At 41.7% G+C, this 288,358-nt stretch overlaps 5 protein-coding genes and 1 long non-coding RNA gene across 11 annotated transcripts in view; 4 read left to right on the top strand and 2 right to left on the bottom strand.

The window, feature by feature from the left end:
* LOC125892393 (protein Wnt-2b-A) overlaps positions 1-398 on the top strand; it is a 22,795-nt gene extending 22,397 nt beyond the window's left edge. Inside the window, exon 6 of the mRNA XM_049582387.1 lies at positions 1-398. This exon is cut by the window's left edge and continues 830 nt beyond it. The gene's annotated coding sequence lies outside the window, so the exon portion shown is untranslated.
* The window catches only part of LOC125892418 (uncharacterized), a 56,661-nt gene extending 29,318 nt beyond the window's left edge, over positions 1-27,343 (bottom strand). Inside the window, exons 1-2 of one of the 2 annotated variants that reach the window (XR_007449739.1) lie at positions 27,289-27,343; positions 19,123-19,364 (exon numbers count right to left, since the gene is read on the bottom strand). This is a non-coding gene — a long non-coding RNA (uncharacterized LOC125892418). Of the gene's footprint in view, positions 1-19,122; positions 19,365-26,548; positions 26,632-27,288 lie in introns of those variants that run through there. The other variant, XR_007449738.1, reaches the window with a different exon arrangement.
* LOC125892379 (putative helicase mov-10-B.1) lies at positions 26,236-45,608 on the top strand. Of its 5 annotated transcripts, none has more exons than XM_049582360.1 (22): positions 26,236-26,333; positions 27,338-27,540; positions 29,819-29,912; positions 30,301-30,448; positions 32,469-32,688; positions 33,012-33,098; positions 33,861-34,020; positions 34,145-34,296; positions 36,234-36,401; positions 36,543-36,649; positions 36,730-36,929; positions 37,767-37,870; positions 39,075-39,172; positions 39,256-39,354; positions 39,517-39,622; positions 39,752-39,869; positions 39,954-40,145; positions 40,888-40,956; positions 41,044-41,169; positions 41,344-41,432; positions 41,511-41,613; positions 45,417-45,608. In XM_049582360.1, the coding sequence occupies exons 1-22, from the start codon at positions 26,301-26,303 to the stop codon at positions 45,606-45,608; spliced, it is 2,868 nt and encodes a 955-aa protein (XP_049438317.1). In that variant the 5' UTR covers positions 26,236-26,300. The 5 variants fall into 5 exon arrangements, with proteins under 5 accessions (XP_049438317.1, XP_049438320.1, XP_049438318.1 ...); XM_049582363.1 differs by lacking the exon at positions 45,417-45,608 and adding an exon at positions 41,728-41,833; XM_049582361.1 differs by lacking the exon at positions 26,236-26,333 and adding an exon at positions 26,615-26,663.
* On the top strand, positions 45,525-60,353 carry LOC125892377 (putative helicase mov-10-B.2). Its single transcript, XM_049582358.1, has 23 exons — positions 45,525-45,795; positions 45,925-46,027; positions 48,305-48,477; positions 50,278-50,374; positions 50,500-50,641; positions 50,756-51,008; positions 51,121-51,234; positions 51,826-52,006; positions 52,310-52,452; positions 52,586-52,759; positions 53,030-53,142; positions 53,256-53,452; positions 54,867-54,964; positions 55,119-55,216; positions 55,299-55,397; positions 55,517-55,619; positions 55,714-55,831; positions 57,564-57,755; positions 57,885-57,956; positions 58,062-58,187; positions 58,295-58,383; positions 59,173-59,285; positions 59,382-60,353. The coding sequence occupies exons 1-23, from the start codon at positions 45,656-45,658 to the stop codon at positions 59,441-59,443; spliced, it is 3,000 nt and encodes a 999-aa protein (XP_049438315.1). The 5' UTR covers positions 45,525-45,655; the 3' UTR covers positions 59,444-60,353.
* A 474-nt stretch (positions 60,354-60,827) lies between these two features.
* Positions 60,828-94,331, bottom strand: LOC125892415 (rho-related GTP-binding protein RhoA-D). Its single transcript, XM_049582427.1, has 5 exons — positions 94,213-94,331; positions 72,681-72,836; positions 68,448-68,568; positions 65,381-65,511; positions 60,828-63,366 (listed from the first exon to the last, which is right to left on the bottom strand). The coding sequence occupies exons 2-5, from the start codon at positions 72,834-72,836 to the stop codon at positions 63,193-63,195; spliced, it is 582 nt and encodes a 193-aa protein (XP_049438384.1). The 5' UTR covers positions 94,213-94,331; the 3' UTR covers positions 60,828-63,192.
* A 24,894-nt stretch (positions 94,332-119,225) lies between these two features.
* On the top strand, positions 119,226-246,126 carry LOC125891514 (chemokine-like protein TAFA-2). The gene is made up of 5 exons (XM_049580863.1): positions 119,226-119,903; positions 178,750-178,850; positions 230,657-230,806; positions 240,291-240,415; positions 245,206-246,126. The coding sequence occupies exons 2-5, from the start codon at positions 178,751-178,753 to the stop codon at positions 245,215-245,217; spliced, it is 387 nt and encodes a 128-aa protein (XP_049436820.1). The 5' UTR covers positions 119,226-119,903; position 178,750; the 3' UTR covers positions 245,218-246,126.
* Positions 246,127-288,358: the final 42,232 nt, after the last annotated feature.

The following is a 288,358-nucleotide window of genomic DNA, read 5'->3' as shown; positions in this document are numbered from 1 at the left end:
ACAGGGAGATGGACACTAGATGAATAAATGGACGGAAGCGTCATTGGGACTTTGAATGCAACTGTAAAAAAAAAAACACGAACAAAAAAGGAAAAAAAAAGCTGTTTAAAGTTGATTTATTTAAATTGTAAAGTGTTTCATTTCTCATCTGCGGATGAGACTGCACTACATTGGCTGACACGAGGAGAGAGAAGAGCACTCCCATTATTATGACTATACAGTGCACTCTAGTTTTCAGCGTGCGAGACAACAAACTGCCGCTGAGAAAAAGAAGACGAGGGAAAAAGGCCTGGATGGTCATTCAGTCACACATAACCACAACATCAGACAGATTTCACTTCTCTGCTCTCCAGCTTGCTTGTATAACGTTGTGTATATTGCCTTATCTAAACAGATGTTCATATGAAATATATGGTGCATTAGTATGACACTGGAATCTTTGTTTTTTGTTCAGACGGACAAACACAGAGGTTGATGGCAAAAAAAAAGGCTAGACAGTGCAGACAGAGCAGAACTAATCAGTGTGACTGAGCAGGATAGTGAGTAAGTTCCCGTTGTACTGCTGTCATAACCTGCCGTGTTATTCCCATCACACACACATACACACACACACTCTCTCTGCTCCTCACCAGCATGAGCTGAGAGACACTGGGGCAGTAATAATACAATCTATGTCGGCAACAAAGGCTGATTCTGTGTGAGTTGGGATGGGGTGTGTTATATCAGTCAAGGGGAGGGAAGTGTTTGATTAAAGGCCCAACCTAAACCCCAACCCCTGCTGGCCTCATCCCACCCCTCGCTATGTGGAATTCCAGGTGGGTCCCAGGCTAATGACTAGATGGCTGTAATTACCCGGGGCTGTTGATAGCTGGTGATTGGACATGGTCGTGCCACAGAGGACCTAGTGTGGGCTCCTGCTGGGACCACATTTAATCAAAGGCTTCTTGGCCGGCTTATCAAAGGGAATACTTTCCAGCAATCTTCTCTGCCTCAGCCCCCTCCGCTCCCCAGACTCTCAGTCCCGTTCAGTCTCTGTTACACTGGAGCCCAGACGCTCCTGATAACGTGAAGTCAAAGGGATATTGCACACAAGCACAAACTTAAGACGAAAGTAGCGTGTATGCACAAATGATACAGCATTAAAGGGACCCCCCCCCGGGCCGCCCCCGACTAAGAATCTTCCTAGTCAACCAATAGTCATCATTTATGGCCATTAGTCGACTAGTCGCCCACATGTTTACTACTATATTAATTTAATTATTAAATTATATATTGGCGGGGCAACGCAATGGTTTGGGCTGAAGGTGTGAGAGAGAATAGTATCAGTAACATTGTTAACACTGTGCTACATTACAGAGAAATACAAAACCGTACTAATGAACCTTCATCAATATAGGCCTATATTTTATCTACAAGTGCACGTCACACACTGAGCGAGCCGCCTGTTAATGACGCTGTGGGCAAAGCAGTAATGATTGTGCTAAGTGGCTAATGGGCATGTAGCTACTGACATGTTTCAGATGATACGTCATGTATGTAGTCGACCAATGAAGATGAGTTTACATATCACCTTGGGTTCGTCCTTCACCTTCTCAAAATGATCCCACACTTTGGATTTCCTGCCCGACATATTATTAACTAGCCTGTGGAATAACTGCAGGTACCAGTCCTGGAAATTAACCTGACTCCTGTCTGACTGCTGAGCTTGGCCACTTCCTGTGTCTGTCCTTTCAAATTAAATTCCAACATGGTCCATTCACATAGGTTTTAATTCATTTTGACATGGTGCAGCTCCTGATAGAGTTTTACGTTTGTTTTGCTATTAGGTGACCAATGAAATTTTGCCAACTAATGACCTTCGACTATTAGAGGGCAGTCCTAGAAAACTAAAAAGCAAAGTCTCTTTTCAGAAATCTTGACCCAGTTACGCAGAAGTAATCCACAGACCTTGTTGTGAGCAGCTTCATGTAGAAACTATTTTCTTTCTACCGGACGATAGCTGCCAATTGTATCAGTACACAGAAGGAAGCGAGCATCTACTGCTAGCTCACCTAGCACCACTAAGCTAGCTAACATTACAGCTCAGCTAAGGGAGCGATTTATGTTACCATCTTGTACTATCACAAGCAGAGGTTGCGTTAAACTTTCTCATTGTCCCTTATTTAACAGACAGGGTCGTAAAAACACCATCATAACTTATTATTACCTGTCAATTTAATTTGGATTTTTTTAATGATAATTTACTTATTAAAATCATTTAATTGTCATTGTTTAGTAATACAGAATAACCTTTTATATCATCTATTATAAGAAGGGGTGTGCTATTTGTTAGTACCACAGTGCACTTATGATGCACATACATGCATGCAGTTAAGTTGTGGCTCGTTTCGAAGGTTACGTAACTACTGTTGCTACAGTGGTAAGACTACATACATTGGCCAATGTACTTTTATTGAAAGGATGTTTTGCTTCCTTTTCATCTTTACTATTTAACAGATATTTTAACTCTGTGCCACTCAAAGGTTATTGGCAGCTACAAGCGATTTTTAAGTTGTAATATCTTCTTGTGTGCTACCCAATGCACAAGTTGGCACTGCGAATCAGTCAACACACCTTAAATGTCAATTTGACAACTTTCACTGTTACATCTGTTTTCACTGTCTCTCTTGCAAGATATATTCTTTAGTGATGACCATCAAGAGCTTAAAAATGTATATCAATTTAATATTCTGTTTCCTCACTTGGGGAAAAAAGTGGTGGAGCATCGTTCCAGTATGCTCTGCAGAACTACACTCCTGTTTATAAGGGCATGGAGGAAAAAGATGAACAGAGACACTGACTGTGCAAAGAAACTTTAAACACTTAGCTGCCATGACATTTTTCAATGGTATGTAGCAGTATAGCATACTAATGCAATGGCTAAAGCCAACTAGACAATGACGCATACATATGAGTTTAACGACAAGACGAGACAATAGCTAATCAATATGCCATGCTAACTACTGAACAGAGGTGTCAATTACTCAAAGTTATGGTAATCCTAATCGCCCTCAGAGTTCTAATCTGTCATAATGACTGAATTTAGTTATGCAACTTCTGGTCACAAGCATGCGCCTCTAGTCCATGAGTAGATGCACACTTCCTTCTGTGCAGTAATACAGTTGGTGGGAGTAGTTTGGTAGAAAGAAAATAGTCCCTACAAGAAACTGCTCACAACAAGGTTGTGGATTATTTTGAGTAACCAGGTCACGACTTCTGGAAAGAGACACTGCTGTTGAGTTTTTCAAAACTATTTTTTGAGGCTATGAGCATCACAAGCCGAGTACTATCTTCTTCCATTATATTCAAGAGAAGGCAGACATCTCTACAGCCAATAACTCCAACCTTCCACACTAAAACACTCTAGATTGATAAAAGCACTACAGGTAAGAGTAAAACGTGTATTTTTGATTTTCGGGTGAACTGTCCATTTATTTCAATATGTTTTTAGTCAACAATCCATTCTTTTTCTCTGTAGGGCTCTAATCCCTGAGTGTCTGACTGATAAAACCACCTCTCCTTGCCCTGGCTTGGAACAGGATGCAGCCATGTTCAGGCCTGATAGGACACGACGATGCCATGACATAGGAAATGCAAGGCATGTGTCCTGGAGATACCTTGATGCAGGAAGCAGACACAAACTCAGATACAGCAGCTGAGATAAAGACACAAAATTGCTCTCCATAGTCACCTTAATCACTATAATCTCTTTTATGTGCTTTATAATCAAGGTTTTAATGGACTAATATCATGATTCACCTTCCTGTCTACCAACTGCCCCAAAAAAAGCCCTCAACATCCTAGAAGAGGTCTTTTAATAGCCAGAGGAGGCCCATATTGTTAGATAAGATAAGCTTTATCGTCCCTCAGGGTAATATTATCAAACAATTCCAGTCATCAAGACTATTCTAGTGCCAGCTTCCTGTGGCGGAGTCTATCTGTGTCCTGGATGCCAGGCTGAGAGCATTCCTGTTGCAGAGTTTAACAGGCAAACTATTAGTCTTCACAGCTGGCAGGCAGCGCTGTGGGCGAGGGAGATTGGTCATCTAGCCACACAGGAGGTTTAAAGGATCATTACAGTTTATCACAATTGCTCTGATGCTCTTTTTGTAGGTCTGGTTATAAGCTCTTTTGGCCATGATAACATTGTATTCACCAAATTAACTACTGAGATCTTGCGATAGGAGAGCCGTTTGGAGGAGAAAATATAGGGGAACAGTAAAATTAGCACCCAGCTTTTTTACACATCCATCGCAGATTACAGACTGACTTTGGGGTTTAACTTTGGCCTGCTGCACTTGTAGCAGTTGTACGAGTACACGCTTTGCCTTTATAATGGGGGATTATTCTGGACGTTATGGGTGCACTTATTTTTGGTTTTACCTCAAAGTGGTTTAGATAATCAGTCGGTTAGTTTATGACCTGTCGGAATATCTTGCTGCTTCTATTCATTGCCCCGTTGAAGAAATGTCAACCCTGGTTTCAGATCTCAGAAGGTAAATGGGTGAATACTGTCATAAATACAGCCTTTCGACAGTCACCATAAATAACAAGCAACAAAATAAAACCAGATTTGTCCTTAAATTGCACAGCAAGGTTAAGTGATGTGACTGGAACCAAATCACAGGCACAAGAAGTTAAGATCAAGAATTAAAAAACACGATGGCACACATTTTTCTGCAGTACTGTACCACAGGTACCAATTCCTTCGGACCTGACAGGGCAGCATAAATGCCTACAAGTGATCTTGTCTGCTGTTAAACACCAAAGGAAAAAGAATAATGCCTATTAGCAAGGAGTAACGACAATAACTTGTGGACAGTGACAAGTGCAGCTACTGCAGCAGCTACTGCAGCAGCTTCGCCTCGACTTGTCAAAAAAAAGAAAAGTGTTTTTTTCCCTCAGAAGCCAGCATTTTTTTAATACCCTGCAATGGGAGTGCTGTGTATTTACACTATGCCACAAGCAGCAGCAGTGTGGTGAGGCACTGGGCGTCTATTCTGCCCTGAGTACTGCACATTTGTCGTTTTTCTTTTATTTTTCTGGTGGCCACGAACTGAAAAATGTTCAATTCTGGCAAACATCTCACATTTACCAGTGCTGATCAACAACAACAACAACAACAACGGAAAAAATTGTTAATACACTGTAGGCTGTATAATAATATACCATGTTTCCTCGCCCACAAAATCTCGCACACATAGACAAGTAAATTTGTGTTTAAAGCAGATCATCAGGGATTAATAATACAATTTAAATTTAGTTTTTGTTTTTAACTGTGGCATCCAATTGGGTACCACAGTAAAATGCAATTTCACTGGTGTTTGTGTCAACCATTAAACGGTTAGCCACACAGGCAGCCACACAGGCAGCCCACATGGACTGAATCATTTATGCAATATCATCACAGTTATTCTCAACGGTGTTGCTTTTTTAAAAACTATATTCTTGCTGTCTCCTGGTCTCACTCTTGACTCCCCTTGTTTTGGTTCCGACAGTTACTTATGTCCAGGCTCTAACACATGTAAGTCTGAGCTCTGGTTGCCAAATGACAACAACCCTGAGAACAGAGGTTAAACCGCACTCCGATTACAAACACAAACACGCATCCAAGTGCACACACACAAACACACAGAGCCTGGAGGTACATGGACAGGGCAGGGCCCACCACCTAGTCTGTGTGTTGTGTGTGTAGTTGACTTTAGCATTGAAAATACAGCTTGGACTGAGAGACAAAAAGGAAGAGGTGTGGGACAGTGAGAAGGAAGAGTCGCATAGATGGAAGAAGGGAAGAGACACATGTATGGGGTTACTTCAAGATCTGGCGGGCCTGTTTATCAGCAGATCTTAATCTGAGCAGAAAGAACCGCGCTCCCTACAATTCATCATCATTACTCGCCCCACCTGCCACATCCCTCTGACCGCCTCCCTCCTGCTCCTTGCCTCTGACACAGGCTTCTGTCTGTAGGAATCAAGCAGGAGACCCCACCAACAGTTCCCCAGCAGCATTCTCTGTGGGGTGGTCCGGGTGTCGGCCATGCGATCTGTTGCGCACACATATTCACATGTACATACCTGCAGGCTGGGATAGAACCCCTTCAGTGCCCCCGGAGCTCACCTGTCACCTGTCTGGTAAAGCCCTCAGTATGTTAGTGAGAGTTTCTACTCTGTCACTCACCGTTTGTGACCAGGAGGTGCATGCAAACATACGTGTGTGCGTGGTGGGATGAGTTCACCCCTCGGGGCCAGTAGAACTTGGGTCATTTTTCCCTTAGAGGTTGGAAGGGGAGTCTGCTCAAGGTCAGGGGTCATAAAGTTTAGGTGTATCAACAGAGAACCGTCAGCACAATGAACGACCACTGCAGATCCGTTGCCAGTTGACACCTTATTCAAAAGAACACCTGCTCTGCTGGATTAAAATCCGGCCTACAATGTAGCTGCCTACAGTGTCAACTCTTCCCTCCATCTTTCATCCTTCTGCTCCGCTTTTGTCTGATGGGGAAAGTGTCAGCCATCAGGGAGCGGAGCTTTGTTGCCAACGGGTTTTGGTTGAGAGGCTGTGGAAGCAGTACGAGGTAGAGCACCCTCATTAATATTCCTAGTACGATGAAATCTGCAACTCTGTTGGAAATTACTCATTCCCAGGTCTCTGTGAGCAGGTACCTCAAATTTAGAGTATTTTGGGTTTAACTAGACAAGCCGTGGTCAACTTCACCTTAGGCGCTCATTCCCAACTGATTTGGAAAATTATATATATGACTTTTAATTGTGTTTAATATAATGTTCTCAGTTCAACTGTGCTCAACAAGGCAGCACACACAACGTAACAGGCAACATGTTTTCTGCCCCTTTCACCAAAACCTATGCTAAGATAGCTCATTGCAAGATGGTTAGTAACGCCACTACCAGACCAGACAAAGGAGATCCTCCATTAACTTACAGGTCTGAAGATGGGAACCACTTTGGTTTCACTGTAAATTATGAGGACGATAGCTAAAGAGTGGTAGATAAAAAACAAGTGTGTCACATCTGCTACAGGACAATAGATTCATCAGTGGGAATACTCCAACATGTCAACTCATTTAGGCCAACATCACCCCAGTGTTGGCGTAGGTTGAACCAGATGAAAACAACGGGCAACACAAATGCTACATACTAATGTTATCCCTGAAGAATTTCGGCAGCCATTTCCAGCTAAGTCAGACAGAGCAAAAGAAATGAGACCAAACTCTGTAGTGGAAAATGCTGGCTTTACGAACATGCTTAATATGTTCTACACCCATTACACTGCTTCTCCACAGCTCATTTCAGCCAGACTGTAATCCCTCCTTTTGCTGTATCGCAAACATTCAAAAACGTTACACCACTGTGTCGTATCAATCCGAACTGTAAACTGAGAACCATTCGACCCCTATTAACATATTGTAATGTAGTTCACAATAGTTACGTTTGTACCTCCTCTCTACCCTTACAATTGTGTTGCTTCTTGTTAGATGTAGCCAAAGACGGTGGATAAACCAAGACGGTCCACTGCGAGTCAGTGTCCTGTATCAGTGTCACGTGGGGTTCGTGACCACCACACCCCCTTAGGAGACTAACAGCAGGTCCTGAGTCCATTGACTTCAGTGGGAGAATTGAACGTGATCACAGATTTTGGACGAAACTTTTGCCCGATAGTCACGGAAGCAAATATTGGATCTATTTATCACAAGGCACATATCTTCAGAACATTCCGACACCAAAATGGCAAATTTCAGACGGACAAATCAGGAGAAAATTTACTTTGTTCAAGACCTGTCTCTGTCTCAACAACACACTCTCGCGAGATATGGCAACAGATATCTCCTCTCTGGTGCTGAAATCAGTGCAGTTTCACCAAAGATACTGGATTAAAAAATATTTTCTCCAGCGGATATCTTAGTTACAACATGACTGAGCTAGTAAAGCAGTTTTGTGTTGCTATGTGTGGTATTTATTCAGTTTTGGGAAATCACGATGTCTAGAAAGCATCAGTGGCTGCAGCTGACAGGGACAGCTAACAGCAGCAGCAAAGCTAACATCAGGATGTCATCTGTTAAAAGCCTCCCGTTGTCAGATACGACATGAAACTACTCCAGTTAGCTCAATCATGTTGTAACTAAGACATCCGCTGGAATTTTTTTTTTTTTTTTCACGGACCGTTTATTTATTTAGCTTACGGCCAGTAAGGGTACACACATGTTGACAGAAGTGAGGTTGGGGATACTCGTCTTTGATTGGTGGTTCTCCATCGTCTTTGATTGGGGTACGGGGGACAATGCCTACTTAGGAGACCGGAAATCTATAACATTTCATACAATGGGAGTATATTGTAGGTGGGCCATCTTGTAGTAATCGAGTATCTTTGATGTAGTGTGTTGATTGGTTAGTTGATGTGACAAGATTGCGATGAAGACAACAACTTTTCAAAGGAGTAGGTTAGTAAAAGGTTGAACAGTGCTTGTGGCTCATTGCACGGACAACACTAGCTTGCTGTTCTGTGCCCGAAGAGTCCACAACCCAGCATAGCTGCTTCCACTGATGTAAATGGCTGTATGTGAAGTACTCACCTGCCGAAGTAACATAAAGTGCAGAAATAGAAGGTCATGCGAAGTGTTTTCCACCTATGTTATTGTTTTTTAGCAAGCATGCTCGCCCTGCTAGAATACAAACCTGCAATGTAATTCATACTGACTGACAACCCAAAAAAAAAAAAAAATATGATGGCTCAGCTCTTAAGAACCTCAAATCGACTCAGGGGTCACTGACAGATGAGCCCTAAATAACGTATTAAATCACATTCCTTCTGGAAATGCTATTTTGTCTAATACACACATGCTCTTAAATGTGTGTAAATAATATTCTCACAAAGTGAAAGTGAAAGCCAACCCTAGATTCACTCCACTTGACATTTAACCTCACTATATTTGCTTTTTTTTTTGACACAATGTCGGCAAATCTCTTAGCTTCCTCTTGTATGTGTGCTGTTTATGGTCTGGCACCTGATCTCTACCTTCACCTTCCTGCCAGCCAGTAAATACAAGAGACGAATTTAATAGTTAGGTTGTAGTGTAGTAAATAAAGGTACATTCTAGGTTTAAGTCTGTCCATGAATAAACACTGCAGCTGAGTCAAGAACTGAGTACACTTTAATATCTGTTTATCACAAGCAATATTGTTATCACGATATTTAACATTATTGCATATTTTCCTCATACTGTGCAGCCCTTGTAGAAGGTGCAGATTTATTAGAGGGCTCAGACTAATATTTATGTGACCTGCCAGGACCCCAGGGGTGTAGAGACTGAGAGGGAGAGAAAGTCTGAGTATGAAATGCAGTGTCTGCATTGAAGGAAAAAAGGGGATTACGACACAAAACAGTTATCTCCTGAGACTTACAGCGAAAACTGTCCACCCCTCACTACCCCCAACCCCTCACCCTTCACTAACTGCCCCCTTTGCTCTGTCACTTCCAATAATGGTTCACAGCAACTCATTTTGATAGCCATCACCTCTATAATATCACAGCATCAACTGCAGTTCTCCTTTCCAAGTAACTTAAAATATTGGTCCAACAGGCAGCTGTTGGCAAATCAATTCTTTGATTCAGCTGAGTGAGAGAATAAAACAGGAATTTTCCTAACGATTTCCATTTATTGATGGAGGAGTATTTCAGCACTCACTCACCGTTGCATGTAAAACATTTCCGGTGCTTCTATAATTGCTCCAAGTACTGACACATACAACCACATGCAGGTTGACCTCAATGAATTTTCCGTGAGTAGAAAGCCTGTGTGACCTGACACAGCACCAATTTGTCATACCTAATTTATCCGTGATATAACTCACTGACTGCTCGGCCAGAAGTCAAGCTTTGCGTTAGAGTGCAGAATATTCCCGCAGGTTTGGCTCACAGACGCGTGGGTTAAAGGACAAAGAGTGCCGGTGCTGAGCCCGGGATGGACATCTGAAACAGTTAGTCGTGGTAAATTCTTCACCGTACAAGGTGTGGGCTGCAATGTGACGAGGTTTGTATATACGTGTGACAGTGTGAGTGTGTTTATCTCCCTCCCTGTGTGGGAATTTACAGACACACCTCGCAAGGCACAAACAACAGTGACCTGGAAAAATAGTCGAAATTCCACCAACATACCAGGGAATCTGGGGGTTTGGGCTGACAATACACACTGACACACACACACACACACACACACACACACACACACACACACACACACAGACAACGAGAGACAGAGGTGTGGGAAACAGGAGAGATACAGGGTCAGGGTCAAATTGTGTAGGCCTCACAGACATAGATACCAGTGAGTGATACCAGCTGACACACACTGATGCTGACACTAACAGTGATACCATGGCTACCTGAGTGACATTGATAGATAGCGCTGAGCCATCCCAGCATGCACACACAATCAAACCAAAACTCATCTCTGTGACTTTTACTCAGCATATGCTGTGCCAAAGGGTTGTACAATCTGTCTTCTCAAACCTCTGCGGCGGGGAAGAAAGGTCCAAACACTCGGTATTTTTTCCTTTCTTTTAGTGTAAAGAAGTACATTCTGAAAACGTTCATCCATTTACCAAACAGATGATGAACAGCCTGGGCCATTTAGAATAAATCTGCAATGTCAGCAATGTTTCAGTTTTTCCACATTCAGTCGGTCTACTTCTCGCTGCCACTACATGTGCAGTTTTTCTATAAATTTCCACTCCTGTGTAGCAATGCTGGCATCACCACACCAAACTGAAGTGGAAGCTATTAAGTAAGTAAGTTAAGTTATCCCCTGCTTTACAAACCAAAGTTTTGGCAGTGCCTTAGCAATAGTATTCCTTGTGTATTCAGAGGACGGGATTCTGGTACTCTGAAGCAGCATTTTATATGACGTCTAAGGGGCCCCCTCCCCCACTTGGTCAAAAACTACGTTTTTTTGTTTGTTTGTTTGTTTTTACAATTACATAGGAGCACATTGTGATCCTTTTGTCTGTGTGTCCAGAGTTAGCTGCGGGGGGTGGGGGGGTCACATGTTTCTTTTACGGCACTGATCATATGGGTTATTAAAAATAAGTAAATAAATCACCAACAAATAAGATTCAACTGCAAACTGCTGCTGAAAGTGGTGGTTCTCACTGTCAGATTTAAACTTGTTTGCTGTTGCCATGTCTGCGACTTAGTGGGAAATTTTTGCGGTTAGGCAATTGCTTTATTTGTTTGTTTACCACCTGTTCATGAAAACACATAGGTTCCGCCTGCATAATTCCTACTTGGTGTGTGATACTATTGCCATTGTGAGGCATACAGAAAACATATAAAGTGATTTTGAATGATTAACCTATATTGTGTGGTTGGTCACTATTTTGAAAGACAAGCAGCCGGCCACTTAAAATTGGTCCATGTGCCATGACTGGCCCCCAGGCTGGACTTTGGACATGTCTGTCCTAAGGCTGTTGCATACCAAGTGCAATCTGTCATCGAATAAAAATCGTACGCACAAAACCTTGCATAGTGAGTTCAATGCATTTTATTGTTTAATCTGTTGCACAAATTCGCAAATAAGGGAAAATGTAAATCCAAATCTGCTCCCTTGCCTCTCTCCACTGCAGCTACCTCCCTAGGCTGTCATCATTCGCTGTCACCATCTTGCATTTGGCACAGAGGCTACCTGAGTTATGACATGATAGACCTTCAGTGCAGCTATTATGTAAATTGCAATCTGCTGCAAGCATCATCATTGCAATCACTCATTTCTAGATAGGCTAACATTACCTTCTCTTTGTCATGGAAGATTCCATAAGGGACATTGCATCCATATATTTCCACTTCTTTTTCTTGCTGGCCCACTGCCCGCTTCTAACCTGTTTCTCTCTTGTTGCAGATGTATATGATCAGCAGGTACGCCATGTTTTCATCACTGCTTCTTGATCAAACTGATGCTAATAAAGCAGAAAATCGAACCAGTTCCAACAACTTCAATGATGGATAAAAGTTTTGGAGTCTGCGTGTACACGATTGACCAGTCCAGTAAGGCAGACTCGGGTGGTGAATGGGTCACAGAACACAGGACTTCCCCCCGGAGATAGGTGTTAGGAAACATGTGAACTTTGAGTCATTTAAGGAACACTGACATCATGTTTCCTTTCCTAACCTTCACCTTTGTAGCTTTATGTTAAGTATGTAAGTCATTTGTGGGGCAGTAATTCATAGGCTATCATATGAACATTGTAGGAAGAAATGTTGGTCAATATTAGATGTGCAAAGTCATCCAGTGGGCCAGGTCAGACCCTTTGGTGGGCCTGTTCCATCCTGCGGGCTGTATGTTTGACACCTCAGTTTAAACACTGAACAAAAGTAACATAAGGCTGGAGCTTCTGAAGTGGAAAATAGGAGAAAGGTGAAAGCATCTCCTGGAGCGCCTACCTGTACTCAAATGTTCACAACTGTGTGTTTATTGATGCTTAGAGTGGAGAAGAAGTGTTTACCACATCACTGGAGCCAGCGTCCCACTCCCAGTCTCCGAGACTCCTCACCTTTAGAAACACAAACCACTAAAGATGCACACAAATTCACTCGTTTGACGAATCCCAAACTCACACCACACAAACAAACACTGTCCATGTGGAATGTGGGAGACTGTCTTGTTTGTGTTTTGAGGTTCAGCTCTCTCCAATGTTCATTTTCCTGCTCATCTTCCCATATACTGTATATTCTCGCTGGCACTTAAATTGGCCCAGACATAGAATTACAGAAATTATAGAAATTTCGGGATTATCTTTAATTTCATATGAGTCTTTTGCACAATCAGTCTGTTGATGCCTGCAGCCCAGAGCAGCAGTAGCAAGCCTCCACTGACTATCCCTGACTGGGCTTCACCTTCTACCAGCACAGAGACAGCTGATCGAGAGCAAGAACACAGTACAGTAGCCTCAGTCGCTCAGTAAACAGTGGTAAACAGAGCAAGCGCTCGGCACGAAATGGAGGAATACTGCACACAAAACATTTACACAGAGCTGCCACGGGAACAATATCATTTCAGTTTTACAATAAAGTGCGGGTGTAACAAAAACAACCGAAGGAAACTCATCCGTCCCTCTCTCCACTCAGAGTGACTTGTTTATGCCTCAGCCTCCCACTTTCTGTAAGGAGATAATTCAATCAAGTATAATAGAGCTTTCACACGGGCTTAACCCTGCTTTGATAATAATGCTAAATCTGGAGCCTGATCTCATATATCTAGAATTTCATTCTATTACATGTCAATAGAGGAGATGTTTTACTGTAACTGTTAATATCTGGACTTGAAATCCAAGGTCAATTTTAACTAGCTACTTCAAAAAAGAGAAATGAAATCTATAAATTATGTAAGCATGTAAAACAAATTTGAGTTTTTCTAAATTTAAAGGAAATACTCCCCAAACGACCATTTGTGTATCAATTACTCATCCAATGTTACACGGAATCTGTGAAGAAAAGTTTGTTTTTCTTGCAGGCCTCTACTAAAGTATTCAAGGGAAGAGAAAATGTTTGATGAATTGAAGTCATTGGGGTCCACATATTAGAACAGCAAAATTATATAAAGACAACAGTTCACAAACTTTAACACAACTTTTGTCGTATAATCCACATCTCATTTATCCAGTTGTTTGCTCATTTCTTCCCAAACACATGCATGTTTACTAAACTTTACTATAACTTGTCTATGGTTTCTTCATGCCAGACCCCATTCACACTAATGGTAATTCTGCCTTAATGAAAACGGCTGTCGCTGTCTCAATTGGTAGTTTGTTTTTGTTACTGTGTGACTTTGGTGAATGTAAACAACAAACAACAAAACACCAAAGGCACACAATACCACAAATACACTAACTGATCAAGGCAGTGGTAGATCAGCAGCTCCTGTGTTCAGCAAGGTAAAAATGACTGTTTTTGTCAATGAAGTCTGGCCTTAAAGATCGCATAGATTTAATTCACTTTTAGTTCAGTTCCACGTCAAAAAGAGCTGTCTGTTTGACGGAAATGCTGTTAAAATTGCTCAGTTGAAGTCCTAAGCATATGACTGTATAAATGAGACTTGGATTATACTGCACGAGTTGTGTAAGAGTGTTTAAACGGATGTTTTGATATAGTTTTGCTGCTGTTAATGCAGTCACCTATGACTTCAATTCATCAATAATTCTGTCAGGATTTGGATTCTTCATTCACTGTGGAGGCATGTGAGAAAAACAACGTTCTTTTGGGGAATTCAACGTAACGGGGTGGGTCATTTGGGGAATTAGTTATTCCTTTTAGTGCATTTTTATAGATAATTCTACTGACTGTGGTGTAACAGCAAAAACAAACCTCTGTAACGTATGCAGGAGATAACACAGTACCAACCATCTGCCTATTTACAGACAAAAGCTCAGGAGAAAAGAGAAGCAGTCACAACACATTTGTGTCCCAATCCCTAAAATAATTGTGGTATTTTAATTATACCCACTGTCAGCCAGAGAAGCTGCAACACACCACACCTTGTTTTGGCAATACCATGCTGTGTCCACATCCTCCTTCAGTAACTAAAGCCAACTACTGACAATGTTTTGATTCACCTCAGACTGGAAAACTGCTCCTCTCGTGCAGAGACTGTGGGGGCAGGCAGCAGCACCAACATACTGTATAAGGTGTACATTATAGATCATACATCCAAAACAAAAACATATGTGATAGGATACATGCATGTACACTATACATGCACCCATTTACACCCGGTACACATACACACACACACACACACACACACACACACGCCAAAGCATAAATCACTCTTTTGTGTTGCATGGTCTCATGAAACCCCTCATGCAGGGAAAAGCTATGCCACTCTGCACACACGTACTGTATACAAACACTAAAACTTTCTCATCAAATGTGTGTGCGTGTGTTAAGTACACTCGGGCAGCATGATTTTGTTCTCACTCGTCACAGTGCGATGCTCGCATCTTCATTATTGGCTTGGAGCTCCGTCTCTGTCAAGTGTTTGAACCGGGATAGTTTAGTTGAGAGTAAACAACAGTCTAATTTGTTTATCAGACACTACAGCGCACACCAACAGCTGTTTACCACACAGAGAGCCAAGCCACATACAACAACAACAGCATGAGGAACATGCGATCCGATGGGGTTATGCGCTGTAAGGGGAGGTGATGTTGAAGGGGATTCGTGTCTCGGATCAGTCGGGGGAATTTGACAATGTGGCCACCCTGCACGTCAACATCCACCTGCTGCAATGCACTCTCTCATCCCATAGTTTAGAGTCAAAGATGAAGAGTGAGGGAGTGAGAACAAAAGCTTGAACAGCCTCCTACTACTGGTAAACAAATCAATAAACATGATTCCACTTCAGAAAAATACATCACGCCAGACTAAACTACATGTAGATATGCATGCTGAGAAACCTATAGAAGCAATTAATCAGGAGTATACATGCAGGGATACACAATAAAAACACACTACCCATCACAGTCACAGCCTCCACCCCTGAGATTCAACCAGTTATCTCATTATCAGTTCATTAGGTATGAGAAACCAGTCATTTGTACAAATGACAGATACTGGTATTCCACAAAAAAGGTCAAATACCAATGAGGGATCAATTACAGGGACTATACTTTACATGAGGATAAAAATAACATAACAAATATAACAGCAGGCAGCTACGCGTGAGGTCCTCACTGCCCATGGGACAAACACAAGTAGATGAAATACTGCAACTTGCCTATTTGTCCTCACAGAGAAACAGCAAGGAGCATCAGAGAATGTGGTCTGACGCACTTTGCATGCTACACTGAATGGCTCTACCGTTTACTATTTAGGTTTGCACATCTTCAGCGTCAACATTGTTTGTGTGTCTTGGCCAAATGTATATGTGTATCAAAATTCTCTGGAATAGAGACATGATCCTCACTTCACTTCATCCTGATGGCCACGTTCCTTATGTTTTACAAGGCATGCTACTGCTAGCAGCCTGTTAGCTTAGCAAAGACTGGGCACAAAAGTTAAATAGCTAGCCTGGCTCTGTCCAAATATTATAAAATCCACCTGCCAGCACACCTCCAAAGCTCAGTAATTATATCTTGTTTCATTACACTGAACAAAAACTGAAGTGTGAGATGAAAGGTTGTGGTTTTAAGTGGGTGTGCTGTATGTACTGGACCATATTTTAGGCAGCGCAGTAGTGGCATTTTTCCATACACATGCACTGGCTTGGCTTGACTTGATTTGACTTGGCATGTCAGCCCAACACTGCAGGGATTTGCTTCTCCATTACAACAGGGCTACCCACTTAAAGGTGTGTGTTTAACTGATTGTGTTTAACTGATTAAAAGTAGCGGGCTGATCCACAGCTAAAGGTCCCCCGTTATTTTGCTGCAAGTGTTTTTCCATCACACAGCACGGCAGGTAGAAGAAGTTTACCTGTTGGAGGTGGGCTGTTTGCAGAGGTGCAGTAAGAGCCTGTTGTCTGCAGCTCTTCATCTAACATCTCACTGTGGCTGTTCCTGCTTTTACTCTTCCTCCTTGTGGTATCAGGAGACTTGTTTTTAGCCACGAACAAAGTTCTGCTAATTTGATGCTAAATACATTTAATTTCCAATAAATTCTTCACGATTAAACTCCCCTTCTCTTTTGATATGTAAAAGCTTTTCACTGTGAAGCAGCAAAATAAGGTAATGTTGAGTTTTCATATCAGTAACTTAACATGACTCCTCTACAGCTGAGGAAAGGAGAAGAGCGTCATCAGGGGATGGCTGCTGTCAGCAAGACGTCACCACTACACGTTTGGAGGCAGTCAGGAGCACTTGCGGCCCAACTCCAGAGTTGGCCCATTTCGGATATGGCTCGGCATGTTTAAACTAGCAACGGAAACGCAAATTGACGTGCCATAGTTTGACTTGGTGCGGCAAAAAGTGCCAGTGGAAGAGCCCTAGTCTCTGCTGGTTGCCTCACGATAACCTGATGTAATACCATGTAACATTTGTGTTCTGTGCAGGTTTAACGAACAAGATTATCATAGTAGAGCAATTCATGAGCTATTTAACCTCTTGTTTAATCTGAAGTGCTACTTTTGATGTTTGTATATATTGTGTGTGTCTCCATAGTGGACCTGGACAGTTTCAAACACCTATTTCTGCTGTCCCATGAGTAGACCTCACACACTGCAGCTTGCAAATATACATGTTTTTCAATGTTGTTTTAATCTTCATGGAAAATTTAAAGTATACAATTCCTTCAACTGGACAGGAGGGTGTGAAAAGTTGTAATCTGAATAGTAACGAAAGCTCTAAGAGAAGTGTAGTGGAGTAAAAAGTAACATGTACCTCTGAGATGTAGAAGCCACACTAAGGACAGTACTTGAGTATAGTACTCAGTTACATACCACCACTGCACAAGTCTAGTGGAAGATGATACATCTTTCCAGCACATCATAAATAATTGACTCCAAGTGACAACTGGCCTGAGCAATATGTACCCCATTTGATAAATAGGTGTTGTGTGGATTCCTTTCATTCATCCTTACGTCTATTCTTTTGTGTCCTACGTGCGAGTGTCCAAGGAGCGAGGCACAAATGCTGAGTGAGGGAAAAGATGATGTATCAAATGAAAAGAAAGGACAGCTTATAACGTGTGATGTGGTATGCTGCACTTGTGACCACTACATTAAAGGTGCGGACACACCAAACCAACATCATAGAACTAGCGGTGATGAAAGCCAACCGTTGCGTCGTCCTCGTGCCTCACGTCGCCCCGTGTCAGTTGCATTTGAACACACTACACGCACTACATCTGACGGCCAAGTAGCATGTACGTTCTGCACCTGCGTGAGAGAAAGCGGAGTGAGAGAGTGGTACATCCTGTCAGCCGAGGGGTTTCCGATCTGTGCAGCCGAGCACCGCAGCACCTCCACGGACTATTACATCCAGACGGTCCCGGTGTTTCCTCCGCAGGCTCCACTTCACTCAGCTGCCCGATAAACCCGCTGCTTCTTCCCACGTTAACCTGAATAACAAACCAGGGTTCAGTGCTCCGGTTGGATCCAAACGGAGAGCCGGGGCTAGCTGGGAAGCTAGCAGAGGCTAACTGGCTGTGCTTCGCTCCGGTCATGCTGCAGCTAACACTCTGCTAGCCGCTCCCAGCTAGCTCCGGTTTGTTATTCAGCCTGAATAACCTGAATAACAAACCAGGGTTCAGTGCTCCGGTTGGATCCAAATGGAGAGCCGGGGCTAGCTGGGAAGCTAGCAGAGGCTAACTGGCTGTGCTTCGCTCCGGTCATGCTGCAGCTAACACTCTGCTAGCCGCTCCCAGCTAGCTCCGGTTTGTTATTCAGGTTAAAGTGGGAAGAAGCAGTGGATCTGGCGGGCAGCTGAGTGAAGTGGAGCCTGAGGAGGAAGCACCGGTTAGCCCCGGTTTCACTACAGGCAGATTCACTCGCTACAGGGGCAAGGAAATAAAACCTGAACAGCCAATCAGAGTGATCTCTCTAACTGACAAGCTCCGCCGCCGATTCAATATGCTATATCGGCCGAAAAAGCCGCCAACGCCGACGCTGGGACACACCACAAAAACTAGGCCGACAGACGCTCACCGACGGCCCGACTTTGGTCGACGGCTGACCGTTGGCTTGGTGTGTCAGGGCCTTCAGGGGCCGAGACAAGACCTGCAGCAAGGTGAAACTTTTTAACAGCCAAATGGCAGAAAAAGTAGATTTACAGGTCTGTGTATAGTTACTCGACACTATGATCACATCTACCTGATAGTGGTACTATGCAGCATGTGTGGATGGTCTGATACACCCCGCTGTGTTTGTCAAAGTCAACAGTCTGAATCAAACATGTGGTTTGAATCCAGCTGGGGACCTTTGTGTCATCTCTTTCTCTCTATAGCTATCTAAAACAGGAATAAAATGCTTTACTTTACTGTCAACTCAGAATTGGCGGTATCTCTGGCATTGGCATCAATATTTCTGTCAACATCACCACCATTGCCATCAAATGTCTTGTCCTTACATACAAGATCATTACCTTGAGTATCACGCAGCACTCTGCCAACTGTAAGGAGGATGTGTGGCTGAGGGGGTCTGAGTGTGGGACTGAGCCCAGAAGAGAGAGGCCTCTGTGGTGTGAGGAGTGTGGCGCTCAGCCCTGTCTGGATCCAGGAGAAAGTGAGATGCGAGGAGGGATGGTCGGAGATAAGTCCACTTCAGCGAACTCAATGGGACACTTCAGCACAGGCACAGCTCTCACTCTGAAGACTGTCTGCCTGCCTGTCATGACAGAGAGAAGGAGACTTTGATTAATAGATTGAGATCCTTAATTTGATCACAGCTAAGTACAGCAGGAAAACAACTCACTTTAGTCAGTCACTATTAAAGTGAGTTATTTTTTGGTCTGGCTAGTACCAAATACACAATAACGTGGCACTGATGCGATATCAGCATCTACCAAAGGTAACGTCACTGAGGCCAGTTCATTAATGTGTGTGTGTGTGTGTGTGTGTGTGCAGGCTGCAGGCACAGTGACAGAGACAGATTGGGTGTCTGAGAGGGACAGATAGCCTTACAGCCAACCTCCACTCACTCATTGAGTGAGATAAAGAGGAACACACACACACACACACACACACACACACACACACACACACACGCACACACACTCCTCCACTGGCATCCAACCAATCGTGTTGAGAAATAACTCAACCCTTAACGTGGACAAATAGGTGCGGATAAGGCCCTGCGTTGGGTCTGCTGAAAATTGCCGATTCATCACAAATTTCAAACAAACAGATTAGAGGAAGACTGTTGTGGTATTCAAATGGACTTATAGGATTTGCCCGTGTATACACTCCGCCGTGCTGTGTGAGATTCGCAAGGGTGTGCGAGTGCTAGAGTGTGCGAGGGTGCCAAAAACAGTGACAGGCCATTCTTCTGCACGCAGGTTTTCAACAATCTCTTATCTTTCTCATGCTCTCTCCTCATCTATTCCCTTGTTTCTTCCTCTCCGGGAAGAAACGCCCTTTGATTACATTTCAATCACAAATATACAGGCAGTGTTATATTAGGACTCTTTAACCAGCTATTACAGTGCATGACCAGAACACTGGACGCAGTTGTGTGCTTCTGTAGAAAAGCCGCGTTATGGCTTTGTGTGTGTGTGTGTGTGTGTGTGTGTGTGGGAGGGGTGGTTCTGTGTTTCCGAGTGACCTCAGCGGCCCAGGCTGCCTGTCTATTAGAGCAGGGGCTATTAGACCATCAGAAAGTGGGAGCATCCCCTCTCGCCATGGTGATAAGATCAAGGCATTCCGACGGCCAGAGCGGTCATTACCCTGCTCTCTAGCCCATAATGTCCCTCCATTAAAACACCCTGTTGCCATGGAAATGCAGCTGCGGCCGTTTAAGTCATTTCTTGGCTCTGCTGTCTCTGTGGGTCACTGACACACAAACACACAATGCATCGACATGTCCTTGGATAAACAGTTGCACATGCACGCTGCTATCAGGGGGACACCGTGTCTCTCTCACACTCTCACGCAGAAACACACAAGCTCTGCTGTCTGGGTGCGATTCTGGCTCATGTGGGGTCGTAGCCGCCGGGGCAAACGAGACAATCACTGAGTCACCGTCGCCGCAGCAGGGCTGGAGAGAGAGATGATCGTACAGTAAGGCAATCTGGACGGCTGAGTCATTGCCGTGCGGTCTGACAGCGTTCCGCTTCAAACACAAACATGGGTAGGCTGACAGATAGGAGGCTGACAGAAACACACACACAAACAGACACACGCACAGCACTAACACTGATCAGGATAAACAAACACCCCTGGTTGTTCTGAAGATTTTGTGTCAAACAAACCCGACCTCCTGTTCCTCTAATCCTCATTTGGCCACTTCCAAACTTTCTTCAGAGTCATCAGTGGACACCTCCTACGCTCAGATACACACACACAAACTAACCCCTCTTAACTTTCCAAAAACTCACATCCACCATAAAGATTTACCAAAACATCTAATGCTGCATACTGTACAATGTAACTTTACCTTACATAGTCCCTTTCCATTGCTCTTTTATTTATTTATTTATTTATGTATGATAATTTCATTTTTATGTGTATGCACCTACTTACAGATTTCTGCACACTTAGTTTGGTTCTTAAATTCTGAGCTTAACATATATAAAGTGATAATATGATAATAATTATCATGGTAACCTCACTAGATCCCCCCTGTGCTTACTGTTTAGTGTCCCAACATTAAATACATGTAACCTGATTTGACAGTTTACATATCCTCTGATTTTTTTCAGGTATTCTAATGATGACGCTCGCTGTTTGGCATGACTGATTTTTCTACTAACAGTACAAATATTAAACCAGCACTAGGACTGCACAATTAATGTTAATGTTATCAAAATCACAATAAGGCCAAATGCAATATCCAAATCACAGGAGCTGCAATTTTCTAATAAGGGTAAAATGTGTCACAAGATACCATTATAAATGAAGCATTGCGGTGCTACAGAGAGGCCCCAGCTTACAAATCATATTCAACACGTAAGGAAACATGCTCTGTTTCATACATAATTTTTAAGTGAAAATGAAATGCAAAAATGAACACTCTCACTAAAATCGCTACTCATACTGCAATTGTAGTATCTGTCAAAAACAACTGCAACATGAGTTTTTTGTTTGCATATCATTCAGCCCTAATCAGCACCCCATTATCTCTTTATAAAAAGGGCAAAACATGATTAATATAATAAGTATGACACCAAAACAAATTTCAGTACTAACAGTAATAGTGTGATGCTACCATAAATATTGTGATACAGTCACTCTAAACTCACTGCACCCTAAATCCTTACAAATAAGTTCCTGTCTGAGGTGTTGAGATACCAAATTTAATTAAATCAATCTTAATTCATATATAGTAGCATTTTTTAAGACTCCAAACTACCTCACACATAAATAACAAAATGAACAGTGCAGGCTACTTTAATGTAGTGCTTGCTGAAATTGTAGACCTACTTGCATTTTAGAAATACAGCTCATAGTGTCTGCTTTAGCACACTGAGCAAAAAAGAGCCTGCACTGCCCCCAAGTGGCCACAGATCAAATGTAACAATCTGAAACCGGAGTCAAAAACATCAACCCGTTGTTTCAGAGCCATTCACCGTCACAGTTTGTCTGTTCAGGACCATCAGGATATGAATTGAAACTTGCTTTCTTGTGCTTTCACACCCTCTCTCAGGGGGAGACACAATCAAGTGTTTCTTCTGTGCCTGAGCCTCTCCCATGGGTGTCATTTACACTGGGGATGCTTAGTACATGTCCCCACTACCAGGGGCAGACTGGCCATCTGGAGGTTCTGGAGAATCACTGAACGGTCGGTACTCCAGGACGGCCGCCGGCCGCCACGCAGTCATCACCGTCCCCCCCAACCCCCCTTTTTCTCCCTGATAATCTACTGTTCGACGTTGAGTCCGCTAGGTGGCAGCCTTTAAATTGGATGTCAGCCGACCCATAGATATCTATGAGCCGGCCGGCCACCAAATCAAATTGAAGAAGGAAGCGCATATCGTATGCGCACTGGTTGTTGTGGGCTGGGCCGAGTCAAAGTCCAGGGCTGTTTTTTAGTCCCAGTCCGCCCCTGCCCACTACTACTACTTTAAATGGCTGATTTGTCCCCATTGCTTTTTAAAAACATAATTTGTTAAAAAAAAAAAGTTTTGGAAAATAATTTGCACCAAGAAATGTTAATTAACAAATGAGAAGTAAATGGCTTAGGCCTTAGGCCAGCCAACAACCCAAAAAAAAAGGAATCCCCCCCGCCTACTGATTCTAAAATAACACAATAATTTGCATGTGGGATCTTTCTGAGTGGAGCACAACTCAAATGAGCTTTTTTGTGGTTTCCCCTCTCTCAAGGGAAACACAATCAAGTGTGTCTTTGGCCAAAATTCGGCCAAATCTTTCCACGCTTTCAAGAAGCAGGGGGGCAAAGACATCTTGTTAATATCTCAAAGACATTAACAAACATAACATAAAACACTTCTTGCATTGTTGTAATGAACAGGCTGGTTTATGCAAGAAATACAACAGAACAAAAATACTAACATACTGTACATGGTTGATTTTCTTTGTTAAAGTTTATCGATTATTTTTAGTTTCTATAAAGTGATAAGTTATATATGCACATTCAAAAACACTCATGCTCAAACTAAAAAAACTTTAACACATCATTATAGGATTTAGGTTTGTGAAGTTTTGTATTGCCAACTCTTTGGCACTTAAAGATGTGTCGCTCATTTGCAGATATAAACTCATGAATCACTAACAATAATAATAATAATAACCCTAAACAGTCGTCTTTGCGCCCTAACCATAAATTCACTTGAAGGAATGGTGTTAATAGTTTAGGAGGATTTAGTGGCGTCTAGGGGTGAGGACTGCAGATTGCACCATGCTGAAATTTTTCCTGGTGAGAATTCCTTCAGTGTTTATTGTTCAGGAGGTTGTTACCAGGAGCCGAACTATCCACAGAGGTCTCCTCCTCTCCAGAACAAACAGACCCAGTGCACTGGGTGCAGTAACACTGAATTAAGCTGTTCCACTTTACAATTCAGTGTTTCTTTTACACTGTTTAGCACATTGTACAATTGTGCTCACCTATTTTCTCTGATAACCTTTTTTTTAGGTGGGCTTTTTTTTTTGGCATTTTTGCCTTTATTAACAGAACAGCAAGAAAGACAGGAAAGGTTTGAGAAAGAGTGGGGGTGATGTGCAGCAAAGGACCTCAGAATTGTACCCAGGCTGCTGCAGAGGATTCGGCCTATGTGGGGAGCACAAGCTACCATGTGAGCTAGAGGTTGCCCCTTCTGCTGATATAGACATTCAGTGGTTTTTACTGTGAGCTGAATTGCCGAATCATCCGCAGAGATCTCCTCCTCTCTAAAACAAATGGACCCAGGGATTTACACCAACAGACACTAAATAAAGCACTTTCACATAACAAATCAGGGTTTCTCCGACAATGTTGTTATGTTGAAGTCGGGCCAATAGCCCAGCACCTGTGTGTGTGCACCTTTTTTCTTTAAAGCCCAGTTCAGACCAAAGATTCGCAACAGGACGTAACCATTTTAGAACACTGTAGAGAAAAGTTGCAGCAGTATGAACTGACCGGTCTGAGCTCAACTCAAGCTGGCAGCTGGTTTAAGAACATGAGGTACATCACCTGTTTCAACAGCCAATCGCTTGTAGTGAAGTCCGCTGGTCAAGTCAACATGACCACAGATGACATGTTTGCTTGCTGCAGCAGGTGCTCCGTTCCCGCTGAGCCCTGTTTCCGTTCTCACTGTGCTTATGCTCCTTCACACACACACACACACACACACACACACACACACACACATTGATGGCCATGACTGATTAATTGGTGCTGATTATTTATACCAATGTAGCATATTTATTATGAACACAGTCATCTGATGCTCATTTTGTTTGTTTTTCACCGTTTCATCACCACTACAAATACACCTGTAGCCAATATCTCACTATCACTATCCTCTTTATATTTCAGAAAGCTACAAAATATATTCAGCCACAACATAAGCCTGAAAAGCTGGAAATCAGAACAGAAGCACAGAGAGTTGTTGCATAGAGATGATACACCATCTCATCTAGCTACATTGGTGTAAACTGGCAGGTTTTTAGAACATTATAGAATGGCACGTTGCAAGTAGTTGCTTGTTTCAACCCATCTCATTGCAAATCTTTGGTCTCAACTGGGTTTTTCTCCTGCTGTCTGTGGAGAGACCTCACTGCGCTGGACCGGCAGGCGTCCCCATGCCAGACTGTGACTGAAGCCGGACCAGTGCCAAAGCTCAGACTGTCTCCACATACACTTCTCAAAAAATTAAGGGAACACTTAATGGTCACAGTATAACACAAAGTCAGTTAAACTCCAAGTCATATAAATCTGACCATTTAGGAAGCACAAGTGATTCTGAATCAGTTTCACCTGCTTTTGGTGACAATGAAGGTGACAACAGGTGCAATGGAGAGGCAAAAGGAAAACAATCCCCAAAAAAGAAATGGTTTTACATGTGATGGCCACGGACAGTTGCCCTCTCCTTATCCTTCCTGACTTGACTGTTCTCTAGCTGTGTTCTGGTAGTGTCCTTGTCCCTACTGGTAGAATGAGGCGGTACCTGCAGCCCAATCAGGTTGCACAGGTAGTCCAGCTCCTCCAGGATGGCACATTGGTTCCTCCTGGGGCAGGACAATGCCCGGCCTCATATGGCCAGAGTGTGGAGGCAGTTCCTGGATGATGAAGGCATCAATGCCATTCACTGGCCCTCTGGTTCTGCTGACCTAAATCCCATTGAACATCTGTGGGACATTATGTATCGCTGCATGTGACACTGCCGTGTACCACCACAGACTGTCCAGGCGCTCACTGATGCCCTGAACCAAGTGTGGGAGGAGATCCCCAGCGACACCATCCACCAGCTCATCAGGAGCATGTCCAGACGTTGTGCATACAGGAACATGGGGGCCATACACATTACTGAGTAATTTCACGGCAAGTATGAGTTGCCGTGAAATTCACACAAAATTGGATCAGCCTGTGATTTCAATTTTTCACTTTGACTTTCAGTGTGATTTTGAACCCAGCCCTTAGTGGGTTGATGATTTTGGTTTACATTGATCATAGTTATGTCATTTCGTTCGCAACAAATTATACAATGTGCTTCATTAAAGATTTTCAACTTGAATCATTCGTTCATCAAGATCTGATGTGTGATTTACTTGTTCCCTTAATTTTTTGAACAGTGTACCTATGTGCAAGGCTGTTGGCTGTATATGAATTTGTCCTAGTAAAGATCATTGTTTATTACTCCTTGATTCCCTCCTTCCATTTCTGCCAACATATCCCATCTCTTACACACTGAGCCTTTAACTCCTGACCTCAACCATTAAGAGCATTGCTACAGTAGTATTCTGCCCCCTTAAAGTCACAACCTCCTCTTGAAGTCCGCAGACAGACCCCTCTCAAACACTACTGGATAAAGTTAACTCATATTGTATTTACTGTTTGTTTGGTAAACACACTTCTGAGTCAACACATGTAAACATTTAAACTACAAGCTCTGTCACTTGCAGTTGCTAGGATACACTTAAATCAAAATTCACATTTCATTAGTGTCTCATGCCTCTGACACTGCCTGTTGTCTGCTGTAAGGTAAGTTAAATTTATTTTTACATGTTTGATAAATAGAAAATTAGCCTACTACTCTGAACTGTGGTGGAGATCAAGGTTAGCTAGTGCCGTTCAGGGGCTAACGTTACGTAGCATAGTTAGCATTACCTATTTACATATATTGACGAAATGTTGGCCACACTTAAACGAGTTAAAATAAATCACAGACTACACCGGGTAGTTAGAGTTATACTTACCAATACACACTCAGTTATTTTACGATGCTTTGTCATGTTAGCTTCTCTCTTGCCAAAGCAAACGCAGCGCCATTTAAGCTAGCTGTCTTCCGGGTGTTTCACTGCCGCCTCGCGGGTAAATGTAGCAACAATTAGCTAACGTTAGGCTCATCGGCTAACCAGCTAATGTTAGCCTAGCTAGCTATTTAGCTTGAGAAATACGGCATTTATTTATTGGATATTGGTAGTTAAGTATTACTGTATTTCATTTAGTCATGTCCATTATATTATTAATACAATATGATATTATGTTTAGCCCTGATACCACAATTTGCAGTGATTCTATACCTTATCTGGCAGAGTGGATTATAAACTTAAATGGATAAATGTATGTATAGCTAAAGCTAACACTTAATGTGTAGCAAGTTTGGGATACCTGTCCTGGAGTTAGGTGCACTGACAGCAGGGTCAGTGAAACCTGTGCACAACTGGACAATGGCTGCTTGTTGCTTGCAGTAGATAATTACTTACAAAAATGATTTTACAGTAATCGTAACTCATGGTATAGTCGGGGTCATCCCTATGTTTCCAGGGTTCTATGTTTCCCACTTGTTTGAGCGGGCAACACAGAACCCGGGAAACATAGAACCTTTTTGTGTAAGCGGGGAACATAGAACCTTTTTTGCTGGGTTAAGTGGGGAACATAGATCCTGGGAGAAACATAGAACCCTGGAAACATAGATACGCTCCCGTATACTCACCCTGCAAGTTTATGATCCTTTCTTGTTCTTTTTTTCCTTGTACCATCAGGACAAAATGAGCTTACTCCACCAGCAGTATCAGCAGCCAGAGATGTTGCCTGTGTGGCCGTCTGCTCAGAAAACAGGATCAAGAGGACCTGGTTACCTGAATGGGCCACACAATACATCTGACAGTGAAGCACATATGGCTCAGTGCGCCCGCCAACACATTCAAACTCGTCTGCATGTGGCAAAATTATTTCAGCAATACAGGTGAGAAAGTGGTCAATCCGAATTCTAAAGTTCAGACAAATTAAAATATGTAATTACTGATATTCAAAGGTACTATACTATTTTGGTTATTTATCTTGATTTATTTTGAAGAGTGTGCAGGCAGAACATCACAGTGCTGAAACCTGATTTTTGTGACGTGAATTTTTCCGAAACATTTCTTTACTATCTCTCACTATTTGCATACACCAATGAAGGATAGTGTTAGTTACAAGAAAATTTCAACAATATATATAATATGATCATCAGCAAGCTTCCTGCCCTGTTGTAGTGCAGACACTTTGGTGCTTGCTCTCCACTTTGCTTTGTTTGTTTGTTGCAAAAAGTTATGTACAGGGGATTCTTGATACTTGTAAATCAGTGCGACTTCGATTTACGAAAGACACAGATGGCTACAACCATATATTTTATGGGAATGATACTACTTTACCACTGACTCCGAACAATGGACAAGAGAATGCTAACACACAGCTTACTAACACCAACAATACTACTGAGAAACAGGCGCAAAGCCTAAGAATAAATCATTGCCCTGGGAAATGGGAGGACAAATGACAGCCAGACACCCGTGCCCTGAGATTTGCGATGCTGCTGGCTGGCCTGCACTACCATCCAGACAGAGTGCCTCATACCCCTGTGCTTAGTCGGACATAGTCACGGACAGCTGCAAAAGGGAAAGTTGGCAACAGACCTCACCAGCAAGCAAGTGTACAACTTGAGAACAGATTGCACCACTGCTACAGGACCCTGGATCGCTGTCAGATGACCTGGATATCCTCTCATCCTCACGCAACAGGGTGAGAGTAACTCTTAAAGCAAAAGGCTACAGGGAAAGTTAATGACAGGGCCTCAAACTCTGATTGTGGGTGGTTTTGCTGTTAATGATGTAAAAGGCATGAGGAGAAGAAGAAGAGCTTTGACAGAAAGAATCCCACATATTTTGACTGCACACCCAACAGTGGAAAAAACATCAGTGCACATGGGGAAAAATGGTATTGTGAAAAGCCATCAGAGGTACTTAAACAGGACTTGGTGTTTAGCTGCTGCCCTCTACCACCTTTCAGAGGAGGGGCTGAGAGATTCAGCAGATTGCTGACACTGACCACCTGGCTCTCAGCTACATGAACCCTCCACACAGTGCATCTTATTGCCAATTTAAAGTTTCTCTAGGACCATAGATATCATTTCAGGGCAGATGGAATGTGCCTCAACAAGTCAGGAGTATAACTATTTGTCACCGATGCTACTTCGTCACCCATCTGCACCCTCTACCACGGACAAGAGACAAGAGGAATCAAAACAACGACAAGACATGACACAACTCACCAGAAACCCACCTGGAGAGGGTTTAACCACCCTTCTCAACAGCATCAGAGTCATCCTCTGCCTCCCCACCCTGATACAAGCACAGCATATCCAGTTAGCACAACTGGTTGTATGCAAAATACAGCAAATGCTTACTCCAGGCCACAAGGTCAGTGGCACTATTTCCATGACAAGTCAGGACCCAGTGTACCACTAGCTTAATTAATGATCTTATTAATACCTATAATGTTGATTTTATGTTTTTAATTAAAACCTGGCTAGATAATAGTGGCAGTGCTCAGATTACCATTGAATCAGCTCCTCCAAACTTCAAGTTGATGAATGTTCCTGACCTAAAAGCCTCCCTTTGACTATCTTAACACTGTGTTAACAGGCAGACCAAAAACCCTGCTGTTAAACATGAACAGACCTCCAAGTTCCTCTACAAATTTTGTCAACAGATTGTGACAATCTTGTCTTAACATTAACTTTTTCTTTGATAATCTCAAAGGCAAAACTGACAAATTAATTCTCAATAGGGATAGGGATTTTTAAAACATTTTTCATGGTCAGTGAAAATTTTGTAACTGCACTATGTAACTGCTTCCAACCTGGGAACAACTGTGACACACACATAGAAAAAAAATACTGCAGCCTCCCCAACCTTCCTTTAAGGTGATTAAGGTCTGTGAAAACTGGAATGCTTGCTTTCTCAACCTTGATTGTGTGTCTGCTTGTCTCCTGTGTTCGCTGGTGTTTACACTGATTCCACCTCTGCAGACTGTATTTCTGTTGCTGATCTTGGTAAGCACCCAAGGCAGGAAGGATAGTGGCCATAAGTTCTGAAGTGTAATAAAAGCGTTGCAGCATATGTATTGTACATGTTTTGACACGTGCATTTCATGTACAATATAACTTAAATCAAGTCTCATTTTACTACTTGTCAATAACACAGGAGTCAGCCGATGTCCAGTAAATGTGATGTCATCATAACCTCAGACCCTCCATCAATGGAAAAGAAGATACGCCTCACTGTGTATGAAAACGAGGTGAGACTTAAAGGACTATTAAGCTGTGCTTTTAAGTACCAAGCTGAGGAGCCTTTGAGATAATTCATTAATAATTCTTACAGACAGACCTGAGTTCACACACTTACTGTTTGTATTATATTAGATTACACACCCCTGTTGTCCTACATAGGCCCAGCGTCAGTATATAAATGCACTATTATGGATATAAACACCTAAAACGATATTAATTCTTATTCAGGTCAATTTTAATGAAGCCGGGTTCATTTTACACCTGCACATGATGGTGGTTGTGCTTAGTAAGAGGTTTATTTCTGAGAGTGATATGTGTGTGTGTGTTTGGATATGCATTTGCTAATGGCTGCAGTGATCATATTGACAGCTTGCATATAACATTTCTGCCCAACAGAAAGTTGTGCCGGTCATTTTGAGGAACATGGGCGTCAGGACGGTTTATATTACTCTGCAGGCTTTTGACCTAGTAAAGAACATCTTCACTGTCAGAGACACTCACGGAAACATTATTGAGTCTATGAAGCAACTCCCTCTCGGCCGAGGTATGACGAAGACACACACAATCATAAGCCCCACACAAGAGGTTATATACAGCTGTCAGTGGATTGGGATTTTTGACACTTGTGGCAAAAAAATAATTTCCAACAATAGTCCCTTTCATGTTCATAGTGTTCTTAATGGTGGATTCACAATGAGAAAGAAGGCATACAGTGACTGTGACAATCATACAGTAAACCAGCATCAGACTATTGCCCCAACTCAATCTAGATAAAACAGTTGGCTATGAACAGGTATCACTGTGCATGACATGTAACCGTTCAGTTCCAACCTTGGGATCTTTGTTGCATGTCATACCCCTCTCTATCTATCTCCCCATTTCCATGCCGCTGCTATACTCTTCTGTCTGTCCAATGAAGGCAAAAATGCCAAAAAATAGTCTTAAAAAAAACAAATGAGGTTGGTTATTTACAGACAACACTTGGTCTAATGATGCCTGGTGATTTGATCAAATATATTAAGACATTCTGATAAGCAATATAAGCAATAATAGTAGCTTTGAGTTTGAACGATGCTGCGCTTTAGCCAATCACAATGGAGGGGGCGTGGCCAAGACGTGCAGGTGTCCCCAGGAAATGTGTACCCACAGAAACAGCAAGCTCCGCGTCCATGGTGACCGCTCCACTCAAAACGCCGTCTCGTCAACATGAAAAAAAAAAAAAAATTTCCAGCGGATGTCTTAGTTACAACATGGTTGAGCTAACTGGAGTAGTTTCATGTCGTATTCAACAGCGGGAGGCTTTTAGCAGACGTCCTGATGTTAGCTTTGCTGCTGCTGTTAGCTGTCCCTGTCAGCTGCAGCCACTGATGCTTTCTAGACATCATGATTTCCCAAAACTGAATAAATACCACACATAGCAACACAAAACTGCTTTGCTAGCTCAGTCATGATGTAACTAAGATATCCACTGGAAAAAATATTTTATTCATGGACCATTTATTGAGTTATTACCTTATTTTTATACAGTCTATGGTTATTACAGACACCGCTAACGGCTAACGTTAACAGCTAACAGTTAGCCCAGCTAATCTACGATGTTATTATTGTTATTATTTACAAAACGTGCACACAGAAATAGTAATGTTTGTTCAGTCATTGTGTTTATAGACTTAACAAACATCAGATTAGTCTACACGGTGATACAGTGACGTGAAACATGTGATATATACTACCCGAAGTATTTGTAAACAACACGGTGATTCCCTGGGGGCACCGCCGGAAGTGAAGGGCGTGAGTGATCGCCGAGGCCCCTGCACTTCCGTTAGTCGAAAAACTCCGGGCTGTGCCTCCAGAGGTAAAAGGGGGGGGAGTTTTTTTTTTTTAACCGATGGATTTCCAGATTGGTCATCGATTAGTCGACTAATCATTGCAGCCCTAATAGACATATTTAGATTTTTGGTTATCTACCCCCCCCCCCCCCTCCAAAAAAAGGGGCGTGGCTATGTTGTTTTATGACCTATGCTGATCTGGTCTATTAGAAATAGGCATATGCAGCTAGTTGGCGACTGGAATGCACTCACAGTTTGGTTATCTACAAATGCCTGGGAAGTGCATGTTTAAAAATGTATGCCTGTATCTCTGTACAGGCCTACGTACATTAAACTGCGTCAATGAAGTTATGTTTATAGAATGAGAGAGAACAGCTTTGAGCTGTAGTTATAGCAGAGACAGGAAGCTTAGCTGACTGGTAATAGTGAAGTACTTTCTGCTGTTTTGCATAATTACAGTTCGCATTTTCTATCCGGTTTAGACGAATCATGTTCATAATCCTTTTGCAAATTCATCCAGACAGTCATGTGTTAAGTTACAGTAAGTGGTTTGACAATTAAAATGCTGAATCCAGAAAATATGACTCTTATTTTAAAAGTATTATTGTCTAATAAATGACAAATGCCACATCTTTAGATGTGAAACATCTACTATTTTAATTCACATTTCATAACGTAACATTAATGCATATATATCTCATTTCTTCCCTTTGTTTTCTCCTATGCTTTGTCTAGGAGAGGCATTTAAACTCCAGGTCCATTTCTACTCTGAGTATGCAGGCCTCTTTGAACACTTACTGATCTTTCAGTTGGAAACGCACCAGCAGGCCTCAGAAAAGTCTGAGATCATGCGCCTCTTAGAAATCACGCATCGGACATCTTCTTGTGAGGAGCCCCTCTGTGCAGCCCCAAAGTCACTGTGCGACAACCGAACTGAGAATCCAAAACCAAATGGGTAAAACAAGCTAATATTCTGTCATATTCATGTTATCTTTGTCACTGAGGGTACTGGGTGGCCCACCGACCATTTTCTGATTCACAGTGAAAATAATTGGATTCACACTGGGACATTTTATGTGTACCTGTAATGTAAATAAGGTTCCAGAGTGCATAAACAAAATGTGCAGAAATAACCACAAAAGTCTGAATAAATCAGAGCTTCATAACTGACAGTCATTCACATGGAACGCTATCACCCACCCAAATTTAGGTCACGAGTGTTATTAGTCATCTGAGTTCTTACTGTCCTGTGTTTTGTCTTTGGTTTTTCCACCCCAGGGTTCGATTCAATTGGCTCAAGCTAATGGTGCCTTTGAAGGGATATCCAATGCCCAACAGTGTCAAAGACCTCCAGAAATCCAGCGCGTACGTACTTTCACATGCACACACACACACACACATACTAAATGAGAAGGTCAACATAATTTGTACCAGATTAAAAAAGTGCAAGTGTGACATACAAATGCCTGTCAGGGTATATTACACAACTTAATATTCAAGTTAAGGAAAATGAGTCTATCAGTACATAATGACTCATCTTTGAAGTAGTCTCACCCCACCCTGTTTCAAGAGCTGTTGTCACTGTACAAACAGTGGGTGAAAATACTGCATCTCAAGCTAAATGGACCTACTGTGTTAACCATAGCACGGCACACTACTGCTGTGATTGGAACTTATATTGTGACAGACAACTTAAAAACAAAAACATCAGTGTGCTAAGCTTACTTCAGACCAAAGAACACAACGAGACAAGATTAACGAACTTGGCCAGCATACTTCGCTACAGGCAGATTGACTGCTGAATCATGTGACGTGCTTCGCGTTCTAAAACCAGCTGCTGGCGATTTGACAGGCTGAGTCATAGGTGACGCCATTAGCCGGCCTGAGTGGAGCTGAGTCGGGGCAAGTAAACACCACTGCAACAGTTTCGTCTCGTCATGAACCTTTGGTCTGATCTGGGCTTAAGGACACTGGTTTGTAGGGTGTATGCAAGAATATAAACTTTCAGATCGAAGGTGTTTAGGCTGAGTCATAGTGAGTAAAATGCAAACAGCATCAAAGCAGGGAACATGCCCTGCCACTGCCTGTAAGTTATCTGATATTTTCATGTCACTGGGATTTTTGTAGGACCCTGGAGAAGACACCTCTCAACTGGAAGAACTATGGCCAGAGGCTCCACCTGCTGCTGCATCTGGAGGAGCTCCAGCAGAAGACAGACATTGAGAAATTCAACAAGGAAGACAAAATGTTTAGACACAAAAGCAACAAAGACATTTTCATTCTGAAGGTGATGCACCTTAAAAACACAACAAGACATAAAGACTGACAGCTGCTGTTCATTTGGCCGGAGCCTTGCCCTCACTTACTCAGAATGAAACCTTAAATTACACAGAGACGTTTTGTGCCATCAGGTTGCAGGTGACTCGAACTCCCCCCCAGAGAGGTTGTCCAGGAACTCTGTGCTGGTGTCTCCTCTAGACAGGTCGGCCTGTGGAAAGAACATTTTCAAAGGCCGGGTCATCCGTGTGACTGCGGAGTGGGCCTACCTGCAGTTCAGTGAAGAGTAAGAGCAGAACATTTTGTTGTGTAGTGAAGTATTTGCCCATTTTAAATGAAATCCATACACGTTCATTTTTATATTGCTGCAGTTTGAAATTAATAAATAAATAAGAGACAGACCTGTAAAACTGCATGGCTGCTCTAGGTGCCTAACTAAGTGATAAACTTCAGATTGTTTCAGTTGCAGTGATTGCACCACTGTTCAGTAATTAAGCACAGAGAAATCCACCATAAAAGACACAGTAAGTTGTCTGAAAAGCGCTTGTTCAACTACCGCTTTTGCTTTAGTCTAAGTTACGAGTTAGAGCTACTTTCCTCTGACAAACTGAAGGCTTGATTCAAGTAAGTTCACCCCTTCCCTCTGGGTTGCTGCTCCTGTGACTCTGGGAAATGTAGGAAGATACCGATACCAGTGACAACAATGATCCCTGCACCACTTTTTTTTTTTTTAAACAGGGTATTTCCATTGATAATTCAATAAAGATGCACAGAGCATCAACAAACTGAACAAACAGAGACAGCCAGACCAGCGAAAGGAAATCCAATAGACAAGAACGAAAAATGAATACATAAATAAATGAAAAAGATTTAAATTAAAAATAAATAGAGATAATTTAAAAAAATAATATAAGGAAAAAGAACAAATTAACTTGTGCAACATAAGTACAGGAGGACAACATGTTTCATTACAATTTTTCAGCATCCATATTTGCTACAAAAGTTAAAAATGGTTGCCAGGTGGCAAAGAAGCGTGCAGATCCCTGCACCACTTTGACAGCATCATAGGAAAGGGGGGGTTTCTGGTACTATGCACAGTGCACTAGAAATGCTTCTTGGTTTTAGTGTGGTTTTAAGTTTGTTTCTCACACACTGGGCCTCATGCAACAACATCCTCCTAAATTTATCTCATATTTTCTCTTAATTGTCTGTTAAGAGAAAAAATGTGAGAGGTCAACTCCAGATGAACCAAACGTTTTTCCTTCCAAATCTGTTCGTACCCAGGTGCGCTGAATGATGAATCCAACTTGATCATTAGTCAGGTATTAGCACAGGGAAAGGACACTGAACTTTGTATTTGGACGGATGTTGTGCCGTGTGCAAAGAGAGATACTGCCAAAGGCTGTGAGAAGAAGAACGTCTGAAGTAGTGACATTATTATACTGTGGAATAAGCTAAAACAAAGTTACCATCATTTTCCAGAATGTCAGCACTGGCGTTTCAGGAAAATTAAAAAAACAAAACAAAACAAAAAAACCCTGGAATGACAAAACATTTGTGATACTGTAAATGTCGCATCAGCAGCATTGGTGGAAGAAGTATTCATAAATATTATTCATAAATTTTCTTAAATAAAAGTTTGAATTCCAAGATGTAAAAATACTGTTACTAGTACAAGTCCTGCATTGACAATGTGACTTAAGTAAAAGTATAAAAGTTCAATCAGAGAAATGTATTTGACTGTTAAGATTGTTAAGATTAAAAGTCAATGTATAAAATTTTAAATACATTTAATAATGGATCAATTGTATTTTTTAGTTCACAAATTTAATAATTTAACCATGATAATTACTTTAAAGCATATAATAATCTAAAAAAAAAATAAAAAATAATAATAATCATCTTCCTCAAATTTAAAGTTTGTGTTTCCACATGGTGGACAACAATTTGAAAACAAGGTGTTTTTCTGTCTTGATAAGAGTGTTTTCGACCACTTGTGGAATTTTGTCTTACCTAAGAGAAGAGCAAAAATAAGAAAACACTGGTGACTCCCAGAAATCAATAGGCACTGACAGAATAAGAACAAATTGTGGATAAGAACAAACATAAGAGATATTTTGTTTGTGTAACGCTTCCTTCATGAGGCCCATTGTTTATCAATTGAATTTTTTAAGTTGTTCAGTCCCTAGTGCCTCACATGACTATGTGTGAATTTGAATACAGGTGCCCGAGTGATTTTAAGAAGGATCAGAAGTTCCGTTTTAACTTCATTATCAACCGCACGCCACTGCGTACCCAGCACAGAGCAGTAGACCTGGTGTCCACGCACAGACTGAGGGAGGTGCTGTTTCCTACTGGACAACATTCGTTGCACAGTTCATGTCTACACAGGTCAGACTTCTTCAAGCTCAAGACTCCAGTAAAAACATGTGATACAGACGAAGTCATACTTCAGCATCTTATACCATCTCTAGCTAAACTGTAACTCAGCTCTGACACCATTTGTTTGCACCTCTGTCTCTCTGTCATTAGGCTGTTAAATCTTGAAGGCAACCCAGAGCAGCAACAGGCCATTCAACACATTGTAGCTGCAACAGCAAAGCCTGCCCCTTACCTGGTATTTGGTCCGCCTGGCACAGGTACTGCGCATACATACTGCCTCCTGATGCTTAAGTATTAGCTGTATTCACATTAATGTATTTTCACATGTACTGTGCAGGCAAAACAGTGACTCTGGTGGAAGCCATCAGGCAGATAGTGGAAACGCAGAAGTCGTGCAAGATCCTGGCGTGTGCTCCTTCCAACAATGCAGCCGATCATCTCTGCGAGAAAATTCTGGAAGAAAAGATTTGCAAGCGTGAGGTGTATCGCTTGTACGCCCTAAGCTACCCAGTGAGAAACATCCCTCAAACGATTAAGGTATGAATTCTTTATTTTAAAAAATTCATATATATATATATAAAACTAGACATTAGCTGAAAAAAGGCAACACAAGTATTTTGCAAGAAGTAAAAAATACAACAGTTTCAAACAAGATCCATGAAAACACACCAGTGCATATAAGTTATGAGAAGTTCTGCTACTTCACCTCCATCAAGTATCATCTTTAACCCTCTGATATTGTTTTAACTTATTAAGTACATTCTGACTACGTTATATCATGTTCATCTATGTCTCAGCAGGGAAGTTGTGTTTCATTAGGGGTGCCTGCTGTGAGACACTTGCACAACCTATTCCTATTCCTCATACCTATTTCTTCTTATTCCTCTTCTGTGCTAAAACTTTGACGCAAAATTCATCCTGCACATTGCCAACACATGCCCAAAAAACACATCAAAACGTTTCAAAACGAAATTTCAGGAATAGTGTGCTGTGACTTTTCTCAGAGATTCGCTGAGCAGTTTTTACAAAATTCGTAAAAAACTGCTCGTTCAAATGAATGGGAGATTGTTGAGAAATCGACCACACCAAATGGTCATACTTTGACGTAGAAAAATGGTTCAAATTTTAAACAGCTCACGAGACTCTAGACTTTATTGGACCAAGTCTGCATTTTGATCTCTGGTACTGTTTTTAAGAAATCACAGTTTACATTTCATGTTGATAGGCAGTACTTATCAATTGCTCAGCTACTGCTGTGAATTAAGTGTTGTTTAGTTTAGTCCTGTCAAACTCATTCTGCCCTCTTCATATCTATGTGAACTGTATGCCCTTTTGTTTGTTTATGTACATATGTGCTTTGTGGTTTTTCTGTAGGTTTGCTGCAACCTGAACCCCAAAACAGACACACTCATGATTCCCGCTAAAGGCACGTTGATGAGGTGTAAGATCCTGATCACCAGCCTGATAACTGCAGGAAGGTAGGGTGCATCTAACGTTTGTTAAAATTCTCTTTAAATACAGTAGCTTATCAGTGTTTCTCACAACAGATACATATGTTGAGAGAGGAGAAGCACAGGTATAATTAATTATATAATTAATGGCTGCGGGCGGCACGGTGGTGTGGTGGTTAGCACTCTCGCCTCACAGCAAGAGGGTTGCCGGTTCGATCCTGGGCGTGGGAGCCCTTCTATGTGGAGTTTGCATGTTCTCCCCGTGTCAGCGTGGGTTCTCTCTGGCGCTCTGGCTTCCTCCCACAGTCCAAAGACATGCAGATTGGGGACTAGGTTAATTGATAACTCTAAATTGTCCGTAGGTGTGAATGTGAGCGTGAATGGTTGTCTGTCTCTATGTGTCAGCCCTGCGATAGACTGGCGACCTGTCCAGGGTGTACCCTGCCTCTCGCCCGATGTCAGCTGGGATAGGCTCCAGCCCCCCCGCGACCCTCAAGAGGATGAAGCGGTTAGAAGATGAATGAATGAATGAATTAATTAATTAATGGCTGCATTCCTTTTAGGTGTGCCAGTCACAGGTAATGTGGTAAAGTGCTGGCTCAATTGTGTGGCTCACTGGGAACCGCCCTTATTAAAATAATTAGTTACACCTGTGATTCAGCTACACAGTGTTCCCTGTGTCATCATCCTGGCTATAATAAGCCAGTGTACTGTACACTGAGCTGTAGAAAACATGCATACTGGGAGAAATGTTTTATGTTAGCGTTTTGTTGAGTTTCATTTTCATACATTAAGTGTTTTTCAAATTATAGTTCTGTACCTGTTCTGTTCTGTAGTTCTGTTCTGACTCCTTTTTATTATTAAAATCCCTTTTTTCTCCAGTTAGTGCTCACACACATAGACAATGTGAACATACTGAAAGATACAAAAAAGGCAAAAGTAGATGTACAGATGTTAAGGAACAAGAAAAGGGGAAGACGAAACAAAAAGCCAGAGGATGCGAGGAAATAAAACAAAAAAAAGATGTGTTTTTTGTTAACACATTTAGATTTTTGGACATTATTATGCTCTGGAGTTGCAGGAAATGTTTGGATCACACAAGCCAGAAACCGTTCTTCGCAGCCACAACTGGAGCCTTATTCTATAAACAGCATAACACTCATAATATTAGTGCAGCTTAATTTTTATCTGCTACCTTACATCAAGATTTGCTCCATCTGTCTGCCTCCAGGCTAGTGACAGGAGGGATTCCTTCACATCATTACACCTATATCTTTGTGGATGAGGCAGGGCAGGCTGCAGAAACAGAGTGTATCATCCCTCTAGCAGGTGACCAGCAAGTTTGTTTTAACATACAATATTTGATATTTGGCTTGAGATGTGCCCTCAATGTTTGTATGTTTGTGCCAAAGGTTTAGTGAAACCGCAGCAATGCCAGGTGGTGCTGGCTGGAGACCCTAAACAGTTAGGCCCCATCATCACATCCAGAGTGGCTGAGAAACATGGCCTGGGTAAGCACTGACTGTACCTTTTGAAAGTATAGGTCATGTGAAACAGCGAAAGTTGAAGCTACTAGATCAACAGATCTCAAAGTTACAGACCACATACTTAAGCGCCATCCAGATGCTGTTTATTATCGCCTAAGGAGGTTTAAAGACATGTACTCTGTGCAGGTGTGTCTCTGTTGGAGCGTCTGATGAACAACAACAATCTTTACAAGCCACATGAGCAGGACGGGTTTGACAACCGCTTTGTAACAAAGCTTCTGAGGAACTACAGGTATGGTTGTGGTGGTGCCTAAATTCCTTGCTTTATCTTCTTGTAATGTAACCAAACCCTTCTTTGATAGCTCTGCCTACTTGCCCTTGTGTTCTCAATGGTCTTCTTTTCCTCTTCACTCTCTCTCAGGTCCCATCCTGCAATCCTGAAAATTCCTAATGAGCTCTTTTATAACGGAGAACTTCAGCCATATGCTCCTAAAGCCGCATACAGATCCTACCTCAAATGGGAACACCTGCCCAAGAAAGTAATGTCGGCACGACCACGCGTACACACGCACTTGCAGCTCTCTCTTTCAGCCCCTGTTCTCATGTCTCTCTTTGTGTCTCAGGGTTTCCCTTTGATCTTCCATGGAGTAGCAGGCACTGATGAACGCGACGCCAACAGTCCCTCTGTGTACAACATGGCAGAGGTGGAGGTGCTGAAGGAATACTTAAAAGTGCTTGTTGAGCATCTTCGCAAAAACGGTGTGACCAAAATTGAACCAGGAGAAATTGGCATCATCACCCCGTACAGAAAACAAGTGAGTGTGATTAAAATAATTCATGGATATAAGTAAATATACCTGGATAAAGTGCTGCAAGTCAGCTTTACTGCCATTTCTCTTCCCAGGGGTCGAGCACCACACAACACAAAAATAATCCCCTGTGTGCCAAAGTAAAAGATTGCAGCTATAAAAACACCTCAAATCGCAAACATGGTCAATTATTATAAGTTATTTCTCTTTTTGTGTTATAAACATTTACATTTACGGCCTGCGGCACTGCTGGCTGCAGCTTTTGAAAACCACTCCTTCAAATAGCCTCACACTCAACACCGTGCTTCCTAGCAGCGTAACAGTCAATAGCAGTCCCATCTTAATTCACCACAAAGTGTGTGCAATGTGCGCTACTAATAAATAATACATGTCCTGAGGATCTCAAGAGTTTTCACTCAACACTGCACCTCCTTGAGTCCTCAGCAATATACCCGCCAAGTGTGAAGTCAATCAGATGAACAGGTATCAACAGAATCAAAGGACGGAGAGACAAATTGAGACTCCTCCATTAGTGTAAAGCTAAGGGGATAAACAGAGTAAACAACATGCTTTTTGTCGTACATGATGGGTGAGCAGCTTTCATTAGATCGAATGGGTGTCATTTTGGGAACCAGTATTCAGCTCCCCTTAAATGAATATCCAGTCTACTACTTTATACTGTAATGACTGGCACCACATCTGGTTAGCGACGTCTTGTTAACATCGTCCTATTTTTGTGTCCCGACAGGTGGAGAAAATCCAGAAAGCCCTTCGTACCGACAAAGATCTCCCAAAGGAAAACTTGGAAAATGTGTTGGTATGGAGACAGGAAGTGATCATATGATTATTGTGACATGTTTGAGAGAGATTTTAGAGCCTTATATTTATATATTTTTTTTCATAGGTTGGTTCAGTGGAGCAGTTTCAGGGGAAAGAGTTCAATGTGATTCTGGTGTCTGCCGTGCGTAGCAATCTCAAGCTGACTGCAAAAAAGCAACGATTCACGATAGGCTTTCTTGATAATGAGAAGGTGGGAGACATCACATAATCACACAGTAACTTAGGAGCAATAAATAATAATTGTGCAACTATTTGATATAAAGAAACTGATTGCCATTAAACTCCGAATGTAAACTATGGTAGCAGCAGCAGATAAACTCACACACTCAACACTACATGCACACGAACTGAAATTTCTCCTCAGCGGTTTAATGTGGCAATGACCCGAGCACGAGCCCTGCTGATTGTGATTGGAGACCCCCGAGTCTTGAGAACTGACTACATCTGGAACAAGTAAGGCCATATGTCCTCATCAGTAGAGTTGAGTTGTTTGGACTGTGACGTGCTTCAAACACTGACCTCTCTTTTTAGATTAATCCATTACTGCTTCACAAAAGGGGGTTACCGTGGCATTACAATGTGTGATGCGAAGGAAGAGGAAGATACACAGACTAACGTGCGCACCCAGCCTCTGGTAATATGCACATTCACACATAATCACACACTTTGTACTGTCTTTGTCTGAAAGTCTTTTTGAGGACTAAGAGATGTTTGGCTTATTTTTCCATATTTGATCCTCACCCCACAGGGGAGAGTAGTAGGACAGCTGGACCCCTGTTGAAAGAACCAGCAGACCTTGCACACTCATCTTGAGCTCCAGTGTTTAACATGGAAAAAAAGAAAGAATAAAAAAGTGACATAAACAGAATTAGAGTGATATATTTCATTACGTTAGATTAACTTTGTAAGCATCTCATATCTAACAAATCCACCAGCATTACTAGTGATTATGTCTAACTGGGCAACTGTTTCACAAAAGGACAGACTGACTAGTTTAAGCCCAAAATGTTTGCCACCCTACACAGAGCCTCGACCTCTGACTCTGCCCACATCTCAGTTTACTGTCAGAAATTCAAATTAGTAAAGGAAATGGAAATTCAATCTGATTACCGGGTTTTGGAGACAGCTATAAAGGTAAGAGTTTCCATGGTAACAATCAGTGACACCTGCTGACACGTGACAGTCAGAGGAAAACGCTGACTCATTTATGGTTTGCAAAGAAATGTTGTGGAACAAGAAAGGTTTCATTTCCAGTTGAGCTTTTACTACCTGGAAAATGGGATTACTTGACGCACTGTAGCTGAGCCATTAGATATTTGTATACCTGTAGTATTTCCCTCTTATTTATATCATATCCAAATAGTTGGTGAGAGAGAGAACACAGAGAGAAATGATCATAAGTCTGATGATGACTGTAAATATGAGCCCAATCATTAGGTCATTTTCTGTGACCACTTATCCTGTTGGGGTCACAGGGGAGCTGGAGCCTATCCCAGCTGACATTGGGTGAGAGGCAGGGTACACCCTGGAAAAGTCGCCAGACTATCACAGGGCTGACACATAGAGACAAACAACCTTTCACACTCACATTCACACCTACGGCCAATTTAGTGTCCAGCTGCTGATGAGTCACTAACTGCATGGAGGAAGGAGGGAGGAAGCTGGAGTACCCGCAGAAAACCCACGCTGACACGGGGGAGAACATGCAAACTCAGCACAGAGGGGCTCCCCCACGCTGGGGTTCAATCTCTTTGCCCTGGAATTGAACCGGGAACCCTCTTGCTGTGAGGCAACAATGCTAATTGTGCTATTGCACCACTATATCATCCTTATCTACAAATTTTAATACCAATTTCTGCAAGTCATTTTTTCCTAGCCAGTAGCCACAGTGCAGCAATATAGCTACTTGAAACACTTTTATCTGTAAGGAGAGAAACCAAAAATCAAAGAACTGAAACCAAATGTTAAAGTGAAGGAGTTTTACACTTGGACACATGGAGTTGGTTAAGAAATACTTTCGGTTCTACAGGAAGGTGATCCAGACACTCTAAAATATAAGATAAAATAGAAAATGAGAAAGGAAGAATTAAAAGGCCTTTCAAAGCCAACATTGTTTCAGCCACTGTAGGTCTTCATCAGGGCTTTGGTTTGGCTCAGACTCAACCCAAAACAAAAAACACCTGCGAAGAACTGTGACACATAGTTACTGATGTGAATCTAAACCATCTCTGTCACTCGTAACTAATTATAGGCTACTGGACTTACCAGACTCAGTGGGCAAAAGGTGAAATGAGTAAGACACTCCTTGTAGCCTTTACACAAGGAGTTCAAGTTTCTCACCCATTATCAGCATCAGGATCTCCTGGCCTTCATCACTCAGAGCAACAACACCACTGTTTGACATAACTCTTCTAAACTTGTGTCTGTTCTTACACAGTGATGCTCAAGTTACTGTAGAGTCTGTCAGCATTCTGAGGTTTAACTTCTAAGAATTTTGACGAGGCCAATTTCCTCATTCACGTGGAACGTTTCCAGAGTGCTTGCTCTTTTGATAGTCTAACTTGTTCTTTGCCTACCCATTATATTTTCTTAAAATTACAGGGTGTAATTTAAGGGAGATTCAGTGACATGAAGCAGTGAGAATTGCCAGCTGAAACTTCTGCTTAGAAGTCTTTAAGCATTCATTGCTCAGGTTTTCACCCTATTGACCCTTTGCTAAGTCCCGCCCCTGGACACAGACTGGCCAATCATAACGTAGCATCGGGCCGGCTCAGACCAGGGTACCACAGCAACGCAGTTGTACTCCATTGACTCTAATGCAGTCGTTTCAGATTTCCTTCATTTTCAGGCTGGTTTTGTGGATTTGGAGCTAAATGTTGTGCCTGGGGCACGTCGTGTATTAATGATACTCGTTCCATGGAGAGGTTGGAAAAAGATATAAGTTTCTTCCCTGTTCCAAAACCAAAATCAAACCCTGAAAAGTGTAGTGTTAGCTAGCTAGCTACTGAAGATATAGCCTACTGAATGTATACACATGCTGCTTTTGCTTTTTAATGATTAAAACAGTGAAACAAAGACCGACCCTGCTGTACAGGAACCAGTGAAGGGAAGCAGGGAAACAGCAAAACACCGTTCTTCTGCACACACTGTGATGCCACACAGCTGGTTCAATATCAGCAATGTTTCCCTTTATATTCATTGTCTTCTGTGGCGATCAGCAGTGATGTGGTGGTTCACTTTTACACTGTAATCTGTAGCCTATAGTTCGGCTTTAGCTTCTAACTATCTTTGTCTTTTTAACCTGTTGTTGCTGCTGAGTCAGTTTGACATCCTGGATATATCCTTCAAACACAGACTGTAGACCCCTCTGTCTGCTTCTCTCTGGAATCACTGTTTTATTTTTCCAAAAAATATGATAATATTGCAGTTAGTTACAGCGTGGGCTCTATGCTTACTCAAACAGCTTGTCGGAACCTTGTCTTGACGCAAAGGAGCTGCTAACTACAGTGGCTGTCACTAAATCGCGAATGGCCTTAAGTAGAGCCAGTGTTTGGTTTGTCCTGCCTGGGCTACTGTAGTAACATGGCGGTGCAACATGGCAGACTCTGTGGACGAGGACCCGCTCCCTATGTAGACATAAACATCTCATTCTACAGTAATGACAACACAACGATTCTTATTTTCAGGTGATTATACACTTAAGAAAATACACTGATTATATTATATTTCCCCCTGAACCCTGCACACTGGACCTTTAAACAAAAGGTGCCATCATAATAAAACTTCGTCAACTAACTTTCATGCAACCATGTGCTCATATTTGAATTTGAATTTACATGTCAGCAAACGAATCTTCCTACGCACACTCAACACGCAACAGGATATCCTGTGTTACTTTGTGTTGATACTGCCTCACATTTGAACGCCGGAAATTAAAGATACCTTTTTGTGTGTGCATAAAATGACAGGTCATGAGAGAACTCATCTCCTTTTTATATTCATTCAAACCACCCCAGGAGTTCACTATGGGACCAGCTGAAACCTAAGTGCTGTATATGTATGAACAGACAATAAAAACTGCTTTCATATAGTCTTATGTTTAATGTTGTGGTATGATGTTGAAAACACTGACCTCTAATTCATAATTAAAAGACCATATGTGCTTTTATTTTATTATTTTGTTATTATTATGTTCATTAGGCAGCAATAATAATATTATAACAGTAATGTACTACTGTGTCTCTGATGTTTTGCATTACACACTAAAATAACTGGTCACATACAATAAAGCCTGATTGTAGCCGATGTGTCCACTGGCTGACTCACCCCTGTCTGATGTTTTTATATCTCTCCTCGGATTAAATGTGTTTACAGTTTCGCTTCACTCACTTGCTGTCATGGTTCAACACGTTAAGTTTCGTTTCTCTGGTCTTACAGGCTGTGGGGATGCACCCGTTTTACCAACCTGGTCTTTGCCGTCCCGGTGTTGCAGCTCCGTTATGCGAGAGACACCGAAGCACCGCCCCCGTGGACTGTCCAGGCGTACAAAGGGAAGCACAGTCTCCGGGATTTCCTCTGAGATGTGCGAATATAAGCGCTGTGTTGATGAGCGGTGTACTGTATTCATAACCGGACATTTTGTTGTTTGACATCTTTGACCACATCAATCTGTGATAATGGCTCATAGGAAGTTATCTGTAAGCGCACGCTGCCAGATTGGAGTGGACTTCTTTGAGTTCCTGAAGGAGAGTGACCGAGCATCCATCACCGACAGACTGGAGTTGAGAGACATCTACAACAATGAATTCAGGAGCAGGTAAGTTATTCAGCATTATATTATATTATATTATATTATATTATATTATATTATATTATAGGAGATCTGTGTGCATGTTTGAGATCTTCTGTAAATGTTTCCGATTTAATATTTTTGCGTTTATTTTAGAAATCCAGGGACCAAAGATCCAAACTTTGGGTCAGTCCTCTATGCCCTGAAGACGTCCAACAAAGTAACAAGACGGAGAGACACTATTCGCTTCAACACAACGGTATGCAACTTTCGCGTTATGTTTGAAGCAATGAAACCTGTTGCAGCAGTATTTTAAATTTCTGTCGCTGGCACTGGCCCAGGGGCCCAAAGTCTCAAAGTCTCAAGGGCCTCCCTGCATGGCCTTCATCTTCACAATACCCCTCAACTCACTAACCATAAAGAGACACAAACTGATGCAAATGAACTGTACAGAGACACAAAATGACCAAAAAAGAAACAAAATTACCTCAAGGAGACAAAACCATAAAAGATTTTAAAAAAGAAAGACGTCACACAGAGGTGTGGGGTGCAGAGGGTGCTGGAATGAGTATGGGATGATTAGTGCAACAGGTTGCTTTCTATAGGTGTTTACTCTTTATTCATTCATTTATGTATTGCCATCAGTTTTGTGTATATGTGAGTGTATATATACGTAGTTTGACAAAGCAAAACATATTTGTCATGATTGGATAATTACGGAAGCGTATTGCATTCACTTGACAAATAAAAAAAGCTCTGTTTTTCTGAGTAATTTTTTCTGTTTTTTCTGAGTAATTTTCCCCCCATTTTTCTGAGTAATATTTTCTGTTTTTCGTGGTAATTTTTTTTCTGTGTTTCGGGGTATTTTTTTTTTTTTTTCGTGGTAATATTTTTTCCTGAACGAGGAGATGAGATACTTCAAAATCTTGTGAGAAGCTCCTACCTGGCACTTGCAAGTAACCCCTACGTCCATGGTGACTCCTGCTCATGGGTGTATAACTATGTGCCTTACCCTTATTGATCCCGTAGCCTAGTTGAAATTGTAGGATGCAGGTGGGAGGTTCTTGTGACATTTTGAAGTATCTCGTCTGCTCGTTCAGGAAAAAAAAAAAATAACCACGAAAAACAGAAAAAAATTACCACAAAAAAAAACATGGAAAAAAATTACTCAGAAAAACAGGGAAAAATTACACCAAAAGACAGAAAAATGAATAAATTACTCCAAAAAACAGAAAAAATTACACCAAAAAACAGAAAAATAAATAAATTACTTCAAAAAACAGAAAAATAAATAAATTACTCTGAAAAACAGAAAAAATTACACAAAAAAACAGAAAAATAAATATATTACTCTGAAAAACTGGGCATTTTTTTATTTGTCAAGTGAATGCAGTGCGCTTCTGTAGGATATAAAGATGATTCTTTCAATAAGAATTTTTATTTTCTAATTATTTTTATATTCTGTATCTTGCTGTAAGACAAATATTATTGGTAATTAATTTAATATATTAGAGGCCTAGGACAATTAATCACTGCACAGCTTTATACTGATGTGGAGCTACATAATTGACTATTATTAATTTATGGAGAAGAGGTGGTACTTCCTCCCACTCCTTTTTGGACATGCAAATCATTATTATATGTTGTTTTCAGTTTTCATGCTTCCTTTAGTAACCTGTTTTGTCTGTCTACTACTGCATGGTTATTTTGTTTTATTTACATGTTCGAAATATCCTGCTCACTAACTAACTAACTACACAAGAGCTGGGTGGATATGATGACAGTATATAAAGTGTACAAAGCGATGCTTATATATAAAGTGACTTTGCTTTGATGCAACTTGGTTGAAGTGATTTAACAGCACAATGTAAAATGCAGTATTCAATATTAATTTCAAAAGTAAAATTATTTGTTGTGAATGCTATGAAACAAAAGAATCACTGCTAGATTAAATTTGTAAAATATTTTAAATAAAGTTACACCTGGGCTATATCTACCCAGGAGCTTTAGTGTTCCTGATTATGGGTCAAAGTCTATTACACACCAGACCACGCTTATAAATAACCAATAGGTCACATGCACCATGACCAGTTTCTGCTTTTTACTGTTGATACATGGCGCTTGTAGAATTGTTTTATAAACAACAGCTGTAATTATCACAGTCGTGCTGATACACAGTGCAACAGCAGTGTGATATTGCTTTAGTGAAATAGAAATACAATTCAATCTTTATTAAGAAATCTTGGTTCTAAAACAACATTAATCACTGTTTGTGTAACAACAGGGCGGTGTCACTTTCCCAGAAACAAAACTTCCTGTCTGACACGAGCTCTTTTGAATGTCTTAAGACACAGCTTACTGTTATATTTAATTAATTTATAGAAATTATATCCGTATGCAGATCAGGTACTTCAGAGTACAGGTGAGGATATTATTATGTACTACTTCTGATTAAAAAATAAAACAGAGGACACTCAGCCACTCGATGTTACTTTCTATCCGAAGCCAAAGTTGACATGAAGTGACCTCTGCACAGGTCACAGCTCTTTTTATGGACCAGTGGCATTCACCGAGGGGCCAACGGCCAGAGCCTGTGCAGAATGGAGTGGCCAGTCCCGGGATAGTCACCTCCGGAGATCAAGCAGAGACGGGAGTGCGAGCCCGGAGGAGACTGGCCAATCTTCTGATGAAGAAACTGAAGACAGACAGGTAAGAGGCCCAAATAATGTGAGACCTTTGATTATCACACTCCTGAAAGCCTTCTCTATGAGCAGGTTTGTTTTTACCTCTGCTTGTCACTACCTGAGTGCTGCAGGAGCAGCTTGTCTATTTATTTTTGTTACACATACAATATTCTTCTGCTCTCTCTACACAGACTTTTGATGGTACCTCAATAAAAGAGAAAACTTAAGTGCATCTTGCTTTATCGACAATAAGCAAATGTAATTTAAAAAGTCAAAATCAACAAACAAACACATTCACAAACATTCTGAGAATACTCTCAGTGAACATAGCCTAAAAATTTTAAGTACGGAGTCCTAGCTTAGGAGTGATTTAGGAAAGTTATCAGAGCAACTCTGAGCAAGGAAGGGACAGAAACTTTAACCTGAGTGAGGAGGTGTGGTCGACCCTGTTGCTAGGTGTGATGCTTGCTTTTAACAGATATGATTGGTTGTCACAGACACACCCTTTGTGAGCCTGCAAGGTGTGGACACCCAGTGGAACTGAAATGAACTGCTGACTGTGAAAGTGTTGTCGTTGTTAGTGTGATCACTCTGCTGATGGAAGGTTGACACAGACTCAAGTCATCACTGCTGCACTGTTGCATTTTTCCAGTTTTTCAGATATGTTAGTATTGTGATAATTTTATTTCTAGTGTTATAACGTGATTGTGTGAGGTGGAAAAGGCATGCGTACCCCTAATGAGATCCATCCATCCATCCATTTTTGTGGCTGCTTATCCTGTTGAGGGTCACGGAGGACTGGAGCCTATCCCAGCTGACACTGGGTGAGAGGCGGGGTTCACCCTGGACAGGTCGCCAGACTATCACAGGGCTGACACATAGAGAAAGACAACCATTCACACCTATGGGCAATTTAGAGTCACCAATTAACCTGCATGTCTTTGGACTGTGGGAGAAAGCTGGAGTACCCGGAGAAAACCCACGCTGACACAGGGAGTACATGCAAACTCTGCACAGAGGGGCTCCCTCTTGGGATCGAACCAGGAACCCAGTGCTGTAAGGCGACAGTGCTAACCACAACACCACCATGTTGCCCCAAAATGAGATCAATCACACTTATTATCCCTGCACAATCTAATCTTTGGCATGGCATTTCTTAACTGTCATCCAGTGTTTTGAGAATGTTTCTCTTATCTCTTTGTCTTTCCACCATTTTCTCCTCTGACTAAGAAACTCTTAAGCCTCTTAAAAGTCCTCCTCTGTTCCTAACAGTTTTTCACCTGAGGAGCTCTTTTAAGGTCTAAGATGCTTTGTTAATAACTTTTATCTTTACAAGGACCTAGTCTTAACTTAAAGGGAAAATTGTAAGAAAATGTCACACAATTCTAATGATTTTCTTAGAATTTGGTCACTAGGAGCAGCTCTTAGCGATAGGACGCTTTGTGAATGTGGCCCCAGGCCAACAACAATATGTTGAATGTACTCGTGTGGCATAGCCAAAAGCAGACATGACAGGAAATACCATGGATAGGGTTGTGAACATAAACTGCAGGAGCTATGATAGCTAGCAGGCTAATAACAGCCAGTCCACAAAGTTCTGAATTATGTTGCGTCTTATTGAGAACCTTACTGTAACTTCTGTCACTAGCCCTGCGTTCACTACCTTATCTTCTTTTGCCCTTATTATTTCTGTATACTACTTGATGAAATACCTCAAAGAGTATATTTTAATTTTGGCTCTGTGATTTAATGGTAATGTCTGAAGTCACGCACCACTCAGCTGCCTTTAATACAGTGCGTCATAACCCTCTCTTTTCCTCCACAGGGCTCAGTTCACCTCCGACAAACATGGTATCCACATCGACTCCGAGCACCCGTTTGAAAACGGGAAACTTTCCTTACAGGTGGACGGCACATGTGAGGTAATAATGTTTGAAAAACTGCAACGTTCTGCGATCATCATCAGCTATCAACACATAAACCCATCGTTGGCTGTGCTACAAATATGAAGCTCCACTACATATATGTCTTTTTCTTCTTCTAACAGTGTGTGGTAAATCTGAACGTGAAAAACACAGGAAAAGAACCGATATATTTCACTTACTACACCCCACTGCACTGGCTCAAGGACCTCATTCTGAGCGATGAGCGCAGTGTGACCAAGGCAAACCCTCTGTGTCTACAACCAGGTAGTGCAAATACCACAACCAAGTGTACCTTTATTTGAATGTATGATGTCACTTGCTCCTATAAAAGAGACTTTATGGACACAGTAAACCACTACACATCTGTTCTGTTGTCAGGTGACACCTATGGAGTCCAGGTTAACTTCCGCTGCAGTGTGGTTGGTTTCTATCCAGCCACACTGGCCTTTGAATTCAAACCAGACCTGCAGCCTTCCTCCACTGCCTTCCACATTGTGCGCTTCATTGAGACTCAGTGTATAACTGCCTTGGGGCGTGAGCTGGCGCCTATAGCACCCTACAAACCCCGCTCCCTCCCTGCTTGGACCCCAGAAGATTATTTCACCATTGAGGATGGACAGCGACCTGAAGGGTATCACTGTTCTCTCATCACACTTAAATATACAGCAAATGTAAAAACAATTAAATGCTGTTCATCTCCTAGTGATATATCTAACTGTTTCCATTTTGTCTCCTCTCACCAGGCTGTCAGTGATGCAGCTAAAAAATGTGATCGAGCTGAAAGAGTATCGAATACCAGCATACATGAACCAGCTCATCCAGTCATTGAAGCAGCCGGCGTACTTCAGCAACAGAAGGTAAATTCAATTCAACTTTAGAATTACAACAATATTTAGCAAGTAGAACAAGACGTGCTTTCCGGCCATCAGATGGCGCTATTTTCATCGTCTCATTAGAAATTGGGTTTGCTGCTGAGGCTGTCAGACAATAGACTTTATTTATTATTTTATCCACTTTGCTTCAACCGATCACCTCCAAAATTTTATCATCTGTTCCTTGTCCAATTATCCACCTTTCCTGAAAATTTCATCAAAATCCGTTCATAACTTTTTGAGTTATTTTGCAGACAAACAAACAAATAGACAAATACACAAACAGACCAACGCCGGTGAAAACATAACCTCCTTGGCGGAGGTAATCAACTTTTTTTTTTTTTTTTCTTTACCAATTTGTGGCACCCCCCCATGGATGATAGCACCCTCAGCATTCACCTATACTGCCTATGCCCACGGCCGGCACTGGTTAAGGTTAGGGAAAGCTCATGTTCTTGGTTTTATACAGAAGGCAGTGATTTTTTTCTGTCTCTCCACACACACACACACACACACACACACACACACACACACACACACTGTGTAATACAATTAATTTTCCTTTGGTCTGTTCAGAAGGGCCTTGCTGGAGAGTCCCCTGAGCTGGGAGAACTACTCTGAGAAGTTTCAGCTGCTGCTGTACCTGGAGGAGCTCCAGATGGAGGTGGACATCAGGAGGTACAACATCCCCAACGGTGAAAAAGAACACGCCATCATGGTCAGAGATACGGCCAACAAGAAACTTCTCGTTCTGCAGGTGAATATGTGCTCGCTCATTCACTTACAGCTCACCCATAATCACTAATTCCTTCACGTGTTCATTCCCTCCCTTAGAGATTTCTGTAAGCTATCGAGCTCTAGCTAGTGACACAAATAGCATCTGTAGTGCTTAAACAGGAGGGATATATAAAAAAGACAAGTGGATATCGAATCATAAATCATAGTGGAAAGATCAGTAGTATTTGCCATATAAAGCAAGCGTTAGTGATGATATGATGGTGTAGGTTTCTTTACATAGCTTGAGAATTCACATCTTCCCTCGTTCTTTTTAACCTCCCAGGTACCGGGTGTGTCTGAGAACCGTCCGTCTGTGCTGCGAGGGGATTCACTGCTGGCATATCCCTCAGAAGAAAAAGAGGTGAAGTACCGCGGCTACGTCCACAGCGTGCAGCTGGACAAGGTCAAACTCGGCTTCAGCTCAAAGTAAGATCAAGACATTACAGTAATACGCAAGAATTACAACATGAAAACACTGATTTCTATGACTCATATTAAACACGTGTTAATATGACATTCATAGGACATTCACCCAGTTTGTCTGTGAATTTGTTTGCAGATTGCTGGGTCGCTTTGTGGACAACATGAAGTTCAATGTTGAGTTCGTTGTCAACCGCCTGACTCTGCGCGTTCAGCACAGAGCAGCAGAGCTGGCAGCTGCATTCAGACTGGGAGAGGTGTTGTTCCCTGCTGCACCCGCTGACTCTCACCAACCTGAGCTTCCCCAACTCAGGTCAGACATCTTTACATATAGACTGTATATGTCTTTATATAAAGTGCAGTGTTTTAGCTAGTAATTTTACAACACAGATGTTTGTCGTAGTCAAAACCACAAAAGAAATGGCTGTGCAAACACCTCCAAACAGCCCCTACATGCACACGGAAGCAGCGTGTTTCAGCCTTTAACAAGCACTAAAGAGAACATGTGATTTACTGTAGACGTAAACATGGCGGCTGACTCTGTCTTCCTGTAACGCTGACATTATGCTCTTTCTGTTGATAGCCTGTTTGACTACAAGCTGGAGCGAAACCCTGAGCAGTATCAGGCTGTCCAACACATCGTCGCTGGTTCGTCCAAACCTGCGCCTTACCTGGTGTTTGGCCCACCTGGAACAGGTACAGCAAGTTCCTGCGTATTATTTCATCTTGGTCTTTTAAACAATTTAGGTTTGTGTCGTGCTTAAGTTCAGTGCACTTGACTTAATTCTGTTGTTTCTTTTTCTGTTCAGGGAAAACTGTGACTCTTGTGGAGGCCATCAAGCAGATAGAGAAGACCCAGCCCTCCTGCCACATCCTGGCCTGCGCTCCCTCCAACAGCGCTGCTGATCTGCTCTGCAAGAAGATTCGCGAACACGTGGACGAGCATAAAGTGTTCCGCATGTATGCAAGCAGCAGGGACCCAGGCTATGTCCCTGATGAACTGAAGGTCAGGGCTGATACATTCAGTGCATCATGTTTGGATGTTTTGATGCAGACGGTAACTGACGTTCATTCACGCTCTTGTTCAATCATCTACCTCCTAGCAGAGTGCTGCATGGGTCCAGTTTTGAAAACCCCTACATGCCCGTGCCTGAAAAGCTCAGTACCACAACCAACCTGTTGTCTGTAATTATCTTAAAGTCGAATCTGGACCTGCCTCAACCCCTTAATCTAAGTGACACAACCATACCCGTACTCTCCCATTCAGATGTGCAAAGCACTCGCTCAGTCAGCTCCCACTTGTTGATGCAATGCAAACTGACACAACGTTAACTGGTTTTGCAGTAATCATCTATCTTCATATCCACAGTAACTTCCCTGTTGCTATCAGTCAGCTGCATCCTCAGCTCCAGAATCACGTTTTGTCGAATGTACTCTGTATATTTTGTCATTCTGAAGTGTGATACAGTTGAGTGTCAACACAGCCAGCTAGGGCACCTGATTATTTTTGTTCTCACCCACTGCCCACCCACATTTAGTTCCCCTTTAACTGTACCCATGAATTTATACAAATGTTTTTCCACTGAGGACTCTTCCCCTGAGGGTGCTTTCAGACCTAGAGTTGTCTTGCTTTGGACCGAATCAGGGACTAATTTTGTTACAAAGTTCCATCATTGCCTAGAGTAGGTTCGTGTTCTCACTGCAGCATTTACAAGCGGACCAGATCAAATGCCTTGTGCGAGAAAGCTGTTCTTGATTGGTCAGAATTTCCATGTGGGAAAAATCCAGGAAGTAAATAAAATGTTGAGGAAGATAAATGCAACACTTTCCAATGTCACAATGGAGGGACAACTACGCAGGTTGATTTTAGCGGTGGTCATCATGTACTATATTGCTGTCATTGTTCATTTTAGTCAAACCATACAGTTTGACAATGAGGCGTGGCTCCAACTAGAAAACAATGTTTTGATGCATTGGATGTGCTGAATGTGCATATTAAGGCAGTACAGGAGGAGGTGCACATTAATAATCCTCCAGGACTGTAACATGCTCATGTTTAACCCAAACAATGCGACTGCAGTTGGTTCAGATCGAGGTCCAAACACGTTCTCACCACAAATGAACCGCACCAGAGTTCGTTTGTAACCTGACCGAGACCACCTTTTCAAGACGGTCTCGGTCAGGTTGTCTTGGTGGGTACCTGCCAAAACAAACCGCACTTAGGGGGCAAACAAACTTGAGTTCAACTGAACTGAACCAAGCAGGGCAGGTGTGAAAGCACCCTTATTGGACATTATGACACTTGCTTTCATGCTGCATTACTGCTGCACTTCCTGTATGTGTTTGATAGTGTTGCATTCTTAAGTCTTTTTCTTGCATCATTAAGGTTTGTGTACACAGACATTGTGGTACCTTCACAGGCATGCTCTAACCTGCTAGGAGACTGTTACCTTTTTCCTGCTAAAGAGAAGCTGATGGAGTATAAGATCATGGTCACCACCCTGTTAACAGCTGGAAGGTAGTGAATGTTTGCTCACCTGCATGACACCATAAATAAACTGACACACTACAGTATTCACACCATGTTATTCTCTGCCATCTGAAACACTAACTGTCAACTGTGCAGATAAACTCATGTGACAGGAAGTGTGTGTCCTCTCTGATCTCTGCAGGCTGGTCACAGGAGACATTCCCGATGGTCATTTCACTCATGTGTTTGTGGACGAGGCGGGACACGCTGTGGAGACTGAATGTTTAGTCCCACTGGCAGGTAAGAAAACAAACTATTTTTTCTCCATTTGCATTGAACTTGTTTTATGTGTTGGTTGATCTTTGTTATCTCTGGAACAAAGGGCTGCTCGATGCACAGTCTGGTCAGGTTGTTCTGGCAGGAGACCCCAAGCAGCTCGGACCCATTCTCAGATCCCCCTTTGCACTGAAATACGGCATGGGTAAGTACAGACATACATCTACACTGTCCTGTTAGCTTACACACAGAGTGAACATAGAAACACAGTCTTGCCCTACTTGTGTGTTTATTTCTGGAGTTAAACGGCTCTGCTGTCTGCAGGAGTGTCCCTCCTGGAGCGCATGATGAAAGATTTCCCTGTGTACCAGAAGGACGAGGGCAAGTTCGACAATCGCTTTGTCACCAAACTGCTGCGCAACTACAGGTGTGGTAGTAGAGATGGTTATAGGTCACTGCTTGGCAGAAATGATGTGTTTAATTTTGATTGATTTTATGTTGTTGTTGTTGTTATTTTTTAGATCCCATCCTGCCATTCTGAAGATTCCTAACGAGCTCTTCTATGACGGAGAGCTGCAGTGTTGCGCAGATGAAATGTTACGCAATTCCTACTGTGGATGGGAGTACCTCAAGAACAAGGTAATGCTCCTTCTTTTAGCACACGCACACATATTGTACAGACCATGAAACACTACATACAGAAACTTATAGATTAGAAACAGGGATGCAGTGATATACTGGTCAAACATCTGTATTGGACAATGTTCGCCTTGTTGACTGTCATTAGCCTATCAGCAAACATGATGACATTCACCGATGGCAGTGGCCGAAGTTTTTCTGTTGTGTCACATCAGTTTGGCGCGGCGTCGTGTCTGTGGGACAATAGTAAATGTGTTTAGGACAAACAGAAATGTTCCCACGGATGAATGGACGCAGAAAACTCACTATCAATGCACCAGGGGGCCGACAGCTGCTAACGGCTAACAGTTACATTATGATGCGTTCAAGCTCTACAGTAAAAATGAGTATTGGGCGAAGATAAATTATAACTTTATCATGATGTGTTCAAATGTAAACTGTCATAGGTAGTTTTTGGCGAGAAACTTGAATAAATACAGCTGTTTGACGAAGAAATTTGTTGATGTTTTTACAACAATACAAAATAGATATTTCCGAGGGAATTACGATATACAGAGTAAAAAGAGTGACAGAAGGTTGTTTTAAAGATAGCTTTAAAATGTGTTTGCTTTCATTTGTGCTCATTCAAAGGTCGTGTAATGAAGGACTGAAATACTTTAAAACAGTTAAGCTGTTTTTTTTAATAATCAAGTTTTCCTGGCACTAAGGGGAAATAAATAACAAAAAAAAAACACAAGCACTTGCCGTATATCCCTACTTAGAAATCAAAGCGTGAAAAATTACCACCAATGCACCTTAACACTATTATATCTTTGTTATTCTATATATAATGGGACCATTTCTCTGCAGAGCTGAAACAATAAATTTGTTAATCTATTAATTAACTGAAAGAAAATTATTGCCAGCTATGTTGATAATCTATTAATAGTTTAATAGTTTATTTATTAGCAAAATGCCAAACATCCTCTGGTTTATCTACGAATCGCCACTGTAAATTGAATATCCTTTGGAAAAACAAGCAATTGGAAGATGACATCTTAAGTTCAGAGAGATTATGATGGCCATTTTCCCACCGTCTAATAGTCTGCGTCATAGACTAAATGATTAATTGAGAAAATAATAATAATGAATAATAAAAATAATATCAACTAATACTATTAGTATTTGATGGAGGATTTTCATTGAAAAAAAATACATTAACATTTTGATGAATTCAATGTTTTTATGGCTGACTTATCTTTATCTTTTATCTGTGACTCAACTTAAATTTAATGACCTATATTTATACAAATAAACACAAATTAACTATAATTTTTATTTATTTAAATTATATGTATATTCATTTGTTGGTATTTGTATTTAATTTTTATTTAACACTGACTTTTTTGATATGAAATAATGAGTTCATCGTGAATGACACGGAAATCATTGAAGCTTTTTAGTCACAGTAGAGGCAGACTGATTTGTCATATCATTCGGTTCTGAATATCACACGATAAAAGTGACTCACTCACTTGGCTGAATTTCAACACACAAACAAACCTCACAAACTATTACTGAAGAACAAAAAAACAGCCAGACGACCAAGTCTATACATCACTTCATACACTGAAGCGTTGTGAAGTTTGTTCCAATCCACAGCAGCTCAGTTTTTTAATAGAAGTTCTCCCAGAATGTTTTCGGTAATATTTCCATAATGAAATATTTCAAATGTATCTCACACACCTGTCAGAACTTCCCGCTGATCTTCCATGGCGTGACCGGTCTTGACGACCGTGAGGCAAACAGTCCCTCCTTCTTCAACATAGCAGAGGTGGAGGTGCTGATGGGCTATGTGAGGAAACTGCTGGAGACACAAGGGAAGAAGGGCCACAGCACCATCTCACCCAAAGACATAGGCATCATCGCCCCCTACAGGAAACAGGTTGGAATTTCTTTAACACGCAACACAGCGGTGTAGTTTATTGTTGTTGCAGATTACATATGTCGAAGTGCAGCTAAACATACATGAAGTGGAAACATGCAATGAATTTGTTTTTTCTTTGTCACACAGGTGCAGAAAATCCGCAAGGCCCTGGAGAAAGTTGGGAAAGACTTTAAATTCAAGGACATGAACGCACTGAAGGTAACAGAGTATTTCACACTTGAGCAATGTGTAACATGTCGCAGATGCAGAGCCTTAAGTGTGTTAATGTGTGTGTGTGTGTGTGTGTGTGTGTGTGTGTGTCAGGTTGGTTCAGTGGAGGAGTTCCAAGGTCAGGAGAGGAGAGTGATCATGGTGTCTACAGTCCGGAGCAGCCCTGATTACATAGAGATAGACAAGCAGTTCAACCTCGGCTTTGTCAAGAATGAGAAGGTATGACACAAACACATACTCTGTGTATGTACACACACACACACACACACACACACACACACACACACACACACAAAAAGAATCTGACACAGTATTTTCTTGTCCAGAGATTCAACGTGGCTGTGACTCGAGCTAAAGCCCTGCTGATTGTGGTGGGAAACCCCAGAGTGCTAAACGCAGATCCTACCTGGGGCCGGTACGCATCACACACACACACACACACATATAGAAATGTAAATGTGAGCTACGCCCTGTTTCAAAATTCATACATTACTCCAAAAACTAATAGTAAACATGAACAACTTTCTCTTGAATCCGAAACAATAGAGCGCTGAAACTTAAATTTGTGATGTCATCATGTATAAAGTCTAGAGCTGCTCAATAGACATGACTTGGAAAGATGTTATAGATGACACTTAGAGCACCCTGAGGCCTGTGCTACGAAGCAGGACTTTGCGAGTTAGCGAGATAACTTAAGGGTGAACTCTGGGTTTTCAGTACTACGACGCTGGTTCTGTTTTTACCGGGATAAATCACCATGGTAACATATGCTGAACTGCTAATCTTCTTTTTTCCATATAATTGTTTTGTGAGAGCCAAAGGGAACCACTTGGGAGGAACTAAAGTATCTCACACGGCCCGAGAGATGCAGGTTGCCTACTCCTGACTCAGGGGAACACTCTGAGTATATGGGTATATTTTCTGTTGCAGAACTGAGAACATTACAGTAGAATAAAGCTCATTTGTGGACCAAAAAAACTTTCTGTGGGTCCACAAAATCAGGCTCCCATTCATTGTCTATGTGTCATCACAAGTCTGACACCTACTTCTCTGGTTTCTGGCTTTGAGAGGGAGCAGCTTATGTTCACAACTGTTGATTGAACTTTCTTAGGCGCACTGGAATATGAATTTAGGGGCTGTCCTGCTTTAAATGTAAATTAAAGAGAGCAATCTCTGATAACTCTCCATCTCTCATGGTCTGCAGGTTCATCCAGTACTGTCGAGAGGAAGGAGGCTACACTGGTTACGAGCATTTCGAGGAAGACGAGGACGTGGTGGCCAGACTCTCTGCCCTCTACATCAACATTGATATTGAAGGTAACGGATGCGTGACTTTTATTTTTATTACTATCACCCTCAAAATGAACATTTTGGAAATGATGTTAACACAGTTCACCTTGCTTTTCTCGTCAGTGGATACAGCAGAGAGCGGCGTTCAGCAGCACCTGGAACCCGAGTGGAGGAGCGACTTGTGAGGGGAGGGAGAGCACAGACTTCCATCCTGATTCATTTTGCATCACAGTTGTCCTCAATTCTCCAAAAAAAAGACTTAATGGCACCTTTCCACATATCTCTACAGCACTTCTGATACAAAAACAGTGTTCTAAAATGTCTTTTTAATATCAGCTATATGAACTTGACCAAAGACAATGAAGGACAGCTTGTTGTCGGCTCCCTGCGTGGACTGCACAAACACTGCTTGGCTTCAAATGCTTGGCTGCAGATGCTCCTTTTACCTGGTTAAAATTGCATCAGATAATTTGGAAGCGTGAATATGCAGTATATATATTGTTCCTAAAAATGAATTTTACTGACCAAATACATCAGTCTCAGGGTAATTTAATGTATAGTGTTTGACTTTGCTCAATCATCACTGCTCTTTAAGAGTCGTGTCGTATGTATGTGTACTATTGTGCAATCCAACTTTTATAATAGGTATTAACCAAATTAAAAATGTTTATGCTCTATTTTGAACTGTTTTGCAACTTTTGTTTGTAAAATTAAAGCTTTTTAAAAATATGATATGGACATTCTTTTATGTCGTCCAAACAAAAGTCCTTTTGCTAACGGGAATGTCACACAAATCATGACAGAATGTGAATGTATGTGCATTTATGAAAAGATTAAAATCATTTGTCAGATTTGAGTCTCATTTAAAAAAAAATAAAAATATACATGCTAAACAGAAGCAGTTAAGATGACATAGTATTTCAAAAATACTTTAATAACATGTTTGTCTCACCCAGACATTCAACACATCCCACTCCTGTTTGTAAAGCATCATCACAATCAACATTTTCTCTTGGACTATGGTGTTTGACGTCACAGACATAGAGGCACTGTCCAGAAATTAGCCCAAGCCCGCAACATTCTGATCGCCACGGATCTGAATGTGCCGGATAAAAAGATCACCACAGTTGTAGCTTATGATGGTGCTAAGGTCAACGCGGGGACCGTTAAATATACTTACAGTGTGTTCAGGGCTCTTTCATGACAGGACCTGTTATGCAGTGTGTACTGCGTCTCTTTGCTCCAGCTGTGACAGAGGCACACTAGCTGTGTCAGAGGGCTGGCTGTGTGGAGATGGGGTGGTTTGATGGTTCTGTCACTTAGTGATGACGATACACATCCGGGGAAAATGGTTAGTTATGATAATTGTGGTTGAGGCGACTGGAAAAGTTGGATGTCGGAATTTGCATCACAATTCTGTTGTGATAAAATCTCCTGTACATGGCACTTTAATGACATATTGGTGTAAAAAAATTCAAATTTACTGTGTCAGCTCTGAGCCCAAACACACCACAAATGTCCTCAGACACATACACAATCTGTTCACCAGGTGGCCCCCAATCAATGACCTTTGACGGCTACTCGAGAAATACCTGCTACACATTCAGATAGTTTTTCCAATCACATTTAAAGGAATATTGCTTGTGTGTAGTGTCAAATAAAGACCAATTACACAACAACAAAAAACCAATTTTAAACAGTCAGAGCTACTGATCTAGTGTTGTCTATCATTTTTACAACCCACTTAAGATAAAATGACACCCACTTGTACATGACAAAAGCACTCTGCCTGACTCTAAGGCCCGATGACTAGCTAGCTAGCGCACCCATGGATGTACCCCATGTTCCCTCAGTCTCATTTCTAATGCTTGAAGACTACAAAGCCAGAAAGGTTCCAGTGGGGAAGAGACTGCTGCATGTCAATGGTACAAAACGGTGTACATTTCTCCTAAGTGGGCGCAGTCGGATCTCCACTGCATCCCCCCACCTCATTTTGAAGGGTTGTGAATGTTGTGTGGATGGATGAAAGCAGATTAAAAACAATACAACACAATATATACAGTGCAAATTTAATGTTTGTTCCTTAGTTTGCCACTTGTTTTTATCTGCCATCAGCCGAGTACAAGATCAAATCAGTTGTCAAATCAGACCTTGCGTATGCGTTGACGAGATGGAGACAGGTCTTGATCAGAGTTAATTTTCTTCTGATTTCTGTCTGAAAAATGCCATGTTAGCGTTAGAATGTTCGGGAGATGCGTGGCTTGTGAAAAATAGGTCCCATATTTACTTCAGTGAGGTCTGGATCTGCGCCGACACTCTCTTCTCCCATTGGAATGACTAGACACAGGATGGCTTCTAGTCTCCTTAAGGGGCAGGGCAGTGGTGAAAACCATATGACTCAGATACAGGAAATTACTCTGAAGTGGGCCACCTCTTGCCTCTTTGAATAGTAGGCTGGCAGCCACATATGGGGCCTTGACATCAGGTAGCGCGCTTTAGTCATGCGGAAGCAGGCACAGTTTCATCTAAAGTGGGTTGTAAAAGCAAGATGGCTCATCGGCCATGACAACATTTGAGCTAGGGCTGAACAATATATCAATATCATACGAGACTAGATAGCATCCTGATTCTGTAATATTGTAAGTGTTGTCCTCTCCTGGTTTTAAGGCTGCATTACAGTAAATTTATGTTATTTTATGAGCCGTCCCAGCTGTTCTGTTATTTGCCTTTACCCACGCAGTCATTATATCCACATTACTGATGATTATTTATCAAAAACTGTGTAAATATTTCGAGGAAGCACCAACAGTCAACCATACAATATCGTCACAATGCTGATATTGAGGTATTTGGTTAAAAATTTGATTTTCCTCATATTGGCTAGCCCTAAATTGAGCTGTCAATCAAGTTGTCAGTTGGAAATTTTATTACAGCTTTTATACACAGAATAGGCCTAAAATGTGTCTGCAGTGTGCATCCATTACACGTCGAGCCCAGACACCTGTAGATTCAGTACACAGTGACGACTGTCATGACTGTATACTGGATCTGAACGAACAGTAGAGTTGAGACAGCAGGCAGGGCCTGTTTGGGGAAGGCGTTGGTGACGTCTTGGTAGAGACAAGTCAGTCGGAGCCAGCGTGAGCGTGACTGAGAGTATTGTGTCCGTGACAATAGGCCACTGTCTCCAGTGCCGGTTTAAGCTATCACCATGGAGGAAAGACAGAGCAAGGTGCGGCCCAAAACCTCTCCACACACAAAGCTGCTGCTGCTGCTTCAGTTTCTGTAGGTTTCAGTGGATTAATGCAGAGTGAACAGGCTCTAAATTTAGTCCTCTGTGTTGGAAGACAAAGCTGGAGCTCTGCTAACTCAGCACTTGGTGAAATAGGACTTTAAAGGTGTAAAATGAATAGTGGTGTGACATATAGGAGGAAGGTGACTGAAGTTGATGTGTAAAGGGAGACTGAGTGGTACATGCAGGGGTTCCTTACTATTAAATCTAAAAACTGTCTTGCAGTTCAGTGTGCACGTGAGCTACAAGACCCTTCTCTGTAAACAATCGCAACACAGACATGATATATTTGTAAAGTATATGCACATATAAATACAAACATACATTCATAAAGGAGGAAGGGACAGGTCCTTCACACAAACAGGCTGGTGTGCTGGTGGAGGAAAACAAAACAAACAGAAACAAACGTGTGAGTAGCAGAGGAAACAGTGTTTTGTTTTTTTTTGTTTTTAAAAAAAAAAGGCTGATTTGTTTTTGCTTTTAAACAGGTGTGTCAGTCTTTCATATTCTCCTGTGGCATATCTGCATCTGTGAAGTAAGTATAGTCCACGGAAGCCATTGATTTAAGGTTTCTCTAAGTTTGCTTTGTGCGTCAGGGGGGAGTCCTCCCTCAGGTGCTGATTGGCTGACGACTCCGTCCCTTCACAGTAGCTGGCAGCCGCCCCTCTTCTTGCGCTTGCGGACCTGCAGTGCTGCTCTGGTGGCCATCTCAAACACATCCCGCACGCCGTCCTTGGTCTTGGCGGAGCACTCCAGGTAGCCAAAGGCACTGATGCGGTTGGCCATGTCTCTGCCCTCCTCGGACTTGACGGGCTCCTGGAGGTTTTATGTACAGACAGTGAGTTAAAATAATGTTACGAGTGTGGACATTCAGCAGGGAGGGGGACAGTGGTGGAATGTGAGTGCATTTATTCAAGCTCTGCCCTTAAAGGGAAACTGGTATTTTTCAGCCTGGACCCATTTTCCCATGTTTAAGAGACTAATGGGAACAACAGTTTTTGAAATTGGTCCAATATTGAGCAAGACCACGTGCTGCAATGTAACCACTCAGGGTAAGTGGCATAAACTCAAGGCATAAACTTTTCCCTTTACCTTCCTCTGATCCGCTCAGTTTGTTAATGTGTGTAACCAAGTCTCACTCGAGGAGAAGTCTCATACTGAAATCTCACAGCGTTTCTCACATTATAAAATCAGCTAAATATTTGGCCTACACACTGAAAATCTCAACAATAAGCTGCGCTTTTTACTCCAAAACAACAACTTTCCTTGCACTCACAGGGTGCCCTCGGATCCTTAAAAACGTCTTGAGAGGCACTGTGTTCATTAATCAAAAAATAAGGCCTTAACTGGCATTAAAGTGTCTTAAATTAAGCTTTCAAAAAATGCTCAGACACGGGAAGCAGGGTTTATGAATTGTTTTTCTCTGATGCTGGATTATAAAATCTTAAAATGATTGCTAACTTATTCTTTTTAATAATTTACTGAATGTCTGTTGCAATAACGTCACATAGATCAGGACAGTGGAACCAACAACTCTTAGATTTTGTTTACGTAGCCATCACTGTACTCTAGAGGACATGAGGAAGGTCTGATTTGATGAAAATTAACAATTTATCAAAGATTTTACAGCATGGCTGAAACCAGTACACAGTAATGCACGACAGTCTGTATATTTTATGCAAAAAGTTTTTCAAACTTGGTAAGACGGGAGTCAAGGCACTGGAATCCCACATTCAGGGTAAGAAACACACAATCCCCAAGAAACTCACCAACAAACATCAGGTATTTCCCCGGTCAGTTCTACCCCTGTCCCATTTGTTTGACTTCTCTGTAGAGTCCTGTCTATAATGTTGTCAGACACTTGAAATAATCTGAGCCTGTCAGTGGCAAAAACAACAACTTTCAATGGACAAAAATTGACCTTGCGGATTATACTGCAGCCTGTTTTGCTGGTGTAGGCTGCAGCGCTCTCTCTTAATACTGGACCAGTTTCAAAAATGATTGTCTCCATTAGTAACCTTGAATGAAAAAGAGGTAGAGCCTGCACACTTACTCCATGCCACAAACTTTAATAAGCAAACAATGTTTCGATCCCAGAGGGATCCTTCAGACCTGACGAAGATCCCTCTGGGATCAAAACGTTGTTTGCTTATTAAAGTTTGTGGCATGGAGTAAGTGTGCAGGCTCTACCTCTTTTTCATTCATGTTTTTGTGCCGGCCTTGCACCTACGTGATGAGCGTATAACTACCCTGTTGCACTCCATTAGTAACCTTGACATGAAAAATGCAAAAACAGAGTCCAGGTTGAAAAATACTGACATTACCCTTTAGGTAAAAACTTATGGTACTTGTGCTTTACCTGAGTATTTACATTTTATGCTACTTTACGCATCTACTCCACTACATTTGTCCGACAGCTTTTTAGATTACAGTTTTTCATCAGCTTCCTGTCCAGTGAAAACCATGAATCTCCAGATTTAGTGATTTTGAATGTTAAAATTAAAAAACAAAATTAAAATTAGCACAACCTTAAACCTCAATAGCAGTAAAATGTGACGTACACATTCATACAGTGATAATATTAATTCAAATACCTCATATATAATATAAAACACTGACAGGAAACATTTTACTGCACAATCAATACTTTTACTTTTCATACTTCAGGACATTTAGCTAATAATACTAGCATTCTTTAAGTTAATCTGGGGTTTGAATGCAGGACCTTCCTTTGCAGTCGAGTATTTTCACACTGTGGTATCAGTACTTCTAACACCACTGCTTTGGGGATAATTTTTTGCCAGTGACCTAAAAGGATATAAAAACCCACCTGTTTCATCTTGGCCAGCTCTCTGCGTGTGTGCTCATCATTCCTCAGGTCCTTCTTGTTACCCACCAGAATGATTGGGACATTGGGACAGAAGTGTTTCACTTCAGGCGTCCATTTCTCAGGAATGTTCTCTACAAGAATTTAAAAAAAAGAAAAAAAAGAAGATTTAAGAAAACAAGTCAAGTCACTGCACAGCAAATTCCAGACTTTTTTTTCCCTACATGGACAGTTGGGAGAGGCCTCGCCGTTTTCCTTTGTGACTGTACAGACGTAAACACTGAGAGGTCACTGACCCCTCGCTGATACATGGTCGAGCCTGCCTGCCAAAATCTGTGCTGTCTAGGAGGAGATGGCATACTGCGATAGAGAAGCCATGCCATCTGTGGCACTGCACATATCAAACACACTGTGGGAGAAAGCCCCGGGGCTGACGTCTCACTAAATAAGACATTTTCTTCTTCTGTTCGATATGTTTTTTGAGGCCTGAGAACACGCAGATCCTGATCTGACATACATGTGACATATGCTGCATATGCTTTCAGAAAGTGCTGTTATGTTCTCAAACCCCACATGACAACGGCAGCTAGGTTAAAGTCTGGAGATTTGTTTGTTCATCTTGTTCTCTTAAAGTGTCTATTAAGAGTGTGCAATGATCACGATCTACAGTAGCTCACTCTTGATACTCGACTGTCTATAGTTTGTTCAATCAACTTCTAACTGGCTTTAAAATGTCCCTTTGTCCTGTATTTAAACATCCCAATTATACACTGAAATAGCTGTAGCTGAGAAACAGTCATCTCAAAAGTGTGGCATTACTTAATTTACTAACTCTACTAAACCAGAACAGCAACGCAGCCTCACAGCTAACTGCGATGCTCGTCTTGATTAATTACCACACCAATAATTTAATCACACTCATGAACAAACACCATCTGAATGAGCATTAGGTTTTCATAAAATGGATCATTAATTGCATGAAGTCTGCGCACAGGCAGCGAACAGGGAATTCTAATGAAAAATACATAAATAATGAGAAGGCAAAAACCTATGGAGAGGATCGGTTTTACTGCACTGACGGACGAGTTTCCTTGTGGTGGAAAATGCGGACATTTAATGGAACATTTGCTGAAATGCCTTCCTGCATCTGTACATAAAAAATGATTACAGTGTTTCCCACAGAACTGAAGGAAAGGGGGGATCAGCTACCTTTATTTTGTGTGTGTGTGTCTTTGTGTTCTGAACTCTGAGGTTTTTGCAGGTCTGTGTAAAGCGAAGGCAGAACTCTTGTACCCAGTTATTATGTGCTGGAGGAGGCTTGTACAGCTGCCCCAAGACAGACACACACACACACACACACACACACACACACACACACACACACAGAACAGGAGGGAAGAGGTGAACTGTTCACTGCCTTTTTTCCCTCTCCGGTCTAAACACTTGGATAAATTTTAAGTCTTTTGTGGTCTTGGGTTACAGGCCAGTCAGGGAAGGGGGGCAAAAATGCGGTCAGCCGTCAACCACCCCTTCGCGTTAGGGTTCTAGTCGGGATTGGGCTTAAAGCAGACCTAAAACCACTTTCCCCGCTTCTGTTGTCCAAAAACTTCATGAAAAAACAAGCTGCAGTAGTTTCTTGAGAGGGTGGGGAATTGACCAGTTGATCAATTATCAGACCAGATCATTGGATTAGAGGAGAAGCCACTGAAGAGGCGAGTGAAAGCAAACTTTTTGACAAGCACTGGTCCGTGGGGTGTGAGGCTACATCTGAAGTAGTTTGGAAAAACAATGTACAACACTGACATGAGAACACTTTTGTGAAGAGTGTTCTATGTATATGAGATAATAAACAGTTAAGTTTCACTTTTACTGCACCTGGTGGTCTGGTGCCCCATCTGTGCCCAGACAGTGTGGTGCTCTGAATAACGGAAGAAAGGTATATACACCGATATATATATATATATATATATACACACACCTGAGCAGAAACGGCTCAGGAATGGCCAAAGGAACATGACAAAAAGCTGAAGGCATCAACCCGGCCTCCAAATCTCCCACACCCCAATCTGATTAAGCATCTTCAGAAGTGCTGGTACCCCACCTCACAACTGACAGGTCTTAAATGATATGAAGCCAACACCCCTGGTGTCAGACTCCACAGGACACCTTCGAGAGGTCATGGGTCCATGTCTTGACATGTCAGAGACAAGTCCGATTCAGGGAGGCCCAACGTTGATTGGGGGTACCTCCGAGGTACCAGCACGTCCCATGGATGCTCGATCAAATTTGGATCTGGGGAATTTGGAGGCCAGGTCAATGCCGTTAGCTTTTTGTCACGTTCCTCGGGCCATTCCTGAGCAGTTTTTGTGGTGGGGCATGGCTCATTTTCCTGCTGGGGGGGCCAATGCCATCGGGGAGTACCATTGCCCTGAGGGGGGTCACTTAGCCCACAGCAGTGTTTGGGTGGGTTGAAGGGCGTCAAGTGGCATCCACATGAATGCCATGACCAAATGTCTCCCAGCAGAACATTGCATTGTAACAAAATGATCAATGTTACTCACTTCACCCACCGCTGGTTTTAATGTTTTGGCTGATCGGTGTCTACATGTCAACAGCATTCCTAACAGTCCAGCTCCAAAAATAGAAAATCAATGTGGCAGGAAATGCTGATGTCGTGGCGAGCAGCCACAAATATATGAATGCATGGGAAACACTGGATTTTAGCTTTTCCGGCGCAAATGGTTCTCGACACTCAGAGAGAACTCCCAACCAGGTATTATTTGCCTATATTGAGTATCAGTGCGACATGCAAGCTCTGTACTTTCTGTCTTCTTTTAGTCTGGGTTGAATCCATACATGGGTTTCGTCCCGCTTCTTCTCAATTACTCACTGAAGTACCACTATACAGGTCAAAAACAAAGGTTTGATTATTTATATCAATGTTTTAATCAAATTCTCTCTGTGTCAAGTTTCATGAGCTCAAGGACACTAAACGCTGCTGTGATGTCAGAGTTGGATTCACAAAAAATACGGTTTTGCTAAGTGGGAAGCAATTTGTATGCAGCCTTACCTAAACTGTCGGGGCTATCTATGGAAAAGCACATGAGGATAACATCTGTGTCTGGGTAGGAGAGAGGCCTCAGTCTGTCATAGTCTTCCTGACCTGCTGTGTCCCACAATGCCAACTCCACCTGGGAGAGAGGGAGAAAAAGAACATTAAGTGATGCAAGTGGCTGCTGGCGAGGAATGCAGTTTAAGCTAAATTATTAAAGTAAGGTAGGATATTTCCATGTCATGACAGCGATAGGGAACAAAGAGAAGATGGGCAACAAGAGCAGAGGTAAAGGAGTGTTTTAGCAGCTTGTAATCGTTTTCCATGAAAGTGAAGCCTTTTGCTTTTTGTGCCTCACATTTTTGCAGTACTGCCCTGAACGCCTCAAGATGAGAACACTTCATTTCTGAGCAGAGAAGTGCCTGATATCACTGGTGTTTCTCCCCATGGTTCAGTCAGATGAATTGAGAGGTGAGCCATTTGTGGTGGCGCTTTGTGCTAAGCTAACACTAGCTCACTTTCACTGTCACCTTCGGCAAGCTGCAAGACGTATCTAAACAAACTGTAGTCTCAACTACTTTCTAACACTTTACCAGACTTAATTAGGCCTGTTGGTTGGCAGCAGATTGTCAAAGCTATCTTGACTCATCCTAAAATGAACCGACCATCATCCATGCGAAGTTCCTGGACCAGCTGGATGTCGTCCCTGTGATTTCACCTCTGTCTGAGGGTCTTATACTGTATATCCACACTACTGTCACGATGCTGGGACTTCTTACTTCAATATAATACCTTTAAAAGTATCAATATTTGATGCCATTTTCGATACCGGGAGGAAAAACTGATGTTGAAAAAGTTTGCCACATTTCTTTCTTCAAGTAGATGGTTTACTTATTCTACGTCCATATTTTGTTTTCAGTTCACACTTGCTTTGGCAGAGTAAACTTAGTTTTCCAATGCCAATAAAGCCCCTTTGAATTAAACTGACTTAAACTGAGAGAGAGTGAGTGACAGGAGGCAGGGCTATGGGGGGCACCGCGGCAGTGTGTCAACTTGCTGCTGGAGAGAAGAGACAGCGGTAAAGTAACATTTGCACTATCAGTACTGAAGAAAATGAATATTTAAACCACTTCAAATATTCAGATTCAACTGTGTCCAGTCCCCAAGTGCCCTCTCCCTGTGTAGAATTTAAGGTACAGCTCTGCAAGTTTACCCCACAGCAAACTGGACAGGTGATTCTGTGGTTGCCTGGCAACAATTCGGAGAAAAAAAAAAGATGTAGCAAACTGCAAAAAGCGCTCTGTCTGATCAGGGCAGGCTTCAACAAAAAAGGCAGAGCAGTGCGCCTCGTGTTTTGGTCGGGGCCAGACTAGAAAGCGGAAGGAACAAGAGGATTTGAAACAATTCCTATCAGGCCTAAAAAGCAACTCCCAAGAGGTGGAGATGGTTCCCACGGGATTTTCTTAGGCTGTTAATCAAACTGTTAGCAGTCCCAGAGTGCTTGGCCTGCTCTAGATAAAAACAAATGCCCAGCAAAAAAAAGCTCAGCAAGGTCTGTAGCTCATGCTAGACTGCAGCCTTAAAGCACCATGTCGGAGTGTAGCCTAGAAGTGTCACTGCGTGCATACCTCATGTGGTTTTAGACTGTAAATGTCTCCTAAAAGAGCAGGGAAGAACAAGCGAGCTACTACAGTATGTGTTTGGAGTTCATCTGGACTTTTCTGACGTCTCCCTGCACTCATGTCCTGCCAAGTCTTGCTTGTTGGCCGACACACTGCTAGACTGGCTTGCCACACTGCCTTCTGGCATTTTCCATAATACATGAGGCAGTACACTGAGCTGTACCACATCTTCTGTCCGGGAAAGTGTGCAACACCACACCATGACAAACCTGTGTCCATTTCCGCTGCTTTACAATTCTTTTACCACTAGGTGTCTGTCAGGAGTCGGCCTCATCTGCTGCCTGCATCTCGTCTTTTCTTGGTTTTAACTACACAAATCAAAGAATGACGAGTAGGGAGCAGCTGTGAGTTGAACACTGACTTCCTGAATAATATTTCACTACACAAAATACAGTTTCAAAAAAAAAAAATCTGCCTATCACAGCTGAGAGCCTTGGAGTACAGTCAACCTTGTACTACACCGCACAGGAAACAGGAAATGGGACATTAGTCATGATGTATGAAGAGGGGGTGGTTTCAACACTGGGCAGGAAGGTGGCACTGGTCCATTTCCTGTTGTTGGCTGAAGGTCTGCTGCTTTATAACAATGAAAAGACCCAAGGATTTGCTTACAATACACACTTATCCCCACCAGTCTTGGCAGCACGTGGTTCTAGACCAGCAGGGCCAATGAGGTCACATTGTTACCGTTACAGCAGCAGTTTCGGTGTCACATAAACCTTCCTGTTCTGAGGAATGTTTCTAATGATCAGCAGACAAAATCAGATCCTTTACTCAAGTACAAGAACCAATACAACAATGGAAAAGTACTTCATTACTAGTACAACTCCTGCATTCAAATCCAAATATCATTAACTAAATGTGTTCACAGTGTTGAAAATAAAAAGACTCACTCTGCAGTAAAAACGTCTCCCGGGACTGACATATTTATTATATATGCCACAATTAGACTGTTAATACTGATGGAACAACGTGTAAGCAACATTTTGCTGTTGTAGCTGATCGAGGTGCAGCTAGTTTTACCCACTTTATACACAACCAGGTAGTTACGTACAGAGGTTTCTGACCTATTGTTTGGGCCCCTTTCAAAGGGCAGCAAGATAAATCTGACTTAAGGTCATGAGATGAATCTTGGGGTATTCTCTAATCTTTGCTTTTTGTGAAAGACTGGATAATTTGACTTTTTTGGGTCTCAAACAGTTGTTCAGAATCAGAATCGGAATCAGAAATACTTTGTTGATCCCTGAGGGGAAATTATGATTCACTACAGTCGCTCTGATGCAAAGAACAGAGTTACTTAGTTACTTAGGCCCAATCCCATTTCTACCCCTTAAATCTTCCACTTGGTATTGAGTGCCCTTGTTTGCGAGATAACCCTTAATGAGGGAAGTGAGAAATATTAGGGTAGAGATCTTTCCCTAAGAAATGAGACACCACCTCATGCAAATCGGCATGACTGACATGCGGGCATACGACACGCGTAGTAGCAGCGCAAGATACTGGTAGTCATTCAGGTCTGAAAATGCTGGCTCCAGCGCTTGTGTTGTGGCGTGTGCTATGTTTACTCTTCTCCGTCTGATGAATCAACGGAGAAGACATGCTGAAAACAGGAGCCGCCTACGACGTCTGCTAGTTCTGATTGATTTTGTTCGGGTAAGTCAATTTGTTAAAATATTTTGACGCTATGTTCAACAGAGTTGCTGATGAGTTTATGCTAGTCCAACCATCTGTCGTTTGTATAGCCTACATTCCGATCGTACAGTAACAAATTGTTTTCCAAAACTTGCCAAAGTTGCTGACTTCGCAAGGTGTTCTGGGAAATTTCATCTTCCACTTCATGATAAGTGTGGGTCGGGGCTCACTTGGAATCTAGGGCAGATTTAAGTGTTGGAAACCACTTCCACTACCTCAATCTTGTTTCTGAAACCAGTTAATATACATATCTGACGGATATTTATAAACAAATCAACGCAGACTCTAAAACTCTAAAAATTTTTAGCAAATTGTGCCCGCCCAGTCTGAAAAACAAGTCAGAACATCGGCTAAATCGGCAGCAAATTTAAAACGACACATTAAGTTGAAGCACCCGACCAGGGGTGGGGAATATCTGTGAGTAAACGATGATCATCACAAGATTAACTGTATCAAAACAAACAAAAAATAAATAAATAAAATGATTTAAAACAAACAAAAAAAATTTTTACAAAAAAAAAAAAAAAAAAAAAATTACAACTGAAAAAATGTATTGAATTTTTGGGGTCTGTGAACTTTGTTCAAAATTCATATAATTTATTTATTTTTTAATATATTTTTGTTGAAATTTTGCCAGTTACTGGGCAACACAGTGAGCAACAACCACACCCACCACCCTCCCACAACCTTTACCAGAAATAAAAATGCAATAAAAAAAAATATATAAAAACAAACAAACATGATAAGAAAAATAAATAAATCAATTTGTATTATGAACAATGACATTTAACTAGATCATTTTACTCTGTGAACTGAACTGTGAGCAAGCTCTGGTAAATGTGAACATGCACACAAACAAATTCAAAATATAAAGTACCTGTTTGCCATCAACTTCAATGTCAGCGATGTAGTTCTCAAACACAGTGGGGACGTAGACTTCTGGGAACTGGTCCTTACTGAAGACAATGAGCAGACAGGTCTTTCCACACGCACCATCCCCAACTATCACCAACTTCTTCCTGATGGCTGCCATCTAAACAAACAGAATACACTTTGGTGAGTCTATATATTAAAAACTGAGATGCATGTCATGAACCAGTCAGTCAGTAAACTGGTGAGAACTTTCTTTAGAGAGAGGAGGGAGGTGAAACAATGCAACCAGAAATAGTAAGAGTGAGAGAGCAAGGGGGGGAAAAAGAGATGATCGAAGTCTGTTTCAGAGCCGCACCCTCTTCCCTTTCCTGGGCTGCGTCCTGTGTGTGAGGTGAAAAACAGAGTCGGGCTGAGGGTTCAGTGCTGGCCTGGAAAAGCAGTGGGAGGGAAGGGAACAGGAGGAGAGCCACAGTGTTGGTAATGCTGCAGCGTCAGTGCTCTAACACACTGCTGCACACGCATGGCCTCTGACACAATCGCATTAAAAACGATCCTTAATGTGTCACTTCTACATTCCTGTGGCCTTGTGATCTACTGCTTGGACTGGTTTCCGTTGACACCTCTGAATTGCACGCAATCCTCTCTCCCATTCTTTCTGCTTGTAGCCCTAAAAGGTGTGTATATGTGAGGGAAACGTGGCTTGGCAGAGAAAGATACGGCCACACACACATTCAAACACACACGGATCAATAGCCATCTCCCACAAGCTGACAATAATGGAGAGAAGGCAGTAGGTGATGAGACAACGTGCTGGCTGCCTGCCAGCAGCATCAGCTTTCACCGGCCTGAGACTACCTGGACCAAAACAAAGACCTACGCCTCCGCCATCCATCACACACACACAGCATCCAAATCACAGCTGATGAGTAGTGGAGAAATACACCATAATCATTTTACACTATAATCAATGGTTTTATATTACCAGTAGATCACATGATGACTTGTATGTGAATGTAGTGATGAGCCCTCAGAAAATTATCACCTGACACTGCAGTTCTCCTCAGCTGTACTTTCAGCTCACTGTTGCATCTTTTACTGTTTTAATTTACTGTCACCACTTCAGTGTTGTTTTTTAGCTGATTTCAGTGAAAATGTCTTATAACGCACCGTACACGACTGCTAAGTTTGAGGAACCGAACTGAGTAATTTATGTGTAGCGACCGAACTCTGTTGGTATTACAAAGTGCCAAGTCACATTAAACCATCTGTGCCAAATGTCGGCACCATTTATACTTCTGCGTCATATCATCGCCGTACCTGTGCCATAGCCTGATGTGCACCTCCCCAGAAATGTAACTACGTGTCACGGTGATGTGGACCTCCTGTCTGTTTTTATAGGCTGAAACGGTTTCCCTCAGTGGAAACAAAGCTTTTGGTTAGGCTACTTTTATTTCACTTTTAAGAAACAATAAATTGTGACGACAATGAACCTCCACAAAAACAGCATTTTAAGTCTTGTGTGATTTATCCTGGCTTCATATGAAATGTAAAATGCCATAGGCTTGTGCTAATAATGTTAGGATCTTATATATACATTTGTAACGTGTTTAGTATACAACAGATATTTTGTCAGCGAACCTAATGAGTTATAATGGAGTCGAATTTTGTAACGTTACCTTTGTTAAATGTTGCTGTTGTCCCTGGCTTCATATGAGTGGAGGAAAAGTTTGCTAGCTGCTAGGCTAATTTATACAATGTATAACATTAGCATCTTATATTTGTTTGGAAAACGTTTTCAGTACAAGACAGTTGTTTTGTCATTGAACCTTGTGAGTAGAAATGGAGCTGAATTTTGTAACGTTACCTTTGTTAAATGTTGCTGTTGTCCCTGGATTCATATGAGTAGATTGTCCGCTAGCTGCTAGGCTAATTTATACAATATAAAATGCCATAGGCTTGTGCCACTATCAATATCCAAGAACTTAAAGTGTCTTGCTCCCCAGCTGCTGGGCAAAATGAAGGGATCAGAGTGTGCTGCTCTCTGGCTCTTAAGTCTTTACTCAGGAACCCCATTAGTTGTTACCACAGTAACTCTGTCCAGAGAGCAGCACACGTAGGGCAACAGCGAGCCGAAAGCAGTCACGTGTGGTTACACTTTTCAAAACGCAACAAGGACAACACTCACTGCAATGTAAGATACGTAATTACAAAGGAAAAGCTGCAACATAAATAAGAAATACATCTTAATAAAAAAAAAAAAAAAAAAAGTTAAATGAAAATGTTGAACTTCAGAAATTTTTACAATGTATAACTACATTTACTTTTTTGTTGTTACAGAGGAAGTACCAAAAAAAGTACCTTTGGGTGCGGTGCTGATACTGGTTTAAATGTGAACCATACCCAAACCTACTACCTCTCCTAAAGGAGAGAAAATATTGAATTTATTCGGTGCTGCTCTTTTATCTACTGGGTGTGTAAATTACCAACTGTTCGCCAATAAGTACGGCATATCAACTTAAAAGGTGATAATGTCAGTGTTGTGTTTAAAGTTTGTTTCTTCTGCAATGAGGCCAAAAAAGTAATTTATAGCAGGTTTAGGAAAACAAGGAGTGACCCAAGAAAGCAAAAATGAAAGCACCTGTAAAGGTACTTTTTTCATTGTCCACAGAACAAATACACAAAGAGGTCAAAACCCATCACATATACTGGTAAGAGTAATTTGGTGCTGTGTGAGGTAAACAGAGTTTCGCTGTGCTTATGTGAATAAACAGTTGGTTTCTTTGAGACGGACGGTGAGTGGCCTTAGAAGGTCCTGTTGATACAAAATATTCACATAAACTAGAGCCAATTAAAGTCTTACAGGCAGCACGGTGGCTCCTCTATGCAGAGTGATCAAAACTATTTATTCAAGTAATTTAAGAGACACCTTGCAGGATATATTTTCTTCAGCTTTGTTAAAAGAAGACAATGAGCCCGGGTGTTTGTGTATGTTCAACAATGAAACGAGCATCTCTACATCATTCATTTGATTCTCTTAGCTTGTGTTGGCCTCAGCTTCCATTCTCACCACAAAAATCAAAAGACAATTGTTCAGTTTGCTTTTCTCTCCCACACATTAAATCAGGCCACTGTGTTGTCAGTTTGTCTTGAGAGAGAGCCACCTGTTCTCCGTGATAGCAGGCTGCTGCTACTCCATACATCATACTGTCACTGCCAGAGGGAAGACAAACACACACATACATACACACATACACACACACACACACACACACACACACACACAAGTGAGTGGAAGCTACCACGCAGCCCCAGAAAGCTTCAGAAAACAGGGCTAGTCCTGCAGATCTTGTGCTGTGAAAAAAATCATCAGAATCATGTAGCTTATTGACGATCATATCTCTCACAGCATGTTGTCTGCTATCACAGTGGCAGCACATGGTGCCGGTGGGGATAATGACCCCTTCACTCTGCACTAATGTGTGTGCACACTGTGCCAGTACAAGGACAGAAACAGGCACAAGGAGTTCTTCCCTTTATCAGACCTGATGTTAAGGTTTATTTTGCTAAACCTTAAGTGTTGCATGAACTGTTAACAGCAATAAATATATGGTTATGTATTATTCACACAAATATAGGCCACACTTATAAACCATCTGCTTTTTAGGGAAGTTATTATGTAATATCAAAGTTAAACTGCTGCACTATTTATAGGACAAAAGTTAAACTTTTCTGTTAATGTGATCATGTTTTGTCAATGTCTTGACAATTGCTCAAATCTTTGAGAAGCCAGCCAGATGAAATAAGCAGTCCACTGAGAGATGTTTAAGAAAGTAAGACAAATAGACCTGAAATGTTTAGCCAATCAATCTATCAATCGATTGAAAGAAAAGTGATCTTTAACAATTACGATAGTTAATATAAAGTTTAAGTCATTTTCAAGCAAACATGTCAAACATGACATCATTCCAGCTTCTCAAATCTGAGGGTTTGCTGCTTTTCTTCATCCTAAGTGATTATAAATGGAATATCTTTCTTTCTGGACTCTGATCAGATAGAACGATATTATTTAGTGATTCATTCAAAACTTAACTGAAGAAGAGCGCTATCCCAAAACATAGTTAGATTAAATGGGTAGATTACAAAATTAAAAATGTGGGAATGCTTGTTGGTAAACAGGTGTATAGTAGAAGACCATGGGCTAAATACAGGAGAACAAAGAACCTGATGAACGTCTCAACATTGTTCCTAATAAATTTAGTGTACAAGACAGTGTGCAGGAGTTCTCTGATAGACAAAATACGTGCTAAACAAATACATCAAAGAGTAGAACAAACTAAACAAACTACTAGCCTGTTCATCATGTCAATTAAAAGTTCTGTATGCACCATTCAGAGCATTAATACAGCAGCAAGACAGGATTTACTTTGGAAAGCAAATGAGACATGAGGCAGTTAATGAGACAGCATCATCATCACGGAAGTGTGGCACCCCCCCCTCTGGTTCCCCCTGGTCAGCACTGTTAGCTCTGTCAGCACTCTTGATGTTGTTTAGCACTATAATAGAGGTAGCACTGTTGGCTGCTAGCTGCTGGTTTAACCACCTCCATGTTGAGAACTGTGTAGAGACAACTAACTCACTCTGAGTATCACATATAGCCCCTTAAATCAATAGAAATGTCAGATTTTACACAAAATGTGCCTGACAATGTCAATCAATCAATCAATCAATTTTATTTATAAAGCCCAATATCACAAATCACAATTTGCCTCACAGGGCTTTACAGCATACGACATCCCTCTGTCCTTAAGACCCTCACAGCGGATAAGGAAAAACTCCCCAAAAAAACCCCTTTAACGGGGGAAAAAAAACGGTAGAAACCTCAGGAAGAGCAACTGAGGAGGGATCCCTCTTCCAGGACGGACAGACGTGCAATAGATGTCGTACAGAACAGATCAACATGATAAATTAACAGTAATCCATATGACACAGAGAGAGAGAGAGAGAGAGAGAGAGCGAGAGAGAGCGAGAGAGAGATATGCAGGTAATGACAGTATCTTACAACAACATTAATGGAAGTAATAATATTATAGTTATAGTTCTGGTTACTGCGGTACAATATGTTGAAAGTATGTATTAATACCTGGCAGTATACATGTGTGACAATAATCATATGTGTATAATAACAGAAGAAGTATGACTAATGACTAATGATGGCAGCAGCAGCAGGAGGCATCTGGCAGGACCACGGCAGCAGCACAACCACACACGTCACGCTGTCCAGGCACCGCTGTGATATGAGTTAATCTGAGAGACAGTGGAGCACAAAGGCTCCGGAGAAGAAGCCGAGTTAGTGACATCCAGAATGGCCGGGTTAGCTAGATGCAGTAATAGGATACGAGAGAGAGAGAGAGAGAAGGAGAGAAGGGGCCCGGTGTATTATAGAGGGGTCCTCCGGCAGACTAGGCCTGAGCCAGCCCTAACTATAAGCTTTATCAAAGAGGAAAGTCTTAAGTCTAGTCTTAAATGTGGAGACGGTGTCTGCCTCCCGGACCGTAACAGGAAGATGATTCCACAGGAGAGGAGCCTGATAGCTAAAGGCTCTGGCTCCTGATCTACTTTTGGAGACTTTAGGGACCACGAGTAACCCTGCGTTCTCAGAGCGCAGTGTTCTGGTGGGATAATATGGCACTATGAGCTCTCTAAGATATGATGGAGCTTGACCATTTAGAGCTTTATAAGTTAACAGTAGGATTTTAAATTCAATTCTGGATTTTACAGGGAGCCAGTGCAGAGAAGCTAAAACAGGAGAGATATGATCGCGTTTATTAGTTCCTGTTAGTACACGTGCTGCTGCATTCTGAATTAGCTGGAGAGTTTTTAAGGACTTACTAGAGCTACCTGATAATAGAGAGTTACAATAATCCAGCCTTGAGGTAACAAAAGCGTGGACCAATTTTTCTGCATCTTTTCGGGTCAGGATAGGCCTAATTTTCGCAATATTACGCAGATGAAAAAATGAAGTCCGTGAGGTTTGTTTTAAATGAGAATTAAAAGACAAATCTTGATCAAATGTTACTCCGAGGTTTCTTACGGTAGTGGCAGGGGCCAGAGCAATGCCATCTAGAGAAACTATGTCATCAGATAAAGAGTCTCTGAGTTGTTTGGGGCCAAGAACAATAACTTCAGTTTTGTCTGAATTTAACATCAGGAAATTGGTGCTCATCCAAGTTTTTATGTCTTTAAGGCAATTATGGAGTTTAGTTAATTGATTGCTTTCTTCTGGCTTCATTGATAAATACAACTGAGTATCATCCGCATAACAATGGAAATTTATAGAGTGATTTCTAATGATGTTACCTAACGGAAGCATATATAGAGTAAACAGGATTGGTCCGAGCACAGAACCTTGCGGAACTCCAAAACAAACTTTAGTACGTAAGGATGGTTCATTGCGAACGTCAACAAATTGATAACGATCAGATAAATAAGATTTAAACCAGCTTAGTGCTGAACCTTTTAAGCCAATTAAGTGATCCAGTCTCTGCAGCAGAATTTGATGGTCAATTGTGTCAAACGGCGCACTAAGATCTAATAAAACAAGTACAGAGACAGTCCTTTGTCTGAAGCAATCAGAAGGTCATTTGTAATTTTAACTAGAGCTGTCTCAGTGCTATGATGCACTCTAAATCCTGACTGAAATTCCTCAAATAAATTATTATCCTGGAGAAAATCACACAGCTGGTCTGCGACTACTTTCTCAAGGATCTTTGACATAAAGGGAAGATTAGATATTGGTCTATAGTTGGCTAACACCTCTGGATCCAGGGTGGGCTTTTTTAGTAGAGGTTTAATTACAGCTACCTTAAAAGACTGTGGTACATAGCCTGTTAATAAGGATATATTGATCATATCTAATATATGAGTGTTAACTATAGGTAAGACCTATGTCAAGGTGAGTTGCCACCTGTTAAGCTGTGGACCAGTGAACTGTGTTAGTCTCATTGCATTTAATATAAACTCATAAACTATCTATTTGTATGCTCTTAACACACAGTCAGCACTTCCTGCTGGCAGCTCAAGTTCACATGACAAGGATATGTTAGGTGAAGATCTGCAGGTGCTTAATGTGTTCTGTGGATTTTCCCACGCCATTTCTGTCCCATTTAACCTTCCTCACTTCCTTTCTTTTAGTGACTTCCTGGTGAGACGTAAACAATAGTGAAGGAGGGGAGAAAATGATGCCACAGGAAAAAACATCTGGAGGTCACCCATTTTCTCTCCTCAGGTGAGATCAAATTAACTTTATTAGGACAAGGAGGAGTCCAACACAACCTCTTCCTTTTCCTCAAGTCAGATAGCACTGGGGTTGGATTTCCATTTTTGTTTAAACAAGAACCTCCTGAAGGACAGTTACAACATGTGTGTGAAGATTCATGAAGAGAAGACACGGACATGTTGTTGAACAAGTTCATGTGGATAATGTGAATATCAAAGCTAAATGGGAGACTATCCATCCATGGCCTTCAAGTGAGTTCACTGCATCATTAAATTATACTTAAATGTTACACATTTAAGCACAAAATCTACATTAATCCCATTAAAATCAAATGAAAATGCACCTTAGAATGCCATCTAACAGTGCCTGCAGCTATTCATTGTTTTGCATTTGCTTCTGTACTATATGACACTCTGTGTTATATTCAACAATCAATAATTAAGTGTGGCCTGGATTTTATGTTGTGGCAAGTAGGCCTCTGTGACTGTTTGGGGGAAATTTATTTTAAGGGAAACAAAAAAAGCAGTCCAAAATTATTAATGGATGTCGATTAATAATTAAAAAGAAGATCTGTGTGGTGTTCGAACAGCTTGTAGAAACTGCGGGGAATTGGACCAGAGATGTAGAGACGGTCACATGATAATACAGCTGCATTAATTTCAGTGCTACAAAGAACAATAGGAACCAAAAAATGTGGTGAAGCCGTATTCTGAGTGGTGAGCCACAGTATACATGCAGAAACTTTCAGTACCTGCACACACATACACACAGTGACCTCGAAGAGACAGGTCGAATAGCTGCGCAGGAGACTGTGTGTTCACACGTGTCTCTAGATGAATGATCCCGTCTTGCATAATGTTTGTCCCTGTGTGGGATAGCAAAGGACAAAGTTCTCATTCCTCGCACATGCAGCACAGACGCTTAATTCTCCCTCACTTCTCCCTGGCAGGTTTCGACTCACCCCCACAGTTGCAACACATTAGCCAGTCTTGTTCATTAGCAGCGGTGGGGGGTAACAACAGCAAAGAAACATTCTAATCACATGGATCAGCAAACCTGAGGTATTTACATCAACCCTGCACTTAGTGACCCATTTGATTAAGAGCATAAGGCATAAAACTCCCATTATCAAACGTCATGTAGGCTTGTACCACACCAACACGAGCAGAATCATCAAAGTATTTGTTGTGATTTGTCCTCAGTAACACCTTTAATTTAAGATCCAAGTTGACAGAAGGAGTTCGGAGGGTGAGGAGACATAAAGTTTAAGTCTGATCCAATCAGATGCTTTTATGCTATGAGACTAATCTAAATGCTGAAGGCACTCAACAGTTCAAAAGATCAAACCGACATGCATCCACACAGGATCCATGCATGACGATTTAAAGGCTTTCCAGTCTTCACTCGGTTTGCTCTGGGTGTGCCAGCTGTTGAAAAAGGCTCCGCTGTGCTCTGTTAAACCAGTGGAACTGCACAGAGTTGTGAGTGGGTGAACTATGTGTGGAGAACAGCTGCTTCGATTAATGATATGTGCCGCAGCAATCTTTACAATCAGAACTGCTAAAGTCAGTACCACACCTTTAAATACTGCTGATTGTTGACCGCTGAGTTTGGACTTTAGTATTTTGTTCTTGTGTGGGAAGCTGTCCAACTTCCTGCCACCAACATGAGCCCTTTTTAGATAGGAGTTGTGCAAATTTGCAGGAAAGCCCAATCAGTATTTTTTCAGCATTGGCAGTATAAAAACAAAATCGGGGAGTGCAGCAAAATGCCACCTGCCTACTTTTGTTTTTCAGAATGCGCCTTTTTTGGGGCAATGAGAGGCGTGAGCAAATAACAAACATGTAGCTCAGCGTGTGACATAAACAGTGACGTGAGTGGGAAGCCGCTGCTGGTCAGTCCTTCGGCGATGCTTTCGTAAGTCGGCCCGTTGTTCACCTTCCCCGTCATCTGACAGTTAATGGCCTCCTCGTTTGCGAGGGCAAAGAGGGCGCGCAATTCCTTGTCTCCCCAGTTGCTCATATTTACAGTGTCTGTCAGGTTTGCGTTTCTCTCTTGCTACTAGCTGCTCGCTAATTCCTGCTATCAGCTGTTTCCTGTTTATCCACCGCCAGCGGGTCGCATGTGCGACCCACAACAGCTCCTCCCACAAGTCTTCAACAGCCCTTCCCATTGTGGAAGGCCGCCTCAATCTTTTTAAACTGAAAGGGTCCGCCGATATGACTACTCTACGAGGTGGAAAATTGGGCACCTCAGATCAACTCGCCAATTCGGCTGTGTGTCTAAACGCTCGCAGCTTGCCGGCAAAACAGCCTGACATTCGCAGAGAAATCTGGCAGTGTAAAAGGGGCTACAACAGTTCTCTCTACACTAGGGTTGCAATTTAGGATTATTTTCTTGATTAATCAATTAGTTGGTTAGTCTTTAAAATATCCGAAAATGGTGCAAAAATGTGGATCAGTGTTCCCCAAAGCCCAAGATGACATTTTCAAATGTACTGCAAACTTTTACTGTTGGCGATTAACTTTACAGTTGACAACTAATTGCTTAAACATTGCAGCTGTATTCTTCAAATGAAGCCTTATTAAGAAAAACACAACTGGGTGAGAACTTGCTTTTTGACGTAAATGTTGCATCTGGTCACATGACCTTCATCACCTGGCTTCACCAATATTCAGACTGAGCTAACACCCCGTGCTGGGAAAAAATATAGCCAGCCCAGCAACACAGGAGGATCATCCAGCTAATAAAAAGCTGAACCTGGCTCAGCTTTTGCTGGGATGGACCTTTTTCATGGCAGACATTTTGACTTGACATCTTTGCAAAACCACAGGTGAAACTGATAACATTAATGACAGCTCAGCTCCATTAAGAATGCCAGCATGCACAATAACAGCACCTCCCCTGAATGGAATGTTGCTATCATTAGTGCCATTTAATACACCTGTGCTTTTCCTACCATGACAAGTCAAAATGTCTGCTGTGAAAAAGGTCTATGTAACAGGATGTCATCTGACAAGGCGCTGCTGTGTGACTAATTAAATACATGCAAGTGCACATTCCTGGTGGATTTCCATGAAACATGAAGAGCATTTCTATTTTTTACCCTGTGGGTGTCACGACAAAAGATAAAATAGCTGCCAAAGTGATAACATTCCAGAGTTTTAAAACCCTGTCAGAGGATGAACACTCAAATGCAAGCCCCTGTGTGGCCACATCGACAGCGAGACCTGAAAGCTCTGTTTCCACCCGAAACACTTTCGGCAATACCTTTGGAACCAAAAATAACTCTTCAGACATGGTACCTAGACCCTTGGTCTGCCTAGTGTTTCCACCGGAAACAGTACTCTTTCATGTGGGCGGAGGTTGTTGTCACTCACTGCTCTATCCAGCACTTGGTGTATTTCTTCCTTTATCAGCCTGCACTTCATTTATTGTACACAGAGTGAGGTTGCACGCCAACATTTTCAGAACAAAATAGCGGGTTTAGTCCTTCTCAGGCAAGCTCAGGAATTTAGTGTTGTCGTAGCCCACAGGAACGACGCTCTGCAATGCTTTTTTTTTTCCTCCAAGTGAGGATTGGGATGTATGCCGCCAGGGTCCAAAACTAACACTTACCACTCACCAATTACGGGTAGATTTTGTAAATTTTTAAGACCACTCACCACTCTGAACCAATACCGTTACCAGTACCCTGACTGCAGTTACGGTAGCTACCTTTTTTCAGCACTTAACTCTCTCTGTAATAACAAAATAATTTCTTGAAAAAGCTGTAGGAGGTGACAGTCTTCCTCTCTCTATGTCCTAGCAACAGAAGCTTTGAAAAAATCTTTACTCCATGCCAGTCAACAACTGATTCTGCTCCTCTGCTCTTTCCTAACCACATGTAGAGCTGAGTTTCTGTCTGTTTGTGTGTGCATGAATGTCTGCATGCCTCTCTCACTCTTTGTTTAGACACAGCTGATAAATATGTGGAATAAGTTTGTACTTCAGAAATAGACTAGTGTCACTGCCATCAGTGATCGTGTTTTTTAAAGTACACGAAAATAGATTAAATGCCGAAACTATCAGCACTGGAATTATATTTTCAGCTCTCTCTGCAGAGCTCTGTGGCTGGCTTCAGGGCGCTCCCGCCTCATGTCTGAACCCAGCGTTCTCACCCAGATGTGCTCACAAGTACAGTTGAAACCAGAAGTTTACATACACCATATAAAAAGGCACATAACCTTTTTTTCTCACTGTCTAACATTAAATCAGACTAAACTTTTCCTGTTTTTGGTCAATTAGGATTACCAAAATTATTTCTATTTGCTAAATACCAGAATAATGAGACAGATCATTTTTTAGACAATTTTTTATTACTTTCTTGAGAGTCAGAAGTTTACATACACTAAGATTAGTATGCCTTTAAACAATTTGGGAAAGCCCACATGATGATGTCATGTCTTTGGAAGCCTCTGATAGGTTTATTGACAACATGTGGGTTAATTAGAGGCACACCTGTGGATGTATTTTAAGGCACACCTGAAACACACTGCTTCTTTGTGTAACATCATGGGAAAATCAAAAGAAATCAGCCAAGACATCAGGAAGAGAATTGTGGACTTGCACAAGTCTGGTTCATCCTTGGGTGCAATTTCCAGATGCCTGAAGGTGCCACGTTCATCTGTTCAAACAATTATACGCAAGTATAAACACCATGGGAATGTCCAGCCATCATACCGCTCAGGAAGGAGACGGGTTCTGTGTCCCAGAGATGAACGTGCTTTGGTCCGAAATGTGCACATCAACCCAAGAACAAAAGCAAAAGACCTTGTGAAGATGCTGGCTGAAGCTGGTAAGAGTGTGTCATTATCAACAGTGAAACGAGTCCTGTACCGACATGGGCTGAAAGGCCACTCTCCCAGGAAGAAGCCATTACTCCAAAAGAAACATAAAAAAGCCAGATTATAGTTTGCAAATGCACACAGGGACAAAGACCTTAATTTTTGGAGACATGTCCTGTGGTCTGACGAAACTAAAATTGAACTTTTTGGCCATAATGACAATCGTTACATTTGGAGGAAGAAGGGGGAAGCTTGCAAGCCTAAGAACACCATCCCAACTGTGAAACATGGGGTGGCAGCATCATGTTGTGGGGTTGTTTTGCTGCAGGAGGGACGGGTGCACTTCACAAAATAGATGGCATCATGAGGAAAGAACATTATGTGGACATACTGAAGCAACATCTCAAGACATCAGCCAGGAAGTTAAAGCTTGGGCAAATGGGTTTTCCAAATGGACAATGACCCTAAGCATACTGCCAAACTGGTTAGAAAGTGGCTTAAGGATAGCAAAGTCAATGTTTTGGAGTGGCCATCACAAAGCCCTGATCTCAATCCTATTGAAAATTTATGGGCAGAGCTGAAAAGGCATGTGCGAGCAAGGCGGCCTACAAACTTGGTTCAGTTACACCAGTTCTGCCAGGAGGAATGGGCCAAAATTCCTGCAAACTATTGTGAGAAGCTTGTGGAAGCATATCCAAAACGTTTGACCCAAGTCATACAGTTTAAAGGCAATGCTACCAAATACTAATGAAATGTATGTAAACTTCTGACTCTCAAGAAAGTAATAAAAAATTGTCTAAAAAATGATCTGTCTCATTATTCTGGTATTTAGCAAATAGAAATAATTTTGGTAATCCTAATTGACCAAAAAACAGGAAAAGTTTAATCTGATTTAATGTTAGATGGTGAGAAAAAAAGGTTATGTGCCTTTTTATATGGTGTATGTAAACTTCTGGTTTCAACTGTACCAGGAATTGGCACTGATTGATTTAGTGAGAAATGGTACTCTGAAGTAGCGGCATACTTGGGTCAGTACCCAAACATAGTCACTTTACCTTCCACATCCAGTCTGACAGAGCGAGGAAAATTGGGAGAAAGTGTGCTGCAGTGATTTCTGTACTGAACTGAAAGAAGAGTCTGATGCATACATGGGTAAAGGAGTTTCAGTTTCCTTGAACTGACCACCTTACCAGTAAGTCTTTTTCCCCTATTTGGCCAAATGCTAAGTGCAACAGATACAAATTCTCTGACCTTGGCTGAAGATGTAGCAAGAAGTTACTGAGTAAGGACAGTAAAAGTAAATATAAAATAACAAGAAGATAAACTAACAGAATTTCAGTTGCTCTCCAGACCTGCATCTGACCACAGAGAATAAATACATCCTCCCTGACTTCCTTTTCCTTGGAAAGTGACACAAGCAGCTCTGCCGGGACATACCCCTTTCACATGTACTCTCACTGCACACTTGATGTATGAGTGACGTATGAATACAAGAGTTTGGGTGTTACAGACAAACATTAACAAGTGTTAACAGTTCAGGTATTGACACATTGATTGGTCAAAGCTGTAAAATGCTTTCCACATGATCATTAATAACGGGTCACTGAATGCTCACACACAACCCTGTCTGTGTAAAAATGTGGGAGGACGTAAGCTTTGAGGAATGTCTCACCCACTTTCAACACCCCTCACCCTTTTCTTCTGAACACATAACATCACTCCCCCCGTCAGTGTCTCGCCCTGTTGACATGTTGAGGGCTGGATTACACATCAAGAGCAGAATGGGTAACACAAGAGGCAAAACTGCGGCAGTTTCAACTAACATTGTTAACAAAAACAACTTGTGTAGGGTGTTCCACCTGTTTTAAGTGTTGCTGTTGGTTGACTGCATTTCAGCCACAGTGTCTGAATCATGCTGTGGATGGAGAGGCTGTCCAAACCTTCTTGCCACAACAGATCCACACTGACACTCCTCTCAGATTATCATACGAAATATTATAGTGGACAAATTCCACACGTGCAAAGCAGAAAACATGATGGTGCCCTCCCAACAACAAGAAAAGAACCTCCTTTGGGTAACATGAAGAAGTCAAAAAGAAAGAAACCGTGTGCAACACCTTAACGAGAATGGGACAGCGTCCAGTTTGCTTTTCTGTTGCATGCGCAGTTGTGCACTTGTAGTTCACAGTTCACTAATGGACTTGGGCAGATTACGAAATTTATCACGTGGACCCACGCAGAGACAGAATTGGGCTTAAACTGGTCGAGTCAAGCTGGGCAGTTTAAAAAAACATATCAACACTGATGCAGTAGAACCAAATATATCCTTTTAAAATTTCATTTAACTGTGATGTGTAAAATCGGTGGAATTCCACTTCAAAAAAAAAAAAAAAAAAAAAAAAAAAAAAATTTAGGCAGGTTTTGTATTTTCTTAATGCGGAGATTTTTAATTGACAAACACACTAAGACTGCTTTATTTATTTTAATGTAGACCTACTTTAGTCTGAGTGTGCACTGTGGAGATGTATTGTGTAAAAACTAATTAAGTAATTAATTAATTAAAATAAACACATTCTGGATCGAATTCGCGTTGGGGCCAAGAAAACTGGATTAGGATGTACCTAGAAAGTACTGCAGTTTGCGTATTAGTACCAAACTGTCACGGTATGGAGGTCACGGTTCAGTACACAGAGCAACATGCACAATACCCTGTATGTAGATAAATGCAAGGAATGCTGAATCAAAGTTCATGAGTGCAAGTTTCGCCTGTAGACTGTTAGCACAACAAGCTGATTGGCATTTGAGTCAGTCACACTATGGTAAGCACCAACAAAACACCAAAGCTGGAAGACCTGCCTTTGGATTCCTGGTCAGCAACAGCAACAGACAGAAAGTTATGCATAAGACAAGGACAGTGTGTCACCACCACTCCAGCATTGTAAGATATGCAATGCAAACACATTCAATATGCTAACACATTCGACAGCATCACCCAGACGTGCCAATCACTGGAATGATAAAGGTTTTGGTGGTTTGAATGTTTAAAGTGATACTTCACTGATTTTCGACCAGTTTTGTATCAAAACAACATGTGTGGTATGTGTAAATGAACTATGGTAAACTTCACTCCATCAAACCAGTGCCGAGATACCCCTTCTCGCCTTCCAGGAAAACTCTGCTGGATGACATAATTTCAAACTCGGACCCAAATTTGATGAAACGGTAAAAATAGGCAGTGCTGATCGAATAGATCAAGATTATGTTACTACACTGCCTATTTACCGCCTACGATGCTTTAAGAAACATATCTTAGTGCCTTGTTGAGCCTCGTTTGATCATGGACCTTCCATGTCCTGATACCACGTGAAAGGTACAATCGATGCGTTGGTTGTTGACGTTCTGGGACGCCATGTCAAGTTTAGACTCACAAGTCAGTCTTTAGACACTTTGCTTAACTAAAGACTGATGTCTTTCTCCCTGATTTTGTGTTAAGATGGGCGGATACAATTTCAGAGTTTTAAAAAACTCCCTACGTTGCAGAACCAATAGTAAATCCGCAGGGCGGTCCTTCGGTGGCTCGCTGATTTCTTGTGCTCGTACACACATTCCGACTGCGTTAAAACTTTTTAACAAAATCGCTGTAAGTCCTTCATTTCCACAACCTTGTGGACTGAGCACACATTTGATAAAACGGCGTTAAATTGTTTCCTTGAGGACAAGAAAAGGGGAAGCGCACATTTCTGGGAGGGCGTGTCCTTTTCAAAAATGCAAGAGACGTTGCTTTATTGCCGGCCGTTTTCTCCAGCATGTAAAACACACTTTAGAAAGGAGTGCCCCCAGACTATCAGAAGGCGGAGATCTCTGATTGTCTGGTGGCGAAACTATGTCAAGTTCTGCCTGTTACATGCATTGTCTTCTCTCAAAATACACTTCTGTTTTCACAGAAAGTTTACCGTTAACATACAGTCTCTTTCAAAATAAATGCACTACGCCAGTACATTGACGCAAACTTAACTTATTTCCCCTCCAATAACTGGTTTAGGCAACAAAAACACATGGTTAGGTTTAGGAAAAAAGAACAAGGTTTTCCTTCAGAATCTTATGGGACGTGAACACCGCTCTCCCAGGTGAAAGTTGGCGTTTGTTGGTTCTATCCAACAGCCGTCCACTCACCCTCATCAGGCGCACCGATCAGGGCACCGCCTTAACTTTCATTCTTATCCCGCTACGTTTCCCCCTGACGCCACAGAGCGCTGTTAAACTATAATGGACCTGCAACCTATTATGCCTACGCTAAAGGACAACCTTTTTTGTCAGTGTTTGGCGCTGCAACCTAAGCACTGGATTTCGATGACTTCAGAGTGAGACCAGGTTGTCGGAAACATGTTTTAGCTTACTGTTTGACTGTTACACAAGATCATTTCTTGCCAGCTGGCCGCCATTGTTTCAAACGGACGTGTTCGCGTTACATCACCCACCAGCGGGAGTGCTTTTTGGTCTGATGTGGAGCAGTATATTCTGGTAGTTGTAGGTTTTCTCCCTCTTGAGCAAAAGCATCCTTTTCCTCTGGTTTCTCCATCTTTCCAGCAGTGAAATACTTTTATACATGACATTTGCACTACTGTCTGTTCAAAATAAATGAAAAGAAACATATTTTTATGCATTTTTTTCTTGCTGTACCAAACTCGCACTGAACCGTGACTCCTAAACCGAGGTATGAACACAACCGTGACTTCTGTGTGCCCTTACTCCTTCCCTTCTCACAAAACTCAAATTTTTGCCTGAAGTTGGATTAGAGCAATTCTTGTCGAAAAGTTGAAGCCAAGCTCAAATTTTCAAGGTTGAATCAAACTTGAGACCAAAAGTGGCTGCTCAGGATCCAGGCCAGGGAAGCAGCTAAAGTCAGAGAACCTAGCTGGAGACCAAAATAGGACAGAGCCATTGAGACTCCCCCGGCCCAATTTATCACAGTGTACACAGCCCAGCTCAGAGCAGAGGACGAAAGAGAGAAATATCACACAGAATTATCCTTTCATCCGCCCCTGAGCCTCCGCTTGCAGCACAAACTGACAGAAAAGTCGGACAGATGGAGGAAAGGAAGGAAGGAGAGGTGTGGCGGTCAAAACTAGAACATGAGTGTGTTGTGGCACAAGCTACCAGATATGGAGAAACTTAAAACATACCAAAGTGTAGCAAGTAAGGCTGTCACCAATATTCCACGAGAACGAAATAAATAAATGGGTGAATTAGTCATGATGTGGATTGGGAACGGAGCTAATCAGGATTTGATTTGAAATCGTGAATGTATTTCTGCTTTTCTTACTCTCTCATTATTTATTCCTTCAGCTCCCTCAATTCTACCCATCCTCCTCCAGTCTCTTGTTCTCACTCTGTCCTCGTCTCATCCTTTTCTTTTTGTCTCCCTCTCCTCCTGTGTTGCAGTGTGATGTCACCATCAGGGAGCTAATGTTCCGTATCCTTAGGGTGCTGCATTCCTCCTTTCCGACTCATAGACACACACACAGCAGAAATGAAAGCCAGAGCTGACACACATGCCTGGATGGAGCCACCACCTCCCAACACCACGACAGCTCCTCTCATCTGTCCAACCCATCTGTGCCTTACAGCTATGGGAAGTGTTAGGGGCGTTCAATAACATTTTATCTAACACAAATCCTTTCAGATTCCTTATTTCAACATTTTCTAGTGACTAAAGGCTGAAACATCTAATATAATCATCTTTTGTTGACAGAAACACTTTTTAATGTTCACAACCTGCACCTACAACCTGGAAATGAGATGAGCAGCATAATTTATGAATGAAAATGTTAATCAACTGACACATCCGGCCACAGCCTACTCACCGCAAACACTAAGGACCTGATTCCGAACTATTTAACCGACCAGATGATCAGATAACGTAAAAAGGTGGATAGGAATAAAAGTAACAGTGAGGTGGAACGATAAGTGAGATCACCACTCTCTTGGTGGTGACTACACACAGCCCACTCACAGTCGTCGCACATTGACGTTACAGAGTGATGCTTCTGTTCAAACACTATCTTTGGCTGAATGCAGACACCAGCTACAGAGAGCACATTAACCAGAGAACAGCCAAACTTTTCATTGTCGCAGCTACAGAATTAACACTACAGCTGATCAATGATGTCATCTTAACCAGGAACAGCCGGCTACCAATATGAAACCTCTAAGTTTCCCATTGCTCTTTGCTAATAAAAGAGTGAGGACAGATGAGAGGTTTCATGAGAGATTCGTTAGAATCTCAGCTTAACAAATCTGAAGACAGGAAGTTGATCCTAATGTGGAACCAGCTATACGAACCCATCCCTCGGGTCTCAGCTGCTGCTGCTGTTACTCAGAGGAAATGTTTGGCTTTCCAAATTGTCCTTTTAGGGACTTCCTGACACTGCAAGCACCGAGATCCAAACAGGAAACTCTCCCAGAGATATAGAGGATTTTCTCATCTGCATGCTGTCTTTGTGCGATACGCCCACCAACCTACAGAGACAATTCTCCATGCAGACATGTTTGTGGGTCACCGTCAGATGACAAGGAAACGGATAACAGAATGAACTCAGTGTTTTCCTGTGTTCTGTGTAAAAGTAAACTGCAGTCAAAATTATTTTCAGTATCATACTGGCCCCCTTCAAAAAAAAAAAACTGCTGATGGAAAGTTGCCCTGACTAATCTGAGGCAGGATACTGAAGAACATTGTGTCTGAATGCCTGATAGGGCTGATAAGCACCTATAGCAAACAATACACAAACCAGCAGCTCCCTATAGAAAACGAGTGTGAGCTGTTAAGGATGGAAAAACTGCCATCTGGGCAATCCCCTCATGTCCATGCACCACTTCCTAAATCTTTGCTTGGAAGAACTTTCCTGCATTCGCCATCCCTGAGCCTCGGGCTGGCACGTACAAAAGGCGACAAGCAAAACTCTCATAGTAGGTCAGTGGAAGAGAGGGGAGCAAAACGAGGCGCAGCACTAGGGTGAAATGGCCTCTGGCGATCCCGCTGTATGTGGAGCTTTTGATCCATAGTTTTCCATGAAGGCTTTCGTACCGATCCACTGAGCTATTCAGCTGTCTTCTGATATGACCTCAATACAGCAAGAAGAAAAGAATAAGAGCTCGCATGCTAGACAGTTCAATATTGTCACACACCATGTCTTGTTAGTTTTTTGGCCTGGCCCCAATCCTGTAATTTCAGGCATCTGCTGACACCAAGATAAATCCAATACCCAGTGCCTACATTTACCTAAATGTTGATTAAACATTGATTTTAAGGGGAAAAATCTATCTCTGCACACACTTATCACCAATATATTCTAAAAGTTATGAAATTTCAGTGACATTGACCTTTCTTACAGGTAAACTGTCAGTTCCTGTTTGGAAACACGCTCACCAGCAAAAGTGAAAGTAAAAGCCAACCCCATATCCACTCTCATTTGGTGTTCCACCTTGCTTTATTTTGGCATTGTTTCTTTTGGATGCATGCTGCTCATGGTCAGACACCTGGTTGCTACCTTTTCATAAAGCCCCGACTTTGACTCAGTGCTGTGGGGGTGCACGCCCATGAAGGCACCCAGCATACTGACACAACCCCACTTTATCCTGTTAAAACAATACTCACAACTTGGATTCATTTTTATGAAAAATATTTTGATTCTTTTAATCTGAGGACCCTAACCGAATATGAATAACTTACAGGGTAATCAAGGAATGGACACATAATTTGAGCTAGCCAACAACCAGGTTTTATATACGCATATAGAGACTGGAGTTTGTATGGTTGTGTATGACGGAGAATTTTGTTTTGCCACTAGTTGTCAGGAGAGGAATAGCTAAATGGGGATATCCACGTTCTGGGCCTCTTTATATCTACACAACGCAGACATCACTAGAGTCCACCGGTTACATCTGACACTTTCCACAAGCTACTTGGTCCACAAACTGAGGGTCCTGATTCAAAATTATAAGGTTGAAATACTGCTATGACGTGGAGGAAATATATTAATTTGGGCTTTCTTGTTTCTTGTTTATGCACTGCAAGCCCCAAAACCATGCAAAACATTTAATTAGTCAATGTATTTGTCAGAGGTATTCAGTTTAATAATTTCTGTAATTACATTTGGATTCCTTCGTGTGTTAGCTCTTCGCCATCGACAGTATTTGTATGTGCAAATAACACCACTACTTTTACACGCCTAACACAGCCCACTTCACACAGAGTGGCTCTGGATTACATCACTTGGTAGAGAGACAATCAAAACCACAGTGGCGGTGATGTCAGCAGCAGCAGGACTTCTGCTTTTACATTAGAGAAAGCGGGATTGGGGATTACCACATGATTTCCTTCCACTGCACTGGCACTGATATGTTTTGAGTGTGCGTGTGCGCGTACCACAGGGTAACACTCCCTTCTGACCACTACCTGCAAACAGCTTGGTCAGCAGTCAGCTGTTCAGCTACAATGACATCATACTTTCTCTTGTAGTAGGCACACAAACACAAACATTTGACGTGCAAGCTTGCCACATGCTGGGAAGATGTAGGAAGATATTTTAGGCATTCCACTCCTGTGTATATGTGTATGTGTGTGACAGTGTAGAAACACAAATGGGAGCAGACCAGCTGATGATGACATGAGTTCTGCAGGGTCCGCTTTGGTTCAGATACCGTGGGTGCTGTCTTTATGATGGGGAACACGTTGAGACATGGCAACAAGCCTGTGTGAGATATGAGGGTCTGCACTACGGGAGCCGAGCAGCACAACAAGGGTGTGGTGACTCGGAGAGGAGAGAGGAATGTCTTCGGGACGGACAAATGTTCTAACAGTTATTTAGAAACGGTGAAGAGGAGATATTTTAGATCTCACAAGAAAAACATCAGTCACTCGATAGTCTGAAAGAGTTTTGATATTTTCTGCCTTCCTATAATTCCTGTTGAAACGAAAAACACCCGATACCGTGAAGCCCCCTTTACTGGCCAAACAGGTTTCCAAAGAGAAAGAGGCGTTAAAGTTTTACAGTAAAGCTCAGCTCTAATTTCCTCCACAGCTTGAGTGCATATAATTAAATTACGTAATGAAGTATACGATAGGCAGAGACCTGGAATGCTGATATGATCCATATCTCCGACTGGAGAGGACAAACAGGTGTGTCCCTCAGTTTATGACACTTCTCCTTTGCCAGCTAAACGTCGAAACACTTCATTAATTCCGCTGGAAAACAAAACTTCTTAAACAAGTAACAGGTTTGAACTCTCCGAGTTGCTGCTGGAGGCATCCCGGCTCATTAGTCTCAGAGGAGCTCGAGAACTACTTTTCCTTTAAAGCTCAAACTCGCTTTACCGAGTCAAGTGCTCCTTGTGAAATGAAACGAGAGTAACAAAGAGTAAAAATATTCTCTTACCTTTCCCAGAGTGTGCTTTCAAATCTCAGAGACCTCCGTGTTCCCCTTCTGCTGTCTTCCGCCCTGAACCAGCTGTACTCACAGTAACCGGCCGAGAAACAGACCCAACTCCCACTCACAGGACCCGCCCATAAGGCTGCGTTCAGGGCTCCTCGGAAACGTAAAGTCACCGAGTGCTAATCAGGAAGCTTGGTGGTTATAGTGCTGCAACTAAAGACTGTTTTAACTGTTGATTAATCAAAATTATCACTTGCTTTGTATTTATAATGTGGCAACATCGAGAAATATTAGCAATTTAGCAGAGCCTGACACAATCTATTCAAACACCTTGTTTCACAAACCAATAGCTCCAAACCCTCCTTGTTATTCATCAATTGGGGAGACAGGGGTTGGTTGTCACACTTTTACTCTTGTGTGAATTGCTCATCATTGAAACATCTTTCAATAATCAGTCCTACATTAAATGAAGCTTAAGTAGTACATTCTTTTATGAATACTTTTCTCATCATTCTGAGCAAATAATGTCAGAAATTCAGTACAACACAAACTTTTTCCCCCTCCCAGCTGAATGCATTACACTTTTCAGCTTTCGTAATAACCAACTTTCTTGAAGAAATAATACAAGATTTTTGCTTTTTTTAATGCTGCATTGGCATGAATATAAGGAAAAACACACATTTTAAGAATATAAAAGACAAATGGTTTTGTGCAATAGATCATTGTAATCATTTTGATATGGCTTGCATCTCTCTGCGAGTTTCCCCCTCAAATTAATATGGCACCATGATTTCTATTGACAGACTTAAATAAAGTGAGTTAATGTACTTTATGTTTGTTTGTTTTTTTTATAGCTGATATACAAGCAGTATTAAATGCACACACAGTATGGCTTGCATACATATTTATAAAAAGAATTTCTTAAAATGTACAATGGGGTTACTACATTTTCTAAAAGGAACTTTGTGTCTATTAATCAGATAAGATAAGATAAGATAAGATACACCTACATTGATCCCATAATTGAGAAATTCCAGTGTTACAGCAGTCAAGGGCAAAGAGTCAGATTAAAGATTTCAAAATTTAAACTTAAAACCTTAAAACTTAAAAAGCTATGCATACAAAATAAGTAAAAAAAAATACAAGAAACTGCGATAAATAACAATAACAATAATAATAGTAATAATAATGAGAAGTGGATAATAATGAGCAGCAGTGAATGAAAATGAGCAGTGAATAAAGGGAGCAAATCTAGTGCAAATGATTGTAATGATAATAATAATAATAATAATAATAATAATATAATAACAATAATAACAATAATAATAATAATAGTGTCAACAGTGTCTATCTACTTGTCATTATACATGTGCCATCCATATTTAAAAATATATTCATTTAGAACAGAGGGTCCAAAGCATACCACATTCTTCCTTCAGAGCACTACATGTCTGGTGGGAAAATTCCCGACTGCACTTGAATGCAGCACGATGTGTTCGCCGTTTGAGATTCCAACGCCCGCACGCTATTGGCTGCGATGATTTAACCGTTACAGCGGCCCCGCCCCTTTACGGTTAGAAAATAATGACATCATTTATATAAAGAGGTGGCCTGTCATTTAAATTGTCACCATTAATTGTGTTTTCCGTTATTTTATAAACAGTGATTCAGTGTTTAATAAAATCACAGCAGAATACTCTTCTTGTTCTTCTTCTTCTTCTTCTTCTTCTTCTTGTCATTATTATTATTCCTTGTGTGAGGAAATGGACTTTGACCCCTGTGCTTTTCTCCCACAGTGCAACAGGAAATCACACGACAGGGATTTGAGCTTATTAACATGCCTCTCTCTCAATAAGGTTGTAAGTTTATTCACCCGAGAGTCAAAACACGGCAGCTTCAGGGTAGGGAGAACTTCTCATGGCATACAGAAGGCATATTACTATCCCACAGTAACCTATTACCAACACTCATACGCTCATCAAGACAGAGCTCTTTTAAAGTCAATCAGGAAGTTGTATTGTACCAAAAAAAAAACCCAAAAAAAAAAAAAAAAAAAAAACCCACATAGCGGAAAATTTCATGTGGTTTTGCTTCTGATGTGGAAAAAAAGAGTCAAAACAAAGAGTGAGTTGTTGAGAGATTTGGACCACAAGCTTTGACAACAAACTGAATGTATCTCACTTCTCTGTATCCTGGCTCTTTGACAGTAATTTGGACAGTTCTCTGCAGTTTCCATGGTAATACCCACATACTGTAGTTTCAGATAAAACGGTGCACAGTGGCACCTCCCAGTCCCATAGAATACTGATGCTATTTCTGTAAGCTGTTGGGGAGGGGGGAGCTGCTGGCTGATGAGCGTCGGCTGGAGAAAGATGAGCGTTTGAAGTACGGCTACAGTTCAGAGAGAACATAATCCTGCATATGGATTTACAACACCCCTATACCTCCCCATCAGTCTCCCTCTGTACCCTCTATAAACTGCTATTTTGACACCATGGTGCATCAGCTCATTCTGTGAATGAAGCTGGTTGGATTGTTTGGGGACATCTACAGTGTTCGGACTAAATCAACTAAGGGTGCTTTCAGACCTAGAGTTGTCTTGCTTTGGTCTGAATCAGGGACTGACTTTGTTACAAAGTTGCATAATTGCCTAGAGTTGGTTCGTGTTCTCACGGCAGCATTTACAAGCGGACCAGATAAAATGCCTTGTGCGAGAAAGCTGTTCTTGATTGGTCAGAATTTCCATGCAGGAAAAATCCAGGAAGTAAACAAAACACTGAGGAAGAGTACACTTGCAAGGTAAATGTGACACTTTCTAATGTCACAATGGAGGGACAACTATGCAGGTTGATTTTAGCGCTGCTCATCGTGGACTATATTGCTGTCATTTTAGTCAAACCATACAGTTTGAAAACGAGGCGCGGCTCCAACTAGAAAACAATGTTTTGATGCACTGGATGTGCTGAATGTGCATATTAAGGCAGTACAGGTGGAGGTGCACATTAATAATCCTCCAGGACTGTAACATGCTCATGTTTAACCCAAACAATGTGACTGCAGTTGGTTCAGATCGAGGTCCGAACACATTCTCACCACTTGTTCAAGAAGGTCTCGGTCCATTTGTTTTGGTGCACACCCAAGTGCGATTGCTGTGTTCACACTTACCCAAATGAACTGCACTTAGGGGGCAAACAAACTTGAGTTGAAAAGCACTCTAAAAGCCAAAGTACTTGCTACACCTCCAAGTGTCCAGTGCCACTTATTTCGCAAGGCAGTACTGGTCTATGGCATAGACAGTATAGGCGAATGCTTAGGGTACTGTCATCCATGAAATGTGCTACTTTTTATACCTACAAACCCTTTTGTGATTTTACAACACTGGACTAATTGCTCTCCTGTTTGGTCCTCAGCATCAAAAGGTGCACTGATGAAACTACAAGCTGCCCAGAACAGAGCAGCTAGACCAGTCCTACAATTCTCCATAAGGACGAACACATATAGCGTGCATCATGAACTCACATGGCTACCAACAGAGAAAAGGCTTGCCTCAATGGTTCAGTGTGTGTAGGATTTAGGGGGCTACGTTGGCAGAAGTAAAAATATATATAATAGATATATTTTTGTTACCTTAGAATGAGCTTGTCCATGGAGATCAACATCTTGCACCGCTATGTTTCTACAGTACCCCAGAACAGACAAACCAAACACTGGCTCTAGATAGGGCCATTCGTGTTTTTGCGTCTGCCACTGTAGTTAGAGACCTCTCTGTGACGAGCTGATCCAGAAAATATTTTTAACCTTAAACTGTTTTATTCAGTGTTTTTACTGGTTTAAACCTCCAGGTCTGTTTGTTTCGGAGAGGAAGAGACCTCTGCGGATAATACAGCTCCCAGTACAAACCTCCTAAATGTCTGGATCCAAAGAGAAGGTAAGCACACATAAAGTAGTCACAGAAAACAGGTGAGCACACATGGCAGGCACTGGGCTAGTGGCCTGGCAGCAGAAGAAACACTGATTTGTGACATGAAACTGCTGAAACTATTCAGTGTTTTTAGCAGTTTTGATTGCCTGGTCCGTGTATTTTGGAGAAGAGATAATTCGGCATCCTGAGAAAAACCTCCTGAACAATAAACACTGAAGGAATTCTAACAGAGAGATGTTTTACCTGGTTCAACCTGGTCTCATTCTGGAGTCGCAGATTACTGGCGCTTGGGCAGTGACTTCCACATCAGACCTCAATGAAAAAGCTGTCCTTTCACATTGGCATGATATGTGGTCAGGCGGCGTCACTGTGTAATGGCCCCCTAATGGGATCAGGGGGTAACATGGCCATACGACAACGTAAGTGTATATGTGACGAGGTCGGAGTGAGAATATGTTCCTAACCCTAACCACATGGTAACCACAGTGTGGCACTACATAAAACTGTAAATTGAAATGTAAAGCTTCAGCATGCCCGCTACATAGGAAACATATAAATGTAACATAAGTGTGGTTTTAAGAGAAGTACAATCCCAACTTTTATTTAGACGTTTGTGCTCAGTATCACCAGCATGAAAGCTGAGCTGAGGTTCCAGTGTGGGCTCAATAAAATACAGTACATGAGTTTGTACAGGCTCGAGGGGGAAACTTGTCAACACCCACGCCCTCATAAGTAAGCTAGACTTTGTCACAATAATTTAGACACATTTAGAAAGAGTTCATGTTTTCATGGGGTTGATGACATACAGTATAAGTAAAAGGGCAAGCAGTCGAGGAAGAGCTGTTGAGGGATTTACTGTAGAGGGAGGTCGACTGCCCTGAGGCAACAGACAACAAGCTCAGAAAGGAAGTGTTACATAAGTGTCGTTAGCTTGGTGTCATGACACGACACCAATAAACTTCCACTGAAAATGAAGATAGTTGCATCACCGTTCATCTGACCCCTCTGGGTGATGATGCAACTATGATGAGGTTATGTCTTAACTGTTATTGTTACTGGCTGGATGATAAAACAGATGTCTGCCTCCACACTGCTGACGACCAACCAGCATTGCAAAGAGCAATAAAGATATCAGAAGACAGGAGCTGCATCTGGAACTGGGATAATCGTAACCTGGTTGCACTGCATTTCAGAGAGGCTAATCATCCAGCAGACTCTCTCTGATACACTGGCATCGAGTGCGTCAGACCTCTGAGAAGAGGAGGTGATTTAAATACCCTCGTAATGGGATTTTATTTGTGTGGCAGACCCTAAACATGTGGCCTACACCATCAGGAGCATTCATACTTCTGTGGTGGTGTGTCTGTGTCACTCTGCAGTTACACCATCATAACACTAGTCGGCGGCGGAGGTTTCTGTGAAGTGCTGTCAAATTTAGTTGATTCAAACACACATTAAACACACATTAAACATGGCTCAGTAGAGACAATTTCAAACACAAGTACACAAATCGGCTTCACTATAACTATAACTGTTTTTAGCACAAGCGTATGGCATTTTACATTGTATACATTAGCCTAGCAGCTAGCAGACTTTTCCTCTGCACATATGAAGCCAGGGACAATAGCAACATTTAACAAAGGTAACGTTACAAATTTTGGCTACATTAAAGCTCACAAGGCTCACTGACAAAACAACTGTCTTATACTAAACACGTTTTCCACACAAATATAAAATGCTAACGTTATTAGCACAAGCTTATGGCATTTTACATTGTGTAAATTAGCCTAGCAACGAGCAGAGATTTCCTCTACCCTTATGAAGCCAGGATAAATCCTGTAATAATAATAATAATAATAATAATAATTCACGTACAAGACTTAAAATGCTGTTTTTGTGGAAGCTTTATTGTCTTCACAATTTATTGTTTCTTATCTGTTAAAAAAGTAAATAAAAGCTTTGTTTCCACTGAGGGAAATGGTTTCAGCTTACAAAAATAGACAGGAGATCTGCGTCACCGCGACATGTAGTTACGTTTCTGGGGAGGTGCATGTCAGGCTACATGGTCAGCTCTACATCAGCTCTACATCAAAGCAGAGCCTGCAGCGTAGGTATGGCATCAATTCCACACAGACGTATAAATTCTGGCCTACACGAAAGAAAAAGTTTTAATATTTTCTCCAAATTCTAACACCTACAAATCCAGAGGGTGAGATCATACACTCTCTCAAATAAATAATGGTGGTTGTGTCACAGTGGCTCTCCCTGTGTATATAGTATGTACGTATTTTCTTAAAACACATATTTATAAAATGAAAACTTGTTTGTTAATATAACCGGTGTGTTTTCTCCTTTATTGGCATTTTTTTCTTGACCTTTTTTTTTGACCTAACAATTTTTAGAAGGGTGTTTTAGACCCTGTTTCTGTATGTGTATTTGAGATTTCTTTTGTTTTGCCTTAAACGTAATACTTTTTTAAAATGCAGGTGATGTAGACTGACATATGGGACAATACATCTGACATAATGTTTTATAAATGAAGATTGATATTTTGTAGTACGGCTTTTGTATTACTGTTTGTATTACTGTACTTTCTTCTATGTATTCTATTGAATTGTTTCTGTCAATAGTTTTACCACCCAGACTAATTAACCACACCTGCCATCACAGAGCATATCACCCTATTGGTGTGCATTATGTGTAAATATAGGTGTGTTTTCAACTTTTCAAATATGCTGACCTGACGCAGATCAAAGTAGGATCGATATTTTGTCTCAAATAAACTTAACTGGCATGGAGTTAGTGTGCAGGGGTTACTTTTTTCCCTTCATGAACAATTTCCTTTTTATAGCCTTGCGCCTATGTGATGTGTGTGCGTAATTATTCTCCTTCAACCAGAGCCTGACCATAAACAGTCTCATTATTTAACTTTCAAGGGTGCAATTGTTTGAAAGTTCAGAGAAATCTATGAAAATGTGAATTGTTAAATGTCAAGTAGTACAAGTGTCCCATGGCAGAATAAAGTGAGGAGGAAACCCATGCACAGATGGCTAAACAAGATTATTAAACTCTGCAAATGATTTTAAAACTGTACATACATTGTCAGCCCTAAATATACAGTGTTGTACAGTAGAGTCAAACATCAACATGTCACCATTATACAGTGTACTGCTAATTTAAAGGCTGCACTTTAAACTGACAACTCCAAAAATAAATTACAGCACATACACATTCACAGTGTCAAGGGGGACATTTAAAACTTTAAAAGGACAAACTGTTGATCAACAAAGTTGCAGAAGAGTCAGAAAAAGTACCACTTTGAGAAGACCGCTTGTACATCAAAAGCTGCCCATACAATGACGCTAACCTTTCATTGATTTATCAAAGCTGATATATTTCTGTACTGGGGTTACACAGTGCCTTTGCCCTCGGGACACAACACCAAAATATCAATAATATCTCTGTGAAAGCCATTTCTGGCAGTTCTCATCTTTTTCCCACACTGGTCATTATGGATCAGTGAACACAGAAAACAAGAGAACAAACTGGAGGCTACTGAGTCACCCATCATGTCCCAGAGGAAGTTTACTCATGAGAGAGGAGGTGGACTACATGTCCTCGCTTCACCCTTTCGTCACTGACACAGACAAAATGTGAGGACACAGTGACGCTTAGTGGCCTAACACAGATAGTGCATGTACATCACAGTTTGTACATGGACTCGTTTTCATAACAAATAGTTTAAAAAGAACAGGTCCGTTCATTAGACACATGACGTCTTGGCCCTGAACCTTCATCATGTGTCAAATTCACAATGTGAACTACAACATCTTTACACTAAAGCCACACACTGTAGCAAGAAATACCTGAAATAACACATCACTAGGCAGTTAAATTTTGGTGTCACTGGGCAAAAATCCCATAATGACCTCTGACCATGTTATAATTCAATTGGTCTGAGAGAACACCAGACTTCTGCACCTTCATTTGGTTCTGTTACAGCTGAGCCAAACAAAGCACCGCCCACCATTTGGAGCAAACGTTCTCATTTTACAGCTAAACAGTACACTGAAATATGTTTCTGAAAACAACTGAGACAAAAAATATGCAATGCAGTAACAGAATCTTGATTCATATTTGATCAGCGCTGCTTAATTTGACAGTTTGACCGCAGTTCACTAGCTGTGATCAACATGACTGACAGCTGCGTCAGAGACTCCTGAGCTCTAAATGGCTGATTTCATGATTCTTGCAAATGGCGTTGAGAGCACTAAGAGGAGGCAGAGGAGCATAATATTTATCACAGATTATCTGCTTCATGTACTACTGTCAGGATATAGTGACATTACAAAAACAAACACAAAGAAAAAATAGCTACCTATACTCAAACTCTAAAGTGAGACAATGTATTTTTAAATCTGTTGAATACAAATGAAGATAGAAAACTAGAAAAGATAAAAAAAAATTTTAAAAAATAGTAATAATAACAATGTATATGGTCAATGAAAATAAGCAATCAATCAACAATAAAGCTGTCATGATTAGTTGTTTAGTTAATCTACAGAAAATTAATTAGTTTGAGCAAAACTAAATTTCTTGCTTTGCGATTGATCAACTTTTTCTCAGTGTATAAAGTAACAGATAGCTTACAAAGCTACAGCATACTTTCAAAGCAGCCTCTCCAACACTGTTAATAACCTTGGGGAAAAACAAATCTTGCAGTGAAGAAAACATAAAGTAATATTCCACAAATTTCCGTCAATATTTCAAATGAAACCTTATCTAATGTTACACAAGAAGCTATAATTTATTTTGGTCTGCAAACAGAAATAAGAACATCATGTATTAATCTACAAATTCATGTAAATAAAGCCACAGCTTCTCACAGAAAATGGCAGATACTTAAATAGTACAGTACAAAATATTATTATTATTATCATTATTATTATAAAGTAATTCAACATAACCTGGTTACTTCTTCAGTCCTTATTATTTATTCTCTTCATTGGTGCTTTAAATTATCATCCAAAACACATTTATTTAATGCCATCAGTTTTTTGTAGGTATGTGTCTGTGTGAGTATATATATATATATAACTATATAACTATATATATATATATATATATATATATATATATATATATATATATATATATATATATATATAGTTAGTGTATATACGCATAGTTTGTGTGTATATACATAGCCTGTGTATATGTGAATAGTTTGGGTGTATGTATATAGTTCGACAAAGCAAGGATTATGATATAAAGATGAGATTATATATATATAACATAATAGAATAGGTCTAGGACAATTACTGATGGGGAACTACATAATTGACTATTATTAGTTTATGGAGAAGTGGAATTTTTAAGTTTGTACTTCCTCCCACTTCTTTTTATATGTTGTTTTCAGTTTTCATGCTTCCTTTAGTAGCCTTTTTTTATGTCTGTCTACCACTATACGATTATTTTGTTTATTTGCTACGTACATGTTCTAAATAAACTGCTACTAACTAACTAACTAACTAACTAAAAATAGTGCTCTCAAAAATATGAAAAAGAGTCTAATAAATATTTGAGGCCAAGAAATGTTTTGTTGTTTGTTACAGCCTGTGGCTTTAGATTAAAGATATGTTGTTTAAAATGGTAAATGTGATGCCTGGCGAAGGTACATGACATAACATAGATCACCTATCTACCAGCTGAGCTTTGGATAACACTCACCATAATAAACATTATAAAATGAGAGAATGTAAATTAACAAGAATGTTAGGACTCCTGGTAAAAAGCAGACCTGTCCACTAGAGGGCTTCAAAATCACACAAATAGTCAAGTAGTGACACTTGACACAACTTCTCTGTGTGCTTTTCTTCCTTTATGGTTGCATAATAATTCATTTTCTTTACATAAGGTGTTTTAAGAGACTAATTTTACCAGCCCTGACATGCCTGCCCACTGTTCATGCTCGTTCACCCCTTCAGAAGATAAGTTTAGGATTTTTAAACTAGGCCGAAACCAAATAAAAAGAATCATATTTCTCCACCAGATGACATTTATAACCACCGACCTCGTCTGCCTCCTCCTACTCATGCTCCGAGCTGATTTTTCTTCAAAATAGTGCTATTAGTAGCAGGGAATGTGGGCTCACTGGTTTCTCCTCTCCAAAGTGTCTTTCATCTTGGCTCCCTCTGGTGTCTTTTTCCTCAGTAAGCTGGAGTCAGTTGAGTAAAAGACACAACTGGGAACAGAAAAAGAGTGAGTGAAAATTCTCCCTGCTGCCTCTCATATAAAATGCTCCCAGATTGCAGCCAATGGCCGGCATGGATTATCATTAATCATGTGAAGGTGTTGTCATCAGGGGGAAACGAGGAGGTCGGAGGAAAGAAGTGAGGGTGAAAGGGGGGAAGCAGGTGGGAAAGGAAGGGTGAGGGAGGGGTGAGAGGGGATGAATGAATTCAGTGTAGTCCCACTGGCAGCGTATACAAACGCACTGAATTGCTTTCAGTGGCCGTGCTCTGCACAGTGATGCCTCTATGAGGTTACAGACACACATCTGTATGGATGGGACGTCGTCTGACTATCAGGCAATTTAAATCTGTATGAATGTGAATCCAGGCTGGATGGACTTTTGTTCAGCAGACCATGTTCACGAGGACTTTAGAAACAATTGCCTCCTTCTTGTAAGGCTTTACAGGGATGAGCGAGCCACGCAAACATAAAAACCAGGAATTGAGGAGACAGTAAAAGTTTAATCCCATTTCACTTGGGCCAAATATCCAGCTGTGCTGCTCAAATATGTAAAGCTAAAGGCATGCATCCGTGCTTGTGTTTGTGTCAGAACCTCTAATCCAGCTTATATACACTGAGCCACACTGTAGCAGGGTGGTGGCTGCAGGGATGAGTTATGGGCACAATATCTACTAATACTTTTCAATGCAAGTCGAAGACGAGTCTCTAAACCGTAAGAAACTATATGCTCCCTGCCTCTCTCTGTCTCTTAACTGTACTACAGTACGGTATAAACCTGACAAAGGCATTTGCTGAAAACTTCAGCCTCCAAATAGAGCCCTTTCTGTCTGATTCCATCCTGATAAGAACTAAAGCTGTTTACGAGATTTAGAGAAGAGGGAGAGAGAAAGGCTGAAAGAGAGACCGACAGGGAAACTGAGAGTGAGAGCGGATTAAAAAAAGAAAGACAGAAGGAGCGACAGATATTCCTGTCCCTGAACCGGTAGCGTGGAACAACATAATCCCAGATTTTTATGGCTGTTGTTTTTCCCGAAAAGCTTTTGGATTATGAGTGGCTGTTGCATTATAACGCCTGTATCTCATTGTGCTCGGGAGATTATAGAACGGGACCCCGTGGCCCTGCTGCTCAGATGAGTGGAGCCAAGAGGTCAAGACACGACGTGAGGAGAGATGAGGGGAAGACGACTTTTTGAGTTCGTCTAAGGATTGGTTTAAAAATTAAAAACAAAAATATCTCTCTTTGTTTTTCTCTTACATTCCCAGACATTTTCTCCGTTACTCTCAAACTCTCTTTATTTGCACTGCTTCGTGAACCTGTGCCATCATCTTCACCACTGAATATTTTAAAAAGCCATGGAAACAAGTCTCTCGTTGCACGGAGAGGGAGCTCTCCAGCTGGTGTGCATATCATCCTCCATGTATGGGATAACTGACTCCCATCACACATGGACATCTGATAAGTTTAAGGATCATCACTCTGCGTCCTCTTCTTGTTCCAGCGCGGTCCAAGTGTGACAAAACTAGTGTCACTGCATCCCTAATCAGCACATATGAGCATTTTCTATTCTACTCACTTGTATGATGACTGTATGTATAAAATCTGTGAAAACCTGACACTACTTCCAGGCACTGAATGTAAACATTGGTCAAACAGCCCATAAGGACCCAAGAAACGATGTCAGCTTATGCTGTTGAGGACAGTCTGTTTCTGTCGAGGTGTCCCTGGTGCACTCCTGTTGTATCTACGTTTGTGTAAAGCCTGACGAAGCGTAAAGGAGTGACATTTTGAGAAGACAGCAGAACAGAACATCAAGTAGTGACACGATTCTCCTCATTTCCTTCTTGCTGTGTTTATCAAAGTCGACTGGATGTGAGGAAGCTGCGGCCCAGGAAGTCCTCGAGCCTGCACGCATGAGCACTCGACCACTGACTTTATATATGAAAAAGATTTGTGGACTTAGTCCTTTGACATCACAACTGTGGATAATCCAAAAGTAAGGGAAGTAATTACTTCAATTGTAATGTGAAGTACTGTATTTTTATTAGACTCACTAAGCCACAACATGTCACAGTAGTGACCCAAGGTGTGTTTAAAGTTGACCATTTTTATAGTAATGATGGATGAAAATATGAAAGCGTTCACTCCTAAACCTAATCCCTTTATTATTGTTACTCCTATCCCATGTTTTTGAGTGCCACTTTGCCCCTTGGAACAGAGTTACAAAAGGGAAATGGACAGCCCCTCAAAACAGTCATCAATGGCGCTTATGTGAGCAGACGTGACTGTGGCAACAATGGTATCATCACAATGACATTTGCTACATATTTGATAGAGATAAGATGCATGGATGGTTGTGATTAGTTCACAACTTAAGTTTTACATTTCCAATCGATCTAAGAAGTCATCAAATAAAAAAGAGCATGGCTTCATTACCAGGCCACTAACTATGCTCTATAGGCTAACATTAGCAACCTGTGCTCCTACCCTGCTAGTCTGCACTGGTGTTAGAGGAGTGCTAACAAGTACAGCAACTTGGCTTAAATTCCAGGCGTCATGCAATCAAAGGGTGGGAATGTGACATGGAAATACGTCAAAATGTGTCATGCACAAATTAACTGTGTAATGTTAGCTCGCTAGCTAGTTAGCTACCAAGACATCAGCATACCAGGCCTACTAGCTGTTTTTATGCTGTTTAAAAAGAAAAGGACCACAATACATTAAAACAACATTAAACTAAGATAAGACAATGGTTATCGGAATTTTAAAATCTTTATTTGCAAGAAAATACAGTTGAGGGTTTCTTTTGTACTTGTGCAGCCATCTCACCAATCATTTCTCACAAAACTTGGTTTGGAGTGTGTCTCTGAAAAACTTCAGTTTGGAGGGCCAGAACACTTCGCCATAAACCTCTACCCTAACAAGAATCGAAACATGCTATCCCAGGACGTGAATATGCAAAATGTAGCGGTAAAGCCTAAGTGGTAGGAGCAAGAGGTGTTATTAGACCTTTGTGACAAACCCACGAACAATTATACCCCACCCTTGCAGTTCTCCTCTTTTAGTGCCTTTTAGCCAATTGTTTTGTTTTGCTTTTACGGCCCGCTGCTGTCATCAGTACTGTTCCCAGCCACATGAGGGAGCTGTTTTCAGCTCACCTGCTCACCACCAAATGGCAGCCACAGTTAGCGAGCAGTTGGTGAACACAGTGGAGCTCCAGAGCCGGAGGATACACCACCGATTTTCAACCAGCTTTGGTTCAAAACAATGTGGGTAATATAACGAACTATGGTAAACTTCTCTCCATCTTGCTAGCGCCAGATCTCCCTGCTCGTCTCCCAGCTAAAACCTGATTTTTGCTCCCCTCCCCTTCTCTTTCAGACTTAGACCAAACTTCACCTAAAATGTTTTAACAACCATATTTCAGTGCACTGTTTAGCTGTATTATGAGTATTTGTGAACAGCAAGTGGGCGCCATACTGTCTTCTGTATTGTGTAAATGGTGACTGGAAAAACTGAGATAAAACTCAACAGTGCTGATCAAATATAAACCAAGATTCTCTTACTGCGTTGCCCTTTTCTTGCCGACGGTGTTTCCAGAAACAAATTTTAACTCACTGTTTAACTGTAGTACGAGATCGTTTGTCACCAGTTGGCTGCCATGTGGTCAAAATCAGGCCCCCAGGAAGTACGCGAGGCTATGAAGCCAATTTGGTAGTGGCCAAACAGTGGTACTACAATTTTGCGGGTCTGTCACGTAATGCCGTTAGGCCCAAAAATACATCTTCCCACAGACTTACATTGGGAAAGAGATGACTGTAAATCAGTGGATAATTTTTCTTCAGCGTGTTCAGTCATTCTACTATTAAGATTTAATTAATATGGTCTGATAACATTTGGGAATTTAAAAGAGCCACAAGATTAAATTATTTAACCTCATTCAAGCTAGCGGAGTGCTAAACTGGAAGTTGACCACTTGGCTACACTCGGATGTGCTTGGCCATGCTCAGTAGCAGTAAGTCTCTAGTGCACCTGCTCTATGGACCTAATGATGCAGAAACAGCACCGATCATCCGGGTAATATCATACTGCGGAAATAAAGCGATTTAGACTTTGTGAGCCACCAAGCAACTTCCATAGGAATGAATGGAACCTTGCCATCAATGCTGTGTCCAGGTCTCTCAAGTCAAGTCATGGTCAAAATGGACAAGCTTGCATTATGCCACCCACCAGCTGGAGCCTTTATTGGTCCAATAAAGTGCATTCTGGTAGGTGCAGTTTGGTTCCTCTGTTTCTTCAGGCCATGTAGCACCAATTTTAAAAAAGTATTTGCATCTTCCTTCTGCATAGACAGCCCAGTTTTAGGAAAAGATCATCTTTCCAGCAGTGAAATACTTCTTTAATGTTGCTTCAAAAGACATTAGGGTTATTTTACTAAAACTACTAAATGTATCTTCCCCAGCATTCATTCATTCATCTATCAAATTTCTTGCAGCTCCTACGGGTTAAGGGTGCTTTGGCAACAGGGCAAGCACAGCATCTTAGATGTTCTTTTCTAAAAGCAGCGTCCTCCCAGCTCTCCCTGGAGGATCTCCAGGTGCTGCCACACCAGCTGGGAAATATTGTCAGTCACTCTGTCATGTTGCTCTTGAGTCTGAGGTTCAACAACTGCCTACGGTCATATGCCAGCATCTACTGGCTTTCCCAGGGCTCAGACTGAAATAGGAAACATGTTCCTGTGGTCACAAGGAGAGGTGAAAGAGAGGGCAAAATTAGTCTGATCAAATAAATAACAGCAGGGCCATTCTGACCCTTTTTTAAGGTGCAACTAATCTGGCCTCCATGTACTGTAAATGACATTAAACATGAAAGAATTAGACTGAAAGGGGATCAGTATAAGGTGTGTCTAGGATGTCTGTAATGTAATTTTAATGGAGCTAACTGTAGTGTAGTTACCGCTAATGAGAATCTCAAGCAAGGCTCATGTAGCTTTCATGCTGCGATGCAAGGCCATCAATTAGCAATGAGGGCGGAGACTGGTCTTTCATGCTCATCAGAGCTTTGAAGGAATTAGTCCGTTTGAACATTTACATCTTTGAGTGAGAGAAAGAGAGAAACAGACAAGAAGAGGGAGAGTTCACTTGGTAGGTTGCACCCCGCTGCTATCTGAGATAAAGTGTTCGTTGCCGAGGGCAGCTCAGTCTTTCAACTCAACTTACAGCCTGTGATAAGTGATCTACTGTAACTTTTTTTTACACAGTAACTCGCATTCTTCTAAGAAGCTCTGCTTGAGTTAAAAAAAAGGCTTCTTCAGCTGTTTCAATTTTATAGATGAATGCAGAGATTACTAGATTAGAGGGAACTCTCTAAAATAACCTTCAGAAAGTCACCCTATGCTTGAATTTAACCAAAAAATGACATAAAATATGACAATCAATGCATGTTCACACCATTTTCATCCAAGCGGTCTGTAATGAGCATCCATGCTTCATACATACATGTATTGTACTATACTATATGTCCCTTATGTTTCCTGAGGGATGTGAGTCACACATGGAGGAGGGAAAAGAAGGAGCATGACTGACAGACAGAAAGACAGGAGGGAGTGCAACAACACTGCACGTTAGCGAGGCGAGGGTTAGCAAGAACAGAGGAGCTGCCATCCAAATGGATAACACAACAAGCAACAAGCAGCAACAACAGTGACAGCTACACCTTCCAGCTGCTGTCTTTCATATGCTAATGCTGGTATTACTGCCTGCCAATGCAACACACAACGCAAAGTGTGTGTTTTTGCGTGTCAGTGTGTGTTTATTCCAAATGAAGTGATGCACTCTCAGCGCTCTCTGCCACATGGTATTGGTAATAAGAGTCATCTGGCAAGGCTTTGAAACGCACGCACATATGCACACATAATACTGTGAAGAGAAGAAAAAAAGCTTTCATCTTTACTTTGATGTTTCTTACATGGAAATCAAATGTTGCGTAGTTTTGTAGTGGGCACGTTTTATGATGACACTTTGAATATATTTTAAGAGGGGAAAAGAAATGGCACTTTTCTTACAAGATTAGTCAGATGTTATTCTATATTTTTCTTTGCCTGGGTCCAGACCTTGGAATCCATCCACTCTATCAAGTTGACAGACAGAGTGTAACAAGTTGAGAGAGAGAGTCTGATATCAGGCAGTGTTGTTTTCTTACTGGTAACAAATCTCATAAAAAAGACCTAAGCCAACAATTCTCTGATCCTCAAACAGTGCCTGTGGAGCCAACACCTGATATACTTTAGCTTATTCCTTTATACTTTAAGCCCTGTCTCCACCAAACACTTTCAGTATGGTACCTTTGGAACCGACAGTAACCCTTCAGACATGGTACCTAGACCCTAGCGTTTCCACTGCAAACAGTGCCCTTAATTGTGGGTGGGGTTGTTGTCACTCACTGCTCCGTCCAGCACTCACTGTATTCCTTCATTACTGGTGACACAGATGGAAGTCTGCACCTCGTTTATCGTCCACACAGCGGGGCTGCACTCTGACATTTTCAGACCAAAATAAAACAGGCTGCAGTGAGAGTCTCTCTCCATGAGATATTTAAAAGTAGCAGGTTTGTGCATTAAGTCCCTCTAAGGCAAGCTCAGGGGTTTGGTGTTGCTGGAGCCCACAGGAACAACGCTCCACAATGTTTTTTTTTTTTCTCCGAGTGAGGACTAGAATATATTCCGCTGACATAACCCGGCCGTATTATAAACGCTTGAAGATCCACTCATTACTAAAAGTGTATGTCATATAAAAACTTGGTCGAAGTTTCATTCATTCATTCATTCATTCATCTTCTAACCGCTTCATCCTCTTGAGGGTCGCGGGGGGGCTGGAGCCTATCCCAGCTGACATTGGGCGAGAGGCAGGGTACACCCTGGACAGGTCGCCAGTCTATCGCAGGGCTGACACATAGAGACAGACAGCCATTCACGCTCACATTCACACCTACGGACAATTTAGAGTTATCAATTAACCTAGTCCCCAATCTGCATGTCTTTGGACTGTGGGAGGAAGCCGGAGTGCCCGGAGAGAACCCACACTGACACGGGGAGAACATGCAAACTCCACACAGAAGGGCTCCCACACCCGGGAACGAACCGGCAACCCTCTTGCTGTGAGGCGACAGTGCTAACCACCAGCCACCAGCCCTTGGTCAAAGTTGTCATATGAAATATTTAAGGTGTGCTGATGGATTCATGTTTTCACCTCACACATTGAGTGACATTACAAGTTAACGTTCTACCTTAAAAGACGCGAGCAGTCGGCCCAGTGAATTAAATTATTTTTTCTCCGACTGGAGCTGCTGCAAGAGGCAGTAAAACTTCCTTTCATTTTATAGTAACAGTAATAAAACTACCTATGGTATGAAAAGTGGTTACATGAGCCTCAACTCGGCCCTGAGCAGAGTGACCGTCCTCTTTTGACCAGTCAACAGACTGCAGTGTTCACAGCTCCACCTTTTTAGTACCAGATCTGTGTGCTTGGTACCCCAACAGAGGGGGGACCGAAAATGAAGATGGTACGGAATCAATTCTATTGGTACCATCCACAACTTTTCACAGTAGAAACGGGAAAAAAGCATACCAAAATGAACTGTGTCGTACCGTACTGCTTGGTGGAAATGGGGCTTTAGATCTTCATTGTTGTCCAAAAACTACTTTAAAAAACTTGGGTGTGTGACGTGGCAGAGGGGCTTCATTGCTCCAAACCCCAAATCTATGCTATTTCCCAAAGAAATCTAATATAACTGAGTAAATGTTCTTCTGCTGGCCTGATATTCAATTCAGAGTATTGATGACCACATATTCCTATCATTGTTGGGGTATCCTTGATTTGCAATTAGAGCAGTTGTGTACACCAAAAATGAGGCCTTCAAGTTTTGATCTTTAAAAACAGACTTGATGGGAGAAACTTTAACCCATGGTTATGGACATCTTGGGGCATGGGAAACTGATGATGCAGATGGTGAAGTAGAAGCCTGATTGTAGAAATTGGCAAATATTTTTTGGCGCACGCCATTTTTGGCTTTTAGTATGGATCCTATATGTTGTTCTATAAATGACACTCCAGATCAGAGTCCTGTGTCAGTGTGTTCTCGCAATACCACCCACAAAAGAGATGATTTGCAGGTGATGTTTTGTCAGTTTTATCTCCAGGTTCAGTTCTCCGTAAAAGAAAAGAACATTTCATACCCAAAGTGCTTTTACAGATTAGTCAAGTCAAAGTTCACTCTAGCTCCGTCACAGAGCATGCCTCAAAGGGCTGGACAAATAGTAATTTCAATTTAATTTCAATTTCAGTTTGATCCATAAAGGTCAATATAACTAATCACAATTAACCTTGAAGGGCTTTAAAGCACACAACATCCCTCTGTCCTTGGACCTTCACAGCAGATAAGGAAAAACTCTCCGCCAAAAAAAACCCCTTTTAACAGGGAAGAAAAATGACAGGACAGAGTGTAATAATATTTTAATAAGAGAGCTGCTTTAATAAGGTGTGTTACTAACAGGCACGTTCACTGTGGAGGTGTGCTGCTTCATATTATGAGAACAAGCAAAAAATATTTATTTAAGCTGTATCTACTGAATTAATTTCATTTTAAAATATATCATGTTAGTTTCACATGTAGCCAACGAAATGTCCCAAAATCAGCTCTTTAAACGTTAAACTGAATTATTTGAACAGAGCATGATTATTATAGGATGCAGATATTGTGCCACAATATCACCAAACAGTGACCTGTACAATTCCACAGAGATTGGACATGTTTCAGCTGAGTTCAGTAACAAAGAGTGTTTTTGGCCGATATAAGTAAAATTCTTTGACACACTTGTTTTTTGACTACTGAGCTGTCTGTGTAAGTCTCTGAATCCAACCATTTACCATCTTCAAAATTGTCTTGTTTCCTAAAACATAGTACTGTTTTGAACAATGTAAGCAACTCTTGGCAAGTGTTAGCTAGCCTAAATAAAGTTTCCACTTGATGGAGTTAGCTGTAAGGCGGAATTTCTACTTGTGCGTCAAATCGAGGCTGTAGTCACACTGTAGGCTCTACATCAATGCAGAGCCTACGGTGTGACCTACATTGCAGCCTGACCTGCACCTCCTGTCTATGTTTGTAAGCTGAAAACCATTTCCCTCAGTGGAAACAAAGCTTTTATTTTCTTTAGTTTCACAGATAAGAAACAATAAATTGTGAAGACAATAAAGCCTCCACAAAAATAGCATTTTAAGTCTTGTGTGTGATTTATCCTGGCTTCATATGAGCAGAGGAAATCTCCACTCGTCGCAAGGCTAATTTATACAATGTAAAATGCCGTAAGCTTGTGCTAATAACGTTAGCATGTTATATTTGTTTGTAAAACGTGTTTAGTATAAGACAGTTGTTTTGTTGGTGAACCTTGTGAGTAGTAATGGAGCCAAATTTTGTAATGTTACCTTTGTTAAATGTTGCTGTTGTCCCTGGTTTCATATGAGTAAAGAGAAGTCCACTAGCAGCTAGGCTAATTTACGTTATATAAATAATGCTAATAACATTAGCATGTTGTATCTGTGGGGAAAATTTGTCCAGATAAAGACAAGTGTTTGTCTGTGAATGCTGCGAGTGATAGTGAAGCTGATTTGTGTACTTTTGTTTGAAATTGTCGCTATTAAGCCATGTTTAATGTAGGAATGGGTCATGATTTTCGATTTTCGAATAGTCATTTTATTTTTGAAAAATCGATTTTTTAATGCGACTATTACTATTCGCCGTCTTATCCCCCCCTCCCATCTTTATTTGACATGCAATTCAGCTCCTAACCACACGAGGGCAGTCTAGGATTGCTACAGCGGTGTGAGATGCTCTTCTACAAACAGGAGAAACATGCAGAGACTACTACTCCGTGAGGAATGTCCACAGTCATTCGGGCTTTCATAGTTGAGCACACTTCCGCGTTGTAGTTTCCTGTAAAAATGTCCGTGAAAAATCCCCGCGATGTGAAAAATACATGCCGAGCAGTCACTGGTGTGCGCGCACAGGGCTTGCGGACGTCCGCTTTGAGTCCGCGCGGACCTCTGTGGAGTCCGTTCCGCCCGAGTATGTTCGGGGGGGGGGCGATGATTCGAAAAATTGTCGAAGACTTGCCACGATTTTCGAATAGTGTTTTTGCTTGGGTTGCCCATCCCTAGTTTAATGTGTGTTTGATGTGTGTTTTGAATCAACTAAACTTTACAGCACTTGACAGAAACCTCTGCCAACTAGTGTTTTGGAGTTTTGGAGTGGACACCACTGCACAAGTATAAATGTTGATAACGGTGTAGGCCAAATGCATAAGCTACGGCGTAGGGTCTGCCGCACAAGTATAAATCCCCCATAAGCCCCCTATAGCCCATTTTCGCTATTTTTGCACTTCAAACTTACGTTCAGTTTGAATTAACGTCCTGAATTAAATGAGATATACTTTGTATTTTTAATTTGTCAGGTATCTTACTGACACAGTTTCACAGTCTTGTCAATATTCATACATTTAATACTCATATTTGACATGTGGATCTAGGTTACCCATTCTGTGTACATCTATGGGTCCAACCATTGAATATGGATAACAGATGAACAGATGGATGGACACCTATACAGATACCTATCCTTCCCCTGATGTCGATGGAGAATTGGATTGGATAATTTTATTTATAGGACCAATGACACCTTACAGGCAAAGATAGAGAAAATCACAACAAATTAATGAAGTCAACAAGATAAGGAATAAAGTAACATAAAAAATAAATAATCAGCAAGTGAAATAGCATGGACTTCATGTATCAGATTTGTCAGCTAAACATTCATTCAGTGAACTCCAGCATAGTGTAACAAAAAGAGGTTTCCAGATTAGTAATGCTGTTTATGCCAGACAATTTTCCTCTTTTTTAGGTGGCAGGAATGAAAATTAGTCATCCTCCACATTTGTTGTGTTGTGGTTTCAGAATGATAAAGACAGATGGAGAACAATTAGATACAAAATAGGTTGTAGGCTGTACAGGATGATTTTTTTCCTTGGCAATTATCATGTTTTTCCCAATTGATGTACGGATTTTGAGGCGTTATCTCAAATGACTTGAAAAATAGTGCATATAGCTGCGGTAATTGGAGGAAATCTTCCCCTAGAACCCCCCTTAGGTTTAGACTGAGCCCTAAGTGCTCACAACGTCTGGCTCCATCCCTGGGTGACATGTTTCTTCATTTAAATGAACACAAGCACTGTACTTTATTTTGTGACAGCCCCACGTGCACTGTCATGCAGCTGTAAATACTCGGTCTGTTATTATAAAAATATCGATTATAGCTGCTAAAGGATTAATATTTGACGTAAAATATTGAGAGATGAACAAACGGATTTGGTCTTTTTGTGGGATTTGTGGACAATAACAAAGATAAAGAATATTGGCAGCCTCTTCCCTTAAAATAAAAAAAATAACTTTTCCTCTGTGAGGTTTTGCATCTGACAGCTGCCCCATGGTACATTGTCTACACTCATTAACAGCTCTGATTATTATGAGTATATGCAGGGCCATGTGGCAACTCCTCATGCCTGTAAGGATTATCTCATTAGTCCGGCAGCATTTGTCACCATTTCAGTTGTGCCGTTCAGCTGATTTCACTTCACTGATTGAAGGAAATGTGTGACAAATGAACATGATTAGATTATTCTGAGCTGCTCTATTAATATGTCCGCGTAGCTGTGTTTGCATGGCATGTGCTACTCAATGTACACACAACGTGCCTCACCGAGGGTGTCGCGTGGCCTGTAAAGCTTCTCTCTGTGGGAATCGACTATCTATTCTGTGACAGAAATGCACCAAGGTCTCTGACTGGCACATGCTAAATCCCTCACTGTGTCATTGGGAGGCCACCAACTGGAGTGTGCGCTCGTGTGGGGGTGAAGATGTGTCTGTGTGTGCAAATGCCACAGATCCCAAAGGAATTAGTCTGATTTTGAGGGCTTCCAAGCAGCCCTGGGATCTTGCATGCATGCGTGTCTCTATTTGCTATCTTGCAGTCCACATGCTGAGTTTAACTGTGCTGCCAGAGAACGGTGCAGAAGACAAATCCCGTGGCGAGGTTATCCATGATTCACCCGTGTTACTTGAAGAGAGAGAAAGCAATGGAGAGACGCAGAGAGAGAGGGAAGCAGAATGCTTTGGTATATTAAGAAGATAATGTGGGGGGATCGCAGAATGAGAAATGAAAACACAGAGAGTGAAAAAAGAGAAGAAAACAGGAGAGTGTCGAAGGCTCGAGAAGGGGGAGGGAAAGGAGAGGAGAGATCAGTAATCTGAACTCTTTGTCAGAGTAACAGATTAGCTCACTGGGTGAAATGATATATGAGTGGCACCGGGCCTCCTCACATGCACACGCGCGCAATCACACCCCCACCATGGATCAATTACCCTGTCATCCATGTGTGCAACCATACATCATCACCTCGATTACATCTCACACACACACACACACACAAAGTCTGGCACTTGCATGCTGACTCCTATATATACTAAACACACTCCGCTAGAACTTCAAATGTACTTTGTTTCATTGAGTAGGCTGTGTTCGTTTGTGTGTGTCTGGTGCAGTGGTTCTCACTCCGGGGTCTGGGGACCCCCAGTGGTCGTTGAGAGGGCTCCAGGGGGTCCCCAGAGAGATGGGGAATAGTGTATTTTCATGATTCATATAATTCAATATAGAAGTGAACCCCATGTGAGTAAGAGAAATGAGTGACTATTCTGATCATGGAGCCCGGTCTCACTCCAAAGTCGCTGAAATCCAGGGCTTGGGCAGTGACTTGCAGCATCAGAATCCAAGGAAAAAAGGTCTTAAATGTCAGCGTGATATGCAGCCTATTGCCATTGTAGTACAGGAGGAAACGCAGCAGGACAAGGACAAAAGTTATGAAGGTGAAAGTCCAGTGGGGAGATGGGAGGGGTTTTGGATGAGTCCAACAAACACCGACTTTCACCCGAGAGAGCAGTGTTTGTGTCCCGTAAGATTCTAAAGCCAAACCCTGTACTTTTTTCCTAAATCGAACATGTTTTTGTTGCTGGAGGAAAAAACCCATCAATCTGCGGTGTTGTACCAACATAGTGCGTCTATTTTGAAAGAGACTGTATGTAAAACGTGAATTTTAAAAGAAGAGAACCTGACAGGGAGTCATAGAACGTCAACGACCACCACACCCAGGGTACCTTGCACGTCGTATGTGGACGTGCAAAGTCCATGACAGAACGTCAGTATGTGACCAGGTCAGAGTGAGAATGTGTTGGATCATGGGTTTCACTTCCTCCACAGTTATCTCCTCAACAGTTGACGATAGGGCTACAAACATATTTATTATTATTATTGATTATCTCCCTATTATTTTCTCAATTAATCAGAAAAAAGCAAAATGTATACCTAAACCTATAATTTCCCATAGCTCAAGGTGATGTCCACAAACTGAATATTTTATCTCAACGACAGCCCGAAAATCCAAAGCATTCAGTTTGTTATGAGGTATGACAAAGAAAAGCATCAAATTCTCACATTTAGGAAGCACGAAACCTGCAAATATTTGGCTTTTTTGCTTTAAAAAAACCCCCTAAAATCAATATTTGGTGGTTAATGTTGGAGAGATGCACATGGAGCAAGGTGCAGGCCATCCTCAGGAACTGCAGCCACCCTCTCTTCCTTGCGTTGCGGGACTGAAAGCTTCAGGAGATCCTTCGTCCCTACAGCCATCAGCCATCGGACTCAAGATGAGTAATTAATAAATAGTCACTCAGAGACTCAGGGACTTTTTTTACTTTATTTATTTCTATTGGCACCTTATTGATCTACTGGATACAAGAATTTCCACCATGGGGATGAATGAAGTATCTATCTATCTATCTATCTATCTATCTATCTATCTACTTGACTATCAAGATATTTGTCAATAAATCTTCTGTCAATCAACTAATCCATTAACAAATTGTTGCAGCTACTAGTTTACGACCATAGAATTCTGGCCTTAATCACATCTGACAAGGTTCCTGAAGCAAAATTTCATCAAATGGGAGTCTGTGAGTTAATACCAGTTCAGGGGTACTTGACATGAAAAAGATTGAGAAACACTGGTCTAGTGTTTTACCACCTAGTTTCTCCACTGCCTGACTTGTGTGGCCTTAATACCTATCAGTGTTACCCGTTTCTCCTGCAGTCAGAGGAGACACACATATGCGTGGTTGCACACACACACATATAGTCACACACAGTTACACCCCAGAGCCAGTGGGGCTGCTTCCTCAAATGAACTGCAGAGTGACAGAGTCTGAACAAAGTCATTTGTTGTGAGTAAACTTCTTTGGGAAGCTCAGGTCATTTCAGGCAGTGGAAGAGATTGCGACTACACATACACACACTTGCACACACACACTCACACGGGTCAGTTTGGTTGGGCATGGTGTCGATCACCCCTCTGCTCCTGTTGGTCGAGTCTACTGGGAAATGCCCATAGCTCAGCTAAAGTGAGTTCAATTTAATTTGAACTTCACACAGCTGAGAGAGAAAGAAAGAGATGAGGAGGGGAGGGGGCGAGCGAGGAGATCCAATATTGTTTTGTCCTTCTTGAAATGACACAAACATTTCAGATTTTCCTCATGTCCAGCATCCAGCCCCCCTGAGAGCTATTGCTGACGCATTTTGAGTTGTGGGACACTGTGTGTATGTGCTTGTGTGTGTGTTTGTGCTGATGCATTAGTCCATGCCTCTTTTCTGTTTGTCTGCCAGTCTGTGCTGACAACAGAGGACAAATATCATATATCCAACAGGTCTTGGCGCAGCCCATATGCTCTTCTTCACATTACTGTACAGTATCATTTACGTTTCTTGCATGCAGCCTCTCCAGTCAGCTGTTCCCTGCTGGGGCCGCTAGGGAGCGCTGCTCCACTTCACAGCTGACAGTGGAGCGGCGCTCTCCATCTTCCAGGCGGACAGACGGGAGCGCACCAACAGTCTGCATGACTCCCCGACCGCATCGCACCTCTGTCCCGCCACACTTTGTCGTCGCTCCCCCCTAAAGAGGATAAAGAGGGGGTTCTCGATGCAAAACACAATCCTGCTTGGGGAGGTCTAAAGTTGGATGTTTCCTCCATGTTGGTATGGCTTAATAACTAAGTTTCCAGTCTAACCCGCTGCGCACAAGAGGAGGAGAGGAGCGGAACTTTCAGGGGACCTTTTCAAGCACCGGAGTACCCGCTGGTTTTAACCCAAGAGGTGACATCTGCCACCGGCTTTATTTCTCTCCAGCCCGGCTGCGGAGGTGGATGATATGGTGTAACTTTTCCGCTCCAGTCGAACCTGACAGAGGAGCCGTTTTATGGTACCGGAGAGGGGATGCGAGCCTCTCCTCCGTCTCGGATAGCGGAGCGGCTATGAGGAGAGAGGATCACCTGCTGGGCTAACAGAAGAAAGACCACACCGCACCAACAGGTATGGATCACAGGACAGCCTTTATACACCTGCACAGAGTCGCCCTGGTGGCGCATCCAGCGGCTTCAATGCGCTTTCTGTTAAGTGTATGAAAAGTGTGCGTGATAAAAAAGTAAATTAGTGGCACACCTGCCACGCATGGACGCGCTTGTGTAACAGTCCGCTGGTTATCTCGTCTCGGAAAACCATTTACGCACAGAATGGATTACACTTCATCTGTTCCATTTAAGGGGGGATAGACAAGGATTTGATTTTTTTATGAAGGCATGGGAGTTATGCAAAAAATATTGCCTCGAGGTAATATCCCATCAGCCTGCTCTGGTGTGCTATCAGTTTTATTATCACGGTGCTGATTTTATAGCAAAGACAAATGATTGCGGTTGTTTCAGGTGTTGCACAGCCTATATAGGGCTGGCCTCCCTCCCTCTTTCTCTCTCCCTCTCTTTCTCTCTGACACACACACACACACACACACACACACACACACACACTCACAGGGGGCACGCAGGTCTTTGCTGTGCGTATATGGGCATATGGCGCTGAGTTCATGCGCTATTTTATGCAGAGCTGGTGTTTAGCGAGGGCAAACAGCTGCTCTTACTTCTCGTTGACTGATTCTGTGAGCTGTGCTTTGTCCAGATGTGCTAAATGATAAGTATGAACGCAGTGGTGCTGGTGGCGGTGGTGGGCGTCTTCTGCACAACGCCATGGATCACCTGATGTACTGTAGATGGTGATTCATAAGATGACCTTTATTGGTGACAGTAGCAACATTGTGCATCAATTTGGTAGCAGGGTGGAGGATGTGAGCTGTTGAAGTTGTTGTGGGGGCTACTTTTAGGTCTGGATATGTTGATGTACACAGTCGGAGGTGACATTATAACATTTAAGTCTCCTGACTGTGTTATCTTATCTTATTTCTGGCCTTTTTATAACCTTGACTTGTTTATTAAATCCCCATGTGTGTGTACAAGCTGGTTTGATTTAAACAAAGATGGTCATCCCAACTGTGAATATATCTCTGACATGCTCCTGCTCCATCTGTCTCGTACTCTCCCTCTGTTTCCATGAGCCTCAGCGAGGAACACAGGAGAAGAGACAAGGCAGAGGAGTGGAGTGAGGGAGTTACAAAAATAAGGAGGAAGAGAACTGACAGTGAGGCATGATTGACAGGAGAGTAGTGATGCAGGAAGGTGTCTGGGTGCTGGTTCATGGGGAAAATACAGGAGGCCATTAGAAGAAACAAATAAATGTGCGGTCACTGATTAGTTGCTCCTAGAATGGTTCTGGAATGTATTTTTAATATGGCCACAGGCTGATGAACACCACCATGAAATGTTACATCACCACCCGTTCATTCAATAAACACTTTGGGTCTTTCTGCTCACATTAGTAATCACAGGTTCATGGAAGTGACGAAGAGGAGATGGGGGGTTGGAAATGGAGAGATAGAAAAAGGAGCACAGAGGAAGGAAGAAAAGGAATGAAGTTCAAGTGTTAGATTGTCATTTTTTAATAAAGCTTAAATATTTTGTATGCATCTATGTAAGCGTATCAAATTGACTTTTGTGCCGTGTCATTTAGGAAACATTCACTAATCGCAGCCTCCTTCCTGTGACATGCTGCACATACACCCGCTTCACCTGCTTCTCCTCATGTGTTATTACTTAAATATGAATTGCCATGTTGGCTGAATCACATTACATCTCCTTCAAAGCCAGGCAAAAAAATTTGACTGAGATAACACCAGAGATGGAGAGGTCGATGTGGCGAAGAGGAAGGTTTGTGTGTGATGGTGTGAGTTTGGACATTTTTTTGAACGTATGTTTGAGGGTTGGATTAAGTTTAAGTTAATGCTTAAATTATTGGCCACAAAGGGGGTCTCCACAAGTGTGCTTTTGTCATGTTGCCATAGGGAGGCAAGGTGAAATAGTCCAGTTTGAACAAGTCCGGTGGCCTGCAGTTTCCTCCAGTATGCCCAAGATTGCAAGTGTGCACTGTGTGAAAACAACAATCACATTTTGAAATGTAATAACATAACAACGGGAAAACAACTGGAAAAATGGTAATTTGAGTACTCTGCCATTTGCAAAGCAGTGTATTATCCCCCGTATTGCTCTTCACATGCAGCCATTTATTTTCCAAAAGCAAACATGCACTGGGGCGTTCCTGTGGCACAGGGATTAAGACGCCCACCATGACCTCTGATGCATCTCTCTCTCCCTCATTTCCTGTCACCTTTCCACTAATCGCTGTGTAATGAAAGCATTAAATGCCAAAAATAAATAAATGAATAAATAAAAAGCAAGGATACACATGTATGCACACATGGCATCTTTAGCTGAAAACAGGATCTTGATCTAAAATGGCTTCTTATCCTTGTAGGGACCAGGAGTCCCCGCAATGTGATTGTAACGATAGATTTGCATCCCTGCAAAATGAGTAATCAAGTAAACACACACACACACACACACACACACACACACACACGGAATCATACTCATGCAACAAGCCCTCATGTTTCCATATCCCGAAATTTCCCTTTGTCTCCCAGAAGGTTATCTCTGGGTCTAAAAAGTGAAGCCACTGCTTAAGTGTTTTAAACCTGCATTCTTTCTAATGTCCAGCAGGGGGCGACTCTACTGGTTGCAAAAAACAAATCTGATTGTATAGGAGTCTATGGAAAATAACCCTACATCTCACTTGATTTTTTTAACCTTAGTAAACAGTTTCCTTTTGAGTTTATGGCCCAAATAACTAAATTTGAGTCTTCTTCACTACAGCATGATGTTCATTTTGTAAACTATGGTCCCATCTTTAGGAAAATAGATGATAAAGCGGGGCACTCTTTGGTACCTTATGATTGACAAGTCACTACCACAGCGGTGTCCCTGGGTTCTCAGTCAGATCCACCCCTTACTCCTCCATAGCTCCACCCTCTTGTCCAAATACAGTCACTTCTGGCTCCAAAATACCAAGTTGGCGACGTCCACAATGCTAAACTTGAGGCTTCAAAATGGGGAAACCAATGGGTGATGTCATGGTGGGTACGTCCACATCTCAATCCGACCTCGTCACATATCGACGTTTGGTGATGTACTTTCCACGTCCGCGTACGACGTGCAAGGTACCCTGGGTGTGTTGGTTGTTGATGTTCTGGGACACTGTCTCAAGTTCTGCCTGTTATATGCATTGTCTTCTTTCAAGATACTACATCAGTACAATGCAGCAAATTGACATTTTGTTTCCTTCAGCAACAAAAACACGTGGTAAGGATTAGGAAAAAAAAAAACAGGGTTTGGCTTTTGAATCTTATGGGACACGAACACTTTTCGGGTGAAAGCCGGTGTTTGTTGGACTCAGTCGTACTTTCGCCGCCTTCACTTTCGTCCTTGTCCATTTCCTCCTGATGGCGCCGGGTAGCATTAAAATATAGCATCATGTCGACATTAAAGGATGCCTTTTTCATTGGTTTCTGATGCCGCAAGTCACTGCCCAAGCGTCGGATTTCGGTGACTTCAGAATGAGACCGGGCTCTCTTTTACAGTCCATGATGTCTCCCTGTGCATTTCTAACACACATGCTCCCTCCTTCTACATTCTCCGTCTCTCCTTCTTTATCCTTCAACTCTAACAATAAGCCCTCTGGGCCATGGGAATGATGTCAAAGCCGCTGTCCAGAGGGACAGAGAAGGAGAGTCAGGACAGAAAGACAGGAATACAGAGACAGGAAGGAGACAGACAAAGACAAGAGCAACCAGGAAGAAACAAAAAGTATAATATGTGTAAAAAGTGATTTTGTTTTCATTTGCCACCTCCTGTAGCTGTGCATGATGAGAAGAGAATAGGAGCGAATGAAAAAAGAAAGAATGAGAAAACAGGAACAAGTGAGACAGACACCTAAACATAGAAAGAGAGAGAGATAGGGGAAAAAAGAAAGAAAGCTACAGGGGATAAATAAAAATAAATAAAAAGCATGTGTCCTATAAAAGGTGTTCTGTATTTCATTGGCCATCTCCAGTAGCTGTGTGTGGTGTGCCGAGGCCCAGGGGGGACGAGTAGCCACTCTAAATGTGTGTAACCCACATAAAGAAATTGTTTCTGGGAGATCGGGCCCCGTAAATTCATTCCTAGCCGCCAGCCCTGTTCTTATCCCACCTCCCAAAGGTGAGCTATAACATCCAAACACATATATTTTTTAGATTCTTCCCCTCTCTCTCTCTACACACACACACACATACACACACCTTTCCACCGAACACGCACACATCCAGACACCTCGGCTCCCCCACAGACACACATCTTTCAGCACTTTATCTGTATGCAATTTTTGCTCAGGATGCACATATACACACACACGCATACACACATATATTTTTTTACACACATTTTTTTTGTTGTTGGAGAAAATACACATTCACACAAACACATCCACACATTGCTTTGCTCCCAAATGGCTTGTGTGGGACAGTAACGGTGACAGCTACAACAGCATCAGTACCTGCTGTGGAACAGAACAGCGTCGGAGGGAAACAGCAGCAGATGCTGCGCTCACAGCTCCAGGATTACCTTAGCCTGAACAAACTCCATTACTGCCTCTATTACCCAGGTATACACAGCCCAGGAAAAAGCACTTTGCAGAACCACTGTTTACCCAGCACCTCTGCGCCCCACACACTGTTTCCCTTGACTGCAGAGCAAGGAAGGGGTGAAGACCAGAGGGAGAGGACAGAAGAGAGAAGTTGCATGGGGGGGGGAGAAACATGACGCTTTGCTTTCAGTGTCTGTCTCGGTCACAGCCGGGGCAGTGTGCAGAGCAGAAAGAGTTAGGTTGTAAATTCAGCAATGAAATCACATTGGTATCTTACTAAGCTGCTTCCTTAATAACGTTGTTGTGGCAACGTAATTGCTACGTGGATTACATTCAGGTCATGAAACACTACATTCATATAACATGTAGGCTCCCGAGGGGGGAGGATGATGGGTTTACAAAGTGTTGGACTTTGGCACCAGAATGTCAGGTTTGCATCGAGACTCTTGTCTTAGGTTCAGGCAACAAACTGGTTTCAAAAAGTCATATATAAATGTAATTTGTAGGAGACAGGGCTACACCCATATACAAGTACCTAGCAGGGAAGACATTTTGTTTCTCTGGGGACAATGGTGCTACATTCTACATTTAAGTGGTGCAAACAAGACAGTCAACGTAGGATGCCAAGACAAAACAACAACAGAGCAAAAAGACAAGTCAAATGCAAGAGTCAGTGCAAGAATTTAAAATTTATAGGTCATTGATAAATAAAAAATGCTCTAAAAATTCTGTTTCTTGCTCCTAACATAAGAGGACATGCTGGTCTTCTATATTTAATATCACCGCTAATTGAATAGCTTTGTGTTTTGGACATTTGTCTAACAAAATAAGCAGTTTTCAGACATCATGTTTAACGCCAAGAATTTTGATAGCTCAGTAAATGGTTAGGTCATTTATCAAGCAAAGATGCAAAAGGAAATCTGGTTAGAGCTTCTTAAATATGAGGATTTGCTGCATTTTTATGCTTTACATCTTAAATAATTAGGTGTCGTGGGATTCTTGGACAATGTATCAGACAAAACAAGCAACTTTAAAACATAAGGAATTAGAAAATGAGGAGGGAAATAATCAAAAAGAGTAAGCAACAATAAAAATAAGCATCAGCTGAAGCCATAACTTCAACAAGTAAAAGTACCAAACTTTTTTATAATTCAAGTTTTTATTTGTTTGAAAGGCTCGGGCATACAAGAATACGAATATGGAGGTGGACTCATCACTCTACAGGGTCACATAATCACAAAGCAAGTTCATAGTAATGTAGGCTTATCTTCCATTTTGATATGAGTCCATAACCGGTCCCGAGGAGATACTCCTTTCTCCTGATCACCATTTATTCTACTGAGCATACATTCATATGAAGCTATTTTCACCATTGTATTAACACATTCTTTCAATTCCGAGGCCTTTGTTGTCTTCCAGTGCCTTATAATAACTCAACAGACAATTATTAGACCCACAATAATGACAACGTATCCAATGCACACTTGGATACATTTGGTATTTATTTATTTATTTATTGGATAGCAGTGCAATCTCAGCTTCTGTGCTGGACGGCTTCTCTAAACTGGAGGCGTGCTGGTTGACTTCTACTGTTTGATATGTACCTCAAACAACCCCCTCAAAAAAAAACAAAAAAACAACTGAACTATCCCTTTAAGACATCATGCTGAATTCTGTTGATCTGTGATTGTTGTCATCATTTTTGACATTTGCTATGCTGAAAGATGACTAAATTAACTGAAAATAATAAGCGATCGGTAATAGATAATAATAATTATTCGTAGCAGAGAGACAGACAGAGAAGACGGGAGATGACGGGAATACTGTGTGGCAGTGCTTTCCTCCTTTGACTAATGAGGGTATGTGATAGGGCATCGGTGAATGATGCTCTGTGTGTGTGTGTGTGTGTGTGTGTGTGTGTGTGTGTGTGTGTGTGTGTGTGAGTATTTTCCAAGGCTATATATTCGATTGCAGCAGTGCCGACAATACAATGCTGAATAGTGTAAGTGGATGTGCAGAAGGTTAATAAGAGAGAGAATGAGAAAGAGCATGAGTGAGTGTGTGATTCTCTGTGTGAAAATTCGCCGTAAGAACGCCTGTGTGTGTGTTTATGTCTGCTGTGAGTGATGACCTGCCATGTCTTTGAGTTGAAAGCCATCCATCACCCTCATCAGTGACTCTGGGGTCCCGTCATTACATGTTTCCCTTCATTTACACTGTTAATGGCCATCTCTCTTGACCAAACTCTCCGCTGTGCTGTCTCGCTGTCGGTCTCTCGCTCTCAAACTCAGATTTTCGTTTTTAAAATAGAGGTGGGCATTTTGATTGATCAGTTCAGTTAAAAAGATTACTGACTATGTAGTCTGTTCACTTTCCCCTAAGCTAAGCAATCAAATGCACTTCAGTATGTACATCCATAAGTGAACGCATCACTTCTTTCCTTTTAATGAGATTTTCACTACCAAGTAATGTACTGCGTCTGACCCCGGTGCTCTCAGTCACCAGTGAGGGGAGCTCCACTGCTGACAATGGTCATCAATATAGTTTAGTGTATTTGTTTACGCATATACACAATAATATTAAACAAAAATAATGCAAATAAGTATGTATGTAAAAACAAAAAATGTAATGCAGGGCTGCAGAAAACCCCAGAGAGTCCTGATTAAGGCGCTCTCCAGGGTTTATCTTAAGCCGTTAGATGGAGTAAAATATTACAAGGATGGAAAAGAGGGAAAGATAAAAGATAAGATTGCACACATCGGCAGATGTCCATATACTTGTACACAAAGTAATAAAAAAAGACTAATTAATAGTGGGCTTACACAGATAATATAAAAGGATAACACTGGGGAGATAAAATTAAACCTTTTACAAGTTTTCTTGAGCAGCAAAATGGCAGAGTTTTCCATGTCACTGACAAAGGGAATATATATTTTTTCCTTTTACCTTTAGCGCTATTTATCAATCTAGACTGTTTTGGTGTGAGTTGCAGAGTGCTGAAGGTATCAGCTGTAGAGATTACTGCCTTCTCTCAAGTATAATGGAACTAGATGGCACTCGGCTTGTGGTGCTCAAAGTGCCAAAAAATTACATTTGAAACCTCAACATCAGTGTCTCTTTCCAGGAATCATGACCTGGTTACTCAAGATAATCCACAGACCTTGTTGTGAGCAGTTTCATTTATTCATTTAGGAACTATTTTCTTTCTACCGAATGACACCATTTGTATCACTGCACAGAAGCAAGGGTGCATCTACTCATGGATGAGTTAGTCAACGTGCTCATGACTGTGCAAGATGTTAACATTGATGGCGTCCTCCTCGACTGAGCTCTAAGTTTAGCTAGCTCAGCGGTGCTGGGTGAGGTAGCAGTAGATGCACGCTTGGTGGATGTAGTTTGGTAGAAAGAAAACAGTTCCTACATGAAACTGCTCACAACAAGGTCTGTGGATTATCTTGAGTAACTACGTCATGAATGTGATTAATCAATGCATTTTTGGCACTTTGAGCACCACAAGCCAAGTGCCATCTAGTTCTATAATATTTGAGACAAGTAGGCAAGACAAGTAAGTAAGATAAGTAGACATCTCCAACACTCGGACAACTCACACCAAAACAATCTGGATTGATAAATAGCACCACAGATAAGAGGAAAAATACACGTTTTTAATTTTGCTGTGAACTGTCCCATAAAACCAAACTTTAACCAAGATGTATGACTGATAGGAGACCTGAGTTCATAATTGTTTTGAGTAGATAATTGCGGAAATGATGACTTTAGGAATACTGCTGATTAAAATATGAGGGAAGGAGCCTGTTCAGGGAACTGTACACAAATAGATCAATCTGTATTTGGTTGATTTAATAAACTCTGATGATGCCAAACTGGATAAACAATGGTCGAGATGAATGAGTCTGATGTCCGTTTCTGAACAAAAAATGGGAGCAAGTTTAGTGGAATGAGTACTCGCCCAGACTGACTTAGATTAATACTGTCAATTCACTTTGAAGATTTGGTGTCAGAGTTTTGCTCATACATGTGCTGAACACCTCTGTTATCAAGTTTGCTTTATTGTCTTGACTATAATCAAGCATAGTACTTCTTACGCAGGTTTACCATGAAAGTAGAACAATTAAAAAATTTCACATAGGAGCAAGACGTTTGCAAATTAGTGATAATTAAAGAAAAGCTAATCACTGGAAACAGTTCATTAAAAAATATAGTTTATTATTATATATGATGTAACATGAGATCCATAAACTGCAATGCTTCTTTAAAATCTCTCTGGCTCTTTCACACTAACACACACACTCAGAGATGAACAACTGCTTGTATGCATGTTGTAGCAAAGCTGTGTAGTCTCTCCACACCTCACCTGCACACACTATATTCTGACGCAGGCTGGTTGTGAATGTGTTTGCTTTTACCTCTTCCTGCCTAAATATGAGTAAACTGCATTGTGTCAAAGACGTGTTTTTACTTTGATTTACAAAGCAAACAATTTGCTCTGTAAGCAGTTGTTTGATTGGCGTCAGTTTTGTGCTGCAGAGCTGTTAAAGCTGCCGGCTCATTTGTGACAATATTTCAGAAACATTAGATTGTGGTGGATGCTGCGGTAACATGGTGGCTAAATTCATGGTGTGCAGGTTAACTACAAGTATGGCTGCAATTGTAGCAGCCGACTGTGCTGTAGCACGTTGCAACTTATTAAGAAGGCAATTTGATTTGTTGATTTTGGCGCGGCTATAGCTTCTGCTAATGAGTCTGCAGTGACAGGAGCCTCCACCAGTGTGTGGGCTGGAGATGTGGTATCACTTACAGCGTGGTAATAAACGGGCCGACACCGACGCTTTGGTGGCATCACGGCTGACTCATTATGGCTGATGGCAATGAGGAGCCAGAAGTCAGAGCTACGCCACGCACACAACCCTCTGGCAGCTTTCTTCATCAACAACAACTACACAGCAATCACTGTGGTCATTAGGCCAGCATAGTTAGGCCTGGCCTTGTGCGTGTGTTTGTGTGTGTGTGTGTGTGTGTGTGTGTGTGTCCTATCTCTGCTCTCCTGAGGGTGTTTGTGTGAGTCGTGGTCATTCCTTTGGCGGCGGTGAAGGAAAGGTTGGGAGCAAATGACGTCCCAACAGGCTGAGACATGGGAGCCACAGAGACACTCGTAGTCGCTTATGAACTGAGCTGCCGTTGACAGAGTATAATGAGAGTCATAAACTCACTCACTTCTTTCTTTCAGTAATTTCTACACTTTTTGTGTGTGTGTGTGTGTGTGTGTGTGTGTGTGTGTGTGTGTGTGGCTTAGGGCCTATCCTACTGGCTGCCTGTGTTTGTCTGTGTATGCCCTTTTATCTTGTAGTCTTTCATTATGTTCTTATAAGTGGAACCACTAGCTATTTTATGGCTGCCTCATTAGGTTGTCAGGCAAGCCCACAGCACATGCAATTATATCTAATTACGCAATTATGAATTCAGTATGAAGCTTTATATACTGTAGATTGGTATGTTTGTGCTGGAGAGCAGACATAGCAGTAATTACTGCAGTGTGGGGGGGGAGGTTGTGGTGTGTATGTGTGGTTTATAAGTAGCTGATCTTTAGCTTGAAGCCCACTAATGGCAGAGATCAAGAAGGTGGTGGAGAAATGTACACACACACATTTTAATACGTTCGTGTCCACATTTCAACCACAAACTACACACTACACACTAGCGATGCTGTTGTTTAGCTCAGTGCACTATAAGCTTTGACTCCAGCTGTAGAAAGCTTTTACATTTAGTCAACAACTGAATCAGTAAACACACACTCCAACCAAGAGCTCAGCTCGGCTACTTTTTAATCTCTTTTCTCAACAAGCAGAGAAAAACAAAACAAATCTCGTACTTAGAAAATAAAAAGTTCTGTTTAAATTTAAACATTTAGATTCAAGAGCAATACTACTGCTTCTGTTACAGCAATTTTATTAAATAATGGACGTAGCCATTGTGATGTCACCTACTTGAGTTTGGCATTTTGGTCATCACCATCTTGAATTTTTGAAGCCAGAAGTGACCATATTTGATCAAGAGGGTGGAGTTGTGGAATGAGGGGTGGATCTAAATGAGAGCCCGAGGTGACGCCTCGCAGGAAGCCCGTCCCTCAAAACCGCCACACCCTTAATTATGCAACATGTCCTCACACAACAGTTTGTATGATATCCTACCAAAATGCACACACAAATGATATCCTATGAATTAGGAATCCCCATGAACAACGCTATGTACTCAACCCAAAGTTACATAATTAACGTAAGGATGTCAGGGTTAGGTAAACAAAGTTGCTATGGTAAGGTTTAGGAAAAGAATTATGGTGATGATGTACCTTAAAATGACTCAAAGTTCACAGGGTTCCCCACACGGTCTCCTTGGGGGAAATTACCGCATTTTCTGAAACATCCACCACCCCATCCTATTCCTTACACAGACCAATCAAGACCGCTTGTTTCTTTACTCCCGTCAGCGCTTTGGTTATGCGATCGCAGCCTTCCATAGTACATGGTTTATGTATGAAGTACTGGCTCATGATTACATGGGATATGTATGAATTTTGGTGCATTATGTTTCGTAGGAAAAGAGAGGTTGTAAATATGTTTATGTCTGCGGTAAAATTAGGCATTTTAACATGGATGTCTATGGGGACTGACTCGCTTCTGGAGCCAGCCTCAAGTGGTCATTAGAGGAACTACAGTTTTTGCAACCACTGCGTTGGCTTCATTTTTCAGCCTCGGAAAATGTTGCTTGAACTGGACAAATGGGACTGGAAATGGCTGATATTGTAGTAATAGCTACATATAGGCCGGTCCTATTGAGGCTGAAGTACAACAGCTACTACAGGTGTAGACAGGAAGAAGCTGAATACGGTTGGAGCACAATGTACTGCAATGGGTCCCCCCTTGTATTCATAACATAAATAGACCTAATGTAATACTTTTTGAAAAAGTGGAATAGAGTGTCTAGAAGTCTCAATTACTGATAGAGTGAGAAATATGAGCAGGGACAGCCTCCATTTTAGAGGTCTTGACTGGCTGCTCAGCCAATAACTCACAAATACAATTGTTTTAGTTGTTTTAGGGCTCTGCCTTCTGCACCGTTTTTACACATGTGTAGGCCTTGTTGTATTAGATGGAGGCAGGATCAGGAGCACTCTAGTGTTGAATTAGTGTGCACTGCATGGCTTGAATGGCTGCCATGTAGTGCAGGGAAAGAGAATAGGAAAGAGAAAATCTTAGCAGTTAACTTCTACTATATAACTGCACTTTAATTAATGTCAGAATGCTTAAAAAGTCATTCATTTGTCTTCTTCTAACTGCTTCATCCTCTTGAGGGTCGCGGGAGGGCTGGAGCCTATCCCAGCTGACATCAGGTACACCCTGGACAGGTCGCCAGACTATCGCAGGGCTGACACATAGAGACAAACAACCATTCACACTCACATTCACACCTACGGACAATTTAGAGTTATCAATTAACCTAGTCCCCAATCTGCATGTCTTTGGACTGTGGGAGGAAGCCGGAATGCCCGGAGAGAACCCACGCTGACACGGGGAGAACATGCAAACTCCACACAGAAGGGCTCCCACGCCCGGGATCGAAACGGCAACCCTCTTGCTGTGAGGTGAGAGTGCTAACCACCACACCACCGTGCCGCCATTCATTTGTCATTTATTTCAAATGTTTAAAAATAATGCATTAAGCTTGTGCGCCCTCCACTGGCCGGCTATCACTGGTGTCAACGCTGCATTTTCAGAAACATACTGTTATGTAAGTTTGGCTTCCAACATCAATGACACAGTCTGCCCAGTAAGAGGGAACACCTAGTTAAGAAGCTCAAGAGCGTAGGGCTGGTTCCCATAATCCGCATGCTTCAACCTTCCAACACAGCCAGAGCATTTCTGTTTTTCTACCAGACACGTTTCACACCAGCACTCCAATAGATGAGATAAAAAAAAAAAAACATAGTGGAAGAGGGGAATGAGCTACAGTAGGTGGTGTGCTTCAGTGTGTCATGTTTCTCTACAGATCCTATTGAGGAAAGCAGGCGAGGCTGCTAGGCTCCCAGTGTGTGTGCGAGTCAGGGCTGACAGTAATACAAGCAGTATCTGGCACCCCCTCCCAGGGATCACATCCTTAAGACGGCTTCTCTCACTAATCCCCTCCTAATATGACTAATATTATGACACTGCCATTAGCCAGAGCCCTCCGAGGGCACACAGAGGGAGAAAACTACAGCCATGCACATATGCATGCACACAAACAGCGGTGTTTGGGTCAGGGTTTGGGGTATTATTCTGCAACGTTTTTCTACAAATAAACAGCTTTTTAATGCTCTGTTTGTGCCTGAACACAACATCGATCTAGCTTTTGTCATCTCAGACATCCAACGCTGGTTTGGTCATTTGTGGAGTGAACCATCTGTTGGACGGATAACGATGCCCAATATATTTCTGCCAGCAGCCACAGTTGTTCATTACAGGAATGTGTTGCTTAGCTGGACTTAGTGACAGCCCCAAGGCTGCGAGGACAAAGATATGTGTCAGCGCTGGCAGAAATCACAACCAGAATCAGATTTATTACCAAGTCGGTATTTGCCTCGGTGTTTTGTGCATGCGATAAACATATTGAAAGGAAGTAAAAATAAAGCACAAACAAGACTTAATCAACAAATGGCAAAACGAAAAAGCATCAGTGACTACAGAAAGATGATATCTACTGTAGGAAATGACACATCAGCAGAAGAAGAAAATAGGATTGTACTCCTAGCCAATTTGAGATCATTTAGAATCGCATTATTTCAAAGTGTTTACGTGTTTGTACGATCTCGTCAGCGGATAACACAACATTCTCTCAGTTCGAGTCAGGATAAGACTCGGGCTGTGTGGGTGAGGCAGAGAGAGGCTCTGAATGCAGAACAAGAATTCTAATTTTAAAGCCATGAATTACCAAAAGACTGCTTTCAATTTGATTGAATCCAACTTTATTAGCATTCCGCCTGCCTTTATGTGATGAGGCTGAGCTGGCCTTGTGTCCTCTCCCGAGCTGCAGCTGTGGCAGAGAAGGGCACAAAGAGGAGCTTAATTTGTGATGCCGATGGCTTTGGGGGTTTCGGTCACAAGGAATTACATTGTCAATTATTTTCCATCAATATGTTTCCTACACGTTTTGTTGCTCTTATCTTCCGTAGGAATTCTTTGGCTTTTACCTATTAAGCATGTCTGTACTGTGATGTGAAAATGAGACAGCAGCTAGTTAAATTTTTGGCCATGCTAGGCGTATGGCTCTGTAGATGGCAATGCTGGTCCAGGCTGAAATTTCGACACCACTATTAAATGGATTTCCATGAAATTTTTGTAAATTCATGGTTCCCAGAGCATGACTTTTGTAATCCCTTGACTTTTCGTCTGGCACACATGAGGCTGACATTTGTGGTTTTGAGTAAAGTACCTCAACAACTATTGGACAGAATGCCATGAAATTTAACACATCCATTAATAAGCCCCTGAGAAGTGAATTGCCCCTTTGGTAAGTCCATCCCCTTGAACACAGACTGACCAATCATAGCGTACCATCAGCCAGGTCCGACAAGGGTCCGACAACAACACAGCTGTGCTCCATTGACTCTAATGCAGTTGCTTCAGATTTCCTTAATTTTTAGGCTGGTTTTGTGGATTTGGAGCTAAATGTTGTGCCTGGAACAGGTCGTGTATTAATGATACTCATTACCTGGAGAGTTTGGAAAAAGATATACCTTTCTTCCCTGTTCCAAAACCAAAACGAACCCTGAAAAGTGTAGGGTTAGCTAGCTAGCTACTGAAGATATAGCCTACTGAATTCCAGGGAAACTGTGCGTTGTATGTTGTAAGGCCCTCTGAGACAAATTTGTGACACTGAGCTATATAAATAAATTTGAATCGAAGTGAAATTGAACTTCTTGCTGTCGCTGTCTCTTGTGAGTGTGTGTGATGAAGAATGGATAAGGTCAAGAAATATTCAAAGCTAAACAGCTTACAATTCCATCATTATTGGAGACTGGCTCTTCAGGTGAGAAATCCAACACATTCTCACTCTGACACACATCCGTCGCATATTGACGTTTGATCATGGAATTTCCACGTCCACATATGACGTGCAAGGTACCCTGGGTGTGTTGCTCGTTGACGTTGTGGGACACCGTGTCAAGTTCTGCCTGTTACATGTATTGTCTTCTTTCAAAATAAACGCACTATGTCAGTGCAACACCACGGATTGACGCTTTTTTCCTTCAATAACAAACACACATGGTTAGGTTCAGAAAAACAGATCAGGGTTTGGCTTTAGAATCCTACAGGACATGAACATTGCTCTCGTGGGTGAAAATCAGTGTTTGTTTGACCCATCCACCACCCTTCCTGGCCGCCCCAGTCAGGCTTTTGCGGCCTTAACCTCCGTCCTTGTCCTGCCATGTTTCCACCTGACTCCGCCGGGTGCTGTTAAACTATAACGGCAACTAGCTGTGTATCATGCCAACATTTCTGGTTTCTAATGCTGCAAGTCACTGCCCAAGTGCTGAATTTCGACGACTTTGGAGTGAGACTGGGCTCAGGCATCACGTTTAATTAGTAGGTTTCCACACGTGAGTTTAAGCTAATGCAGAGGTGGAGTACAGATCTTGAAACAGAAGTAGTAATAACTGTGTGAGGTCTTCTGTTGATACACTTCCTGTTGGAGTGAGAAGTAGCACTTTACAGGCCATGACACTGCGGTGGCGGTGTGCCTTTAGCTTTAGTCTTGTTTTTTCGAGTGCCCTTATCATCCATCGCTGCCTTTGATGTTAAAGAGCTCTGATTTGGTTCCGACTCTGCATGTTTTTATTCTTTACTCAACAACAAAAAAGGTGGATATGGATGATAACAGCAGTGGATAAACTAAAGAGGTAAATGTATGAGAATTAAGTGTTTATTAGTCTAATCTCATCATGAACGTGCCATGTGATGATCAGGTAAGTTTCCACCATTAATGTTGTAAGCTATAGGAATTAGTATCAGACTGAGCAGTGAGTGCACTGTATATGGTCTGCTTAGAGGTGGCAACTCTCTGCTCAATCTGCAATATCCCAGACTACACTAATGAGGCTCTTAAAGGGCCTCAGACCGTCTTTCTGAGTACTGCTATCCTGTGTCATGCAGTAGGGAGCTGTCCGTGGTGCTGCAGCAGCAAACACCAGGAAACAAACATGTTAGCAGTGGGTGCTCTAACCTACTTGGTATGCTTGACATGAATTCATCAGATCACAATCATTCCTCACTGTGAATGTTGTCACCTCTCCCCCCAGTTCAGGCCCCCCCACCCGATGATGACAGTGGTGCCCTGTGCTGTCCGAGGCAGAGGTGGGGGTGCTTGGCTCCTTTAAGGACAGATTTGTTCACAGTTGAGATTTCCCAGTATGGGGAGATGGTGATCTTAAGAATCTCCTTGACATAGCCTGGTCCATCTCACCCCCAAAGGTGTTTGGAAACGGGGAGATAATGCAATGAGGCATGGTGTAGAGAAAAATCTATCTGACGTGGTGTTGTTTGCTCATGGGGAGAGAGAGAAGAGAAGGGAGGGCAGCGGGTCGCTGCAAAGGAAGAACAGCTGCTGAAAACACAAAAAGGGAATGCTTGAAAGTGAGCGCATGGAGGATAAACAAAAGATGGAGGTTTGTGAAGGAAGCTGTTTGTTCTTTCACTTTGAGTTCCATGCAGTATTATAACCTATAGGAAAGAGGGGAGATTTGAATAGTGTTTTGGGGGGAACGCAGTCTCCTTGTGTCACCCTAATTCAATTTCAACTTTAAAGCATCCTGTTTAAATATTAAACGACCCATTTCCAACTTTCCCTCTCACTCTGCGAATGTGTGTTTGCTAGTGTATGTGAGTGCATATGTGCATATATATGTGCTTGCATGTACAAACTTGCAGCTCATTAATAGATGATATCCCAGGCTGGACGGAGCTGTGCTAATGCACTTTTGTCCGTCCCTCTTTGTCTCGTCTCTCCATGTCCATCTCTCTCAAATCAACAGCAACTGCCACAGACTTGGGAGAACTGCGAAGACTGAAATGGGAGTTGGGGATAGGGTTGATATGAGGATCCTGTGTGTGTGTGCATACGTGTGTGGGTGTGTGCCGGCGTGTGCGCGCAGGGTAAGCCTAAGGGGTAAGCTTTTAGAGGTCTGAGCAGAAGGGTGTGAGTGAGAAGGAGAGGACAGATTTGAGCAGTTATCTCTCCCAGCAGGCCTCCTGTCCTGCCTGCCCACATATCCACAAACACACATACACACAGAGAGAGACACACGCACACACACACATACACCATTCCCATCTGTAATCATGTTTAGCATGGCTCCCTCACACACATACACAGTCCAGTCCGAATGCTCTATCACATCCAGCTTGAACAGAATGCCTATGCGCACCAGCAACAGCAACAGCAAAATCTCTCCACTGTACCTCCTATTGCTCACCAGAAACAAGCCCTGAGCTGCAAGCAGACAGAACATTGCCCGGGATTGTGGGGTTGATGCTATTTTTACAGCCAGTGTGATGAGGGGTGTGCTGAAAGAAATCTCGGCTCCTTTTCCCTCCCAGATAGTTTAATTAGACCGGCTGCAGTTTTTGCTGTCTCACCTGTCTCTTTGTTACCACAAAATGAATACATTTTAGGGAGATACACGTAAATGGATAAATGGATGGATAAATTGAACGAGAACACAATCTGCACTCACTTTGTTTCTCGCGAAGGCAGATTTGCACGGGGAGTCGGCGACCGGGAATGCACGGGTGTGTGTGTGTGTGTGCTCACGTGCATGGCACATAGCGTTGCAGTCGGAGTGGAAATCAATGCAGAGAATATAGTGGCAATTACTACAGCAGCCTGCAAGTGAACCTAGTGGAACAAACTAACTAATACATGAATAAATAAGCACAGTGAAATGGAGATGTGTATCTGTGTGTGTGTGTGTGTGTGTGTGTGTGTGCGTGCGTGTGTGTGCAGACTGGCCTGTAGATCTTGGACAGTCCTTTGCTGTGCCAGCCAATTAACGAAGTGTGTAAACTGAGCTCATTAAAGAAACACAGCAAGGCCACACACACACACACACACACACACACACACACACACACAGTCTCAGTATCAAGCTAGACTCTCTCCTATTTCAAGCATACCATGCATAGGAAGTGAAAACCTTTTTTTTCTACCACCACAGGTCTACTACAAAGTGTCTGCTTGTTTGTGGTTGCTTGTGTGTGTATGTCCCTCTTTGTGTCCGTGTGTGTACATGTCTGTGTGAGTCTGTTTGGACAAGCTGTAAAAGATTGATTTAGAGTTTGTTGCTTTGAACCAACTGCCAAGTGCTGCCTCGCTAACCCTCCGTGTTCAGAGAACAAAAGCTTTTCAAGGTCCCCACCTACGAACCATTCCTCTCTCTTTCTGTGTCTGCCTTCCGCTCTCTGTGACTCGGCGCCTTTTGGCTTCTTTTCTTGTCTTACACTCATCTATTTCAATCTGGGTTCTCCATTTCTCAGACTCTGCCCTTCTGTTTTCAAGTGGCGGCTGAGCGCAGCACAAATATAAGCTCTTCATTTGCTTAACTGCGTTATAATGTTGAGTCATGGAGATGCCGCTTTGTTGGTATCGTGAGCGGGGTGCTCGGCGTCTGTGTCTCTTAACTTTGTCGCTCAATGAGACTGTGAAAAATAAGCAGCCGGGAGACTTAGGTGAAAATATTTCCTCTTACTGCGCTTAATAAGCATGATTCATGGAACTGTGCGGACTATTATTAGTCACCCAAATGAGGGAAACAGAATAGAGTGGGAAAAGAGAAGTGTGACTGGATCACACAGCGTGGATTGTGTTATTCCTTCAGGGTCTGGGTGTTGAAAGACATGCCTGTCTGTCCTGTTTCTGCACAACACGTCTTAATTCAAATCAGCTTGATTTACTTTAATTCAGTTCAGTGGGATTTATCGGCATGAATGTTAATGAGGAGTGTTTCCCGAGCTTCAAAATAAGATCGCAATTATAGATGATGTGAATTAAATATTACATTTCAAACACTGAACCAGAGCCAATTATGCTAATCTATTAATCTTTGGAGACAGTTGCCAAGTAAAAATAAAAAAAAAATGCAGGTTATGACTCGTCTTTGCTTAATATCATTGTTCACTGAATACCTTATGGGTGTTGTTTGATGGTCAAAGTATTCTAATAGATCAGGTTTGGCTACAGTAACTTGTAATATGTGCATTTGTCTTTGTTTTTTGTGCTAAATAGTATTGTTCAATTAAAAAAATAATGAAACTACTCATCAGTTGCCGCCATAATTGAAGTGCTTTCACCTCTTTGTGTGATGATGTGAGCACAATATGATTTTCTTTGTTCTCACAGCAACACAGCAAATGTAATACAAATGCAGAGATACATAGAAGTGTATGTTAATACAGAAGACAGATGCATCCTTTGGTTAAACCTCTTGCAAAGCAATATGTGTGTGTGTGTGGGTGTTGGGGAATGGGGGCATAGTGTGGGTCTGTGCATGCCTTTGTTTTTTTTGTGTGTACAAAGGCTGATAATGTGCTGAGCAGAGGATTTGGAGGATAGGGAAATGAAGCTGATGTGTCCAAATTTTGTCACAGATTCTGTCTGGTTATGCAATCCAGAGCAGCCGGTTATACCTCCGATGCATGATCCTTTTCATTATTCTGCAAAACTAAGACAAGCATTTCTTTGATTTTCATCAGCCAAGCCGCGAATGGTTAACCTCACAGTGCATTCAGATGCATAAAACAATTCTGCCGCGCACATTTACAACTAAGACGTGGGGAGCCGAGCCAAAATGTTAAGTCCTCATCCAACAGATGGGAGATTTAAGCACAAGCCACATGCTATATTGCTGAGGGGGAATCTAAGAATTGTGTCATTTTTGAAAAGCCTGACTGCAAACTGGTAATCAAAGACCCCAGAGCAAATCCTCCCCTGAGGCAAACATTCATGTATTCACATATACTTATGCAGCAGTATAGCCTGCGGGCCACCCATGGCGGCAACTGTATCCAGCACACAGCAAGACTGATCGGGGGAATACAGTAAATGATGTGCTCAAACTGTCTTTCAAGGTCCAGTGTGTAGGATATAGGAGGATATACGGACATAAATGGAAAATAATATGTTTTCTTTAGTGTATAATCACCTGAAAATGAGATTTGTTGGGTTTTTATTTACCTTAGAGTGAGATAATTATAGCTATATAGAGAACGGATCCTGTTCTGTGGAGATCGGCATGTTGCACCACCATGCTTCTACAGTAGTCCAGATCAGACCAATTAAACACTGGCTCTAGATAGGGCAATGTTTTCGCCACCATAGTTAGAAGGCCCCTTATTCGATGTTTTTACCGGTTTTAATCACCTGGTCTGTTTGTTTTGGAGAGGAGGAGATGTCTACAGATAATTCGGCTCCCGATGAAAACCTCCTGAACAATGAACACTGAAGGATTTCTAACTAGAAGAAGTGAATCTTACACACTGGACCTTAAAGAAATGGAGGTTCTAATATAGGCTGAACACTCTCACATTTATGTGTTCCATCCCTCCATCCGCCCATCCATCCAGTCATTCATTCCCAGTTCACTTCCTGTTGAACCCTCTGCAGCACGACAGTAGGAGTTGCCAGATTGGAGGGCTGCAGGGCTTGGTGTGATGCCAGTAGAGCCAGGTGGTGGGAATCTGTTGGAGATTAAACTGCTTGGTGACTAGCTACCCGGCTCACCCTGGCCCTAACAGACGTGGCACCCCTGGCTGATTGACCCGTGTGGCAGTTGTCGTGGGTACGGGTGGCAGGTCAAAGCCTGCCCTTATCTCCCTTCTCCTGGCCGGGGAGAGCTGTGGGTGTGGGAGGTCGTTTGGTGGTGCTGCCCGGTGATTAACACTTGCTATAACGCCATGCCAGGTCATAGAAACTTCCCTGGACTAAACTCTTATTGCGATCCTATTTATAGACATGACAGTAGTGGACCATTTGGCATAATCCTGGATTACATTCAGTCATGTGTTTTTGATTTTCAATGACAGTTTTGAAAAAAATGTCATTACAACATATTCATGCATGGCAGCTATTGTAGGGTTAAGGTGTAACTGAAAGAACACTTTGACATTTTGGGTAACTGTAAAACTTCAATTAATAGCCCGGGCTATTATTTGCTTAAATCACTGAAATCAACAGGCCTACATTTGGGACAGGCTTTTAATTCCTTTTACACAAAACTGTTGCTCAGCAAAGAAATACAGTCAAATAGTTTATATAAACCAGTATGAATACTACTTGTTTAAAAATTAGGCTTCAAATAACATATTCATTTTGAATCATTCATTTGATGTAGCTCTTAAAGACATCAGAGAGAAAGAGAGTTATGACTATCGTCTCACGGCACCCAAGGGTTACAGCGCTCAGCATACCAACATAACTCCACTTTATCTTGTTAAAATAAAACTCACTTGGATTCATTTTTATGAAAACACTTCTGATGGTCTTCTTTGGTGCTCATGGTTATATCTGTATGCACAATTGAAGCAGCTAACTAAATTTAGCTCAAGTGGGTAGCCAACAACCTGGTTTTATACATCCAAAAATTTCTATAAAAATGAACAGCTTGGCAACCTGACAAGGCTTCAAATTGAGACAGGCGTTTATTTTTTAAAATGTGTCGCCACACTGGACTCGTAAAAGGACTGGGTGTTTTATTGGGACTAGGCTTTAATTGAAGTTTTATGGCAATAGCTTTCTGGCGCAGTTAGATGAGGATATCGATCCCACTCTCATGACTATACGGTCAGTATTAGCTAAGTACAGCCAGCAGGCGGTTTGCTTAGCTTAACACTTAAGACTGGAAGCATGAAAACAGCTAGCCTGTCTCTGTTCAAAGGGGAAAAAATCTGCCATTTTTTGTATGCAATTCCAAATAGAATAAGAAAATAATCAAACTTCATAAGGTACGGTTATTTTGAAACCATTTCTTAATTCAGAAAAATTACTGTACCTACGGCTACCTCATTAGGTACACCTTGCTAGTACTAGGTTGGACCCCTTTCGCCTTCAGAATTGCCTTCATTCTTCGTGGCATAGATTCAACAAGGTGCTGGAAACATTCCTCAGAGATTGTGGTCCATATTGACATGATGGCATCACGCAGTTGCTGCAGGTTTGATAGCTGCACATCCATGAGGCAAATCCCCTGTTCCACCACATCCCAAAGGTGCTCTATTGGATTGAGATCTGGTGACTGTGGAGGCCATTGGAGTACAGTGAACTCATTGTCATGTTAAAGAAACCAGTTTGAGATGATGTGAGCTTTGTGACATGGTGCGTTATGCTGCTGGAAGTAGCCATCAGAAGATGGGTACACTGTGGTCATAAAAGGATGGACAAGGTCAGCAACAATACTCAGGTAGGCTGTGGTGTTTAAACCATGCTCAGTTGGTACTAAGGGGCCCAAAGTGTGCCAAGAAAATATCCCCCACACCATTACACCACCACCACCAGCCTGAACCGTTGATACAAGGCAGGACGGATCCATGCTTTCATGTTGTTGTTCTGACCCTACCATCTGAATGTGGCAGCAGAAATCCAGACTCATCAGACCAGGTGACGTTTTTCCAATCTTCTATTGTCCAGTTTTGGTGAGCCTGTGTGAACTGTAGCCTCAGTTTCCTGTTGTTAGCTGACAGGAGTGGCACCTGGTGTGGTCTTCTGCTGCTGTAGCCCATCTGCTTCAAGGCTGGACATGTTGTTAGTTCAGAGATGGTCTTCTGCAGACCTTGGTTGTAACCAGTGATTATTTGAGTTACTGTTGCCTTTCTATCATCTTGAACCAGTCTGGCCATTCTCCTCTGACCTCTGGCATCAACAAGGCAAGTCACTTAAATCACTTTTCTTCCCCATTCTGATGCTCAGTTTGAACTTCAGCAGGTCGTCTTGACCGTGTCTACATGCCTACATGCATGGAGTTGCTGCCATGTGATTGGCTGATTATCTATTTGCGTGAATGAGCAGTTGATCAGGTGTACCTCATAAAGTGACTGGTGTGTACTTCCCGTTACCATTATCTAAAATGACTTATACTATGAGGGAGGATTAAGGCATTATCACCAACCTCTTGTTGCCAATTAGACGAAACCACGACACAAAATAATCTGCATATGAGACTTAACAATATATGTTTCTTCATGTGAGATAGCCGGTATGTAGTGGGCACTTTTTCTCAGTTACTTGTAGCTTTACTTGCCACAATTTCAAGTACTGTAGCTTTTCCAACACTGGACATAAATTGCAAGTGCTTCACCACCAAATTGCCCAATATGAACTTAATTCATTGGGACTCAGTTGTTTACTTTGATGCTGAATCAGCGATGCAATCATGTGTTGTGAAAGTGTTTTAAATGGGACCTTGAGTACAGCAACCTTTTCAACCTCACTCAGGACTTTATTCTGTGTTTATGAATATAAATTCAAACCAGAGACACAGAAAAGTCCACTGAATGTGCTGTCATACCATTTCAAGCTTTTGCTAATATCGTCTCATGGACACAAAGCTCTATTAAACAGGAATGTGAATGAAAAGAAAAAGGAAAGGAAGCTACTTTTCTTCGTGGCTCATAGGTTTCTATTCAAGGTCTCTCAAATTGTCCCAGTGCTCTCCCTCTCTCTTGCTTTTGCTCTTGTGTGCAGTATCAAATCTATGCAAGTCACTGGGGAGCTGTAGACCTTTACCTGCTCTGGTCTGGCTGTGTTAAAGGTCAGATATGAGAGAATCCCACACACTGGTCTCAGATGTCAACACTGCCCGCCTCCCACAGTTTGGATTAAGAGGCAAGGAGACGATGGCTGCCAGGAAATCACTTGTCCTCCAGCCTGTCAGTAACAGTCTGTATCTCTGTCAGGGGTGGAGTGTGTGTGTATGTGTGTGTGTGAGACAGAGCAAGAGAGCAGGTGTATGCATGTGTGTTTGTAATATCAATATCCCACTGATCCTCTTCTCCCTGCTGCGTGTGTTTCTGCACATCTCTGATTGCCAGATGTGTTTATAGAGTGTGTGTGTGTGTGCGCGCAGATTTATATTTGTCTAGGTGTGTGTGTTACGACCAGGTGTATGTCTGAGTCTCCCACTCGCAGTGAGAGATCTCTGTGTTGACAGGGCTGATGCTGTTTATTTTGGCAATATGCTGTCAGGGGCGGTGGGACACTGGCTGTGTATATATGTGTGTGTGTATGCGACTGTGTGTGCAGAAAGAGCTGTCTGTGTGTGTGTGTGTGTGTGTGTGTGTGTGTGTGTGTGTGTGTGTGCTGAGCTGTACATCTGATTTGCTGTCACACCCTGAATACACCGGGCTGTAATCAGGCATAATCAGGTGGTGTTAATGGGCATGTGTGGACATACTGTATATCTCTATGTGTTATTCTGGAGAAGCTCAATAGGAATCAGGTTTTATTATGGACACACCCACTCACACACACACACACACACACACACACACACACACACACACACACACACACACAAACACACAAGACCACACAATCTTGTAAAAGCTGTGTAAAAAAAAATCCGCATCCACACATCTTTAACAGACTGCAATTGTAATTCTAATACCTCTGTGACCACGTAATTGTTTGTCCGCTGTTGTTTTTGATGTCGCCTTGTCTGTAAGATAGCACCCTACAGCTAACTGCAGATGCCAGATAGTAAAACCAGTGAGGGGGCAAATGCAACACCATCATTTATTGGCACCACAGGGAATTCCTTTAGGTGTCTGGTGTCTAACTCGGGTCCTTAGGCACAAACACAACACATATGGTGTTGCAGAAAAAACAAGATTCATCTCTTTAACCCTTTAAAGAGGCAACAGATAGGATTTGGGTTTTTTTAGCTTGGCGCCACCTACTGTCAGCGGTGTTGCTCGCACTGTCGCAAAGACCAAACTGACCGTGGGGATCAGAGATAATCAATAAAATGTAGGCTGTAAAGCCACCAGTATACCTCTATGTATATGTAGAATGAGAAGGTGTGTGGACACTATACTAAATAAATGAGTAAAGAGACTGAGCAACAATTATCAGATTTATCTGAAGAAAAAAACAAATAGTAATGCAAATAATTATACCAGAATGCACAGTACCAGTACAAACAACTCACAGTAAATGATACCAATATACACAGTATCAGTTCAAACAACAGTAGACACGTAAGGGATAATGTATAGTGAGCCGGTGAATGGGAATGGAACCCCGACGCCTAGCGGAGTTATTTTTCAACAGTCACCGGCTCACTATGCATTTTCACACACACTCACTACTAAAACATTCAAATGTTACAACTGGCATCAATATTATTAAACTACTGGCAGAGTGTATTGACAGAAGAGAGGTGTTCACCAGACAAACGGGAGCAGAGGAGAGGATTTTACTCCACTTCTCCCGGTCAGAGATGCTGGGTGCCCAGTAGCTGCGGCGGGGGCGGCAGGGGCGGGGGCGGGGGCAATCACTGTCTGAGGGCTGCCGTAGAATGGCAACGAGGATGTCAGCCGACCAACACTCACTACCTCACTACCCGGTCCCTGGGTCCCTGGTTGCGGCGATTTGCGATGCTGGCCAGCTAGGAGTGAACTAGCAGCCAGTACAGTACAGTCCTCTCTCATCCAGCTAACGTTTAGCCATGTTACTTTCTGATCCATTAGAAAGAAAGCTAGCTGGACATCGGTTTTGAAGCCTCTTTGGTCACGGAGCTCCCTCCATCTCTTGAACACCTGACTGAGGTTTTACTCTTGTTTTTTCTCTTCTTTTATCACTCTCCTTTTTGTGCATCCTCGCCTCCTCAGACAGATTAGCTCGTTTTCTTTTGGGAGGCCGTATTTCACTTATCTCCAAACTTTGTCCGTCTGCCATTGTGCTCCTGACTCAACTATCTCATGCCCCGGCCAGTTCCTCATCAGGACCAGCTCCAGTCCCTGATTGGCTGACCAACCAGTTTGGCAATACATGACGCATTTCCTGCCGTAAAGCAGATTTTTTTCCACGAAAATTCGTCCCTGGTGGCAGAAGCTTATTGCAAAGTCACTAAGTAACCTATGTAAACGCTGATAGTCTGATTTTACTGTGTATACTACCCTGTGCAACCCACATTATTTTCATAATGATATATATAGGCAAAAATGCTGTCTGTTGCTTCTTTAACAGCCATACTTCTTTCGAGGAGCCCAGCTAATTTAAAGCAAATGGACTATTTTAGATTTTCAGACCTTTGCAGGCAACTCTGGAAACATGTTCTGTATGGGAAAGGTCTGCACTGGTAGCTACTTGCTCATGTAAACTTTAATGACCTGTGAATGTGCAAACCCAACGTCCAGTCAGACATCTCAATGTTTGTCTTATGGGAACTCCCTAAAAACTTGTATTTTACCTGGATGGTTTTGCAGGATGCAGCAAACTCTGTGACCATCTCTGCCCATGAATGTATGTCCATACTTTATATGCTAACCTGCATGCACCATTGTAAGAATTAACTGTTGAACAGAGGCTAAAAGATCAATTATACAAAAGTGGCAAAGTGAGCTAAGGAGTATGAAATCATGTGATATGTATGTTGAAATTAAACAAGTTTAAACTGGAGAAGTATCTGTTGTATGAAAAGCAAATGTAAAGACAGGCTGTTTGTAATTTCAGAGTAAATAGTCACTGGAAGATATAAAGGTCTGGACAGAAACCAGAGGATCTGCAACCTCTGTGATGATAATCGCGTGGGAGTTGAGTATTTTGTTTGAAGGTCAAAATGTAACCTTAATGACTTACAGAGAAAGTATTATTTAAACCATCTATCGAGGTTAAAAATAATTTTGTTAGTACAGTTAGATAAACTGAAAGTAATTTGCAAACTAGGTGCTTTTTTGAAGAATGTCCTTCCATTTCTTGGACTTAAGCCATGCTGTGTGCCACTGTTTTGTTATTGTGTGCAATGTTTCTCAGTACCATGTCATATGGTCGTGAGTCAAAATTAATTAGTTTTGATGGATGAAAATCAGAGGTTGGACTGAGTGGCAAAGTATGGGCTAGTTTTTATTACTAAAGCCTGGAAAATTAGACTAACCAGACTGAGTATTACACAGGTATGAAGGCATACAGAATATACTATTCATGTTTTCTTATAAATTGTGTATTGGTGATGGTCTGCTTTGTAAGTCTGTTGCAGCTGAGCATCTGTTGATGCATGATACTACATTTACATCAGAGTAAACACCCCCCTGTATGAGTAGATTTTTGTTTGAACATTACTAAAAGCTAATGATGAAGCTAGTTAGAGTCAGTTTAGTTTGTGTTTTGTATGTAATCAAACAACATCTTGAGACTTTTCAAGCAGATTTTAGCTTAATTCCACTGAAAATAGTTTCAACACCGTCCAGGAAATAGCCACAGCTTTGCATAAGGGATGAGTGTTACAAGCAAAAATACTATTCAAACATTCACTGGGAAGTATTCAACTATTTTTTAAGCACAAACAAGGCGAGTGAGAGAGAAACAGAGAGGCACAATTTTTACAACTCCAGCAAATGTGCTCTCCACCATTACTGAGGACTGGGACTAAATGAGTCAGTTAAAGCATGCATACATGACAACGCTAACAACATTGTGCTCGCCAACACTGAACATCTGAAATGGGACTCTGAGCCTTGTTTTGCTCTTCCACACCAACTTGCTATACACAATGGATTCAAGCTCAATTCAACTCCAACCATCTGCCGGTCATCTAGTTTCCATTTCCATCACAGTGAAACTGCACTGCACCTCATTTTTGTTTATTTTTTGAAGGAGTTCCACACAAAACTTTTTGACAAATGTAGTGGTCATTACGTGTTTCGCCCATCTCACAGCACTGTGACAAATACTTCCCTCATTAGGAAAATAGAACTGAACTGAACGTGTCACATGCGTTTCACTGATGCCTGGTGGTAATGTGGTACAGTCAGGCACTGAGAAAAAAATGGAAAATCCTTTCATTCTATTTCTGTAACTGCTTATCCTGTTGGGGGTCGCGGAGGGGGAATGGAGCTTATCCCAGCTGACATTGGCTGAGAGGCGGGGTACACCCTGGACAGGTCGCCAAACTATGACATGGCTGACACATAGACACACGCTCACATTCACAACTATGGACAATTTCGAGTCACCAATTAACCTATCCCCAGCCTCCATGTCTTTGAACTGTGGGAGGAAGCCAGAGTACCCAGGGAAAACCCACACTGACACGGGGAGAACATGCAAACTCTGCACAGAAGGGCTCCCCCACCCGGAGTTCAAGCCCCCCAACCTGGGTATGAGCCAGGAACCCTCTTGCTGTGAAGCCACAATGCTAACCACTGCATCACCGTGCTGTCACAAAGGAAAATGTATTTTTTCTATTCGATTTTTTACAGTTTAATCATGACCCAACACAACTTCACAGCCTGAGTCCAACATTGACAAAATCTCTCACCTTCTCCAGCTGCTCAGCTTTTACATATTACGAAATTAACTGCCAGAATTTTATTTACTAACTGGAAGAATAATACACAGGTATAATCAAGAAAAATGCCACAGTAAAAAAAGTAAATCAGTCCAGTAATTAAAACACAGATTGTCAGCTTCATGAAGTCTACAATTTGAAGGGACAATGAAACATAAATCGCTTTACTTCACTCAATCCCTGCCTCCTTTTAGAGTGCCCTCAGTCTTGTTGCCTTATAGGTGTGACACCTATCATTTGAAAACCAAGAAAAAACTTATATATGTAGGGGAGACCGGGGTAAGATGAGCCACTTTTCATATTCAGGATCACTACATCAAGGCTATTATAGTTTTGTTGCTAACTAATATATGTGCATATATTTCAGGATGTTGTGCATCCCTACAAACAAACAGAATGGGTGTAAACATAACTGTTTTGATAATATAGCATGTCCAAGGGGTAAGTTGAGCATAGGAGTGGGGTAGGTTGAGCCATCTCCCTCCTTCCCTCCCCCCGCCCGCCCTCCCTCCTACCCCCCTTCCCCCACCTAACCTTCTCTTTAAAACATTTTAACATAGGCCTGAGAATGCCTTAAAGTACACTTAGCAAGAGAACCTTAACAGCTGTGTTTTTGGAAAGAAAACACTGAACTAAATCCGTAAACGTGAATCCTAGTTTGGTGTCCTTGCTGACAGGAGGGCCTCCTTCATCCTCTCTAAACTCCTCCCTCCATCTTACTCTCGTTCCATCCACGCCCCTCCCTCCTTCCATCCATATCCCACCTGCCCCTTTACTCAATATCCCACCTGTCAAGGTTGCAGGGGAATACAAACTGCTGGGACTCAGGTTTGGGGAGTTTTGCGATTACATCGCTTCTTGGGAAGAATCCCTCATCTTTCTCCTTGAAAGTAAAGCTTGGTTTACCATATCCAGCTTTGCCTCTTCTCAGAAACTTACGGCTCAACTTACCCCTGTTCAAATTGCTCAACTTACCCCATAGCTACCATATAGACTTTATTAGCCCCCACAGCTAAAATGGTGCACTTTATGCTAGCTGTATTACCTCATTTTGTAGTTAATAGATACCACAATTGATGTATAAAACAAATTAAAAATGATCTATTTTGGTCTAAACACAATCCCCATTAAACTTATGATAGACTAAATTCACTTTCATGAGTGAAAAATGCTTTTTTGGACATAAATCTCTAATCACTTAACCCATGTTTTTCTTACCTTCACAGACTCCATAAAATGATGCCTTCCTCCTAAATATTTGGTCACATGCTCAATTTTATTTATGGTTTCCTAGCAACAAAGGGTGGCTCAACTTACCCTTTGGCTCAACTTACCCCAGTCTCCCCTATAAGGTATACTGTTTAAATACAAAGCCAAAGTCACAATGAACCTCTTCACAATACTTTCCAATGATACTGGATGTAAAGTTTTCAAGGATTTGTAGTATTATTGGACTGCTAGGCTGTTTTGAATGTTTAGGAGACACTATATTTCTAATGTTTCAGTTTCATACTCTGACACATTCACATTTGTGAAACTTTTCATTGTACCAGCAGTCAGTCAGAGTTCTGCATGGTGCTAGCGCGCTGCAGGCCAAACAGCAGGCGGTTAAAGGTTAAAATCATACGCTCTTTTATATTTCCCAGGATTCTCCATGTTAGGGATTCACTGAACTGAAGATGAGGTTTCAAACAGCCATGTTGGCACCAGTTTTTACTTTGTGTTTTGTGTTAGCTGACATCGGTGATGATGATCCATTCTCTCTTTCCCTTTCTCTCTATTCTCTATTTCTGTAACACACATCTGCATGCACCAGATAATTTTCAAAGGTTTTTTAACCTGGCTTGAACAATCCATCGTCTACCGCCTCCGAGTAAAACAGCTTATATGATTGACTAAAAATGAACTGTTTGAAGTCTGCCTCAAAATGTAGGGCTGTTTGACACCCAGGCTCACCGCTGTAAGGCTTTGATGAAACATAACTGTGACCTGCAACAAAAGCTGAGAAATAACTAGTTGCTTGAATTACCTCACACACATCACAACGATACAACGTTTAACTACGATGCAAGTGTATCTCTGGGTCTTCAAATGCATCGCCGACGCCGACTGTAGGTGAGAGACTCCATGCTTAGAACATTCTGGAAAAATCAATCCATGCAAATTTGATTAAAAGGATGAGAAAACAAATATTTGAATAAGAGGGGTTGCGTATGTCAAGCGTGAAGATGAATAACATGAATACATTACGGATCTGGGGATTAACGCATTTCAAATAGCCTGTGATGTTTGAGAATTATACATTTATTTGTTCATCCAATTTGCAGATGCAGAGGTGACAGCTCAGTCACTTACAAGAGGTGTCATACTGACTTGTGCTAATGTATTCAGTGACTGAAGATTACCTCAGATCATAGGTGTGTGTGTGTATATGTGTGTGTGTGAGACAGAGAGAGGAAAGCACAAAGTGTATCTCATTACTATTTCATTACATTTGAGTTGTTTTTGGGAAAAGGTGCTTTGTCATTTTGCGTATTATTTGCATACAAATGTGTGTGTGTGTGGGTTTGGGTTCACAGCTTGCCAGTCTGAGTGTGTGTGAGTGACACACGTCAAACGTCTAAACCCTGGAGAGGAGATGCTGTCATGGGATTGCAGAGGGGAGGGGAGGAGGGATGGAGGGATGTAGCGAAAGTAGAGAGAAAGAAACATATAGGGAGAGAAATCCCAAGAGAGAAAGCAGCCTGTTCATTAGTGGCATAGGAATGTGTGTGTGTGTGTGTGTGTGTGTACACACTGAGCGGCAGGATGCTAACTAGGACACATTTCCCAGAATGAAGCAAAGCCAGATTTTGAACAAGATTCTTCTTATCTCAGTATTTTTCTTGTCACTTTTTTACCTCTGCATGAACTGCTGTGTGTGATGCATTCCTCAGCATATCAGCATGCAGATCTACCTCACCACTACTGAAGTGCTGCGTTGCTTTAAAGTGAGTACACAGCTTATGCACTTTGAGTTACTCTGCTACATCACTGGTTTGCCAATTAGACAGTTTCTTGATAAAAGCGAGTGTTTCAATCGCAGGACATTAAGGCAGGGTGAAAGAGGCAAACTCAAGTACAACCTGGCAGCCATTTTCTTTTTTCGCCCCCTCTTTCCCCCCCTTATAATCCTCAAAATGTCGACCTCTTTACTTTTCCCACTAAATATTACATGTCTTCTTCTCCCTGGTACTTTGTATTTGTTGAAGGATTTTTTTTTTGTTTTGTTTTCTATTTTTCAAAGCCAGCTATTGTTTTATCCGTCCCCCAGGCTGAATGCCTCTGCTGGATCTGAGCAGGACTTCCAAAGGGAAAAAACCCCAAAATCTTCTATATTCATAAGACAGACAGACTCACCTCAGATTGTTCCAAATTGCATTCATGTTCTTGGCTACGCGTGTTTCAGCGACGGGTTCTAAGTTGAGGATTGAAGGAAAGGAATCACGAGCAGAGAAACATAGGGATGACTGTGTGTGTGTGTGTGTGTGTGTGTGTGTGTGTGTGTGTGTGTGTGCGCATCCCTGATAGTGCAAGGGAGGGATGTGTTCCATTTGAGGAGACCAGTTTTCTGTGATCACAACTCTGATAAGAATTGTGGGAAACCACACTCACAACAAGCCACCCTGGAATACCAACTAGACGCAGACACACTCTCTCTGTGTCTGTCTGTCTTTCTTTCTGACACACACACACACACACGCTCAGACACACACTCAAATGCACACACACACACACGTGGCAGTGAATGTGTAACCATGTTTCCTCTTCCTCTAGATGCAGCTCTGAATTTGATTAGGTGCCATGCCTCGGTAATGTAAATGTTTTCTTGTTGTGCATATAACGCATCCATGGAAACAGAGGCATGCATGTGAATGTATGAGTGTGTGCGTGTGTGTTTTGCAGGCACATGGGTGATTGAGGCCAAGCAGTATAAATGATTTACTCAACTTACAGTGACAGTGCAGAAAAATGCCTTCCCAGATTAACAGGATGGAGGAAACCAAATCACTCTCAAACCCTGACACAGAAACAGTCTAACTCTCGCTATCCGGGGTTATTACTGCTTTAAATGCACACATATTGGCAGACAGCAGAGTTGAAACATGTCTATTTAATATTTTTACAATAATAATGTTTTAATGGGATTGTGAAAACACTGTGACAGTGTGAAAGGTGTCGCTTATGGTGATGAACCTGAGGTTTATTTTGAGTCTCAGCTCACTGTCAAGCTGTTTACTATTTGGTTCACTGTCACCGCTCTCATAGCGTCATTCTTAGCTGCGGCTATAATTAGAAGATTATCAGTAAATCAGAAAGAGGCGGGGTACACCCTGGACAGGTTGCCAGACTATCACAAGGCTGACACATAGAGACAGACAACCATTCACACTCACATTCACACCTACGCCCAATTTTGAGTCACCAGTTAACCTGCATGTCTTTGGACTGTGGGAGGAAGCCGGAGTACCTGGAGAAAACCCACGCTGACACGGGGAGAACATGCAAACTGTGTTAGATATAAATTCATGAATAGTATAAGTAAGAATTAAATTATAATATTAGTTGATAGGAATATTGCAGCAGTTGAATTACTGTACTTGTCAGTGTTGCACCGTTGAAAATATAAATAATAAATAAATGATGGGGTTACAGCTGCTGATGGGTGAAATAAATCCCAGGGCCAGTCTATTGACTTAAAGTGTCTGACACTCTGAGGGAGGAGTGGAAAAGTTTGATGTCCACAGGCAGGAATGACTTCCTGCAGCGCTCTGCGGTGCATTTCGGAGGAATGAGTCTCACAGTGAATGTGCTCCTGTGCTTGACCAGCACATCATGGAGTGGGTGGGAGACATTGTCCATGATGACACTGAACCTAGAGACAGCATCCTCCTCTCTGAGACTGCCACCAGAGGATCCAGCTCCACCCCCACGTTAATGGCCTTGCAGATCAGTTTGTTGAGTCCGTTCACGTCTGATACCCTCAACCCGCTGCCCCAGCACACAACAGCCAACAGGACAGCACCGGCCACCACAGACTCAAAACACCCTCAGCAGGGTTCGGCAAACGTTAAAGGACCTCAGCCTCCTCAGACAGCTCTGGCACCTTTTATAGATGGCGTCAGTGTTCTTTGACCAGTCCAGTTTATTGTCAGTGTATGCTTGCAGGCAATTTTATTACCCCACAATGTCCACACTGGCTCCCCTGGATGGAAACAGGGGTCATCGGTACCTTTGTCCTCCTAAGATCCATCACCTGCTTCTCTGTCTTTGTCACGTTGAGCTGCAGACATACCATGCAACAAAGTTACACACCACTGCCCTGTACTTAGCCTCACCACCCACACTAATACATCCAGCTGTAGGAGATGGCAACACTGTGTGGTAGTTGAAGTCAATGGTGTAGGGTGAAGAGGAAGGGAGACACATAGGCCTGTCATGATAATTACTATATCGACTTAACAAGGTCAGCAAGAATGATCGAGGTCATGTCCACATATTGTATGATACTGACCTTGTGTTTACGTGCTTGTTTGTTTACATAAGGATGTCATCAAATTGTTAGTCAACATGTTTTCAGAATAAACAGTACGGTTTTCCTGACCATGATAAGACGAAAGCATTTTGTTCACAGAGCGCAGGCTGAATAGACAGAAGGAAATATAATGAGGCAGGTTTTTCTCGTCAAATAAAAAAATTGCTCTATTAAAGGGTGTACTTGCATTATTATGCTACGACATAAGCATTATATCAGTGCCATAAAATGGTCTTAAAAATGACAATTATATCATTAATTGCAATTATTTCTGGGACAATATACTGTCTGACAGAAGTAGTTATCATGACAGGCCTACAGACAGGATTGTCCCCCCTGCGGAGCCCCGAAGTTGCTGACCACTATGTTCGACACATACTGTTCCAAGTGCACATACTGTGGTCTGCCAGTCAGAAAGCTTACAGTCCAAGACACGAGGGTGGGCATCCTCATACATTGCTGTCAGCTTATCACCCAGCAGAGGCTAGCAGAGCTGGTCGGATGATATCTGAAGCATGACCCTCACAGTGTTCATTTGCTTGTCCAGTTGGGTAAATGTGAAGGCAGCTGTTTTCAGTGAAAAGCTACACCAACTGCACCCTACCTGCTCAGCAGCAAACAGCAGACAGACACAGTTAGCTACCAGCTGGTGAACACAGTGGAGCACTCAGCAGCTAAAGAGCCCTCAGAAGTTGGTAGGGACCAAAAACAGAGCAAAAAGAGAACATACATCAGACTTGGATTCATGACTCCAGACTCCAAGATGGTCTTTCCACCAAAGTGGGCTGTCTGTGCAGCAGAAAGATGCAAATAGTTTTGAAATTAGTGCTATATGACCAGAGAAAACAGAGAGAAGGGGCTGTGGTGTCTCACATCCACCAGGATGCACTGCACCAGATCAATAAATGCTCCTGCTAGTGGGTGACGTAATGCAAGTTGCTCATCCAAAAAAAAATATGGCAGCCGGCTGGTAACAAACAATCTCATATTACAGTTAAACAGTGCACTGAAATGTGTTTCTGAAGACATTTAAAGCGAGAGTAGGCAATGCAGTGACAGAATCTTGGTTCATATTTGATCAACACTGTTTAGTTTAACTGTTTGAGGGGCGGCTCTGTCTCTCGATCTACTTCTATACTCTTTGTGTCTGTGGTGGCAGTAGTGGGCATTCACAAATGACAAAGTACAATCGGTAGTTTAAGCAACAGCCAAAGAGCTGGCAAAAGTCTGGCTCGCAAATGAGCAGGGACATCAGGGTGCTGGTAACATGGAGGGAAGGTCAACACAGTTCATTTACACAAACTGCCCACGCTGTCTTGGTACAAAGCTGGTTTAAAATCAGCAAAGTAGTCCTGTAACGATAATGTTGCTCCATAACTGTTGGATGTGTAAGTAAGCAACTGTTTGCCAACAAAGTCGACAAATCAACTTAAATGATAAAAAGAAGCCGATGCTGTGTCCACAACTTATTTCCGATTCCCCCAAGTGGCCAATAGAAAAACACAAGAACAACATCAGTCACTGCAGGTTTAAGAAAGACCCTCTATTAGTGGGTAGAGCCCCTCAGATTAGTCTGAGACCTGAGCTTTGGCTTTTGTAAATAAATTCTAATTTGACAATGCTCCAGAGTCGATTGGACCGGTTTCAACAGCTTCTTTTCTGTCTCTTTCCTCTCTATCAGCGAGACAGAAACAAAAAGAGACATAATTTCCCCCACCAGAAAAACTAAACTCTCTGTTTGTCCGTCTGTCAGCCTCTGATTCCTGCCAGCCCAGCTGCTGATCTGCCTGCCCCAGTGGCTTCAGCTCTCCATTATCATGTCTGCTGGAGGGATGTGTGGAGAAGTCAATAGCTCACCCTGATCTGTTGGCAATAACTTGTGACTGGAGTTTTTGGTGTGTGTGTGTGTGTGTGTGTGTGTGTGTGTGTGTGTGTGTGTGCGCATGTATGATTGAGTGTGCCAAATCTCCACATCTGCCAGATGTACTGGCAGCATAAAGGGGGTCCTGCTGAGATGAATCTGCTACGACAGGATGTATTGTGGTTAAGTGTTGAGATACTAACCTGTCTGTTCCCATATGAGCCTGAACAGAAACGGTATAATTAGGATGAAGACAAAAGCACAGTGCACCCCGTTCAAACACACACACACACACACACACACACACACACACACACACACACAGAGTTATAAGCATTCTAATTGGACGTGCTACTTTTATTTTTTGTTACTTCAGAGTATGATAGATGATACGTGAGGCCGTGGTTTTGCATACCCGTGTGTGGATTTGCGTGTGTGTGTGTGTGTGTAACTGGAGCCCATCTGTTGTTGTGTATGCTGATATGGCAACTGCATCTGTGGGGAGCTGACTAGCGCATTGGGAAAGCGCACACACACACACACACACACACACACACACACACACACACACACACACACACACACACACACACACACACGCGCACTCGCACTGAACCTGCACATACTGGACAGCTAACAGTTCATTTGACACTGTAATTACAGCCAGTGATCATGGATCTATTCATCAGCCCTCTTCCTCAGGGCGTCAACTGACCTCCAACAATATCACCATGAGACAGAGGGAGGGAGAGAGGAGGATTGGAGGGAGGATGGGCGGAGGGAGGAGAGGACACCAGGATGGAGGAATGCTGAGAAGAAAAAGGACAGGCGGGAAAAAAATAATGGGTTGCAGGCAAATATGGGAGAAAGTGGATAGGAAGTGATATACAGATTGGCAGGGTACATGTTTATGGGCCTGGAGGTCTGTTTGTTGGGGTCTGATTCATTCATGAGTGTGTGTGCGTGTGTGTTTGTGTGTGTGAGACGTGTCCAGCCGGTTCACCTTCCACCACAGTCTCTTGTGTTGACCTTACCTGCTGCTTCACTGCTGCATCATTAGGATGAGTTATACACCATTACGGCTCTGCTGCTATCCGTGGCTGCTGGTTGCAAACACAACACACACATACACACACACACACACACACACGTATGGATGCACTTACACACACATGATGGACATACTCACAGGCACACACCAAATCACAGCATCCTGTGTGAAAACAGCATGCATAAGTTATGTGCACCAGGCTGTGAGGTGAAATAGGAAAGCAGTGAGGAGTGATCCGAGGAGGAGAGGAAAATAAAAGGAAAGGGATGAACTTTGTGGCGTGTGTGAGACGGCTTTGTTCTCTTTGTTATCAAGAAATGTGGTGAACATCCCTGTAAGACTTAATTATTATGAATACACACATGCACCCACAAACACACACAAACTAAAAAGCATCTAACACCCTGAGATACTCATGTCATTACTGAGCTGAGAAGCTGCATAGCGACAGCTATTTTTAGTTTCGGTAATTCTGAAATTCTGTTTTAATCTTTGAGTTTTAACACAGTATGAAATTAAATGACAGTTTGTAGTGTTAACAATAAAACAGACATGCTTTAAAGAAATACTGTGCAGGATTTTCTTAAAAAACAAAACAATGTATTAACTCATACAGAAGTAATCCCTCTCAATCATCACTTAAGACCTACAAGAAGTGTGTGGCGGTGTATTTCTCTGCAGAGACTCTGCCCTCTGCCTGTATTATCTTCTTATTTTCTTCTTATTCTCTGTGTTCAGGATGTTTATGGGCGTGTACATAGCGACCAGGGGCCAGACAGTAAGCAGCATGCATCCACAGTGTTGAGAAAAACGCAAATATAGTGAGGTGACACAAAACGAGAGTGAATCTGGAGTTGGCTTTTACTTTCACCTTCGCTGTTGAGTGTGTTCACAAACAGAAACCAGCAATTCTGTATACCACTGGTTCCCACCTGGTCCAGCCACGGGGTCCAGATTTCTCTTTAGTCATTAGTTTAAGGTCCACACACTTTAGAATATTCAACGTCATACTTGTGTTTGGCCATGTCATCGTGATAGTTAGCTGTCTCTGGCAAGCAGCTGTCCATTAGTCACTCGCTCTACAGCAGGAAACAGCACTTCAAAATAAAATTATGCCAGAAATTCACTGTACTTCAAAATATAAAGTGTCTTTAACAAACTTGAGACTTGCCCCTGAGTCACATGCGTTCCATTCAGAATGGACCCACGACCCACTTTTGGACCAGCTGGAAACCACTACTGTATACCTTTAAACAGCTGCTACATTTTTTATTCATTTATCTATTTTGAGGTTGAAGTTTTGAGGTTTTTCTGTTTTTTTTTGTCATTCTGTAGCTTTCCAGTGGTATTCCTTATGTATACTAATCCTGATAAATTTTGGTCTAAGAAGGTATATTTTAGTGTCAAAAGGCCATTTTCCTAAGCCCCTCTTAAATAATTTTCCTGTGTGACCTGATCTACGTTTCTGCATGATGACGTCATGTTAATTTGGTTCCGAAAGTCACACAATTACACAAACTAAACTATCTAGGCAGCGGTAGACCAGTTACTTCCATGTGCTGTGAGGTAAAATTACTGTTTCTGTCAATTGAGCCTGGTGGCTTTGAAGAGGGTGATATAGCAGCCTTAGTTCCCCGTTGGAAAGGGCTGTCTGATGACGAGGTAAAGTAGTTAAAATAATCTGGATATAGCCTATATGTTTTGCTGCCGCCCCAGTCCATAGCCACCAGACTCCTTTGACAGGAACAGTAATTTTACTTCCTAGAACACAAGGAGTTGCTGGTCTGCAGCTGCCTCTGATCAGCATGTTTGTTTAAGTTAATGTGGGGTCCATGAGTGGTGGCGGCGGTCGTTATCCTATATGCACCATGCCTACATTCTTTTAAATGATTTGTACAGTTGGGAGTTTTGGATTAGCGGAGCCAGTCTATCATCTCCCGCCTCTTTGCCAATCACAGGAATGTATAGTACATGCATGGTCATTGTTCCACTGGTGACGTAATTTCTGAGAGAGCTGTTTTCTATTAAACATTGTGACATATCTCTAAGTTTTCCCAACATTTTTTTGAGTGGTTTAATAGATCAGCCAGTGCAAGAACTTTGCTCATGTCTCTACGTCATAGTGGAACACATGGACCGCGGAACGCATCTGAACAAGGGGGGGCCATAATTTCAAGTCACGCGCAGGGGGTGGGGGGGCATATGCATTGAAACAGACAATATTACTGATGTATTAAATAACGTTGCGGAGCACTTGTATTCCAACGCCACACAGTCACATCTACAGTACACGCATGAACACGAACACATGCTTGCCCAGATTAACCCCTCTAATCCCACTCTAACATTCACACACAACAGGCCAAGCCTATTTATACATAAACGCACAGATGAGGCCACAGTGGAAGCTGGAGTAATTTGATCATTTTGTTTTTTCTGTTTACTTGAAGAAAATCAGATATCGACTTCTGTCTCTTCATTTTCCCAGATGCAGCCAGCGCAGGTGCCCACCGTTAGCTCGCGACGAGTTTTTTTTAATCGGCAGCAGTTGGTGAGAGTGAGTGAAGGTGTGTGGTGACTTGGCTCGTAAAAACACAGCTCCTGCTCCTGCCCGCTCCGCTGAATTTCTGACCATTACCGCCCACAACCGCAACGTGTGTGTTACACTCCCGCCCGCTCCCGCAATGTGTATGTCCACTCCCGCCCGCTCCCGCAATGTGTATGTCCACTCCCGCCCGCTCCCGCAATGTGTATGTCCACTCCCGCCCGCTCCCGCAAAACTCTGAGAATTTATGCCCGCACAATAACAGAGATGCATTGATTCTGTGTCTTCTCCCATCTCGCAGGAGAAAACACATCATTTTATAGGCTATTAATAAAGAGATTCATGGGGTTGTTTGTTTCGTTTCCCCAGCCTGCATGTCTTTTGACGCACTGGTCAAGAATAGCGCTCCTATTTCATTGTTTTCATTTAGTTTTTAATGAAATAAAGGCTGTTTCATATTCTATTCTCCTCCTCTGTATTTATTTAGGCTATTTTTCTACCTTTATATAATCACGCAGTGATTGAGGTTAAGGCAAGCCCAGCGCCAGGATGAAGTTACTGAGGGGGCGGTTAAAAATTACGAGGGGGCAAATCTTTATTATGCAACATAGGTTCACACAGTGAGTTATGAAGAGCGCGCAGACGTGCGTAATAGTCGCTGGTAATGAGAGCTCGTCGCTGGTGAAACACAATAAACTGCACGTCTTCTTTCATGTTTGTCTCATGACAGATGGAGCTGACAGACAGACAGACAGACAGACAGGTGGAGCAAGCGGCAAATTGGTATGAAAGTTGGTTCAGGGCATATTCGTCCATTTATGAATAAATATGGAGTGGAAACGCTCATGCATGTGCACCAATATCCTGTGTTGACATCCCGTTGCTAGGCTACATCTTCTTCTTCTTATTATTTTTCTTCTTCTTCTTCAACTGTTGGCAAACAGCGAATTGGCCCATTACCGCCACCAACTGGTGGAGTGTGGATCAAAATGACTATTACTATTTGCGTTGGGTCCCGCCGGGTCCCAACGCAGCCCTTTATGTCAGAGTACAAAAGTTACCCGGGCCATGGCCGCCCTGGCCCCCCCGGTTCCGCGGTCTATGGTGGAACATTACAGTGCACATGTGTTTACAGAGCTGTGAATAAATGGATTGCCAAATACTAAGTTATAGAGCGCACTGGACACTGGTTTAGTTTTTGCTGAGACAAGGCGTCTGAGCTAAGTTCACCCGTTCGCCCTTTGGTGGCTTATTTAGATATATTTTATTCCTGAAAGTCATCACAGACACGACTACATTATTTGACCAAGTATGAATACTGTGGGTGTGTGTGGCTGGCTGTGTGTGGTGTATTTGGCCTTCTGCGTGACTCTTTTGCAAATATGAGCTACTGTAGGAGAGCTGCAGTGATAATTGAGCAAACCTGGCCTGTTGGCTGGTATTTGAAATGCATGTGGTGGGCTTATCAGAGTTTTATGGTGCTGTTGTATCTGTACAAAAAAAGAAGAAGAAGAAAAAAGAATCAATCTGTTCTGTGCCCTGGTACTCTGTTTGCTTTTCCAAACTGAGATGTGTGCCAACTGCATCCACTGTAGGTAATACACCGACTATGGATCCATTAATCATGGGCGGATTATGAGACAATGAGCACAGACATGCAGAAGGCCTCACCACTTCTCCTCTGTAGGAGCAGGATACACTGAGCCCCTTGTAGTTGTTGTTTTGTGTCTCTTTGTAGTTGTTACGCATCTCTCTGTTGTTTTGTGTGTCACTGTGATAATTTTTTGTCTGTTTGCAGTTTTGTAGGTCCCATTTGTAGTAGTTTTGCGTCTCCTTGAGTTGCTTTGGGTCTCTTTGTAGTCAGAGTGTGTTTGTAGTTGCTTTGTGTCAATTTATAGTCATTTTGACTCTCTTTTTTTAGTCATTTTGGGTGTCTTTGTAGTCATTTGTAACCTCAGTAGTTGCTTTGCATCTCTTTGTAGACATTTTGGGTCACTTTATTGTCATTTTGTGTCTCTTTGTAGTTGCCTTATGTCTCCTTGTACTCATTTTAAGTGTCTTTGTGGTTGCTTTGTGTCTCTTAGTAGTTATTTTGAGTCTCTTTGTAGTCATTTTTTTTGGTCTCTGTACTTAATTTGCCCTTTTTGCAGTCACTTTGCATCTCCTTGTAGTTGTTTTCTGTCTGTAGCCATTTTGTGCCTTTCGTAGTCATTTTGAGTCCCTTTGTAGTCATTTTGTGTCTCTTTTAAGTCATTCTGTGTCTCTTTGTGGTTGCTTTGTGTCTCTTTTTCGCCATTTTGTGTCTCTTTTAAGACGTTCTGTGTCTCTTGGTGGTTGCTTTGCTTCTCTTTGTAGTCATTTTGTGTCTCTTTGAAGTCTTTATGTGTCTCTTTGTAGACATTTTAATCTCTGTAGTTGCTCTGAGTCACTTTGTAGACATTATTCGTCTCTTTGAAGTCATTTTTGTGTCTCGCTGTTGCTTTGCTTCTTTTTGTTGTACTCATTTTGTGTCTCTTTGAAGTCATTCTGTGTCTCTTTGTGGTTGCGTTGTGTGTCTTTTTCGCCATTTTCTGTCTCTTTTAAGTCACTGTGTCTCTTGGTGGGTGCTTTGCGTCTCTTTGAAGTCATTCCGTGTCTCTTGATGGTTGGGAGGGCGGTCCTGACACTTTGGGCCCCTGGGCCTGTTCAGGCCATGCTACTAATGTATATTCAGTATGACTTTTAATCTCAATGAGTTTTCACCTAGTTAAATAAAAGTTTAATAATGAAATATCACCATCTTCTATCTCTAAGTTCAAATCTTTCAAGCTAACACTTTCTTTACTCTCCATGCTTATGCTGTCAGCTAATGGCAAGTGTGCAGGTTTGAGGAGGGCAGGGCATCAGAGCTGTAAACTACCTCACTGCTTTTTGGTAACAGCTGAGTCTCCATTTGAAAAACACGGAAAATAATGCAGATGGACCCGCCATTTATTCATGCTTTGTACGTCCCCTGAGCCACTTTTGTATTGATACGTTTTCACTGTAATTCTGTCGTGTCAATACTTAAAGAGTTAAGTTATTATAGAAGCACTGACGTCATGCTAGCTTTTCTCTGCAGCATTTCCACATTATTATTTGTCTGAAAGCTCCCAGTGTATTGTTTTATCTGCACGGCTCCAGTAACACAGTTGCACAGAACAAATGTGCTCTTGATAAAGGCCTGTCCTAATTTCGGAAAACCTAAATACAGACTTTGTTTCGGTTGACACAGCAACCCACCTTTTTAGTGTCATGATTCATTGCCTTTGCAGTAATCAGCATCTGTTCTCTCATTTTATAATTTTTTTTTTTTTTTTTGCAGACTTCCCACTGCTTCTTGTTACCGCTTAACATTTAACAAACTCGCACACACCGAAACATCAGCATATGAATACATCTCCCTTAAAGATCCTAGGTGCCACATTTTTTGGGGACTGTTAGCAAAACTATTTTTGAGTGATGGCGTGTGTGGCTTTGTGTGTGTGTATGTACGTCAGCCTCAGCCTGATACACATGGGCCTACTGGGACCACCCAAGCAGATGCTTCATTTACAAAATTATGCATTTAGGGCAGAGAAATAGGTCTGAACCGGGGGAGTTTAGGGGAGTTACAGAATGAGACCAGAGAGGACTGAAGCCATCAGTGTGACATCCCGCTGTGAGCTCTACATTGTTCTTTAGAAACTCCTGCCCTGTATGGTAATCTGTCAGAGAAGAAGAGGCAAAGAAAGGAAAGAAAGAAGGCGAGAGAAGATGCACCGATGCCCTTTTGCCATCTCCCGAGCTCTTTTCCCCTCTTTAAGTATTCATTAAACTGAGGCAGAAGTTTCTAAGGGCAGCTTGGACACTATACCTCCTGCCGCTCATCTACTCACATCACTGATCATCATTTCTTTCTCTCTAAAATGGAAAAACACAACAACAGGGAAAGAGCATTGTTGACTCCCTTTATATACTTCTACCCTGCTTCATCACTTTTTCTCTCTCAAACCACATTTTTCTCTCTAACCAGCAGCGTTGGCAGTCCTCCACTGACACACATGGATGAACCAAGTTCTGGATGAAGTTTTTCATGCTCAGACTGAACATTCTTGAGTTTCCCAAATGGCAGCAGCTCGTCTTCTAACCCAACATGAGTGATTTTAAACGAAATATTGCGTGCGAATCTGCCACACTAAGTGCTCACTGTGTGCTTTTAAGTGTGTGTGTGCGTTTTCTCCAGTGGCAGGTGTTGGTTTCAGAGCGTCTGAAAGCGTTGTCCTGCAGGGACGACCTCTTAGTGTGTGTGTGTGTGTGTGTGTGTGTGTGTATGGTTCTTATAGGCCACTTCAATTCGTAGTCTCCGCTGAGTAACATGAGAGGTTTCCTGTAAGCAGGCTGTGTGTTTCTGTGTGTGTGTGTGTTTAGCCCTTGACAGCATTTTCATCAAAAATCACACAGCTTCCCATCAGAGACGTAAGTGAAATACAAATAGGAATAAATTCTCTGGCATCATCATACTTCATGTCGACATCACTCTACAAGCATGATCAAGAGATTCTGACACACGTAAGACACAGGACACAAACATTTTCAGAGTGTGTATTTTTTCCCCATAAAAAGTCCCAACGACACTCAGCTGTACTACTCACATACCAAATGATGGCATTTCTAAGTAGCCTAGCTTATTTTTTAACTGAACATAGACGGTATAAAAATAGTGGACGTAGCTTCAGTGATGTCACCCATTGGCTTGTGGACTCCTGTCTTCAAGTCTCGAGTTTGCGTTTTTGCGGTTGCCATTTCAGAGTTTTGGAGCTTTAAGTGACCATATTTGTATGAGAGGGTGGAGCTGCGGAGGACTGAGGGGTGGGTCTGACTGAGAGCCTGAGAACACTATCGGCAGACAGCCTGTCACTCGAAGCATCCACGGCCTTAATTATGCATAACTCTAAGCCTTAACAATTTTTAAAGGTAGGTAACTATGCAGGGTTGTCGTTTACAATTTGTAAACATGCCCGATGAGTTGAAGTTAAGTGACTCACTCTAGTTTGGTGTTTCAGCTTGGTATATTTACATTATTTTTGGCACTGTGTCTCTTGGATGCCTGCTGCTTGGCACCTGGTTGTGACGTTTTTATAAAGCCTTGAACTCAGCAGAGCACTGTGGGGTATACGCACATAAAAGCACAGAAAATACGAAGAAGATAAGAAAATAGGGGCAGAGTCTCTGCAGATAAATACAGAACCACACACTTCTATATCCTCCTGAGACCTGAACTTGTGTTTGGTATGCATTTCTAATTTCTCCTAGCTATTTTGGATGAGTAGGACTTGATAAGTATAGTCTCAATGTCCTCAAACGAAACAACAATAAAGTCCTAATATCCTCAAACGAGATGACAATAAAGTCCCAATGTCGTCAAAGGAGTACTTTTTATTGCTATTGTACGGCATATCAAACTACAATAGTTATTAATCATAAATGAACAAGTTTCAACCATAAAATGCGATCAGGTTTTGGACCTACTTTTGTGTTGAGATTGGCTGTAGCTCTTACTACCACTACATAGCACAAAAAAGTGTCCATGAATGAGAACAACAGGTCTAAGTTAAGAAGAATGAAGTATATAGTCCAGTAAACCCAAAATGTGATGTCCTCATATGAGGACACAGAGTCTCAGGAGGACACGGCTATAAGTGGTAATTGAGAGAGATGAGTCTATACACTGTTTTTTTTTTTAGGAAAATCCTGCATTGTTTGTCTTTAAATGGGTGAGTCATATAAAAACGTATCCCCATACAGTTGTCATGAATGGGGAAATTAGCTATGAAGATCCAAACCATTTTTGTACCAGGCTGTAAACATGTTTATTTCAGCTGCAAAGTTTAGCATTTTAACATGGGGGTCTATGGGCATTGACTTGCTCTTGGAGCCAGCCTCATGTGGCCTTTAGAGGAACTACAGTTTTTGGTACTTTGTGTTGGCTTCATTTTTTAGCCCTGGAGGTTGCCGCTTGCTGAAATATCAATATGTGGCATGCTTAGCTAACACATGTATTGACAGTGACATAAGGGAATTATATCTGTCACGTAAACTAAGCAAAGAGGGTTAAATGCATTAAACCGCGTGTCTTCGTGTGTGTGACAAACTATTACTTTGCCGAATTGAATCATTCAGTTCAGTTCAGTTCAGTTCGGTTCAGTCTGCAGTTTGCTTCTTTTTAAAGCTACGCAGTAATATCACCTTTTAAATGTACCTCAGTAGGTACATTTAAAAGGTGATATTAAATGTACCTCAGTAGGTACGTTAGTAATGCAAATGCCTCACCCATAATAATGACGTGTTATTCAAAATTGACTCTGACTATCTTCAGTTTAGTAGTTTAGCTTTAGTTCAGTAAAAAAAACTAGTGCAAGTTCTGTACTAGTTTTGTCACAATACTGGAATTTTTAACTTAAGCACAATGCCTTGAAACATTTCTGATACCATGGGCAAAAAATTGACATTGAGGGCAGAATAACATTTTTATTAAAGATAAATACGACAAAGCAATGAGAGAGAAAGCGCAGCTGGTACCGGTGTACCGATACTGTGAAAAATGAGTGTTGCACTGTTTCAAACATTCAGAGTCATTATGTACAGATAAATCCATATTTTGACAACACTACTCTGTATATAAGGTTAATAGTTAAGCATCATATTATCACATTCTGATTATGTCTATGGCTTTTGTAGTCTTTCAATAAACTTTTAATGAGAAAATAATCAGCTGAGCTGACAGCAGTGCTCTCAGTCACCAGTCAGGAGCTCCACTAGTAACAATGAGGATTCAGTCAGTTCGGTTCAAAAATTTGTTGCGAGACCTTTGTTTCGTGCATGTACTAAACACTTCTAATTGCAATTCTCCAGAGCCCAAGGTAACATCCAACCATGAATACAAAAAAATCTGCAGAACATTTAAAACGCTTTAAAACACAGAAAATCCTCACATTGGGAAGCTGGAACCAGAGAATGTTTAGCTTGATAATTAATTGCTGATGAATTGTCAGTTTTTTAATAACAGAAATGACTAGTCTTATCATAACATTCATGTCAGGAGAGTGACCAGCTGAGCGTTCATGTCAGTAACGAAGAAGGTAATGAGTGGAAGCAGGAGGGAGAGAGGAATGGAAGGGGAGGAGAGACACAATCTAAATATACCAGCTGAGGGCGGTGGAGAGGAGGAAAAAGCACCGGTCCTCTGAAAACCACAGTGGGATGAAAAATTAAGTTGAGAGGAGCAGGAGAGAGAGAGAGAGAGAGAAAGAGAAAGAGGGAGGAGTGGAAGAGAGAGAAGGAGAAAGTGCTTTTACCGCCGGTCACTTTCACCTGTCTGTCTGGGAGATGGACGGATGAAATCAGACTCCTATTAAAGTGCACTGGAAAAGTAGAACCTGCATTCTTCCTCTGTCAGTGAGTCCAGAAACAAGGGAATAGCTGCGCCCTTTTTCCTGCACAGCCCAGGTAGTTATCCCTAAGCATCTGAGGCTCAGTGGCTCCTTATTGTTTTATACTCTTTGATGAGACTCTAACTGAGCTGCCTCACTCCCTAATGTTGCTTGCTCAGCAACATCGTCAGAAAAAGTGGTTTTACTTTTAACTGTTGTTCTTACTCGGCAGAACAACCATTACATTTGTCAACAAAGGCTTATAGCATTGGATGGATTTCCACTTTGCTAGCAGTTAGATAATCCCAGCCAAGAGGCTACAAAAGTTTGAAAAAAAAAAACTGGATTGAAATTGAATTTAAGAAGCTATTTCTTCCCCCCCTGGATTATTTTTTGGTCCGTGCTCTCCCATGCTTGACGCTATCCTCTCTCCCCGCGTCAGGGACCACACAGTGGAGGCCATTTGCATTTTGCTTTAATATATTTCCTAAATTCCAAAGCTTCAAGAGATCCCTACTTTGCATTTGTTTATTTAGTTCAAAGTGTTTTTTCTGTTATTGCCCAAGAACCTTGCAGAAAATTGAAGTGTAGTCAAAATGTGATAGATAAATATGAAAGTGGTGTGCTGTGTATTCTATGGAGAGAGGGACTTTGATGTTATTTTTGCAGTGTTAAGCCAGCTTATAGCTATGGTGTAGCTCGCGCCTGTAGGTGAGGGCTGGCAATTCCCTTCTTCTTTTATTGTCTGATGCTGTTGGACTTGTGGGTGATAGAAAGGCTCAGACAACATAACTGCGTTTACCACCTGGATCTGCACTGTCAGCAGACACACTCTGCAGCTGTGTGTTGTTTCTGTATGTGTGTGTGTGTGTGTGTGTGTGTGTGTGTGTGTGTGTGTGTGTGCGTGCGCGTCTCCCTGTGTGTTTGACCTGGGGATGTTTTAGGGCTGGCTGTGTCGTGTGTGGACGATGGATTTGTAGTGACATCAGGATTTTTACCTCGCGGTGCAGCGAGTTCTCCAGGTTAGCACAGCGAGCAGCAGACAGAGACAGAACGAAAAGAGGGAGAGAGGGGGGAGATAGATGGAGTGTGACACCCTTGGGTCGAATCAAGCTTTAGGGATGTGTAGGGGACACACATGTAGCAGCAGGCAAAAGCTGATTTGAAAGATGGGAATGTCACGTCTGTGATGTGCACTCTGCTGAAGTCATAGAATACAGCTAACTAGTGAAAGACTGATAAGAGGCCTCATTTTCTCTCCCTTTTCTCTCCATCTTCCTCCCTATTTCCCCCCACCGACACACACACACACACACACACACACAGTGTTGAGTTTCCACAATGCTTGTTAAATTGGAGGCTTAATTTGGAGCCTCTGGCTTTCTCCACAGGTCACATGGAGTGAATTTATCCACAAAGGCCAAACTGTGGATTTCATTAATAAAAGACACATAAAACACACACTCATGTATACATACATACACACACACACACACACACACACACACACACACGCTCCTGGCAGGAACAGAGAGGCCTAATCAAGCCGAAACCTCCCGAGGTTGCAATTAGCTTTGGAAAGCCACAGTTTTTACTCTGGCTACAAAACAAAAGCCTTCCATTAAGTTACCAGAATACATAGATTTCCTCTGACAAATCATCACGCTCTTGTGTTCCATCCATTTAAATCCATCCACTGCTGTGTGCTAACTTAGCCACTTCACGTTTATTGTACCACTGCAGAAATAAAGCACAGGTGACCTGCAACTTTTCATAGCTTTTCTGCTTGTAGTACAGCACTAATGTTTTGATCTTTAAACCTTTTTTAGTTGGCAGATCTGATTGTGGTCTATGTGTGTGCAAGTCATGCCAGGAACTTACATGTACTTCCCCGGGAGTTAGAACATAATTCCTCCCGGTCACTTAACACAAACTTTCCCAGGAGTTTGAGTATAACCACGCGGTCACTTGACATATTCCCGGGAGTTATACATCCCGGGAAAGTATGTGCTAAGTGACTGCGAGTTATACTCTAACTCCCAGGAAAGTATGTGTTAAGTGACCGGGAGGAGTTATACCCTAACTCCCGGGGAAGTATATGCCAAGTGACCACGTCGTTATACTCTAACTCCTGGGAAAGTATGTGGTAAGTGACCGGGAGGAATTATGCTCTAACTCCTGGGAAAGTACATGTAAGTCCTCGGGAGTTATATGCTAAATCCCGGGAAAGTGGGCGAGAGGTACACTCTGAAACGAGGGCTGTCTTATAAAGTGTTACCGAATTTTACCGAGGACTGAGTCCTAAATCCAAGGATGCATGTGTGTATCCTCTTGCCCTGCCTCTGTAGGATACTTGTTGTCGTCCTACCAAGGAAGGATCCTTGACTTTGAGAAACATCAACAGTCATGACAGTTTCACGCAGCATTGCTTTGATGATCAGCTAAGAATCCCACCTATTGACCGGGTACTATCTACAGTAGAAACAAAATAAAGAAAAGCACTGGTTCCAAAAGAACTACGCAGTGAAAATGAGGCCTACCAGTCTACAACCAGCAGCTAGCAGCTCCACGAAGGACCGAAGTGGTGGCGTGACGAACCGACTGACAGACACACAGACTGGTATTTCCCTTTCAAGGGCCATGCTGTTATAGCACAGCTGAAAACACATCAGCATCTCAGAAGACTATTTTCCCTTGGTTCAGACTAACCAGCTAGTTGGGTTTTCTCCAGCTCCAGTAAATTCACATAATATAATCTACCGAGTGATGAGGAGAAAGTAAGAAACTGTGAGATTTGGAGAATAACGAATTTTAACAAGAAAAAGTAATGCCACGAGTTAAACATTAAATACCATCAAATATTCAATACAGTCACCAACCAATGTGCAAGTCAAATTATTTCTGACTCATGATACCAACTGACATCTTGTCTTCATGGCCTTATTGTTCCCGTCCCTCTTCGTCATCCTTGTACCGTTCACTTTGGTTCTTCACTTCCCTTGTACCCACTCATCTCCTTTCCTTTCATCTCTCCTTTCTATCATCTGTGTGTCCTTCTCGTTCCTCTCCGCTGCCTCTTGACGATATCAGACAATACCTTCCATTTTCTTTTGATACTGTTACTTTGAATAGCTCAGCACGCTACTGCGAGTATCCTCATGACCTTAGCGACGGTACCACTCCACAGGAGAGTGAGATAGTCATCTCTCTGTTAAATTCTCAGGATGACTAAGATCCATATCTATTGTTCCTAATTCACTGTCGTACAAATACCAGTGACGTTTGTGTGATGGAGGAGAGACACACACACCTCATGAACAAAGAATGAAACAGTCACAGCGTGTTGGGATCAAGTGTTTCAACACTGATTGGTAGAGAAGTGTGTCAGTGTCCTCAGTGGTGGTGGAATGTAAGTACATTTACTTGAGGACTTTACTTAGGTACAATATTAAAGGGCCATTGTGTAATATTTGGCATGGTTTATTGTCAAGTCTGAATCTGAATCTGAATCTTTTGCCCATTAATATGTTTATATAAGTGTATAATCGCGATAAAATAAAATTCGTTTGGTTTTCGTAGCCTTATAATTATGCTTTTATACATACATATATATATATATATATATATATATATAGCAAGAGCCTTGCTTTAGAGAGGTCGCCATCTTGCGCCGCCATGTATGTAAGGCAGCCCCAGCGGACAATCCAGCCAGCCAGAGAACGCGTTCGTGTTTATAAATAAACCAACGAAGACAGCGGGAGGAAGGAAGAAGGAGGAGGAAACATTCAAGATTATAAATACAAAATATAATCAACAAATAATTTATGATGTATTTTATAAAATATATGGAATATATATAGTTAAGATAAGCCCCGCCTTTACCTGCTGCAAAATTAGGGTGGTGTTCACATTTATCATAAATAATAATAATCAATGATACAACAGCCTATACGATATTCTGAAACGGGCCTTTCTGCATAATGAGTTAATATTTTTGTGCTTTTCTTAAGTAAGATTTTTAATGCAAGGCTTTTACTTGTAATTTACTTACTTGTATTTCTATACTGTTGTATTGTTACTTGTACTTAAGTAAAAGATCTCATACTTTTTCCATCACTGGTCCTTAGTCTTATTTTTGGCAACTTCCTCTTCTCTCATCTCTATTCTCTATTCTATCTCTTTCCCAGCTGAATGAGAAACACCATCAAAGCGGTGACTTAAAGTTGATGTTTTGTAACACTGGCTGATAAAAGGCGTAGCAACGTACATTTTACAAATCGAGCAGCTCATTTCACCGTTGTTAAGTTCAAGCCACGGATATATTCTAAGCCAGTTCACCTGAAATATGTCTTTGGACCGCTGCTTCACCTTGGAATCGTTGCTGTTGACTGTCTGAGCAGCCTGAGGATTACTGTTGTTAATGATGACATCACTGGCACTGGCGTTTGTGCCAGTCCTTTTGGGTTCTGATGTTTTTGTCTGAGCTTAGTTAGTTGACATCATTGAAACCTGTCTACAGAGAGATGCTGCAACAGCAGAAGGGGCTCGTAGCCTTGTAGACAGAGAGAGAGAAAGTGTGCCATGTTGTCCAGGGGGTTGAAGTTGTTCTGTCTGATGCAGCATTTTGGTCAGTTCGCCCACTGGTCACAGTCCGCACAGGTGCAAACGTTGGCTGAACATTATTAGACATCACTGTAAATGTGTGTGGGAATTTCCCCCATATCAAGTGCTAGATTTGCAGTAATTCAGGCTGTGTATATGCGTTTTAGTTCTGGTCAGGTTCATGTTCAGACTGACTTTTCATTAACCTAGAGGAGTAAAAATAACTTATGCAGGCTGACAGGTAACTGAGTGATCGGACAGTTTTGGTGATTGTCATCCTGCATCTTCAGGAACCTCATAGGAAATCAGATTTGCTTATGAGCATTGTTAGAATTATTAGACTGCAAACCGACTGCATGTTATAAATGATGACTCACAGGTAGAGACAGGATAAAAGAGAAGCATCTCCGACAACAAGATGTTGTTTGATGTCTGTCTTTAACTGTCATGTCTTTTGGTGTTGTTGTATTTGTCTGACAACTGCCACAGACACAAAAGGAAGGACAAGAAAGAAAACCAACTAACTAAACTAAAGAGGGGATAATACTGTGACATCACTATGTGAAAACACAGTCTTTAATGGACCTGAGGCACCAAAGTAATGGAGTAGGAGATGCAGTCTCTGCATGCTGCTGTTTAACTGCTTTTGACTGTCTGACTGATTACGGAAAATACCTGCAGCTACATGCCAACGTGCACATGTGTTACTATGACTGCCCATTGTAAAAATATTAGGGCTGGGCATCGTTTAAAAAATTACAATACCAATACCATTACCCTTAAAGTGATACTGATACCAATAGAGTACTTCATTCATTGGGTACTCATAATACTGTCTTTCTTTCATGTTTTGGTGGCATCTTGGCATGCTGAACTGCCAACTCCATTAGTACACCACACTCAACTTCACCACACCATATACTATATGGATTGTAGAGGCTGCTGCCGGAGCATGAGCTGGGGACAGTTGCAAAAGTCCACCCAGCTGCACACAAGGTGAAAGGCACAAGTGTTAGCATCACATGGATAACATTACTGAATGATTATTAATGGCATTTAACAACAAAGTTAAGCCATTTCAGCTTAACGGCTTGGCGTTTGCTGTTAGCCATTGTTGGTGTGTTAGCTCATGCTAACTGGACAGACATGGAACTGACTGTTTGCCTGCAGAAGAGCAGCTCTGGAGATGGCATCAACAGAAAGTTCGCTAATCCATCGGGGAATCTGTATGGTCCAGGATTAGACCCCCGTCGCAAAAAAGTCAAATGCAGGGATAGTTTGACTGGAGACACCCTGATACTACTTGGTACTGAGTTATTTCGGTCAGTAAATTCAAAGGCACTGGGTACTGATACCCTGCCCTATGAATATAGAGAACATGTTTATTACACAGATCACAGTCAGCAGATGGATTTAATAGTAGTTTAGCAGTTGAAGTCAACACATATTTACTTTCAAAAAACACTGGTTGTTCTGTTTGCTTTCAGTCCATAATCACAGACAAGATTGATTGTTTGGTTGGGCAGCAGAGTTTAATTGACAGCTTTCACACCATCCCAACTGAACCTCACTAAGTCAGCAAATGCACCGCAGTTTGTTTCAACCAAACAGGAACAATATGAAAGCACCCTAAAAGTGGTTTATACTCTAGCTGCACAACCTGCTGCCTAAAAACAATCTACTCTCGCTGGCAAATTATGCCAATATTAAAACACTATAGATTCTGTTTTTCTGGATAAAAAATAATGTGGTGGCACTATATATCTTCTGTCAGCAAAATCACTTCACGTTAATTGCCACAGTAACTGATGTAGAGAGTACACGCATCCCATTTTCCAAATGGCGCATATCTCAGGGAATGGAAACTCCTTGAATATTAATGTTTCCACTACATTTTTCTCTTCGACCGCTGGGAGATCAACCAGAGCTCATATGCCCGTGAGATGTCTGTCCAGCTTTAGCTAAGATGCATGCAAACACATACACACACACACACACACACACACACACACACACACACACACACCCATGAACACACACACAAATACAGACTGGAGATATAGAAGGGGAAGCTGATCAGCCGCACGGAGCGGGGAGGGCATTCCAATGGGACTAATTAAAGGGATGGAACAGACTGCAGAACTCATCGGAGACCGCCACTCTTTCTCCAACTCTATCTATTTCTTCTCTTGCTCTTCCTTTTCTCTCTTGCTCCGATGTGTTCGGTTAATGAAAGCTACTGTACATCATCCAGGGTTACAGGATCCAATGCTGCTTTCTAGCCGCTATTCATACCGCCGGATAAGGAGTTCTACCTGATGTCTACGGCACCTGAAGGGGCTGCTGGAGACACATTTTCTCAACATGCATGCATGCGAACAATATGCAGATAGATTCAGAGAGCGAACAGAAGTGTTCTCAGGCAGTTAGCATGCAATCAGTTTTTGAATTTTAACAAACTCCCTAACTTACACCATGCAGTTTTCTTTAGTTTATCAATGCATGAAAGTGTCTGTTGTTTGTGTGTTTGTGCACATGTGTATGTGTGCACATGAATCACCATTGGCTGCTGAGTTTGATACTGATGGAGAGTCAAGCTGTTTAGATGCTATTGATCAGAACCCCATGTTCCTGGGCAGTCAAGCACACACACACACACACACACGCACATGCACACACAGCTCCCCTCCCTCTCTCTTTTCCTGCTCCTTTCTGAATCCATTTCTATATTGCACACCCACTCATTTCTGCGGCAGACAGACCAAACAACCAGCCAAAATGAAGTGGCACTGCATCATCACAAACACTGCTGTGTGTCTAAATGAGCTGGAGAGGAAGCAGGCCGCGTCTCTGCTTTGTCTCCTAATTATTTACTACTAGCAGAGCATAGGTGTGGACAGGAGGAAGCGGGAGAAGACGAGGGAGGGAGGAAAGAGAGGATATAGGGACGAGGATGAATGAGAGAAAAGACAAAAAGCGACAAAAAAGCGTATATGTGTTTGATTCTGTGTGTGTGTGTGTGTGTGTGTGTGTGTGTGTGTGTGTGTGTGTGTGTGTGTGTGTGTGTGTGTGTGATGCCCTCTAACCAGAAAAAGCCTTGGCTCAGCGTGTCTGGCTTTGCAGCTTCGCCCAGCTCTAGAAATGCATGGCTGCATAGTCAGATGACTCACACACCCAGCTCAGAACTCAAGCCAGGGCTTAACACACACACACACACACACTTCATCATGGCTCAAATGTACACATGCACGCGGATATATGCCCAAATACACACGCACATAACAACACATTAGCACATACAGAGATCCGACCAGCCGTGTGTATAATCTCATCTGCACTGAGCTAATCTGCACAGACTCTCACGCAAACCTGGAAAGTTTGGTTTGTTTTACTTACATCATCACATATCTGCTCACAAGTATTTCAAAAAATAGTTTTTTTTCTTTGCAACACCTTTCTGGCTCAATAGGAAAGAAAATCAATCACCATGAAAAGCATATAAAGAATGACTCAACATCAGGGATGTACTGGGACTAAAATCCAGCTCAGATCTTTCAGATGGAGAGGCCTTTGATTATTTTTTTCCAGCAGTAATTTGAACACTAATACAGTTTTTGTGAGACGAAGAGAATCTGGTGATGCTGAAGACACTTGAGGATGTCTTGATGACCCCTCGCCTACTCAGTTTGTATAAGCACCACTGCACTGCAACAAGACCAGGCCAGGGAAGCCGAGGTTCAATCAGTTCAATTGAACTCAAGTTCATTTGGCTCCTAAGTGCAGTTTGTTTGGGAACTTGGGTGTGCACCAAAACCACCTGGACCGAGACCTTCTTGAAGAGGTGGTCTGGCTCCAGTTTCAACCTAACTCTGGTGTGGTTCATTCGAGGTGAGAACGTGTTCCCCAATCCCCAATCCAAACCGACTACAGTCGCATTATGCATTGTTTGAGTTAAACAAGCACAAGTATGTTACAGTCCTAGTCCAATCCTGAGTCCCAGTTTACTGCCAACTACTGCTAACTCTGCCCTAAACGTGCACAGTCAGTCAATGGAGAGCTCAAATAGTTGCAAAAGATTTGTTACTTTGGCACATTTAGCTGCACCTTGCACTAGCATGTTTTGCTTTTTAGCTCCTAACTTTTCCACATCACACATTTCATTTTCATCGTCTGTCTTTTTTCTTTTAACCATTTTCGCAAATTACATTGAACAAAAAACTCAAGACAGATGGAAGCTCTTCATGATGGAAAAGACTGAGTCAATCAGAGTTAAACAAAAATGATGGTTAGTATTGAAAGTATTACATTGGCCCAGTCTGACAGGCAGCGTAACTTTATGAATATCGGCCGGTTTGGCCTGAAATGGATTGGCCTTGTGGGAGTCTTCACAAACTTCCCGATGGACACCCTCGGTAAACACTAAATCCACTTTTTGCAATGAAACTTCTTCATCTTTTTCAGAAAAGAAAACAAATAATGCAGTGCTTAAGACCAAAAGAAGTACAAGGCAGCACCATGTTCACTTTAATCTGGGCAAAAGATCCCATCAAAAATATATTAAGACAAAAACTTACTCTTGGAGAGTTGAACAAAGTGTTCTAGGCAAACCTACATCCTCCCAACCACTCAGATACACCCACTTCCTGTTTATTTTTATGTCAACATGGTGTGTTCAAGCTAAAATGGGTCGTTAAGTTTCTCTTCATGTTCTATCTTAGTCTCACACATTTGCTTTTGCACTGCTAGCCTCCTGCAGTTATTTATTCACACACTTTCACACACGAATACAAGCTTACTTACAAAACACAGTTTCCCTGGTGGAGAAAGAGTTTGTCTGTTGTGGAAGTTTCTGTCGACTCGGTGCTCAGAATACAAAGTGTTTTAATCATATGCATCCCTGCTCACCATCTCTCAATGCAAGCACCTGCCAGCATTTGGACAAAGAGAGAGAGACACACAACAAGAGAGTTTGTGTGTTTTTGTGTGTTATTCGTGATTGTTTGCGTCATCCCCGGAATAATATGATAAAAAAATAAATAAAGTCCATTATTAAAACTATATTGCTGTCTAATAATAAAAGATAATTCTTGGTTGGTTCTGTTTTTATTAGTCTGTTATTATTGGGTTTGTTTTGGGTTTTTATTGGAAAATTTTCATTATTGTTTTTTATTGGAAGTTTTATTGCCTCATTTATGTGTTTTCGTGTGTGTCAGACACACAATTCTCAGACCTGAGGAGGCTGTAAAAGCTTTGTACTGCTTTGGTTTGGATTACAATACTCTTCACTCAACAGATGCCATCTATTTGCAACCATTCAAATATACAAACACATACGCAGTAGTTAATCACTGGACAGCGACACTGTGGACGGTATTAACAGAACTTGGCTCATCTCTGTTTTTGACGTTGTTTTCTGGTTGGCGGCCAAGATGGAGAATTAAACAGAGTTTCCAAACCTACAAATACTGCTAGTCTCCTAACTTGTGATCTCCATCATTTCATCCTTTAGTTTCCCCCTCTCTTTCTGAGTCACTCACCATCTCCCCTTCTGCTTGAATGTATTTGCAGTAAACAATAATTTCCCCTGTGTAAGTGTTTCTTTCCTTTTGCAAGGCAAAGAAGTAAATGCAGGGTGTCTTTATGTTGTAGAAATGTTTTACGGGTATATACTTCAACAAAACTAATGCTTGATTTATGTTCGACTCGTTGTGCACAGCGTATGTGCACGTCTGATATTTTCTAACTCAGAATCAGGCTGTAGATGTAAGTCCTTGATACGCTCCCCTCTCCAGTTTGGAAGAATATTGGGTTGCCGTGAGGAGAAACCCACATTGAGAATTTCGCTTCAGCTCGTGTCTGTGGGAACATCCATGGGGAAAGCACAACTGAGGCTTAATGCCCGGTTCAATCTGTAAGCAGAAGCGCCGCAAAGTGCAACAATCTTCTGTGACTTGCGGCATCAGAAACCAACAAAAAAAGGCGTCCTTTGACGTTGTCATGATATGCGGCTTACACTATAACGGCAGCCGGCTTGGATAAACATAGTGGGACAAGGCCGAAAGCTAAGGCAGCGAAAGTCTGACTGGGATGAGCGGGAGTGGTGGTGGATGGGTCCAACAAACACCGACTTTCACCCGAGACAGCAGTGTTCATGTCCCGTAAGATTTTAAAGCCTGTTATTTTTTCCTTACCTAACCATGTGTGTTTGTTGTTGAAGGAAAAAAACATCAACTTGCATTGTTGTACTGACGTAGTGCATTTATTTTGAAAGAGAGTGTAAACGTTCAATCTTCTGTGAAAACGGAAGTGTATTTTGAAAGACAACAATACATGTAACAGGCAGAACTTGATATGGTGTCCCAGATGATCACCACCGAACGCACCCAGGGTACCTTGCACGTCGTATGTGGATGTGGAAAGTCTCTGAACAAATGTCAATATGTGATGAGGTTGGAGTGAGAATGTACCCCCTTCCTTTCAGTGCACATGCACATGCAGTTCACATTGGACATGCCATGACCATGAGCTCCATTGCCGACTCACGAACTGCAGCAACAGTTTCGGCATCTGGTCTTATTTTTACTGCAAACCGTGAGCAAATCTGGCTGGAAAACACACTGAGGATCGATTATAAACAATATAAGGGACATATAGATATGATATAAATGATCATATTATGATAAATGATATAATATGCTTCCAGGGCTTCAATGTATTTGTCAGCTGTGTGTAAATAGAGAGCAAGAGAGACAAGCGGACACACACATGCACACACAGACACACAAGCAGTTTTGCATGTGATAGGAACAGAGCAGGGAGGCAGAATCGCTTACTGACTGACAGACAACTGTGCTTCCAGTGTGAACAGCCAGGCGACTTCTGACGGGTGCCTGTGTGACAACTGACATATTAGGGCATCTACAGCCATGCCAATGGCTCTGTGAGGCTGTGTTGGCTAAATGCTAGCATGCTCTTAATGACAATGCTAACATTATGTTAACTATCTTATTCAATGTTTTACCATGCTAACATTTACCAGTTAGCACTAAGCACAGAGTACGGCTGAGGTTAGTGGCAGTAGTTCTGCAGGTAAACTAAAGTACTAGAAAAATGTACAATTGACTTGACGATGACTCACCAAAATAATCACAATTCAGTCTGAAGGGAACATGAATGTGTGAACCAAATTCCATGGCAACCCATCCAATAGTTGTTGAGACATTTTACACAAAGCCACAAATGTCAACCTCATTGTAAAACTAGAGGAAAAGTCAGGAGATCACTGGAGTTATGAGAATTTACCATCTGGGAACCATGAGCGTCTGTTCAAAATTTTATGGCAATCCATCGAATAGCTTTTGTGATATTTCTCTCTGGACCAATGTGACCTACGAGACTGACAGACACACCAACACTGCCATCTCCAGAGTCCTGCTGCTAGAATGGCTGAAAAGGCAGTAATGGGGAATATATCTGAATTTATATGCCATCAGCAGTTGAAAAACGTTATGCAACAAACAGTGTATTATAATCATTTTGTTTGTGTGTGTTGTCTAATGGAGTATTTGTGTTTCTCTCTGGCAGAATGCGGGAACGGGGTCCTTGCATTTGTGGAGTGGGTGTGTGGAGTCTACTGCTGTCCCTCTGTCTGGCCTCACTCACACAGGCGCACAGGAGCCACACAGGTAGGTGGATGTACGCCTGTTCATGTGTGTGTTTCTGTACAGCAGTGTTGTAGTCACGAACACCTAAACAGAAGTATGACCAAGAACAGAGTGTGTGGAGGCAAAACCAAGACTTTGAAGGGGTTGAGACTGAGTCAAGACCAGACCAGTGTGAGTCCCACTTGATATGAAAGATCCACATTCACATAAAAACAGCCACAGAAAACAAATAAAGATTCCTCTTAATTCACCTTGTTCATTGCCATACTGTACACCTGTGTACGTATAAATGTACCATGAGAAATGTCTTGACAAAATAATCAAAAGACATTGCAGAGGTGAATTGTATGTAAGGGAATTTTGCTTTGTTTTCTATGAGCAAACAAATAGAAACACTAGGGAGCTGAAATCAATGTAACCATCTATATTCAGCGCTTCTTTTTTGCAAAGAAAAATTGGTAATCTCCTGGTGGCTGTGTTCTTGACAGCTCTTGAAATAAAACCCTGAGTCCTCCTTGGCTGAGACCGAGGCGAGACAAAGTAAAAATGCAGATGAGTCTGATCTGAGACCTTCAAAATGTTGGTCTAAAGACCGTTCTCGAGACCAAGACCATATTCGAGAGCTACAACACTGGTGTACAGTACATATTCCTGTCACTTGGTCAGTGTCCGTGCGCAACATTTATGGTATTGGATCTATTGTGGATTACCACTGCAGGCAGCCTCTGCAGCCAGTTTCTTCTTCACGCGCTGTAAAGTTGGAGTGAACAGGCCACATGCCACCCGAAGGAATGCAGAGGTTGGATTCACAATGAATTACGAGGCCATGAAGGCTGGATGCCAGGAAGAACACACAAAAAGTTATTTAATAAAAGGAAGGGGAATACAAGCAATCCAACAAGAAAGGTCCTCTCAGTTCAGGGGCTGTCACGTCTTCGCAGTCCCCATCAGATCAGGGCGTCTTTCCAAAATGCCTGTAGGTTACAGCACACATAGCGAGCAGTGAGCCTTATGGATTAGAAATCCCTGGCTGCGTGATACCCCTCCCATGTGAGCCAAGTGGCTGAGTCACTAGCATGATTGAGCCCAGAGGCATCACACTGCTTTCCAGTTCATTTCTCATGTGAAGGTTGGGTATCTTCGCCTCTGTGCTTTACAGTGATCACCTGTGTGTGACACTGAAAATTACCTTCCTCTGGGGAAAAAAAGCTTTAATAGAGAGCACGACATACCTGCTACCTGTGTATGAATAAGAGCTTTTTATGTGCCTGAGGTCATGCTGTTCACTTACATGCATTGGTGGGGTGGAAATGTGAATATGATCTTCTGTGTGTATCTCTGTGAAGCTTTCAGTGTTAAGAATTTGTTGAAAAGTGTCAGAGAGGTGAAACTCCATGCTCATTTTATTGGCTGTTTTGTAACAAATTTTATTTTTTAGTGATAATTTTATTGCTAGATGTGGATAGAAAGATGGATGGATGGATGGATGGATGGATGGACTTCATTGATCTCAAATTGGGCAATTCTTGTGTTACAGCAGCAGATTATCCAGGTATTACAAACTTATTGTCTCATAAAGAATAGCTACAGTGTGGAACCTTACATGAAGTATAATCTTAACAAAAGACAAAGACCCCTGTGTGTACAGCTGCACACAGGAACGTTAGCATCAGCCTTAGAGACTGGAAGGTTTAACGCCACCCTAGAGGAGGACAGAATCGGTTTGTTGTGTAATTTAGGTGAAGTTGAGAATGAGATTCACTTCTTTTTTTATTGTCCTGTATATGCAGACATGAGGGATGTACTTTTCAGTAAAATGACCCTTAACTGTGTTGATTTTTTTTGGTTGGATTATCATGAAAATTTGAGTTTTGTGGCTGAATTTCTTTGCCAGGCCTGGAATAGAAGGAGTTTTCTATTTTGTATGTGCTCCGTCCTCTAACAGGCTTTGCTATTTGTTAAAATTTGAGGCGAAGGGCATAGTTAGAGGACGACACACATACTCATAGAACTGGAGTTACATCCAGGTAACTACTGTTCTTGTTTCTGGACTGAGGGGTTAATTAACATGTTCTATTGATTGTTACTGCAATATCACTGTAATTGTGTCTTGTAAACCCATGAGGGTTGGGCACATGTAAGTGTGCATGACACAAATAAAGATCTATCAATCATTCATATTACATGGGAAGAGTAAATACGTAAGAGATATGTATATCAATAGAAAAATAAACACAGACTTTATAAATTAGAAGTCGGTCGATTTTGGATTTTTAAAGGCCGACAAAATAACAATACTTTAGAACAGGAATAAGCCAATAGTAAATTAACTGGCTGATAAAATAGAAATACTGAGAAATAAGATACAACTAAATAAACATATGAACTAAACATTAAATTAACCGTAAAAAATCTAGGGGGAATAATATTTTTTAGCTATTATTTTTCCTCAACCTGAGATTCTCAGGCACACAACTTCGTGTATGGAGCTTGCATTCTTCCATGTGATCGGTGATGGGAAGTATGAGAAGTAAGTACCAGTAAATCAATTGACCTCTACTACAAATACAAAACATATCTCTGCGGAATATCTACAGAATACACAATGTAGAGAATATACTAGAATACACTATAAATATATTAAACTACGTTAAAATATGAACATGGGATAATATAATATATACATTAAATAAATGTACAAATAGAAGATAAAAAAAATGCAGTGAGTAGAGTCGGGGCGTAAAGATACTAAGTTCAACCAATGAACGTGCACGTCCGTCACTCATGGCTCTTTCTGTTCAGGGACAGCATCTTTTCTGAAATAGGAGGTAAATAAGTCCCCTCAAAACGGCGTTCTCAGAACTATGATTGTTCCTAGTTCTTGTGGCACGGACAAAATTAGAAGGGGCTTCTTAGAACTATGAAAAAGTTTCTCCAGTCCAAAAATGCCTCCAGCTACACCCAATGTTACCCAGTACAATGAAACTAGAATAAATGTTACTTTCCAGAAACTTACACTCAGTGTCTATTTCATGAGGTACACCTAATGCAGGGAAGTGCAATGTGTGTCCATTTCATGAGGTACACTTTATATGGTGCAATGCAATCCAACACAACTGCTCTGCAATTAGTTCTGTTCTTCCCAATTTCTGATTAGGTGGACATGATAACCCTTAATACCAATAATGTTATTCTGCCCTACAACAGCAAATACTTTTTCCCGTACCTAAGATAGTGATGATCACCTCTGTCCAGTCCTTGCGCCTTATCGCATTTATCTATAGCTGTCTCCGTTTTTGTTTACAGGCAGTGGCAGCTTGTATGCAATAAAATTTAAGTTTTGGGCCATTACTCCTTCAGTTCTGCCACCCAACAACACAATAAGACGACATTTTTAGCCCCCAGTGTAGCCTACAACCTTTGTTTTGCTTCCAGCTAATACCGTGACGTCACTGTGACGTTGGTCCTAAAAGGGTCTATAATGTCTACTTCTTTGATGGCAACAATGTTATTTCCTTTTTTTTAAACACTCTCATAGAGATGTTAAATAAATGATATGCTTTAGCATGTGTGTTAATAGGGAGGACAAAAAAACACCTCTCCACAACACCTCTTAAGATATTCTCTCAAGTCACTGTAGCTGCAAATGAACAGGAGTTTGAATTGACTCTGTTGTGCGAGCTAGAGGAGGTGTGATTACATTATACTAAATAAAACCCTCAAATATCTTGTCCAATATGTCATTGTGGGTAGGATAAAATCATACTGATTAATAAAACCCCCCACATGTCGACTACAGAGGCCCTAAAGGTGCAGATCTTTGGCGCACCACCACTTTAAAGGTTGAAGCCTGCCACAGACATGGTCAATAACTCAGCAAATTTTATTTCAACTCTGCTCCTCCAGACTCGTGGACCAAAAAGAAGACAGAACCAGGGACGTGACTAACATACTAAAACCTCATCCAACCCCACTAAGTAATAGACGATGACAAAATCACCTGGGGATACAACTAAGATGTGATGATAGTGGATCTTGTCTTTGGTTTGACAACATATGAAAGGCAGTGATGGCTTGGAAATGTTAAGCTCTGCCTTTGGCTCTCATGTCGTGATAAAGTGGCGTGCACCAGCTGCCCTTCATCTGAACTGGTTGTCTTTGTCATTGTTGTTACTGCGTGTCTAACGTCACTAATGCCAAAGATATCTATACTGCAGTCAGTGTATTGTGTGTCTCAACATCTGCCTTGTGCGGATGTTCCATTAGTGGATGACTGAAAAGGGAAAATGATTGATGAGTCTGAGTCTCTTCTGTAAGTCTTTGAAAAGAATGCACCTCGGTAGACAGATAGCGAGCGAGTCCTTTGGCCTTCTTTGTGGAAATTGAAAATTTCTCATAATATTATCACTTCTCTGAGACTACAAGGTTTTTGTGTGAGTTTACGTGTGTGTACAGTATGTGTGTGTGTCCTTGCTGTAATGCGAGTACCTATAACCATGACTTTGTGTGTGTGTTGTTTCTGTTTGTGTGTAAGATTGACTCTGCTGGCTGCCAGGCATTATCTCCTCCTCTCACAGAGAGATTTTTGACAAGGCAAGGGCAAACATTTTCATAAATGGAAGAATGGTGAAAAGACAGAGAGAGAGAGAGGACGTAGATGCTCTCTTATTGTGGTGCATCACCGGGCTTTCAGTGAACTGCTGAGGTCTGCACAAAGCAACGAAAACACTGGCACCATCGGGTGAAGGCAGATGAATGGCAAAGTCACAAGATAAGAGAAGTCTCGCAGTTTTAGCTTTGTGTCATTGAAGATTCTGTCATGCTTATTTTATCATACTATCCTCTAAAATAGTGGCAGTAATGGTGGTGTCAGTATTTTAGTCTGACATGGTTGTAAGTGTGTGCATGTGTGTGTGACTGGGCATGTGTACTGTCTGTGTGCTCCCGTTAATGGGTGATTGATTGTAGAGTAAGTTGTAATCAGGGAGTTACAGCGTTATCCAGTTGCAGGTTGTCTGAGTGGAGGAAAAACAGACGAGTAATCAGATAATTACTAAATACAATCCCTTAGGTCAGTCCAAGGTTGACGCTCTCACACATGCAGTACACACACAGGCTGCCTCTTTCTCTTACACACACAGGCAAACACATATACTGTATATGCTGCCATATAAAGAAGATTTCACTGTATTATTACCGTGCTGACAGAGCATCTCAAGTTATTAAATTCAGCTCTCATGAAGATGGAAGCCTACTGCATGATGGTTGCTGCAATTTTATCTTCTACTCCTCCTTTCCTTCGTTAACTTAAAGGTGGTATAGTATGCAAGATTTTCCAAAAAAAAAAACAAAACAATGTATATTCTCATACAGAAATAATCAATCATTATTTATGACCCACTAGAAGTGCTTAGTGGTGTACTTATCTGCAGAGACTCTGCTTCCTGCTTGTATTTTCTCACTTTGGTTTGTTTGGGACTTTTATGGGCTGCAGCCTTTGGGCAGTGGTGTGTAGACCCTAACCAATAACAGCATGCAGGTGAGGCTGGGACTTTATAAAAAGGTAGTGAACTGGTTGTAGGCGCAAGCATCCAAGAGGAAGCTACAAAAACCAGGGACGCAGCACCAAAGAAACAGAAATATAACAAAGCGACAAAGCTTGCCCCAAAACAAGAGTGAATCTGGGGATAGCTCTCACTTTCTTTTTTTTACTTAATTAAAACATTTTTTTGTGGCATTGACATGCCAGTTACAAGAGCATAATGAAATAACTGAAAATTAATGAGAGCTAATGAAGCAAAAACATGGGTAAATACACATTTTTACAGCCTTAAGGATTAGTGAATCTATTAATATTATTTCAGTCCACTGAAGTCTTTTGTTGTCTTTTTCCCATTTTTTTTCTGTCTGTTCTTGTAGTTTCAGTATTTGTGTCAAGTTCTCTATTAAAAAGATTTCTTCCACAGTTGTTAGCCATTGATCCTTCGTTGGTGGTGTTTCTTTACCCCTGTTTCTAGTGATAGCTTTCTTGCTTGTTACTAGCAATATACTGATCAAATATCTATCACTTGAATTAACATTCTCTTCAGAAAGTGTACATAGATAAAGCAACTGTTAGGAACCTCATATCCTATTATGTACTTAAACTCTTTACATAGCGTTTCCCAAAATACTTCCCAAAATGTATGTAATGTAATGTAATGTAAAAAGATGCTGGACTCTCACTTGCTGAAGTATTGGCTTTTCCATGACAACAAATGTAACATTCCGACTATAGGAGCTTGCAGTGTACGTACAAGAAGTGAAGGGAGGAAGGGCCAAGTCTGAATGTTGTGTTTATGAACAGTAACCAACAATTATTGTGTAGTATACCTTGTATTTTGACTCGTGGTTCTACCAGAGATTGTGAATATGTGTATTTGGGCTTGATGATTTATTGAAATTAATTTAATTAAGTAAAACTATCATTTTAACAAAATGTGTAAAATGTAGACATCTTTAAAATCACGTTATTACAAACAGGGCTGTAGCGGTGACGGAATTTTCCTTGCGGTGATTAAGGGTGGCTCAACAGCACGATATGTAGTATTAGCTCCATTTCTTTTGTTGTTTTTGCAAATTACTTCGATTATCCTGAGTTTTTATGCTTTGTAAATAAGCCTTGTTGATAGGCTATTATTAGGTATTATATTGTTGCTTTTTAAATGACAAAGATGACAAAGAAAAACATTAAATTGTTGTTTATTGTAAAATGCAGAATACAGACAGGCAATGAAAGGCAATAAGGAGCACAGTGGGGTTTTTCTCAGCTGAGATACTCTGGTTGCATCTCGTTGTTATGATACAGAATATCCGTGTAAGTAAAAATGTTGGCACAGGGTAGAGTAAGCAACTTGCTCTGGATGAAGAGAAGGCTGAAGCACTTTGGGAGAGATGACATTCCCAGTGGTCTGTGAAGATTCAGTATTCATTTCTCCACTATTATTGCTGTTCAGTATTGTGACTGTTGGTCTTTGTGGTATTTGTCCCACCACGTCCTCTGTGAGTGGACAGCTGGGTAAAAAGTGACAGCTGCTGTGTTTTACCCAAAGTTGAACATTTTTCAACTCTTGGTGACCAGTAAAAAAAAAAAAAAGGCAGTGTGCACTCAGTGACTCATCATGCTGTGCAACAAAGGCAGAAACACATTCTTTTTGTCAGATTTCTAAAGCCGTGCGTACGCCTGATTGTGTTTCATACATCTTGATCATTGTGGTGCTGGGCGCATGTGCACAAGCCTCATTTGCACAGCTCACCATAAATGGATGTAGAAACGCCTTTAAACATACATTTGCATATCGATACTTGTGCCCATCCACCACTCTTTGGACCTGTCAATGAGAAATACAGAAAAGAAAGTGGGATATCACTGACTGTGTCACATTGGCGAGGTTCTCCAAAGGTGCCAGAGCAGCTGTCATTATGCCTGGCATCACATTTCTGCAAATCATCGTCATGATTAAGTTTGATCATTGTGATAATTAAATGTCAAAGGGATGATCAATGTTTCATTCAAAGCACTCATGTGGAAACTGACTTTACAATGTGCTTCATAGGATAACAATAAATGATCACTAAATAATCTAAAGTTAAATTTATAAATGCACCTTTGATTGATATTTTCAGAACGCAGTACAGCCTGCAAAAATAATAACACAGTAAGTGAAACTGGTCATACGGTGTGTATGCCTGGTGTGAAGAATGCCTGAGGTGCGCACCTTCTCACTGCACATTCTTCCTTTATAAATATCAGTTTATATGTGGGAAAAGGTGCACACATGGTTTCTGTACGTACACATCCTTTATGCATCGGGCCCCCGGTGTCTAGCTGACAGGAATAGACTGAAAAAAGACGCTGATCTGAGCTCAGTTTGTGTTTGTTAACCAGGTGTTGTCTCTTGGTACAGGAGGTGAAGCCGTGCGAGTTGAGTTCTGCTTTAGCTAACACTAGATTTTATTTCTGGTCATATCGCCCAGCCCAAATACGTGTATGTGTGTTCTTGCCACCAGCTCAAGAGAGAGCACGTGCTGACAACACAGCTGTGGCGACCTCGGGAGGAAAGTCGAGGGGGCTGAGAAGTGGCAAAAGAAGCCTCAAGAAGCGTGTGTGTACGTGTGCGTGTGTGCGCATGTGTGTTTGAATGTGTGTGCGTGCCTGCCGAGCTTCTGCTCACCTTTTATTCTCCAGATTTTTATCTCTCAGGCCAGAACAGAAAAAGATGCCTCTTCTTTGCCATCGCTGCCTCTCCATCTGTTAAACCATCCATCCTCCTGTCTTTTTCTCTTATTCACATCCTTTATCATACAGATCACTACAGAACTGAGAAAATTGCAGGCTTTATACCCACACCACAGAACTCTTACGCCCTTAGTGGACTACAGATCTCCTGCGATGAAGAGATCTTATTTGTAGATAAAGTCTTGGCCTTGGTTAAACGTCTCACTGGCTTTGCCAATAGTCTTGGAGAAACGGGTTGGCTTGGATTTTGAAGTAAAGCGTAACGGCGATTATGCTGATCACTTCACCACACACTGTCGAGTCATTGATTCTCAGTCTATAGGCTGCAATCTCCATACATCGCCACTGATTAGAGGCTGCTAAGATTTTAACTTACTCTGAAAGGCATTCTGTCTGCCAAGAGGGGGAAATAGAGACGTAAGGACGAAGATGTATAGGTATGCTAAGATGCATGTGCTAAACCACTCTCACACAAGCTCTGAGGGACTTGAGTGTTCAGTCAGGCACGCACACGGGCCTGCAGTAAATGCACACGGAAGGACACACACACAAACACGTGCACACATGCTTACATGCATGTACACTCAAAGAGGCTCTCTAATGTGATGTGCGGAGACAGGCTGTCTGCCCTCCTTAAAGGCTGCTCCACAGTAAAGCAGCACTCCATGCTCGGCCTACAACACGGCTCCATATGGCTTGTGAAAAATTCAAGCTGAAAATTACAAATGTGAAATTTTTCATGCTGACAAACATCCTGGAATTTCCTACCACTTCTAATTCACTGGTCAAGAGACAGAGAGAGTGTGTTTAAGTTTATGTATGTAAGACAAAAAGAAAGAGGCTGAATTATTGAAATTATTGTCAGTCAGTTTCTTGCAGTACTTCAATAATGAACCAACTCAGTATCCTGAGGAATTATGTTCATAGTGCACCTCACAGTTTATGTCAAATTAATGTTAATACAGGAAGTAGCATGTGCTTTATGTTTTGAGATAGAAGGTATGGTGTAGAGATTGGGGAGCATGTCCCACTTTCATTCAGGACACTGGAGTTAATTAAAGTCCACCTTTTTATTAATAGTAACACTATCTTTTCAGATATAGTATCGTAATTCTGTAACCGCTTATCTTGTTAGAGGTCTTGGGGGGGCTGGAGCCTATCCCAGCTGACATTGGACAAGAGGCGGGGTACACCCTGGACAGGTCGCCAGACTATCACAGGGCTGACACATAGAGACAACCAACCATTCACGCTCACATTCACACCTACGGACAATTTAGAGTCACCAGTTAACCTGCATGTCTTTGGACTGTGGGAGGAAGCCGGAGTACCCAGAGAAAACCCACGCTGATGTGAGGAGAACATGCAAACTCCGCACAGAAGAGCTCCCCCACCTCTTGCTGTGAGGCAGCAATGCTAACCACTTCACCACCATATCACCCTTGACAGAAAGTGACAATTGCAAAAACTTTTGCATTGGATGTAAAAAAAAAAAAAACCTATCTAACATAAACCAGGGTTTGCAGAGTATCGATGTCCTTGCCTGGCGACAGGGATGGGATAAAGTAGCACTGCAGTCATGATATGTGCTTCTGTGGCACTGAGGAAGAGAGGTTTCCTTCTTTTACTGCAGACATTTCAATTGTTCTGCTTTTTGTCAATTCAGCTTTTTGCCAGTTCATGGCTGTGACATTTGAATGATGAAATACGTCGTCATGTAGCTGTGTGTTTGTGTGTGTGTGAAAATACTCTGTGCACATTGGTACTACTCACTATTTCTTCTCAAATAAGTATAATAAAGCTCCTTATAAGGCAGTGAATACATACAGTAGGATGTATCATTGATTCAATTATTTAAAAATGAGCTTCACTTAAGTATCTCTTGCCTTGTGACAATTTAAAAATCGGTGATTGCTATTGACACAACAAAGCAGTTCATATGAGCAAAGAAAACAGATGTTGCCTTCACTGAGTGTCACTAACCTCCATACAATATGAAGAGCATGACAGAAGATAAGAATCACAGCTACAGAGTTAAAATGACAGTAAAATGGCGGGTAGAGCAGGAGTCAGGTGAGGAACAATGTTGACAGGGATTTGATTTGATCACTCAGAAGTGGGTGTGTGGTTTAACAAGGAGGGAAATAAAGATTTTAGATACACTGGCTATATATACTCATTAATACTCATTAATTATTTTTGGACATGCATCTGATCAGACAGAAGAATATAGGATATAATACAGAATATAAATACAGTGATAGAAGATAAATTTGTAATTAATCTTCATTTCACAGTGTATTTAAAATGTATCACAGCAGATCCTGTTGTGAGTGCAGCGGCACCCTTAGTTAGTCCTCAGGGCACCCCAGAGCAAAATTTTCATATCATTGATCATTTATTTTGCACTTTTAAAAACATTTCACAATATTTGAAACACAGGGAACAAAGACACAAATAACAAAACGCCATTTAAAAAAAACAGTTAAATATACAAAACACAGCACCCTGTCTGACGTGCTGTGCGTTTTCTCAAGCACTGTACTAATGAACAGTGTTGAAGTACCTACATTTTACTTGAGTATTTTCATTTATATTCTATTTAAGCTACTGTACTCTCCAACATAAATCACTGTACTTCTCACTCCACTATATTTTACAGCTATAGACACTTTGGTATTGTTGATATGGTTACTCTGCAGGCTACGATTTTACAGTCAAAACATATGATGAAAAGCTTAGAAAATGCAATGTACTGTTGAAGATTAAAGCAGTGGTTCCCAACCTTTTTTGGTTGGTGACCAGTGACCCCAGTGTGCAGTTTGGACCCTTTGTTACATTTCAGCGGTGAATTACTTGTTAGCATGGTTCGACTAAAGAGACATATCCCCTCAAAATCTCTCAGATGGTTTCACATATATATATATATATATATATATATATGTATGTATACATACAGGACTGATTTTAAGATTCTTTTATTTGTTTTAAAGCCATACATGGGCTGGCACCCCAGTACATTGCTGAACTCCTCTGCCCCTACTCCACCTCTCGACCTCTTAGATCCTCCGAACATTGTCTTTTAACTGTCCGGTGATCGAGGCTGGTGGGTAAGGGAGATCGTGCCTTTGCGGTAGCTGCTCAAAAGCTTTGGAATAGCCTTCCACTCTTGATTAAATCCTCCCCCTCAATTAACAATTACTAGACAAATCTTAATATGTACATGTTTTCAATGACCTTTGGTTTTTCGTAGTGGTTTAATATTTTAGTATTTTAGAATCCTTTTAATTGTTCTTACAGGTGTTATTCTGTTTTATATTTGTGTAGATGTTAAATTGCTATATACAGTACAGGCCAAAAGTTTGGACACACCTTCTCATTCAATGCGTTTTCTTTATTTTCATGACTATTTACATTGTAGATTCTCACTGAAGGCATCAAAACTATGAATGAACACATGTGGAGTTATGTACTTAACAAAAAAAGGTGAGATAACTGAAAACATGTTTTATATTCTAGTTTCTTCAAAATAGCCACCCTTTGCTCTGATTACTGCTTTGCACACTCTTGGCATTCTCTCCATGAGCTTCAAGAGGTAGTCACCTGAAATGGTTTCCACTTCACAGGTGTGCCTTATCAGGGTTAATTAGTGGAATTTCTTGCTTTATCAATGGGGTTGGGACCATCAGTTGTGTTGTGCAGAAGTCAGGTTAATACACAGCCGACAGCCCTATTGGACAACTGTTAAAATTCATATTATGGCAAGAACCAATCAGCTAACTAAAGAAAAACGAGTGACCATCATTACTTTAAGAAATGAAGGTCAGTCAGTCCGGAAAATTGCAAAAACTTTAAATGTGTCCCCAAGTGGAGTCGCAAAAACCATCAAGCACTACAACGAAACTGGCACACGAGGACCGACCCAGGAAAGGAAGACCAAGAGTCACCTCTGCTTCTGAGGATAAGTTCATCCGAGTCACCAGCCTCAGAAATCGCAAGTTAACAGCAGCTCAGATCAGAGACCAGATGAATGCCACACAGAGTTCTAGCAGCAGACCCATCTCTAGAACAACTGTTAAGAGGAGACTGCGTGAATCAGGCCTTCATGGTCAAATAGCTGCTAGGAAACCACTGCTAAGGAGAGGCAACAAGCAGAAGAGATTTGTTTGGGCCAAGAAACACAAGGAATGGACATTAGACCAGTGGAAATCTGTGCTTTGGTCTGATGAGTCCAAATTTGAGATCTTTGGTTCCAACCGCCGTGTCTTTGTGAGACGCAGAAAAGGTGAACGGATGGATTCCACATGCCTGGTTCCCACTGTGAAGCATGGAGGAGGAGGTGTGATGGTGTGGGGGTGTTTTGCTGGTGACACTGTTGGGGATTTATTCAAAATTGAAGGCACACTGAACCAGCATGGCTACCACAGCATCCTGCAGCGACATGCCATCCCATCCGGTTTGCGTTTAGTTGGACGATCATTTATTTTTCAACAGGACAATGACCCCAAACACACCTCCAGGCTGTGTAAGGCCTATTTGACCAAGAAGGAGAGTGATGGAGTGCTGCGGCAGATGACCTGGCCTCCACAGTCACTGGACCTGAACCCAATCAAGATGGTTTGGGGTGAGCTGGACCGCAGAGTGAAGGCAAAGGGGCCAACAAGTGCTAAACACCTCGGGGAACTCCTTCAAGACTGTTGGAAAACCATTTCAGGTGACTACCTCTTGAAGCTCATGGAGAGAATGCCAAGAGTGTGCAAAGCAGTAATCAGAGCAAAGGGTGGCTATTTTGAAGAAACTAGAATATAAAACATGTTTTCAGTTATTTCACCTTTTTTTGTTAAGTACATAACTCCACATGTGTTCATTCATAGTTTTGATGCCTTCAGTGAGAATCTACAATGTAAATAGTCATGAAAATAAAGAAAACGCATTGAATGAGAAGGTGTGTCCAAACTTTTGGCCTGTACTGTATTTGTGTGTATTCTTTTATTTTGTTCAGCGTTTGGTCAGTTGCGGTTGTTTTTAAATGTGCTTAACTTGATTTGATTTTGATTTGAAGTCCAAAAAACAGATCTGTATACCCTTTGAAGGGGGCAGACCTCCAGGTTGGAAACCACTAGACTAAACTACCTACCTGTCTTCTAAGTAGCTGCTAAAAGGGCTGCAAAATATATTTGTCGACATTTTTCATTGTCATTGCAATGTCAACTTGTGCGATAAACACACTGCAGAAGACTGAATTATTGCCCTCAGGGATTTTTTGAGATAGCTGAAAGAGAGAGAGTATCAGCAGAAAAAAATTGAACTTGAAAATGCAACTATCAATCTTTTTTTTTAATTTGTGCCTTTTGTGTTCAGTTCAACGTTTAATTTGTTTAACAAAAGGATATTTCCCTTTTATTTTTTTTAATTCAATAAGAAATTTGTATTATTTTAGCAGTACACTGAAAGCAGCAGAAAGGCAGGACTAAGCACACTTAAGCATTTGTTTATCTATCACAAATAATATTGTTATTGTGATATTCAACAGCATTATTGCATATTTTCATCATATCATGCTACACGAGTTAAAACTAGCTCCGCACTGACCAGCTTCATCAGTAAAATGCTACTTCAACATGTGTGCACTGGTATTACAAATTTATTATTGACAAATATTTGAATCAGTCACAAAGAGATGTTTTATATTTTTGATATATTTTGTTAATGATACTCTTTTACTTTAACTTAAGTAGTATTTTGAATGTAGCGCTAACTTGTAATGGAGTATTTTTGCACTGTCATACTGGTACTTTTACTTAAGTAAAGGATCTGAATAATAAGTTCACCAGTGCTGCTGTGGTTTACAGAAATTTGGAAGGTGATATGTTATAAACTGAAAGGTACATTTGCACAGTAATTCTCAAAGATACAACAGGTACACCATGGTGTGGAATAAGAGAAAAATATAGCAGACATGATGGGTGGGCGTTAGTTATTCCAGTTCTACCCTTAATTAAGGCTAAGGGCAGAGGGTGTCATATGCTACAGTTTGTAAAGCCCCTGAAGACAAATTTGTGATATTAGGCTGTATGAATAAAACTGATCTGACATGATGAACGCTGAAGGTAGCTTCAACACCTCTCTTACTCCAAACAGGTCATGGCATGTTTAAAAATTACCGTTTTGCTCACAGCAGAAACTTTGCTCATCATCAAATTACAATTACATCATATTTTGTCACACTGGTTTCCACTCCAGTTGTTATGATCTTTGTCCTTTTGCCTTACAGCAACCAGGATACGTGTTAATTATGATCTGCCCATTTGTTCATCATTATGGGTGTTATATAGCCCCTGACTCTCTCGCCTCTTTTCTCCCTCGCTCCACTTCAGTTGGTGTTGACAAATTCCAAGGAACTGCATTTGCATAAACTCACCTTCGCCAATCAGCGTGTCCTTGGTAACGCATGTGTTGTTTTAACCATGATGTATTCAGTTGTTAAGGTGCCTGGAGTATATTTGATAACTGGCTACAAGCACTCTGGCCTTTTGTAGTCTATCACAGGATAATCTTTTGTGTTTATTCTCCACTCAGACATGTTTCCATTGCATATTCAAGGGATGTGGAGATGAGGAATATTTTCTCTAATGTCTGTCAAGCAGATTGTCTGTTTGCTGAAATATCGAACATGAGGATCACAAAGCAGTCAAAATGGCTTTTCAACCAAGGGGGAGTGTGTTTATAGCCGTTATTTTCCACCAAGTGCGGAAAATGAATGTCTATGAAAGTAGAAAGGTGATGCCAGACAGCGAGATGCACTCTGCTAGGAGTCAGTATGATTCATGGCCTCTGCCTGAAGAACCAGGTCGACAGATAAACAAAAGCGGACTGCGAGGGTGTGAAGGACTGGCCATGTGCTGTGAAAATATCTAACTATGTGTCTTCTGTGTCTGACATTCATGTGTGTGTTTCACTGTTTTAGGGCAGTGATTTTTGATCAGTGGTTCCCAACTGGTCCAGCCACAGGGTCCAGGCTTCTCCTTAGCCATTGTTCAAGGTCCACACAGTTTAATATATTCAGCATCATACTTGCATTTGGCCATGCTGTTGAGCTAGTTTGCTGTCTCTGTCAAGTAGCTGTCCATTAGTCACTCACTCTACAGCAAGAATCAGCACTTCAGAATAAAAGCTCTGTGCCAGTAATTAACTGCACTTCAAAATAAAGCATGTTTTTTTTTTTTACAAACTTGACATGTTCATGAGTCACTTGCCGTCCATTCCGAATGGATCCACGGCCCCTTGGGGACCACTGCTCTAGACGATACATACCATAAGTTCATGAGAGTAAAAAGTCGAAGCGTGTCGTTAAATTATATCTCCTATACCTCGAAGTCCAAGAACCTAAGACTTTAATATAATGTGATGGGTACACTTTCTTTTTGTTCATGAATCCATTGTCATGTAACATACTTTTTCATTGAGTTCATAAAAGGTGATGATTAACTGCATTACAAACATGAGCAGGTCTTACATTTACCATATTTAACATCTTAGCTTGAGGTGATAGCATGCTAACATTTGCTAATTAGCACAAAACACAAAGAGCTGAGGCTGATGGGAATGTCATGACAGTATTTGGTCATGAATAAATTAAAATTTTGGGTCGATGATGGCACTATAAGAGAAGTCAGGGGATCACAAACGTTATTACAAATCATCCATGAGATTTCCTAACTTCAGGTGACCATATTTTGATTTCCAAAAAAGAGGACACTCGGCTGGCCACAACATAGCCTACTTAAATGATACTTGCACTTTACTCAAAGATGCCTTATAATTTTAATATATTTAAAATTTATAGGTATGGATAGAAAATTCAGTTATATTACAAAATAATATCTCTCAAAGACAGAAATTCAGATAGGCCCCAATAGGGGACACATACACACACTAGAGTGTGGCGATCCGAGCCCGACGGTACTCGACGGGTCGGGCGGGTTTGGTCCAAAATGTAGCTATAAACTGTATTCGGGCTCGGGTCGGATTCGGTCAGCTTTCAGTGAAAATGTAGAGTAAAAATAAATAAAATCCTATTGCCTGTCCTGTTTATTGCTTGGGCACTGTTATTTACGTGACAACACCTGAACATAACACACACAGACACACATTGGCTGTTTGTTTCTGCCTCTCTCCTCGCTGGAAGTCTCGGACCTCCAGCCGCCCGCATCTGCCTTGATTAAACACTGAAAATAAAATAAAAGAGGGAGACAGGTTTTTCCTATTTTATCTTATTTTGTTTTATTTCTCCCTCTCCTCTCGCTAGGATCGTCGGACCTTCCGCCTCCCGCTCCCATCTCCGCAGCTGAGCACCCACGGCGCACGCCCGGCCTGTTAAATAGCCTGTAACAACTGTGTGACACAAACTCAGCGCTTTGGTCATTAAATAATGTCGGGCTCAGTTCGGGTTTGGACAGAAATATGCAGCCAGTGCCGCACTCTAACACACACACACACATACACACACACACACACACACACACACACACACACACGGAAAACCGGACATTATCATCAGTTTATAAAAACCTCCTGGACGCCCCGGACGGGACGTGAAAAGTGGACATGTCCGGGCAAAAGAGGACGTTTGGTCAGCCTATCCTAACTAGATGCAAGGCGAACAAGCGAGCGAACATTCGATTCTTCCTGTTTCTCAATGATGATGTCAATCAATCAATCAATCAATCAATCAATCAATCAATTTTATTTATAAAGCCCAATATCACAAATCACAATTTGCCTCACAGGGCTTTACAGCATACGACATCCCTCTGTCCTTAAGACCCTCACAGCGGATAAGGAAAAACTCCCCATGTCCTACCCTGCTCTGTGTGTTAGCGTCTTGTTGCAAAACTGCTTGCCCTGGCTCTGTTTTGTTGATACATTAAGGACTGCCACTCTATGTTCAGAGCAACATCAAGCCATTGCTCACACCTTGATAGTCTACCTGAATGTTGTTGTCACCCACATCATTAACCACATGGAAAATGCGAGATCGGGTGCTGGGAGCTACTTTTGTGCCTTTTTTGATCCAGCTTTCAAGAGCGCAGCAGTAGGTTGTGTCTAAAGTTTGCTGGGAAACCTTAACAAGCATTGTATAGCCTATTTACCTAAAATCCTGAGTGCAGAGCTGATCTTCTTCTAGGCACTATTTGTGTGTGGGCATATCATGCGTGGGGCAGATGTAAAGCTCTGGCAGCCCTGCACCAAAATGACCAACATATTTACCACAGACTGATATTTACGGAATCTGTTGGCTGTGATTGGTTGGTTGTCGTCACATAACGTGGTACACGCTGCTGCTGCCAAAAGTTTAACTTGGTTTCTCTCAGGGCGCAGCTGTCACACCCTGAAAAATAGGCATTCAGGAACGCACGGCAACAGTATCACCCTGGCATTTGAGCACGCCTGCTGCACATCTACATTGAAAAAATGAATTTGAGGGTTCAAAAAAATGTGGCATGTGTACGGGCCCATAGTATATCTGCACACTTGTCATGCACCATCTGCCAGAGTTAGTTGCTTGATGTACATTAGGAGAAGGCGTAGCAGCAAATTAAGTTGTCAAGACATTTCAATGAAAACCACAAATGTCAATGCTATTGTTAGGGGAGCACAAAAGTTAGGTGGATTAATCATCTTGGAACCATGACTGTAATTTCATGGCAATCCATCTAGCAGATGTTGAGGTATTTCATAGGATGACAGAAAACTTTGACTTTCTGGTGTTCGATGAAAAGTTAAGGGATCAACTTACTACAGTTCATCCTGCAGGGAATATACAGTAAATGTCTGTACCAAACTTCACGTATGTCATTAAAGCTACCATTAGCTTAGTCTGCCCACCCATTCCTGCTTCCGTGATTACAACACCCTGTTCTCCAGAGCCTCCACTGGCTCCCTGTCCCACAACGGATCCAATTCAAAGTCCTTCCCCTCACACACAAAGCCCTCCATAACCAGGCTGCCTGCTGTCTCATCAACCTGCTCCACCGCCACACTTCTTCTCTCAGCCTCTGCTCCTCTGATGCCAACTTCCTGTCCCTGCCACTCAGGACTAAGCACCAGACCTGGGATGACAGAGCCTTCTCCAGCTCCCTCCCTCTGGAACTCTGTCTCCACACACATTTAGGACGTCACCAGTCTCACCCAGTTCAAATCATTAATCAAAATTCAACTTTTCAAAACTGCTTTTAATGTGTGACTATTGTTGTGTGTTAGATACTTTTAGTGTGATTTGTTTTTATGATTGTTTTAACTTGTGTCTTTGAGTACCATAAAAAGCGCTACATAGATACATTAGTATCATTGTTGTTATTGTTAGAACAAACAATACAGAAAGAATCCTGCCACTACAACATCTTATTGAAAAAAAAACTACAGACAATCTGAATAAGATGCAGAGGAAAGGAGGCGCGTTATGCACCCACACAAATTAATATTAAAAGCATTTACAGTATATGTCTGAGTGTAAGGCCACTGTCTGATTATGTGTTTGCACTAATTGGTGTAAATGGAGAGTTTCCTCTGGCTACACAGTAAGATTACCTCATTGGGGCCTTCTCATTGCATTCATTAGTGCTAATCGTTACCTGTTAGCTCACCAGCCAACCTTGCATAGACCCAGCCCGGTGCATCTGTATGGTTTCTTAAGTAAAACTTAAGCCGTTATCGACTGTCTGCCTTTGGTTAAGCCACTCTGTTGAACTAGGATGGTTACAACAGTGGTGTGGATTAACATTTTGGGGAAAGAACTACAGGGAGACACATTTAAAACAGTAATGACTAATTAGCCTCGATTGCAGTTTTTCTTTCACAAGTCATAAAGTAATTCACTTTCCATTAAATCCATGTATCTTTTGGTCTCTGAGTTTCAAAGTCTCTCTCTGTCCTCGTTCCGCTACCACTCCATTCCTCTCTTTTGCCCTCTGTTTCATATTCTCTCTTTCTCCTCTTCCCAACTTTTACTTTATTTCACAGCTATTAAACCAGGAAATTTCAATCAGGTAGCACAGCGTGAATTTCTGCAGGGGCAGGAGAGAAAGAGTGAACTTTTATTTAATGCAGCCGTTCTTTCTTTTCTCCTCTCCACCTCCATCTCGACTCTCTTTTCTTCCGCAGCTGAACTCAACCTTGGCTCTTTATAGTTTATGATTCAATTTCCAATTTGTCCTCCAGAGGTATTTGCCTGGTGGGTGGCGCAGCGGTTTTGTTCTTATGTGTTTGTACAATGCTCGGCTTTGGTGTTCATAGGAACACAGTCTTACGGATACACACATTTGAATTTTCAATTCTGTGTCTGTAATTCCTTTGGCTTTATTTGACATGAAAGTCACATGGAGATGGGAATCGCTCTTTCAAGTGAAGTCTTGGGAAGCAAGGAGAGACGCTCTGAAATATGTATAACAAATACATACCATTTCCCGTTATTAGAGTCAAGGATGACCAGAGGAGCTTACTTTGAGACTTGAAGGTTGTTGGTTCATCATACCCTTCAGGCAGAAAACTATATTGTTGTCCTCAGTCTACCAAGGATTGCAAGCACCCTCTGAGCAACATTGTAACCTGAACTTACCTAGACATGCCCCAGAGGAGCTGTATGTGAGAACGCACATTAAACGGACTTTACCCTGCCAGCTCCCTGGTACAAAGTCCATTTAACGCTCAAGTGTGAACAGAGCAGGTCACTGTCCGAAGTCATAGCAAGCAAGTGGGCCTGTTGATGAGTCTTTTATCATGCGACTGGTAGAAACCAGAAGAGTACATCCGAGGGTGAAAGGGAAGTGTCATTTACCTGAAGACACCAGCTAAAATATCTACCCAAAGATGACGAGATGGGGAATTTCTGTTGGTGAGGGCCATCACTGAAATTGTCAGGCGAATTCAAATGAATGCAAGAGGCTCGGTTGGTTGTACAATCAAATTATGATCCAGCTACGTAAATTACATTACATTTACAGGGCAAAATACACAGCATACTTTTACCCTTACAACATGTCCTGCCACCTGCACTATCTACCCAGGCACCACCCCTCAGCTAAACCTAACAGAGTATTTCACGTTGGTTAGAACATGTCTGACACAGACGTCTCCTGCTGTGTGCTACATTTGTTAAAGGGCGACGGTGGGAAACATCTGGACCTGATTCACCAGAGTTCATGTGAGACAGTGGCTTTACAGCGGGTTTCAACCGCAACAAAGGAAATAATGGCTGTGATAACAACCACAACGCAGCGGTCACGTGACAATTTCTTTTATTTTTTTTGAGTCAGCACTATCCATTGGCAGTTAATTGCCTAAAACAGTTAAAACATTGCTTTTTCATCATAGTAAGAAAAAAATCCACACCGATACAACCCTCAACAATATACAAGTGAAACTAATCATGCTAAATTCTTTTATAAAAACTTAAAACTATAAAATGTTTCATTTTGTTGTGAGCTATAACATCTCCCTACCAGTGAGATATTATTATTATTAATCTTTTATCACCATGTTGCTTTTCCCACTGCTGTGACTTGGCTGCCTGGTTGTAAAAAAAAATCATATTTGCCTTAAGGGGGTTTTACAATTGAAAAATATTTATTTTGACCATGTAAAACAACAAAACAAAAGAGATAAAAGCAAAATAACAATTATTGAAATGGATGATGACCTGTCCAACAAACTTAATAAACAGATTTTAATAAGCATTTTAATCTGTTTCTGTTTGAACAAAAACAACAATTAAATTTTATATGTTCAAAAAGGAGTAGGAGAAAGTATTTTTCTACCTCTTCTCTGCTACTCATCAATTAATTCATGAGCATCTATATACATAAATACACACACACACATATCCATATGAATACATACACAAATATACATCTATACAGGGCAGGAGTACTTTACATTACATAACTAACACTTACATACACAGATATATGCTCACATTCACACTTAAGAAACCAGAGCACTCCACAAAGAGAATTTATAGATGTGTATATATTACATTGAGTAAGTTATTGTTTTTTGTTTGTATAGTTAAAAAATTACCACTGGAAAAAACACGACTCCTTGAATGTTATTGTATAATTTGCATAAGCACATCAAAGCCTCCTGCTCTGCCTCCTTGGGGACCATTTGACCCTGTTTCGCTCCCCTTTCATTCCCCATGTACACGGTTTCTGATTCACAGTCTCGGGAGATTCTACAAATGACCAGATGTTTGGCGAGGAAACAAATGGCTGGATGTTGAAACAGGTTTTCAGGAGAAGGCAGGAATCCATCCAAAGCTTTTGTTTTCTCCACCATGTGTATATTTGTGCCCAAGAATAATTTGGATGGATTAGTGCGTTATAACCCGGCAACAACATTCTCTACCTATAGCTTCTTTTGTTGCATGTTTTTGGTTCCCAAGTGTTTCTTGCCTTCTGTTGGCTGCGTCTAAAGCAGAATAGCCTCCTTCCTGAGTTTTCCCAGTAGAGCTGGCACGCTTGGAGCTATGTGAATAATGAATGGAACATGCTTATCCTATATATGCGCTTCATATATGGTGAGTCTTGTCTCAAGCTATGGTCCTCTACCTCTATAGATGTTCCAAGGACTGCACTCTCCTGGACAGAGACCTCAGATGTTGTACCTGGAACCTTTATTCCCCACATCTTTTCTAGCTCCTCTTTCAGCCCTTGGTATTTGTCAACTTTCTCGTCTTCCTTCTTCCTGATGTTGCTGTCGCTCTGGATTTGTACATCTATCACCACTGTCTTCTTCTGTTGTTTGTCTTTCAACACGATGTCCGGTTGGTTAGCCATCACCAGACTGTCTGGAAGTCCCACGGGATCTTAGCTCAGTCATTTCCAACCACCTTCAGAGGCGCCTTCCATTCTGACCTCTGGACTTCCAGCCCATACTCAGTACAGATGTTCCTGTACACTTCTGCCAGCCACTTGGTCGTGGCGTCCCATGTACGCTCTTCCTGCCTGCATCTTACACCCTGCTGTTATGTGTTGAACTGTCTCAGGAGCATCTTTGCACAGCCTGTCTGATGTGGTAGACCCCTGCTTCTATTGATCTTATACTAAGTGCCTGTTCCTGTGCTGCAATGATCAGTGCTTCTGTGCGGTCTTTCAGTTTAGCTTTCAGGATTTCTTGATGTCAGCCACTTCTTCAATCTGTCGGTGGAAATGCCACGCAGAGGCTTATCCTTCTGTGATTGTTCGTCCTCCTCTTCCGCATTCTCGGGTTTCTGCTGCCTGAGGTTCCTGGATCTTGGTTGTTTTGTCCTGGCCAGTGGCTCTGACACTCATGAGTTCTCGGCCTCCCTCGTTCAGCTTAGTGTACAGTCTCAGGACTTGGGATAAAACCCTTCATGCATTGTGAGAAGCTTCCTTGTGTTGATATCAGTGGCCACTATCTCCTCCTTTGGCCAGCTTATTATACCAGTAGGGCATCTGATGACTGGCAGGGCGTACGTGTTGATGGCTCGGACCTTGTAAATATGTTGACAGGAAAATGTAGCCATACAAATCCATACTTTCATTATCCAAGACAATCCATTAGAAGCAGACCTTCAGGAGTGTTTTAGTCAGGTCCATGCAGAGATAATGGACTGTCAGTGTTAGCCAATAGCCACGCATGCAGGAGCAATTAGTAAAATTGAAAAGGTTAATGTTTTTAGACGTGTACTGGGAAAATAAACTTACCAAATTTGGACGGAAAGAGGGCTGCAAACACAGCTCAATAAAAACAGTTGGTACCAGTCATGATTGCTTCAATACAAATATGATTGGGGGAAATTTTACTATTTGGTTAAGCACTGTGAACAATCCCAGAGTGTGGTCTCAAATGAAGCAGTATTTCAGTGGATTAGCAGTGCCTCCATTGTAGTGGGTTTAATGCTCGTGTTGATATAGTAAACAGTATTCATATGATTGTGCTTCTGTGAGTGTGCGCTGTGGAGAGCAGCTTTAGTATTCTTTACAGCAGCTCCAGAGCCATGCACTGATGGATGGGGTGCTCTTTACTTTACTGATGTCCTGTGATCAATGCTGATGCAAGGGAAGAGAGTGTGGGAGAGAGACAGAGAGGCCGAGGAAGACACGGAGAGAGAGGTAATGTGCTGCCTCTGCAAATCTCACTCTCTCTCATACACCCTCTCTCTTTCAGCATCTCCCTCTCTCTGCCAGTCTTTTTGCATTAATCCTCTCCTCTCTCAGTGAGTTTCCCACTCTGTTGATCCTGCCAGTATCTGCATATGCTGCACTCTCACCAACATCATCGCCTTAACTGATATGACACAGTGTTTCCTACGTAGCATATGCTGCACAGGGCAACTTTCAGCAGATTACTAGATTAAAGATTAAGCACAGAAAGTTGAGTGTGTGAGAAAGTGTGTTCGTGTGTATGTGTTCCCAGCACAAGTCTTTAAAGAGGACACAAACATGTTTGTCTAACTGTCCGGCCTGGCCTCTCATGTTGCCTAAATGTGGTTAAGAGGCTTTTATTTTTAGTCTTTTGCTGTTGTGAGTTAAATAAAACAGCAGTAATGCAGCTTCACTAATCCTCTCACGCAACTAATCCTAGCAGAACACCACTGTAAATACTCTGTGGGCTGCATTAAAGCACAAATCACTCAATCCCTCACTGAGCGTTTTATGCTTATTTTGGTTCAGATTAATAGAAATTCTTCTATTTTTCATCTACGAGAGAGATGTCCCGGAAATAACTGGGCTGCCTCTTGGACTTTTGATGTTTTTCTGTGTGGCTTTTGTGTGTGTGTGTTTGTGAATTTTTAAAGTATCTTTGTACTGAAGTGCGCTTTAGCCAGCAGTGCTCGCTGTGAGAATAAAAACAAGACTCTGCGTGCTTGAGATAGACAGACATTTACAGAGATGGGTTTGAGACGATTTGTATGGCTACCTTTTTACATGAAGGTCACGATACTGTAGATGCCATTTATTTGAGGATTGTGTGGGCTGCATTGAACTGTACGGTGTGTCATCAAGGGAGATGATCACAATGTACATTTCCTCTTCTCTCAAAGCCGTCATGGTCTGCTCTTCAGATCCTCAATTGATTTTACCAATGCCCTCTATTCACAAATATGAATAAGCTCAATTTTTTTTTTTTTTTTGTGCTGCATTGTGGTGACCTTTCATTAAAGAAGTATTTCACTGCTGGTAAGATGGTCTTTTCATAAAGCTAGGCTGTCTATGCAGTAGCAAATACTTTTGAAATGGGTCCTCTATGACTGGAGAAAAGAGAGAAAAAGGGCTGAGGAATTTGCTGTCACATCAAGAGGTTAAAGACCTGCAACTACCAGAATGCACCAGACAAATAAACATTTCCGCTGGGTGGGTAGTGATGTCATGCAAGCTTGGCCGTTTTGACACAAGAAATAAAACGCTGGGAACAAATGATCTCAAATTACAAGCTGAAATACACTCACTGGCTACTTTATTAGGTACACTTTGCTAGTACCAGGTTGGACCCCCTTTTGCCTTCAGAACTTGGTCCATATTGATCATGCACTTGCTGTAGATTTGTCGGCTGCACACTAATGATGAGAATCTCCCGTTCCACCACATCCCAAAGGTGCTCTATTGGATTGAGATCTGGTGACTGTGGAGGCCATTGGAGTACAGTGAACTCGTTGTCATGTTCAAGAAACCAGTTTGAGATGGTGTGAGCTTTGTGACATGGTGCGTTATCCTGCTGGAAGTAGCCATCAGAAGATGGGTACACTGTGGTCATAAAGGGATGGACATGGTCAGCAACAATACTCAGGTAGGCTGTAGCATTTAAACAATATTCAGTTGTACTAAGGGGCCCAAAGTGTGCCAAGAAAATATTACACCATCATCACCAGCCTGAACCGCTGAGACAAGGCAGGATGGATCCATGCTTTCATGCTCAGTCCAGCCTGTCTGGCACCAACAACCATGCCACATTCAAAGTGACTTAAATCACCTTTCTTCCACAGTCTGATGCTCAGTTTGAACTTCAGTAGGTTGTCCTGACCATGTCTACATGCCTAAATGCATTGAGTTGCTACCACATGATTGGCTGATAAGCTTTTTGCATTAATGAGCAATTAAATGGGTGTACCTAATAAAGTGGCCAGTGAGTGTATACTTCTGAAAACGTTTTAGGCGAGAAATTGGCATTGCAGTAACAGAATTTCGGTTCATATTTGATCAGCACTGCCAAGTTTTACTGTTTCATCTCAGGTTTTTCAGCCTCTGGTTTCAATACAGGAAACAGCCGGCTTCTTCTTCACAAATTCTTGTATTACAGCCAAACAGTGCACTGAAATAGGTTTCAAAAGACATTTTAGGCAAGAAATAGGCAATACAGTAACAGAGTCTTGGTTTGTATTTGATCAGCACTGCCTAGATTTACAGTCTGATCTGTGTTTGAGAGAGGAAGAGAAATGGGGTGGCTCTATCTCTTGATCCACTTCTATATTCTGTGTCTGTAGTGGCGGACATAAAAGGCGGAAGTACAAAGTAAAGCCAGCGAAAATCGCAAAGTGTGTTTGGCGGATTTGATGCCAAGTGATGAGCAGGGAGATCAGGGCACTGGTAAGATGGAGGTAGTTTACCACAGTTTAGTTACACATACTACCCACGTTGCTATGATACAAAGCTGGTTGAAGCTGGCAAAGTATCTCTTTAAGTTACTTTACCTTCTCTTCTGCATGTTGTACAGTGGCCTCGCTCTCTACCAACAAGTACTAGCCAAACAAATACTGTCCTTACATACCAAAGCAGGGTGAATTTCTCCTTGACTCAGCCACATTCATTTTGGCTCGAGTTGAGTTGTGTGCCAACTGTGTACCCAAATGTAATTACAAGGACATGTGAAGAGCAAGGTAACCTAATTAATCAGGGAATGCCCCCTCAATAATTAAGAAAAAAAAGTTGCCTTTCCAATATTTTAATCAACTAATTGCGCTTGTGGAATTGTAATTACATGTGCCGTTTCCTATGATTAAAAAACCCACTTACTCTAGGGAAACATGTCAGGGTTTGGTGTTTTTGCTTTTAATTGTTGCTCACAAAAACAAAATCTAGAGATCCCACAACACTGACCCTCTTGTTCATGTGGATGAGATGGCTACAGGAGGACTAAGGATCAGCATACTCTGCTTGCGCACAGAGAGAGAGAGAGATGAATATGGATGTAATGTAGCCCACAGGTTTTCTTGGATCCACTGAAGCCTGAACATTGAATCTAATGTTTGCAGATTGTACCTCACTGAAAAATAATACAAATGCTGTTGTTAAGAAAACTGAAGAAACTGTGAAATGTTTATCAAATAAATAAGTGCTTTTGTTTTGGGTTTTTTTTTTTTCGACTCAAAATGAAACTCTGCCTCTGAGTTCTTTAATATCTCCCCTTGTGGGTCTGAAGTGAATTATACAAGCTGCCTGAAGCAAATACAGGATATTTGCTGTGCTGCAACAGCTTTGGTGTGATTTCCTTTTACGAAAAACAAAATGTTTCCATCCTCCGATGCTGTGAGGCTGCAAGAGCCAAAGGGATATGCAAAAAAGAAAGTCACTGGGGCAATGTCCTGTCTCTTGTAAAGGCTGTGCACACCCACACAGGTGTTTTCAGTTATCCTGCTGATTAGACCTCTGCTTGGGTTGTTGTTGGGTTGAGCTATACTGGAATTACCAAGCTGTCTCATCTTAAAGTGCAACAGAAGAGTCAGGAAGATGTCAGTCAAGTACTATCTATATAAGCCCACACAGAGAGATCTAATCAGGTGCAGGCAGGTGAAAAGGTGTGGGTGTGAAGTAAGTGCACAGGGCCTTTAAAGGTCCTGCACACCTACGCAGATGCTTTCAATTACCCTGACTAATTAGACCTCCTATCAGACCATGAATTATGTGATGTTATCAAAATGTACATACTAAAAATACAGTCCATTAAATACTATCCGCAGCTGGCTCAGAAGATGGAGCAGTTGTCTACTGATCGGGTCCAAAAAAAATCAGGCCTGATCCTACATGAACCTGCACGGTTTCTGTCCAAGCCCGACTCAAGAATGAAACATGGTTGGAGTTCTGTAAAAAAATATACATACACATGTTTCCTCACACCATTTCTACTTCCTTTCTTCCTTCTGTTATATCAATAGTCTGTTGTTGGCTCTGCGTCTTGTGTGCAACAGGTTTGGCAGAGTGTGCTGCGCCCCTCGGTGCATCTCTGTCTTTGAGTGCACACAATGGTCCAGGTGTGTCGTGCAGATGATGATCACTGCTCTCCACGCACATCTCTCCCACGACTGGGGAGACAGAAGCAAACGTTGGCAACCAAGTCGTCTTGCAGCCTCCCCCTCTTACTCTGTCTCTTGCTTGATGTCCCTCTCTCGAGCGTGCTCCATCTCTCTCTGTTGGTTTTCTACTATAAACACAGGTAAATTGGCGAGAACCCAACTCAAGTGTGGGGGAATATTGAGAATTTACAGCTCAAACCCAACGGGTTAGGTCGGCCCAATTGGGCTCAGGCAAAGATCCAAAGCTGTAATCAGTGGCCACTGTAGTCTACATGTTGGCCCATGGATCCCTTGGTAAGGTACTCACCCCAAATTTGCTTTGTGAGTGTCAGTGGTTATCGCTCCTGATGAGCAGGTGGCACCTTGCATGAAAGCCTCTGCCACCACAGTATGAGTGTGCGTGAATGGGTGAATGCTGGCTTGTGCTGTAAAGCGCTTTGAGTGGGCGCTGAGACGAGAAAGAAGCTATATAAATGCATTTAAGAAGAATGACAAAGGTGTGAGTTGTCCTTCCAAAATAGACATTTTTCATGGCAGACATTTTGACTTGTCAAAGCAGGGAAAGCACAAATGAGACAAATCAATTAAATGAATTTAAGGCCAACGGACAGAGCAAGCCAATGACTGAAAAGCAGACAGGACAGGAAAGTAATGAGGTTCTGGTTGTAAGCCTAAACTGCAGGAGCTAACATGGCCTATGGGCTCACAGCAGCCATCTACAAAGCTGTAGATTAAAGAGTGTTAATATTTATATATTTTTTATTTATAAGGACAACACACATTAATCAACATTTCTTTAAATGTGCCAGCGTTAGCCAGCTGGCTAATTTTCAACCGTAGTCCTTTGGCAAGATGTTTTGAAACCAATAAAATTACCAATAAAATATTCAGTAACCTCTATTACTGTGCTTGCAGTCACTGCAGCCAGTCAGCATCCCTTCTGCTGATTACAATATTTTGCTGCACTATATATTAATAAGGATATAAACAAAAATATTTCTTAAATGCCAGGTCAGTCCCAGTCTCTCAAACTGTTGAGCGGAGAGTGTTGCCATTTGTTGCATAAAAGCTCCATCTGATTGAACTCATATACTGAGAATGAGGATGATCAATTCATGACCAAAAGCAAATCTGTATCATTGAAATGAATGTGGAAACATCAAAACAATGGAAAAAATTAGAGCTAAATGTCACATGTTTTATTTTGGTAATTGACAGCGGCCCACTAATAAAGTCAGTAAATCATCTTATATGATTGTTGAATCAAAACACGTTGGGGAAGAAGACTGAGTCACAATAATTTTTACCAAATACCTCAATGTTGATATTGTGACAATATTGTACACTGCAAATTATTTCCAGGAAGTTATAATATTTAAGTGTAATATTTCACAATAAACTACATTATCATCACCTCACAGGCTTTTATTGTGATATCTAATCAAATTCAGAATTTTATTGTGAAATTCATGCAGATAAATACAATAATTTTACAGAAGCATACTGCTAAATCACAGTAATATGTGGAGTTTAACTGTGAGATTACAGTGAAATACAGTAATTCTTTTGGAGCATATTGTTATAAAACAGTAATAAAATGTACATCAAATGTGAAAATAGATTTAAATTTAGTCATTTACAGGAACATATTGTTATATCAGTAATGTAATGAGCTTTAACTGTGAGGTTACAGTTAAATACAGTAATTTTACAGAAGCATACTGCTAAATCACAGTAATATGCAGTAGGTGTTGGGGGAAAAAAATCGATATAGCATATTATCACAATTTTTTCATGGCAATATTGTAGCAATACAGGGAAGCCAAGTATCGATTCTTTTGTTAAATAAATCAGTTACTCTGGTAGAAAACTCTGTTGCTTTTTCAGTCCACTGATACATTTTGCTGCAATAAAAATTATTGGCATTAGGTGTACAGACTGAAACCTTATTAGATAAAAAAAAATGTTGACAGAGGTTTCCTTTGGGGATGCAATTTTTAAGTTGAAAAAGTAGTAAATTGCAATATATATAGTCACAATACTCAGCACGTAGCAAAATCGCAATAATATTGTATCATGACTTAAGTATGGTGATAATATCGTATCGTGGGGCCCCATTTTACAACATTTTACTGTAAAAATAAACAGTAATTTACTGTGAAAGTAATGCAACTATTTGCCTGTAATTTACTGTAAATGTACAGTCAAATATTTTACAGTGTAGGGTTGACTATTGGTGCTTTTACAAAATATTTACACAATGAGTTTTTTAATAAATAATAATTAGTAATGCAGATATAATGACTAAGTGGGTAAAGGTAAATAATGGGACAGCTAGCACAGTTTGATAAATTTACATCACTTTACTGATATACAGCTGTTAAGACCATGTAAAGACAACGATTACAATATTATGATATCCAAAATTTAAGACAGTGGTTCCTGCAGTAAGCGATCCAGGCATAGGGTCCAGATTTCTCACACTTCAAAATTAAAGTTCTGCACCGGAAATTCCCTTTAATTAAAAATTAAGTGTTTTTTACAAACATGACATGTTTGCTAGTCACTTGTGATAAATTCAGAATGCACCAGCGTTCCACCAGTTGGCAGCCACTGATCTAAGATGTATTTAGTCTTGTATTACTATCATGTAGATATATTGCCTAGCTTTATGTGGCATTTCAAAAAATAGTTTTCAGAAAAATAAAGATTTTTCTATCAAAAGCTGAACATGCAATTTGCAGAACACAGATGCCCAAATGGTTTGAACAAAATGGCACTGATGCTCAGTAGGTGCTTCTCTAGATTAATTGTTTTCAGTGTGATTTTGAAAGTTGCAGCAGACAGGCTCAGAGCTTAAGTTTTATCCTGCTGCGTACTAATAGCCCAACTATGGTGGCTCTTGAGTTTCCTTCCCACAGAGCCCTAACAGAGACTAACCATCCCTCCAACACAAACTCTCCTCTTCTCTCACACCATTTACAGTCAGAACAGGCAGTGCTTTTTCTCTCCTCTCTCCCTCTTTTCTCATTCCTTCTCTTTGCCTTCATCTCCGCTCCCACTCTCTTCTCATCTTTCCACCTCTGGCTCTGCTGCCAGCCAGCCTCAGACACACCAGGGTTTCCCTTTCATTTGGTAGTGAGGGATGGGATGAGAGACGGAGCGAGCGAGAGAGAGAGAGAGGCAAGAGGAGGAGAGGAGTGGAAGGATGTAATGATCTGTCGTGATGAATGCAGTTAGAGAGAAAGTGCTGACGCAATGGAAGAGAGGCCTTAAGAAGAGATAGGCTTAATGCACCAATCACAGAGCTCATCACATCACCTGTCAATGTTCAATGGCCAATGAAGGTGTTTGAAATATAAGCAAAGCATCTGTTTCAAAGGAAGTCATTGAGTAATTATAATCCAACATAATTAATAATGAACATTCAGTTATTTGTTGCTCCTGTCAGGTATTAAACAAAAAACTTTAAAGTAAGAACTCATCTTTTGAGGAGGATTATACAATAATACCTGTGTGTCTACAAACAAAGCTTGCATCCGTTTTTAATGCCATCAAATGTGTTAGTCTTTATAAGTGTGTGTAAACATTAAAGACATTGGCAGGGACCTCATCACACAATACTACGTTTTATTGATTCCTGAGGTTCTGATTCACTGTATAATACAGTTTATTTAATGCTGCAATTTTAAGTCTCAAGGAACAATATATCTTTGGGGAATAAGGGAACATTCACTTTTCTCCTTGTGCTCTTTACAGTGACATACTTATTTCAATAGAATCAGTTGTTCTGAAATAAGCTCCAGACATGACAAAAAGACTAGATAAATGAATGAATAAACCTGAAAACACTTTATTAACCAGGTTGGTAATGAGAAATCAATGATATATTTATTAATGTCAAAAACATGACTGCATAAAAGTTTACTAATTGATTACTCAAAGTTCAACACTGGACGCTGCCATGTTTTGGGAGTTAAGACAATGACCATGAGCTTGGTTTGTTGGGCTTAGGGGTGGGGAGGTGGGGATACTTGTGCAAGACATTGGTTACATCTTTCTTTATGTTGCCAACAGCTGTATGAAGCCTACAGCTCTTCACCTAAACACTTCATTTCCCATTTTGCAATAATTTCTCTTCCATAAGTGATCTGCCATATTTTTTCAACTTTGAGGTGAAGATATGGTAAAGGCCTATCATAAATCCTCGTTATGAAGGTATTTTTATCATGAAAGGTTTGATTCTGTGTCTTACTGGACTGTTTTATTCGTGCATTGACATGTTGTTGACCTGAGAGCGTCAGTGCCTTTCACACTAAGCATGTTTTAAGTTAAGAGGCTCTTTCTGGATGATAAGTGGTCGACCTTGTTGATGTTCCCGAGTAATACATACTTTGTCTGACGCGAGGATACGAGGATCTGCACACAGGACCAATCTAAGGCCTTGATCACACAGAAAGCGTTTTAGCAGCTGGAGGCGGCTTTTTGTAATTGTTTTTAACGAGAATGAAGCTTTTTGCTTGCTGTTTTTGCGTTATGTTGCAAAGTGCCTTGCATTTCTGCACTTTAGGCACCTGGCACTTTTGCTGAAGTGCTCTGAACACCTTGACTTTCAGCTCAGAGTGGAAAAACGTCCCATATCATTTCGTCATCTTTTTTTCCCATTGTCCAGTCAAATGATTTGAGAGGTGAGTCTTCTGTGGTGGTCACGACAGCAAGTTTCTAGCTGGTAAACAATGGAGGAGAAACTGGTGGTAGCGGTTGCTGGATACCCAGAGCTATACGGCCCGATGACAGACAGCAGGTTGTCAAACTGCCCCTGAGTCATCCTAAAATATGCCTGGAAATGGAAATATTATTCCTGGACCAACTGGTGGTACTCCCCATGATCCACCCTCTTTTTTAGGGCCACACGTACCCACACAGATCTCCGTTTCCCTGTGCCCAACATACTATTTACTGACAGCCTCTCACCCTCAACAAGAGCTACAGCAAGTACCCTCTGCCTCAGCATTTTAGGAGCTAGATTTTACTATTCATGAAAATGAACAACAAAAGTAAAAGTTTTCCACATCATTAATGAAATAGGTTGCTCTGGATGCTTGGTGACTGCTTGTGTAGTGTGCAGTGGCTACTGTTGGTCACAGCTAGTTTTGATCATGGTGAAATGGATTCACAGAGGGAAAGCTCTATTGGTGTTGCTTTTTATTTAACAGTGCAGGGTAATATATAAAATTTTCTGGTGTCACATCAATGTCACATCTTCTGAAGTGGGCTTTTCCAGTTAGCTCTGTTTCCTCAAAGGTCAGAACCATGCAGAAGATTTGCAACCAGTCAACAGTACAACTTTCAGTTGAATTATACACAAAAATCAGCACACAAATTTATTTCACCTCAGCCAGCAGATCCATTGATCACAATGATACAATATAAATGAGTTTGTTCTGGTCTGAAATGTCACAGTTATAAGTGCTGGAGCCCTTACTGTGATCAGACTGTGCTTACTGTCCAGTAAGCTGGAAGAATTTAATCTGCCAGGAGACTGAGGCGGTCTGTTTCATTATTCATTAGTATTCATCTGTAGCCCTACAAACATATGTCCATATGTGTTTTACTTTAGTCTTTACCTTTTATAATCCACACCAGTTCATCATCATCTTTCATACTGTGTATAAACTCATAAACAGAAGGATTTAATCTATTTATAGCTATTGTTCCAGTGCAACACTTTATGTATTATTTCAGTCATTATCTACAGTATAAGACAACAAGCCAAAAACTTCCAAAGAAGAGTCACTAACATCGACCCTGCCTCCACATATGCAGATATATTTTGAAATGTTTAAAAAGAAAATTCTGTCCACACAACCTTCGTTTATATAAATATCTCCGTCCACACTAAAATGCAAAAATACCAGCACTACCAGTCTTACAAAGTCTCCCCTCAGGCTAACATTACCTTTCACCTTTTTGCAGACACTAAGGTAAACTAAATAACATTTGGTGCAGCAGATGGCTCTGGTTGTCTTTGAACTTAATAAGCAATACTAAGTTAACATGTAAAGTAGTCATTAGACCAAGCAGTGCTGCCACTGATGTTATTATTTCTGGTGCATGCTCGTTATAAATGATTTGGGTAAAGACCTTCCAGCCAAAATACATTTATACGCAGATGACACTGTCATTTACACACACGCTCCCTACATGATGCAGGCGGTGCAGGAGCTTCAGACTGCATTTCAGTCATTGGAAACTGCTCTGCTGAGTTTAAAATTGATTTTAAATGCTCAGAAAACGTTTATGGTCTTCTCAAAAGTTCACTCACAGTTGCTTGATGATTTTCAGTATCTTTACTTCTGACATTAGATCCATGCAAAGAGTGTCCTCATACAAGTACTTGTGTATATGGATAGATGACAAGCTTTCAATTATTGTCCATATTGCTGCTCTAGTTTGGAAGCTTAAAGTTAAGATTGGCTTTTATTTTAGAAATGAGTCTTGTTTTACTTTCAGTGCTCAGAAAAAACTTGTGGAAGCTACTTTTCTGTCTGTGATTGATTACTGTGACATATTGTATATGCATGCAACCTCCTCCATTTCACGTAGCCTTGATTAAGTGTACCATGCATCTCTACATTTTATTACAAATGCAAAGTCCCTTACTCATCACTGCATTCTTGCCCTTGGTTGTACAGATCTGGGGAAAACTGCATTCTCCTACTCTGCACCTTGGACGTGGAACAGTCTTCCAATCTAAATTGTATCCATTGATTAATTTAAGGGCAACATAAAGAATGTGATGACAGAGACATGTGCTTGTTTTTCTTGAGAGGCCACTATGTTTGAATAGTTGTTGTTTGATTGTGGATTTTTGTATTATATGTTGTATATGTTATATTTTAAATGTGTTTTAATTGGCTGCTACCTTGGCCAGGTCTCTCTTGTGAAAGAGATTTTCAATCCCAATGGGACTTCCTGGTTAAATTAAGGTTAAATAAAATACACAAAGCAACAATGGACATGCGAACATTGAGGATATGATGTCTTTGTTTCCCAAACACTTCATTTTACATGTCCACACAGATAAACAGTAATTGGATTCTTGAAAATCTGCATCTAATAATTTGTTTTAGCCCTCTAAAAACACAGAGAGTACCCATTTCCAAAACTGTCTGTATATGTTTACACAGGGCCTTAGACTTACAAGGTTTCCAGATTCCAGCAGTATTGTGTGCTCTGAGTTGACTAGTGTGTGGTGTAACATATGGGACTGTCCAGTCTTTCACAGAGAGTAAACAGGGTAGTAGCAAGCCATTTATCTAGATCTGTGAAACGACAACCTCTACAACAGAGTGACATAAACAACGACCATAACTCACACACATACACACGTGCACTCACTCACACACACAAACTCATGGCGACCTGTTAAAGTGAAATACGCAGAGCTTGACGTTTACGAGTGTCCGTCCTTATTCCTTTGACAGGCAGAGAATTCAGACAGAATGAAATCATCATCAACATGGCTGCGGTGCTATAGATCTCTCCTCTCCTCTTTGTTCGCTGACTGACAAAGAGAAAACCGGAGCAGGGGGGTGTTTGGCCTGAACTCAAACATTGTGTTTCTGTGTCTATACTGGTTTGCCAGAATGACACAGAGAAGGAGAAAAGAGAGACTGAGAGGCAGAGAAAGAAAGAGAGAGACACCCGCTTCAGTCAGAGAGAATGAAAAGAGGCTGGCATGGCTCTGAGCTCCCCCACAACTATGCACATTAGAAACTGTAGGAGGGGAACGAAGATGCAAATACTCGCGTGCGCTGGATAGGTTTCTAAATTCAGAGAGAGAGTGGGAGGGGAAGGAGGGAGACAGAAATACAGATGATTAAGGAGACCTGGACATCCCCCACGGGCTTGTGAAAAGTCACCTCCAGTCAGCAGTTAACAATTAACACAGGGCCTAAAACATAAGGGCTTCATACACACATACACACACATGCTGCCACAGGTTAATGGCTGAGTGGTAATGCTGTGTTAATACATCTGAGCATATTAACAATTTATACGCAATTCACCGCCCTAATATCTCGCCTCAAGCACAAATTAGTGCAAATCGTCCGCTGTGGGGTGGCAGCGACGGTGGTGGCGGGGCTACTGGTATGTCAGGACACGCCATGTGTCACCAGGACCGCCCTGTGGCATGAGCTAATATCTTGTATGATGTAGCAGGAGGACAGTGGTGGTGATGGTGTGGGGGAGATAATTCCCTTGTCAGTGCTGCATTAAAACTGCATGGAGATCAGTGACGGGGAACCAGAGGCGTGGTTTTGGGGAGTAGGAATCAATCTGGCACAAGCTGGTGTCATATCAGTGACGATGATTAGTACAGGGATGGGTGGTGGTGGTGGATGGAGCGTGTTACAGATGGAGTGGTTCAGCAGGCGGCTCATCACATCCTTAATGACACATTGTCACTTTGTTAAGGTGAATAAGAGACGTAAATACAATTAGACAGAGATGTTGTGAGTATTTGTTTCTGTGCAGCCTGACGAGAGTATCCAAATGGGCTGGGTGATTTTTGGCATGGCATGTTCTCCGACAGGGATGATCCCCTCTGTGTGGATGTCCACGGTGTTTTGTTCTTCCTTTCAAATCTAAATTCCGACGAGCCAGATCCCAGTGTTTCCTCCTCTCTCTTTCACTCTCTATTTTTGTCACATAGTGAGCACGAACTGCCGCTGTGAGCAAACAGTTTCCAATTGTGGTCAGTCACTCATTCGGGGTCGCTGAGCTGAGGGATGGTGTGTGATAGGACAATGTGTGTGTGCCTGTGTGTGTGTGTGTGTGTGTGTGTGTGTGTGTGTGTGTGTGTGTGAGAATGTGCTGTGCAGAGCAGCCTTGGCCTGCAGTCTAAGCTCTGCCTGCTGTCTTTTGAAGCAGAGGCAAGTTTGTTGGCAAATGTTCTAGTTTTGATTGACTTCCTTTAATTCTTGTCACACACAAATGCCAGATATCATATTATTCACTTACTTCAGCTTTTATTCACACATCTATGCAACACTTCTTACTGCTTTATTATCTCTGCCAGGCATATGACTGGAGGGAATCATGCAACTGGGCGTGTGTGTGTATCTGTCTGTCAGCAGTTACTCTCACAAACTACTGGACCAATCAACCTAATATTTTGTGTGCACATTTATGACTGTATGCTCAAGGATCTCTCATAGTTATGGTGATTAACAGTTGTTGAAAAACCTGTTTTATTGACACTTTTATACTGTTACTGACCGGTAACTCTTCTTAGCTGGCCAGTAGGGGCTGCAAGTTTTTACGTGAATCATCTTGGCTAAAAATAACAAGCCTTGTCGTCTGTTGCAGGCCACATTTTGGCCCTCGCCGTAACTCAGAAATGGACATAAATAGAAAAGTTTGGTCTCATTTGAAACAGAAGCATCTGCAGATTAATTCCATACCTGATACGATCCACTAAAGTTAGGCACGATGCAAAATTAATAAATCTCTATCTTCGCCTCCACAGCTCTTCACGTTTTGCTTCGTTTTGTCATCAGTACAGTGTCATATCACACTGGGAACTTTACAAAGAGGAGCATTTTGCCTGCTCATAATTATATAATGGCTATATTTTACATACAGTGCCTGATAGCAGGAGAAACCGATCTGCTCTATGCAACATGCTGTAGCTCAGTTAAAAATGAACAAGGTGTGTATTTCATTGTTTTTTGGAGCTTCCAAACTGTGCTGAAAGTAAAATAATTGTCTAGAAGGCTGCAGTCACCTCGGGCAGCCACCTGCTGTAGATCTGCACTCTACTGACTGCACTTTTCTGGTTTTGAATGGTTTTATTGCAGGTACTAAAAAAAATCTTGTTTTCTAAAATACACGTATTTTAACTCCTGATCGTCATTTCTTTACTTTCATTGTACACTGAAACATGAGACCACAGTTTGCTTTCAGTTTCCTCCTTTCTAACCATGACCACCTAACCTCGACCAAGCAGCTATTATGTTAACCATGATCAGTATTTTTATGATTACAGTGTATCAAAAGACACTATGAAAGGGGTCGCTCGTAGAAAATAACCTACAGACAATCATCACTTGAATCTGCAGCTCCCGTCGGCTTGACAGAACTTTAGAGTGAGTTAAGCTCATTGTTTGTCTGTCTGGCTGCAACATCACTGTTTTGGTTCATGGTCACAGCTCACATAGTGTTGCTTTCAGACACTCTATAACCATCTGTACACTACCTGCTTAGCAGCAAACGTCATGAAGACACAGTTAAACAGTGGAGCGTTTGGCAGCTAAAGAGCCACATATATCTCTTAGGAGTTGGTAATAAGCAGAAACCAACAGTAAAGACAGGGAATGTTGGACTTACATTTGGCAGGTGACAAGAAACAGGACTCTAAATGAATGATATTGTTGCTCCGTAACTGCTGGATGTGTAAATAAGCAACTGTTTGCTAACATTTGTGATGATCTGCCATTATTGTGTTCACAACTCGTTTCCGCTGCCCCCAAGTGGACAAAAAGCGAGCCTCAACTGAGTTGTTTTAATGCCTAAACTCCACCACAGAGGTGTCAGGTCAGAAAAAGTTCAGTTGTTATAGATTTGGAAGGCACTAACAAATGATGTTATCCTGCAGATGAATACGAAAAGGCTTATATGTGTCATTCTGGAGGGCAGAGCTGCTGAACATCAACACATTTACCTGTAGTTCAAGTATAGCCAGCAATGACGTTAAAACAAATTAAAGACCTGCTGAACTGAGTTAGCTATTTTTTTAAGTTTCACTTTTCACACGATGTGTCGTGTTGTTTATTTTATGGACAAAATATGGAAAAATAAGCCATGTGATGCAACTTTGCTGTATTGCTGTGGGGGACAAGCTGTGTTCAGTTTATTGTTCTGTTGTCTGACACCCCAGTCGTGGTACTTAATGTCATTGTCTTTTGTTGTGCTTTGGGAACAAGGGAACATTAGGACAACTCTACAAGTCTGAGAAGAAAAGATAAACTCCTGCTCCGTGTTTAACTGACAACTCGCTTTGATGGTTTCAACTGTTGGTCATTTGTGACAGTTGTTTGCAGCCCTGTGCAGAAATTAAGCCCCAACTTGATTTCATAGCATTCTGCCTTGTTTTCTGGGCTGCCCGAGTGGAAAATAGACCCGAGATAGTCTCTAAGTATGTAGTTTAATTTGGTTTTGCCTAACACATATTTATAAAACGCTGGTTGGTTAAAAATATTCCTCCAATTAGGAGTTCATTCTGTAAAGCCAAAAAAGTTATTATTAGTGTAGGCATATTGCTCAGTACAATCTTAGCTACACTGAGCTTCGAATAAACCGTGCTCTCAAATGTGCACGTGTGCCATGGCCTTGGATGAATGCCACGCTTGCTCTTCCTCGTCCTTCTCCTGTTTTTTTCCTAGTCTCATGGGTTATAGTAACATATAGTATAGGACATTAGTGCCTGAGAGGAGTTAAGCTCCTCCGAGAGTTGCCATTGATCAGTCTAGTCATGCAAACATCAACAAACACACACAATATGAGCACAGAGACACAGAACAGGAAGTACAGTTCCAATGTAAGGTATTATCCAAGAGGTATTAATGGAGGAAAGAGAAAAAGTTCTTCCAGCTGGAGTACGTATATTTATATCTCACAAAAGAGAGCCATATTGTCTCTTGTACTTGTTGTGTGCCCTTTTTTTAACCTTTGATTAATAACTATTACACAGACACTGTGTGGCGACGGAAGAGAAGAGAGGTGGGATGGATTTGTAGACATGCAGAGAGCGTTCAGAGAGAATAGAAAACCGCGTTGAGGAAAAGAGAAGACAGTAGTGGTCGAGTGTGCGTGCTTCCCTTTCTCTCAGTGCTAATTTTCTTGGCAGGCTCTTAAACAGAATTTTAATTTGCTCTGTGTTTACGATTCATAACGAATGGTGCCATCTCAGAGGCCAATGTAATCTAATTATTAACACAAATGCATGGACGTACATGCACTGATGGGCACACACACACATGCGCAGAGAAACGTACATTGTAATCTAATTAACTTGGCAAGCAGTCTGAACTGAATTTCCATTTCAAAATATGCTCTTTGTGAATAGAACACGAGGGGGCTTGGGGAGATACTTAAATATTTATACATACTAAATATGTGATTAATATAGTGCATCTATATGCACCATGGATACGTTCAGTCATCTTAAGTTTCAGTTTCACTGTGTCAGTTATTTAGAGCTGGGTCAGAAGGCCAGGTCACCACCCACCAAACCACTGTTACAGACCAAATACATGTCTTCAAGGCGACAGCACTTGCCAATGGTAGTGGCCCCCCATCAGGACAATGCCCCGTGTCACAATGCAAAAACTGCTAAGGAGCAGCTGGAGGAGCATGTCAAAGAGCTCAAGGCATCACCTAGCCTCCAAATTTCGCAGATCCAAATCAGGCATCCATGGAACCCCAGAGGTCCTGTGTTCGTGCCTTGACAGGTCAAAGCTGAGTCCGATCCACGTTGGGGATGTGACCCCTTGAGACATGGATACGGGACCTCTGGAGGTGTCCTGTGGTGTCTTCCACAGCGCATTGGCGGCAGATCCTTTGAGTCCCTTGGGTTGTGAGATACCGAGGGTACCGAAACATCCTGCACATGTATAGCGTTGGGATCTGAGGAATTGGAGGCCAGGTCAAGGGCGGGCATCCACATGAATGTCAGGAGCATCTTGTTACATTGTGCTGTGATGAGATGATCAATGTTACTCACCAGGCAAAAACCTTTTCTTTAGATAAACAATCTACAAAATGCCAGAACAACAAACAGTAACTGAGACGGGTGATTTACACAGTTCATTTGAAATGTATTCAAAAACAGTCCTCGACTTCAAAAGTATGACAGCGACTTTTCCTGTAATCAGAGCATTGTATAACAACCGCCATCTACAAAAATAAACAAAAAACAGAGGGTGCGTTTATCTCACTGTCTGTCCGTATACCATGCCAGTGCTTTAATCAGACCTGATGAGGGATTGTCAGCTCCTGTAGCTGCTTTGCCAACATACTCTCTTGGCATTGAATATGCGTCTACAGAGATTGTTTGTGCTTTTAAAAAGGAGCCAACTCGAACTTTGCTGTGTGGGAAATGTCAAGGCATCACACAATCAGCGCAGGATTCATTCACTGTGTACGAGCTGATGACACTGTCACCTCCACAATAGCTGCTTTGTTCCCATAGCGGTAATTGGCTGCTTTATACGCTCAACATAATAAAGGAATGTATCAAATGATGGAAGAATCCAAACATGACGGCTCATTCATTCTAATGAAAGCTGCTCACACAGAACAAATTACAAAAAGGTTTCTCTCCACTTTCTCACAGTGTGTGCCTATAACACACTCACATTAGCATCTGTCTCTGGCTACACCTGGCTACCTGCCCACAGACATGATTCACACTAAAGCATTAAGATAGCATTATGTTATATGATTCTTTGTGGCCTTCTAATGTGCGCTGGGTTAAAGAGATCGATGGATTGAGATAATTCAAACAGTAATTTGTGATCGATTTTCTTCTTAGTTATTGTATCCTGTGTGTGTGGATGTGTGTATCTGTCTGTCCACAGCTCATCTTGCAAATTACTGGACTAATCAGTCTAATATTATTTGTGCACATTTATGACTGTATACTCTGGGACCTCTCGTTGTTGTGGTGATTTACAGTTGTTTCATTGACTGTTTTATACAGTTGCTGACTGCTGACTCCTCACTTCTCTTAACCAGCCGGTAGGGGCTGTACGTTTTCTGTAAATCGTTTTCTGCCTAATACAACAGGCTTTACTGTGTGTTGCAGGCCACATTTCATCCTTGGTCTTGTCTCAAAAGCTGACATCCGTAGAAAAGTTGGTCTCCTTTGGAACTGGAGCATCTGCAGATTAATTACATACCCGATATGTTATAATTCACTGAAGTCAGGCACGATACAAGATGATTCAGTCCCTGTTTTATGTTATCTTTGCCGCCATCTTGACTGTAAGGAAGGTGGGAGGGTCAATTGCACCAGCCGCTCTTAGGCCCTGTTTCCACCAAACACTTTCAGTATGGTACCTTTGGAACCGACAGTAATCCTTCAGACATGGTACCTAGACCCTAGTGTTTCCACTGCAAACAGTGCCCTTAAATGTGGGCGGGGTTGTTGTCACTCACTGCTCCGTCCAGCACTTACTGTATTTCCTCATCACTGGTGACACAGATGGAAGTTTGCACCTTGTTTATCATCCACAGAACGGAGTTACCCGCCAACATTTTCAGAACAAAATAAAACAGGCTGCAGTGAGAGTCTCTCTCCATGGCATATTTAAGAATAGTGGGTTTGTGCATTTAGTCCTTCTCAGGCAAGCTCTGGGATTTAGTGTTGCTTGAGGACACAGGAACAACGCTACGACATGCCCCCCCCCCCCGAAGGAGGGTTAGGAAATATGCCATTCGCATAACCTGGCTGAAATTAATATACAGAAACACTTGAATATCCACTCATTACTAAAAGTGTATGTCATATAAAAACTAAAGTCATGGTCACAGTTGTCACAGTGAAATGTAAGGTGTGCTGACTTACATCATCAACTCATGCACTGAGTAACATTACAAGTTAAAGTTCCACCTTAAAAGTCGCTGGCAGTTGGCTCAGTGTATTAAGTTTTTTTCTGTGACCACAGCTGCTGCAGGAGGCAGCAAAACATTCTTGCGGTCTACTAAGAAAACTCCACAGTATGAACAGTGTTTACATGATCCTCAAAACCAGTCACAACTCAGCCCTAAGCAGAGTAACCGTCCTCTATTGACCAATCAACAGACTGCAGTGCTCACAGCTCAACCTTTTAGTATCAGATCTGCGTGCTAGGTACCCCAACAGAAGGGGTGACCCAAAATGGGGATGGTACAGAATGGTTCCATTGATACCATCCACAACTTCTCACAGTGGAAACAGATAAAATGCTTACCGAACTGAACTGTACTGTACTGCTCGATGGAAACAGGGCTTTAGTGGTCCGGCTGTGATCCAGTTTTGTGCTGTCCTCTGCACAGTGTCACACCGGGAGCGCAGGGCACTTTTCTGATGATTCTGATGATTTGGTCATTTCTCCTTGATGTGCTTTTCCCATGTATAAGCCAGCTATGAAGTTAAATTGTTTCCTTTTTTCCTTCTATTTTCATTGTGTTTATTGTTATTTCCATCTTTGTCATGCTTTAGCCTACACACAAAGGCAATGGTGTTAAAAGTCTATTTAAGAGTGACGTGGATCAAAGATTTGTGGCTGTGTTTTAGTTACAAAAAAATACATTCATTCTCATAATTACATCGCAGGCTATATACTTCACGTACAGGGCAGGAGAAAACAGTCTGCTCCGTGCAATATGCTGCAGCTCTGTCAAAAATAGGCGAGGCATGTTCTTTCATTAGCTTCTGGTACACTTGTGAAATGCACTGCGCCACATGTGCTAGAATTATGCTAGGATTGTCTAGAGTGGCCACGGTCAGCTGGAGTGGCCAGCTGGTGGAGATCTGTACTCAGTGCACTTTTCTAGTTTTACAACTGTTTCTTCTGTATGACTAAAATTCTTTCTGGGCACCATGGTGTCACATTAGCCGACATTTTGGCTGTAAACGCTTTGCCAAAATCGCCCAGTACTGCTCCAGAAACAGTTTTTGGATTTCTTACTATCTGTGTCCAACTGGTGGGAGAAAACACAACACTGGGGGGAGCTGCTGGCATAGCTGACAACCAAAATTGGCTTAGTGGATTAGTACCTGGACACACCAGAGACTGGCAAAATTCATAGACACATCCTCAGGAAATAGGTGGCACTGGAGGCTTGGTGGCAGAGTATAGTGTTGTCTAATGACTGCTATTGTTTGTGGCAGAATAAATGGATATGAGGAGTAAAGCTCTTTTGGTAATGCTTCTCATTGGGCTGAGGTGGGTTATATTGTAAAGGTGGATGTTGTAACACATGTGCGTGTGTGTGTGTGTGTGTGTGTGTGTGTGTGTGTGTGCGCGTGAGAGAGAGAGAGAGAGGGAGGCCCCCAGTGGTAGGAGTGACATTTGAAAGAAGTACCCCGCTGGGACCAAGAGAGCTATCTCAGTGCTTTGTGTGTGTCACTGAAACCGCACACACATACACACACGCATGCATGCACACGCTCACACACAGCTCCTGGTTGTTCAGAGTCAGGGCAATCTGTCCATCTGTTAGTCTGTCAGTAGCACGTCATCCTTAGTAAATGGGGTTAACAGCCACTGCTGTGTTAAGAGAAGCAGGGATAACAAGTCCTCGTGTCATGGAGAGAGATGGGAGGGGGCTTACAGAGGGAGAGAGACATCGACGGGGTGGGAAAGAGACAGGGTGAGAGAGGGAGAACACATTATAGAAAGTGTAAAAATTCTCTGATTTAGGGCCTGTGATTGAGGATAATGGTTCACTACCCTGCTGAGTTTGCTGTGCAGAGCTAAGAGCGAAAGAGAGCAGAGGAAAAATGGGGTGTTGGAGTGGCTAAGAGAGATTGAGAAAAGGATGGGTCATTTATGAAACAGCAGTAGAATGAGGTGAGATAGATGAAGAAGATGAGGAGGAGGAGGAAGAAGAAGAGGAGGGGAGCAGAAATGGTTAGATGAAATTTGATCGCAAACGACGGTCGGCGCATTTATGAAATAGAAAGAGGGGTTGCAGTCTCACCTAGTAAGACTGAACCGGGTGCTTTTTCATGTCGTTTAGCATCATTAGTCTTCACACACACACACACACACACACACACACACATCTCTGGAGACTGTAACACCTCTGCTATTTATTTTAGCAGTGCATACCCAAATGCTTGCACAGGGATAAATCATTTTTCTGTGACTGTGCGTATTCGATGTGTACATTCAGCCTGGTCTCAACCACAGGTAATCAAATACCGGTGTTTTGTCACACACCTCACCGCCTCATAATGACACACAAGGCTCTTTTTAGTGTCTGTATGAGACGCACCAGGCTTTCAACTAACTCCAACCTAAACCCATCTGCAGCATTATTAGATGCTCAGAGTAACTGTTATAAAGTCTGATAAATTCTCCAAATGAGGAGGTCGAGGAGGATGGATAGGTCAAACAAACACAGGGCTTTCAGCCAGGAGACCGCTATTTGCGTCTTGGGTGAAACCAAAAATCAATGTTGACTTAATTTAACATAATGTTACGTAAATTTCGTACACACATCAGATGTCACATTACGTTGCGTCTAAGGGATTATTAATGCTCAACATTAGATACAGAGACAGGCCGAGCTTTCTATCCATACTCTGCATTCATTTTGTCTGTATTTGTACATGTTCCCTCACAGCTTACTGATACAGACATTACCATCGGAGATCATGGAGTCAATGTAGGGTAGTTCAAATGAGATACGACCTGAGGAGACAACGAAAACATTTAAACAATGGTGGACTCTGCCCTCTAGTGCTGTCTATTGGCTGTATCTATGCCATCATAAAGGATACATGGAAGTATGAGGGCATTGACATTTACAATGTGTGAAACGGATGAGCTATTTTTGTAGGTTAAGGGAGTATAAATGAGTCTTATGCCTTATCTATGTAAACAAATAAGGCTGTATGCAACTGTATGCAGAATCTATCGGCAACAGTACAAGATTTTGGTATCAGAAGTGTTCTGGTAAATGCACTTGCACCTTACAAGTTTTTCAGCCACTCAAAGTGCGTGCCACCCGCTACTGATCTGAAACAATCACACACGCTCCTGAAATTAGATTTGGGGTTCAGTATCTGGAGGACTGGAGGAACCGGGGGTGGAACTGCCGATCTTCCGTTTAGTGGACAATCAATTCTACGTCCTGTGCCACAGCTGCCCTCACAGCTCTGGTACCATTTGTAGTCCAAGCAGTATTGACATTATTATTGAAATTATGTTTCAGTGGGCTTTGATTGCCTGTAGGTAAACAGCAAAAGATGGGGAACATATTGGCTGAAATGTAATCTCAGAACCCATCGGCTATCAACTGACAACAATTTGGCTATCTATAAGCTTTCTTCTTATTTATCTGTATTCATAGGCAGAAATCTGTTCATAGAGATTAGCCAAAATGTTGTCTGGACCTGAGTCAAGTTGCTAATCAAACTGTAAACAATGATTGGCACACAGAGAAGGAAGACTTAGCCTGGATATCTACTGGCGACACAGATCTCTTGAAGAGGCTTTATTGTCATCAGAAGATGGCCAATGGGTGTTGAGACTGTCTGTGCCTAAGCCTATAACAAATGCACTTATTTTAAGCCAAGTAGCTTTGTTGGCTAACGCTAACTGCGACCATTTCACAACATTAAACACATGTTACAATGTGCTTCAGCCAAGAGACAACTGTGTGCCACACACACATGCTAAAGGGTGCTTTGTGCGTCAGTATCAGACCCCAAGGAGGCATGACAAAGCACCGAACTGACAACCTTGGAATGACAACGGGTTGGTACATTTGTATGTTTGTGTGTTTATGTCATGGGGTGGGTAATGCCTAATTTAGCTGAATATTTATCAGAGTTTATTGGAGTCTGTGGCCCCCTGCCTGATTCGCTATCTGGCAGATTGGTAATTATGAACATCTTAGCACAACACAGCCTCAGACTGTTGACACCTTAAGCTGTATTAAGCTAGAGAGCACACTGAACATTTACACGCATATGCCTTTGCAGTGCTGTTTCCCTGTGAGTGCTGATCAACAGTCTATCATTACATCTTTAATATTTTTTACCCCCAAATCCCATGTTACTCCATGGAAAGGAGTCATTTTATATAAAAATGCTATCCAATAAAAATATGATGGTGAGATTTTGGGGCAATCCAGCCAGCACATAACGCCTGCAGGTCCATCAACCTAACCAACAACAGCAGCCGTGCCGTGTAACAGGTGTACATTGGGGTCTTAGTTTACTGCAACATTGCCAACATCAGCAGCAGCACTCTGCACTGCAAGAAACTCAGACATGCATTATTACATCCTGACTGTGGCATGAAGCTGGTAAAAACATAATACTTCCTGTTTATGCACCAAGTGAGAATGATGGAGAGGACAAGCAATCATCAACAAAAGAGTCAAGGGGAAACACCAGTGCAAGCTTTCTGCTTTTGTCTTGCTTATTTTAAACTCCTGATGTCAAGTCCAACTCCCACATCCTGCATTCTACATCATTACAGCACAAACTTGTGGACTGTCTCCATTATGCCCTTCATTATACAGTATTATTGCAGACCAGACAGTGCTGAAACAAATATTCCTGAAATACTTCAAATGCTCCTTAAAAATATTCAGCACATTCAGCACACATCCACCAGAAACTAGTGTTTTGCTTGTTTAAAAAACTGGACTGTATTGGGATTAATGTTGAGGCGGAGTGAACCTACATGAGCTCACAGTGTGAGCCTAATGAGAGCAAATACTTCCAATTTCCATTTTTATCAAGTATGAAATCAGCACTGTTAATACAGCCTTTTTGACCGATTGAGTACAGCATTAAAATATGTCCTCTGAATAGGTCTTAACAATTTTCATATTTTAAAGGTTGATTTGGAAGATTAAAACTACAACCAGACCTCCGGCGGGATGATTAGCACTGTGTGCATTTTGTAAAAACCATGAATAGCAGCAATCAGCACAATTATAATAATCAAGTTTTGGTCAGTGGGGCTTCAGCACTCTCCCATGCCTTCAGTTTCCTTGTCTGAGCAAGTACAGTACATGGTCTGTTATTTCAAAACCATTACTGCCACCTGGCAGCAGTAATGGTTTAAAAGTTGTCAAGTGAACTTTACAGGGTAATACCTTGAGCAGGCAACGATTCAGCTGCCAATTACCGTACACGTAAAATAAAGTCACGACAGCCTGTTGTAGACATCTACGTATCAAGCAGTGCCAAAATAATCACTCAACCATTCTGTCATATGACTCCAGCTCATATTTATTTCACCATGTGGTCTATATTGAAGGAATTTACTGCCATCTATTAACATTCATTTGTGTCATCAAGCCTCAATGAACTTTTACATTCCTCCAGTAAAATCCTCTCACCCCCGCCTCCTCATTACTCCTCTATGCTCAGCTTAGTGCACCGCCGCTCTTACTAATGCTGAGTCAATTACAACTGCAGGTGCTGAGCCAAAAAATGGGCCAGGGGGTGTGTGTGCCAGTGGGGGGTTGGGCTAAGGTGTTTACTCTGTGTGCGTGTTGATTTTCCTGAGCTGAGTATCAGCCAACAAGGTTGTCAAGCCTATGAAAAAAACAAAAGCAAGTCAATTAGAGTGGTGCACAGAGAGAGAGAGGGGGCAAGAGGCAAAAGAGGTATTAGTATCAAACAAAACTCTAAAGCCCACCAGCAATCCTCAGAGGCTGCCATGCTCATTTCAGCCTAGGGCATGAAAGTGCTGGATGGAATAAATGACATACTGTTGATTCGGATATTCTTCCAGCCTTGCGACGAAGGGGGATAAAAATGTCAGTTATTTTGGTGTAAAGGTGTAACAGTTAGCGGGTTCAATTATCACATATCTTTCTGCAAGCAGACATTTTGCAAGAGTGGCACAAAGGAAGCAGCAGAGTCAATATAATTCATCCTCTTGTCATTTAACTTGACAATTTGGCCTGAAGTCGACGTCTGAGTAAAGGTCATGTAATAACCAAAATGGACAGAGACCTTGTGGGGATCATAAAAGTGTGTCATGATGTGTGGAAATAGAAAAAAAAGGTCGAAGGGTCATTTAGGTCAGGAAAAACAGTACTATGACTGGTTCACTGTGGGACCAGAGGCTCTGAACACATCTATAAATATTTCTTTATATAAATTTAACTGCCTGATGATGATGATAAACCAAAGGTCATGGGTTCAGCAAAATCGCTGGGATACATTTTCTGCAGACCATAAACATTGACACCAAATTTTATGGCAATCTGTAGCTGATGAGATGTCTCTGTGTGAACCAGAGTGTCGGCTGTTATCAGGCCATTAAATGACCATTATTAGTGGTTTTAAGCCTCAAAGATATCGGCTACAATGGGTCTGCGCCACCATCTATTACCTGGGTTTTCAAGAAGGGAGGTTCTCAGAGTTACTGCAACAAATCACTCTGTGAAGTTTTATCTTTTCTCTCAAAAATTCAAATATTGACATATACAGTTGGCTGTATTATTATTCCAGGTGGATGTATATTCTTGTGAGCCACAATGGATCATTTTGCAACTTTTTGAGCAAGAGACCACCTCATTTTTTACCATCCACCTCAGAAACCACCAGCTAAAGAACAGAGGGGAAGGCCAATGCTACAACTGCCACTGACTTAGCAGCTACAAAGCACAAATGAGAAAAAAAAATATTCAGAGAATGATCTCAAGTGGAGCTCAGTTTTAAGCAATATATGCAGCAGCTGGTCCCTGTTCCATCTTTCTTTCAGCTAAAGGGTAATTTGTGTAAAAACACTTTAGACTTCTGTTCTATTAGGTTCACACAGCCATTATTTGGCCATGAATGGCAGTACTTTTATTGTTTGGGCAAGAACTCGGTGGTTATAATAATTATTTATTCATTCATTTATTTTTCATAACTGCTTATCCTGTTCAGGGTCATGGGGGAGCTGGAGCCTATCCCAACTAACACTAGGCAAGAGGCGGGGTACACCTTAGACACGTCACCAGTGTTAGCAGGGCTAACACATAGAGACAGACAACCATTCAAGCTCACATTCACACCTATGGGTTAAAACCCGGGATTTTAACCCCCCTACCTTGGATTTCAAACCAGGAACCCAATGCTAACCACTGCACCACCCCAAGCGTGATGTAATAATTATGGCAGGAGCAAATGATGAGATCAGGTCATGTCATATTTAGTGCACAAAAGTCCATGCTGAGCGGGAGGGAGACATGGAGAACGGATCAAACAATCACAGGACTTTTACCCAATACAGCAGGGTTGGTGTCCAGTGTGAAACCCAAAGTCGGCATTGACTTGATTTAACTAGAGACAGCTGTTTTAACTGACTTACCATAATATCTCTTCCTTAACTTAACAAAGCAGATTTTGCACCTAAACCTTAGGAAAATGAAAGTGTAACTAACCAAACTACGACGTTTCATTTATTTGGATATGCAAACAGACATTCAATGGCCATTCCACTCGTTGCGTATGCAAATGGCCCTTTAAAGAGCTGATAACGCACTTTGAACCTGATAGTAAGTGTGGCAGGCACCTTCTACTCCCTATCTGAGGCTAAGAACCACAGATAACGGCTTTTTAATTGGCTGATAACATCCTAATCGGATTGATGGACAGACAGATGGACAGATCAATCAACCAACATCACTATCCAGTGCTAGCGGATCAAAAAGGGAAATGAGAGGACATGAAAGAACAATGAGACACAGACACACAGTGGGCGAGATATTAGACAGTGCTTTTCACTGAGATAGTAATTGGACTGGGCTTTGCAGGATTGCTGCTTTGTCTTTTTCTCATTAACGGAGCAAATTAGGAACTTTTCAAATCTCTGTTAGCCTGTTTAACATATTCATACTCTGTCTTTCAGTGCGGCTCGCCTCACTTTTTAAATACTCTTTGGACAGAGCAGAGTTATTGTTTGCTGCTTTAGTTTTCATTGCCACGCAGTGTGCACCCTTTGTTGTATTGTGGGCGGACTCTTTTGTAATGGAAATAGCAGTAACTTCCAACAACTGTGTGAAAAGTCAAAACGCACACACCAGACTTTGACTTTTGCAACCACAAGGCTATGCAAACATGCTCGCTCCCAAACCCACATGACATGCAAAGTCAAGCATGGCTGAAGACATGAACAGTATACATTGTAGGTACGTAGCCACCAAAAGGCACGCACAGACACACACACACACACACACACACACACACACACACACACACACACTGTATTCTTGCACACAGTGCTCCTGACAAGGCTTTTTGTTTGTCCTTGACATTTTCATGTATTTGATGAAAGGCTGGTATGAAAGGACCATGTGTTGACATCACAAATCTTCAAATGTAGAGTGATGTCTTTGTTCCCTCTCTCATGGCTGACTCAAGGGACTTCTGTGCTCGGGGTGGACTTGTTGTTAATTAACCACAGAGCTGTCTGATTGAAGTGTGTGTGTATATGAATGTGCACACAAAGTGGTAGCTATAGAAGAAGTGAAGGGGCTTCCTACATCTGCCCTTCATTGAAGCTAATTCTCATTTGGAAATGCCACAACATACAATCAGATCAGTATATTCTAATGCAAATATTGGTTGTATTTCTCTCTGTCAATCACCTAGTCACCATTTTGTTCCCTGTGTGTTGCAGAAGAGCTACAAGAGACTTAAAATGCATTTTCTATACAGATCTGACTGAGGCAGCAGCTGTGGCTCAGCAGCCATGCAGTAAAACACTGGGACCTCCAGATTTGCTGTATTTGTGAGGCTGTATGTGTCTGTAAGCCAAATATTTTTACATGGGTGCATGATTTTGTTTGTGCACACATCAGTGCATAAATAAAGACTCGGAATTCATAAAAAGCTTAATTTGATAGTTGTGATTATAAACAGCTCTTTTGTGGCTCATGGCTATCTGATAATAGTCTCATAATCACACTGAATTGCGCTTTCATCTCACTTCATTATTCATGTTCATGTTGCCATTTTTTGTTTGGCGAAGGGACGGTTGTTTTGTTCGAGCCCTTCGGCAGCGACTGGCATGTCTGTCCTGTCAAGGTTTATTTAAGCGTTATAATTTCTGTAGGTTTAATTACAACACCCCGTATAGCTGCAATGATCTGGTCTATACTTGTCGTCATGTTTTGTGGTAACTGTTTGGTTTTTTTTGTTCGGGATCAGGTACCAGTACATAATATTCACATTCTTAATCAAACCAACAAATTGTCTCAGTTATTTTTCAACAGTGTAAACAGTCGTCAGGGAGAACAACACCACACCGACTTGAAACGCTGAAAAAATAAGCAACTTGGGCAGCGATTCACTGGTGTGGAACCAAACTAATCTGATGACAAAATGTCTGTCTACTCACTCGTTAATGTTTGATATCAGATCACATGTTGGATTAAACACCAGTGTAAATGAGCCTGATATATTGAACACAGTGCGTGTGTCTGTCTCTCTCTGTTTCACAGTGCATGTGAAGGCAGGGACGTGTGAGGTGATAGCAGCCCATCGCTGCTGCAACAAGAACAAGATCGAGGAGAGATCTCAGACTGTCAAATGTTCCTGCTTCCCTGGACAGGTTGCTGGCACCACCCGGGCCATGCCCTCCTGTGTTGATGGTATGTATCACTGTTTGTACACATTTTAATATTGATAATAATACATTTTATTTATAGAGCGCTTTTCATGGTACTCAGAAACACTTTACATTAGTTAAAAAGGATCATAAAATAGACTGCAACAAAATACAACATCATTCACACATTAAAAGCCGTTTTGAAAAGATTAGTTTTGATGACGGGGTTGAATTGGGAGAGGTCAGTGCAGTCTCACATGTGTTTGGGGAGAAAGTTCCAGAGGGAGGGGGTGGCTATGGAGAAGCGGTGGTGGAGTCAGGAGGTTGGCATCAGAGGAGCAGAGATTTTGGGAAGGAGTGTGGCGGTGGAGCAGCTCAGTGAGGTAGGAGGGGGGCTGGTTATGGAGGGCTTTGTAAGTGAGGAGAAGGACTTTGAATTGGATGCGTTGTGGGACAGGGAGCCAGTGGAGGTTCTGGAGGATGGGGGTGATGTGATCACGGGAGTGGGAAGCTGGCAGCAGAGTTCTGGATGTACTGGAGTTTGTACCATAAAGAATGCTGTTACAGCAGTCAATTCTGGATGTGATGAAGGCATGGATGAGGGTTTAAGCAGCAGTGGGAGAGACTGATAGGCAGTGATGAGCTATGGTTTTACTGTCTAAATATGCCTTTTATGGTTTTTAATGTTTTCATGATGATTATAGTTTTTCTGTGTTTGTTAGCATTAGCTCAGGCAGAGCACTAAAGTTGAGCTGACAGTACCCGATTGGTGCCAACTAGGGGTGTAAAGATTAACCGCTATGGACTGTGAAACCAATACAAGAGTCAGAGATTTGGTTATGTCGATAGAGAACTCCAGATCCAACCCAAATACTGCATGAAATTCTGAAAAAATGGGTCTTTCTCGGCACTCTGTGCCTGTCGCCTCTGTGTGAAAGTGTCTCATTGTGTGCCATAGGGGTAATGGTGATCATTTTCAGTCACTCCTGAAAGCCTTTGTCTTGTAAACTTAAAAGAAATAGCTACATGAAGAATGAAAAATTGGAGCTAGAAAGAGACTTTCAAACCCTCTCTCACCTCACAAATATATTTGCATCATTTTTTGCATTGGCTTGTGAACTTTGTATCTTAGTATGTTTCAGATTGTTCAAGAGGAAAACATACACACCCCAAATGCTTACTGCTTCATTCATGCTTCGACCCCTGTCTAAGTCTTTAGCTGTCTGGCTACCAGCTGTCAAGTAACATCAAATTATATTCATATAGGAGTACAACATGGCCATTATAACCCAATTATGGATGGATGACAGCATTCACACTGCAACTATCATGACAACAACAGCAGCAAACTGAATTGTTGAGGTTGTGATTTGATGAAGGATAGAAACACTAGCCCCTTGTACACCGCCTCTTCAAGTGGGAATTTTACAGCGTTATGCGGCTTTGCCAGTCTGTATGGAAGGTATAATTGCGGGACGGGGGGACAGCGTTGTCTCGCCTTTAAGCCAGCAGTAGAGGTAGTAACTGCCCTGAAGTGATGTCTTTGTAAAAGGGACAGCTGGCAGGACAGGACCATGGATGGGACGGGTGTGAGGTTTTGATGGCGTATAATGTGTGTGATCCTCTGCCAGGAGATTTAAAAAGCAGTTGATAGCAGTTAGCAGCTAACTCAAAAACGAAGAATAGCGACTGAAAATGTCTGTAAATTGGGAAAACAATGAGGTCCGGGAGCTCCTTTCTCTTCAAATAGAGGGTGAGATCAGCCACCATATAACAGCGCAGTAAATGATTGTTGTTGCCATGTCATGCCATTGTTTTATGTTTATAAAGCACTGCTGACGTGTACGTTATATGTCACACTCAAGGCCGATGCTGTTGTGTTACCTGTCACACCTGTCATGTCTCTTTTTCTTTTGCGATGCCAACAGTTATCTAGGGCTGTCCCGAATACCATTTTTTAACATTCAGACCTTCGGCAGAATTTATTTGGGGGGGGGGGGTCATCCTGGAACCGTTGAAACAAGTTGTAGGAAGCCCCTGCAAGTAATTGGTTGCTGGCAGACAGCAAGGTGACAGCCTCAGACAGATGCGCTCAAGCGTGCTGTGCGCACAAGCTCTGTTGGTAGGATAGGCCTACTACATTTTCACATTTTTAACAATGCAATTTAAAAGTTTTGATTTTTATTGATAATCTACATTTACCAACAACAAAAAGACTACATTTAGCACCAAAACATTTGTTAAAAAAAAGTAAATAAAAAAAAAGAATACTGAATACCAAATTTTCATAACAAATACCTACCCATAGAAACGAATATCTGAATATTTGGGTACAGCCCTACAGTTATCTAAAACCACAAAATGTAGCAGCATAATGCCACAATTTGATTCTGTGTAAAAATGCAAAGGTGGCAAAATGAAGGGACTTTGTAGCAAACTTTTAGCACAATCCCCGTGTAAAAAGGGCTGCTGACAGTCAGTGACAATCCATCTGAATTTACAGGGCGTCACTTTCAACAGGCCGATGATATTATCACTGAGGTTAAAAAAACACACTCCTGTTTGATAAAAAAAGTAGTCATTAGATGCTAGACGCTATCAAGAAGGGTAATTATGTTTCATTATTATTATAAACAGAGACAAAGAGATGATTATGAATAGCTACCGCATCCTGGTAGGCTACCTAGCAATACCTCAGGGAGCCTAATGAACCCCTTGTGGATGTCACAGTAGTGACTGCCCATTTCTTTAAGCTGTCGACACTGCTGGAGTGTGCAGAGCGAGCTTGGTGCCACTATTTACATTATATTATCGTTAATAAGTGTGGATGCTCACGTAGTTATTGCTATAGTTATCGATCTTTGTGTGGCAGCCCGTTACTCTCTTGATATGCTCCCTCCATCACCAGCCTTTTACTCATGTACTTTATTTTTGGGTATTCCTGATTTAACTAAGATCTAATTTACATGTATGTGTTTGTTGGGGAGCTTAGTGGTTGGTTCTGCCAACCACTCAGTTTTTTGAGAGCCTGTAAAAATCTAACAGTTTAAGCACTTACTATGAATGGTCCATTCCCTCACACAATGTCTCTGACTGAAATATAATTTATACTCTGGCCAATCCTGCCGCAGTAATCCTTACCAATGTGACACTCCTTGGTCCTGTATGAAATACTCCATTATATTATCCTACATACATCCATTTTAAACGTGTTCTGGTGTGTGCTACTCCCCTCTGACCATTTTTATAAAATTGATATACTTTATGACTGAGGTTAATTCTGATTTTACAGTAGACACAGATGTCAATACTATCTTGGCAGTATTTTTGTGCACCGGGAGCCAAAAATACTGCAGGTGTCCTTGTAGTCACTGCACAGAAATGCAAGGAACAGAATAAGACAAACTGAAACCTTACTCCCACTGTCCCTGCTTTCCTGTCCAACAGTGTTTCCTGCTTTGTCAATTATATTTTTTGATGAATTCAGAAGAATAGCAAGGATGATGGATGGCACAAGGTTACATTGCTCACACAAGCAATTCAAAAATAATGAAATGCCTACTCCAGCTATTACCCAGATAAACAGTAAAGGTAAAAGAAGCAGACATCTGAAGTATTCTGAACGGCAGAAGTAATCTGTGCTTCACAACCAAGCAAATAACTCCAATGACACATAAAAATTGAACAAATTCTTCTTAACTGAGAGGGAGAATAGGGAAAATCTCTCTATGAGGAATAATTCAGGTGTTCCTGCTATTATATTGAGCACTTCAGTCAATGTTATGTGAACATAAAAGTACTCCCAACATGAATCATTATAGCAAATATTATAATCTGCAGAAAGTGTTATCTTTCTGGAGCTGCTTTGTTGACAGTGAATGAAAGGTTGATTCTGCAGACCCAAATGTTTATCTGGGCTTTTACACATAAATGAGCTTTGTTTCGCAGTAGTGCTGACAATTCTAGGCAACAAAATGTACCCATATACCCGGAAAATCCCCCTGGCTACTGTTCCTCTGTCCACAAAATCAGTATCCTGCACCCCCTGCAGCTATGACGAGTGGCACTTGATGAAATCACAGACTGCAGTCTCCGCGGCTCTGTTGTTTCTTGCCTGTGGAGTTCATGTAAAAACCCAAATCTATAAACAGGTAAATAAAGTGAACAAGTGAAGAAGTTCACCTCAAACTACACTGATGTTTAGAATTCACAGATTAATTACTTAAAGCACAGCACATTTAACCGACCAGGTGAACAAACACAGTAACAGTATGTGTGAGCACTGCTGCTTTTCAAACATTAACAACAAATTTGACTCTAATCTTTTGTTTGTGGGGTTTTCATGTATTTATTTAGCATGTATTATTATCAGCGGTGGAATAAATATTCAGATAATTTACTGAAGTAAAAGTAGTGACACCACACTAAAGAAACACTTGAATACAAATCAAAGTCCTGTATTAAAAATTCAACTTAAGAACAAAAGCATTATCAACAAAATGTACTTAAGTTATCAAAGGTTAAAGTGTGCGTTACATCAATCTGCAGTGGACCATTATATTAATAGACCATTATTATTGATGCATTACCATGTTTACAGTACTTTAATGTTAAAGCTGATTGAGGTGGAGCTAATTTTAAATGTTTTATATACTTAAAGGGATAGTGCACCCAAAAATGAAAATTCAGCCATTATCTACTCACCCATATGCCGAGGGAGGCTCAGTGATCCAAGTGTGCTGAAGCCCCGACATAAAAAGTTGATTGGAAAAATGTCTTTTGAACTCTGTTTTTAGCCTCATTGTAGCCAGTAGCTCAAACTGCCTCTCTGTAGACCGCGCTCACGCATGTGCGCTTGCGCGAGACCATGAGACATGGGCACCACCTTCATGTGTGTTCACATGCTTTCGCTGGTCTCACACGCAATGAGGCTGCAATCTGCTGCTGCTTCGATCAGGTATTTTGTTTGTTTTATTGTGTGACTTAAGCATTTAAAAAGGTTAGTAAAAATTCACTTAAGTCACAGAATAACACAAACAAACTTACGGATGGAGGCAGCGGTTGACTTGGCTCCCGTGTTCAGCGAGCTAAAATTATTGTTTTTGTCAGTGGAGTCTGGTGGCTTTGATGGATGGGGGACTGAAGCTATTTAATGTCTGATGGAAAGGTGAAGTGGTGACAATGGTTTAAATATAGCCTACACTTAAACTGTCATTGATTTTCTTAGGTGGCTTAAATCTGTTTTGCTGCTGCCCCCATCCACAGCAGTACATTGCTAAGCTTTTGTGTCAGTACTCCTGTTTGTCCTTCAAACTAGGGGCGCATTGACTGTCATTTACTATAGGTAATACACTGACTATGGATAAGTACTGTATCAATCAATCAATCATTTATTTGTCACATGTTATTACACAACTCCAGTGAAATGTGATTCTGTAGTCTTTTTTTATGCCTTCCAACATCTTCATACAACCACGCCTCAATAAAATCCAACTATCCCTTGACTTACAATACAGTACTTCAGTAAAGGTGCTCAGTTACATTCCACTTCTGATTATTATTAGTAGTAGTATTAGGGAATAATTTCTGACAAAACAGCACTTTAATACACTGTAAGAGCTCATGACTCTCTCAACTTGGAAAGGGTTAATTAACCATAACACTCTTAAATTGCTTGCGGGCATGACATCAGTATTGAGCAGACACATATTCTGACAGACCACATCATGACGACTTGATGAAAGTCTGCCTCAGCTTTGTATACTGGAACTCTTCTGCTCAAAGTGGCTCCTATCTGCAACATCTGATGACTACGAAATGCTTTGAAAATTCCTCAGACAAAACGGCAAAGTTGGTCTGTTAAAGAAAAGTATCTCGCAAAGCGTCACTAATCCCCTGGGAATTATGTCACTGAATACCAGCTGTGTTTTAAGTGAGTATTTAATTACTAAGTTGGACTGACAGTTACTGAAATACTTGCATGCTAAACATGTGCTGTGATTACATAGAGTGACACATGAAGAAAGGGTATTCCTGAAAACATTCTTCATGTATTCACACATTCAGTCCATTACTGCGGGGAGTGTTCTTTTGTTGCCTTTTTCTTTGTGATGATATTTAATCATCCTCTTGTTCTTGATGTGTCTGGTCTTCCTAAGCCTTTTCTCTCCTTTGTGTTTGCTGAAGGCACTTCATCAGTTCATTTTTATCTGATTCGACGTGTTGTGAACAAATCTACTCCAAATCCTCAAAGATCACAACATATCCCAGCTGTCTCACGCATATCTCGCCTCCAGTTTTGTCCTATTTCCACCCCTACATGAATTGAAAATGTAAACGATCTCTTATGTACTGATTAAATTCACATGACTCTAGTGCCCATGCATACAGCAATAATCTGCATTTAAAATACTCTCTAAAGAGAACATAACTCATTTTCTTCCTTTTTTCTTATCACTGAAAGGTTGTCAAATTATTTTGTCCAGAGGAAAAAAATTCTAATTCATGTTCCCCTGAAGGTTAACAGTAGTGGCACATGCGGGAAACATCATAAGAATTATGCAGATGTTGACGTGTAACAACATTAAGTATTCAGAATTATATGGTAAAGTGTCAAATATGTTAAAACTCATATTTTTTTGTGCTCTAGGAAGCATTTTTGATTTCTAAAATGACTGTTCTAATGCATTTTTTTGGATAAGTGGATTATATTTGTTATCAAACAACAGGAAATTTTACACTTGGAAATTTAGTTAAAGAATAAATGTGTTAAAGATAACCACAGATAAGCTCTGACATTAGTGTTATCTATAAATATGAAGAGATGAAAGATATTTCAGTCTAGTGTTTTTAAAAATGAGTTTGAGAAAATGAGGCTGAAGGAGAACAGATGATTATTTATATCGCTCTCGTAAATTTCTGTATGCATTAGGGTAAATTATTATATTTTGCAAAAAAAAAAAAAAAAAGAAAATTAGAAGGATGGTGTTTATTTAAAATATGTTTTGTATCTATAATGATCTGTAAATCAATGAACTTTATAAAAGGTAAACCAGACACAATGCCAGACACCAGCCTGAATAAGGAAAGATAGCTGAAAATGCTTGGTGAATGAAGCCTGGTGCAGTCGAGCAGAGTTATGTGAGGTGTATTCATTTTGACGGAGTTGAATTGATGCTCCCACTGGTCTGCACCTTGCTATGTGTGCATCCTCAAATTTACATAGCATTTACGGTTTGTGTCAGGATCATGCTGAGGCTGAATCTATAGTTATACCAGGTACTCTATCAGGAAGTGTGTTTACATCCAGTGTTGGGAAGCAGTGAACCACATGTTATTAAACTGGTAGTTTAACTACATATTGCAGGAGCCTGATGGTAGTTCAACTACACTCACATTTGCAGAGTAATTCAAGCAGTGGAATTCCCTTTTTGCCATTTTTTGTGTAGTTAACTACTGAAACTACAAACAATTTTGAGCTATCAAAGAAAATTAGTTTACTCTTGCTTATCTACTGTAATTGAAGCCCCTCTGACCACAATGGGTTGATTATTGCTATTTAGTAGTGGTAGTCGCATGCTATTTTAGGAGTTATCCGGCTACTCCTACTTAATCCTACTTGGTGCAACACCTCTAGTGTGTTGCAACAACTCTAGTTTCTGAAGGCTGATGTCTGATTGATGTACATCGTATACAAAACTAAACATTAGAGGTGTGCCATATCATCTTGTTCACGATAATACCGGTAAAATGTTTTAATATCACTTGAAAAATTCATATCTTGATATTGGCAATATTTCTAGTTGTCGACATTGATGTCATTCTGGTACCCACGGCAACAACAAGCATGGCTGAAAGCAGAATTATTAGCAATTCTGTGGTGGGTACAAAAAGAGGAGCAGCTTCAGTAGTGTGGAATAAACTGTGGCGTCCTGAGTTTTATGAACAGCCCCGGACTCCTCAGACTCTTTTAGTGACTCAGAGAGAACTCATTCAGCAGCTCCTCTGGCAGAAGCACAGCGTCTCTCCCTCTCCTCTCTTGTCGAGCGCACACAAGTCTGTGTCGTTTTGTCATGAACCCTTGGTAATGTAAACCTATGTTCCGCCTGTGGCTCGACAAAAAACGACATACATGTGAATGTGTGATAGTTGTGGTACCATAACAGCCTGTCACAGGTGATGATTGGAGGAGAAATGGCAGAGCATAAAGGTCCAGGTGGGAAAACATCATTTAGGACTTTACTAAAAGAAGGAAATCGCCTGTTGATTTATATATATGTTTTTGGGAGCTGTTTAAATGTAAAATATTTCTATTTTGTTGAACTATTAATATTGTATACAGAATCTGAATCTCATTCTGAGTTACTGTTGTTTACAAACTAAAGAAATCATTTTAAGAGATGATATTTGTTTAGTTTTTACTGAATATGTGAAGCAAACTGTAAAACTACATCACTTATTTTGTTTGTCTATGTTCTTAAATTAATAATATTTTTCTTTGCTAATTTGTCATATTTTCAAGAATATCATTATCGCAAAAATACCCTCAAATATCGAGATATTATTTTAGGGCCAAATCTCCCAACCCTACTGACATTCCTCACACTTTCTCATGAATAGTGTTTTTTTTTTTTTTTTTTTTGTTCTGTTCATGTATGAGCCACTGGACACTTTTTGCAATGAACTCAATTAAGTGGCATGTTTTGCTAGCATATGATTTTTTTGTATTCAAACTACTTTTTCTGAAGTAGTTTTAGTTAACCAAACTAGATATCTTCCAGGTAGCTTTGCTGTAGTTTAACCTCTTCCTGTGTAAAGAAATTGGTTGCTTGCAAGGCTATGCTTTCAAAGAGGTTTCCCCAACACTGTTTGCATCTACCCGGTGTCCACCATTTATGCATAAAGAAACCTGGTGGAAATGCTTGAAAATTTGCCAAATAAAAGTTGAAATACTGCGCAAAAGTTCCTAAGCTTTGCTGAGGCGGAAAAGTTTGTGTATCAATAAAAGCAAAATGCTACATTGTGCAGTGGAAACAGACTTGGTGAATAAATCATGATGTATATGAAGCATGTGACTTAAACACCAGCTGAAGCTTCACCCAAGAGACGGAAAGTGTAACATGAGAACAGAAATGCTATATGTCCTCCAGGTTTTCCACATCGTTTCCATTTGTTTGAGGTTCGACTTTTAATTACATCATCCCATCGCACCCTTTTCTCCTGCAATGGTTTCATGGCACCCAGCTGAGACCTGCTACCAACTGTTTATCTCGATGAGCCCAGCTCCTAATATTCCCATGACGGCAGTGGATGGAAACGCACATTAATTCACATTTTCTTTTGGCATTTCTCTAAAAATTTCTTTCAAATTTGGATGGAAAGTTGTTTTGGGAAAGCTTGGTGTCGAAATTCACAAATGCGGGGTCTGGAAACACATCAAAGCACTGAACGAACACACACCCACAAACACTGAGTCACGTCTTTGCCAAACTAAATATCTGCCACCTTCCCCTCTCTCTTACCCCCAGCCTCCATTGTAGCCCAGAAGTGGTGGTGTCAGATGCAGCCGTGCATGGATGGCGAGGAGTGTAAGGTTCTCCCAGACCTCACAGGATGGAGCTGCAGCACAGGCAACAAAGTCAAGACCACAAAGGTTGGTATTCACCCAGTATCTCTCGATTTGCCTCTTTCTCTCTCATCCCTGTTACACATACATGCATGCACACACGGTCAGACCCACCACCGAGTGACCCACTTCCACCTCCGTCGTGTCCTCTCTCTTTCTCCTTTCTTTCATATTTATCGTCATCCCCTGCTCTTTTCTCCTTTTCCCTCCATATCTCTCTTTTCTCACCCAATTTCTCTCTCTCTTTACTTTCTCCTCCCGCCCATCTTGGATCTAACATCAAACAGTCTCTGAAGAAAAACAAGGCCAACAGGAACAAGGCAAACACACACACACACACACGGAGAGAGAGAGAGAACATCACAATTCCCTTCACTCCCACTTGCCCTGCTTCCCTGCGTCTGACTGGCATGCCATCTGACTCGATGCAAAAACAACTCACCACAGTGGATACACTAGAGTGGTAATTGTCCTCGGATAGTTTTTACGCTCCCGTTCGCCCATAATACAGTATGTGCGGTTTGTGAATGTGTGTGTCTTCCTTCCTGTATTCCCTCAATCTCTTCATGTGTGTCTGCAGGCATGAATGTACATTATATATCTTTCTGCCGAGCCCCCAGCCGTGGCACCTGTTGGGGTTCTCTTCAGTGACTCGACCTGAGCAGACTCTTAGCTGTCTGTCATAGGAGGGGATTTGTGTGAGACTCACCTCTTGTCACTGTATGCTTCTGTTTCTAACCTCCATCCTTCTCTCTGCCTTCTCATCTTCCATTATTCATGGCTGGGTGCAGACCTTTGTTTTCTGCCTAAATAATTGATTGAAGGCGTGGTCAGAGGAGGGAGAGTGCATCTCCTTGGGTAGAAGAGAGGGATAAGTAAAGCTTAAGACACACGTGGGCCCCCCTGTCTCTCTTTCCCACTCTCTCTGTCTCTAAAACACTCGGAGACTGTCTCCTATACACCTGGCTGATTAAGAATTCCTTCCCTACTTTTTCCACTGCTCACCTCTCACCTAGCAAAGTGGATCTCGCCTCCTCAAGTTACACTCTTCCCTTCTCAAAAGCCCCTCCTCTTACTCTCACCCTGAAATATTTTTCTGCTGCGCGGGCCTGAGTTTAAATGTGTGTTAGGCTGTTCATGAGTGCTACTGAACTTTCTAAGTTCGCTGCTCGCATCACAGTGAGATAAAAAGACAAAGAGATGGAAACAGAAAACGACAGAGTGGTCTTGGAGTATGTAACCGGGCATAATTGAAAAGAGAGGCACACGGGGGTCGATCAGATATGAAGATGATGTAATTTCTGAATATGTGAGTGCCGTTTAGAAGTTGATTCATATATCTGATCGCATGCGTTTAGCTTTATCAACCCCAAAGAGCGCATTTATAATTTCCTGAACGAGTTCAAAGCGAACCGGTCTCAGCCAAGCATCATTTTATCATTGACTCTGTCGTAGTTTGAAAGTGCACAAATATTTGCTGTCTCTCGCATTCAGGTCTTTGATCAATGATCTGTGTGAGTCTGTGTGTGTGACTGTTGTGTGTGTGTGTGTGTGTACACTATGTGAGCGTGTTCGCTGATGTGTTTGCCCGATGATGAAAAGAGTGATTTTTTTTTCTCCTCTGGTGTGGTACGTTGAGGTCAAGATGCGCAGGCATCCAGATCAATAGCATCGAACGTTCTCTTATAGTCCCATTAAGACCCGCTCGTGAATTGAAATTGACGACGGAGTGAGAGAGAGCGAGGATGAGAGAGAGGCAGAAGGGAAGAAGGAGGCAGGGGGAGATGGATGAGAAAGAAAAAAATAACTAAGTGGAAAGTGGAGAGGAAAAGCTGAAGGCAGAGGTGATAGGTAGATAAAAGAATAAAGAAAACACTTGAAAACAAGAATATTGGAGCCGCTCAGCTGACACGGAGCTTATGCTTGTGTCTGGGTGCACAGAGCAGGCAAGAACACAAAAGAGGGTTTGGCACTCTCCATCCTTCCCTCCATCCATCCCTGGCTGGGAGCAGAGGAAAGGAGGAAAGGAGGAGGGCAGAGGGAGGAGAGAGGGAGGGGATGGAAGACAGCTCGATCAATGCCAAATAATATCATATGGATGAGCAGACAGACACGGCCGGGCTGCCAAGCCACTGAGCTGTCATACACTGCAAGGCAAGTGTGTATGCATTTGCGTAGATACACACACAGCTATATACACACATTAACAAACAAATGACAAGGTGTCAGCGGCACACGTATGTTTCACTTCCTATATAAAAAAGCTTATATCAACACTAAACCGATGTGGCAGTCTCCGAGCAGCATCAACCTCTGCAGGCAACATAATCTAAAAGCACTTTTCTCTTTGATAGAAACAACACGGGGTGAATCAAGACTGAAGCTGCTATGACCGGTCAATTAATCGATTAGTCAACCAAATGAAAATTAATTCCCAACTATTTTTAGTTTAGGGATTCTCCAAGCAAAAATGTCAAACATTTGCTGGTTCCAGCTTCTTAAATGTGAGAATTGCTGCTTGTCTTTGTCATTTATTATAGCAAATAATAATAAGCAAACATCGCGACCACAATGCTGTAAAGCCATGTTCGGCGTGAAGATGTTCTGTAGTGTCATTTAGCCACGTAAACACGTACATGCTTCAAAATTCAAGAGTGTTTTTTTTTTAACTGACATACCTTATGTAACAGAGCAAAACTTTTGGGCTGAAAAATGAAGCCAATGCGGAAGTGCCAGAAACTGCAGTTTCTCAAATGGCCACTTGAGGCTGGCTCAATCGTTTATACTATTCACCAGTTTACATTTTATTAAGGCTTTAAGTTCCACATAATACTGCACTGAATTTAAGATCTTACCCCTCACCTTTAAGGCCATCCACAACCTAGCCTCTCTGTACCTCTCCCAATTCTTGCACATCCACACTCTCACCCACACTCTCAGGTCTTCCTCTTTCACCCACCTCACTATCCTGCCAGCCTGCTCGAATACCATGGGGTCTAGAGGCTTCAGCTGCTCTGCCCCTCGCCTCTGGATCTCCCTCCCACTGGACATCATAGCATGAACTCTCTCCGCTTTCAAATCCCATCTCAAAACTCACCTCTTTCAAACAGCCCGTTCAGTACGACTCCCATCCATCTAGCCACACACATCCACTATTTACATAGAATTTTATTCACTGTAAACTTCTTTTGCAGATTTTTTTTCCCCGTTACTTTATTCCTTATCTCTCTGACTTTTTAATCAGCTGTTAATTTCTCTATCTTTGCCTGTAAGATGAACTTGAGTGTCGTATGTGCCGCATGGAGTGACAGGCTGTCTGCGGGGTGTCACCAAGGTCCTTGAGCCAGATCCCAACAGCTCCACCCTCTCTTCCAAATATATTCACTTCTGGCTGCCAAAAATCAAGATGGCAACTGCCAAGATGCTTAACTTGGGGCTTTAAAACGGGTATCCACAAACCAATGAGTGATGTCATGGTGGCTATGTCTTTTATTTTTACAGTCCATGTGTTACCACAGACCTTATTTCAGGCATTTAACCAAACTCCCATTCAAAAACCCACTGACTTCAAGACAAGGTAACTGGAAGTGCAAAAATGCTAACTCATTCCCGGGTTTTAGGACTCATTCCTGCACCACTGTTTGCTGTAGGAGTGAAGGGGATATCTGCCTTGTGGCCATCTGAGCATCACTAGTGTAGACAGTTAAAGCTTGTGTAATAGGCAATAGAAAAAGTGGCACTCAGGGGCCTAAAAAGGCCCATAGAAGTGACACTTGAGCACTGCTTATGTCTAAATTGAGATCTAACTACCTAAATCCGCTTTCTAATTGGGCACAGAAACTGCCACCTACAGGCATATTTAAACAGGCAAGGGGATGAACACCTAAAGGGACTTTGAAGCACCTTAAAGCGTAGCAGCCACAGAGATGCAGCAGTGCGCGTGTATAGTGAACTGGCGTGACAACAAACGCCTGCAGACTCTTTGATCAGGCACAGGAGTAGATGCCTGAAGGCAATGGGATTGGGCCCAGGAAGGGTGGCCTGGAGCCATTGAGAGCAGATACAGTAGAACAGTTTCAGCTGCCAGCTTGGAGGAAATGCTCCTCTGAGCTCTCTCAGTGATGGCTGGCCTTCACACTTTGTTAGCTGGCACCTGGGTCGCACAAAAGACCAAGTCCCTCAAGAGGAAATGCAGGGGGGGGGCAGCGTGTGCTGGGGCTAAACCACTGGGAAACACAATGAGAAAAAGAAGGCATGCAGGAAAACAGAAGAATAGTCTTGGGGAGTCTGGTCTATTACATGCCCAAGCACTGGCAGTTATACAGCAATTTGTGTCTGTTTGGTCGTTGGCTGGCTGAAAATGTCTCCTAATAGCCTGAAATACTGAAATAAACCAAAAGTGAGTGCATGAGCAAAGAAAATGGAAAGATGGATGGACGAGATAAAGAGACCATGTGATTAGAGCAGCCATCTCGACAAACAGACGAAATGACATGGCAGTGGGCCAGGCGCCGAGAGTGAGGCATTGTGGGCCGATTGCCATAATTCAAGCTGTGTCTTGTTTAGTCTCTTGCCAGGAGAGACAGAGACCGTGCTAGCCTCGTTGTCGGTGCTCCACCAACAAGAATCACTTCCCATTATTTCCAAATAGCGGAGCGCGCAGCACGGCACTGCATCATTTCAAACCCTCAGTTGACATGTTCTGCCAGAATTGGCTTCGCGCTGTGTTCTGTGACCTTTTACTGTTTCAGGCTACATCCTAACTTTCTTCAGAGACTTTTTTTCTAGTGACCCACTTTCTTTTCTCCTTTTTTCAGGTGACCCGATAGTCCTGCCCGTCTGAAGAAGAGCAGGAATGGCGGTGGAGTTACTTACACAGCACAATGGACCTATCAGTGGTGAGGGAATGCACTCAGACGGACTTCTATGAGGAACCAGTAATTGTTTCATTTTTTCTGAGGATATCCAAGATGTGGAGGCTGAGGAGACAGGACTCCAACACCGTCTTCCATCACCTTAAACACAACTGAGTGTCCTTGGTCCTTTACCGCAGAGGACTGCATCACCCACAATCCTTTACTGTTACTACAAACTACAAAAGAAAGTGAACTATGACCTAAACAGCACTTGATTAGACAACGAAAAAAATGACTTTCTTTACAGCAATCTGTATCCTTCATCTCTCTTCTATGGCTTAGTTGTGTTCTATACACATACTGGGGATAAAGGCGATCTGGATTTTAGACAGCTACCCTGCATTACGAACATCACTACAAAAAAAAGTTGGAGGGAGGGTGGAATGGATCCCAGAACGGCTGTCTCATGTAGTCGGGAAGACACATTTAAATTTAACTGTGCCACACATGACACACTTGATGCTGTCAAAATGTTTCTCAGATCTGAAACGGAAACCTTTTCTTTTTTCAGATTTCACCTCCGTAAGAATATTTTACCTTGAATAGTTTGTGGCTTACCACATGCCATTTTTTAAAATGGGGAGACGGTTTGTCAGTCTTCTTCTTTCTTTTGTTTTTTGACAAAGGACAAAATCCTTTCAGGGGTGAGGTTAGACTAATACCAAGTAGATGTTACGGTATATTGAAACATGTAAACGTGTAAAACAAAAAAAAAAACAAAAACAAAAAAAAAAGTCCATGGAATCAACGGGGCTAAAAATACAATGACGCTCTAATGGTTTTAATATCTGTGTTTTTAAACGCCTGTTAACCGCTATTGAGTACATGTGTCAGTATTATATGAAATGAATAAAACCTTTCAAAAGAAAAGATAGATCTCTGTTTTCTTTCTGAAGGATTCGACCGAATTGAACGGTAGGGTCCAAAGAACTGTACTGTTTGACTATGGATGCCCGCAGCTGTAAGCATTATTGATAACATCAGTGTGAATTAATTTCCAAGGAACCTTAAAGCGACAGGAAACTAAAAATCATGAATTTGTAAGTACTGATGTTATTGTGTTGGCTCCGAGAAATGTCATCAATAACTGGTAACTGCTTTCCTGTTATTTTTCAAATTAAATCTTATCGTCTTTATTTCCTGCTTTGAACAAACAGCTCTGAGCACTGTCAACGGTTATTGGAGCAGACAGATAAAGCTCCGAGTATGGAATACTGTTCTTTTTTTTTTGCCATTTGCTGACCTCTGTGGAGTCAACAGTGGAGGGTCTATTACAGGAGAGGCTGGAGTTTTCACCACAGAATTCCCAAGCAGGTGAGGAAGGAAATGGACATTTGTATGCAGCACATTTCAGCCAGGACCCAGAAAACAGACTGGGCTGGTAAACAAGATTTAGTGCCGAATGTTGTGGCTCTATATTTGGCATTTTGTGGAGCTCAATCAACATGTGAGTTTTATAAAGATTGATTTTGAGTTGGTAATAATACTACATTTATTAACAACACACATTGTAGTGTTACAGCTGAAGCTTTGGGCTGAAATGTTGATGTTAAACAGCTGTTGGCATCACCCAAAGTCATGTTTTACTTGCCCATATACAATTTATTTATTATCAGTTACCAAATAACAACAAAGACCAAAGTTAGTTATCATGAAAAACAACCCTGTTCTATTCACCTTGCTGTCAGTCTTGTGGCAAAATGTGCAATATAAGCTTGGAGATTCGCCCATATCCTCCACAGCCACCCAACTAAACTTTTGTTTCCAGCATAACTGAAAAGCCCAGTCAGTACTGCGCATGTGCAACTCTTAACAGGATGAGAGGAAAGCAAGATAGTTACTGCTTAACTACTTTTCTCATCAGCTCCAGAAAATATGAGTTTAATCGTTTTTTACCATTTGCCTGATCAGGCAAGACAGGTGCTACTATCCTGACGTGGCATTTTACAAGGCCTGCATCCCTAATAGTCGACCAAAGGGTAGTCGACCAGAAAGGTCAGTAGTCAACAAGATTTCATCGCTTATTCGGTCATTTCGGTCGCTTAGGAAAAAAGGGGTGAAACTCTATTAGGAGCTGCGCCTTGTCAAAATAAATCAAAACCTTAATTTGAAAGGACAGACACAGGAAGAGGCCACGCTCAGCCACCATGAGGAGTCATGTTACAAACCAATCACAGCCGACAGATATCTTTCCCTTCTTCTGTAAATATTGAGTTTGTGATCAATAAGGAAAAGTTGATCATGTTAGTGCAGGGCTACACAGAGCTTTACATCTGTCCCACAGACGATAGGCCTACACACTTATAAACAGCACCTGGAAGAAGATCAGCTCTGCACTCAGGATTTCAGGTAAATAGGCGATACCTTGCGAACCTCAGACGCAACGTGCCGCCACGCTCTTGAAAGCTGGCACAGTAAAGGCACAAGAGTAATGCTATTAAAGACACGGCATGTGTACAGCCCCTAATTTCCAGGGCTGGTACCTGCGGTTATTCCACAGGCTAGTTAATAACATGTCGGGCAGGAAATCCAAAGTGTGGGATCATTTTGAGAAGGTGAAAGAAGAACCCAAGGTGATATGTAAACTCATCTTCACTGGTCGACTACAAACATGACGTATCATCTGAAACATGGAAATAGCTACATTAGGCTGACCAAATGTCCTCTTTTGCCCAGACATGTGCACTTTTGACATCCTGTCCGGGGCATCCAGGGGGTGTTTATAAATTGATGACAATGTCCAGTTTTCCTTGTGTGTGTGTTAGAGTGCGGCACAGTCCGCATATTTCTGTCCGAACCCGTCCGAACCCGACAGTCATTCTGTTTTATTATGTCTGAAACCGAACCGAGCCCGACATTATTTAATGACTAAAGCACTGAGTTTGTGTCACACGGTTGTTATGGTTACAGGCTTTTTAACAGGCCGGGCGTGCGCTGTGGGTGCTCTGCGGAGAGGGAGACCTCTGTGTTTGAGACGGGAGCGGGCGGCGGGAGGTCCGAGGCTTCCAGCGAGGGGAGAGATAGAAACAAACAGCCAATGTGTATGTGTTCTGTTCAGGTGTTGTCACGTAAATAACAGTCCCCAAGCAATAAACAGGACAGACAATAGGATTTTATTTATGTTTACACTACATTTTCACTGAAAGCTGACCGAATCCGACCCGAGCCCGAATACAATTTATACATTTTTGACGGAACCCGGCCGACCCGTCAGGACCCTCTAGTGTGTGAATGTGTCCCCTATCTATAGGGGGCCTATCTGAATTTCTGTCTTTGAGAAATATTATTTTGTAATATAACTGAATATTATATCCATACATATAAACTTTAAATATATCAAAATTATAAGGCATCTTTGAGTAAACTGCGAGTATCATTTAAGTAGGCTATCTCGTGACCGGGCCGAGTGTCCTCTTTTTTGGAAATTAAAATATGGTCACCCTAAGCTACATGCCCATTAGCCACTTAGCACAATCATTACTGCTTTGCCGACAGCATCATTAACAGGCAGCTCGCTCAGTGTGTGACGTGCACTTGTAGATAAAATATAGGCCTATATTGATGAAGGTTTATTAGTACGGTTTTGTATTTCTCTGTAATGTAGCACAGTGTTAACAATGTTACTGATACTATTCTCTCTCACACCTTCAACTCAAACCATTGTGTTGGCCCGCCCAAAATATATAATTTAATGATTAAATTAATATTGTCAACATGTGGGCGACTAGTCGACTTATGGCCCTAAGTGACTATTTGTCGACGAGGAAAATTCTTAGTCGGGGTCAGCCCTACATTTTACTTGCTCCAGGCAATCAGGTAGTCGTTTGTGTTGAGCTCTTCATAAGCTGATCTGATCAGGTAAAGCAGAGTCCTTCCACTATAGAAGTCCAAATCTTGGTCACAATCCTGTAATAAACAAATTTTAGGAAATCTGACATCATGCCAGCCGTAACTGATATTATGACAGCCTTAAAAATCCAGCATTGCTGAGTTTCTCATTTAAAGGTTGAGGAAAAAAAGACCATGCTTCTTGTAGCTTTAAAAGGGGAATAAGACAACCACATGGGCTCTGCACCTTGGTCACATTACATCAAATAAATATGCTTCCTTGTCAGAGCACATCTCCTCACGTCAACTTCAACTGGGCCGAGTAGCTGTGCACTGAAACCCGATGCCAATGCTGAGATCGTACCAGCTCTCAGTCACTGACAACAGTACAATGGATCAACATCAGATGATCACAGGAACATGACTAGTGCCTACCCTGTAGTACTGAGTCAAATACACGATGTACTGTACCTCCAATCAGGTTATGTGTACATATGGTATATTTATCCTGACCACATTTGCCAATTTCCTCTCCCTACTGTCTGTAAGTCATCAAGTTTGACAAGCAAATGAGAATTTCTACTCAGTCACAACCCAGGAGAGACAAGCACTGTCATTAACTGTTACAGTAAGACGAGGTTTATGCGGGTTTAAATATAGAAGCATTCAAAGACGGTACAGTATGATGTGGAAAAGCTGAATCAAAACAGCAGGGCGTAGTGTACTGTAAGCATCTAACTGCCAGTGATAGATGTTGATGCTGAGTGGCAGGATGCCTCTGTTGTAAACCCGATGACGAAGGAGATGAAACAAGAGGGCTCAGTCTGAGAAAGTTGCAAACAAAATGTTGGGTTTGAAGCTGCGGACGTCTATCTCTTCTCTCCATGACACACACTATCTGTGTTGTGTTGCATTAAAGCTGCCTTTCTCTAAAACGCTTTTCTGATTTGGCTAATCTCCCAGTGGATCCTCTCAGGGGCTGCGGCCTTCCACTGAGCCTGAGTCAGTCTATGTGTGTTTGTGTGCGTGTGTGTGTGTCTCATGGCCTGGGCTCTCTCTGAGCCTCAACGCGTCGTTAGTGCATGTCATTAAAAGATTACAGAGAATAAACCCACATACAGATTCTCACACGTACGCACACAAGAGGCGAGAAACAGGAACTGAGCGTGGAACAGACTGCTATAATTACACAGAGGAGAATGTGTAAAAGGGTTCTGACATCAGAATATGACAGCCGCAGTTTTTTTTTGCATTCTTGTTAACTGCTCGCAAGGTGTTTCTCAAGCTGGGCGTGAATCCAATCACGAGCCAACCATGTGAGGCTTGTTGAGGCAGCCACCTTAATACCGGCCCATTCTCGCTTTCGCATAGTTACACAAAACATTTAACACCGGTGCTGAAGCAAGGTATCAGGTGTAGCTCTGTTTGTCTGACAGTTCTGATGATCAGCACTGCTGTTAAGCATTAATCTAGTCATTTGTGGCCTTACTCTGAATATCCAGACGATGCAGAGATTAGTCAGTATGCTCTCTGGTTAGCGGTGCTAACAACAGATGCCACAGCAGATGCTACATCCGGCCGAACGATGAGAACGGCTATCCCAGATGCTGACACATCACTGCTAGGATGATGATTAGAAGACGGTGACATCAAGGGTTGAGCGGCAAACAAACATGCTTAATCATGTCTGAATCATGCTTCACAGAGGGCGGAGGTGAAACCGGAACTTACACGTTCTGTTCCAGGAGGAATGTTATTTAAAATCCCATTGACATTTGTTTCTCAAAAATGTTGTGTGGCTTCCTCCATATGTCTAGATAAGCACAGTCCTTTTTCAAAAACTATCCAGTATTGTAATATTTTTGTCTTTCAGTGGACTTCCCCATAAGCCCTACACCTTCAAGGGGTGATTCGACAAGTGGTAGTCAGTCTGTCACAACAGCAGGACAGAAGGACGAAATCCTGACATAGTTTTTAGACAGCAGAGATTACAGCTGAAAAATGACTTGAAAAGGATGCTTTGCCTATTTTCTACCAACTGTGCATCATAACAGTGTTGATAGTGTATGTAAATGAACTGTGGTAAACTTCCTTCCATCTCGCCAGCACCCAGATCTCCCTGCTCATTTGCAAGCAAAACTCCACTGGCTCTTGGGCTGTTGCTCAAACTACAGATTGTACTTCTTCAATTTTGTATGCTCACCACCATGGAAAAAAAAAAAAGATTATAGAAGCAGATCTCCCTCAAACTCAGACTGAGGCTCTGTTACTGTGTTAACCATTTCTTGCCTAAATGTCTTCAGGAACATGTTTGAGCTTACTGTTTAACTGCAAAACGAGATCTGTGTTACCAGCTGTCCGCCATATTGTTTTTGGACAAGCAACTTGCACTATATCACCCACCAGCAGGAGTGTTTCTTAAACCTCTTTTATACTGCCCTATTTTCCACAAATGTTGGGCCGTTTTGCTGGCAAGCTGCGAGCATTTAGACACACAGAGCTGGATTGGCGAGTTGATCCAAGGTGCCCAATTTTCTGCCTCGCAGGGTAGTCATATTGGCTGAACCTTTATGGTTTAAAAAGAACGAGGCACCTTTCCGCCACAGGAGGGGCTGTTGATGACTTGTGGGAGGAGCTGCTGATGACGCCACACATGTGAGCCACTGGCGGTGGATAAACAGGAAACAGCTGATAGCAAGAATTAGCAAGCAGCTAGTAGCAAGAGGGAAACGCAAACCTGACAGACACTGTAAAGATGAGCAACTGGGGAGACAAGGAATTGCGCACCCTCCTTCTCCTCGCAAACGAAGAGGCCATTAACTGTCAGATGATGGGGACGGTGAAGGACAGGCCAATTTGTGAGACAACTGCCGAAGGACTGATGAGCCGCGGTTTCCCTCCCACGTCACTGTTTACGTCACACACTGAACTACACGTTTTGTTACTTGCTCACGCCCCCCATTGCCCCGAAAAAGGCGCATTCTGTACAAACAAAAGTAGGTAGGCGGCATTTTGCCACACTCCCCGATTTTGTTTTTATACTGCCAATGCTGAAAAAAGACTGATTGGGCTTTCCTGCAAATTTGCACAATTCCTGTTTAAAAAGGGCTTTAGTCTGGTGCGGTGCAGTGCATTCTGGTAATCTTCTACCGCTTAAGCAAAAGCATCAATTTACAAAAGTATTTGCATCTTTATACGCATAGACAGCCCAGTTTTACAAGACCTTCTTTACAGTAGTAGTTAGTTAGTTTAGTTTATTTACTTTATTAATCCCCCTGAGGGGAAATTCAATGTTTTCACTCTTGCTTGTCAATTACACACAGGTCCGAAAGACACACACATGCACAAACAGGACCTATACATGCACAAAGTGGAGAGATGTCAGAGTGAGGCGGGTGCCCTTGGTGAGGCGCCCTGAGGCCCCCAAAGCCACCTTGGCAGTGCCCAGGAGGTGAACTGGCACCTCTCCAGCCATCAGTCTATGTTCCATATTTTGGTCCGGACGGGGACTCGAACAGGCGACACTCCGGTTCGCCAACCCAAGTCCCTATGGACTCAGCCACTGCCACCCATAGAATACTTCTTTGAGAGAGCACTGATGAATTTATGGATATGGATGAAACCAAGTTACAGTGACATGAGTATCCGCGCAGCCATACTTTCATTTTCGTGGGAGCTGTAGTTTTGTTTTGGTTTTTTTTTCAGTGCTCATAATGTAATCTTGTTCAACTGTTAAATTGGCAAAGGTTTCCATTTCCTTCAGCAAACACTGTAGTGGCTGCCAATTTGTCTTAGAATATGGAAAGTTAACCATTCTTTCATGAGGACAACTGGAGGAAATTCTGAATGAGAGAGCATTTTACAGAAGTGATGTCAAGACTCTGGCTCTGTGTAACTGCTGTGATAACCAGTTTAGTGAGATTTTCTATACCCCCTTGGACAGTCATGGGCTGGCTTGGCTTGGCTTGGCTTGGCTTGGCTTGCTTTGGGCAGTCAGCCCAAGTCTACCTGTTGGAGGTGAGCTGTTTGCAGAGGTGCAGTAAGAGCCTGTTGTCTGCAGCTCTTCATCAACATCTCACTGTGGCTGTTTCAGCTTTCACTTTCCCCTGCTGTATTATTACACTTGCTTTTATTGTAGAAAAGTTGCATGAAATTTCTGCTTATTCAGTAATAACACATTTTATTCCCTAAAAATTCTCCACAATAAAAGTCCAGTTATTGTGTTATGTAAAAATTTTTGTTGTGAAACAGCAAAATAAAGAAATGTTTTCCAGTAGCAACTTCACACAACTACTAACACAGTGAACAGCGAACATGAAACAGTAAAATAAAGCAGATATGTAAAGTAAAAATATGGTCACATCTGGCGATGGACGAAAAGCCAAACTCAAGGCTTCAAAACAAAGTCCACAAACGAATGAGTGACACTGCAATAGCTAAGTCCATTGTTTGATACAGTCTATGGGTTTTTCTAAGCAGTTGGTGAACAGAGGTGAGTGTTGCCTTTCTTTTGGCATTAGCATGGATGTTCTTTATTTCAGACAAGGCAGAAATCCTCCTCTATAATATACTCAGTGAAATTATGATGACAAACGCATGCTTTTCAAAGGACAGGCCCAAAATACACAGACCATGAGACCTGTTTCTTCTTCACAGCTGCAGGAACTGTTTATAACAAAGTACCAGGACTGAACAGTAATATTTCTAAAACCATTTTAAACTAAAAGATGTCATTTCTAATATCAAAAATTTGGATATGCTTGGTTTTTGTTAACTAGTTGTTAGTTAACTCATCTTAGCAGGAACAGCAGCCAGCATTCACGGTCGATTCACCATTAGAAGATTCTCTACTATGGCTACCCTTTTGCATATATTCTACTAATTTAAGTAAAACTGAACTTAATCCTTTAATCCTCATTGAACTTTGTATATTTATTCATAGAACTTCTCACTGAGGACACTTTGACTTGTTAAACACAGGTGTTCCTGCTGTGCGTCATTAACAGTAGCTGCACTTCATTTAAGCTAATTGACACAAATAAACTTCACTTGGCAAAGTATGTTATAATTAACAATAATTATGTTATTATTTAATATTTAATTATGATAGTTATACTAATTAAAATTACCGAAATCTGCATCATTCAGAGGAAATTAAAAGGACAGGCATGTCGTTTAGTAAATAAAAATAAGTCGATAGCCTGACATGTTTGACAAGCATGAATATTAAGCCCAATGATTTATGTCAAGTGTGATGCATCATGTGCCAGCAGTGTTGCCATTCACAGCACACAGCTCAGTGCCAGTTGACACAGATGAGAGAATCAACAGTAACTGTTGCCTTGTCATACATGAATCGAGCCGTATTTCCCAAACTGTAATGACGCTCCCCTCTACTTCTCTGTGATCTCCAGAACAACTTCGAAAGAAATTAAGCACATAATTACAGTTGATATTTAGCAATTGTTTCCTTATCTCAGTGCTAATTTTCATGGCTGACCTTGGCAACATATTCATGGCAAAAAGAAGCATCACCTGTACTCTACAACAGGATCAACACTGCTGATGACAATGGTTCAGTTTACATGCGCAGAGATTTCTAGATCTTACAAAGTCACTCAAGTACTTAGGCTGTTTTGGAAACCAAACAGCATAACTGGAACCGAATTACTTGCTTCTAAACTGGTCACTAAGCACATTTAATGTCTGTTGTTTATAAATTAGAGAGGGAAGTCTGATTCGTTTATTTGTTTATTTCCAATAAACATAACAGGTGAAAACTTGTGGCTATTTTATAGTGTCACTGTAAATTGCACTACATTTATATGGCACTTTTATCCAAGTCACAAACTGATGGCACCGATGGCTAACGTGCAAGGCGTGGGTCTGACCATGGAGAAGCAATTTGGAGTCAGACGCTGGAGATTGAATCACCAACCCAACAATCCTCCTACGCCAGAGCTGCCCTACCTGCAAAGGGTGTAAAGCGAAACTACTGTCTGTATCTGTTAACACAAAACATATTACCTAAACAGTAAAAGCTATTGAGAACGAGCGTGGCAGGATGACAAGGCTCCATACTATGCTTGTCAACAATAACAATGAGGGGTGGTGAGTGTGTGTATCTCTGTTTGTGGGTGGGACAACGATAGTGAACTGGAGAAAAATATCAACATCTAATTGGGCAAAGATTTATAATGCTGCTTGGTTTTTATTGTGTTGCATCTCAACTTGTAAACATAAACTTCCTTGTCAGTTTCAGTTTTGTATCACTGCTTGATCTTTAAACCGCTGGTGGGTTTCCGGTTCATTCTGAATGGACCGCAAGTGACTTGCAAACATGTCAAGTTTGTCAAAAGAACAATTTTGAAGTACAGTGAATTTCCGGCACAGAGCTTTTATTTTGAAGAGCCGTTTCCTGCTGTAGAGTCAGTGGCTGTGTTCGGAACCGCATACTTACCTACTACTCATACTAACTCTTTGAGTATGCAGTGTGTTTACACTGCGCAGCATGCGATTTTGAGTATGCGAGAAGCTCCCGGATGCATACTAGATTCACCAGAAATGTTGAGTATACATCATGACAATACTACTCACACTCAAATTACCCAAGATGCAACGTAACGTGACGTCATCGATCGTCACTTCCTTGCCGCGAACAGGACAAACAAGAAGTTGGTTTTATTTATTCATATGTATTACTACTGTATATATTATAACTTATTAAACTTAATGAAATCATTCAATTCACAACGACTTTGTTGTTCACTGATGTACATTTTCCCTCCAATTTTCAGGCTGTGAGGTATGTTATATTGCGTTGTATATTATGATTAGATTTATAGTTGATTAAAAAAGAAACTTACATCTGCGAACAATCCCAGGTCGATTGCGAGCATCATTCTGTACCGAAGACGGCGGGCCGATCTTCGTCTCAGAGCTGAGAGGACTCTCCGGTGAGGCATTTTGTACGGTCAAATTCCGTTAACGGGACGAGATCGGTCAAAACGGCGGTTTCAAGCTAGCTACATCAAGGGTAGGTTCACCTCCCGTTTTCAAAGTAAAAGCACAAATTTTATCGTTATGGTTTTCTGTATAAGAAAGGGCAACGGGTGTTTTATTTTGTGAAAATAACCGGAAGTGCGTTGTTCACTGCGGCTAGCTTGAGTAGCGCCGAAATCTCCGAAATCGTCCGAACAGAATTGTAATTAGCTGTTATTTGGTCATGTTTTCAACACGTTGTGGATCTAAACGGCTACTTTCTCGCCTAAAAATGTTTCAAATGTTGCTAAAGTTATATATTTACAGAGTTTAGAGCTTAAGTGAAATCAGCTGAAGGCCAGCTGATTTCAGTTCGGGCAGGAGCGGAATGCATTGTGGGTTATCATGTAGTATGCTACAGTGTAAACGGTCTGCATACTGTCTGTTGATTGAGTATGTAGTATGTAGTATGGCAGTATGTAGTATGGCAGTATGTAGTATGTAGTATGCGGTTCCGAACACAGCTAGTGACTAATGGACAGACATGGACGACATGGCCAAACACAAGTATGACACTGAGTATATTAAACTGTGGGACCTCAAACTAATGACTAAGAAGAAATCTGGAGCCCGGGGCTGGACCAGTTGGGAACCACTGCTTTAAAAGTTGAATTAAACAATTTCTGTTTTCCTTTTTTCCTATTTAAAGGTGCTGTATGTCAGTGGTTCCCAATCTTTTTCTTGAGGGACCCATATTTTTACTATTGTAGATTTGTGTTGCGTCTGGTCGCTACCAGCCGGGGCAAAACTGTCCTTGGGTTATCTTTTTCTGAGGTAAAACTCTTTGGGTCGTCTCAGGGTGTTTAGTTGTCTGGTGTTGCTTAAGCTTGCAGGGTTTCAAACTTTCATTTGCCAGTTTCTCACCGCAAAAGATGCATTAGACTCTAATTTTGTCATAGGTTCGATGAAGCCAAACTCAAGATGACTCTCTTGGTACCCCCTCTTTTTCTTTTTGACAGGTGTCGTCGCTTCATTCTGATGCTTCGCCATTTCACCATCAGCTGTTTACTCCACAAACTTTGGTGTAAACTGAAGGAGGGTTTTTTTTCCTGTTACATACACCCGTATCCTTGCGATACAAATTTAAAAAAATTTCTATACCAATTTATTTCTAATTTTATTTTATTTTCTAAAATAACTCTTAAATTTACAAATGAATGAACTAAGTTTTGACACATAACACATTAAAATGACTACACCCCTTAAAATCAAGAGGGCTTTGTGTATACCCGCGGGGGGTAGTGGTGTCCCAATTCCTTTTTGAGTGTAGGGGTAGGGGTCATAATGAGGGGTAGTGGGTATGAAAATAGCCCTTCGGAGTGAGGGATTTCAGATGCTGACTTGCCAGGGGTAGACGTCGCCATGGCTACCACCGAGCAAGAGATAGAAGTTCAAACATAGCTAACATTACCATTGTCAGGTTGCTTGTTAGCTAGCTAGCACTATCTGTCATCTGTCCTGTTCTGCAAAATTGTCAGACTTTTCACATTACGATAACATGCCAACTAGTATAACTATGCTGCCTCGTAATGTTAGCTGGTTAGCTAGCTAGCTAGCTAGCTAGCAGAAGTCCCTTCTGGTAATCCCTTCCCGTCTGTCATTCATCAAACGAAGCATGATGAGTGCGGCAAACGTGATCAGTAGGATAAATGAGACTCCATTGCAGATGCCGGTTGGAAATGTAGATGGCTCACAGCTGCCTGTTTTTATATAATTATGTATGTGTGAACATAACCGACGCGGACGAGTGGTGTCCCAATTCCTAGGGAAAAATTTCTACCCCTACCCTGTGTTGCTTCATTTTGAGGGCTAAGGGGTAGTGGGCAAGGGGGGTATTGAGATTGGGCCTTACATAAAGCACCTTTTTAATTCTGACATTCAGTAGGGGCTCTGTCCTCATAAGCCTTTTTTGGCTTCTAACCTGTCCTGCATAATACGTAGGCCTATATGTGCAAATAAACTAAACTAATACATATGATATGTATTATCATTTATATATTGTTTATGTACATACCTTTTCCTCATTAAGCCCTGAGACTCGACAACAGCCATGTGACATCACACATGCAAACAGAGCCAGAAAGTGAAGACGTGACACACATATATATATTTTCTGATACATTTTCCATATTCACTATAATTCGAGGCACCATCTGATTTGTGTAGTATGCAGGCATACACCCATAACCCCTCTCTTGTCTGATCCCTCTGATTCTGACACATAAATAAAGACATGAGAGGATGGCGAGGACAGAGAGAGGAAAGTGGAAAGACAGGAGTAATGGAGGGGGAGTCCTGTGATGCTAGTGTGAAGTGATGGCCTAAAAATAATACGGCTTCTGTCGTGAGACTTGGAGAGAACGGAGCAGATCTGAGCAGGTTACAAATGAACTCAACAGATCAGCGTGACATATAATTCAGCTGAGTGTGTGTCTTTGTGTGTGCAAGGTGGATAGCGTGCAGGAAAGAAAGAAAGACAGAAAGAAAGAGTGTGTGTGGGACTGATAAGCAGCACAGGCCCAAAGGGTTCTTTACATGGCAGTCTCAACCTGTCACTTCCCTCAAACACACTACTGATATCCCCACACACACAAAGGCAGATAACCCCAACCCTGACGGTGTCATTCATGTCAAGGGAAGCATGAAAGGAAGTGTATGCTTCCCTTTCATTCTCGATGAGTCTCTCCTGAATGAGCGTTAAATATGAGTCATTGTGATTAACATACTGATGGCTCTCACGGATAAAATGACCTCTCATCCTGCTGCGTAATGTGTGAGTGCAGCTTTGTATGTGTGGTTATAATTTCTTCGACATCGAGACTCACCAGCAGGCTGTTGACACATTCTTCCTGCGGAGGAACAAACACAGCCTACCCACGCATTTTGTTTGTTGTGGTCAGGCGAGGCTCAAGAGGCATTTCTGAGGGACAGGCGACTGTCACCTGCGCTGCACAATAGAGAACTGGCACTCCACTTCACAGGCATCAGTGTGAACCAAACTGCACCTGCAGAACGCACCTCCAACCGGGATGCCATTAGTCAACGTGGTGACTGTTTCTGAAATTTCTCCAAAATTATACACCAAAATTGTTTTTGAATAATGCTGGGATGAGAAGTAGGCCATGCAGCTGGTGAATCAGCTGCTCACCCAGTGAAAACGCAATTCCTCAATGTGATGCAATGCTTTGAGTTCAAGCCATTTTCAGTGAACACATTCCAGATTTATATCTTGTACCAAAACCAAAACTCATGAGATTAAGACAGTGAAATAATTGTTCCATAATAAACAACCTACACTTCTTTGTTCCATTCTCCATCAAGCTGCTGAACTTTACGGCTAAATCTAAGTGCAGCAGAGCAAGATGCAATAAATACCTTTAATAAAGATCTTTTGCACTTAAAGATCCAGTGTGCCAGATTTAAGGGTGTATATTGGCCTTTCTTCAGTTTCCTTTAGTGTATAATCAACTGAAAGTAAATATCTACAGTAGCCCAGAATGGACAACCACCCGAGTGGTTGGGAGGTTCAGTGCCTTGCTCAAGGGTACCTCGGCAGTGCCCAGGAGGTGAACTGGCATCTCTCCAGCCCAAGCCAAGTCCCTATGGACTGAGCTACTGCCGCCCCCTTTATTCAGGGTTTATAATGGTTTAAGTCATCTGGTTAGTTTGTTTTGGAGAGGAAGAGACCTCCGTGGATAATTTGGCTCCTGGTAAAACCTCCTAAACAATGAACACTGAAGGAATTCTAACCAGGAGAAGTTTCAGCTGGTTGTAATCTGCAGTGCTAGATGCCACTAAATCAACACATTCTCACTCCGACCTCGTCACATATCGACGTTTGGACATGGACTTTCCACGTCCACATACAACGTACAAGGTACCCTGGGTGTGTTGTTTGTTGTCGCTCTGGGATGTCAATTTCAGCCTGTTACATGCATTGTCATCTTTCAAAATACACTTCTGTTTTCACATGAAATTCAACGTTTACATTTAACAGTCTCTTTCAAAATTAACACACTATCTTGGTACAACGGGAATTAATCTTTTTTTCCTTTTCTTAGCACCTCTCTCCCGGGTGAAAGTTGGTGTTTGTTGGACCCCTTCCACCCACCCTTCTGGGACTTTCACCACCCTAACTTTCGTTCTTGTCTGGCTGTGTTTCCCCCTGACACCGCTGAGCGCTGTTAAACTATAGTGGTGACCAGCCGTGTATCATGCAAACATTAAAGGACAGCTTTTTTCGTCAGTATCTGATGCTGCAAGTCACTGCCCAAGAGCCAGATTCTGACGACTTCAGAGTGAGACCAGGTTGACTAAATCCCCCTAAATCTTATACACTGCTTTTTTAATTCTTATAGGTTCATTTTTAAGCCGCCATGTTGGCAATGCCAAATGACACTAGAGCTGGGTTGAAAAAAATCAATTTAATCGATTCGAATCGATTTTCCTTTAATAAATGGCACAATATCGATTCATTAATTAAAAAATCGATCTTTTACTATATCTGTTTTCCTCCGCGGACGTGTTGTACAGCCGGTAGCAGACTGCAGCAGCCTGCAGTCCTATCAACCCAGGTAGTCTCGCGAGATCAGCATTTAGCACCTGAGGTCATGGCGAGAGATCTCACGAGACGGTCGGACACTGAATGAAGACAAAGCAGCAAACAATGGTGGGAGTGTGTCCACTGAAGGCATGGGTCTACGGTGCGAGTATTTTCACTCGCATTTTCCCCTAAAAATATAACGCTAATAATGTACGCATGTTTATTAAATGCACATTAGTTTCACAGAAAAGATTAAGAAATACCACTAAGCATCAGCACACTGCTAACTGTAGCCTCAGTTTGTACCTCATACTGATCTGCTGGTAAAGTTAACTTAACGTTAGCAAGCGTGATAAAAGACAGCAGAGAGGCGACGTTGTGCAAATAAACCAAAGATTTATTATTTTTCTGTAGCAGTAAACACATGGGCCGATAACAAATGTGTTAATTAACTATGCTAAAGCTTTACAAGCTATTCAGGGCTGCCGACGACAATGTTAACATGACAAACAGCAAGGCTAACGTTACGGCTAACAAGCTAACGTACTGATGCTCCTCAGACACTCAGACACACACACACACATACATACCGGACAGCCTCTCAGTCCTTCCTTAGCCGCTAACGTTAGCTCATGTACAACACATGTACCACTAGAGAGTGACTAGTGACAAATCGCCAACGAAACTTCTTTACACAGACACGGAGAGCAGCGTGCCTGCTCTCATGGGACAAAGATCCTCTGAGAAGAAAGACGGTTCACTCTGCTCTGCCACCAGGAACAAACTGGGAGGCAAAGATCCTCTCTGAGCAAGAGGGTTCACTTTGCTGCAGGGTTCACCTACGTATATTATTTCTCTTCTGATACAGTCAATGTGTGCATCACAACCACTGTAGTGTATTGCACAAAAGCTTTATAAGACGGTTACAGGCAGCAAACTTGTGGATGTCCTTTGTTTACATTTTTTGTAGCCACTTCATTTAAATTGTCTGCCTTGTGATTAGATTTAATTTAAAATATTTATTTTGTATGTGTTGGTCAGGTAACATGATGACTAATGTACTGCTTTGGGGTCAATTCTTAATGTAAACAGTATTTTTAATAGTAATGCACCAGGTCAGAGGGTTCCTTGTTAAATATACTTCGTTAGTTCTCAGAAAATATCTTAATATCCAAGCAAAATTTGGATCATATATGAAATATACTTGATTGGATCGATATTGAACTGAATTGAATTGAATCAAATCGAATCGTGAATTGGATCGAACTGAGTCCTTGAAAATCAAATCGAATCGAATCGATCTGGAAAATCTGAATCAATACCCAGCCCTAAATGACACTGATGTTTTCATGCTGTTTTTGTGAGGGCTATTTTAAGTGAGGCAACAGACTGTAGCACTGTGCCCAAAACACATCCCTCCTCGGGGACGATAACGTATCCATCATCTCCCTTCAGCCTTGCTAATAATCATAATGCAGTCATACCTTGGAACTAGATGTGAAATGTAGTCCTGAACCCTTCTGATTAAGTAGACAATGTATGCTTGATACTAATAAGGTATAATGCATTTCACTTATCAGTTAACGGCATTCATAATGGGAAGAGTGGTATCAGGAGTGAGTCTTGTAGCACAGATCTGAGATACAAATATTGAGCAGGACGGCTAACTACAAGCTGTCTTAATTCTCCTCTTTCCTCAGGACTTCAAGGCCTCATAATTTGTTTCAAAATGTCCTCTGACATTGTATTCATTCCTCACACTGAGTGACTGCTGGCAAATTAAATAAATGCTGCAATTTTTAAATATTTCTTGCTGCTGCCATGTCTTTTATTTGGGAATGACAAAGCCTCTTTAGTAAACAGAAAAAGAAGAATCCTTCAGGGATTCCATTCAAATGTGTAAAATAACTATATTTATAAAGCAGTTTAACAAGAGAAAAAAAAAATTATTCTAGTTCCAAAATAACTCAAGGTCTGTAACCAAAAAGGGTTTAAGTAAGGGTGCTGGGCCACAGATGGCCTGCTGGTCATAGTTTGGTCACTCCATATTTCTGTCGCCCGTTCAGATTGAGTCTGGCAGACAGGCTCTTGTACTAAATGCCTCAGGATAGCTTGGCAGTACACCACTAAATTCCCTGCTGGGTGTTGGTTTGCTGTGTCAGCTTATAAAATAAATTATGATGTTACCACCAGGGTGGGCTTGACAAAGAAGGGTTACTGGTCATGCTGTGAATCATTGGTGGGAAAAGTAGCTTTCTGTTCAATATCTGAGCCGTTATATATCTCACCATTTTCCTGCCTCTTTCTCTTTCGCTCATTCCCTGTGCAAATTTGCTCTGCACTTTGCCTGTATTTCCTGTTTAAATGTACAGTATGTAGAACTCTAGTTTTAATCTGTGAAACTCAAACAATAGAGACCAAGGAACTATAAAATGATGTTACATGAAAAATATGCTGCACGCTCTGAAATTAGGCAAACAAGGAGAAAAAGCTCGGAGCTCTTTGAATCACAAGGAGGGTGGAGAAGCAGAATATTGCGGGAAATTACTATTCTAATATTGGTAATTGGTAATATTCAAATCTGTTGCTAATCAGTCTGTGGAGGGAGAAAGAGATAGAGGAAAAAGTCCCCCTGTCTGGGATGAGATTTGGAGAGACAGAGGGGAGGGATGTCAGCGATGTGATGAATATTCAGTTGTTGACATTTAGCGTGGAGCACTGAGGATGTGAGGGTGGGATGATGCCAAGTTAAATAAGAGCATTACAGAACATGGAAAAGATAGGAGGATGAGGAGAAGTAGAGGAGATTAGGGGGAGACAGGGACAACAATTGAGAGAGATATCTTTTACGCACACACTCTCACACACACACTGCAGACACAAGGGAGTTCGTTTGGTTCGATTTTGAGAATGGAGACCACGAGTGTCGCCACTGTAATTAATGAGAATTGTTGTTGATGATTGTTATTGTCAGTTTGGTTTTTGTAGGCAGCTTAGTGACAGTGTGGAAACTAGATCTGGGTCACACTGCCATAGTCTACTCATTAAACCCATTCAGCTCCCTCGCTGCGCCATCAGCTGTTTATTCAGCTATTGAGATAGTGCGGATGTTTTTCTTCTCTCGACTTCAGATGTTTCTCTCAAATTCAGACGCTCATCACCAAGACTGAAAGACCCCAGTGTTAAATTTGGAGAGGGATAAAGGGAGAGAGGTAATAGACAGAGAAACAGGGAGAGTCGACGGAGAGAGAGGAAGAGAGGACGCAAGGAAACTGTGTCTTTGTGCTGTTGTTTACAGACACTGTTTATTAAGTTAATGACCTCTTTTGCATAATTACAGTCACATACAAAACTCAAGAGAGTTTCTGTTCTAAACATAGGCTCAACCAGAGAACGTGTGTGTGCGTGTGTCACTGAGGGAACGCGCAAGTTTTATAGAGTGAAATAAGGAAGGACGGAGACAGATGTGCACAGCTGAATTCATGAATGTACGTTGGGAGGTTATGGCACTGCAGAGCTGGCTTATGTCATACTGTAGGTGACACGGAAGCCAATACACACTTCTAAAAATGCAACAGATAGACCACGTGGAGACCCCAGCATCTGTGAACGGTCAGCTTGGACTGCTGGTGTTTTCTCTAGCAAAGCGATATCACGGGTCAGAGGTTTGTGTTTAGATTTCGGTTAAAGCTTTGTTTACATTTCCAAAGGATGTGGCTGCGGTCTAATTTATGCATTCCGACCTCCCCCTCCTCCTCCTCATCTCACAACACAGGTGAGGGAAGTGTGGGTGGGCGGATGTTCCTCCACAGCTCTCTCTGCAGCTCTGTATAGATTGAAACATGCTGCTTTCACATGCTCCTCAGATGGTCTTGTTTCATGAGTTGGGAAGTCATTTTGGTGTGACTTTGGGGTGTTCATGAGCTGAAACAACATGGACGCCAGAAAGAAGATGTTTATTTGTTCATTCATTTTGGAGCCTATCCCAGCTGACATTGGGCGAGATGCAGGGTACACCCTGGACAGGTCGCCAGACTATCACAGGGCTGACACAGAGACAGACAACCATTCACACTCACATTCACACCTACGAGCAATTTAGAGTCACCAATCAACCTGCATGTCTTTGGACTGTGGGAGGAAGCTGGAGTACTCAGAGATAATGATATAATGAACTGGCATGTTTTAGTGAACTTCATGAAAGTTTCAAGACAGTATAGCGGTGCTAACGTTACTCAACGCTACAAGCCTGTGTTTTCACAATGTGCTGTAACGTTATCACGCAGGGATACAACCTCAAGACCTACAGGAGGCTTTTTTCCAGTGGCTAAACAATCTAACACTTTTCGATAAAGTGTTAGGTTCTTTTTGTTTAACCAGAAACAGCCCTGAAATGGCCATCACAGAACCCACCAGAGTCCCTGTAAATAAACAGTAATTTTAGCGTGTATAAAGGCTGCATATTTTCACATCTATTCTTAAGGGTTTATTTCAACCAATTCAGAGTTGGTGATTGTTGGAGCAGTGGAAAGATGAACCAAGATGGTGTCTGGGAGTTTCATTTTGTTTCTGTCAGCTTTGAATGATTTGAATGATTTCATGGTGATAAAAGCACTGTTTATTTAAAATGGAGTCTGGTAGGTTTAAAAAGTGATTCCTTTCAATAATGTTGTCAGACAATTGTGATAACGATCTGAACCTGTCAGTCGCAAAATATTTTACTCTTTGTTACTCTTTTACTTTGGAATTTTAAGTTTATTTAGCGTGCAGACAGCCACACAGCAACTCTTCAGCATGGTAGCAAATGAATGGCAAAACATATCCATTCAGTAGCTCAACCATCCACAGTCAGACACACAGCTGATTATCTACTGCTGAATTACATCTCACAATTTGCACCAACGTCTGATGCCGCTCCTGTGTTAGTGGTTATGCTGGCACCGACTATTTACTGGAGTTTGCCAGCCTGTCGCTCATTAGGCATTGTAAGATAATTACAAGCATGTCCATTCTCGACTTTCAATGTCCGATAGTCCACCACTGACATTTTCTTGACTTGTCAGAAAAAATGAAACATAGATTTCTTCTAAGTTTTTACTATCAAGATCTATTTTTAGCTCGTCATCGTCTTGTTTTCATCATGGACAAAAGGTGGTTGACAAAATTTTAATCAATGAAATGAACACTGCTCCACACAATTCAATTCAAACATAAAAACTTCACATCAGGGGACCTACAAACACTCGAACTTTTCCTTCACTATGACTTTAAAGAGTTAACTCTGAACAAGAAGCACACGTTGTGCAGACGGGTGTTCTCAAACATATTCACACACACCTTGTTGAATATATTGTACACTTGCACCTATGAAAAAGGGAGCATGCAAAATTGTACACACTCGAGTACCCCTCAATGAACACTCTCACAGCTCGACACGCAGACTGATGAATACATTCCACAACACTTTAGAGTCACTGCAGATAATGAAGTCTATTTGCATAATTAAAGAGGATGAATCAAAAGGTAATTTACAGTACCCTCTTGTCCCCTACTAAAACGTAGGCTGGAAAGGAGGAAGGGAAGGAGGGTGGGAGGTGTTGCATACACTTACATCCTCACCCAGGGGAGCCTTTTTGAAGTTGTGAGCAAGGTGGGGTTTTTAAAACAGGCATTAGAAGAAAATGAACCTTTGTACCTCGGCGTGTCACACTTAATATCGATGGCATCACCGTAGGTATTTACACACACACACACGCACACACACGTAAGCACGCAAAACCCCGTGAAAGCAGGGGGCGCAATTCCTCAAACGCATGAACACAAAAACAGTCCACCATTTTTCCTTCAATCAATTTTTCCCACCTTTCCACCTACCTCTCCTTTCATTTCTCTCTCCATCCATCCATTTCTCCATCCATCCCCCTCCAAAGCCTGCAGTCAGCAGTCAGCTATAGAATTCCATTACAGTCTAGTGATGCAGCACTTCAAAGGAGGGAGAGCTGTGTGCATGTGTGTGTGACTGTGGGAGTGTGTACACGTGCAATACAGTGTGTGTGGTGAGGTTGTTTTTTTTGCTATGTGCAGGGAATCTCATCATCAGGCACACAACAGTGATGTCCCCAGCCAATATTTATCCTGCAGTGTGTGCAAACTGTTTTCTCTTTTTTTTTCTTAATCTGGATTGTGCTGTAAGCAACTTGGGTTTGGCACAAAAGCGTGATGTCCTGCAAGGATGTCTGCTTGTTTGTGTTTGTTAGCAGCAGCAGTCGGTATTTCTCCAAACATTTGACTTTTATTCTACTGATTGAATTACAAACCATAACCAATCAGCTATACCTCTGCTGAAAAGGGCTGGGTGTCAGTGTTCAATATAATTAAACCACCCATACGCTGGTAGAGAGGGGCGGTACTGTACTTTAAACTCTGGTTGCCACCCAACATTAAACAGGAGAAGAAGAAGTAGCTGTAGTAGTAGTAGTAGAGGAGGAAGACATGTCCAACAATTAAGCTAATGCATAAGGTAATGTTATAATGCTACAATAGCATTCAATATGCTCATGAATTTATTCAAAGCACATGGCCCATGCACAGCACTGTCAGTCCTTATAACCTGGTGCAGCTGATGGCAGGAACATCAGATTAATAGTAAATAAGTAGCTGCACCGCACATTAGAGGACTGAATTGCGTCTTCTTTTAATTTAGTCCTCATTTGAAATGTTACAAACAACACATTTTTCCCATAGCTTCGTCAGGTTTGCTGTACAATACAATGTGCAGGTATTTTTAACAAGGCTGCAGCTGCACTGAGTCAAATCAGAAGCAGGGTGGATAGCCTGCTGAGTAGTCTCCATATACGTTTACGACTACACGCCTATCCCTTGAAAATACCACATATCGTATTGACAATTAGACTTATCAAATTACCGGTACATACTGTACATATCCCAATAGATAGTTGTAAATAACACATCATCTTTAAAATGTAAATTACTGTAACAGATAACTATATATCCCTATAACAAGGGGAAGGTGAGGGAAGGTAGTGAGAGGGGAGGAAGGAATAACCAGCCATTCCTCTTTCTCAAGATGGTCTAAATATCCATAAGCAGCAGAAACATTCATTAAAACAATCATGACTTAGGAAGAAAGAACAATAATCTTAAAATAACAAATGAATGGGCACAATAGGAATGGCTCTCATAGAGTATTCAACTGCATATTCCTATCCCAAAAAAACTGAGGGGAAGTAGTGAGGAGAGAGCTGCTAAAGTTAGTTTTAGCGTGATTGTTTTGAACATGGACAACCGCACTGGGCTACCCAATGAATTAATTTGCCACCTAACATAAGCTACAATAGATGCATAGTCGACTCACCTGAAAGTAATGATAAGTTAGCAAGTTCCTGTCACTGAATTTCATCAGACTAAAATGACCTAATGTTAATAAATGTGATTAAATGTAATAAAAAATAATAATAAACATTATTTTTAAAGAGCTTTTAAAAACATAAGGTACAAAGGTTGACAGGTCAAGCAGATTTTATGGAACAAGGTGGATATTTACTGATGAACTAGGTAGTTTTTACAGCTGTTTTGTTTTCTTATTTATTTTGTCTCTTATTTACTGTATGTATTTTTAGTCTGAGATTGTCTGCTTCTTGTTTATTTGTTTCTTGTGTGTAAATACCAGGGACCATGCTGGAAATAAGTATTTTACTTTAGCATGTTATCCTTAGGATTACGGTCTTATCGTCTTCCAGAAATAAATCAAATCAAATCAGATCAAAGTGCTCTACATGGTTGATCCCAGATTTAAAAGAATGCAAATTCAAGAAAATAAAATCAGGCAATTTCAAGAAATACAAGGAAAGAGAAACACCAAAAATAAAGATAAAATACCAAGCATATACTAAACTACACGTAATGTGAATAAAACTTAAAAACATTTCTACGTCCACGAACATGAATTCTACCGCAGTCCCATCAGATAGACACTACAGCTCTATGTCATCAAAGTCCGTCTTTTGTTTGGTTCATTCATTCATCTTCCATAACCGCTTATCCTGTTGGGGGTCGCGGGGGGGCTGGAGCCTATCCCAGCTGACATTGGGCGAGAGGCAGGGTACACCCTGGACAGGTCGCCAGACGGCTGACACATAGAGACAGACAACCATTCACACTCACATTCACACCTATGGGCAATTTAGAGTCACCAATTAACCTGCATGTCTTTGGACTGTGGGAGGAAGCTGGAGTACCCAGAGAAAACCCACGCTGATGTGAGGAGAACATGCAAACGCCGCACAGAAGAGCTCCCCACAACCGGATCTGAACCCTCCACCCCGGGTTCAAACCAGGGACCCTCTTGCTGTGAGGCCACAATGCTGACCCCTGCAAGACCGTGGCACTTCTTTACTGTGCATTTGAAACTGAAAATACTGACCGCAGCTAAAACACTTACAAAATGTTTTTAACTGTCTGCACAGAGGGTTTGACACGCTGCTGACCACAATAAACATTTCTCTTTCTATTTTTGCTTGTAGTTGTTTTGAGTCTACCTCAGAATTGTGAAGTGTTTGTCATGTTCTGACAATAAATTATAGTTCAAGGCACAATTAACAGTTTGGTTTCTTTCACTCAGGAGTAAACATCTACCTTTAAACTTAACAGGAATAATTGATTTGACATTTTTCATGATAATTATCAACATCAACTCATGAATTTTTTTTATTATTTAACATTTTTGGCTGTATCTCTCAGCTCTACTGCTCCATCTCACCAAATATAGCATTTCTGTCATTTTTTCCTTAATGTGCCTGGAGTTTTTGTGTTTTTATTATTTGGGCTCTCAGACGGGGGATAAATGGGATCTGGCAGCAGTGTGGTGAGGCAGCATCCATGCCGGAAATAAAATAAAAAGCACAAGGTGACCAGCTATGTCATTGTTTATTCAAAGACTCTGTTTCGATTAGACTTTTCTGCATCGTATCTTTACTGATAAACAACTGCACCACAACATGCAGGCCTTTTGCCTCACATTTCTGTAATTTACATTCAGATTCTCTTATGGCTTAACACTTTCTTGCTGTTGTAGAGATACTGAATAAGTCAATGTTATTTCTTTTACAGTACAAATCCAAAACTTCCTCCAGGAAAATTCTCCTTTGGCTTTATACCCATCTTTTATAATAACAAGGACAGGGTGTGTTTGAAACCTCTGTGGTAGCGCTCTCTCTTTAACTTCAAACAACAAGACTTAGAAGTCATCTAGAGAGGTGTGAAAATTGAAATCAATACATCTCCTACTTTATCCTTTAGCATGCACCAGTGTTAATTGGCCAGATGTTAACTGTGAGGCAACATTTGCCTCGCACCGCTCCAGACGGCTTTAGTGATACAAACAGCCTACGACAGACACATACTTACTGAAACTACAAATTTAAGGGTAGCATTCTGATATGTTACTCACAGAGGAGAAGTCATTAACGTTGTGGTAATTGCGGACAGCTGCAAACAGCGAGCTTCGAGAATACAAAACGACACAGACAACAGCAACAGAATCTGACCGCATCAAAGAAAAGCATTTATCTTGTACGGAGGGGGGGAAAAGCAGAGTTTCATCTCCAATGGAGTTCCCTTCTCTTCAATTAGATTGTTCCTGCATTTCCACTGGTAAATAATTCACAGCCAGAACCATCAGCAGACAGGCATGGCAGTATAAATGTTTTAGTGTGTGCGTGGGGAGGGCAGTGAGTGACGTTGGAGATGATGGTGTGGTGTCTAACGATGGAAATAGTTTTTAGCTGTGTTTCCTGTGCTTTTAAACATTTCCTGCTCTGTCTGTCATCCTCTCTCTGCCTTACTCTCTCCCTCTGATGGACTAGATGAGGTAGATGAGGTTCTCTTTCCATGTTAGCCCGAATGTAAGTGGAAGAAGTCAGCTCCAATGCATGTCAACTAAAAAGAGCAGAAAACAGGCGGTCGAAAAATAGCTGCAACGGGGGTTGGACATCTGTTAGACAAGACAAGACCTGCGAGACACCCAGCACTCCTCTGCCGTTTTCTTTACATTTTCATACTCCTTACATCTCAAGCACCTTTGTTGTGTGTGCATGTGTAAACAGCTGCTGGTGAGAGACAGGTTAGCCTCACTTAATGATTGCTAGTCAACAACCAGCCCAGTTGCCGAAAGAAAACGTACATTTCATATGTATCATATTAACATTTCTAAAGTGATGTAGTACATAAGCTGACTTTTTCAATGGGAGATCGAGGGTATGGGCATGACACCTATGCCAAGCAGCAAACCAGTGTTTGAGACCAACAAAAACAAAACTGGTTGTGTTTGAGCAACCTGTCACTGTGTTTCCAGTGGCTTTTGTGCCACTAAACGTGGGTGTTATTTAGCACCCCATCCCTGTATTTCAAGCTGTGTTTGTGCCAGCCAATGAAGGTGCTTCTCAGTGACCAGTGTCTGTGCTTCCAGCTGCGATTTTGCAGTCAAACATTAGCGTTTTTTTAATGACCATCAGCATTTGTGCCATCAGATATGAAAGTGTTTCCAGCAACATGTAGCCATGTTTCCAGCATTTGTGCCACTAAACAAGAAAACTATCGCTGTGTTTGCAGCAGCCTTGTTGCCACTAAACGTGGGTGTTATTTAGCGACCCGTCACTGCATTTCAAATGGTATTTGTGCCCGCAAATGTGGGTGGTTCTTAGTGACACATAGCTGTGTTTCCAGCAGCGTTTTTGCCATCAAACATGGGTGTTTTTAGTGACCTTCAGCTGCTTTTCAGCAGCACTTGTGCCATCAAACATGAAAGTGTTTTTAGCAACCTGTCGCTGTGTTTCCAGCAGCATTTGTGCCACTAAACAAAAGTGTTTTTTAGTGAGCCGTTGCTGTTTTCATCAGCCTTGTTGCCACCATACGTGGGTGCAATTAAGCCACCCATTGCTGTATTTTAAGTGGTGTTTGTGCCAGCAAATATGGGTGCTTTTTAGTGACCTGTGGCTGTGTTTCCAGCAGCATTTGTGCCACTAAACAAGAGTGTTTCTTAGCAAGCCGTTGCTGTGTTTCCAGCAGCCTTATTGTCACCAAACATGGGTATTATTTAGCGACCTGTCACTGTATTTCAAGTGGCGTTTGTGTCAGCAAAAGTAGAGGTGTTTTTAGCAACCTGTCACTGTGTTTCCAGCAGCATTTGTGCCACTAAATGAGAGTGTTTTTTAGTGAGCTGTTGCTGTGTTTCCTGCAGCCTTATTGCCAGCAAATGTGGGTGTTATTTAGTGACCCATTGCTGTATTTAAAGCAGTATTTGTGTCAGCAAACATGAGTGCTTCCTAGTGACCTGTGGCTGCATTTCAGCAGCATTTGTGCCTTCAAATGTGGAAGTGTTTAATAGCAACCTGTTGCTGTGTTTTGAGCAGTATTTGCACCACTAAACAAGTGTTTTTTAGTAAGTCGTGATTTTTCCAGCAGCCTTATTACTTAGCGACCCATTACTGTATTTTAAGCAGTGATTGTGCCAGCAAATGTGGGTGTTTCTTAGTGACACATAGCAGTGTTTTTGCCAACAAACATTGGTGTTTTTTGTGACCTGTGGCTGCATATCAGCAGCAGCACGCTAAATAACCCCCACCCCAAATGTGGGGGTTATATAGCGACTTGTGGCTGCATTCGAGCTGCAGTTGTGCCAACAAACATGGGTGTTTTTTCAGTGATCTGTGACTTTGTTTCCTGCAGCATTTGTGCCAACAAACGTGGGTGTTTTAAGTCAAAACATAACAGAACATAATTAAGTTGTTTTCGTGCCAAAAAATAACCACATGTTAACCACAGTGTTGTTAAAACCACTACATAATCATGCACAAATTTAATGTACCTGTGGTTTGCAGAAAAGTCCAATGGGAACATTTATTCTGGTGATTCGGCTGCAGTGAATAGCTGCATGTAAAAATGGCTGGGCGAAATGATAAAATATTTTATTACAGTACATATTCTTTTAATCTCAGTTGATGTTAATCAACTGTATATCATAATATGAGTTTAGACCTTTTTTCTGTATCGCTTAAAACTATCCAAAGCTCAAAATTCCCTGGGAAGAGATTCAGAACCAGAAACCAGAAAATGTCATAAATCAATATAACATTGGCAGAGTGAAATGTTTACAGCCAAGGAGCTCATACCTTGGGCTGCTTATGTTCATCAGTTAAAACGCCTCATCTTTGATGGTAATGTTCCCGTTTGCAGCATTCCTGGGGATGGGTCTAATTACTGGTGGGAGTGTAAGCACTTGCACTCTGCGTGCATTATCAGATGGTGATGCTTCATGTGATTAATTTAGTACTCATTATTCCGTCTTTGCTGGCACAGGTTTTTGACTTTGTTTACAATTAAATCACCTATCTGTTTCATGTCAGACGCTAAGTAGTGCTGCTGTAGCCCTGCCTGGGACTGTCGCCCGCTCCATTGGTTAAACAGAATCAAGTCTCTCCTTTTCTTGTATTTGGAATTTGATGAATTTTGTGCTGTCAGGTTTGGTGCTGTGTGAATGTTTGTAACACATTTGATCAAATAATTGTGGAAAATATGAATTGACTAATCAAGAATTGATAGAAAATTAAGTCACAACTATTTAATTGTTGAACTCATTTGTTTGAGAAAGGTGCTAAACATGCACCAATTTCAGCTGAAATACTGTATATGGAATATCTTTTTTTCTTTTATATAACTGTGAATTTAATTCCAAACAATAAACTTTAAGATTAAATTTAATGCTCATTTAATTTAGAACATTTTGAAAGCAAAACTATTCAGCAATCAATTGAAAATCGTTCATGAAAATGATCAGAAGTTGTAGCCCTAATGAAATCATATCCAAGTAGACAAAAAGGTCTCCATCATTAATGCTGTATGTTTCAGTCAAGTGTCACATAACACGGAGGACTACGAAATAGTGAGAAACTGAAACTCTGAGCAAAGAAGGCTGACCAAATGCTGCTCTACTTGTGAGACCAGAAGGCCGACAAAGCCAGACTGGGGTTTGGCTGTAAACGGGGTCTGATTCACGCACTGATGGGAACATCAGCCAACACCATTCCTGACGGCTGTGACCATAAGAACTTCACAAGCGGAAGTTTTCCTAAGTTTGAGAGGAAACTCAGATATAGGTTAGAGAATAAAAAGAACAGAATGAAACAGTTATTTTTTACATTTAAATCTTTTCAAATCACAATCTCAGATTTATAATTTGCTACAAAGATTCATCTCTACTTCTATCAATTATACGTCTGCTCTCTATCACAGTGAAGAAAACTATGAAGATGCCAACCACACAGAGTAGTCTCATATTCAGTAATGAAGCAAGGCCACCTTCCCACCTTTGCTCATATTGCAAAGTGAATAAAAGAATGTAAACACTGTGGGTAGCTCGCTCTGAGCAGATCCTGGCTACATTTGCCATTAAAAGCATAACAAACCCATATTCGGCCGAACCATTTGTGCTGGCTGGGCCAATCACAGCCCTTTATCTTATAGGGAGTATGTTTGAGACGACAGCTGACGATGTGCAGAGCCTTTGCACCTAACACTAAATATCCATATGTATAATTGAATTTTTGGCTCACACACCCTCACGCCAGGGACATGACATCGAGCATAAAACTAGCTTAGTAAAGAGGATTGTCATTGAGGCATTTTCGAACAACCAAGATGGCCGCAGCTGATGTGGAACTTTCACTTTCAATTACAATTGTATTTATGTAGCCCATTATCAAAAATAGTAACCTCAGGAGAGCAACTGTGCAGGAAGAGCAACTGAGCAGGAAGAGCAACTATCTCCCAGGATGGACAGATGTGTTACAGATGTCGTGTGTACAGACGACATGTTGAAGAACTACTTTTAAATTCTGATGGCAAAAATGGCAGCACTCGTTCAGAGACATACTGATGCTACACCATCACAGCTCATCTTTGCAACCTGTAATCTTTTTACACTTGTCTGTCACTCAGTGCCAATTCATAGTTTCATGTCATGATGGGTTGTAAGTGTATACTGTTGCATTCAGAGGTATTTTTATCTACAGCCGTTAATAACGGCCCTTGGAAATCAAAGTTAAACTGACAGATTTCACACCAATTCACATCTACAATTTGGTCTGGCGATGTCAGGCGAAGGATATGTGCTCTGCTCCGTCAATATTCATCATGACTCTGATGATTTTACATGAATGCAGTGATAATTGGTGGAGTAGTCTCTCAAAGCATGAAACAGCTTTATCATGTACGATGCATCCATCTAGTGTACCAGTGGGACTATCTGCAGGAGAAAACAGGCCCAGAACTACAAATCAAAAGCCTGTGCTGTAGGTATCTACTGTATGGTGGAACTCCCATTAATCCCTTTCATCAACCATGAATCTGGCTTTACATTACAGCACAAAATTTGTCCCACCATCCACTTATAATACAGATCTGTGCATATGCAGGAACACTTGGTGGAATCATTGGTGGGAACACTGTGGCTTTTGAATCTATGATTGCTTAGTATAGGGGTGGGCGATATTGCCAAAATATTCCATCATGGTACAGTATATGGAAGTGGCTAATGGGCATTTAGCTAATTACATGTTTCAGATGATACGTCATGTTTGTAGTCGACCAATGAAGATGAGTTTACATATCACCTTGGGTTTGTCCTTCACCTTCTCAAAATGATCCCACACTTTGGATTTCCTGCCCGACATGTTATTAACTAGCCTGTGTGATATCCGCAGGTACCAGCCCTGGAAATTAGGGGCTGTTGACATGCTGCATCTTTAACTGCACTACTTTTGTGCCTTGACTGTGCCAGCTTTCAAGAGCACCACGGCAGCTTGCATCTGAGGTTGCTTAGTAACCTTAACAAGCATCTTATAGCCTATGTACCTGAAATCCTGAGTGCAGAGCTGATCTTCTTCCAGGCGCTGTTTCTAAGTGTGTCGGCCTATCGTCTGTGGGACAGATGTAAAGCTCTGGGTAGCCCTGCACCAACATGATCAACTTTTCTGTATCTATCAGACTGAATATTTACAGAAGAAGAGAAAGATATCTGTTGGTTGTGATTGGTTTGTAACGTGACTCCTGTCTGACTGCTGAGCGTGGCCACTTCCTGTATCTGTCCTTTCAAATTAAATTCCCACATGGTCCAGTCAAATAGGTCTTGGTATATTTTGACAAAGCACAGCTCCTAATAGAGTTTCACTTTTTTTTTCTGTGACAAACCATCCAATGAAATCTTGCCGACTAATGACCTCTCTGGTCTACTAACATTTGTACACCTGGACACTTTTATACCGTCACATGGTATAAACCTACATGTCGCTCAACCCTAGCACCCTAGCTAAGAATGTGTGCCAACACTAAATATAAAGACTGCAACAAATTTAGAAATAAATGAATCAGGATGAGAGAAGCTATATCTATTTCACAGAGCGGACACTTCTTCTCAAAATAACTGCAACACGTCACTGCAGAACACAAAGAAACCGTCATAATGGAAGAAGAAAAAGCCGAATCGAAAAGTGCACCACTAATGTACTGCATGGACATTACATGCCTGTGTACTGCTGCTGGAAAAAAAAAAGTGTGTCATTTTAGTTTGTATTGACTTTGTACCCAACCATGATCAATATCAACGCTCTGCAGCCTGACTGACACCTGCCCAGCGCTCAGGCTGTTTGAGACACGGCTATTTGTTTCAGCTGACAGGAGCCCAGGGCAGCAGAGACGCAGGGACCAAAAAAAAAATAAATAAAAAAAAAATAAATATACATACATAATATAAATACAACAGAAAGTGAAAAGACAGAGGACAGAGAGGAAGCGAGGAAAGAATTTCACATCAGACACCAAATTCACACATTTGTCCATAATTCATGCAAAGGGAGGCTGACCGAAAAATTAGGAAGAAAATTGCGTCGGCCTGCTACAAAGGTGTGTAGCCATACTATTTTGTCAATTCCACTGCCAGTCGTAGCTCGTTCCTCACAACAGAGCACAAGCAGACCCTCAGAGGGGCAGATAGTGAAGTCAGCCTGTGTATCGATGCAGCGTAATTAGAACAGACAGTTAACGGGCGAGAGTTTGATTAGTCAGAAGCATGAGATGGAGACACAAACGGCTGCAATTTGCCATTTTCTCCCTGTGAATTCAACATCTTAATGCCTGCTATTAAAAGAACAACACTAAAACAGGCTACGAAAAAGATTTTAGTCCTTTTTAATTGCACTGTCATAAGTTATCATTATGGCTACCTACCATAGCTTTTCCAGAATTAAGGGATGTGTTCAGAGTGGATCTTTCAATCGTTAATTGTGACAGATGGTTGATTCGGTTTATGAGGACAGACAGTATGAGCTTAATTGTATTTTTTTTTTCGTCATGTAAAAAAACTGCAGTTAATCGTGAAGGATAGGTCCGTGAGTGTGTTAGTAACTGTCAGTGTGAGTAGATCGAAGACATTGATCGGAGCGGCTGTCTCACCTCGCTGCACGTCAGCTGCCTGTCAAATGGAGATGGAGGGTATCTGATACAGTGCTGAATGAATGAGACCAGTTTAACGCGCACGCACGTACATGCTCGAGAAACAGAAGGACGCTCCATCGTGCACACGTTTTCAATCACCTCTTGCAACCGCTCCTCTCATTTCACTGTCAAGCCATCATCTCTCACGTGTAATTATTTTCTACAGAGGACATACAGAACAGTGCTGTTTAGCTCCGGTGTATTTGTATGGTATGACGCTGCATGTGTGTGTGTGTACAGTTGCCGCCTTTATCTTCATTCCATATTGGCCTCATCCTCATCTTGTTGACATCTCATTTTCACCCATCAGTTTTCCTCTCGCTGATTGAACGCAGCTGTCAGACGTGCCGCTCGACACTTCACACAAACATTCGTCCTTCATGTGTCGCCCATGTGAGTGCAGCAACCTTTGGACAGGGCTGAATTTGTCCCCGTCCTCTGACAGCTGAAGAACTTTCTGTCCTTCTTTCCTCCCTCTCACACAAAAATGCACCTCAGACTGCACAGACGCAGTCCCGTGCACAAACGTGTCTGCCTGCCCTCTCCCTCTCGACTTGTGATCTGTGCTAAAACCCTGGGGGTGGCAGGTGAGGTGTCAGCAGTGATCTGATAGCGCTGAGGTGGTCCAAATGCATGATTCCTCTTAACCCTGATCCTCTCACTGCATCCAACTTGAAAATCCTTCCCTGTGTTGTCCCTGCAGCTGTGGAGGATGAGCTTATAGTCTCCAGGCCGGGGACTTAAATGCATTATGATGTTTTTACTTTTATGTAATTTAGCAATTTGTGGCGAGCTGGCATAACTCTCAACTTTAAATACAGCAGTTGAACTGGAGGACCTTGTGGAAATAAGTTTTAAAAACTTCAATTAATTCTAATTATCACTCTTGCTGGGACATTATTGCCCAGGTTGGCCAGAGCCTGCAGGCACGGTCTGTTAGGCCTGAAGAATGCTTGGGATGTTACAGTTGGGAACAGAGAGGTAGCCTGTCAGGTGAACTCTGGGATGTCGCCGCCGCAAGTTTTAATGAAGAAGTAATCATGCGGAAATTACAGATGAGTAATCACTGATTGATAACTACATGTTTTACAAGGAGGTCAGAGATTGGTGGGGCTACAGTGGATCCCTCAGATTAACTGCTTTGATTGGTTCAGTAAAAACCCAGCCGGCCGAGTGTGCAGTGACTGGAGTTAGATAAATGGGCTCATAACTTCCCTAAAGTTCCTTTTTTCTCCACCCTCCCAACCCCTTTTCTTCATTTGTATGCAAAGTCCAATCCCTTAGGCTCCCTTTCCTTCTCTTTAATTTTCAGCCATCTTTTTTTAATCAATTTTCTTTTATCTCGGGGAAGTTATTTTAATACTCCTACATCTTATTTCATTCTCAGCAAGACTGTGTGGGGATATCAATTATTCAATGGAGAGGGAGCTGAGGAATATGTTAATATTGATTAAGCTTTCGCCACACCTAAGAAGATTACACTCTCTTATCACTATGCTAGAGTGTTGCATTAGCCAGGCAAATTAAAGGACACATAGATACACTGTGTTAGATATACAGTGATGTAAGAACATTTGTGTGTCTTCCATGTTTGGATCAGAGATTAAAAGTCTATTTACGCTACATGACAAGCAGTGAAAAGAAGACATGCCCTGCATTCGTAATGACTTACACAATGCTTTGAAGCTTAACCCCTTAATTGCACCAAAGATATGAAATTACAGATTAGCATCGGGGCCAGAAGAAGTTAAATACGCTGCACCGGGCTAAATGAGAGAGCTAGAATCAAGGTGGTCCTGTTTGTCATCCAGTTCTGCTGTGTGCCTAGAGTCATCTCATCATGTATAGTGTTGTTTTACCCCAACCATTGTGGTGTCGGTGTCCTAGCTTGCTGTTTTATTGCCACAGGCTACAGCATTGGTTTTGGGCAGTGATACCGCAGATACTGTGGCATTTGTATCTCATTTCCCCAGAGCCCTGTAGGGCAGCCAGGAGCTGTATATCTGTCAGGGTACAAAGCAGCCAGTCAGAGGGCCAAGGGAAAAGGGAATGGAACAGAGGTGGGCGTTAAGGGGACAGGATGTCATTGTGTGTTCCAACAGGACTGTGAGATATGCAAGTGTTTAAGCTGCAGCTGAAGGAGGCTTTAGAAGTCAAAGAGCTGTTTGTGATTCATATAAGCAGGCATACATGTATGAGCGTTTCCATCCACACCGACGTATAATATGTGCACAAAGCACACGCGTGCACACACGCCAGCATGAATGTAAATACATTTACCCTTCAGCACTTTGCATCAACCCCTTCTGCCGAACCTTTTCCCACTCACTCCCCCTTCATTCTGAACAGATTTGTTCAGCCTGCACCATTTTATTTATTAAGCCAAACATGTGCTCTCTGCGCAGACCTCTCTTTCATTTGTTCTCTTTCCCCCTGACCATGCACACACTCATAAACACACGCACCTCATGCATAGTGGATATTCGACTGCTCTGCTGCAGTGTAGCCTCTCTAGCGTGATTCTCCGGCCATTAGTCTGCTGAGTCATTAAATGTGTGTGGTCGTGTGTGTGTGTGTGTGTGTGTGTGTGTGTGTGTGTGTGTGTGTGTGCTGAATGATGGAGCACCTGTTTTCCCTTCTTAGTGTTATTACACTAGATGTGAGAGATGTACTATTCAGTAAAAATTCAGGAAAAATCCAGGGATTGTCGCTGAGACCATCAGTCTGCTGTCCGTGTTTCACCAGCCTGTCTGCAGACTGTGTGCAGATGTTGTTTTGTTGTTTTCCACAAAAAAAACAAGAGAGGGAAGGAGAGAGAGAAGACGTGAGGGGAGGAGAAGGACATGAGAGAGACAGATAAGTAAAGATTGAGACAGGAGGAGGGAGAGGGGAGAAGAGCCCCCTGCTCTGCATTAATTCTCTGTTTGCCAGTCAGAGCATGCTCTTTCCTATGAGATTAGACTGATAAAATGCATGTGTGTGTCCACACACACTCCTCTGTGTGCATGCATGCATATGTGTGTGTGTGTGTTTGTGCCGGTGTATACACACTCACACCCTCCCTTGTGAGATTAGGCTGATTTGTCAGTGATGCAGGAGTTCATCCATGATTAATAGCCCAGCGTGCTGGAAACAATGTTATTCTGCATTAGCTACCTGTGGGATGCCCCGTACAACTGCATGTGTGTTTCGGTGTATGAGCGTGAAACAGCATGAATATCAATCCCGACATCTTGTTCCAGACACGTTGATGTTGTAAGCATGTTGGTACACAAGTCGACTGTGTGTCAGTACATCTGTGTGTTGTGTACAACCTTGCTGTTGTGTATTATTCATGAGTATCCCCATCCAGTTCTGACAATCTCAAGAAAAAACAAAGAACATCAAAGCTTTGCACGTGTGCCTTTGACCTTTCAGTGGATACTGGTTTGATTTGTTTCCGTCTGAGGTGACTAGATTATCATTTTCTTCACAAGATCACTAAATATAATTTTGACACCTGGCTTTGTTGTTCCGGAGTACAACACTGACAGAATGCAATATTACACATTCCCAATAAAGGTATTGTGTCTTTATTAAATTTTATCTTCCTCTTGAAGATATACTATGCAGGGTTTTCCAAATAAACAATGTCGAGACTCACACAGACGTAATCCCTCTCATACATCACTTACGACCCATCTGGCAGTTTATTTTTTCAGCGGAGACTCTGCCCTCTATCTCTATTTTATTGTTTTTTTGTGTTCGGTACGTTTATAGACTTGTAACCCCATAGCACTCAAGTGAGGTTGGGCCCTTACTAAAAGGTGGCGACCAGGAGCCAGACCATAAGCAGCAAGCAACCAAGAGACACAGTGCCAAAAAAAATGCAAATATAGCGAGGTGACACAAAACGAGAGTGAATCTGGGGTTGGCTTTTGCCTTCCCCTCCACTGGTGAGCGGGCTTACTAGGGGTGTAATGATCCATCGATCTGGATCGGTATATCAATTCAATGATCAACGAAAGTTAAAACATGGATCCATATCATTTTTAGGATATGTTTTGGTTTTGAAAGTGTGTGTCATCAGCAAACAGCAGCAGGCCGACGGCAAGCAGCCAAGAGAAAGACGAAGAGGATAACGTTATTTTCTTGGGAATACATCAGCAGTGTGGAAATATTTTAGATTTCAGAGAAAATACAGGTCAACAGACAAAGCATGTGACGTATGTAGACAAACCTGTTCCAAGATAAAACACCACATAACGTTACCTGCCTGGACAGCCATCACACTCCGCCAGCTTCTCACTACAACAACATTACAACACTACAACATTAGCTGCTCTGTTTCAACAATAAGTAATAATAACAAATAATAATAATAATAAATTTTATTTGTATTGCACTTTACATTTTAGCAATCTCAAAGTGCTACAGAGCAGATAAAAAACAAAACAAACAAACCAAAAAACAAAAAAGCAATTGAAAGAGTTAGAATTAATACAATTTAAAAGAATTATTAAAAATGATCAGAAACGATAAATAGTTAAAAGGAGAACCTATAAAAGACATTTAGTAGAATGCTTTTGTGAAAAGATAGGTTTTTAGGTCTCGTTTAAAAACATCAGTAGTCTGTGGGGCCCTGAGGTGGTCAGGGAGGGCGTTCCACAGCCTCGGAGCAGCAGAGGAAAAGGCCCGGTCACCCATGGTGCGGAGCTTGGTTCTGGGGGCTTGGAGGGTGTTTGTGGTTGCAGAACAGAGGGTGCGTGAGGAGGTCTGGGGGGTGAGGAGTTCCTTAAGGTAAAGGGGGGCGGGGGGCATGTCCGTGAATGCACTGGTGGGTGAGGAGGAGTAACTGACCAGGATGAAACTACATCTTCATGATATTCAGTAGCAGCCTCAGAAAAAGGAGGATGTAGAAGTATTGAAGCTATTCTGAATATAAGAATAAAAAATAAATATTTATATCACATGCCATTTCAAAAGTTAAGTGTTCAATTTTGAAAAATAGACAGATTTTTCAGAAGCAAAGTGTTTAAAAATTTCACCCGTATTTAATTTCCACTATCCCAAACGTTACTTTTTAGAGATCTGTAATTTTGTGGAATGTAAGCACCTGCACCAAATTGCAGAAAATTGCATTAAAATCATTTATTATCATTTAAAACTGGTGCCTGGTGGACTGGTGGTCCAAGAATCAGCCCATGAAACTCTATAGTGAGGGGCGATGCTATTTATACACCTTCTAGCTATGTAAAATGTTACATTTTTGTTTGTTTGAACATTTATTTTACAGAGAATTCACACCAGAGCTAATTGCAAAGTGGAGTGATTAGCAGAAACCAAAGACTAAAAGAAAAGACCTACAGGATTGTCTGTGACGAACTCTGCCCGATTTAATTTCCCAAGGCTTTACATAAGGCTTCATAAAGAGGCAGTATTTAAGAGTTTGTGGTCTCAAGTGTGTGTGTGTGTGTGTGTGTGTGTGAGGCCAACTGATAGAGACACCAGCAGTAGATGGGATAACTATGGGAAGCAGAGTCTGTGAAGCCAAGGAAAGAGGATCAATACAAAATGTACTTTGTGGAGACTGAGAGCCGAGAAACTCTGCAGCCAATTAAATAGAAAGATCAGAGAGAGAGAAAGAGAGTAGTAGTGGTGGAGAGACCCTCTGATGAAGGTCCATTATTTTCACTATGTACAATGCAGTGATCCGAACACACCCAGCCTCACCCTTCTGTTACTGTGTGTGTGTTAGGTGTGTGTGTGTTTGTGCTGAACTTGTCAGTCTTGTCAACGAGCAGAAACCCGGGGTCAAATATAGCAGATTTCATCTCTCAGTTATTTACGTGGTAGTAATACAAACTCAGCAAGTCTTCAGATCTCTCTCATTCATTCATTCATTCATTCATTCATTCATTCATTCATTCATTCACTCGTTCATTCACTATCGTGGGAGGAGACTGTGACTCTGGCTATGGACTTTAATTTCCCTGCTTCAATTAAAATGGAATAATGCTGCCTTGATTTTCTTACATCATCACATGCTCACATGAAGCACACATTCAACGTACACTCACACACACACACACACACACACATAAACATGCACGCACACACCGTGACAAGCTACTGCCACAGCGAGCTGTCACGTCATCCACATTTCCTGGAGCAACGGCTTGACTCAAAGCCCTCTGTCACTTTCATCATGAGAGAGTATCTATCGAAACGACTAACTTCTCTCTCTTCAACTTCTGCTCCTTTCGGCAGATGCATTCATTTTTCAGAGCCCAGCATGAATATTTCAGGGCTGAGTGACAGATCCAGTGAAGAATGAAAAGAGAGAAGGAGTAGTGGGGATGGGGAGGGAGGTCCAGGGAGGTATGGGTAATCACATTTGGTTTTGCAGATCTCATAAATGACTTAAGCCCTGCAGATTTCAATCAGACTACCTAAGTCTTCGTCATCTTCATCGATTTCCATCTGTGATTGCTCGCTGTATCTCGGATTTTCCTCGTGTTGCTGTGATATCTTACATGTCTATGATGAAGCAAAGAAATTTTTGATGGCGCCCAACTTTACCATCCCCCAGTGGGTGTGCGTGGGACGGAATCGGGATAAGCGACCAGGATCTTCCATCCCACTGCTCCCATTTTATCACCAAAACTGGGATCAGCATTTCCAAACTTTCCGTGACAAGTGAAGCCATGCAAAATTGAACTTAATTCAGTCAGCGTCGTTGATAGCATGATCTGGCTTCCCTCCAGTAACTTATCAGTCTAAATGCAAATGATATACTGTATTCCTTAACTTAGTGTTGGGAGATTGGGTTCAAAGAGAGCGATAGCCAATCATGAAAGATCTGGGAACAAGGTTTAAAAAAAAAAAAAAAAAATCTATTTGAAAAAGTGTCAGGAAACATGTTCATGTTTCTTTATCCTGCCTTTGCACTTTAATTGATTTATTCCACTGCAGATACAGCAGCTGTAACAGGAAAAGCATGTTCCCAAGGCAGGCAGGTAGGCAATCTGAGAAGCTGTAACCTATATTGTTGAGCTTTTACAAATACAGTCAAGGAGATAAGAGTAATACCCCCTGCTTTCTTGGAAATGGAGGTCTGATTTACAAACACACAACTGATATAAAATCCATTTCCCTGGAAATAGAGGGAATAATCTCTCCCCCTTTAATGCTGCAACAAAGGAAGCTGTGTCAGGGGAAGGCAAATAGAATTGTTTGTTGGCTGTTGTGTAATGGTTGTGTGCGTGTTTGTGGATGCGAAGGTGGGGCCCCAGAGAGTTTAAGAGATATTTGGCCCTGGAGATTCTTGCCGTAGAAAACCACTGCGAGGCTGATATACACATCCACTCGTACACAATACTGCACATATGAACAAGTCTTTTGGGTCTGTGTTAACCACAAGCAGAGTCAATGCTCCACTTTACATTTAACAGCCTGAACTTCAGGGACCCACTGCATACATCTGAAGTTAACTCTGTCTAAACTACCTTTCATTAATACACTTTTAGTAGCCATTAAAGGGGCATGGATCTATGGGTGGCGATATTGGTCTGGCAGTCCCACAGTGTGTTAGCTGATTGGTTCACCACTTGTGTCAAGACTGGAATATCTCAACAACTATGTAATGAGCTGCTGTTAAATTTTGTAAAGGCATTCATGGACCCAAATGGATGAAGCCTACTGACTCTAGTAATCCCCTACCTTTATCTTCAGCGGCACCAGCAGGTTGATATTTTTGTTTTTTAGTCAGAAATTTGACAAAAATTAACTACTGGATGGACGACATTTCATTTGGGACAGATATCCATGGTGCCCAGTGGACAGACTAAATGATTAAATGTCCGCCACCTTGCTAGTCGGAACCAAAAATATTAGTCAATTAAACCTACTAGTCCATACCCATTGGTAGCTTTGTCACCTTCTACCTATGCCACTCCTCAATGCCTATGTGCAGTTTCACATAGATTGACCACGTCAGTGAGTAGAAAAATGTGGGACAGACAGAATGACTCACTGACAGAAGGACACACTGACAGTTTCCGTGATTATGTACAGCATACCATACCATGAATTAGTCATACCAAAAATTAGAAAAAAAACAAACATTGGGCCACAGGGGGAGCCACAGCGATCGGTCGCATTTTAGCCATTTTTAAGCATTTTTCTGTTGTTATAGCGCCACCCAGTTGCCAATTAGAATTCAATTTCTCCAGTCACCTTGAGGCGTCTTGTTCTACATATCTACCAAGTTTAGTAAAAATCGATATGGCGGTTAGGCCTAGATAAGAAAGTAGCTCTCTAGCACCCCCATTTTGTTTGATGGGGTCAATAATGGAGGGGTCCCCTCAGATTATGTGTGGTCATATGCCTACAAAGTTGCGTGGTGATGGGTGAAACCCTTGAGATGTTATACACCTTTATGTGATGAGCCACGCCCTCTGCAATATTCATTGCCTTATAGAAGCTCAGTTTTAGTAAGTTTTCCAACTTTTGCCAAGAGGGAACTTTAGATATTGGTCCCTCGATTATGTTCACTGAGTTTCATGCAGATCGGTCAAACTTCCTAGGAAGAGATCGATTTTAAGTGTTTTTCAAAAAATTCAAAATGGCAGAAAATCTATATAACCGGAAGTTATGGGTTCTTGAGGCAGATTTGTTCCTCGTGAGGAGAGGCATCTCTGTGCAAAGTTTCATGTTTCTGTGACATACGGGCATGAGATATGCCCATTCAAAGTTTGCAATTTCAATCGGTTGCTATAGCGCCCCCCTTTGGCAATTGATGTACTTTTGCTTCATTCACATCCTCCCATGACCCTCTACCACTGTGCCAAATTTCACATGGATTGACCAAGTCAGTGAGGAGAAAAACGTGGAACAGACACACAGACAAACAGACAGAGACAGAGTTTTCGTCATTATATAGTAAGATTAGTGTTTTATTCATGTACAAGGCCACTTAACTGCCACTAGTGGGGGCTACAGAGCCATCAGCAATTGCCCTCCCAGCGGTAATGCTCGAGTACAGTTTTAAAACGGCACAGTGGGAAATTGGAGAGATGTCCAGCGCAGTTTGGCAGTACTTTGAATTCAGCAGCAATTTATCTTTTTTGAGATGTTATATTATTTGTTAAATTTAAGTGAGTTGTCAGACATTGTGCAGGATTTACATCCACACTGCCCAGAGTAAAATGCCTCTCATTTCATCTGAAATTTAATAATAATTTAAATGTTTTATTAACTTTAAAGTGAACTGCTATCATTTCTGTCAGATAATCTGAGGGGTTCAATGTGCCCCACATTTCAGAGTCAGTTTTATCCATTTTAGATATTATTTTAGTTTTTAACTTTCACATTCATTCCGCACGGCGCAAAATGTCTCGTACTTCAGCGGCATTTAAAATCCGACATGGTTGTTAGTAGTATAAGGGGACCAGCTTTGCGCGTGCATGTGAAATGCGCGTGCACGTGAGACGTGCGTGCGTGCACGAGAAGAAAGTACAGTAGCCAATCATACAGCAAGGCTAGACCAACAACCAATCAGGGTTTTATGATGTGTGTCGTGTTTGTTTTATTGTTTTACCCAAATGTATAAAAATCCCAGTGAAACAAGCAGAGGATCTTTTTTAAAAAAAAAAGTCTAGGTTGCGTGAAACACAGCGGACCCTTTTCTACAGCTTTTACTGCGGACAATGGCCTCAATTAACGGTAAGCGTGCCTAAACTATATTGGATAACATTGCTCTCTAGATACTTAATTTTTCTCAGAAAAAACATTCTAAAAACAACAACTACAAAAAAAAAAGCGTTTCTTATTAGGCGCAGTTGCTGACGATTCCGGAGTTCAAAACCGTACCCCTGCACCCCGCCGCAGCAGCCGTAAGTTAACATATCATTTCGTAGTAGTGCGTGCTTGTGTGTGATTACTTATTTTCATTATTACTGTTATTAAATTCTAAATCTAACGAATGTATTTTCGTTTTAAATCTTGATCTAATGAATGTATTTTATTATTATTATTTTAAAGAGTGTGTTACTAAGCTAAATAAATGGTATTACTTTCCAGCTGCAGCACAAAGACGCTCACTTTCGTTGAAAAGGCGCAGAACAGACCCTCCAGCCTCTGCTGCTGCTAGAGATTTTATACCGTAAGACTGTTTTATTTTTATATTTTATTTATCATTAATGGGGGAATGCTTATGCATCATTGCAAACATCTGTTTTACCTCCTCTTTCTCCACAGTGCACAGCGCAGGCCACTGAGACCCTCAATCAGTTTTCTAGCGGGTTTAACACGTAAGACACAATGTTTTAACGCTACTTTATATGAATATTATGTTAATATGTGTCGGATACAGAATACTGCTAACATATCGTTTTGTTTGTTTTTTGTTTTTTTCCATAACAGTGCCTGGGCGATTCACCAGGACTACCCGGCTGAAAATTTCCAGAGGGTTACACCGTCAGGACAAGGATTTCTCACGTAAGACACGTCGTTATTTAATAATAATAATAATAATACTAATAATAATAATAATAGCAGCCTAATAATGATAATAATATTAATAATAATGATAACGTTAATGTTGTATTTTTTTTAATAAACAGTGCTCAACCGCCTGAGCTGACGGCCACGCAAGAAACAAGCGCCGGTAGCTGCGTTACTGGTTGTCCAGGGATTATCTGCGGTGAAGCGGGAGCGCACTAGGATCGGGCGGTGTAGAATCGGCTCCAACGGCTGTTGAGGAGTGCTTCAACGGCACATTCGAGGAGGTCGGGAGTCTGTGAACTCGTTTCCTAACGGTCGAGAGGAAGTCGGCGGAACAGCGGACGCCAGCAGCGTGAGAGGGCATCGATCAGTGAGGAACACGGGCCATCTCCTCCTCCTCCTCCTCCGCACCGGCGGCTATTTAACGTGGGAATATCTACAGAGGCTTTGTGGAGTCAGCAGGAGTCGCTCTCCCCACCACAGAACACCAGCCTACAGCATCAGCACGAAGTAAGCAAAGATCTATTTTCTACGAGTACACCTGTGAAGGCTGGCGTTGCTGATACTGGTGCTGCTTCTGCTCCGCAGCGG

The sequence above is a fragment of the Epinephelus fuscoguttatus genome, linkage group LG7, assembly GCF_011397635.1.
Source record: "Epinephelus fuscoguttatus linkage group LG7, E.fuscoguttatus.final_Chr_v1".
NCBI lineage: Eukaryota > Metazoa > Chordata > Actinopteri > Perciformes > Serranidae > Epinephelus > Epinephelus fuscoguttatus.
Note: the sequence above shows the minus strand (reverse complement) of the source record. Positions and strands in the feature narration are given on the sequence as shown.

Excerpts from the sequence above, each read along its gene's own strand:
- LOC125892379 (XM_049582360.1), top strand. The coding sequence starts at position 26,301 with ATGCCTCTGACACTGCCTGTTGTCTGCTGTAAG. Across the intron at positions 33,099-33,860 it reads GACCTCCAGAAATCCAGCGC|GACCCTGGAGAAGACACCTC; the intron begins GTACGTACTTTC and ends GGATTTTTGTAG. Across the intron at positions 40,957-41,043 it reads AAAACTTGGAAAATGTGTTG|GTTGGTTCAGTGGAGCAGTT; the intron begins GTATGGAGACAG and ends TTTTTTTCATAG.
- LOC125892377 (XM_049582358.1), top strand. The coding sequence starts at position 45,656 with ATGGCTCATAGGAAGTTATCTGTAAGCGCACGCTGCCAGATTGGAGTG. Across the intron at positions 52,007-52,309 it reads AGAAACTTCTCGTTCTGCAG|GTACCGGGTGTGTCTGAGAA; the intron begins GTGAATATGTGC and ends TTAACCTCCCAG. Across the intron at positions 53,453-54,866 it reads ATGTCCCTGATGAACTGAAG|GCATGCTCTAACCTGCTAGG; the intron begins GTCAGGGCTGAT and ends GTACCTTCACAG.
- LOC125892415 (XM_049582427.1), bottom strand. The coding sequence starts at position 72,836 with ATGGCAGCCATCAGGAAGAAGTTGGTGATAGTTGGGGATGGTGCGTGT. Across the intron at positions 65,512-68,447 it reads AGATAGCCCCGACAGTTTAG|AGAACATTCCTGAGAAATGG; the intron begins GTAAGGCTGCAT and ends AAATTCTTGTAG. Across the intron at positions 63,367-65,380 it reads AGCTGGCCAAGATGAAACAG|GAGCCCGTCAAGTCCGAGGA; the intron begins GTGGGTTTTTAT and ends TAAAACCTCCAG.
- LOC125891514 (XM_049580863.1), top strand. The coding sequence starts at position 178,751 with ATGCGGGAACGGGGTCCTTGCATTTGTGGAGTGGGTGTGTGGAGTCTA. Across the intron at positions 178,851-230,656 it reads GGCGCACAGGAGCCACACAG|TGCATGTGAAGGCAGGGACG; the intron begins GTAGGTGGATGT and ends TCTGTTTCACAG. Across the intron at positions 230,807-240,290 it reads CATGCCCTCCTGTGTTGATG|CCTCCATTGTAGCCCAGAAG; the intron begins GTATGTATCACT and ends TCTTACCCCCAG.